Genomic DNA, 243,793 nt, shown 5'->3' on the forward strand with positions numbered 1-243,793 from the left:
GAAAACTACCTTACCCGGAACATCTGTTGATATAAACACTTGGTTACAAGTGCATTACACTACACATGGTCATTTTTGACACTTGTATCCATTTTAAGTGTAGTACAAAGTTATCCCTCATTTAGACCTATACTAAAGGAATAACGATATCTGTGCACACAGAGTTGGACTACCGAACAACGTGTGTCCACACTTAATGTTGTGTCTTTCCCTCTATGTTTACCCCCCTACCTACACACCCCGATTTTTCTTGTGCAAGTAAGTCTGGATGCTAGCCAAGAGCTAGCCAGCACACTACTGTGACTTTAAATTGGCGACTGTTTACGTTAGGATCGTCTATTTCCCTATTAAAGTATTATATTTTAACGCTTATCGCTACAGCACACCAAACTTTTTTGGTGAATAACCCTAACAACTTTTGGTTCCTAACAAATTAGGAAGATCTTTTCTGATACCAACACTCCTATATCAGGAATATCGTAAGGACAGCCCCTTCTCCCTTTGTACTTCTAGTTTGTGGTCGACGTGTGTCCTTAGTGTTTTTGACTCCGCTATGGCGAGATCGGTAGGGTTCACGGAGCTTCTGGATTTTTCCAGTTGGGATCCTCTTCTCTTACCGTCCTCTCGAATACTCCTCTTGGACTCTTTCGGGGGTGCCTGGTATGTCGAGGTGTCGTCACTATCGGCCAGGGACCTTCTCTGGGATCCCTGAGCTCCTGGGACGAGGAGATGTTTACCTCTCAGCATGGATTTCATAGTGTCGTTGGTGCTTAGGACGGGATGCTGAACCCTTTTTCCGGTCCGTGACCTACTTGCTGAGTGTCTTGTCCCTCCTCGATGTTTTGGGACGGTTGTGCCGTCTGGTTCTTGTGATTAGTCATTTATTTAGATGGCACGTGTTCTGTTTGGAGGTTTTTTCCCATCGGTCAGGACCCGCTGGTCTGCAGATTTCTACGTGGGATGAGGCTGGCACATCCTCCGGCGCCTAAATACCCTTCCTTCTGGGAGGTAAGTAGGGTTTTAGCGTTTTTCTTCGGGATTCGGCCGGAGTTCCTTGTTTTTCCCTTCGCCAGCTTTCTACTGTGTTTGCCCTCTTGTTGTGTCTGGTTTCGTTCAGACGTGTTTCTGATGTCCGATCCTTCGCCCCTGTCCAATCTTGATGGAGGACATGGTTATTGACACTGGCGGGGGTGAATGCGACTCTTGGAGTACATTCGGTTAGCGGCGCTACTGCTTCCGAGTTTTCCTTGATGGGCGTTTCTCCTCGGGACGTTTTTTTGTATGTGGCGGTCCGGTCCCGTGTGGAGTTTGCGCCAGTTTATTTTGGACCGTCGGACTATGTTTCTTTTGCTTTGCTGTCGGAGCGTCAAAACAGCAAATATGAAGCCTCCTGTCAAGCTATACAATTGTAGATTATACTAACTTTAGTGTAACTATAATCTTAATTTTATTAATGACAGGAGGCGAATATTTCCCACCCAGTTTGGTTTCTCCCCCCCCCCCCCTGTTTTGGATGGATTGCATTGATTGTATTTCTGTTGATTTGTCTGATTATCTGGGCTAGGTTTGGTAGTCTGGGGTGATGTTGTGGGAAGTGCATGTTATATTGTATTGACGGTCATTAGTGATGGATTTCATGTCTTTATTCTATCAGTACTGGATCGTGGGATTTATGTTTTATCAGTATATTTCGTTCACTAATCAGTGTTTTCGATTCTGTTTATTTCGTTTCAGTTTAACCCCTTAAGGACCAAACTTCTGGAATAAAAGGGAATCATGACATGTCACACATGTCATGTGTCCTTAAGGGGTTAATGGTTCGACTTCAGTTCATAGAATCGGCTATTTGGCAGGATGAAGATCAAGTTCATCCATTGTCCAAAGTTTTTCCAGATGGCATTCATTGTTATGTTGTAAATTTTTCTTTATTTAGTTTTTATCATTGTTGTGTACGTTACGTTGTCGCAGCGTGAAAGAGGAAATGGTGGCTTAGGAGGAGTCTTATATAGATACCTTATGTTTTTGTCTTTGGTGTTTATCTCTCTGTTAATGTGCTGCTGTGGAGTTCTAGTAAAGAGAGACTTAAGCAAATATTCGCCTCCTGTCATTAATAAAATTAAGATTATAGTTACACTAAAGCTAGTATAATCTACAATTATACAATACACAAGATCCAGTGCACTCACCTATCCACTAAACAGCAACTTCAATGTTGAAAGATTCTATTTGTTTTTTTAATTGGGAGTCTAGCCAGCTCCTTGGTTTTGTACCCCTCCCTGTCACAGGTGCCTCATCCCAGGGCCCTATTTAGCCTTGTACTGCAGAGAGCCCCATATGGAATTTTTTCCCCAAGTAAGTGGGTTAATCTCATAAGAGCAGACATTAGGCTGTTAGTGTAGGACCTGCCAAAGATGGGGTACATTGACGTTGTGGCAGGCTTATGCAATGTATGATCATAAAATGTAACTAAACCCCCATTATTTGTGCCTAGATTAGGTGTTTTTAAAAAAACAATTAAAAAAAAACAAATAAAATCTTTCTATATATATATGAAGAATGTGTTTCCTTGCACTCAGGCTCAACAAAATATATGTATGTAAAACTGGGTGCTAATCCCAGAGGACTATGTAGAAACATTCGAAAATAGATTGGGTCTGCACTCACGGTTTGCGTTAAAAAAAATGGCTTCTTTTTTTACATTAAGAACAAAAAGGTCAGAGGAGATCAACATTTTAGTCCCCTGGCGGGCCTTTCACCAGAATCAGGAGTGGCCACCGCAACCCGCTACTGGCCTAATTAGAAATCCGCCCATGCTGATGTATACTGCAGTCATTGCTGCTGCCCAGGCATAGTGGGAGTTTGAGTGCACGGCTTAGTTTTGTGTGTTTGTGTTGGTATCTAGCTGTGTCTAGTTAAAGTTTTCTTATGTCACCTGTCTGACATTTTTCACACCTATCCTGGACATATATAGGACTGGTAATAATAATAGCATTGTATCTGTTTATATTATAGTGTTTATAGTGATATAAGTAAGATACTCAAATTAACAAACAAATATGAGAATTGATAGATTACTACCTCAGCTGTCAGGAAACCTTATAGCCTACATGCTGCATAATATGGTTTGGTATATTATAATAAGGAGCAAAGCCAAGAAAAGTTCGGCAATTAGAAAATTAGGTCGGTTGTATATCCTACTACTAAATGAATAGGATCAACATCAATGGAAAGTACAGCGGTTGATCAGAAGGCAGCAAAGAGATGCATAAATTGTTAGGAGCCTCCGTAAGAAATCCGTGAGATAGTGTCTAATTCTCAATACCCCCTCCAAAAAAACATTCTGCATGTGGTGAATTCAGTAATGAGACCTAGAATTAAGGTAAGATTACCCCAATATATTCAGTACTAAAGCTATTAGCTCTTTATGCATGAACCTAAATGCCAAAAACTCTAAATCCCATATAGGTTGTAACCAAATTAAATAAACAAAGTAGAATATGGAGGATATTCTTTATACATATAGAATCAATAGCCAACATAATTACATGACACAGATAACTAACCAAGGAGACAGGAGAATGAACAGAAACTGGTATAAATAAACTACCAGCTACCAGCGCATAATGAAAAGTGATAGCGAGTTTCTTGACCATGGCTTGTTTTTTTTTTTGTTCTTGTATATGTCTGAAACCTGACAACGGCTAGTTTTAGATTATAATTTTTCTGTATATCGCTAACTACTTTTTCACTTTAATGGAGGAATTATGATAAGGTCATTTTAAGGTCCAGTCATTTTCTGGTTCTAACCTTTTAGAGTAACTACTATATATTATATAGAGTTTTTGTCATGCCACCCCAACATTAATGACATATGCATATAGCAGGTAGACTGGTGCACGGCATAAAAGTTAGTTTTGGGCAAATCACTTTTTTGGAAAACAAAGCTTTTTTCGAGATGGCAGAATTACGGCTATATGATAATATGGCTCGTCCAAATTCCAAAAATGTTTCGACAAAATTAATCAGACAAACCAAAAGGACAACAAATGGGCCAATCAGTGTACTGCTAAATATATACATAATATAATCAGTGTATTGCTATATACATGCATTTTCTCACCATTTGGTTCACAGATCAAGTGAGAAAAAGTAACCAATAGAGGGAATATGAGGAGTGAATCTGTATTTATATATTTATTATATATAATATACAGGCATATAAATATAAAAACAAATTTTATTGCTCCTTCTTTTTACCCTATATTGCTCACTTTTCACTTAATCTGTGCATAAAATCACCTTTTAGAGACTGTTCCCGCTTTACAATCACCTTTTTTTCACATTAATTATCTATTTTTTTTTTAAAGCCTCAGGTGCGACGCAACACATTTGCCATTCTAACTCCAAAACGAACATGTTTGGCATATTATCTGATTAGAGATCTGACTACATTTTGGGAATTTTGACTATTGTCCCCTTGGTCCAAATTCAGATGAATTGCAGCTCAGGACTAAATGAATATTCAGGGCTGATAGTGGGTTGAGACCCTCTGTTCTAGAGTTCATGCATTGAGTCTACAAAGTAACTTCCATGTTAGATGGCACATATTTCACTATCGCGATCATTAAACTTTCATGATAATTTTTACTCCAATGCCATATATCACTTTTGGGATTTAGTTAACTATTGTATTTTTTATTTGGGAGATAGAGGACTACACACCATTATTTAATTAGTCGGGCACAAAGTTCTAGGTTCTGTTGATCAGGTTGAATAACCTCCAATTTTCCTTTCTATTAACCTTAGATTATTAGCTAACATAAATCAGAAGGGTAAAAAATGTATAATTTTCCTGGTAATAATAATATTAATATTTTCCATTTGATATGCAGCTGATTACTCCCAGGGGTGATTTATTCTGAAACTCATTTGAATGTTCCTAACACCAGGTGTGTCTTTCTCGAGATTCTCGATCTCTTTTCTTAGAACTAAGTTTCAGTTCTCTTTTCTGAAAATGTTTTTACAGGTTCTAGATGCTTTTGATTGGCTTGTGAGAACTTTGGTGATAATTTTAGCATCTGGGAGTTTACCAGAATTGAAACATCTGTAGATTCAGTAAAAAAAAAAAAAAATTACTTTTAAAGCTGTAAAAGTATTATGCATTTTCCATTTTGTGATTACTTTTAATCATATACCGTAAAATTATTACAATTATTTTCATAACAGTCATAATAGAATTTACTATTTACTACTTTGTAAATGTGTCCATACAAAAAAAATGCACAATGAATTGATATAATTACAAAATAAATAATTGTGCATAAATATTATATATGTATGAATAGAAACACAAATACATCCAGGGATTTATTCACAAACGCTGAATTGCAATGAATTCACTACAATGTGATATTTAATAAATAAACCCCCATTCAGTATTCATGATACAATATATTCTTTCCAGAAATACAAAAATATATATATAACAAAGTTATTCACCAGAAAAGTGGAAAAAAAATAAAAGATAGATTTTACCTTTTTTAATTTTTTTTATTAACTATTAGGATTGTAAGATGATTCCTCTTATCATCTATATAAATATAAAAAAAATACAATCTAAAAAGGAAAACGTAATAGTATAATACTGTAAGACGCATATATATATATATATATATATATATATATATATATATATATATATATATACATAATGCTGGTGATAATATTGTACTCACAAAGTTAAAATTGATTGCAGGCACGTAAAGGTATCTTTAAAAGATGAAACCTTCTGTCCTTCTCCCCTCTATCCTCTTAGTACATGGAAAAGATAGGAAGAGACACATACATAGTGTACCACAGTAAGAAGTAAAAACACATTTTATTTATATTGCACTTACAAGATGAACCAAAAAGTCTTGCATATCAAAATATTGCTCCTTCAGGTTCAGAATAGCTGGTGATGTTGGAAAATTGCTTCCAGGACAGGAACAATATGAAGACAGCAGATGATCCAATGGTATAAAGTAAAATTAAAACCCTCAAAAGTAATAAGCACAATAAATCAAAATCAAAGTAAAATAAAGTGCAGTAATAAAGTCACTGTATGGGTCTTCAGGCCCTACGCGTTTTGTCCTTAAACAGGACTTCCTCAGGGGCATCCAATAGTGTCAGGATGAACACCTTTTATTTATATTGCACTTACAAGATGGACCAAAAAGTCTTGCATATCAAAATATTGCTCTTAAAGGTTCAGGATAGCTGGTGAAGTTGGAAAATTGCTTCCAGGATTTTTATGTAGTCATTTAAGATGATATATGTTGGTTTTCATATTTCTGTCATCCCAGGCATTCCGTTCAGACTTGTATATCAATCGGGGTTTAAATATAGACATTATATGTATAATTTTATTACATGACCAAATGTGCCTGTTTAGGTAATATCCCCCTTGTTTTTCCTTTCCAATCTTTACGCTCTGGCTTAGTGAAGTGATTGTTGCAACTGTGTCTCCACTACTGATTTACCAGCTATACACTCTCCAACCGGGGCGTATGTGAACTTTGGGATACACTGTTGCTATATTATATGGCTCCCTAGACAAGTTTTATCTATTATATCTAGTGGTCTTTCATGATCTGTATGCGATCGTGATAATCTTGTCACTATTTATATACTCTTTATACCTCCATATTTGGCATTATACTGTTTGAGCGACCTCTTTTAACTTTATTATTTTCTTTCCCCTTTCTTTGGTATATTTTGGTTTATTTAGTATTCAGTTATTCTTTTTAGCATATATTTAATAAATGTTATGTTTTACTGACATTACCTACATTCGCTTTAGGACAAGTTAATTCATGGTTCCGTGGCCCAAGTCTAACTCTTTGGCCCTAGACGACTACCTAAAGTCACCTTATGGTTAATCCTGGTTACTGCTAGTGTGCTGATTCATTGTAGACGGACAAAGTGATTGAAATACAAACAAACAAAATATAATAATAATATAATATTTTCTAAAAGTTTTTTTTCTGATGTGAGAAAATGGACTTGGTAAACTGCTCACATAGAGTGAGCTTTCCTAAGAAGTGTTTATGAAAGATGAACTGTTTGTCTGGTATTTTCCATTAGCTTGTTTATTTGTAAACATATTACAATGTTACAATGTTATGTACAGCATATTAGAGGGCATAGCAGCATAGCAAGCGGTATGGGTTTAGGTTAGTGAGATTGATTTGTGGACACACACACACACAAATCAGGATTTATCACTAAATTGAGCACCTCTTTTAACATAAATTGGATGGTATTGAAGTTTTGTTATGTCCATTGGCTATTCTGGCCATAAATGTTAAATTAATTTCAATTTCAAATTCTTTTGAATTCTCACTTCAGTGAATAACCACGTTTCAAGGTCGATTATGACATGGCACCAAAAGGTTATTAAGATTATAAAATCATAGGCCGGATAAACTCAATTGCACAATTTCACCAAGGATACAAGTCCAGGAAGCATATTATAAGCATCTTAATGAGAACCACAGATCTCATAGATCAATATTATTTGCTCTAGACTTGTGCAAAAATGCATTTCAGCTGCTGTGAATGAGTCATATTTCTTTTCATTTACATCGGAAGGAATCGATCCGTACGCAATTTACCTGTAGAGTTGTATTCAATCCCAGACAGATTGATACATTTGGGTGTAGATTAAAAAGAATTTGAGGCATTTGTACCAGCTAAAACAGATTTGTGCACAAGTCTAATTTACACCTAGGTGATAGAATAGGTGGGCAATTTAAAGCATGCCACATATTTTATAATTTTAAACTGCAAACTACATTTCAACTAATATTTTGTGTTTCTAAATTCCATATACCAGGTAGTTAAATTATTGCTTCATGGGGGGCGGGGCTTAACCGCGGGTCGGAGCGGACGCCATTACTCGCGGCTCCCGAGAAAAACGGCACAATCCACCTTAAATCAGGGGCCGACCCGACCATCCGACCAGCAGACCGGCACCAGCATGACCCAAGGAGCCGGTACATGCCGTTCTTCCTGCAACCCGGGCTGCAACGGCGGAAAAAGAGGCTTGCGGCCTACCACCTACCCCAGGGCTTCAACCTCGAGGAGTGGCAGCACCCGTTCCAGTTCCTGGACGCTCGGACAAAGACAGCCACAACCATCACGCCGGGGTACTTGCCTGAAATGGAAAGGAGATCACAAAGACCCCCACAGGGGACGCCAGGAGACTCCAGGGACATCGGCTCCCTGCTTCAGAAGCAGGCCCAAAGCAAGATGGCGACGCCAGAAGCAGGTACAGCCACCAACACTCCCCAAATTCCCACACAGGAGGAAACACAGCCTCCACTTGAACAACGGCGCTGTGAACAAGCAGCCCCACCTTACCCTGACCTCTCCAACTTAGCCACCAAGGAAGACATTAGGGCACTACTAGCGGACTTCAGACAGACCTGGACAGCAGATATAGCTGTGCTACAGACAGATCTGCAGATGGTGACAGACAGAGTCCGCGCCACAGAAGACGACATCATAGACGTAAAACAAACGGTGTCCACTATGGGCGAATTGCTCCAAGAAGTGCAGAAAGCCCAACAAACACTTTCCCTACAGCTTACTATGCTGGATGATCGCTCCAGACAAAACAACCTGAAGATCAGGGGGGTGCCCGAGACCATCTCATAGGAGGAATTGCCCCACTATCTGAGGCGCCTGGTGACTTCACTAGTATCACCAACACAAGCCAAAAAAGTAACAATCGACAATATATTCCGCCTACCCAAATCATCCAGGGCCCCATCGCAGGCTGTCAGCGACATCCTTATCCACCGCACATCCGCTCAAGACAAGCGGACACTCCTAGCGGCACTACGAGAACGCACGCCCTACCAGTTCGAGGGCTCAGACCTGTCATTTTATCAAGATCTGTCACGGCACACCCTACAGTGGAGGCGCACAATGACCCCAGTGACAAGCCGACTCAGAAGCGCCGGAATAGCGTACCAATGGGCGTCACCAAGAATACTCAGAGTGCTCCACAACGGGAACACACACACCTTATCTTCGACAGAAGAAGCCCCAGCTCTCTTCAGGACACTGGGACTAACCGCACCGCCTGACGACCCAGCAAACACCCACACTTGGGACCCGGCGACGGTAGTCCCCTTCACCCCGAGACGCAGACAGGAACCACGGAATGGGACTTGAAAGACTGCCAGACAAGGCCCACACAAACAACCAAAGGCCGCACCCGCACTACCTTAGCCCCAATACTTTTGTTAAGAGTTATTACTTCTGTTCGAACTGCCTACCTAGGCATGTTTTACCCCCCCCCTCCCCCGCTTCCCCCGCTTCCCCCATGGTTAGGGGAACAACACGAGCCTACCAACTCGCAGTCAGCCACATAGGCCCCCAACGAGCCATACACCTGATCTCCAGCCACCACAGTAATACAATGCCGGTACATTTTTGTTTCATATATTATACCAAGCCCATAGGCAGTGCAGTACTCTACTCTACCGTGTCATACTCTACGCTACTAAACTACCCTTAAGTATGGCTCACTACACACAAACCACACTCCTGTAACCTTAAGAGCTACCAGCTCTATCCTACGCATAGTTTGCTCAACAAGTTATGCCACACACATAACGCCCACACGACCGATAGCCCCTTACAGTATAACAAAAGGGGGGGCTGATAAGCTACGATCCGGTCACACTTATATAAAAAACGTGCATTGCTTCTCATGTCACTTAAATGCTATAACCCACTTGAAGATCAGCTTGTGTTTAACTACTGTCCTGTTAGTACGCTAAACTTGTTAATAAAATTGTAGACAGTTACAATAATATAAAAGGAGGCAGACACTCATAGGAGAGGTTGTGTTATGTTAGCATGCTCCCAAACTGTATGAAAAATGTACATCCCCTTCATTCTATTCTGTATCCCATTTAACATGTGCCTCAATAAAAGAAAGATTGACAAATTATTGCTTCATGTCTCTTGACAAGAAAAAGATTTGAAGTTGATGGGCAGAGCTATAGAGAATTTTTGGAAGTTCAATTTAATTGGATAAACCATCAAAAAGATGATTGATAGCTAGCAGTTTCAGCAGAATTGTTTTTGTATGTGATAACTTTTTTCTTTTTACCAGGCCTACATTCAAATGTTGTTAATAGTTATGGGTGCATTTTAATTTTAAAGAAAATTCAATTTAGTATTGAGAAATTAATAAGACGACCTCTGTATCTAAACCTATAGTTTTGTTCACTTTATAAAACAGTTCCAGCATGATGTTTGCAGCTTAGAATCTTATGTCACAAAATATCTTGTTAGACTTATTTTTAAAGTGGTAATTCTGCAAAAGGTTAGACTGTGGAAAATACCATTTATGATATAAAGAATGCCATTACAGTTTAGCAAATAATTTTGATGGTGACACTTGAGTAACAGTCTCACTAGGTAGATAAAATGATGTAAAACAAAACTCGTAATGCTAGATCAGTTGAAACAGTAAAGGTTAAATTCAATCAGCCATCATGGCAATTTGCAACGTCTGAATAATCCTAGCTACTCCATCTGCGTTTCAGTGCGAAGAATCGGGGGTAAAAAGGGCGTTCTCAGTAACGAAACAAACAGAATTTCCATTTATAGCTAAACTGAGAGATTCTGATGAAGCAACACAGCGAAGAGACCGCCATGTCACAGCAGTGAAACTCAGAGCTCGCAACTGCAGGATGATAGATCCATCGCACCTGCACATTTACATCAGTTTAGCATTACGCACAGTTTCTCTTGGGCACCCATCATTGCTCACACTAAATACTGTGCCACGTATGCTTTATAGAATAAACCCATTCACTGCTTTAAGATATTGTTGAATATTGCTAGAATTAAGAATGGTTAATATAAACTGACAGGTCCATGGATACGTGGACATGGATATATGTGAAAATTGTAGGGAATGTTTAAGTGAATTCAAAGCTTATTTCAAATTTAAAAAAACAACAAAACCCTTACTGGAAAAATTCCTAAAGTCGTTTATTCTGCTAGTTTGGCTATTTTGGCCCTACATTTAGGATTTCACTTTGAATTCACTATGAATTCTCAACAATTGAATAACTATAATAAAACACTTCTATTCTGTACTTTAAGTGTCTGAACTGCAATAGTTCATCTCTAAACCTTTTAATCTGTAGCAGCATAAATCATAGACATGAAGATTATTTTAGAACATTGACTTAAAGATAGAGTCCAAAGAGTTGACATTATTGGTAAGTGGTGTCCCTCATGGTTCTGTACTGGGGCAAATTCTATTCGACTTATTTATGATCTTATAATAGGCAATTAAAGTCATGTTTCATGTTATGCAGTATTAAGTTGATCTTAAATTTGAAATTCATTTCGAAATCACTTTGAATTCCCAACAATTCCCACATTAGTGAATAGCTCTGCAGATCTTACCACCTGAGATGGTACGTATGCCTGAGCTAGCTTTAAAGAGAAATAGACTTGTTAACAAGCTCAAACTCTATATGCATCCTGTACGAAAAATACATTTATTTCAAATTCAAACATCAAATCACATCAAAGCAGTGTATACATACATACATATATATATTTAGAAATACATGCCATCATCATCAAATATGTGTAAAAATGAAAAGTCAAGGGCAATATATAGGCATGTATGGTACATATATTAACACACATATGAACCATTTATTAAATGATATGAGAAACACTGTATTTATAAATAAGACATATGTACAAACTATCACTTGAACAATTATTTGGTCAGGTATATGAATACAAAGACTATGACTATCCTGTGATCAGCATACTCAGTCAATAGCGAGTGGAGTGCGCCTGCGTAGGTTAGTTGCTCATGTTTGAGTTAATCATAGGTGAATGCTAAGACATGAATGCTCTCTTTAGGAGGTGAGCATTATTAGCAATATACAGGAAAATATGGCCTGGAGGTTGGAAACTAGTGTGTATTGTTTGGCCACACATTTCAACCAGCTGTAAGCAAGAACAACAGCTTATGCTGTATCTTTAACAAATCATTTTTCCTAGGATACGCTGTAACTGTAAAATGGAACTAGTAATAATTGTAGGCGGGCATCAGAGGCATACCTAGGTTACATGGCACCATGGGCGCCCAGCTCTCTCTCTCTCTCTTTCTATCTATCTATATTTATTTATTTTTACACTGAAGTCCACACAGCCTCCCTTTTCTTACCTTTAAAAGTTCACTGGGGGTTTGCTGGGATCAGTGCCTTCACTGACTGCCCAACCCTTTGCAGATCAGTACTGTTGCTTTGATATTTTAAACTTAAGGCAACCCTATACGTACCCACTTTGTATGGACCTTCTTTTGTTGAGGCATTATATGCAATATTTGTCTGAGTTTAAAAACAGTTGCAGCCAGGGGCATTAGTAGAATAAAAATACAAATGTATGAATATAGCCAAGGTGGCACATTTTTACAAATTAGCTAATATTGCCTACATTTCAGAATTCGGTTTTCAGTTCAATATAAATGATTGGTTAGTGAATAATCATTGGTTTGTTTTGGAGAGATACCATATATTTTAATGGAGCAATCAACTCAATCTCCACAGATTCTAACGACTAAATTTGCCAGAAATTCACAAGTATAACATAACTTGTCACTGATGAGCTTTTTCTATATTTCCATTAATGTGGCCCTTGCTTCCACATTATGTTAATATGTAGTAGTTTCTAACAGCCTAACAGTTAATCTCTGCAAAATCATCCATGCTGTGCCCCAACAGCTGTTCAGATGTTCAGATCAGTAACCATGCATAACAGAACGTGTGGTTTACAAGTTATCGTTGTGTCGAGCCAGTGCTTTAAAGCATGGAGCAGAACATGACGCAAACATTAACTGTGTTCTGTAGATATTAAACATTGCCATATCCTGTGCACCTATGTGTTTTTAACTAGATTGTTTTACCACCATCTCTAAATGTTGAATTGAGTTCAACATGTAACTAATAATCACTATATTCTGTTTCTTGCGTTCATGTCCTCTGTTTTAACATTTGGCACTCCAGATGTTGTGGACAACAACTCTCCTGATGCTTTGCCAGCATTATGGCTGTAAGATCATTATAGGAGATGTAGTCCACAACATTTCGAGTGCAAAAGGTCATCTACACATGATATATACTGTATGTATTTTTATGGAGATCTGGTCATAAGGTGCAAGGGAAGAACTTTGCATCTTCCTAATGATACCATCTACATTCAGAAGGACAGAATACTAAATTGGCATAGTTTAGATGATAAATCCATAAGTGATAGTTTTTTTTCTGCTTACTATGGAATCATGGATTAAATAAATAAATATTGTTGATACCTGCACCATGTTCTTAGCCAGATGTGTTACATTCCGTGAGACGCATCTGAGATAAAACTCAAAGTGAAAGATGTGGGGATGAAGATGTCATCCTCCTTGGGAGAAAAAAAAGGAATATATATATCAAAAGCTTTTTTTATTGAGCCAGCCATGTTTCAGCTATCAAACAGGAGTCAGCAGATTTCACTTATTGCATGCTCTATCCTTTAAAACAGAGGCAAACAAAATACAGTGGTGAGAATCCCTAGAAGTGTACAATTATATAATATTAAAGAGGCAATGAATAAAAGACTTACCAAAATCAAAATAAATAGTATCCAATCTATTGTGATATCCATCTATAAGTGATTGTACACTGTTTTTTTAAGCAGCATTTTCAGCTATGATACAAAAAAGAGAAACCTATTTATTAAAGGTGTGGTTTTCGAGGAATACCATGGAGACAAAAAGACAAACGGACATGATTTTCAGAAAAGGTGGGAACCAACAGGAAGAGTAAATGTATCAGGTGACTCTTATTTCCATAAAAATCCAAGTTTTTATCAATAATAAGAATGTTCTAACAGATAAAAACAATTAAAACACAACACGTTAGAATCCACGAGCCCATGCAAAGAGAGGGACGATCATATTATGGAATAAACATATGACTTCCTAAACCAACTTTATTTTATTTATAAATAAAATATTTATAAAATTATCATTAACTTTCCCAACATAACTTCAAATTGGATTTCTTACCTTAGTTCGGATCAACAGCACAAACAGACGAGTGAATGATTGTATTACTGTAATAAAAAAAAACTATGTAAGACAGCTTGGGAGTAAAAATAATGCCTCAATGCAATTATTCATATACAGTAGTCATTAATAGCTGTGTAACTGATTAATGTGAAGAGTCCAAAACTCAGATTACAATGTATGTTCTGTATGTAGTGTTTATTGTGAATATAATGCAACAATGTGTGTTAGTTTTCAGTAGACATTTAAAAACACCACTGATGAAATCAGTAATTATGACATTACAGAATAAAAGGAAGATTCGTTGGAGAATAATTTACAATTTATATAGATCCGATGTAAATACTTTTCCAAATATTGTTTACCTGTTGTGATCAAATACATATCACATTTAACTGATAGAATTAGCATTGCAGGCTTGAGAATGCCTGGACACTTAGCTACAAATAGAAATGTTATATATTAAATTATTGTATATTGTATATAATAATATTATAGGGAAAACCTTTAATATATGAAACACAATGGAGATGGATATCAGAGGATCAAGTATTCGAATCTTAAAGGGATTCTAAGATAGATGAAGTCTTGTCTTCCTCTTCCATGATATTACCACAGTGATTTAGAGCTGTACAAAAATTACCAAATCATCTAACCTGAATTAATGATTGACACCAACATACTTTAACTAAAAAAAAAAAAAAAAGAAATTGGGAGGGGGGAAAGGTTTCTTATGGTAGTCTATATGACAATATTTCTCTTGGACAAGCAGTGATATATTGTATAATAAAATATTTTTTTTTATTCTTTAGTATTTGAACATATGTATTATACTATATTCACCAGAATTGGGATAGAACTAATGGAACATGACAGAAAATATTTATTTCACATCATAGCTTATCTCCCAATGACATTACCATATATAGTCGACATGACCCAGTAATACAGTGAACTTGCGATGGAAAAGATTAGCGCATAAATACAAATTGTGAATCAATTATATGAACACCATTTTCATTTAAAGTCTCAAGTTATTTAGATTACATTATTTCTATAGAATGTATTTCAATGAAGAATGGGATCTGTATATCTGTTCAATCTTTGGATTTCAGCTGTTTTTATTTACTTGTTCCCCCCGTCCCCCCTTTTTTTCAGCTAAATAATGCTAAAAAGTATAATTGCAAAAATGGTTTAACCTTAATTAAGAGTTTAGAAAGATAAACTCATTATAGCTCGTTTCTTTGTTAAAAAAGGATGGTTATCCTAATGGCCACCATGTAATATTGATAACCATGAGAATTATATGTATAGAATATTTAGGTGTTACCTTAATGTATTGGTCTAGTGCAGCCATCCTCTTATATGCCAAGAGTTGTCTTCTACATAACACATTGCTGGCTCTGAGGGCCATATTGCATCTTCAGACTCTTGGTTGCACTGAACCTCAAGCAAACTGCTACTAGTAATCGACACAGGTGTGAGTGTTAAGAACTGAATACCCGTAACCCTTTTGGTGACAAACAGCAGCCATGAATATACATGGAAACACTTGCAGACCCCAGTAACTGAGATAAAAAATTTAGAACACATCCCTGCACCTTCAGAATCCTATTAAATGGAATGTCAATTTTCAACATTATCGAGTTCATATCCATCATTAGATAGCAAACCTTTGAGAAAAATGTATGTGCACACATGTAAAGAGTTAATGTATATGATTTACCTTTCTTTTTAAATTAAATATAAACTTTCCAAGCAGTGGTGTACACACAATTCATGGGGCCCCGGTGCGAAACTGATCCATGGGCCCCCTCCCTCCCTTCCTCCACCCCACCCTTCGCTCCCCCCCTGACAAGCACACACACACATACATACAGACACACATACATACACACAGACACATACACACATAGAGACACACACACATAGTCACATACAGACAGACAGATACATACACCCAGACAGAAAGACACAAGACACACATACATACAAAGACACATACATACATACAGGCACACACACACACAGACCCAGACAGACAGACACACACATACACATAGACACACATACATACATACAAAGACACATACATACATACATACATACAGGTACACACACAAACCCAGACAGACACACACACACATACACATAGACACACATACATACAAAGACACATACATACCAACAGGCATGCACACATACAGACAGACACACACACACACACAGACGCATACACACATACATACAGACACATACACATACACACAGACAGACAAACAAACACACACAAATGCAAAATATTTTAGTCACCCTCCTGTTTCCTACCTTTTAGGTGCTGGAGGGCGACATTTCCTGGGGTCCAGTGGTGGCTCAGGCTGGTGGGACTCTGACTCCCTGTCCTTCCTTCTGCGCGGCTCCTGGTGGTTACTGGGAGGATTGACCGGGGCAGTCACTTTCACTCAGCAGTAATGTCATCACAGGGGGCCCAGTCGCGCTGTTAAAGCACCCAGCGCTGACCAGGCCCCCAGAAAATCCATCTCCATCAGGTGACCCTAACAGCATGGGCCACCCGATGGACCCCTTGAATAGCGACCCCGGCAGTTTGCCGCGCGGGCTGGGGACGCAAAACATGGCGGCTGGTACAGAGTGGCAGGTGTCCGCAGGGTGTCCGGGTCCCCTGGAGTGACGTGCCCGGTCGCAGCTGCGACCCCTGCGACCCCTATATGTATGCCAGTGCTTCCAAGAATGTGTACTCTCTATTTACTTAATGGTCCATCTAACATATAATTACATTGTGGGATTTATGTGGAATATGAAGCACCATTATTCTAGTATATGTCTAACTGGTACATAGAAATTGGGATTTTACAGTCTCTGCCCATCCTTAAATCTGTCTGTACTATATTATACAATAATATTATTTTAAAGGGAAACTCCAGTGCCAGAAAAACTATCCGTTTTTCTGGCACTGGAGGGTCCCTCTCCCTCCCACCCACCAATCCCCGGTTACTGAAGGGGTGAAAACCCCTTCAGTGACTTACCTGGGACAGCGGCGATGTCCCTCGCCGCTGTCTCCGCCTCCGCGACGCTCCTCCTAGTGATTACGTCGGCCGGTGGGCGAGACTGATCTCGCTCACCGGCCGAGGAAACCTAATGCGCATGCGCGGAAATTCCGCTCATGCGCATTACGTCTCCCCATAGGAAAGCATTGAAAAATCATTTCAATGCTTTCCTATGGGGTTTTGAGCGACGCTGGAGGTCCTCACACAGCGTGAGGACGTCCAGCGACGCTCTAGCACAGGAAACCTGTGCTAGAACCCAGGAAGTGACCTCTAGTGGCTGTCTAATAGACAGCCACTAGAGGTGGAGTTAACCCTGCAATGTAAATATTGCAGTTTATGAAAAACTGCAATAATTACACTTGCAGGGTTAAGGGTAGTGGGAGTTGGCACCCAGACCACTCCAATGAGCAGAAGTGGTCTGGGTGCCTACAGTGTCCCTTTAAGGTGCCTGACCTACCTTCTTACACTTGTGTGACACCATTCTGCCAAGGATACCTTGATGTTATATCATTTGTATTATTATTAATAAATTACCAGAAGACATACAGCATTTGGGTGCTTATGGTTGTGTATTGAATATATTTTATTTTAGTATAATGTACACTGTTTCGAATTAATCCTGTGGGAGAAGTTACAGTCACATTGACATTCTTTGTTTACTATTGTAGAACCAGTGAGTGGACGTAAAATGTTAAAATTTCTAGTAGTATTAACCACATTCCGAGTCTCCCTCATATTCTCATTTACCACACTTTATTCATAATGATGCCTTTTGTTGAGAAATTACTCTCCAAAGAACACTGCGAATACCAACCAACTAGGAATAATAATAAAAAAATTTTATTGAGTGATATGCAAAAAGTGGCATAAAGAAAACATATTTAGTTGTTTCAACCTAGAGACATCACAAATTAGGCCAACCTCCGTAGGTCAACCGCTGAAAAGCAGACACAGCATGGAAATAAAATTAAAGGTAAAAAAACAAAGAAAGGGATATGTAGATAAAATGGCCAATACATTTGATAAAGAAGATAATATACAATAAACTTAGACTGAATACTTTAATTCATGATCTATGTGTAGTGCAAGCATTAATTTCATCACCTCCACAGACAGCTACGACTACATGCCCGAGAATAGATTTCACAACTTTTTATGGGGAAATACAGATTATTTAGCCATATGAGCTATTGATTCTTCTAAACTCAATATTAATGCAAACATAATTTGACTTACAGTATTCCATGTGCCAGTCATATCATTTGTGAGATAAATTGAATGATATTCAGTTTTATGCAGTATTCTATTTCTTTTATTTGGAAAAATGTGATTTATATTAACCCTTTCCACTCGGATAAAATGTCAGTGTCGTTCACCAAATTGGCTAAATTTATTTATAGAAAGCACTTTGTGGGTGCGTTTTTTTTCAAGTTGCCTTTATCCGATAACGTTATGTCCCTCTGGGTGAGCCGTACGATCGTCAAATTTGTATGCTACTCATATGTCCCACCAGGTGGGACATACGATTGGAATGAGAAAATTAAAATGTCCCACCATGTGGGACAGTCGAGGGGAAAGGGTTAAATATTAGGTGATTTTATTTGCGGTTTATTGAAGAATATGTATAAGTTAAGCTCAGTGAGCTCCTATGTCTGTGTTATGGTAAACAGTTTGATACACCACTATTAATTCTAACTGTGCAGTTTTGTTTTCTATTATCATTTTTTAAATCTATAGTCTCTTTGACTAATAGGAAGACACATTCACTATAAGAATTATCACAAGGAACTGGCCTTCATTTGCATGGGGACCTTTTTAAGTATGAAATGGATTAAGGAAAAATGACTGAGATGTAATAATGATACAATGTGTTTATTGCATTTAATAAGATGATCTATACAGCCAAAGTAATATCAGGAGTAAGTTGGGTGCCTCCACCAAAAAGAAACCACAGTGATACAGAGCTGTACAAAAACTACTGGGTCTTCTGCCCTGGATATAACAACAATAAGACATCGTTGTCACCATATTATGTTGTAGTCATCATATTCTGGGTATCCTTATAACATCTGCCTTTTCTTATTGTATCTTATTGAATAATTATATTCGACCATGTATGTAGCTTATTGTGATGATTTCCGTTTTTTGATTGGCGTATCAATGTTTTTGATAGGACAACATTCAAAAAATCTTCACTTTACTTAATTGTCAGTCTGATGTATTCTGGAAAAAGCTTGTGTGTACCAAAAGCTTAGATACCTGGAAAGTACTTTCCTTGAAGTGGCGTTTGCACATTGTTGATGATGTACAATATAGTTACAGAAAGCTAAAAGTCCAGCACTGACCCAAAACCAGTATGGGAGAAAAGAGCGTCTGTTTTTGGATATTTCCTAAAAACATAATGGCCTCTCATCTCTCCATCACTTATAGGTGATGAAGTGCGGTTATTTCATTTTGATGTTCCTCATTCCTAAACTTTCTTTAAAGTTATCAGTCAACTTTTCTTCTGTGTCCTGTGCCATATTGTGTTGGATGCTAGGCTCGGGACTTGGGGATATAAAAAAAACAACAACCAGGATTCATCTCCAGACTTCTTCAACATCACTGAGTTACATGTTAAATGTCACTAGTACTTATCACAGTCATTGTGAGTGTGTAGGAATGGCATACAATGAACCTATTTTCACACAGATACTTTTTGTAAAGAGACCCAAAGATAATTCTAGGGTTCTTTAATACAACCTACGAAGAAGATTATTATTTTCAAATATATGTCATGTCCGCATGGTCTTTCTGCACATTGTCCAATACTTTGTTTTGTTAATTTTGGATCTAGCTATTAATCACTTGAGTAGAAGAGGACTTTGATGCTGGTTGTAATTCAGCATGGAGTATACCTGTCTGATTATCCATTTGCTAATGTGCATGGCCTACTGCCAACGATTAACTTACTGTATCCATGTTTACTCTAATGAGGAAAAAAATACCATGCAGGCTTGCCATTATTTCAGAATTACCCAACTCTTATTTTGGGAAAATACAGTGCCTTTAGGAATAGAAACCATTGCTTCTTCCAAACATAATGTTAATGTGCACATAGGTAAACTTACAGTATTTCTTGTTCATTCCTACATCATCATGTGTAAGGCAAGTTTAAGAATGTTCAGTGTTATACACTATTCTATTTCTTTTACATGTAGAAAGGTTATTTATATTATATATTAGGCGATTTTATTTGCTGTTTAATAAAGACTATGTAGAAGGTAAACTCAGCGAGCCCCTGTGTCTGTGTTATGGTAGATTGCAGTGGTTTGATACATCACTACCACTTCTAATTGACTAGATTTGCTTTCTATTATCAATTGTATCTATAGTCTGACTAATAGGAAGACACTTACTCACTCTTAGAATTGTTACGAAGAACTGGCCTTCATTTGAAGCGCACCTTTTAAAGTATCAAACAAACTTTGGAAAAAATGACTGAGATGTAATAATGATAACATTTGTTTATTGCATTTAATAGGATGATCTATACAGACAAAGTAATATCAGGAAAAAATCATTATGCAGCTCCTGCACAACTCAAAGAAAGGCAAATATAGAAGAGAAGTGTTAAATGGGGGAGAAAAAAAATAGAAAGAAGGAAACATTGTAATGAAATCTCAATAACACATTATGGAGGAGGTAAGAGAGAAGCCATGAAAAAAGGACAAGAAAGATAAGTATAGAAACATGAACACAGGAACTGGATGTAGAATAAGCACTAACCCCATAACATGACATTAATAAAGTGAATGTATTCTCGTTCCTGTAACAATGGGTAAAAAGGGGAATTAAAACCACTGAGAGGAATATTACATTCAGGAATTAATACACTCAGATCTCTTCAGGGTTTGGATGATGTCCTTTCCCTGATGTGTCACTTTACATGCAATATTTTGCAGTTTTTGCCAATCTGAAGACGGCATGCTGAAGTAACTGCTTCCCATATACGTGTTATCATTCTGCTTGCTGACCAATGAGGTGTCTCCGTCCTTCTCAATGCCATCTAGCAACCACTTCACAGACACTGTCCTAGGGGTGAAACCAGTCATGGTGCAGACAGTAGTGGCCTTGTTGGTGGCTATTTCCTCCTCAGAGGGAGGGAAGATTGATACCAAGGGTGGTTTCACCTCACCTCCTGATGGGATAAAAAAAAGGAGAAAAATAGAACAAGTATTCATTTTACATTGATTTAATGACTTTCTGTTTCATACACATACTATGAATTAGGATTGTATGTAATAAAATGATCTTAACACATAGCAAATGTAAAATATTTGGTGCTTGAGTTCTCCAGAGACATTTATTAAACTGCATGTAAAAATATATAAAGATATATATATAAACAGTTACAAAATATATAATTGTATAAAAAAAAATGTCTTCACTGTACAAAAGAAGACATTTAGGAATAATATTCATCAACACCAAAGATAAACTAAATGTATTATTTCTAACACAAATACACAGATACAGACATGCACATACAGTTTGCAGACAGGTAGTGAAACTACTGCAGACATACAATTATATTTTATTAAGATAGAGCACGAGAAACCTCAAACTTTTGTATTTTTATTTATTCATTTATTTTATAAGAATGAATATGGGTATTTTCATTATCTGGCTTTCCTGACAAAACAATCCTTATGTAGTATATACGTCAGATCGGATCTATTTTTAAAATAATTGATAATCCCCATAATAAACATGTATCACTATGACTTTGCATGGCAATTACTTACAGTGACAGTGACATGTTTAGATAAAGTAACACTTTTATGCACTTTGAATATTTTGCTGCTAAATCTATTGACTGCAGGAAGACTTAAATACTTATTATTCATAAAATGAGTGCCTACACTTGAATACTTTTTTTACCTTTAGATATTGGCAAAAATCTACATAGTGTGAGACTAAAATATTTTTTTTCCTTCAAGAACTGGGTGCTCCTGATTAGGTGATTCCTAGTTAGAGACACATGAAGGATGTCTAAGGATGTCTAAGTGGAAAAACATAAGTAGCTGCCTGCTTAGATAATGTCTTTTTGTGCATATTTATTTTGTATATATTCTGCAAATTTATGTGAATGATATTTCTGCAATTTATAAAAAGTGGAAAAGGTAATTCTTTATCAGTTGTGACTGTGACAATAAACTTTGTTCTATATTTATTTACCTTGGATGACAGTAAATTTGAAATAGCTCCCAATAAATGTAAACACTATAGAGTGGTGAGATTACCATAACTTTTTAAAACTGGACTTGCACAATCACAATTAAGCGCAAAGGGTTCATTAAAAAAGTATCATGAACTAGATTCTTACAAGGGCATAAGTAATCACTGATGTATTATGTGATAACATTAAAAATACTAGAATTATTATATTAGGCAGATCAGTGCAATACATCAGGGATACAAATCTGGTCTAGTGTAGAGTAGAGAGCAAATTATACTATTACAAATAATATGGTAAACACAAATTAATAATAACATTTATAGGATAAGGAGCATAATTCCAAATGAGAGGATATATTATCTACAACAAAACTGTATATGTCTTAAAAGAGGTTACTTACCGACGATGTTGAGTTTGGTGCCTCCACCGAATACCCACCACAGTGATACAGAGCTGTACAAAAACTACTGGGTCTTCTGGCCTGGAAACAACAACAATAACACATAGTTGTAGTTACCTTATTCTGTTGTAGTCACAATATTCTGAGGATCCTTATAACATTTGCCTTTTCTTATTGTCCTATTGAATAATTCTATTCGACCATCACGCTTAATGTGATGATTTCCCATTTCTTGATTGGAGTATCAATGTGTTTGATAGGACAGTATTCAAACAATCTTCACTTTACTAAATTGTCAATCATATGTATTGTTCTTGGAGAAGCTTGTGTGCACCAGAAGCTTAGATACCTGGAGAGTGCTTTCCTTGAAGTTGCATTTACACAATATTGTTACATAAAGCTGAAAGTCCAGAATTGAAACTAAACCAGTAAGTGAGAAAACATAGGTTGTTTTGGGATATTTTCTAAAAACGTAATGGCATCTCATCTCTCCATCACTTATAGGTGAAGAAGTGTGAAGTTATTTCATTTTTCTAATCCCCAATCCTAAACTTTCTTTAATGTTATCAGTCAGCTTTGCTTCTGTGTCCTGTACCATATTTTGTTGGATGCTGAGCTCAGGGATTGCTGATGCTAGAACCAACCAGGATTGATCTCTAGACTTCTTTAACATCACTGAGCTACAAGCTACATGTCACTTGCACTTATCACAGACATTGTGTGTGTGTGTGTGTGTGTGCGCGCGCGCGTGCGTGCATGTGTGTGTGTGTGTTTAGGAATGACATATAAAAAATGTATTTTCACACAAATACTTTTTGTAAAGAGACATAAAGGCACATCTGGGGTTCTTAAATACATCCTCTGAAGATGATGAGTTATTTAATATATATGTCATGTCCACATGGTCTTTCTGCACATTGTCCAATACTTTGTTTCATATATTGGGATCTAGCTAATAATTACTCATGTGGCAAAGGACTGTGAGGCTGGTTGTATGGCAAAGTGATGTATACCTGTCTGATTCTCCATTTGGTAATGTGCATGACCCAAAACTCACTGCCAATTAATTTACTGTATCACTGTTTAGGTTGACTTACAGTATACCATGATCCATTCCTACATCATCATTTGTAAGATAAGTTTAATAATGTTCAGTTTTATACATTATTTTATTTTGCAGAATGGTGATTTTTTTTCTTTTTTTAAATATTAGGTGATTTTATTTGCGGTTTGTTGAAGAAAATGCATAAGGTAAGCTCAGCAAGCCCCTGTGTCTGTATTATTGTAAATTGCAGCAGTTTGATACATCACTGCCACTTCGTATTGCCTAGATTTGCTTTCTATTATCATTTTTATCTGTAGTTTGTTTGATTAATACGAAGACACTCTCACTCTTAGACTTATCATGAGGAACTGGCCTTCATTTGAAGGGCACCTTTTTAAGTATCAATAGACTTTGGAAAAAATGACTGAGATGTAATAATGATACAATTTGTTTATTGCATTTAATAGGATGATCTATACAGACAAAGTAATATCAGGAAAAAATCATTATGCAGCTCCTGCACAACTCAAAGAAAGGCAAATATAGAAGAGAAGTGTTAAATGGGGGAGAAAAAAATAGAAAGAAGGAAACATTATTTTGAAGTGTCAATAACACATTATGGGGGAGGTAAGAGAGAAAAGCCATGAACAAAGGACAAGAAAGATGAGTATAGAAACATGAATACAGGAACCGGATGTAGAACAAGCACTAACTCCATAACATGACATTAATAAAGTGAATGTATTCTCGTCCCTGTAACAATGGGTAAAAATAAGAGGAATATTACATTCAGGAATTACTACACTCAGATCTCTTCAGGGTTTGGATGATGTCCTTTCCCTGATGTGTCACTTTACATGCAATATTTTGCAGTTTTTGCCAATCTGAAGACGGCATGCTGAAGTAACTGCTTCCCATATACGTGTTATCATTCTGCTTGCTGACCAATGAGGTGTCTCCGTCCTTCTCAATGCCATCTAGCAACCACTTCACAGACACTGTCCTAGGGGTGAAACCAGTCATGGTGCAGACAGTAGTGGCCTTGTTGGTGGCTATTTCCTCGTCAGAGGGAGGGAAGATTGATACCAAGGGTGCTTTCACCTCACCTCCTGATAGGATATAAAATGGAGAAAATCAAATAAATTTACATTTTCTTATTTTTACAATTGTATACAAAGACTTAACCTTTTAAACACAAATACTAATGCAATTTACAAAGTACACAATTAACTGTGTTATATCAAAAGTGCACACTATATGGTTCAGAAAAAGTAAATCAAGTATAGTAGTTTTCCTAAGAAATATCTGACTATTTGAGTATAAAAACCATTGAGGAGTGGTACCAAGATGATCTGACAGTTGGTAGTACCAATTAACTTTGTCCATGAGCACACACTATTGTTCTAAAATTTCTCATGTTTCCAACATTACTTTACGGTGTCATCGTGACTTTAATAACATATGTTAAAATCATTATTAAATTACTAGCACTTCCCTCCAATCTGAACTGTCACACAAATAATTAGCTCATTAACACCATATGAAAACCAGTACCTTATTGCTTTTTATGTGGCATGGACATCAATTTCCTCCATTTCATGAACTAATTAATTTATACCCAGTATAATGTATTTTTCATAAATGAGTTAATAAAGTTTCATTAAGATCAATTAAGAGGAAACATTAACTATTAGCCTTTGTTGTCATTTAACTAAACCTTGTTAATCTTTAAACTAATCAATTCAATTATATTTTTTAACTTTAGCAAACACCCCACTGTCTTCTGCATGTTTCATCTTTCCCTTTGTGCAGACAAACATTGATTTATATGCAAGATCTACTGTAATGTATACACTATATCATGCATGTATTAAGTATGGTCATAGAAAGTAGAATGGGGTAACTTCGATTACCCAATGACATCTAAAGTATACATTTTATTTATGCAGTAAAATTGTACAAAATACTAAATATATAGTAAATGTACAGTTTGTTTTCATATTTTATGCAGTTTTACCTTTACCTTTATATTTGCACTAATACGATGTGGATCAGATTACCAATTAATGTAATTAATGTAGTTATTGCTAAATGTATCACGAAACTAATGCTCATCATTGTATAATTATTTATCATTATCATTATTTGAAGTGATGTTGCATTTAAGTAATGACTGTTATTTTAAATGAAATATAATCTAACTAATAATGACTGGTTTTAGGAGCTCCACACAGATATACATTCTTTAACAGTACAGAGAATGAGAAACAAAAATCTCAAAGAATAAGGAGAGATATGAACAAATCACAAAGCGGCTAACATAAAATACCTGCGTTGTTCCACTCTAGGGGATATCATAATAGGGGAAGTTATACACAGATGCTACATGTAACACATTTTGGGCCAAATGTCTAGAAAAGCACTTGCAATGTAAAAAGAATGAGGTCATATTAAGTATTTAATAACTCATTGTGTTTCTAACACACGTTTAAAAGGTATGGTTAAATGAATTATATTTCTCATGAAGCCTTCACATTGCTAATATTCACACATATTCATTTCGCTTACATATGGTTTAGATGAGCTATTTAAAGAATATAATATTAGGTTTTCAAAGCAAGAAGAAATCTAGAATTATTTAAAAAATGAAAACATGCTAACATCAGGTAAGAGAAGACACAGCCAGATTTGCTTGCTATGAAGTAAACATGTTTGCAAGTGTAACAACAAAAGTATCTTACCTGGTTGAACACAGAAAGATAGATTTAAAAATATATGAACAAAAAGTTTTATTCCAAGGCACTTACCAGAGACAGTCAGCTGGGTTCCAGCACCGAAGATATACGCACAGTGACATAATGCAATGCAAAAACCATGTTAAATTCTTCATGTTATGATAAACAAGGGAACAGGTGTCTTGTCTATACGTAACTCTGAATCCTGCTGCATCAGCATCTTTGTAGCATAACATTGTTATTTACTGTGTCAGATTTAAGACATTTTAAGATGCTTCTACATGATATAGGTTCCTGTGTGGTGCATTGAATCATTTTTTTACAGATAAAGCTATACCAAATTACTTGATTTATAAAAGACCTTTTGGGTATCGGCTGATATTGTCCCAAGTGATATATTATATGGCCAAAATTATCCTGGCGGACAAACATTGGAAGTACAATCAAGAAAAGGGAAAGCGCTGCGCCACATAACATCACAATAACACCAGGGCTGTCTTTAATATTGATTGGACCCGGGGCAAGCATTTTGCTTGGGCCCCCTGGACCCCGCCATCTTAAAGGGGTTACTGTGCTAGGGTGGTGTGAATGAGACAAAGTTGGGCAGTGAGTGTGACAGGCTTGGGGGCATTAAATTGACGCGGTGGTGTGGTATGGTTGATGGGTGATTGTTACAGGGCTGGGGTGAATGTGGCATGATTAGAGGAGGAAGTGTGACACGATTAGGGATTGATTCATGTGACAGGGTGTGTACAGCATGATTGGGGGGATGAGTGTGACAGAGTTGGAGGGGTTAATGTGATTGGGTGAGTGTGGCAGGGTGAAAGGGGGTGAGTCTGACAGAGTGATGGAGGATGAGTGTGAAAGCATGGAAGGGTATTTGTGACAGTGCGAGAGAAGGTGAGTGTGACAGCATTGGGGGAGTTAAAGGATCACTATAGTGTCAGGAAAACAAAGCGGTTTTCCTGACACTATAGTGCCCGGAGGGTGCCCCCACACTCAGGGTCCCCTTCCCGTGGCGCTGAAGGGGTTAAAACCCCTTCAGTTACTTACCTTAATCCAGCGCTGGGCTCCCTCTGCGCTGGTGACCTCTCCTCCCCCGCCGACGTCAGCTCCCATGTCCGACATCAGCGGAGCCAAATGCGCATGCGCGGCAAGTGCCGCGCGCGCATTCAAAGTGTCCATAGGAAAGCATTTCTCAATTCTTTCCTAGGGACGCTCTGCGTAATGGAGGCATAATATGCCTCCAGTGTTGCAGATGCGCCGCTAGTGGCTGTCCGGAAGACACCACTAGAGGCTGGATTAACCCCAAATGTAAACATAGCAGTTTCTCTGAAACTGCTATGTTTGCATCAGAAGGGTTACAACCTGAGCTGAAGTGGACATTGAGCTGAAGTGGTCTGGGTGACTATAGTGTCCCTTTAATGTGAGTTTTGTTGAGTGAAAGGGGTGGCATTTTGTGGAGGGTGACATGAGTGTATGTGTGCAGTGTTGAACATGCAGGGGTGTATTTGTGTGCTGTATGCACTGCCACATGCACAGGTATGCACACACACTCAGAAACACACAAATACACAGGAGCAAAAAAACACTGACACATAAATACAGATGCAAAAGCAAATATACTGACACACAGGTACACATACATACAGGTATATAAACACACATGTACACATACATACACAGATACAAAGACATACATATACACACTGACACACAAGTACATACAAACATGGACACATAGGTACATACAAACACAGGTACACATATACTCTGACACACAGGTAAACATACACTATGACACACGTACACAGACACTCTGACACACAGATACACATACACCGACATAGAGATACACATACACTGACACACAGATACACATACACAGACACACAGATACACACACACAGATACACAAACACAGACACACAGATACACAGACACACAAACACAGACACACAGATACACAGATACACAGACACACGGGTACACAAACACAGACACACAGATACAGACACATGAGTACACAAACACAGACACACAGGTACACATGTACTCTGACACACAATTACATACAAATACACTCTGACACACAGGTACACATGCACTATGACACACAGATACACATACACTATGACACACAGATACACATACATTCTGACACACAAGTACACATATACTCTGACACACAAATACATACAAACACATAGGTACACATACACTGTGACACACAGACACACAAACACACATACACCATAACAGACAGATACACATACACTCTGACACACAAACACACATACACTCTGGCACATGGGTACACAAACACACAGGTACACATACACACACAGATATGCACAATCTCACATACACATGTACATATATAAATAGTAATTTATGTTTTCTTACTTTTGCTGCAGTGCACTGGGTTCCAGGGGGAGCTGGCTGACCTAAGGTGATGGGTGTCAGCCTTCTTTAGAATACCTCGTGTCTGCCACCTCCTCCTCTTCCTCCTCCTTCCCACCGGGCTCTCTATTAGCTGGCCGGGAGGAAGTGACCTGTACTCACTCCTCACAGCCGGCAATGCGATCCCAGCCATGATCCGCAAGGGAGAGGGGCCCGGCCGCGGGGAAACACATTGTTAGGGGCCCGGCCGCGGCCCTCATGATTAAAGGGCTCACGGGAAATATAATGATAGGAGTCTGGCCGCGGTTTGTCTGGGAAGGGGTCCGGTGAAAAATTAAAGGGCCCGCGGGGCTCAAGGGGCAGATGCTTTGGGCCCCCCAGGAATAAATGGGCCCGGGGCAGCTGCCCCTTTTGCCCCGCGTTAAAGACGGCCCTGAATAACACACGTCAATTCGGATAGCAGGTATAAAACAAAGTAAAAAATAGGGATGTGCATGGGCAAAAAATTCAGTTTGGTTCGGCATTCCGAAATTCGACACTTTGGCAATTAAGTTCATTTCGGCACTTCGGCAATTTGAACTTCGGCAATTCGGTTCGGTACCTCTGAAATTCGGGACTTCGGCAATTCGGGTAAGTGTAGGGTTAGGGTAGGGTTAGGGTTGGATTAGGAGTAGGGTTAGGGTTAGGTTAGGAGTAGGGTGTGGCGTTGGATTTCGAGTAGGGTTAGGCTAGGGTTAGGGGTAGAGGTACCTTAACCATACACCTAACTCTAACCCTAACCCTACTCCTTACCCAACCCTAACCCAAACCCTACCCCTAACCCTACTCCTAACCCTACCCTAACTCTAACCTTACTCCTAGCCTAACCCTAACCCTACTCCTAACCCTACCCCCCAACCATACCCCCTAACTCTACCCCTACCCCTATACCTACCCCAACCCCAATCCTACCCGTTTTGCCACTTTTCAGAAGTCCGAAGCACTTTGGCACTTCTGAAATTTGGCACATTGGCACTTAGGTTTGGCACTTCCAAAATTCAGCACTTCACCAATTCGCCCATTCGGAAGCATCCACATGTCCGAAATTCGTCCGAATTTCCATTCGGACAGAACTGAATTGCACATGCCTAGTAAAAAATTGACTTTTTGAGAGTAGAGTTGATAAAAGATCTTATAGCTTTAACTATTGAGGGGATTGAAGAGGATTTAATTGATCTAAAAGGGGGGATCAGTACTACAAAAAAACAGGATAGCCAGGAATCCTTAACTAAACATTTGGAGGAATTTGAGAGTATTTTGACAAAACATAAAACTGATATCCTCAATAGGAAACTTTCCAAATTTAAACGTGATACCATAGACTATCTGGACAACAAGGTATATAATTGGCAATTCAATCGACAGAGATACAACGCACCACAGGGAGATCATGCCATGGGTAGATATTCACCCACGAATAGTGATAGTGAGCAAACATCGACTGGATCAACTGGGACCGTCATTTTTTAGAACAACAACACCCCCGAGGAGGCGGCAACACAAGACCAGGAGGGGTAAGAGACTTCATTGGAAGCCATCCTCCCAGGAGGTACTCAGAGAGAGAGAGGAGAACACGGAGACGTTAGTTGTGAATATCTCCAAGAGGGTTCTCTCCGTAAGTGAGACTGGTGTGCTTAACAAGGGTTTGGGATTTATTCCATCTTTTGATGGAGACAAAATTGATTTGGACGTTGAACTTGAAATGATTTTTTTTTTTAGGACTTTACGTTTAAAGGTTTTCTTTTCAGGTGACAACATACAGGAAGATGCCCAGAATGATGATAATTCTGGGGTTTCGGGTCCTGTAGATCTATCAAAATGTAAAAATAAAAGTAAGTACACCCCTCCGCCTACTAATCCCACAGTGGAAACTTTTATCAAATTATGTCAATTGGATCTCTCAAAGATCAAATGGTCGCGCAAGGGACATTCAAACCTGACTAAAGAGGCTCATGGGCTTTGGAAGAGGGAATGGTCAACAAAAAGACCTTTGATATTTTGAATATTTCCAGACCTCAGGTTCCTTTTCTCTTCCTACTTCCTAAGATTCACAATAACCTTTTGAATACTCCTGAAAGACCGATAGTTTCAGGTTGTGGGTCCTTGGTACAACCATTAGCACAGTATGTTGATGCTTTTTTACAGATTCTGGTGGTACGGATGAAATCCTGCATACGGGACTCAGCTGATTCTTTAGGGAAACTGAATGGATTAGGAAGTTGAAGGAAGATTGTATCTACTCACACCCTATGTTCAAAAACATTGCTACATCGACAACGTGTTCTTCCTCTGGGATGGCACGGAAGACAATTTGCTTAAATTCAAATCTGATTTGGATCAGTGTATCCTGAGTATCTAATTCACCTTGGAATATGACAATTTGAGATATCACCTTCTAGATCTATAACTCCCTCCAAGGGTTCCTCTTGGTTGACACCGATTAATGGAATGGGCCGATGTGGCCACTGTACTAATTGTAATAACGTTAAAACTGGTTCTGAATTTACACATCCCAGAACAGGCAAAATGTTCTCTATCAAGGATTTCTTGAATTGGCAGTTAGATCGTGTCATTTATTTAATTAAATGCCCGTGTGGGCTTGGATACGTTGGTCAAACATCTAGATCATTAACCATACGTATTGGTGAACACAAAAAGCACCATACATACAAAAAAACGACACATACCTCTGGCTAAACATTTTACTGATTCTGGCCATCCAGCGTCTCAACTTAGATTTCAGGCGATCCAATGGATTAAAAACCATACCCTGGATGCTCTCTTTCAGACTCACTAAAACGGGTCGAATTTCGTTGGATCTACCGTTTGGACACGCTTTTCCCACATGGATTTAATGAGGAATGTGATTTTTATCCTTTCCAGTAAAAAGTTGGTTTCTCCTGTACACCTATGACTAACACTCCCCCCAGAATACAGATATGGACATATGCGGATACACTTTGGATTTTCCACTATTGGTAGTTAGACAATGGGAGACATGTTCTGGATCCCCTCAGGATTTTGATTATTCTACTTTACTTATGATGCATGAAGTTTGTGACGGTAGTCATCTGTATCACAGTCCAATATTCCCCTTTTCCCAATAGTAGCACATTCCCAATAATCCACATGAATAAATATCGCTGGTATCGCCAAATAATCCACAGATGAGCCAAAGCTTAATGCTGGAACAAGACTGATTTACTAGAAGCAACAGACATTCAATTTATACAATAGCAGACTCCTCCTCTGGACCAGGCTAGATAATTGAGTTTCAGCAGCATACTAAACTCAATTATCTGCTGGCCAGAAATATTAAAAATTTTTACATTTTTGGAAAAGTACTTTCTTCATCACATACAAATATAACATTACATCCCTGGGTAGCTGAGGATATTGGTGTCTCGCATATCCAAATCTCACGAAATTCCGTTCAGTAGTTTCCGTGTCGCATCGTGTGGAAGTTTGACCGGCTCGCCATGTGGTGGTATCCGATTTAGAGTTCCATGAAATCAGCAGCAAGAGCCGGTCTCCATTCGCACCTAATTACAGGAAAACTACCATACGAATGTTGCAGCTTGTTATCTGGAAATGCTCCACTTGTTCGGCAGATTCCACCTCCCGAATGCCGGTTTGATTCGTTGAAAGTAGTCAGCCGGGACTTCCATGATGACCGGACGTTCGCGTGGTTGCCATGGCAATTCATGCATAAGTCCCGCTGACCGCATTCGGGAGATTTAAGATGGCCGCCATCCTTTGTTCTCGCCACGTGTTCGTATGCCTAATGGTGGCCACCTAGGAGCAATTAAGTTGCAGTTTCTCAATGTTCCAATTCTGATTGCTACCCAGGGTGGTCTCCGTTCGGTAGAACGAATACATTTTTCAAATACATAGTAAAAACAAACCGATTACCAGCATTTAAACAGCAGGGAGAGGATATAACCGAAGGCACACAGATAAGTATATGAAAATCCTTTACAAAGTTATTGTTTGATTTATGTACTAGGTAGATTCCAATATGGCATACCCTTTTTAGGCACTTGATACTTGGCAAACCTTTTTGGTATTTTATTACGGTGACCATTGACCTAATTTGGCATGCTCACATGATTGAGAAGAATTATGGCCAGGACAAGTTGTAGTGATTTGATTCATTTTATATATGTTTTCACTCTGCATGACTAATATCTACTATTTTTACATTTATTATTTATTTTTTGGTATATGTTTTCCTGTTGTTGTTATGGTGTCTCTTCTTGGTGACCATTGACTTAATCTGCATGTTCCCATGATTTAGAAGAATCATGGCCAAGACAAGATATAGTGGCTAAATGGATTGGAGATATGTTTAGAGATACGACTCTTTAAGATTAATTTCTATCATAGAGACATTCTATTATCTATTTTATCTCTGATATTTTTTCCCTTTTTTTTTCTTCTTATATTTGCTTTTTCTTACTTTTGTATTCATATGTCCATGTGGCTAGAATGGAGAATATTGAGTATGTTATAAACATACTCCCTATTCTCATTCTACTTTATCTGTGTATTACTTACTAACATTTATTCTTTTCAGCCTAGGACTTTATAGTCCTTCTACCCCCTGTGGGCGCTCTTTATATATTTTTTTAGTGTGATCTATGTATGGAACGTATGATGCGTTCCAGTTGCCAAATGCACACATGGATAATTTAATTTGAGGCTTCCTTAGAGTTTTATTGTGTGGGAATGAATCTTTATTGCCCACACACTGCTTCATTCTTTTCCCCTTAGGGGTAGCCGACGTCCTTTGCGCAAACCTATTGGCGACTCGTATAAGCGCTGCTGTGCTTGGAATTCATCTTGCATTCCATGTGCTTATGTCACAATATCAGGATATCGCAGGCGCATGCGCATCTCGACACGGCATCATTCTCTGCATCCGCCAGATGGCGGTGGCATCCTGGGTCACGGGACTCTCTCCGGTTAGTGTAACGCACGTGCACTCCACTATATATATTTATAATTACCAGATTTTACTATTTACATGACATAAAATCATGATTTTTTTTAATGACACGGAGGCAAGTATTATGCTGCACTCTTTCTTTATTTCCCTCAGCAGCAAAGACAAATTTAACAATGAAATGAACACAGGAAACAGTCAGTAACACATATCTTCCATGGCAACCAACAGCGAATCCGGTTCTACTCTCCAGCATAATAAGCGGTATTCCCTGAAATATTTTCCTCTTTCTTGCGATCCCGAACTTGTACCGCCATCCAACTGAAAAAGGAATTCCAATAAGGGAACAATGCCATCAATTAATTAACTTCCAATTCAAGATGTAAGAGAGAGTAGAATATGGTAATATTCAAGTATAAAACTGGATTTCAGCTTAAATAACACATTATACGTGGCATGCAATATCTGATGTAAACTAGTATTTAGTCAACATGTATGAGGTGGATACAAACATGAAGGATTGAACCAAATCACCTTACCAGTGAGCAAATCTGAACCAAAGAAACTTATCATAAATAACTTACCCAGGTGAACCACCATCCAGGGAAGGGTGGGAGGGATAATACTCGCCTCCGTGTTGTTAATAAAAACGTCATGTAAATAGTAAAATCTGGTAATTTTATTAAGACATGGAGGCTCCTATTATGCTGGTTTAAAGCTGTGATATAACTGTTCCAGCAGTGCTCCAGTGAAGTGTTTGATCAGTTTAACCCCTTAAGGACACATGACATGTGTGACATGTCATGATTCCATTTTATTCCAGAAGTTTGGTCTTTAAGGGGTTAAAGTAAAAATCACGAAAAGTGGATTCCGAAGACCAATCGGCAGCTCGTAAAATATCGTCTAGTCGACATCCTACCGCAGAGGCTTTAGAGGCCATAGCTCCTCGAACAGAATGTGGAGAGAACACGGAAGTGTCAATGCATGACAATGTCATAATCCATTTGACCCATTTGGCCGAGGAAGGAGAGGATGTTGGAAGATGTGATTTGCGGACAGAGATAAATAACTGAGGTCTCATAGGGTTCCGGAGATATCGAAGAGAATGCCTTCCGGTGTAAAGGATCGAGCATCTGTGTCCAAAGCTTGTACGTCCGAGACTCTTTTACATGAAATGAGGCAGAAAAGCATGACCAGTTTTGTTGACAGTTGTTTAAGGGATAATGAAGTATTATCCGGCCATGACATTAGAAAACGGAGGACAAGAGAAACATCCCAGAGTGTAGAGTAACAAGGGAGCGAAGGACGAGAAAATCGTACTCCACGTAGTAAGCGACAGACAAAGGGATGTCGTCCGATGGGGGCACCATCGATGCCTTGAGGTCCAGCGGAAAGCGCAGAGTGGTAGAGGTTAACCGTGCGGTACGCTTTTCCTGCTTCAAAAAGGGAGGTCAAAAATTGTAAGATGGCTGTAAAAGGTGCTGATAAGGGATCCAGGTTTCTTCCCGAGCACCAGCCACTCCATGCATTCCAAGCAGATTTATAAGCTTGTCTCGTGCCGGGTGCCCATGCAGTCTCGAGAAGTCTGAGTTGATTGTGGAACACCTTCGATTGACCAAGGTCCCCTGAAATCAGCCACGCCATAAGACAGAGGAGGCCCTGGAGGCTTAAAGGGTGAGATTGTCCGTCCGGATCCTGAAGGAGAGAATCGTACGATGTGAGGAGGCAGGGAAAATCTATCGCCATTTTCAATAGATGAGGGAACCATGGTTGTGACGGCCATAGGGGATTCACAATTACCAACCTGCCCTTTTGCCAACCCAGATGTAGAAGGCAACGGGGAATCAGTGCAAAAAGAGGGAATGAGTAATTTGTCTCTGTGGCCCAATCTTGAAACATAGAAACATAGAATGTGACGGCAGATAAGAACCATTTGGCCCATCTAGTCTGCCCAATTTTTTTAAAATACTTTCATTAGTCCCTGGCCTTATATTATAGTTAGGATAGCCTTATGCATATCCCATGCATGTTTAAACTCCTTTACTGTGTTAACCTCTACCACTTCAGCTGGAAGGATATTCCATGCATCCACTACCCTCTCAGTAAAGTAATACTTCCGGATATTAAGGCCTTTTCTGAACTCTCTCTAAAGTATCAATATCCTTCTGGAGATACGGTCTCCAGTACTGCGTACAATACTCCAAGTGAGGTCTCACCAGTGTTCTGTACAATGGCATGAGCACTTCCCTCTTTCTACTGCTAATACCTCTCCCTATACAACCAAGCATTCTGCTAGCATTTCCTGCTGCTCTATTACATTGTCTGCCTACCTGTACGTCAATAAACTACAATCTTTGAGTTTGGATTCGAATATTGTTGAATGGGTAAGGCAGTGGCTGAGTGACAGGCAACAGAGGGTTGTAGTCAATGGAGTATATTCGAAGCTTGGGCTTGTCACCAGTGGGGTACCTCAGGGATCTGTACTTGGACCCATTCTCTTTAATATTTTTATTAGTGATATTGCAGAAGGTCTTGATGGTAAGGTGTGTCTTTTTGCGGATGATACTAAGATATGTAACAGGGTTGATGTTCCAGGAGGGATAAGCCAAATGGAAAATGATTTAGGTAAACTAGAAAAATGGTCAGAGTTGTGGCAACTGACATTTAATGTGGATAAGTGCAAGATAATGCATCTTGGACGTAAAAACCCAAGGGTAGAGTACAAAATATTTGATAGAGTCCTAACCTCAACATCTGAGGAAAGGGATTTAGGGGTGATTATTTCTGATGACTTAAAGGTAGGCAGACAATGTAATAGAGCAGCAGGAAATGCTAGCAGAATGCTTGGTTGTATAGGGAGAGGTATTAGCAGTAGAAAGAGGGAAGTGCTCATGCCATTGTACAGAACACTGGTGAGACCTCACTTGGAGTACTGTACACAGTACTGGAGACCCTATCTTCAGAAGGATATTGATACCTTAGAGAGAGTTCAAAGAAGGGCTACTAAACTGGTTCATGGATTGCAGGATAAAACTTACCAGGAAAGGTTGAAGGATCTTAACATGTATAGCTTGGAGGAAAGACGAGACAGGGGGGATATGATAGAAACATTTAAATACATAAAGGGAATCAACACAGTAAAGGAGGAGACTATATTTAAAAGAAAAAAAACTACCACAACAAGAGGACATAGTCTTAAATTAGAGGGACAAAGGTTTAAAAATAATACCAGGAAGTATTACTTTACTGAGAGGGTAGTGGATGCATGGAATAGCCTTCCAGCTGAAGTGGTAGAGGTTAACACAGTAAAGGAGTTTAAGCATGCGTGGGATAGGCATAAGGCTATCCTAACTATAAGATAAGGCCAGGGACTAATGAAAGTATTTAGAAAACTGGGCAGACTAGATGGGCCGAATGGTTCTTATCTGCCGTCACATTCTATGTTTCTATGTTTCTACCTTTAAGTCATCAGAAATAATCACCCCTAAATCCCTTTCCTCAGATGTTGCGGTTAGGACTCTATCAAATATTCTGTACTCTGCCCTTGGGTTTTTATGTTGAAGATGCATTATCTTGCACTTATCCACATTAAATGTCAGTTGCCACAACGCTGACCATTTTTCTAGTTTACCTAAATCATTTGCCATTTGGCTTATCCCTCCTGAAACATCAACCTTGTTACATATCTTAGTACCTTACCTTACATACCTTACCATCAAGGCCTTCTGCAATATCACTAATAAAATATTAAAGAGAATGGGTCCAAGTACAGATCCCTGAGGTACCCCACTGGTGACAAACCCATGCTTCGAATATACTCCATTGATTACAACCATCTGTTGCCTGTCACTCAGCCACTGCCTTATCCATTCAACAATATTGGAATCCAAACTTAAAGATTGCAGTTTATTGATAAGCCTTCTATGTGGAACATCTAGGTAAGCAATGTCTACTGCACCACCCTGATCTATTATTTTAGTTACCCAATCAACAAAAATCGATAAGATTAGTTTGGCATGATCTCCCTGAAGTAAACCCATGTTGTCTCTGATCTTGAAATCCATGTGTTTTTAGATGTTCAACAATCCTATCCTTTAACATGGTTTTCATTACTTTCCCCACTACTGAAGAAAGGCTTACTGGCCTATAGTTGCCCGACTCCTCCCTACTACCTTTCTTGTGAATGGGCACAACATTCACTAACTTCCAATTGTCTGGGACTACTCCTGTCAACAATGATTGGTTAAATAAATCTGTTAATGGTTTTGCTAGTACACCACTAAGCTCTTTTTAATAACTTTGGGTGTATTCCATCAGGTCCCATTGACTTATTTGTCTTTTGACTTTTGACAGTTAAAATAGAACCTCTTCCTCTGTAAACTCACATGTAACAATTTTTTCTAACTGAGGCCCCTTTCCTTCATTTTCATCTGTAAATACTGAACAAAAATATTAATTGGGGCAGTCAGCTAGACCTTTATCCTCTTCTACATACCTCCCCTTTTTTGTTTTGAATCTAACTAATCCTTGTTTTCCTTTCCGAGTTTATCATTCGGACGAACTCCTTAGTCTTTAGGCGTACTAAATTGATGCTGACCAATAATATTGGTTCCTTGGCTAAATAAGGCAGGTTTTTAGGAGCAGGTTTCCCTGTTGTGGTTCTTGTATACTCAAGTGTGCGCTTTATTATTGTTTGGATTTACAGTTACTGATTTTGGCTTGTTTAATCATCTCTCTGCTTTCTGTATTCCTGACTTTGGCTTGTCTTCCCGGTTAAGCTGTTCTCCACTACGTTTGACCTTGGCTTTCTCTTTGACTATTCTTAACATTAGATCCAGCCATTCTAAGGCCCAGTAATACATTATCACATTCCTTAAGCAGATTTGTGTTTTGGGTTCTTCTATTCAGCCGTGACACAGGTATTTCAAGTGTTCCAGCTCAAGCACGCCTGGTGCAACTAATGAAGCCCTTGATTAGTTGCATCAGTTGTGCTTGAGACAACACATATTTTGCATATTTGGGCTGTTGTGAGGGATTCTATCAAGGGGTTGAATATTTTTTAGACTGAATTGAATTTAGGGAAACCACTTGAGCATTTGTTGTGTTGAGCTATTTCAATTGCTTTTCTTTGAGTTGTTCACTGCAAACAGCTGAAAGCCTATACATTTTGACAATAAACCTGATTTTCTATGGGGGTTGAATAATTTTGATTATAATTTAATAATTTATTAATTTCATGCTTTTATTATAACTTTTCACAGTTTAAATTCCGTTTTGGAGGACTTCATAACAACCGAGGCAGTCCTCTGCAGGCAGTAGTGAAGCTTGCTATTGCGGCCATGTGATCATTGTAATCATATGGCCCTGGAGGGTCGGAGGAGCGGAGTTGCTGCAGAGGGACTGCCTGTGTTGTCAGCTGAACACTCCTGAGTTTGACACCGTGGTTGTTATTTTTATGTCCTGAGCCACATAGTAATTTTTGGAACACCGGTCCCAGAATATATACTTTTCTTCACCTTCCTTCTTCCCATCAACACTGCCTAATTTCAATAGAGGAACGTTCAGAGTCAGAGGTTGATTTCCTTTGTGGCGGGACCGCTGCCGGTCCATGAACTGCCTTTCTCATATTATGTGTTTCCCCATCGTGTCTTCTGCCTGCTCCCCATTCGGGAGTGCTTCCACGAAGAGAATTCATTTGCCTCCCAAACGGGGACCACCCCGATACCCCGATTTAGAATGTTGGCTTAGAGTCTTCACACCTCGCAACATAGTTTCAAACAACAAACTGCAAGAGAAACAATTAATAAGCACTCCTTCAGCTGGCCGCCACGCCGGCCAGGGGGAGCGTTTGTGGATTGTTTGTCGACTCGTTCGTTTAACCGAATGAGGACCTCTCCAGTGCCCCATTAGAACGTTCCCACCAATTAATCAGAATGTTTGCACTTGCAACATAAGTGTGAAGCTGCAAGGGAAGTGATTAGTGAATGCTCCTCTTTGTGGCCTCAATTTCGTACAGACTAATGCCAGGAGCATTCGCATCCCGAAAGGTGTCACTTCCCTTGCCGGGTTTCACACAGAGATCCCGCGAGCGGAGTCTGGTTACGAAAGGTACTGCTGTGAGGGTCGCTGAGATTGTGGGCACTTCTGGGGCCAGCTCTTTTCCCACGGGTGGGCTCTCTGTGCCTGAGAGACAAAGGGATGGTCCCTTTTTCCCCCTTTTCCCATGCTTGGTCTCCTAGGTACAGAGGGGATGAAGACCCCCCTGTCCCCAGATGTGGGAAACCCTGTGTTTGGGTGGCGTTTTTTTTGGAAACAAAGGGATAAAGCCCTTTCCCGCATTAGGTTCCCGGGGGGTGGGAGGGGAATGGGGTTATGCTTAAAAGCTGTGTGTGGCCAACAAAGTGTTGTTGTACCCCCAGAACTGTGTGTCGTCCAGTTACTGGGGGTGAAATGGGTCTCTTTATATGCTAACTGGTTCCTGTTCAGCTGAAGGAAGGGAATTAGTGGAGGTAACTGGTCGGGTTACCCGTGTCCCGCTACACCCTTTATGTATTTAAATGTTTCTGTCATATCCCCCCTGTCCTGTCTTTCCTCCAAACTATATGTGCTAAGATCCTTTAACCTTTCCTTGTAAGTTTTATCCTGTAATCCATGAACACGTTTTTTTAGCCCTTCTCTGAACTCTCTCCAAAGTATCAAAATCCTTCTGGAGATACGGTCTCCAGTACTGCGTACAATACTCCAAGTGAGGTCTCACCAGTGTTCAATACAATAGCATGAGCACTTCCCTCTTTCTACTGCTAATACCATGCAGGTTCATGTAGCAGAGGCTGTGAATCATATTCACATGTGAGTCATTGTTCGATTCTGCCATCTACCATAGTTACATAGGCTTAAAAGAGACGTGTTCATCATATTCAGCCTTCCTCACATCTGTTTCTTGCTGTTGATCCAAAAGAAGGCAGCAAATCCAGTTTGAAGCCCTTCCAATTTTGCAAAAGAAAAAATAGAATATATAGAAACTAAGATGTTGGTATTATCCCATAAATATTTTACCCTGAATCTCTAGAAATCTTACATCTTACTTTATTTCCACAATTTTTTCAAGGTGTATTTTTCATGGTTCATAATATGTATTAAATTAAAGACCACATTTTCATGTAAATTATCCTTGCAGAAATGCTAGCAAATGTATATATTTAGAAGAAAATGTTTACAAATGTGTAGTCTCTACCCATCCATCGTCCAGCTGTTTCTCTGGCAACAATTCTCCTGATTCCCATCACAGTGGTTTATATCATGTAGTTCCTGTAATTACCACACTAGATATATGTTAATTGCGGTTTCCCAAATTGGACCAATATTAATATCACATTTCCTAAAGTGGAAAAAAATCTCAATTTAGATGCTATTACCTGTTAAAGCGAACCTTTTTCATGACATCAAGAATATACAATATATAGTCTATGATTTATATACTTGATATTGTAAATATGTGTCATGTTAAGTGTGACAGACCGCCTGGTATGCTGGCTGGCTACGTCCTCCAAACACGCTTCCTACATTAAGCTGTGGTTGTCCGGGTGACTTTAGTGTCTCTTTAATCTTATACACCTTCTTTTGAATTTTACATACTACAGGGCAACCATTTTCTTGTGCTGTCCATGAATATGTATACAAAATATGAATCCCTGAACACATGTTGGATTTGGTAACTCTATCCTTAAGGCCTGAAATAAAATAATTATGAAAACTATTACATTAAAAAAATAAATACATTTCAAAAAGAGAATTAATGAAAAGCCCAAGCCATAAATGACAAATCAATAAGTGAATGTGGATAAAAAAAGGAAAATAAAAACAATTCTGAAATCAAACTACCGTATATACTCGAGTATAAGCCGACCCGAATATAAGCCGAGGCCCCTAATTTTACCCCAAAAAACTGGGAAAACTTATTGACTCGAGTATAAGACTAGGGTGGGAAATGCAGCAGCTGCTGGTAAATTTCTAAATAAAATTAGATCCTTAAAAAATTATATTAATTGAATATTTATTTAGTGTGTGTATATAATGAATGCAGTGTGTGTATGAGAATGCAGTGTGTATGTATGAGAATGCAGTGTGTATATGAATGCAGTGTGTGTATATGAATGCAGTGTGTGTATATGAATGCAGTGTGTGTGTATGAGAATGCTGTGTGTATGAGTGCAGTGTGTGTGTGTATGAGAATGGTGTGTATGAGTGCAGTGTGTGTATGAGTGCAGTGTGTGTATGAGTGCAGTGTGTGTGTATGAGTGCAGTGTGTGTGTATGAGAATGCTGTGTGTATTAATGAAGTGTGTGTGTATGAGTGCAGTGTGTGTATGAATGCAGTGTGTGTATGAATGCAGTGTGTGTGTATGAATGCTGTGTGTATGAGTGCAGTGTGTGTGTATGAGAATGCTGTGTGTATGAGTGTTGTGTGTGTGTATGAATGCAGTGTGTGTGTATGAATGCAGTGTGTGTGTATGAATGCAGTGTGTGTGCATGAATGCAGTGTGTGTGTGTATGAATGCAGTGTGTGTGTGTATGAATGCAGTGTGTGTGTGTGTGTGTGTGTGTGTGTGTAATGCAGAGTGTGATGCAGAGCCTTGGTGGGGGGTGGGCATTTTTATTTTTTAATTATTTTAATATTTTTTTTGCTTCATTACATTTTTTTATTATTATTATTATTTTATTTTATTATTATTTTTTATTTTATTATTATTTTTATTTTATAATTTTTTTATTTTTATTTTTTTTAGTATTATTAATATATATAAATTTTTTTCGTCCCCCCTCCCTGCTTGCTAGCTGGCCAGGGAGGGGGGCTCTCCTTCCCTGGTGGTCCAGTGGATGGGCACTGTGTAGGAGGGGGCTGTGGGGGCTGTGGGGGCTGCAGAGAGATGTTACTTACCTTTCCTGCAGCTCCTGTCAGCTCTCTCCTCCTCCGCCGGTCCGTTCAGCACCTCGGTCAGCTCCCAGTGTAAATCTCGCGAGAGCCGCAGCTCTCGCGAGATTTACACTGTGAGCTGACAGAAGAGCTGAACGGACCGGCGGAGGAGGAGAGAGCTGACAGGAGCTGCAGGAAAGGTAAGTAACATCTCGCTGCAGCCCCCACAGCCCCTGTCTGTATTATGGCAATGCAAATTGCCATAATACAGACAATTGACTCGAGTATAAGCCGAGTTGGGGTTTTTCAGCACAAAAAATGTGCTGAAAAACTCGGCTTATACTCGAGTATATACGGTAAATCATTTAAAAATAAAAAAGTGGAGATAAAATCTAGAAAACTGAAAAAAATATTATATGCAACGTAAATTAGTAGATATGATATAATCTGCCTAATTCTCAAACCTAAGTGCAGATCCTTACAATTTCACAAGTTAAAAATAAAAATACTGGGTGGATAAGAGCCTAAAGAGTTCTGCCTTCCTTGCAGTGGCTGGGAAAGGGGATGCACCTATGGCAAAGCTCAGTGGCTAGTTTAGGGACAGTCCATGACTTTAGGGACCCGGGATTCAGCAGGGGAACTCGGATATTTAGGAGTGCAGGGCCTAGCTGGCGTTTCTGGAAGAGACAGGCAGTCTTCATGTTCAGAAACTTAAGGCATGCTAGAAAGTAAAAAAACTAAATAATAATAATCAATGACCCATAAAACTGAATACCAATATGTAGAACTGGCTGGCTGGTAGGCGAACAATCAATCTACCCTGTGATAGGTGAGGCCCTGCTATTTGTCAAGCGGCAGAGAGAGGCTCTAGCTATGAGTTGACTTGAGGGAACGTAGCCACTGAAACGTTATGGCGGGGTGTTGACCTCTTGGTGATGTTAAAAGAAACAATATGTACGGCCGTGACAGGTGTACCCTGACTAGGACTCTAAAGAAGGGCATGCAAGACAATAACTATGACATGGGGCCCTGTGAGTATGGCCTCGCTGGTTAATGAGTTTGACATGCACTAAAAACGGACCTGACACCTATAAGCCAATTTTCTTTCCCTGGACGTGGGCTTGACTCTTGTAAGGAACAATGGGAAAGGAGAAGGCACGTACCTTGGTAAGTAAAAAGGCATAGTCTAAGACAGGAAAGAGTAAATACAGGAATTATACACCTGTAGCAGGAAATAAAGAAATTACTGTGGTGGCGGTAAGTAAAGGAATAGAAAGAGAAGAAAAATCCACATGAAGACAATCCACATACTAAAAGGGGGTCAGAAGAATGCTTCTAAGAAGAGACCTATGAGGTAAAGTAATATGTATACCTATAAGTATAATAATAACAAGGGGGATAATATTAAAGTACACTAAGGGAACTGAATGTACCTGAGGACAGATGAAATTCACTATGTCCTCTAATAACTGGAAAGTATAAAATTAGTCTAAACAGGAGCAATAGATAAGGAAAGATAAATTTTAACCCTACATTGAAATGCCATAAAAAGAAATGAATAGAATTGAAGCCGTAAATTATAAATGTCTGACTGTTAACGTATGCGTATCGTGGGCCATACTAGCGTCAAGCTTAAAAAGGGAAGCCCCACGCCTGTCAGGATCGGCACAGGGATCCAACACGCAGAGTACAAACAGGTAATAGGTACGTATACCGGACCTTAGAATGGCCGGACTAACGTAGGTGTAAGTAAAGAATGGTCTAGAGACAAGCCGAGGTCGATGGAACGAGAGAGCAGGTAAGCGAGAGACAAGCCGAGTCAAGGGTAATAGAGGTAAGCGAGGTATAAGAAACAAGCCGGGTCAAAACCAAAGAGACAGAAAATATAACAAGAGCACTGAGTGACTAGACAAGCTAGAACCACGACAGGGCAATGAACAAATGTAGAAAGCCCTACTTTATACCCTGGTTCCAGATAGGTAATCACGCCCCCGACGAGTCCTCATTCGTGCTCGGGACTTGATTGACAGGTCGGGGCGGGTTGTCGTCATGACGTCGGCTACTGAACGCCGCGTCATAAAAGGAAGTGGATCCCTCGCGGCCGGCGTGTAAACGACCGAGAGGACCGCGAGGAACGAGTGATTCAGCCCTTTTGGAAGGGAGAACGTCCAAGTGTCTCACCTCCTCAGAGGTAGAGACAACAGGTACCCTGACAGTACCCCCCCTCTCAGAAACGCCCACCGGGCGGAAGGAACCGGGACGGGATGGAAAACGGGAGTGAAAAGCCCTGCGGAGGCGAGGCGCATGCACATCCTCCTGAGGTACCCAAGACCTCTCCTCAGGTCCATATCCTTTCCAATCAACCAGATATTGTAACTTCCCCCTAGAGATTCGAGAATCGATGATGGAGTTGATTTCATATTCCTCCTGTCCCTCAACCTGAACAGGGCGAGGGGAGGATACAGTGGAGGAAAACTTGTTACATACTAGAGGTTTCAACAAGGAAACATGAAAGGAGTTAGGAATGCGTAAGGCAGATGGGAGAGCCAGACGATACGCAACTGGGTTAATTCGAGTCAGAACCTTGTAAGGACCAATGTAACGAGGAGCGAACTTCATAGAAGGAACCTTTAAGCGAATGTTTTTGGTACTCAACCATACTCTATCACCTGGAACAAAGACTGGAGCCGCCCTTCTATGCTTATCAGCGTGTTTCTTGAACAACATAGAGTTATGCAGAAGAATTTGTCGAGTCTGATCCCACAACTTCCTCAAATTGGCAACATGAACATCAACCGACGGTACCCCTTGGGAAGGAGAAACCGAGGGAAGAATGCAAGGATGAAAGCCATAATTCATGAAAAAGGGGCTAGAACGAGTAGAATCACAAACGAGATTGTTGTGTGCAAACTCTGCCCAAGGAATCAGACCAACCCAATCGTCCTGGTGTTCGGAAACAAAACAACGCAAATATTGTTCAATCTTTTGGTTGGTGCGTTCAGCAGCTCCGTTAGACTGAGGATGATAGGCAGAAGAGAAATTCAATTTGATACCCATTTGAGAACAGAATGATTTCCAAAAACGGGAAACAAATTGGGAACCTCTATCGGAAACAATTTCGGAAGGTATCCCATGTAAACGAAAAATCTCTCTTGCGAATATCTCAGCCAATTCAGGAGAAGATGGAAGTTTAGGTAAGGGCACGAAATGTGCCATCTTAGTAAACCTGTCAACCACCGTGAGAATCACAGTCTGTTTTTTAGAAGCAGGTAAATCGACAATGAAGTCCATGGCCAAACAGGTCCATGGTTTCTCGGGGATCTCCAAGGGATGCAAAAACCCACATGGAAGTGTCTGAGGTCGTTTAGTCTTCATACAGACCTCACATGCTTCAACAAAATCCCCAATATCTTTACGTAATGAAGGCCACCAGAAATCTTTAGATATTAGGGAACACGTCTTGCGAATGCCAGGATGCCCAGCCACCTTACTGTTGTGAAAGCATTCTAATAGTTCCCGTTGCAGCTCAGGAGGAACAAAATACCGTGCCCCGGGACCCTGTCTAGGAGCCAGATGTTGTAACTTCATGATCTCGGCAAGCAACGGAGAATGAATCCTGAGACTCGTGTTGGCGATAATATTACACTTGGGAACTATAGAAGACAAAACCGTCTCAGATATAGTAGAAGGCTCATGTTGGCGAGACAAAGCATCGGCCTTAGAGTTCTTAGAACCAGGTCTATAAGTGAGCACGTAATTGAAATGAGTGTGGAACAAGGACCAACGAGCTTGCCTGGCGGACAAGTGTTTAGCCTCCCCAATATAGGACAAGTTCTTGTGATCCGTCAAAATAGTAACAGGATGTAAAGTCCCTTCCAATAAATGTCTCCACTCCTTCAAAGCCATGATAACAGCTAGTAGTTCCCTGTCACCGATGTCATATCTGCTTTCAGGCCCAGACAATTTCTTGGAAAAAAAAACACATGGATGTAATGGTTTATCCACACCTAACCTTTGAGACAAGATAACACCTATACCTGTCTCTGAGGCGTCTACCTCGAGTAGAAAAGGCAAAGTCGTATCGGGGTGAACTAAAATTGGCGCAGAAGCAAAAAGTTCCTTGAGTGTTTTGAAAGCAACGAGAGCTTCAGTAGACCAATTCTTAGTGTCAACCCCCTGTTTGGTCATATTAGTAATAGGAGCAATAATAGAAGAGTATCCTTTAATGAAGCGCCTATAATAATTGGAGAATCCAATAAACCTCTGAATGGCCTTGAGACCCCTGGGTAATGGCCAATCTAAAATAGATTGGAGTTTATCCGGAACCATCTTAAAGCCTTCCACAGAAATCACGTAACCAAGAAAGTTTATCTGAGATTGGTCAAAACTACATTTCTCCAATTTGCAGTACAACCCATGTTGTAGGAGTTTGCGCAATACCCTTCTGACTTGTCTGTGGTGGGTCTCAATTTCTCTAGAGTGTATTAATATATCATCCAAATATACAATAACACAATCATGTTGAAATTCCCTAAGAACTTCATTGATCAGATCCTGAAATACTGCCGGTGCATTACAAAGCCCAAAGGGCATTACCGTGTACTCATAATGCCCATAACGGGTATTGAACGCTGTTTTCCACTCGTCTCCCTGCTGAATTCTCACCAAGTTATACGCCCCTCTGAGATCTAACTTGGTGAAAATCTTGGAACCCTTTAAACGATCAAAGAGCTCGGTAATCAAAGGAATCGGGTAAGCATTTCTAATAGTTATTTTATTCAAGCCTCGATAATCAATGCAAGGTCTTAACGTGCCATCCTTCTTATTCACAAAAAAAAAACCTGCCCCGGCAGGGGAGGAGGATCTCCTAATGAATCCTTTGTCTAGGTTCTCACGGATATACTCCTCTAAGACTAAGTTCTCTTTAGTGGATAAAGGATATACATTGCCCCTCGGAGGCATAGTACCAGGTAGAAGGTTAATCTTACAATCAAAGGACCTGTGTGGAGGTAAAGTATCAGCATTCTTCTTGTCAAAAACTGCCCTTAAATCCAGGTACAAGGGCGGTATTTGCATATCTGTAGACTGGGTAGAATTAACCGGTGTATAAACTACGCAAAGTGGTGAGACTTTCTGTAAACACCTGCTCTGGCAACCCTGACCCCATGAGGTTATCTCCCCTAGCTCCCAATCAATAATAGGGTTATGTTTCTTTAACCATGGATACCCCAGGACTATAGGAACAGAAGGAGACGAGATAAGCATAAGAGATATAACCTCCTCGTGTAAGATACCAACAGTCAAGTTAACAGGTATGGTCACACGAGAAATAACAGGTTCAGACAATGGTCTACCATCAATAGCCTCAACGGCCAAAGGAGTATCCCTTAGCTGGGATGGGATAGAGTGTTTAGTAACAAAAACTTGGTCGATAAAGCTCTCAGCAGCTCCGGAATCTATCAATGCCATAGTTTCTAGTACTCCCCTCTCCCAAGCTAAAGAAACAGGTAGCAAAAGTCTGTGCTCTTTATAATTGTGTATAGAGGACAAAATAGAAACACCCAAGGCCTGTCCCCTAGAGAAACTTAGGTGCGAGCGTTTCCCGGGCGATTAGGACAATTTAGGCGTAGATGCCCTCTTACTCCACAATACATACACAACCCCTCCCTTCTCCTGTACTGTCTCTCCTCTTCTGAGAGGCGAGTATTGCCTATCTGCATAGGTTCTGAAAAAAATGGAATTGTGGATTGAGAATTTTGAAATAAGGGAGCAAGTTTAAAGGAAGATCTACGAGTACTATCTCGAGTGTTCTGTCTCTCTCTTAAACGTTCATCAATACGAGAAATGAAAGAAATTAAATCCTCTAAATTTTCAGGGAGCTCTCTAGTAGCAACCTCGTCTAGAATTACGTCTGATAATCCGTTTAAAAATACGTCTATATAAGCCTGTTCATTCCACTTAACTTCTGCCGCCAATGACCTGAACTCTAGTGCATAATCCACAAGGGTTCGGTTATCTTGTCTAAGGCGCAACAGTAATCTAGCTGCATTGACCCTTCTACCTGGAGGGTCAAAAGTTCTTCTAAAAGCAGCGACAAAAGCATTATAATTATAGACTAACGGGTTATCATTCTCCCACAGAGGATTGGCCCATCTCAGAGCTTTATCAATGAGTAGAGTGATAATGAATCCAACCTTTGCCCTATCTGTAGGGTAGGAGCGAGGTTGTAATTCAAAATGAATACCAATTTGGTTTAAGAAACCACGACACTTTTCCGGAGAACCCCCATAACGTACAGGAGGGGTAATACGGGAAGAAGCACCTACAGTGGCTACTTCTAGACCTGAACTTACAGGAGAGATGGACGTAGCTCGCATCTCCTCTGGTGGATTACTAGAACGAGATAATAAGGCCTGCAGCGCTAGAGCCATCTGGTCCATTCTGTGATCCATGGTGTCAAACCTAGAGTCGGAAGAACCAACCTGAGTGTTTGTACCTGCAGGATCCATGGCCCTGTCGTAATGTCAGGATCGGCACAGGGATCCAACACGCAGAGTACAAACAGGTAATAGGTACGTATACCGGACCTTAGAATGGCCGGACTAACGTAAGTGTAAGTAAAGAATGGTCTAGAGACAAGCCAAGGTCGATGGAACGAGAGAGCAGGTAAGCGAGAGACAAGCCGAGTCAAGGGTAATAGAGGTAAGCGAGGTATAAGAAACAAGCCGGGTCAAAACCAAAGAGACAGAAAATATAACAAGAGCACTGAGTGACTAGACAAGCTAGAACCACGACAGGGCAATGAACAAATGTAGAAAGCCCTACTTTATACCCTGGTTCCAGATAGGTAATCACGCCCCCGACGAGTCCTCATTCGTGCTCGGGACTTGATTGACAGGTCGGGGCGGGTTGTCGTCATGACGTCGGCTACTGAACGCCGCGTCATAAAAGGAAGTGGATCCCTCGCGGCCGGCGTGTAAACGACCGAGAGGACCGCGAGGAACGAGTGATTCAGCCCTTTTGGAAGGGAGAACGTCCAAGTGTCTCACCTCCTCAGAGGTAGAGACAACAGGTACCCTGACAACGCCAAACCCAAAGGAATGATGGGCGTGAAAGTCGCTAAAATGCTATGATAAATTTGTAACCCAACATGTGAAATAAGGCAGAGTGATGTTTCCAGTATGGAAAAAGGTGTACATTGAATTAAACGCAATAATAAATACCTTAACACAAACAGTATGGAAATAGTGAATAGCTTGAGAAAATGTTGGGAAGGCCACGAAGAGCCTTGCCTATATAGCCTATAAGAGAGTACTGCAGATAAATACAACTATACATATACTTTACAATTCCCAACTACCAGGCCAGACATGCACGTATAAGTGGATAAAACAAGAATAAAAAAAACATATGCCCATCATGATTAACAAGTGGACAATAATAACACAGCGAATAGTTAGTAAGAAAGGAATAAATGAAAGGCATTTGAATGACCAGCTAGAGTTTACCCACAAGTGAATAACATACAGGGATTAATAATAATAATGAGCGTAACAAGCTGATTGAAGTACAATTTTAAACCAGCCAGAAAACCCATTTTAGTATACTGCATAGTAGCCTAAAAAAACTGGAAGTTCCTCCCGAACTGAGCAATGCTCGAACGTTCAGGAGGAACTTTAATAAAAGTAAAGTACCGAATGGCAAATGCTACACATAAAATTACCATTGACCAGAGCTCAACAAAACTCCAATGCCAAGGAGAAATAATGAAAGGCAAATAACCAAGCATGAAACATAACTAAGCATAATTCATGCAAATGCAGATGTGAGGGCTTAAGAATACGAATGCAAGGGGCAAAGTGCTGAACAATTAGAACCATAAGAAAGTATTGGAAAACAAAAAAAATTATAAGAAAACCTGAGACCAGCGAAATGCCAGTAAGGCACGAGCGGTCCTATATGAGCTGAACACCGTACGTAAGAATAGGAAATGGGGAAATCCCCAGAAGCGGGCGCCCAAGAGAACCATGAGACAGAATCCAGGAAGTGACTGGCAGCGAGGCTCCAAGGCAGATGGATGCAGCTGTCGGTAAGGAGAGCAGTCTGATCTCGTGGAGGAAGGTAAGTACAGGAAAAAAATTTGACCCGAAGAGCTGAACCGGAAGTCCAAGTGGTGATCAACGTAACGCATGACCTGAATGATAACGGCCCACATAAGAGGGTGATTGGGGGTTTTATAGGATAAAGATAGATTCAAACTCCTCCCACAAATACAGGCCTATGGCCTTAAAACATATGAAAACTGAAAAAAATGCTGTTTAGTGCTAAGTGAGTGTGCTGGATCTTGTGTATTATTATAAATATATATAAATATAATATAAAAATAAGTCTAAATGACATGAGAAATTAGTGATAGAGATATAACTTGTTACCAATGAAGGAAAATAAATGTAAGTAATATATAATCTATGCAAAACATAACATGTCATAAATAGAACTTACCAATATCTATTGTGTTTTAAAAGTTTACAAATGTGCTCACTATGTCCAATAGGTCTTTATGAAATGTTATTTGATTGGACACTGCCCAGCACGTACAAGGAAGTCAGTAAAGGAGAAAATAATGAGTGGCTCAGACTAGCAGCAGAACTTGCAGGACAGGTAGAATTTTAGGAACTTAATAAAATAATTTTGATAAATAAATATCTCTTGTTTTGCCTGTTTTATTCAAGTACATTACAAATGTGCATTTCTTAAACTAGACTTTACCTTTACTTTGTTTATGATATAAATACCTCTTTTTGTGCATTTTTGTGTCAGCCATCTTTAGTCAGCCTCTTCGGTCAGATATGGCCATGCACAATATGAAGGTTTGACACTGGAACAGGAATCGAAGAAAATCTGAGGGGATATCCTGTGATAACAAATATGCAATCCTTAGGGCGCATGTTATTATTTATTATTATTAGTATTTATAAAGCGCCAACAAATTTCGCAGTGCTGTACAATGGGTGCACTAACAGACATATACAGTCAGGTCCATAACTATTGAGACATCGACAAAATTCTAATATTTTTAGCTCTATACACCAACACAATGGGTTTGAAATGAAATGAACAATGTGTGCTTTAACTGCAGACTTTAAGCTTTAATTTGAGGGTATTTACATCCAAATCAGGTGAACGGTGTAGGAATTACAACAGTTTATATATGTGCCTCCCACTTTGGTCCCAAGGGACCAAAAGTAATGGGACAATTGGCTGCTCAGCTGTTTCATGGCCAGGTGTGTGTTATTATCATTATCCCATTTACAAGGAGCAGATAAAAGGTCCAGAGTTCATTTCAAGTGTGCTATTTGCATTTGGAATCTGTTGCTGTCAACTCTCAATATGAGATCCAAAGAGCTGTCACTATCAGTGAAGCAAGCCATCATTAGGCTGAAAAAACAAAACAAACCCATCAGAGAGATAGCAAAAACATTAGGTGTGGCCAAATCAACTGTTTGGAACATCCTTAAAAAGAAAGAACGCACCGGTGAGCTCAGCAACACCAAAAGACCCGGAAGACCACGGAAAACAACTGTGGTGGATGACCGCAGAATTCTTTCCCTGGTGAAGAAAAAACCCTTCACAACAGTTGGCTAGATCAAGAACACTCTCCAGGAGGTAGGTGTATGTGTGTCAAAGTCAACAATCAAGAGAAGACTTCACCAGAGTGAATACAGAGGGTTCACCACAAGATGTAAACCATTGGTGAGCCCCAAAAACAGGAAGGCCAGATTAGAGTTTGCCAAACAACATCTAAAAAAGCCTTCTCAGTTCTGGAACAACATCCTATGGACATATGAGACCAAGATCAACTTGTACCAGAGTGATAGGAAGAGAAGAGTATGGAGAAGGAAGGAACTGCTCATAATCCAAAGCATACCACCTCATCAGTGAAGCTGGTGGTGGTAGTGTCATGGCGTGGGCTTGTATGGCTGCCAATGGATCTGGTTCTCTTGTATTTATTGATGATGTGACTGCTGACACTAGCAGCAGGATGAATTCTGAAGTGTTTTGGGCAATATTATCTGCTCATATTCAGCCAAATGCTTCAGAACTCATTGGACGGCGCTTCACAGTGCAGATGGACAAGAAGTGGAATGTTATGCACCTTAAGAAGTGGAATGTTATGCAATGGCCAAGTCAATCACCTGACCTGAATCCGATTGAGCATGCATTTCACTTGATGAAGACAAAACTGAAGGGAAAATGCCCCAAGAACAAGCAGGAACTGAAGGCAGTTGCAGTAGAGGCCTGGCAGAGCATCACCAGGGATGAAACCCAGCGTCTGGTGATGTCTATGCGTTCCAGATTTCAGGCTGTAACTGACTGCAAAGGATTTGCAACCATGTATTAAAAAGTGAAAGTTTGATTTATGACTGTTAATCTGTCCCATTACTTTTGGTCCCTTAAAAAGTGTGAGGCACATATACAAACGCTTGTAATTCCTACACAGTTCACCTGATTTGGATGTAAATACCCTAAAATTAAAGCTGAAAGTCTGCAGTTAAAGCACATCTTGTTTGTTTAGAGCCAAAAAGATTAGAATTGTGTTGATGTCCCAATATTTATGGACCTGACTGACTGTAACCAGACAAATTGGACACACAGGAACAGAGGGGTTGAGGGCCCTGTGCAATGAGCTTACATGCTAGAGAGAGTGGGGTATAGTGACACAAAAGGTAAGGGTAGGGTAGAACAGCAGGATGCTAGGATAGTATTCACTTAGGGCTTAGTGTTTTGTTTTGATAACAGTTCCAGGTTAGGAATCAGGGTGCGTGGAGAGAAAGTGGTTCACAGTTTAATTGATATGCTTTCCTGAAGTTTTCAAATATTTTTTGAAGGAGTGGAGACTGTGTGAAAGTCTAACAGAGAGGGGAAGGGCGTTCCATGGGAATGGTGCAGCCCTAGAAAAGTCTTTAAGGCGAGCATCAGAGGTAGGAGTACAAAAAAGTTAGGCTTAGGTCCCCTGGCAGAGCGTATGGGCCTAGACGGGACATATGTGTGTATTAGGGAGGATTAGTAGGTCGGAGCAGCATTGTGTAGAAAATTGAAAGCAAGTATCAGGATCTCAAATTAAAGCTAATGGAGGGACTGACAGAGGGGGGATAAGATAGGAAGATGAACATTCCGCATTCATTATAGACTGTAACAGGGCAAGTTGGGAACATGTAATACCACTGAGAAGCGGATTACAGTAGTCAAAGCGAGAGAAGACAGTGGCATGGACAAGGACCTTAGCTGTATCAGGCGTTAAATAGGGGCGGATGCGCTCTATGTTTTTGAGATGGAAGCAGCAGGATTTGGCGTTTAACTGGACAACCTAACCTGCGAGGTAGAGCTTATGGTAGCACCATTGACTTGGTGGGAAACAGAGAAGGGAGTAGCAACACTTGAGGGAGTGAAGACCAGAAGTTCTGTTTTGCACAGGTTAGGTTTAAGGAAATGAGAAGCATGACAGTTGGAAATAGCAGAGGCAGTCAAAGACATGAGTCAAGGGGGTGGTGAGAAATCAGGGGAGGACAGATACATTTGCGTGTCATCCGCATAGAAATGATACTGGAAGCCGAAGAAGTTGAGTATTATCAAGGGAGGCAGTATAGATTGAGAACAATAGGGGACCAAGGACAGACTCTTGAGGAACATCAACAGAGAGGGATGAGGGAGAAGAGGCAGAGCCAGAGAAAGAAACACTGAAAGAGTGCTGGGAGAGGTAGGAAGAGTACCAGGAAAGAGCAGTATCTCGTTGACTGAGATTACATAGGATGAGAAGACGCTGTTGATTATTAACAGTGTCAAAAGCAGTAGAAAGGTCAAGGAGAATTAGGATAGAATAGTGACCATGGGATTTTGCAGTGATAAATTCATTGGATACTTTGCTCACAGCTGTTTCAACAGAGTGACGAGTGCGGAATCCAGATTGAAGCAGTTCAAGCAAAAAGTTGGATTCGAGGAAGTCTGTCAATCTCGCATACACAACTCTCTCAAAGAACTTGGAGGAAAACGGCAGTAGCATGATAGAGTGGTAGTTGGACAGAAAATGAGGCTCAAGGTTGGGCTTTTTCAGAATCAGGGTTATGGTTGCATGTTTGAAGGGTAGAGGAAATATGCCAGAGGAGAGGGAGTGATTACAAATTTTAGTGAGAGGCAGAGCAAGAGAAGGAGACGAAGAGTGGATGAGGTTGGAGGAAACGGGTGGTGGGGCTGGAGGACTGGAGCAGAGCAGAAACCTCTTCTGCTGTAGCGGGTGCAAATGAGCATAGGACAGCTGAGGGAGTGTGGTTGGGGGGTAAAATTCCTAGGGGATGGGGAGTGATGAGAGATCTCTTCTCTGATTGTATGCTAAGCCATACTGTTTTCTTTAGGAACATGATACACATCAGTGGGATGACTGGTACTAGCATTTAATATAATATAAACCTTCATTTTTTCAACACATTTGTATTCCCCCTCTTCCCTTCTAGCCATCTTTTCTATTGATTATTATCTTCTACTACTCTATACTGTCAGCTAACTATTAAGTCTATTCATATCTTTATACTTTGTAATATTCTGACTTTATTTTGAATTGTTAAGTGTAGACTTCCCACCAGGGGGCACCCGTACGAACAGTCTGATGCCACAGCCGGACTGTCATATTCATGAGGAGTCTGCGCATGCGCGGCGCTGTGTACGCGCATGCGCGACCTCTTCCTCTCCCCTGAGCGGTGGGTGGGGGCCCTAAATACTAATAAGGGGGGCCTAATGTCCTCCCCCTGGCCCCCACCCCTGAGCGGCGGGTGGGGGCCCTATATACCAATAGGGGGGACCTATTGTCCTCCCCCCGGCCCCCACCCCTCAACAGCGGGTGGGGGCCCTAACAATAATGTCCCCCCAGGTGACTAGGGGTCCCAAAACCCCTAGTCACCCCCTCCCCCCCCCAAAAAAAGTATCCCCCTACCTACCCCCCTCACCCTAAAAATAATGAAGGGGGGACCTTTAACTAAGAATCTGTAAAGAAAAAGAAAATGAAGATGTTTTCCTTCTTCTAAAATCTTCTTTTTTCAGCCCCAAAAAAGGCCAAATAAAAAACCATAATAACCGACGCAATAAAAAAAAAAAAAGGAGGGCAAAAAAAAAATAATCCATCTTCACCCATGGAGGGATCTGCGCAAACTGAGCTCTGCAGGGCGGGGGAAGGCTTATACAGCCTTGCCACGCCCTGCAATTAGGCTAAGAACACTCTGATTGGCTGGTTTAAGCCAATCAGAGTGCTCTTTGTCATTTTACACAGCGTGGGAAAAATTCCAAAGAACTTTCCCACGCTGTGTAAAATGACACAGAGCACTGTGATTGGATGGATTTCAAGCCCAACAATCAGAGTGCTCTTTGTCATTTTACACAGCGTGGGGAAATTCCAAAGAACTTTCCCACGCTGTGTAAAATGACACGGAGCACTGTGATTGGATTGATTTCAAGCCCACCAATCAGAGTGCTCTTTGTCATTTTACACAGCGTGGGAAAATTCCAAAGAACTTTCCCACTCTGTGTAAAATGACAAAGAGCGCTGTGATTGGATGGATTTCAAGCCATCCAATCACAGTGCTCTGTGTCATTTTACACAGCATGGGAAAGTTCTTTGGGATTTTCCCACGCTGTGTAAAATGACAAAGAGCACTCTGATTGGCTTAAACCAGCCAATCAGAGTGTTCTTAGCCTAATTGCAGGGCGTGGCAAGGCTTTTATAAGCCTTCCCCTGCCCTGCAGAGCTCAGTCTGCGCGGAGCCCTCCATGGGTGAAGATGGATGATTTTTTTTTGCGCTAGTTTTTTTTTTTTTTTTTTTATTGCGTCGGTTATTATGGTTTTTTATTTCGCCTTTTTTGGGGCTGAAAAAAGAAGATTTTAGAAGAAAGAAAACATCGAATGGTAAGTTGTTTTTTTCTATTTTTTTTTACAGGTTCTTAGTTAAAGGTCCCCCCTCATTATTTTTAGGGTGAGGGGGTAGGTAGGGGGATACTTTTTTTTGGGGGGGGAGGGGGTGACTAGGGTCCCCCCATTTGTATTTAGGGCCCCCACCCACCGCTCAGGGGTGGGGGTCAGGGGGGAGGACATTAGGTCCACCCCCTTATTAGTATTTAAGGCCCCCACCCACCGCTCAGGGGTGGGGGCCGTGGGGGACAGTAGGTCCCCACCTTATTGTTTTTTTATGGCCACCCACCCACCGCGCAGGGGTGGGGGCAGGGGGGAGGACAGTAGGTCCCCCCAATCATTATTTTTATGGCCCCCACCCAACGCTCACAGGTGGGGGCGGGGGGAAGGACAGTAGGTCCCCCCCCTTGTGATTTATGGCCCCCACCCACCGCGCAGGGGTGGGGGCCAGAGGGGAGGACAGTAGGTCCCCCCTTATTGTTTTTTATAGGGCTTCCACCCACCGCTCAGGGGTGGGGGCCGGGGGACGGACAGTAGGTCCCCCCCTCATTATTTTTATTCCCCTATATAACAATGTTTGGTATTTAGTGAATATTCCCCTATATAACAATGTTTTGCATTTAGTGAATATAGGGCAATATTCACTAAATGCCAAACATTGTTATATAGGGGAATATAACAATGTTTGGCATTTAGTGAATATTCCCCTATATAACAATGTTTGGTATTTAGTGAATATTCCCCTGTATAACAATGTTTGGCATTTAGTGAATATTCCCCTATATAACAATGTTTGGCATTTAGTGAATATTCCCCTATGTAACAATGTTTGGCATTTAGTGAATATTCCCCTATATACCAATGTTTTGCATTTAGAATAAAAAAAAATGATTGCGGCTTCCGAATGAATCTAAAATGGATGCTGTCCAGTAGGTGGGAGGGTCTGCTAGGGAGGGTCTGCTGCTGATTGGCTGTAATGTGTCTGCTGACTGTGAGGTACAGGGTCAAAGTTTACTCAATAATGACGAATAGGGGCGGACCGAACATCGCATGTGTTCGCCCGCGGCGGCGAACGTGAACATGCGATGTTCGCCGGGAACTATTCGCTAGCGAATAGTTCGGGACATCACTACCTATTTAACCTACCTGACCTCAACATCTACACCATCATGACTGGGCGGGGAGCTATCTTCCTTCTCTGATCCTCCCCATTGCATTTTCCTGGAGGGATTCGTCATCCCTTTCCTCTTGCTTCCTACACTGATGCTCCCTGCTCCAGACTGCAATATTTGTGTACCCTAGCTCTTAATTACCAGCATGGGTTTTGGTCTGATAAGAAGTACCTCTGTCAATCGAGGATTACTGATCTCACAGAGCAATGGTAAGCCTGGAGATACACTGAAAACATCCATTTATTTATATGCATAAGTGGTCAAGAAGGACCTAGCTTGTTGCAAAATTGTGCTTCAAACTGGGTTATTTGCCTTCTTTTGGATCAACAGCAAAAAAAACAAATGTGAGGAAGGCTGAACTTGATGGACGCAAGTCTCTTTTCAGCTATGTAACTATGTAACTATGTAACTACCGGTAATACATCGTCTATAATGTATATGTAAATCTTTTATTTTTAATAATAAAAAAATTGCCATTTTGTTTAATAGCAGGGGTAGACACATGGTTAGTAGGGGACATGGAGGGGGGGAGACACATGGATGGCAGGGGACATGGATGAGGGAGACACTTGGGTTGGCAGGGTACATGGAGGGGAAGACACATGGATGGTAGGGGACATGGAGGGGGTAGACACATGAATGGCAGGGCACATGGAGGGGGGAGACACATGGATGGCATGGGACATGGAGAGGGGAGACACATCGATGGAAGGGGTCATGGAAGGGGGAGACACATGGGTGGCAGGGGATATGGAGGGGGGGAGACACATGGATGGCATGGGACATGGAGAGGGGAGACACATCGATGGAAGGGGAGACACATGGGTGGCAGGGCACATGGAGGGGGGGACATGTGGATGGAAGGGGACATGGAAGGGGGAGACACATGGATGGCAGGGGACATGAAGGGGCGACACATGGATGGAAGGGGACATGGAAGGGGGAGACACATTGATGGCAGGGACATGGAGGGTGGAGACACATGGATGGAAGGGGACATGTAAGGGAAGACACATGGATAGCAGGGGACAAGGAAGGGGGAGACACATGGATGGCAGGGGTAAGGAACATGGAGGGGAGAGACACATAAATGGAAGGGATAGGGGGACATGAGGGGAGGGTAGAGCCATAGATGGAAGAGGGATGGGGACATAGATGGAAGAGATAGGGGGACATGGAAGGGAGGGGACCAGAGACACGGATGGCAGGGGGAGGGGGACATGGAAGGGAGAGCCATGGATGGAAGGGGATGTGGAGGGTGAGACACATGGCTGGCAGGGGTAGGGGAACATGGGGGGGAGGAGGAAGGGACATGGAAAGGAGGGGGGCATGAGGGGTGGGTGAGGGCAACAGAGACACAGATGGAAGGGGGGAGAGAGAGATGGATGGAAGAAAGGAGGGAGAGAAATGGATGGAAGGTGGATGTCCCCCTAGCACACATACACTGTCACCATCCCACTCAAACTGTCACCCTCACTAGAGGCAGAGAGAAGGCACAGAGAGGCTAAGAGCAGAGACATGGCACAGGGAGGCTGGTAGCAGAGAGATACCAATGGCAGGGTGTTTGAGGGCACATGGCACTAGCAGGTGTTTTGGAGGCATATGTGGCATGATATACAAATTTTATAACTTTACTGCCATAATATTTCAGAGTTGTGCATTTACTGCTCATTGGCATGATATATGCAGTTTATGTATGAATTGCTCATTGGCATGTTATACCAAGTTTATGTATTTACTGATTTATTGGCATGACGTACCATGTTTATGTATTTGTTGCTTTATTGACATGATGTCCCAAGTTTACACATTTAATGTTCATTGGCATGATATATAAATTTTACAAGTTTATGCATTTAAGGTTCATTGACATGATAAATCCTATATCTAAATATATATTGCTCCAAAGGGTATATATATAAGTGACTGCGTGTATGTGCGTGCATTACTGTGGCGGGGGATGAAAGTCTTGGATCCAGGCAGCACAATGTCTTTGGCTGGCCCTGTGGAGTTGGAAACATAAAAAGTCGAAACTGGTTACAAACATTTTTGAATCCCACTACTGCCTAAAATGATCACTTATTTTGAATGCATTACATAGGTAATTCATTAAAGAATAATGCAAGATGCTGAAACTGCACAGCTTAGAGATGCTGACTGCAGATTCAGATAGAATAGGCTTTATGGGTTAGTAGTTTTATTCCTGTAGAATTCCACGTGTTACATAGAATGATGTGGCAGATTATACACAGTCTGTTCACACATATCAGCTGCTCGATTGACAGAGTAACCTTCAAAACTAGTGTTGTCGCGAACCCGGAATTTTCGGTTCGTGAACGGCGAACGCGAACTTCCGCAAATGTTCGCGAACCGGCGAACCGCGCGAACCGCCATTGACTTCAATGGGCAGGCGAATTTTAAAAACAACAGGGACTCTTTCTGGCCACAATAGTGATGGAAAAGTTGTTTCAAGGGGACTAACACCTGGACTGTGGCATGCCAGAGGGGGGTCCATGGCAAAACTCCCATGGAAAATTGCACAGTTGATGCAGAGTCTGCTTTTAATCCATAAAGGGCAGAAATCACCTAACATTGACACCTGTCCTCAAAGCCCAGCCCTGATACACACTGACACAGAGCAGAATAGAGACTGTTCCCCCTACATAGGGTCACTTGGCAGATATGGATTGACACCTGTCTTCAAAACCCCTGATACACACTGACACAGAGCAGAATAGGGACTGTTCCCCCTACATAGGGTCACTTGGCAGATATGGATTGACACCTGTCCTCAAAACCCCTGATACACACTGACACAGAGCAGAATAGAGACTGTTCCCCCTACATAGGGTCACTTGGCAGATATGGATTGACACCTGTCCTCAAAACCCTGATACACACTGACACAGAGCAGAATAGAGACTGTTCCCTGTCCACAGAGACCATGATACACACTGACACAGAGCAGAATAGAGACTGTTCACCGTCCACAGAGACCATGATACACACTGACACAGAGCAGAATAGAGACTGTTCCCCCTACATAGGGTCACTTGGCAGATATGGATTGACACCTATCCTAATGATCCCTGATACACACTGACACAGAGCAGAATAGAGACTGTTCCCCCTACATAGGGTCACTTGGCAGATATGGATTGACACCTATCCTAATGATCCCTGATACACACTGACACAGAGCAGAATAGAGACTGTTCCCCCTACATAGGGTCACTTGGCAGATATGGATTGACACCTGTCCTCAAAACCCCTGATACACACTGACACAGAGCAGAATAGAGACTGTTCCCTGTCCACAGAGACCATGATACACACTGACACAGAGCAGAATAGAGACTGTTCACCGTCCACAGAGACCATGATACACACTGACACAGAGCAGAATAGAGACTGTTCCCCCTACATAGGGTCACTTGGCAGATATGGATTGACACCTATCCTAATGATCCCTGATACACACTGACACAGAGCAGAATAGAGACTGTTCCCCCTACATAGGGTCACTTGGCAGATATGGATTGACACCTGTCCTCAAAACCCCTGATACACACTGACACAGAGCAGAATAGGGACTGTTCCCCCTACATAGGGTCACTTGGCAGACATGGATTGACACCTATCCTAATGATCCCTGATACACAGTGACACAGAGCAGAATAGGGACTGTTCCTCCTACATAGGGTCACTTGGCAGATATGGATTGACACCTATCCTAATGATCCCTGATACACACTGACACAGAACAGAATAGAGACTGTTCCCCCTACATAGGGTCACTTGGCAGATATGGATTGACACCTATCCTAATGATCCCTGATACACACTGACACAGAGCAGAATAGAGACTGTTCCCCCTACATAGGGTCACTTGGCAGATATGGATTGACACCTATCCTAATGATCCCTGATACACACTGACACAGAGCAGAATAGAGACTGTTCCCCCTACATAGGGTCACTTGGCAGATATGGATTGACACCTGTCCTCAAAACCCCTGATACACACTGACACAGAGCAGAATAGATACTGTTCCCCCTACATAGGGTCACTTGGCAGATATGGATTGACACCTGTCCTCAAAACCCCTGATACACACTGACACAGAGCAGAATAGGGACTGTTCCCCCTACATAGGGTCACTTGGCAGACATGGATTGACACCTATCCTAATGATCCCTGATACACAGTGACACAGAGCAGAATAGGGACTGTTCCTCCTACATAGGGTCACTTGGCAGATATGGATTGACACCTATCCTAATGATCCCTGATACACACTGACACAGAGCAGAATAGAGACTGTTCCCCCTACATAGGGTCACTTGGCAGATATGGATTGACACCTATCCTAATGATCCCTGATACACACTGACACAGAGCAGAATAGAGACTGTTCCCCCAACATAGGGTCACTTGGCAGATAAGGATTGACAAATCCCTGACAAACAGCTACCACATGCAAGGAAGGCAGCAGGGGCGCAAATGACCCACTCCCGACGCGGGAAGGTAGTGACGACAAATAACAATACAGGACTCTTTAGATTTTCCAGACCCTGGGGTTGACATTAGTCCAGATTTACATCTTGTGACCCATGAGGATGTTCCAGGCACTACTTGTGAAATAAAGACAGATAATAAAGTGAATGATCCTTCTCCTTGGGACTTGCACCCTGTCGTTGAAGGTGGAGTAGGCAATGGCAAGAGCATGCTGTGGGTAGTCAGTGCAAACACTCTCTTCCCGGTGAATAATGAGGAGACTAACTATGATGACGTTATTTGCGTTGAAAGTAATGATGCCAGAGATCTTTTGAAACCATATGGAAGGAACAAATTGGTTAAAAGAAAGGCAAGAGACCACCTGCAGTGGCGTACACACAACCCATGGGGCCCCGGTGCGAAAACTGATCCGTGGGCCCCCCCGCGCGCTTACTCTGTGCGGGCTGGGGCCGCAACACATGGCGGCGGGCACCGGGTCGCAGGGCTGCGACCTGTGTGACCGCGGTATGTACGCCAGTGCATGCATAAACACATACACTTAAAGGACCACTACAGACACCCAGATCACATCAGCTCAATGAAGTGGTCTGGGTGCCAGGTCTCTAGTTTTAACCCTGCAGCTGAAAACATAGCCGTTTCAGAGAAACGGCTATGTTTCACTGAGGGTTAATCCAGCCTCTAGCGGCTGTCTCATTGACAGCCGCTAGAGGATTTTCTGCGATTCTCACTGTGAAAATCACAGTGAGAAGACGCTGAACGTCCATAGGAAAGCATTGAATAATGCTTTCCTATGGGCGGTTTGAATGCGCGCGTGGCTCTTGCCACGCATGCGTATTCGGAGCTGAGAGGCGGATCGGGGCGGAGAGATTCCCAGCGCCAAGGGAGTCCGGCGCTGGAGAAAGGTAAGTGCTTAAGACACACACACTCTCATGAACAGACGCACACATTTACTGACAGACACACACTCAGTGACAGACATACATACACACTCACTAACAGATGCACACAAACATACTCAGTAACAGACACACACACTAACACACACTCTAACACACACACACCCATTAACATACACTCACACACACACTCTAAGACTAACACACTAACACACACACTAACACACACAATCTAACACTAACACACACTCACAAACACACACTAACATACACTCACACACTAACACACTCACACTATAACACACTCTAACACACTCACACACACTAACATACACTCACACACACTAACACTCACAAACACACACTAACATACACTCACACACACTCACACTCACAAACATACACTCACACTCACAAACACACACTAACATACACTCACACACACTAACACACTCACTAACACACACTCACACACACACACACTAACATACACTCACACACACTAACATACACTCACACACACTAACATACACTCACACTCACAAACACACACTCACACTCACAAACACACACTAACACACACTCACACACACTAACACACTCACTAACACACACTCACACACACTAACATACACTCACACACACTAACATACACTCACACTCACAAACACACACTAACATACACACACACTCACTAACACTCACAAACACATTTTTTTTTTAAATCCCCCCAGCCTCCTTACCTGTGGGAGAGCTGAGGGGATTCCCTGGGGTCCAGTGGTGCTGCTGGGCTCCTGGGGGGCCGGTCACCCGGCGAGCAGTCAGGCTGGCCGGTCCTGCGGGCGCGCGAGGGAGCACTGTCTCCTGTGTGCTTCCTCTTCAGCTCCCTCGCGCGCCGCACTGATACCGGAGCCGGAAGATGACGTCATCTTCCGGCTCCGGTATCAGTGCGGTGCGCGAGGGAGCTGAAGAGGAAGCACCTAGGAGACAGTGCTCCATCGCGCGCCTGCGGGACCGGCCAGCCGGGTGACAGCAGGGCCAGCCTCGGGGGGCCCTGAGGTGGCCGGCTCTTGGGCCCCCCAGGAGAAGAGGCTGGCCCAGTGACATACATACCGGGGTCGCAGGGCGGCCGGGCCCCCTGGTGGGCCGGGCCCGGTCGCAGCCGCGACCCCTGCGACCCGGTATGTACGCCACTGACCACCTGCATATAGACAAGAATACGCATAAGAGAAAGAAGAGAACAGGTGAAAAAGAGAAGCTGCAGACTGCCTATCTGCAAATAGTTGAGTTATGTCCTGAAGATGTCCGTGTTACCACAGTGCAGACTCTGTTTGATACACTACTGAGGAGAGTCAGAGAAACCCCAGATCTTCACGTATTGGATGAGTCGGTGCGTGGAGTTGCAGAGAACGTAGAACAAGAAATATTTAAACTTTTCCTGTGTACTGTCAGCAGATATACATAGGGTCACTTGGCAGATATGGATTGACACCTGTCCTCAAAACCTCTGATACACACTGACACAGAGCAGAATAGAGACTGTTACCCCTACATAGGGTCACTTGGCAGATATGGATTGATAAATCCCTGACAAACAGCTACCACATGCAAGGAAGGCAGCAGGGGCGCAAATGACCCACTCCCGACGCGGGAAGGTAGTGACGACAAATAACAATACAGGACTCTTTAGAGGCCCTGTAAATGTAATCAGTCCACTTGAAATCCTTTAACTTTGATCAATTGGAGGGAAGTCTGGTGCAGAGCCACTGACCCATGCGCAGGGCCAGCCTTAGGCCTTTGGGCGCCCTGTGCAAGAAATCTTCCCGACGCGGGAAGGTAGTGACGACAAATAACAATACAGGACTCTTTAGAGGCCCTGTAATTGTAATCAGTCCACTTGAAATCCTTTAACTTTGATCAATTGGAGGGAAGTCTGGTGCAGAGCCACTGACCCATGCGCAGGGCCAGCCTTAGGCCTTTGGGCGCCCTGTGCAAGAAATCTTCCCGACGCGGGAAGGTAGTGACGACAAATAACAATACAGGACTCTTTAGAAGCCCTGTAATTGTAATCAGTCCACTTGAAATCCTTTAACTTTGATCAATTGGAGGGAAGTCTGGTGCAGAGCCACTGACCCATGCGCAGGGCCAGCCTTAGGCCTTTGGGCGCCCTGTGCAAGAAATCTTCCCGACGCGGGAAGGTAGTGACGACAAATAACAATACAGGACTCTTTAGAGGCCCTGTAATTGTAATCAGTCCACTTGAAATCCTTTAACTTTGATCAATTGGAGGGAAGTCTGGTGCAGAGCCACTGACCCATGCGCAGGGCCAGCCTTAGGCCTTTGGGCGCCCTGTGCAAGAAATCTTCCCGACGCGGGAAGGTAGTGACGACAAATAACAATACAGGACTCTTTAGAGGCCCTGTAATTGTAATCAGTCCACTTGAAATCCTTTAACTTTGATCAATTGGAGGGAAGTCTGGTGCAGAGCCACTGACCCATGCGCAGGGCCAGCCTTAGGCCTTTGGGCGCCCTGTGCAAGAAATCTTCCCGACGCGGGAAGGTAGTGACGACAAATAACAATACAGGACTCTTTAGAGGCCCTGTAATTGTAATCAGTCCACTTGAAATCCTTTAACTTTGATCAATTGGAGGGAAGTCTGGTGCAGAGCCACTGACCCATGCGCAGGGCCAGCCTTAGGCCTTTGGGCGCCCTGTGCAAGAAATCTTCCCGACGCGGGAAGGTAGTGACGACAAATAACAATACAGGACTCTTTAGAGGCCCTGTAATTGTAATCAGTCCACTTGAAATCCTTTAACTTTGATCAATTGGAGGGAAGTCTGGTGCAGAGCCACTGACCCATGCGCAGGGCCAGCCTTAGGCCTTTGGGCGCCCTGTGCAAGAAATCTTTCCGACGCGGGAAGGTAGTGACGACAAATAACAATACAGGACTCTTTAGAGGCCCTGTAATTGTAATCAGTCCACTTGCACCAGTGGGGCTAAAAATTAGGCATGTACACATGCCTGAAAAATTTGGTATTGTTGCAGCCGCTGCTGTAGCAGCGGCCAGAAAAATTGATGTTTGTTTCACAGGCAGAAAGTGCCCTAAAACATGGCGGCTTGAACCCTAGTTGGTGGCGGATAAGTCACGCAAGTCAAATGTCATTCAGAGCTAAAATACAGCAGTGGACCATTTTTAGCCCAAGGCAGCTCATCTCATCAGGCCTTTTTTAAGCGAATGTATCGCCCAGTGTCAGTCCCTTCGGGATCCATCCCTCATTCATCTTAATAAAGGTGAGGTAATCTAGACTTTTTTGACCTAGGCGACTTCTCTTCTCAGTGACAATACCTCCTGCTGCACTGAAGGTCCTTTCTGACAGGACACTTGAAGCGGGGCAGGCCAGAAGTTCTATCGCAAATTGGGATAGCTCAGGCCACAGGTCAAGCCTGCACACCCAGTAGTCAAGGGGTTCATCGCTCCTCAGAGTGTCGATATCTGCAGTTAAGGCGAGGTAGTCTGCTACCTGTCGGTCGAGTCGCTCTCTGAGGGTGGATCCCGAAGGGCTGTGGCGATGCATAGGACTTAAAAAGGTCCGCATGTCCTCCATCAACAACACGTCTTTAAAGCGTCCTGTCCTTGCCGGCGTGGTCGTGGGAGGAGGAGGAGGAGGATGACTTCCACCTCTCCCCCTGTTAGATTCCCGTTGTGCTGTGACATCACCCTTATACGCTGTGTAAAGCATACTTTTTAATTTATTTTGCAAATGCTGCATCCTTTCCGACTTGTTGTAATTCGGTAACATTTCAGCCACTTTCTGCTTATACCGGGGGTCTAGTAGCGTGGACACCCAGTACAGGTCGTTCTCCTTCAGCCTTTTTATACGAGGGTCCCTCAACAGGCAGGACAGCATGAAAGACCCCATTTGCACAAGGTTGGATGCCGAGCTACTCATTTCCCATTCCTCCTCCTCACTGATGTCATTGAAGGTATGTTCTTCCCCCCAGCCACGTACAACACCACGGGTACCAGATAGGTGACAACGAGCACCCTGGGATGCCTGTTGTGTTTGGTCTTGCTCCTCCTCCTCCTCCTCAAAGCTACAATCCTCCTCTGACTCCTCTTCCTCACAATCCTCTTCCAGCGTTGCCGCAGGTCCAGCAAGCGATGCTGATAAGGCTGTTTCTGGTGGTGATGGTGACCACAACTCTTCCTCTTCCTCTTCACGCTCATCTACAGCCTGATCCAGTACTCTTCGCAGGGCACGCTCCATGAAGAAAACAAATGGTATGATGTCGCTGATGGTGCCTTCGTTGCGACTGACTAGGTTTGTCACCTCCTCAAAAGGACGCATGAGCCTACAGGCATTGCGCATGAGCGTCCAGTAACGTGGCAAAAAAATTCCCAGCTCCCCAGAGGCTGTCCTAGCACCCCGGTCATACAAATATTCATTAACAGCTTTTTCTTGTTGGAGCAGGCGGTCGAACATTAGGAGTGTTGAATTCCAACGTGTAGGGCTGTCGCAAATCAAGCGCCTCACTGGCATGTTGTTTCGCCGCTGGATATCGGCAAAGTGAGCCATGGCCGTGTAGGAAGGCCTGAAATGGCCACACACCTTCCTGGCCTGCTTCAGGACGTCCTGTAAGCCTGTGTACTTATGCACAAAGCGTTGTACGATCAGATTACACACATGTGCCATGCACGGCACATGTGTCAACTTGCCCAACTTCAATGCCGCTATCAAATTTTTTCCGTTGTCACACACCACTTTGCCGATATCCAGTTGCTGCGGAGTCAGACACTTTTCGACCTGTGCGTTCAGGGCGGACAGGAGTGCTTGCCCGGTGTGACTCTCTGCTTTCAAGCAAGTCAAACCCAAGACGGCGTGACACTGCCGTATCCGGGATGTGGAATAGTACCTGGGGAGCTGGGGGGGTGCCGTTGATGTGGAGCAAGAAGCAGCGGCACAAGAGGACTCAGCCGAGGAGGTTATGGAAGAGGATGGAGTAGGAGGAGTAGAGGAGGTGGCAGCAGGACTGCCTGCAATTCGTGGCGGTGTCACCAACTCCTCTGCAATGCCACGCATTCCTTGCTTGTCAGCCGTCAGCAGGTTTACCCAATGCGCAGTGTAGGTGATATACCTGCCCTGACCATGCTTTGCAGACCAGGTATCAGTGGTCAGATGGACCTTCCACTGCGGTGTCCCAATAGCTACAAATTTTTTGAACGCCTCAGACTCAACCAGATTGTATGGTAAAAGCTGGCGGGCTAATAGTTTGGACAAGCCAGCTGTCAGATGCTGGGCAAGGGGGTGACTTGGTGACATTGGCTTCTTACGCTCAAACATGTCCTTGACAGACACATGACTGTGGGCAGATGAGCGGGAACTGCTCAAGGCGGGAGACGGAGTGGCGGATGGTTGAGAGGGGGCAAGAAGGACAGCAGTGGTTGACGTGGCTGAAGATGCTGGACCAGGAGGAGGATGGCGGCTTAGAGTAGGCGTGCTGCTTGTACTCATGTGTTGATCCCATAGGCGTTTGTGATGTGAGATCATGTGCCTACGCAAAGCAGTTGTACCTAGGTGGGTGTTGGACCTCCCACGACTCAGTTTCCTTTGGCACAGGTTGCAAATGGCATCGCTGTTGTCAGAGGCAGACACACAAAAAAAATGCCACACTGCTGAGCTCTGCAATGACGGCATTCTGGTGGTGGACACAGCATGCGTTGATTGGCGTGCTGTCGGGCTGACCCCGGGTGCCGCTGCATGCTGTCTGACTGTGCCACTAGCTCCTTGCGATGACCCCCCCCTGCTTCCAACTGGTCTCCTCCTCCTCCTCTCTGTCTCCCCATCTGAACTTTCGCCCTGTTCTTCTTCTCTTCTAGCGGGCACCCACGTGACATCCATGGACGCATCGTCATCATCAACCGCTTCGCTTGTATCTGACAACTCAGAAAAGGAAGCAGCAGTGGGTACAACATCATCATCATCACACCGTACCTCCATGTGTTTAATGCTGCCTGCCTGAGACATATCCCTGTTATCTACATCCTCTAGCAATAATGGTTGCGCATCACTCATTTCTTCAAACGGGTGTGTGAATAACTCCTCTGACATACCAAGTAAAGCGGCTGTGGTGCTAGTTTTGGTGGTGGCGGCAGGCGGGTGAGTGCTATCTTGAGAGGTGCCTGAAGCTAAGCTGGAGGAGGATGGTGCGTCAAGGTTCCGAGCGGAGGCTGTACAAGATTGGGTGTCCTGTGTTAGCCAGTCAACTAAGTCCTCAGAACTTTTCAAGTTCAGGGTACATGGCTTCTGAAAACTGGGCATTATTCTAGGGCAAAAGGGAATCACAGCACCACGACCACGACGGCCCCTGCGGGGTGGCCTGCCTCTGCCTGTCATTTTTTTGGGGATTTGTGGTACTATGCGTGCAAGCTACTGTGAGACCAGATATGATTGACAATGTGCACTGGAACAGTTCTGCAGAGCACACACTGTAGGCCTGAGACACCCGCTTGAAGACAAGTAACTGCTATTCAATCTATAACAGTGAAAAACAAATTTTGTTTTTAAAAGCACGCTATAGAGACACCAGATATGATTGGCAATGTGCACTGGAACAGTAGGCCTGAGACACCCACTTGAAGACAAGTAACTGCTATTCAATCTATAACAGTGAAAAACAAATTTTGGTTGTAAAAGCACGCTATAGAGACACAAGATATGAGTGGCAACTGTCAAAGCACGCTGGCACAGGTCTGCAGAGCACACGCTGAAGTAGGCCTGACACCAAGATGCTTGCAGACAACTAACTGATCTTCTATTACAGTGAAAAAAAATTATTTCTTTTAAATCTAAAGCTTAACCAATTGTTAAAACAGATATGAGTGGTGGCACTGGGCAAATAGGCACAGTATCCAATGTGAACCTCACACAGAAGCTGGCAGGCAGGCAACTGCTCTTCTATTACAGTGGAAACAAAATTTTGGTTGTAAAAGCACGCTATAGAGACACCAGATATGATTAGCAACTGTCAAAGCACGCTGGCACAGGTCTGCAGAGCACACGCTGAAGTAGGCCTGAAACACAGACGCTTGCAGACAACTAACTGCTCTTCTATTACAGTGAAAAAATATTATTTCTTTTAAATCTAAAGCTTAACCAATTGTTAAAACAGATATGAGTGGTGGCACTGGGCAAATAGGCACAATATCCAATGTGAACCTCACACAGAAGCTGGCAGGCAGGCAACTGCTCTTCTATTACAGTGGAAACAAAATTTTGGTTGTAAAAGCACGCTAAAGAGACACCAGATATGATTGGCAACTGTCAAAGCACGCTGGCACAGGTCTGCAGAGCACACGCTGAAGTAGGCCTGAAACACAGACGCTTGCAGACAACTAACTGCTCTTCTATTACAGTGAAAAAAAATTATTTCTTTTAAATCGAAAGCTTAACCAATTGTTAAAACAGATATGAGTGGTGGCACTGGGCAAATAGGCACAGTATCCAATGTGAACCTCACACAGAAGCTGGCAGGCAGGCAACTGCTCTTCTATTACAGTGGAAACAAAATTTTGGTTGTAAAAGCACACTAAAGAGACACCAGATATGATTGGCAACTGTCAAAGCACGCTGGCACAGGTCTGCAGAGCACACGCTGAAGTAGGCCTGAAACACAGACGCTTGCAGACAACTAACTGCTCTTCTATTACAGTGAAAAAAAATTATTTCTTTTAAATCGAAAGCTTAACCAATTGTTAAAACAGATATGAGTGGTGGCACTGGGCAAATAGGCACAGTATCCAATGTGAACCTCACACAGAAGCTGGCAGGCAGGCAACTGCTCTTCTATTACAGTGGAAAAAAATATTTATTTTAAATGTAAAGCTTAACCTATTGTTAAAACAGATATGAGTGGTGGCACTGGGCAAATAGGCACAGTATCCAATGTGAACCTCACACAGAAGCTGGCAGGCAGGCAACTGCTCTTCTATTACAGTGAAAAAAAAATATTTATTTTAAATGTAAAGCTTAACCTATTGTTAAAACAGATATGAGTGGTGGCACTGGGCAAATAGGCACAGTATCCAATGTGAACCTCACACAGAAGCTGGCAGGCAGGCAACTGCTCTTCTATTACAGTGAAAAAAATATATTTATTTTAAATGTAAAGCTTAACCTATTGTTAAAACAGATATGAGTGGTGGCACTGGGCAAATAGGCACAGTATCCAATGTGAACCTCACACAGAAGCTGGCAGGCAGGCAACTGCTCTTCTATTACAGTGAAAAAAAAAATATTTATTTTAAATGTAAAGCTTAACCTATTGTTAAAACAGATATGAGTGGTGGCACTGGGCAAATAGGCACAGTATCCAATGTGAACCTCACACAGAAGCTGGCAGGCAGGCACCTGCAATTACATTACACAGGAAAAAAAAAAAAAAAAGCAGCCTGATGTTATAGCCCTAAAAAGGGCTTTTTGGGGTGCTGTCCTTACAGCAGAGATCAGATGAGTCCTTCAGGATTGTAGTGGACACTGAATACCCTAGCCTAGCTATCAATTTCCCTATGTAATCAGCAGCAGCTAAACTTTCCCTCCTCTCACTAAGCATGCATCTTCCGAATGAATCGAAAATGGATGCTGGGAGGGAGGTTGGAGGGTGTGGAAGGGAGGGAGTGCTGCTGATTGGCTGTAATGTGTCTGCTGACCGAGAGGCACAGGGTCAAAGTTTGCCCAATGATGACGAATAGGGGGCGGATCGAACTGCGCATGTGTCCGCCCGCCGCGGCGAACGCGAACACGCTAATTTCGCCGGGAACTGTTCGCCGGCGGACAGTTCGGTACATCACTATTCAAAACCTTCACGCACCCTTTAACTGCAGTGTTGCAATATAAAGTAAAAGGAAATCTTCCGAGGCTCATGCTGTGCATTAGTAATCATGCGTTGTGTATTTTTTTTTTTTTATTATGTGAAATGCTTCTATCTTTTCTTTAGACCGTCAAATGCTAAAGCAGTTGTTTTTTCCCTTCTGTATTTCACCATACTATCTGCTATAGCTATAGATACAGGTGTTTAACCCCTTAAGGACACATGACATGTCATGATTCCCTTTTATTCCAGAAGTTTGGTCCTTAAGGGGTTAATACTATTCCCTGCATCTATTAATAGTTCACTACAATGTACAGTGCTACGGAATGTGATGACGCTTTATAAATAATAAAATAATAATAATAATACAAGAAGCCAGTTATTGTCTCAGTTCCTCTTCTGTCTGTGTCACTGTGCAGCACCGTTATCCCACACCTTGCAGTAATAATCAGCCTCGTCTTCTGCTTTGACTCCACTGATGGTTAATGTTGCTGTGTTACCAGAGTTAGTTCCCGAGAATCGATCTGGGACGTTGTCAGCTCTGATGCTATCGTTATAAATAATAAGTTTTGGTTTGTTACCCTGTGTTTGTTGATACCAGTGTGTGTACTTGTCGCCAATATTGTTCCCAGTACAGGTAAGTAATGCTGTGTCTCCTGGTCTTGTTGAAAGTGAACGTGGCTGAGTCACTACATACTGTCCAACACAACCTGAAACAGGAGCAGACACAAGGTTAAAGTGACAGAGACATGCAGATTGCACAGACGTGGTCTAAGTAATGATGATCCTTACATGTGTAGAGACAGGTGACAGCGAGGAGTAGAGGAACCCAGGACATGATGCTGGTCTGAACTGTGCTCTGAGAGACAAACAGCTCACTTATAAATACAATACCCACCCCAGCACTATTTAACATAGGCAAATCACCTCATTTGTGGGTTTCATAAACGGCTTCTTCCCATATGACAAGTGATTAGATAAATGCTAACATTTATCATTTTACAGCTACCACATGACTGAAAGTATTATTGTATATTTTCCACTTTAGTTACTTTAGATTTAAATTTGAAATTCACTTTGATATCCAGACAGTTCTCACTTGAATGCCCATGTGGCAAAGCAAATGTTGGAGAAACAATGACAGGTTCACTTTAAGAATATACTATATGTAGTCTATGATTTTTAAATTTTAATCATGTAATTATGTGTCATATTAAGTTTGATATTTCTAAACTAAAAAGATCCACAAAACTCCAAAACACCCATGATGACTCTTCTGGCTACATTGATATTTTTTAGAATAAAGAGAGAACAACGCTGGAAGGAAATGGAACAAGTCCATCCACCAGGGTTGTGATGGTTATAGGATACAGTGTGGCATATCCCCTAGGAATATAGAGAAAAGATAGGACTGGTGGGTGGCAGAATAGCGACAAACTACCTCCCAGAGAGACCTAGTATCCCTGTATATAAAAGGCTGTTCTGCAATTACCCTATAGGGGAAAAAAGTGCATGCAGATAGCCAAAACAAAAAAAAAACCTCTTTAATAGTCCCTCTTAGGGGAGAAGGAAAAACAAAAAATAAACGTACAAATATATATAAAAATAGGACCTAATGGGGTAGAATCTTGACTAATCCAGAACATAAACTTGAATCAAGTAACTATAGTTATAAATGTGGCTAAGAATGTGCCAGTAAATGCAACAAAGTTACTTGTACTAGAAAAGAACAGATACAATATATGTAGCCAAGTTTCAAGTTTTAAATTGAAAAGCAGATGGTTCCTATACACGCCATAAATTGTATCCAGTGCATGAAACACAAGTTTAGGCAGAACCAGAAAAACGTGCTTTAAATACAAAGTACAGAATGCTATACCTGCATTGGCCAGAATATGCCAGTAGCAATAACAAATTACTTGTACATGAAGAACAAGAGATACAATATACGTAACAAAAACTTCAGATCTTAGGTAGTAAGAAAAATGATTCCCATAGACGCCATCAATTATATCTAGTGCATAAAGCACACATCAGATTTGTGGCAAAGTAGGAAACAGTTCTTAGTTGCCAAATAATAGAGACACATATGTAACAAGATGCCTAAACAGCTAAATGAGATTTGGGGATAGGAGTCCCTAGCATCTTGTTCATAGTGAAAACTAGTATTGGTTATGCCCAGGATAATGAAGTATTGATTAGTCAACCCCCAGAGGTGGTCTCAAACAAATGTAAAAATCATCCGCTCTGAGTGAGTAGCTCGACGCGCGTTTCGGCGAAACAAGTCGCCTTTATCAAGAGCCGTTGCGGAGTGAAAGGCGCCTCTTTTTAAATGCCTGTGAGGTACTGCCCCCAAATGTGACATCATCATTACTAACCAATCTAATGGCTTTATGTGAATAGGGGGCGGGGAAATCGTCCGGTATCCAGGGGGGTTGTTAACCCTCGCAACACCCGCAAAGTGACAGGGGGTCCTAAAGCCTTGTAGAATGGACACATAATATGTGCAGTAGAGATGTGTCTACTGGATGAAGTAGATGAACTGTAGCCAAAGGCTCATTGTGAACCATAAGGAGCCATATATATAGCGATACTACCCACTTGTGATAGTAATCGCATCTGGAGACCATAGATTTACCGGTATCACATGTTAAGAGTCTCTAAAGTAAAACAGGAGGCTTATATTTATAAGTGGTTAACACCTAGGAACAAAAGCAAACAGAAAGAGTATAGTCGTACATAGTACTTTACTAAGGTTTAAATAGAGAGTTTCTGTCTATGTATAATCAGAGGTGATTTAACCCAAACGTTGCCTGTGAAGCACTTTATGTGAATAAAGAGGATGATGCTGCCCAAAAATGGCATTCAGACGTACCTCAGATTTAGGCATTCAAACAAAGAGACGAGTAGGATGATCAGTGAAAGAAAATAGATAAAAAATGTACATATAGATTTTGGAGTGACAGTAGAGAACGGGATAAACTCCAAATGTATATGGAGAAAAGTTCACAAAGAGTTTAATTAGATGAATATTTGTGTGTTGACGGAAAGCACTAAAGAGTAAAGGAGTACTCCATATGTGGTACAAACCATAGACTAAACAAATAGTGAGACAGAAGAAATCCAGGATATTTACAAAATATTTACAAAATATTTACAAGAGTATTGAAGTGTTTTAACTCAGTAAAATCTTAAATATCTTAAATAAAGGGGGCAAAGGAAAAGCCTTCATTGAGACCTTTTGGGTAAAGCGTCTTGAGTTGGAAAATCCAAAAACTTTCCCGTTGTCTCAAAAAGCGATCGTAATTGCCCCTACGTTTGTCCTTACGGACCAGTTCTAGTCCACAGAAGCGAAGCCCTTGTGGATTTCCTGCATGGACTTCTTTTAAATGGCGACCTATGGGAGTGTCAACGAGCAGTTTAGGAGATCTAACATGCTCCTTGATACGCTCCTTAAAAGGTCTAAAAGTTTTACCCACATACTGTAAGTGACAACTGCATGTAAGAAGGTAAACCAGACCGGCGGTATTGCAGTTGAAAAAGGATTTAATCTTATAAGCTCTTTTCCCAGCGCTGTCCAGAATGCTCTTGGAGTCTCGTTTGATATATTTGCATGCCACACAGTGGCCACATTGATATGATCCCACCGTAGTGGTATGTAGCCAGGTGCGTGTGGGCGAGCAGTGAAAACGACTTGGAACAAGGAGGTTCCTAAGGTTTTTACCTCTACGTGCGGTCATATCGACTCTTGGCCCCAAGACCCTTTTGAGGTGAACATCATCTAAAAGGCAAGGCTGGAATTTTGAAACTCGGTCCTAACAGCCTCCCAGCCTGAGTCAAATGTTGCTATCATCCGTGGGGGTTGAAGTTTGGTGGAAAATTCCACTCTTTTGGGGGATAGAAGGGAATCTCTATCTGCCTCCAAAGTGACACTGATTCGGGAACTGTCAAATTTGATAGGCGGACCAATGTCTGCTTGGTGTCTTGAATAAAAGAGGGTAGTAGTTCCACAAATGCTCTTTTAAATCCTCTTTTATTCAAGACACCAAGCAGACATTGGTCCGCCTATCAAATTTGACAGTTCCCGAATCAGTGTCACTCTGTAGCCTCGATGTTGAAGCCCTATACTCGTCTATACCACACAAGGGGGGCATTCAACACGTAAAACACTACCTGGACAAAAGGGGTCCTGACTTTAATGACCATTCTCATTTTGTTTTGGAACTGCTCGAATTTATTCTCCGCCACAACTACTTCCTCTTTAATGAGAAATTCTACCACCAGGTACAGGGCACTGCGATGGGGACGGCTTGTGCCCCATCGTATGCCAATCTTCACCTAGGTTGGTGGGAGGAAGTAGTTGTGGCTGATAGTGACGTTTTTTCATCATATAGACCCTTTATTCATCATTGGGCTCGCTACATTGATGATATTTTGATTCTCTGGACAGGTAGCAGGGAAATGTTTGAGAGTTTTGTATCTTTACTTAACATTAATGACTTGAATTTGTACTTTACATCGGAGTTTGGGGGTAACACACTGAATTTTCTGGACCTCACAATCACGGTTAGTGGTGACTCCATTAGTACCACACTATACAAAAAGCCTACATCTTCTAACAGCCTTCTTCGCTGGGAGAGTTTTTATCCCCAATCTCTCAAACGCGGGATTCCCACTGGGCAATATCTTAGAGCCCGTAGAAACTGCAGTAATATTGAAGACTTTAAGGTTCAAGCCAATTTACTGCGACAGCAGTTCAAAATAAAGGTTTACCCGAACAAATGCCTCAAAAAAGCATATAGAAGGGCTTTGGAGGCAGATAGAGATTCCCTTCTATCCCCCAAAAGAGTGGAATTTTCCACCAAACTTCAACCCCCACGGACGATAGCAACATTTGACTCAGGCTGGGAGGCTGTTAGGACCGAGTTTCAAAAATTCTGGCCTTGCCTTTTAGATGATGTTCACCTCAAAAGGGTCTTGGGGCCAAGAGTCGATATGACCGCACGTAGAGGTAAAAACCTTAGGAACCTCCTTGTTCCAAGTCATTTTCACTGCTCGCCCACACGCACCTGGCTACATACCACTACGGTGGGATCATATCAATGTGGCCACTGTGTGGCATGCAAATATATCAAACGAGACTCCAAGAGCATTCTGGACAGCGCTGGGAAAAGAGCTTATAAGATTAAATCCTTTTTCAACTGCAATACCACCGGTCTGGTTTACCTTCTTACATGCAGTTGTCACTTACAGTATGTGGGTAAACCTTTTAGACCTTTTAAGGAGCGTATCAAGGAGCATGTTAGATCTCCTAAACTGCTCGTTGACACTCCCATAGGTCGCCATTTAAAAGAAGTCCATGCAGGAAATCCACAAGGGCTTCGCTTCTGTGGACTAGACCTGGTCCGTAAGGACAAACGTAGGGGCAATTACGATCGCTTTTTGAGACAACGGGAAAGTTTTTGGATTTTCCAACTCAAGACGCTTTACCCAAAAGGTCTCAATGAAGGCTTTTCCTTTGCCCCCTTTATTTAAGATATTTAAGATTTTACTGAGTTAAAACACTTCAATACTCTTGTAAATATTTTGTAAATATTTTGTAAATATCCTGGATTTCTTCTGTCTCACTATTTGTTTAGTCTATGGTTTGTACCACATATGGAGTACTCCTTTACTCTTTAGTGCTTTCCGTCAACACACAAATATTCATCTAATTAAACTCTTTGTGAACTTTTCTCCATATACATTTGGAGTTTATCCCGTTCTCTACTGTTACTCCAAAATCTTTATGTACATTTTTTATCTATTTTCTTTCACTGATCATCCTACTCGTCTCTTTGTTTGAATGCCTAAATCTGAGGTACGTCTGAATGCCATTTTTTGGGCAGCATCATCCTGTTTATTCACATAAAGTGCTTCACAGGCAACGTTTGGGTTAAATCACCTCTGATTATACATAGACAGAAACTCTCTATTTAAACCTTAGTAAAGTACTATGTACGACTATACTCTTTCTGTTTGCTTTTGTTCCTAGGTGTTAACCACTTATAAATATAAGCCTCCTGTTTTACTTTAAAGACTCTTAACATGTGATACCGGTAAATCTATGGTCTCCAGATGCGATTACTATCACAAGTGGGTAGTATCGCTATATATATAGCTCCTTATGGTTCACAATGAGCCTTTGGCTACAGTTCATCTACTTCATCCAGTAGACACATCTCTACTGCGCATATTATGTGTCCATTCTACGAGGCTTTAGGACCCCCTGTCACTTTGCGGGTGTTGCGAGGGTTAACAACCCCCCTGGATACCGGACGATTTCCCCGCCCCCTATTCACATAAAGCCATTAGATTGGTTAGTAATGATGATGTCACATTTGGGGGCAGTACCTCACAGGCATTTAAAAAGAGGCGCCTTTCACTCTGCAACGGCTCTTGATAAAGGCGACTTGTTTCGCCGAAACGCGCGTCGAGCTACTCACTCAGAGCGGATGATTTTTAAATTTGTTTGAGACCACCTCTGGGGGTTGACTAATCAATACTTCATTATCCTGGGCATAACCAATACTAGTTTTCACTATGAACAAGATGCTAGGGACTCCTATCCCCAAATCTCATTTAGCTGTTTAGGCATCTTGTTACATATCTGTCTCTATTATTTGGCAACTAAGAACTGTTTCCTACTTTGCCACAAATCTGATGTGTGCTTTATGCACTAGATATAATTGATGGCGTCTATGGGAATCATTTTTCTTACTACCTAAGATCTGAAGTTTTTGTTACGTATATTGTATCTCTTGTTCTTCATGTACAAGTAATTTGTTATTGCTACTGGCATATTCTGGCCAATGCAGGTATAGCATTCCGTACTTTGTATTTAAAGCACGTTTTTCTGGTTCTGCCTAAACTTGTGTTTCATGCACTGGATACAATTTATGGCGTGTATAGGAACCATCTGCTTTTCAATTTAAAACTTGAAACTTGGCTACATATATTGTATCTGTTCTTTTCTAGTACAAGTAACTTTTTTGCATTTACTGGCACATTCTTAGCCACATATATAACTATAGTTACTTGATTCAAGTTTATGTTCTGGATTAGTCAAGATTCTACCCCATTAGGTCCTATTTTTATATATATTTGTACGTTTATTTTTTGTTTTTCCTTCTCCCCTAAGAGGGACTATTAAAGAGTTTTTTTTTTGTTTTGGCTATCTGCATGCACTTTTTTTCCCCTATAGGGTAATTGCAGAACAGCCTTTTATATACAGGGATACTAGGTCTCTCTGGGAGGTAGTTTGTCGCTATTCTGCCACCCACCAGTCCTATCTTTTCTCTATTTTTTAGAATAATATACAAATATGTTTCTGAGCTTCTACTCCTAATTTGTAGCCAGTCATCAAGCTAGCAAAGTTGCATTTAAAGGACACTATATTCTTCCAGACCACTTTATCTCAAGGAAAGAGCCTGGGTGCAGGGGTTCTATCCTAGTTTTTTTTTTTTTAGAAACTGCAATGCTTATATTGCAGGGTTAAGTCCACTTCAGTATGACAGCCACTAGAGGCCCTTCTGCTGCTCTGACAAAGTAAAACTTGGTAACCTGACATGAAAGCATTGATTCGCATTAGATCCCCAATGCTCTTCTATGAGGAATATTGAATTACACCATTACAGAGAAGACCATGCCTCCACTGTGGGGGAGGTGGAGAGGTCAACAACAGCACAGAGAGAATGCTGGAAAATGATGAGGAAAAGTAATTTTAAAAAAATTTATGCACACAGAAGTGGAAGTTCGGAATGATGGAGGGCACCTTTATACAATTAGAGACAGGGACAAGTTTAAGAGTTTTTATTTTTTTAATAGCAGAACATGAGGAATTTTAGGGCATCAGTTGATCATTTTCAATAAGGTGAGATGTATTTTCTTCCTTAAAATCCCAGTCTAAGCACCAGGGTCGGAATCAGAAGGTTGCAACTAGTACAGCTGTATGAGGCCTAAGCCCTCCACCCCAATGTGCATATACATAGCGAGCACTGTATCACTAAAGTGAAAATTAAAAATACATTTAGAATTGAATGCCAAAATAGCCTAACATAAAAAACATTTTCTAGTTAATCTATAGTTCCAGTTTAGCTACTTTGTTCTTAAAGGACCACTATGTAATCCTTAGCGTGCATTTAAAAACAAAAAACTTTTTTTACTGTTATAGATTGAATAGCAGTTAGTTGTCTGCAAGCGTCTGTGTGTCGGGCCAACAGCGTGTACTCTGCCAGTGCACAGTGCCACTCATATCTGGTGGCACAATAGCGTGCATTTAAAAACCCCAAAACTGGGGCGGAGCCAGCTAGGGAACTGGTCGGTCGCATAATCCTGAGCTCCGTATCTCATCCAGAGAATTTGCACTCTAAAAGGTGGAGAAGACTCTCAATCTTGAAAGACCCTCTTACCAGTGGTACACTGAAGCGCTATGGGCAAAAAAACAAAAAAAAACAGGACAGATAAAGTCCCCACGAGCCGAGATATCGCAGATCTGTTCCGCGGCACGGCCAAGGCCGCATGGGACAAAATGGCGTCGGCGGACGACCTATACTCCTACTCCTCGGATGATTTTACTGCCGACCTGGACATAGGAGCCATGGCCAACAAACCATCGGAGCCTGCCAAGGCCACCTCGAACCCGGGAGAACCGGTAACGGCGGACCTGCTCCAACATATGCTGAGCGAGCTAAGGAAACATATCGCGGCCGACATGGCCCACTACAAAACGGCCATAGACGCGGTAAGCTCTAAAGCCACCAAGCTGGAAGATATCACCGGAGCCCAAGATGCAAGGCTAACAGCGGTGGAACAACAAGTTGCCGACCTCCAGCGCAATCTAAAAGCCTCCACAGATAGACTGGACGCCATGGAGGACCGCCGCAGAGGGCACAACTTGAAAATCAGGGGCATCCCTGACTCAGTGGGGACCGTAGAGGCACAACATTTTCTCAGACGCCTTTTAAATACCATCCTGCCGCCCAAACAAGCGAAGGCCATACAGCTTGACGGTATGTTCCGGCTCCCAAAACCTCCTAGAGCCCCTGTTACCGCATCCATGGATCTTATAGTTAGATTCCAATCGCTCCAACACAAGGCACTGACCCTTATGGCGCTCCGAGGAAAAACACCTCTAATCTTTGAAGGATTGACACTATCCATTTTCCCGGATCTAACCAGGACCACCCTTGCATGGAGAAAGGAGTTGCAGCCGAGCCTACAGCACCTAAGGAATAAGAATATACCATATAAGTGGGGAACCCCAAGAGCGGTCATCTTCTCCCACGGTGGGACCACACACAGAGTAACCAGCGCCCAGGAGCTCGACTCACTACTTACCACCCTGAGCATCCTGACACAGCCACGCCAGGGAGGACGGAGCCTGTCGCAATTGAATCCAGCCGACGTCCCAGAGTTCGCACCCAGACATGGAGTTCGCACGGAAAGCGCAGGGGCCCGCCGTACCACCTTGAAGGACACACCCTGAGGGTGATAAACACTGCACCATTTACCCCCTCCTGGGGAAGGACTGCCCACCACCATAATTTACTGACATACCTGGAAGCAAGACACACCACACACAAACCCGACCTACACACTAGCACTCGCACTATACACACGACTCCCAAGCTGCGACTAGGCACGTTTCCTACCTCACCGGACACTATATACATACGGAACACGTAGGGCCTAACCTGAGAGAATGGGCCTGCAAGGGAGCAATGGGCTCAATTTTACAATCCCCCCTCACTCACCCCCACGACGGACCTGACATGCATCACTAGGATACCACAGCATTGGGGATGACCCCCTCTTAGTGGCACACATACATAAAACCACTAGACAGCCGACAACAAGGTTGCCACTGAGACCACTCGAGTTTTTCTTCTGTTTGTACCTCATCTTTTCAAAAAAAAAATTTTCACAATGCATGATATTTTCTCGATGTTTATACCACATATGTTTGCATCTTATACATGTTCAGTTCACATTTTATAAGTGTTAAATGAGCATTGTGAAACAAAAATAAAGAATATAAAAACACAAAAACTTTTTTTTCACTGTAATAGATTAATTAACAGTTAGTTGTCTGCAAGCGTCTGTGTGTCAGGCCAACAGCGTGTACTCTGCCAACCTCTGCCAGTGCACATTGACACTCATATCTGGTGGCACAATAGCGTGCATTTAAAAACAAAAAACTTTTTTCACTGTTATAGATTGAATAGCAGTTAGTTGTCTTCAAGCGTGTGTGTCAGGCCTACAGCGTGTACTCTGCCAACCTCTGCCAGTGCACATTGCCACTCATATCTGGTGTCACAAAAGCGTGCATTTAAAAACAAAAAACTTTTATCACTGTTATAGATTGAATAGCAGTTAGTTGTCTTCAAGCGTGTGTGTCAGGCCTACAGCGTGTACTCTGCCAACCTCTGCCACTGCACAATGCCACTCATATCTGGTCTCACAGTAGCTTGCACGCATAGTACCACTAATCCAAAAAAAAAATGACAGGCAGAGGCAGGCCACCCGCAGGGGCCATCGTGTTCGTGGTGCTGTGATTCCCTTTTGCCCTAGAATAATGCCCAGTTTTCAGAGGCCACATACCCTGAACTTGAAAAGTTCTGAGGACATAGTTGACTGGCTAACACAGTACACCCAATCTTCTACAGCTTCCGCTCGGAACCTTGACGCACCATCCTCCTCCAGCTTAGCTTCGGGCACCTCTCAAGATACCACTCACCCGCCTGCCGCCACCACCAACACTAGCACCACAGCCGCTTCACTTGGTATGTCAGAGGAGTTATTTACACATCCGTTTGAAGAAATGAGTGATGTGCAACCATTATTGCCAGAGGATGTAGATAACAGGGATATGTCTCAGGCAGGCAGCATTACACACATGGACGTACGGTGTGATGATGATGATGTTGTACCCGCTGCTGCTTCCTTTGCTGAGTTGTCAGATACAAGTGAAGCGGTTGATGATGACGATGCGTCCATGGATGTCACGTGGGTGCCCGCTCGGCAAGAAGAAGAACAGGGCGAAAGTTCAGATGGGGAGACAGAGAGGAGGAGGAGGAGACGAGTTGGAAGCAGGGGGAGGTCATCGCAAGGAGCTAGTGGCACAGTCAGACAGCATGCATCGGCACCCGGGGTCAGCCCGACAGCACGCCAATCAACGCATGCTGTGTCCACCACCAGAATGGCGTCATTGCAGAGCTCAGCAGTGTGGATTTTTTTTGTGTGTGTCTGCCTCTGACAACAGTGATGCCATTTGCAACCTGTGCCAAAAGAAACTGAGTCGTGGGAAGTCCAACACCCACCTAGATACAACTGCTTTGCGTAGGCACATGATCGCACATCACAAACGCCTATGGGATCAACACATGAGTACAAGCAGCACACAAACTCAAAGCCGCCATCCTCCTCCTGGTCCAGCATCTTCAGCCACGTCAACCACTGCTGTCCTCCTTGCCCCCTCTCAACCATCCGCCACTCCGTCTCTCGCCTTGAGCAGTTCCCGCTCATCTGCCCACAGTCAGGTGTCTGTCAAGGACATGTTTGAGCGTAAGAAGCCAATGTCAGAAAGTCACCCCCTTGCCCAGTGTCTGACAGCTGGCTTGTCTGAACTATTAGCCCGCCAGCTTTTACCATACAAGCAGGTGGAGTCTGAGGCGTTCAAAACATTTGTAGCTATTGGGACACCGCAGTGGGAGGTACCCGGCCGGAATTTCTTTTCACAAAAGGCAATCCTCAACCTGTACTCGATTGTGCAAAAGGAAGTAATGGCATGTCTGGCACACAGTGTTGGGGCAAGGGTCCATCTGACCACTGATACCTGGTCTGCAAAGCATGGTCAGAGCAGGTATATCACCTACACTGCGCATTGGGTAAACCTGCTGACGGCTGCCAAGCATGGAATGCGTGGCTCTGCAGAGGAGTTGGTGACACCGCCACGACTTGCAGGCAGGCCTGCCGCCACCTCCTCTACTCCTCCTACTCCATCCCCTTCCATAACCTCCTCGGCTGAGTCCTCTTCTGCTGCTGCGTCTTGCTCCACATCAACGGCACCCCCCCAGCTCCCCAGGTACTTTACCCTCGTATAAAAAGGCTGAAGGAGAACGACCTGTACAGGGTGTCCACGCTACTAGACCCCCGGTATAAGCAGAAAGTGGCTGAAATGTTACCAAATTACAAGTCAGAAAGGATGCAGCATTTGCAAAATAAATTAAAAAGTATGCTTTACACAGCGTATAAGGGTGATGTCACAGCACAACGGGAATCTAACAGGGGAAGAGGTGAAAGTAATCCTCCTCCTCCCACGACCACGCCGGCAAGGACAGGACGCTTTACAGACGTGTTGTTGATGGAGGACATGCGGAGCTTTTTAAGTCCTACGCATCGCCACAGCCCTTCGGGATCCACCCTCAGAGAACGACTCGACCGACAGGTAGCAGACTACCTCACCTTAACTTCAGATATTGACACTCTGAGGAGCGATGAACCCCTTGACTACTGGGTGTGCAGGCTTGACCTGTGGCCTGAGCTATCCCAATTTGCGATAGAACTTCTGGCCTGCCCCGCTTCAAGTGTCCTGTCAGAAAGGACCTTCAGTGCAGCAGGAGGTATTGTCACTGAGAAGAGAAGTCGCCTAGGTCAAAAAAGTCTAGATTACCTCACCTTTATTAAGATGAATGAGGGATGGATCCCAAAGGGACTGACAGTGGGTGATACATTCAACTAAAAAAGGCCTGATGAGATGAGCTGCCTTGGGCTAAAAATGGTCCACACGCTGCTGTATTTTAGCTCTGAATGCCGGTTGACTTGCGTGACTTATCCGCCACCAACTAGGGTTCAAGCCGCAATGTTTTTGGGCACTTTCTGCCTGGGAAACCAACATCAATTTTTCTGACCGCTGCTACAGCAGCGGCTGCAACAATACCTAATTTTTCGGGCCTCTGGTGCTGCACTGTGGCTTCAAAAACCAAACCAAAAAAAAGGCACATAACAAGGATTAAACTGATAGGAATAGTACTACTTAAAACACCACTCCTATCTGGTGGCACATTAGATTGCACGTGCAGTGCCCCAAATTTGAAGTAGGAGGACCGACCAAGCATCTTTTTCCATCTCCCGGTTCCTAAAATCTATGCCATATACATGTCCCCTGATAGGGCGCCAGCTCGTTATTCTCTTGGGCGCCAGCTCGTTATTCTCTTTTTCACTTCACTAGGGACACTTTACTGCACTATGGGCACTTAGACCCACTCTTTGTCTTGCACAGTGTTATTCCTAGCCAGCATCTGTGATGGGAAATCAGGCAGTCATCTAAACGTTTAGATTGAGCTTTAGCTTAGAACACCCTTGAAGGTGTTTAAGGAGATTAGGGGTAGTTTAGAGGATTCTTCTTAGACCTCTCTGAGTCTTTATAGCCCTTCTACCTATCCAGCATTTCTGGAAACTAGCTAAGAGAAAGGGTGGCTGTGTGTCTGTGATACATTTAACTATATATCACCTTATTGACACTTTTTATGATAGCATCACTCCGGTCTCCATACTCTCTGCCTATACCCATCTATTTAGAGGGAATTTCCTTGCCCCTGGCAATATTATATAATAGGTAATAGTATTACCATTATTACACAATTAGCCACTATATGGGAATGAGTATAGTATCCCTTTGTTATTTATAAATGATACAATAAAGACTTTTGTCCATTACTCAATTTACTTTAACAAAGGGTACTAACCACGGTATTAGGAAGCATTACTCTGCTTTCCCTTTCTCCCTCTATTATACACCTATGCTCACTAGGATTTGTAGGTATCACTTTATTATAGTTGTCTAACCTTTTCCTATGCCAGTTTTAGATCTCCTTCTTGGGAGATTTTTTATTTTTTCAGTTTATTAGCATACTTGGGTACAAGCCCTCGGTGGGGCTGGCACCACCACCTGACCACATTTCCTCGTTTCTTCCACTCATACCGCTTTTTCCATCTTTGAAGGTGTTTGGCGAAACAAGGAAATAGTCCTCTACTCGTAACAGGGATTAAACTGATAAGAATAGTACTACTTAACACACCTTATAATAACGCACAGAGAGGCAACGCAGAGAGTGGAGTCTGAAGAAGAGGAGTCAGAGGAGGAAGGTGGATTTGAGGAGGTGGAAGACCAAACACAGCAGGCGTCCCAGGGGGCTTGTTGTCACCTTTCAGGGACCCTTGGTGTTGTACGTGGCTGGGTGGAGGAAGAGACCTTCAATTACATCAGTGAGGACAAGGAACGAACATGGCTAGCTTGGTATCCAACCTTGTGCAAATGGGGAGTTTGCGGTTGTGCAAATGGACTGTTTGCGGTTGTTTGCGGTGCATTAAACGGGGAGTTTGGTCAGTAGGTCCCCCCCCTTATCCTTATTTACTGAATATTCCCCTGTATAACAATGTTTGGCATTTAGTGAATATTCCCTATTCTGCTCTGTGTCAGTGTGTATCAGGGTCTCTGAGGACAGGTGTCAATCCATATCTGCCAAGTGACCCTATGTAGGAGGCACAGTCCCTATTCTGCTCTGTGTCAGTGTGTACCAGGGTCCCTGAGGACAGGTGTCAAACCATATCTGCCAAGTTACCCTATGTAGGGGGAACAGTCCCTATTCTGCTCTGTGTCAGTGTGTATCAGGGTCTCTGAGGACAGGTGTCAATCCATATCTGCCAAGTGACCCTATGTAGGGGGAACAGTCCCTATTCTGCTCTGTGTCAGTGTGTATCAGGGATCATTAGGATAGGTGTCAATCCATATCTGCCAAGTGACCCTATGTAGGAGGAACAGTCCCTATTCTGCTCTGTGTCAGTGTGTATCAGGGTCCCTGGGGACAGGTGTCAATCCATATCTGCCAAGTGACCCTATGTATGAGGAACAGTCCCTATTCTGCTCTGTGTCAGTGTGTATCAGGGTCTCTGAGGATGGGTGTCAATCCATATCTGCCAAGTGACCCTATGTAGGAGGAACAGTCCCTATTCTGCTCTGTGTCAGTGTGTATCAGGGTCCCTGAGGACAAGTGTCAATCCATATCTGCCAAGTGACCCTATGTAGGGGGAACAGTCCCTATTCTGCTCTGTGTCAGTGTGTATCAGGGTCTCTGAGGACAGGTGTCAATCCATATGTCAAGGTGTCAATATGTCATATGTCATGTGTCAATCCATATCCATTGTGATTTAGGAATGTTAGGTGATTTATGCCCTTTATGGATTAAAACCAGACTCTGCATCAACTGTGTAATTTTCCATGGGAGTTTTGCCATGGATCCCCCTCCGGCATGCCACAGTCCAGGTGTTATTCCCCTTGAAACAACTTTTCCATCACTATTGTGGCCAGAAAGAGTCCCTGTGGGTTTTAAAATTCGCCTGCCCATTGAAGTCTATGGCGGTTTGCCCGGTTCGCCGGTTCGCGAACGTTTGCGGAAGTTCGCGTTCACCGTTCGCGAACCGAAAATTTTATGTTTGCGACATCACTAGTCCCGTCCAGTTACTGGGGAAATGGGTCTGACCTATCATTACCAAAGGGGATAACCAGCCATTGCTGAATCTCACAGTTGGGGAAGAGTGGGACCAAGTATATCAGTTATATCAACATTTTTCATATATTAGAAATGGCACACATAAGGAAATGTTCTAATATTTTTCTTTCAATGGCCCAAAAGGTGAAGACTACATCAGCATGTTTCAGTCTCCATGGGAGACTTTCATCAAGTCTAGATCACAAAGTTTGAAATCAAGAATTTAACTGCCAGGCAACCAAGCATTTGCAATGATCTCATGGAAAAGCTAGATCCGGATTTGAAAAACTGTAAGAATGAATTAGTATGATTCAAAACTTGACAGAAACTTGAGAGGGTGAACAACATTTATGCTGACCACCGAGTATATAGGTGGCTTGCCGGAAGCTTTACATGTCCTCCAATGCAGAGACCAAAATGAAGCATTAGGAAACCATTTGGTTCTACAGTGAAATCAACCTCAGATTCCACAGTCCTGACCCAAGACAACACACCAGCCAAAGCAGTAGCACATGGTTCTAATGCAAAATCAAACACAGTATCTTTAGAACCATGTTTGGAACTTATCAATAGAGTTGAGCGAACCTGAACTGTAAACGAATATTACGTTTTTTGGACCCCCGACCTGAACACGGACATATTACTGTATGTTCGGGTTGGAGTTCGGTGTTCTGCGATTTAATGGCGCGTTTTCAAAGGCTGCAGGGCAGCCAATCAACAAGCGTTTGACTTGTGTGCCCTTAGAAGCCATCACAGCCATGCCTACTAATGGCATGGCTGTGATTGGCCAGTGCAGCATGTGACCCAGCCTCTATATACAAGCTGGAGTCGCGTAGCGCCGCACGCACATGAGGTCTTATTAGTGTAGGGAGAGGATGCTGCCGCTGTGAGGGACAGCTTAGGAAAGAATTCTGCAAACTAGTACATTTTGGGGCCTGCTCTTCCTATCTGCGAGTCAAATAGAAGCGTCTAATAGTGTGCTTACAGCTCACTTGAAAACACATTTATTTTATGGGTGCTAATCTGCTAAATAGTACATTTTGGGGCCTGCTCTTCATATCTGAGAATCAAATAGAAGTGTCTAATAGTGCGCTTAGAGCGCAGTTGTAAACATTCTTATTGTTTTGGTGCTAAACTGCTTAACCCCTTAAGACCGCAGGGCGTTCTATGCCGTCCCCATTTTAGTGGCTCTAAAAGCCGCAGGGCGCCCTGCGATCTTTTCTACTTACCCGGTCGCCGGTGATCCCATGCCGGCGATCGCGGTATGGGGGACTTACCAGGGAGCCTTACCTCTTCGGCCCCCCTGGGCCATGTGATCGCGAGGTCCTTGCGAGGACCCCGCGATCACATGGATGGCATAGCCGTCCAAGGCAGTGCAAGCAGGGGGAGTGCCTGTAATGACAGGTACTTCCCCTGCTGTCTGAAAAAAAAATAAAAGATGTTAAAACAGTGTAAAAATAAGATTATAAATACTTAGATCATATATTTATTTATTATATATATGATCTAAGTATATATATATACACATATACACACATACACATAAATACACCTACACTGTCTACGTGTATTTTAATATTAATATATACATAATTATATATATATATATATATATATATATATATATATATATATATATATATATATATATATATATATATATATTGATATCAAACTACACGTACAATGAGAGTAAATAGGGAGAGAGAAAGTCTGTTCTCATTGCCTAATATAGGCAATGAGAACAGACTTTCTCTCTCCCTATTTACTCCCAATTTTCTGTGGGTTACCCACGCTTTTCACTCTGTTCTCATGAGACCAACAAACTTCGACCTTTCGGCCATCTCTCATTAAAATTCTACACGTACAATGATATTGATTAAATATAAATATAATTTTCATTATATATATTTATATAAAATAAAAAATAAATAAATATATAAATACGTTAAAAAATAAAACTAAAAAAATAATAAAAAATAAATAGATAAAAAATATATAAACATGCGTAATTTCGTTCCAACTGTATTTTAAAATTAATATATATATATATATATTGATATCAAAATACATGTAGAACGAAATATATATATATCTATATACATAAGTATATACGTATATATCACTATATATATACCTATATATAAAAATAATTAAAAAAATGATATACATATATATATATATACACACATATAATGCTGCTGTCCATCCCATGTGTTCCCTATTAAGGGTTAATAAGTATAGGGGTGTATAAAAAATACCCCTTTCTGTCTCATTAGAGATATCTTTGCCAGAAGCTCAAGGAAGCAAGGTGAAGGGTCAGTGTTAGGACCCGCTTAGGGGGGTCTGCCTTGACGTTGGCAGGTGGGCATTCCCTCCAATGGCCATTGGAGCAACTAAATGACCTCCATTTGTCTAAATATACATAGGGATTAAGGAGAAAGCGCAAGTAACATTTTCTTTTCTGTGGTTTTTACTATATATTGGGGCTGATGTGTATTGTAGTCGTTGCTGCTGGCCCAGCAGTAATGGGACTAAGCGCAGGACTTCTCTTTTTGTATTTACACATATATATAATAATTCTACGTATATATTTATGTAATAATTTTACATAATTAGGTCATTTTATTAATTAAAATTTGCAGGACCTGCCTGACAACCCAGGCCGAAAGTTCATGGAACTAAATTTTCTAGCGCTATATTTAACCCTGTAACTTTCCAAGACACCATAAAACCTGTACATGGGGGGTACTGTTTTACTCGGAAGACATCGCTGAACACAAATATTAGTGTTTCAAAACCGTAAAATAAATTACAACGACGATATCGTCAGTGACAGTGACATTTTTTGCATTTTTCACACACAAATGCCACTTACACTGATGATATAATTGTTGTGATACGTTTTACTGTTTTGAAACACTAATATTTGTGTTCAGCGAAGTCTCCTGAGTATAACAGTACCCCCCATGTATAGGTTTTATGGTGTTTTCAAAAGTTACAGAGTCAAATATAAGGTTTGCTTTTCAGTTTTTTCACATTAAAATTCGCCAGGTTGCCTTTGAGACCGGTAGCCCAGGAATGAAAATTATCCCCATGATGGCATACCATTTGCAATAGTAGACAACCCAGGGTATTGCAAATAGGGTATGTTCAGTTTTTTTAGTAGCCACTTAGTCACAAACACTGGCCAAAATTTGCGTTCAAATTATTTTTTTGCATTTTCAAATATTAACACTAACTTTGGCCAGTGTTTGTGACCAAGTGGCTACTAAAAAAGACTGGACATACTCCATTTGCAATACCTTGGGTTGTCTACTTTTGCAAATGGTATGCCATCATGGGGGTAATTCTTATTCCTGGGCTACCATACGGTCTCAAAGGCAACGTAACCAATCTGGCGAATTTCAATGTAAAAAAACTGAAATATGTAACACGCTATATTTGACCCTGCAACTTCCCAAAACACCATAAAACCTGTACATAGGGGGTACTGTTTTACACATGAGACATCGCTGAATACAAATATGTGTATGTTACTGCAGTAAAAGCAAACAGTATCTTGATATTCACAGTTAAAATGTCACGTGGAACTAAAAAATGTTTTTAAAATTCGTATTTTTTCCCATTTTTAAATATTGTTTTCATATTAAATTATGTTCCATACCTAAATATTTGATGTTAAGTGAAAGCCCTGTTTCCCCTGAATAAAATGATATATAATAAGTGGGGGTGCATTTAATATGAAAGAGGTGAATTACGGTTGGACAGACATATAGCGCAAATGCCAGGTTTGTTTACGTTTTTTTTGGATCACAACTTGTACATTTGGCTGCGGTCTTAAGGGGTTAATAGTACATTTTGGGGCATGCACTTCATATCTGAGAGTCAAATCAAAGCGTCTAATAGTGCGCTTATAGAGCAATTGTAAACATTCTAATTTGTTTTGCTGCTAAACAGTACATTTCGGGCGTGCTCTTCATATCTTAAAAAGAGTCAAATAGAAGCTTCTAATAGTGTGCTTACCGCGCAGTTGTAAAAATTCTAATTTTCTGGGTGCTAATCTGCTAAATAGTACATTTTGGGGCCTGCTCTTCATATCTGAGAGTCAAATAGAAGCATCTAACAGTGCGCTTACAGCGCAGTGGTAAAAATTCTAATTGTTTTGCTGCTAATCTGCTAAATAGTACATTTGCGGCCTGCGGTGCACTTCATATCTGAGAGTCAAATAGAAGTGTCAAATAGTGCGCTTACTGCTCAGTTGTAAACATTCTAATTGTTTTGCTGCTAATCTGCTGCTTACATTGCAGTTTTAAAAAGTCAATTTAAAAAAAAAAAATTTTTGGTGCTAAATAGTATATTTGGGGTATTCACTTCATATCTGAGAGTCAAATCGAAGCGTAACTTTGATTCAAATTTACTACATCGGTCACTTGTAATATTGTTTCACACCTACAACACTTGTTAAACAGATCTAAGTGATAGAAAACAGATTGATATTTTCTACACTAGAAACTACCAGATAACAAGCTGCTATATTTAAACCAGTTATCAATAGCTAAGAGGTACTTAAACAATATTGTAATTCTGGGGCAATACCGTCACAAGTCAAACTGAGAGGTCAGTTTGTAGGAAAACTGTTGCCTGGATACAATTCTAAAACAATTTCCATATGTCCTTTGCCAGGGGTCAAGTCCTGGGGAAAAAAGTGTGGGAACTCACCCAAGATTCCGCCTCCTCCCCCCCCCCCCCCCCGCCTTAAAAAAAATTGCACTCCTATGCATATAGTGCAGTGCAGGGTGTGTATAATGAATGTAGTGTGTTTGTAGTGAATGCAGAGTATGGATAATGAATGTAGTGTGTTTGTAGTGAGTGCAGTGTGTATAATGAATGTAGTGTGTTTGTAGTGAGTGCAGTGTGTATAATAAATTTAGTGTGTTTGTAGTGAGTGCAGAGTGTGTATAATGAATGTAGTGTGTTTGTTGTGAGTGCAGTGTGTGTATAATGAATGTAGTGTGTTTGTAGTAAGTGTAGAGTGTGTATAATGAATGTAGTGTATTTGTAGTAAGTGTAGAGTGTGTATAATGAATGCAGTGTGTTTGTAGTGAGTGCGGATTGTGTATAATAAATGTAGTGTGTTTGTGGTGAGAGCAGAGTATGTATAATGAAGTGTTTGTAGTGAGTGCAGTGTGTATAATAAATGTAGTGTGTTTGTAGTGAGTGCAGAATGTGTATAATGAATGTAGTGTGTGTGTAGTGAGTGCAGTGTGTATAATGAATATAGTGTGTAGTGAGTGCAAAGTGTGTATAGTGAATGTAGTGTGTTTGTAGTGAGTGCAGTGTGTATAATGAATGTAGTGTGTTTGTAGTGAGTGCAGAGTGTGTATAATGAATGTAGTGTGTTTGTAGTGAGTGCAGAGTGTGTATAATGAATGTAGTGTGTTTGTAGTGAGTGCAGATTGTGTATAATGAATGCAGTGTATGTAGTGTGTTTGTAGTGAATGCAGTGTATGTAGTGTGTTTGTAGTGAATGCAGAGTGTGTATAGTGAATGTAGTGTGTAGTGAGTGCAGAGTGTGTATAATGAATGCAGAGTCTATATAATGAATGCAGAGTGTGTATAGTGAATGTAGTGTGTTTGTAGTGAGTGCAGAGTGTGTATAATGAATGCAGTGTATGTAGTGTGTGTGTAGTGAATGCAGAGTGTGTATAATGAATGCAGAGTGTGTATAGTGAATGTAGTGTGTGTAGTGAGTGCAGTGTGTACAGTGAATTTAGTGTGTTTGTAATGAGTGCAGAGTGTGTATAATGAATGTAGTGTGTTTGTAGTAAGTGCAGATTGTGTATAATGAATGCAGTGTGTGTGCTGGATTATGTGTGTGTGTGTGTGTGTGTGGGTGCTGGATGATTGTGTGTGTGTGCTGGATGATGTGTGTGTGTGTGCTGGATGATTGTGTGTGTGTGCTGGATGATGTGTGTGTGTGCTGGATGATGTGTGTGTGTGCTGGATTATGTGTGTGTGTCCTGGATTATGTGTGTGTGCTGGATTATGTGTGTGTGTGCTGGATTATGTGTGTGTGTGCGCTGGATGATGTGTGTGTGTGTGTGCTGGATGATGTGTGTGTGTGTGCTGGATGATGTGCGTGTGTGCTGGATTATGTGTGTGTACTGGATTATGTGTGTGTGTGTACTGGATTATGTGTGTGTGTACTGGATTATGTGTGTGTGTGCTGGATGATGTGTGTGTGTGTGCTGGATGATGTGTGTGTGTGTACTGGATTATGTGTGTGTACTGGATTATGTGTGTGTGTGTACTGGATTATGTGTGTGTGTACTGGATTATGTGTGTGTGTGTGCTGGATTATGTGTGTGTGTGTGCTGGATTATGTGTGTGTGTGTGCTGGATTATGTGTGTGTGTGTACTGGATTATGTGTGTGTGTGCTGGATTATGTGTGTGTGTGCGCTGGATTATGTGTGTGTGTGTGCTGGATTATGTGTGTGTGTGTGCTGGATTATGTGTGTGTGTGCTGGATTATGTGTGTGTGTACTGGATTATGTGTGTGTGTACTGGATTATGTGTGTGTGTACTGGATTATGTGTGTGTGTGTGTGCTGGATGATGTGTGTGTGTGTGTACTGGATTATGTGTGTGTGTACTGGATTATGTGTGTGTGTGTGCTGGATTATGTGTGTGTATGTACTGGATTATGTGTGTGTGTGTACTGGATTATGTGTGTGTGTGTGCTGGATTATGTGTGTGTGTGCAGGATTATGTGTGTGTGTACTGGATTATGTGTGTGTGTGTGTGTGTACTGGATTATGTGTGTGTGTGTGTGTACTGGATTGTGTGTGTGTACTGGATTGTGTGTGTGTACTGGATTGTGTATGTGTGTGTGCTGGATTATGTGTGTGTGTGTGCTGGATTATGTGTGTGTGTGTGTGTGTGTGTGTACTGGATTATGTGTGTGTGTGTGTGTACTGGATTGTGTGTGTGTACTGGATTGTGTGTGTGTACTGGATTGTGTATGTGTGTGTGCTGGATTATGTGTGTGTGTGTGCTGGATTATGTGTGTGTGTGCTGGATGATGGGGGGGGAAGCATTTGCTTTTTAACTTTGTGTTTTTTTTTTTTTACTTTACTCCCCCCTCCCTGCTTCTTACCTTGTCAGGGAGGGGGGAGATCGCCTGGTGGTCCGGTGGAGGGTAGCAGCCGCTGCACACAGGGGCCATCACACGCGGCGTTCTTCTCCAGCTCTCTCAGCTTCAACTCTCGCGAGACTCGCCTGTGTGGAGCGTTGCCATGGTAACCCGTGGCAACGCTCTTACAGCTGCGGGTCTCGCGAGATTTGAAGCTGAGAGAGCTGGAGAAGAACGCCGCGTGTGATGGGTTCCTGTGTGCAGTTAGCAGGGCAGGTCCTGCAGGACTGGGAACGGCGTTCCTGCTTTGGAAAAAGTGCAGGAACGCCGTTCCCATGCGTTCCTGCAGGACTCGAGCCCTGTCCTTTGCAGAGTTTACATGCTGGAAAAACACATGCTGGAAAGCTGTGGCTTTCTGCAGTGTGCATACCGGCAAGGAGGGCAGGGTTGAGGAGTGGGTGGAAGATGTGGAGGATGATGAGGTCCTAGACCCCACATGGAATCAAGGTCATGCGAGTGGCGTGTACAGTTTGGAGGAAGAGGCGCTGATTGCACAGAGGCACCAGCACAGCATAAGAGGGAACAGGGTGCAAAAGCGGAGCGGCCGTCCCCTAGCGCTCGTCGACATGTATTAGCTCGAGAATTACCAGTTATCCAAGTAATACATGTAGCAAAGTTCGGGTTCGTACCAGATTTAACAATCCATTCGTAGTTTCACAGTCAGGTGGGCAGTCCGGTGACCAGGACCCAGACACTGTCTGGGTGAAGCGTTACTTACCTTATCCGGGGGCCGGCCACGGTCCTCTCTTCAAGCCGCGCGCGGTCCTGCGGCTGCACGAGCTGCGCGCGGCTCATCCGACTCTCCTAACAGGAAGACGGGCAGTGACCGCGAGATGCGGTCACGTGTCCCGCCTGCAGCTAAGAGCGCGCCGCGAGTCTCGGGCGCGCTCTTAAAGAGACAGTGGGAGCCTAAATTGCAAAAAGGCTCCCATTGGCTCCTGTCATGCCAATCACCCCATACACTTACCTGTTGGGGGTGTGGAAGTGACAGGAGCCAATCACATTAGTTTGAAGGCTACTTATACTTACCCTTTTCCCTTTGTTCCTTGCCCTATCGTGGTTTCTGCTACAGTTCCCTTTAGTGCTTGTTGTGTTCAGTTGTGTTTCTCCGTACTTGACCTTGGCTTTGTATTCTGACTTCGTTTTCGCTTTATCCTTGTCTGTTCTGTTTGCCGGCTTGCTGATTCCTGTGTACCAGACCCCGGCTAGTTCTCGTTTACGCTGTCTCTTTGTGCCCTTGACCTCGGATCGTTCCTGACTCTGTACTTCTCCTATTACGTTGAGTCCGGCCACTCTAAGGTCCGGTAGACGTATCTCTCCTCTGTGCTGTCTTCTGTTTGGCTGGATCCTGCGAGTAGGGGTATATTTTCGTTACACTGGGCGGTGGTCGGACGACCGGGACCCAGTATGCCTGATGTTGAAGTTAGGAGACACAGTGTGGAATGGATTAGCAGGGTCTGGTGCAGGGTAACCGCATGCCCACTGGTGTTGAGCACCAGCGTTTGTGCGGCCAAATACCAGGACCCTGATGCAGCTTCAGTAAAAAGAGTACTGGATACCAGAATCCATCACCAGACTGATCCGCAACTTGGAACAGGATGTGACATTAACTGTAGCGGCTGTGTGTGCTTTTGGCGTTCTCACCCTGCTGCTGCTCGTCTGTCTGCGCTGCAGCGTAACTTCGGCCCTTCCGCTCACCGCCTCATGAGACTGTGCGAGCAGCAGCAGGCGACAGTGGAGTTTCAGCTGCAGCACGCACGGGTCAGTGGCTCTGCACCAGACTTCCATCCAATTGATCAGAGTTAAAGGATTTCAACTGGACTCATTACAATTACAGGGCCTCTAAAGAGTCCTGTATTGTTATTTGTCGTCACTACCTTCCCGCGTCGGGAGTGGGTCATTTGCGCGCCTGCTGCCTTCCTTGCATGTGGTAGCCGTTTCTCAGGGTCCCTGTACGGAATGGAAACCTGATTCCCCGTGGTCACCATGGTAGGTGCATAAACTGGCATCGAAAGTTGATATGGATGACATCCGAATGCAAAGTCGCTGTCACGGGGATGTGCGATTGGCCCGAGGTTCTCTAGAGTCAAAGTGCCTGCGCAACTATAATGTCAACAGCTACTCTGCGGAACAGAGTTGTCTTTTATTTATTTTTTAATATGTCCCAATATTTTGGGGGCTACCCCAATTAAAAAAAAATAATAAATGTATATATAAAAAAACAAAAAACACAGTGTTGGCTACCTCATCCTCCTCCTCCACCGCTGCTTCCACCTACACTGCCACGGTCACCGCCTCCTGAACCTATGGGTCACTTAGTATAAACTATGTACACAATAGCAGAGACTTGTGAAGGCCTTTTCTCCATGCATCAGGAGTTGAGCTCAGTTTGTACAATTAAAGAATATCCTGCACTCCAACCCTCTCTCAAAAGGATAATTCTGGTGATCCTCCTGACAACCATGCTTTTGATTTATGTTCCTCCAAAGCTAAAATCAAATATTCCATCTAGTGCTATTTTATGGCTCAGCTGTATTTTAAATTTTTATGTTATTTTACGTGATTTCCCTATCCTCATTTGTTTGCAGGGCACTTGTCCTACTCTTACCCCCATTTTACTTCATTTTGCAGCTCTCTAGCCCTTTCCAGGAGTTTTTTAGAGGCATTTTTGTGCCCAAAAGTTCGGGTCCCCATTGACTTCAATGGGGTTCGGGGTCAAGTTCGAGCACGAACCTGGACTTTTTTTTCAAAGTTCGGCCGAACCCACCGGACCCGAACATCCAGGTGTCCACTCAACTCTACTTATCACAACCTTTTGTCTGGCACGTTGAACAGTACACATTTGCAAGACATCTGATATTTAATTAATTCTTTAAAAATGATATCCTAGGATTATAACCTCAAAAGCCTACAACTAATTCAATTCTGAAAACCTTTGCTCAAGTTGAGAATGTCAAGGTACTCTCTAACCACAAGATAACTCACTCTAACATTTTGAAAATGCAGAGACAATCTCTGAAAGACTTATACAGATGCTGGTAGTGTCTGTTATGTCCAGCTGAGAAAGGGGATGGAATTGTCAAAATACATTATTCATATTATCGGGAGAAGCTTCTGCACCAATTAACAAACCCTACCACATGTCGACATTTAGACTCTGACCCAAGTGAAATGTTCAGTGACATCATTAACCAGGTATTATGCAGGGGGCACAAATTAGGGTACATTTCTCTAACTGAGTTCAAGTTTCTACATCAAGAATACCCTAAGTGCCCCATCATTTATCCCATATATTCATAAACATGACACTGCCATTGGGACACCCGATCATCTCAGCCAAAGATGGCCTCTTTGAAACATTTGGCTAATGGAACGACTGTTTTTAAGAATCCAGTTTAGGCTCTAACGACATTCGTAAGCAATACTCCTGATGTTATTTCATGGGTAAAGGATTTCAACATACCCACTGGAGCCACGTTGGTGATCTTTGATGTTAGTAGCCTTTACACTGATATACTTTATGAGAAAGGCATAGAAACCATGCACCAGTTTTTGCAAGAAATGTCTGAAGAGGTAAAATACCCTACTGATTTAATTTTGGAATTATTACATCTCTGAAATTAAACTATTTTTGTTTTGAGTAGTCATTTTATGTACAACTTAAAGACACGTGCATGAGGACAACGATGGCCCTTATGTAGGCTAATGCTTTCATGTACTTCTATGGAATGGACAATATACTTTCTAATTATGGGGACATGATCAAGTGTTACATGAGCTTTAACAATGATCTCTTTGTTTGGCTGGTGTCTGAACAACAACTAACTGATATGATGAATCATCTCAATTCCTCAATTAAACTGACTTACAATAGGTAATCTTGACTCTATTAAGTTTTTGGACTTGAGCATTTCAGTGGTGAGCAATAAGCTAGAGTACAGTTTGTATTCCAAACCTACATATAGGAACATGTTGCTACACGCCACTTGTTTCCTTCCACTTAAACTGGTTACATGTTTATATAGCTGAAAAGAAGAGAAGGCAAAAAACCTAGTTTGAAGTGCTTTCAATTTTGCAACAAACATGACCCCAGAATGGCAGCAAATCTCTCCTTGGATTAAGAAGTTATTATCCCATTAAATAAAATTTATATCCCTGAATATCATGTTTTTGCAAGTATTCATACAATTGCTGGTAAAACCTCTCTATAGACTGATAAAACCGCATCTTCAGGAAGATAATTACAGATCCTTATTGTTCTTGCTGGAAAAAATAATTTTCTTTGCCTTAGACTGTCTCCTTTCTACCAGTCTAAATGCGTAACCTCATGTCCTATGTATAGTCCTGTTTATGAATTGATTTCCAGAAACTGGTTTGTATTGGATCGGAATATATTTGTATAATGCTGTTATATCCTCTGTACTTTTTCTAGTTATTAGTAACACACAACTGCATTCAAATGCCAACACATTATTAACACAAATAGACCTCTTCATTACACACGCACATACTCCATAAATAAACATGCTTACATTCAAATAGACAACAACTGCTCACAGGTAAAACCCTGCAAAGATGAGCAAATGGTAGATCCACAGCTGGCAATGCATTATGGGATATGTACAACAGATGGGAGTCTATATTTTGTCTCGTGGCCACCCTTGTGTTAAGGGGTCAAAAATCATTTCTTGCACTGGGGCCCTCTCTGCATTAGGTATGCCACTGCCCGATCTGCTGGAGCTCCTATACCCCCCGCCCCCTACTGCCCTCTCTACCTCTACTATAGCCCCTATCAACCCACTACAGCCCCTTAACCCACTAAGTACAGCCCCAAACACCCCACTACAGCCAGGGCCGGACTGGGAATTAAAAGCAGCCCTGGAAAAAAAATATTTACCAGCCCCATAATCTGTCGCGCCATCATAGTGTGCAGATACAGAGTTAGAAAAGATAACTTAAAATTAAAAATTATTACTCCAACATGGAAAAAAAGCACATATAGGCTTAAAAAAAAAAAACAAGAGTGCAGATTTATTTTAAGCAGACGTGCCTTTGCATGTAATCAATGTTTCAGTCCAACTACCATGACATATTAAGGGAAGCTTGGTAATGGGACTGAAATGGTGAATGTATGTAGGGCACAACTGTGAAAAATTGACGTTCTCTTGTTTATTTTGAAGTCCTGTGGGTGCGCTCTTCACTTTAAATATGTTATTGTGCTGGAGTATGCACCTAGCAACAAGACTCGGCCAATATCTGCTCATTACATATGGTACATATTAATGACATTTCTCTGTGTATTATGCATATATAAATGTACATTAATTTATGTGTAAATATTAAAGGCATAATTTTATAACATGACAGGAGGCTTCCTATTTTGCATTAACTCTCTTTACTAAACTCCACAGCAGTAAAGAAAAAACTTAAAGTAACAAGTAAATCACTGAGCAGCACAGTATATAAGGGTCATGCTGTCTGCATAACTTCCTCTTTCTTTACTGCTCCATCGCAGACAGGTCAGAATATCTGCTCCCCTGGAGCCTTTTTTCACTTATTGTCATTATCTTGTTCTATTATATGTTTGTTTTAATTTTACACTCTAACTTTGCTATTACATTAGCCCTTTTCATTTTTCTGTAGTGGGCTGTGGGACTAGGGGCTCTCTGTGGCTTTTCTGCCCTCCTCTCTGCCCCTTTACACCTTCTGGGACCCTTCCTGGTTTTCCCCCGGTTCCCCCAGGTCTCCCCACCGCCCCCCCCTACCTGGAGTACCCTCCTGGGCTCCCTCCTTGCGGCCGGTATCGTTCGCGACCGGTTCCGCGCCGGCCAGCTTCCATCCGCGGCCGGCCTTATTAATTTAGTCCCCGGCTTTGCGGCCTACCTCGCAGCCGCCATTTTGGATCGCGAATCTCGCGAGAATTTTGCGGCCATCTTAGTCTTGCCTCGTGCACCTCATTAGGGACTCAGTGTGCCTGTGTTCACCTGCTATTGCAGCCTGCACTGCGGTTTTCACACCCTTTGTGTCTGACAGAAGGATTACCTGCTCAAGCACCTCTATATGCTGTTTGTTTGCTGTCTCATCATCTTCTATCAAGATATACTGTGGCTGGGTCAGTCAGGTCAGTGCTGCTGCCTGTTTATTATTACTGTGACCTGCACTTAAGGGTCCCAACCCTGTGCAACCGGGGTGAGCCCCCATTATAAATACGCTGCTTACTGGGAGACTAGCTGTCGCAGTTCTCTCTAACTGGGTGAGCCCCAGTTTATAAGGTCACTATCATACCCTGCTGGGGTTATTCTGGGCTTGTTCCCACCATTATACCAAATCTGACCCTAAGCCTATTGCCAAGACCTGGGTGCCCGTTTTTTACTGTGCCCTCAGTGACGTACTTGCCTACCCTTGTCATGGAAGATTCCCAGAATCTCCCTGTGGACTTTCAGGCCATGATTAACGCAGCTGTCGCTGCCTCTGTGGAGAAGGCACTCTCTAAGACCCGAGCCACGGCTCCTGACGTGCCAAAACGCAGACGTTCCCGCCACGAATCGGAATCTGAATTATCCGACCACCAGTCAAGGGACGATCCCTGCCCTAAAAAGCGCCATGACAAAGGCGAAGGTTTCACACCAAAATCGACTAAGGGTAAGGCACCTGCCAAACGCAAGCCCTCTAAATTACACACCCCGGCCCCGCGTCAGGAATACTCTTCGGATGAAGAGCAGGACCCTGCCCAGTCCATGGCAGTCCTGGATGAGTGGCAGGCTGATGTTTCCGACTCGGACTACGATGCTTGGGGCTCGGATGAGAAGTCTGTCTCCGCTTTCATGCGAGAGACCCTCCTGGGTGCTGCCCAGTCTGGAGGTACCGTGGACACTGCGGACGCAGAACCTCGCGACTCAGACACTATTTTGGACCCCTCGGGTCAAGCGATGTTCGACCCCCGTAACATACGGCACCCAAGATCGGGTGATTGGTCGCCTCCAGAACACCTTGCCAGGTTCATGCACCTGTGGCTTCGCAAACCTCTTGAGAAAGAGGTCCGCAGCCGACTCAGGTCTGAATGCCCACGCCCTTCCCTGCCGGATAAAGTCGCTCAGACCCCGAAATTCGATAAGGTCATGTCGACCTTCATGATGCGTAGTGGTAGAGACCCCCGCCGTGGGGTAGAGAAAGGCCTATGGGGTGCCCAAGATAACCTGCTGGATTCCGTAGGCCCCCTGGCACGCATTATGTATCTGGCGGATGACGCCTACGCAAAAGCCGACTCCTTCTCCTCCGAGGACATCAGGGAATGGGCACATGATGTTCGTGAATGGGCACAACGGTGTTTTTGTTTCATCAGAAACACCAATGTTACGCTCTCTTCGGAGAGGCGAAAAGCAGCGTTGTACCGTATTAACGGCAAACTGGCAGACCTTGGCACAAAGGAGATTGGGCTCCAGGCACAAGGGAAACTCAAGGAACTCAATAAACACGTAAACGTGTTCACCTCCCTCAATAAGGCGCAGTCATCCATGCGCAAAGTTTTCCGAAGCAACCCCACCAGAGGGGTTTTTGGAAGGGCTGGCCGGCAACGGGGCCGTGCCGCCAGCCAATTTTGGCCTTCAGGCCCCCGCACCCAGCCAACACCATTTTACCCGACAAGGGACTACCGGCAACAACCCTTCTCAAGAGGCTCAGATAGAGGTCGCGGACCCCGCGGACGCGGACGTTCCCGCTTTGCCGCAGGTAAGAACCCATATTCCTCCACTGTTACCATGTACCCGCACTGCGGGCCGTATTTCCCTTTCTTTCCAGAATTGGGCCGCCCTTTGCTCAGACACATGGATTCTACAAACTGTACAGGGTTATATCATAGACCTAGCGGGGACTCCCTTTCAGGTTCAGCCCCCTCGCCCCATCCACATGTCAGCCTCCGACCACAACCTTGTCAACGCGGAGCTACGCGAGCTCCGAGACAAAGGGGCTATCCAGCCGGCCCACGACAGGGGTGGTTTCTTCAGCAACATTCGGAAGAAGTCAGGAGAATACCGCCCCGTCATCAATCTACGCGCCCTCAACGCATATGTGGTCTACCGCCACTTCAAGATGGAAGGCATCCACCTCCTACGAGACCTCCTTCGAAGTCACGACTGGTTCACCAGGCTCGATCTAAAAGACGCCTACCTGTCAGTCCCGGTACACCCGGACTGTCGAGCACTTCTATGTTTCCTCTGGCACGGACGCCCTTGGCAGTTCACTTGCCTCCCTTTCAGGCTCAGCTCAGCCCCTTGGTGCTTCACCAAACTCCTGAAGCCAGTGGTGGCCCACCTAAGATCCAGGGGCGTGAGATGCATCATCTACTTAGACGACCTTCTCCTCTTTTGCTCCGACGAACACAGGCTACGCCAACACACTCGCCTGTCAGTGTCCCTCCTGGAATCGTTGGGTTTCGTGGTAAACCAACAGAAGTCGGAGCTGATCCCTGCCCAAACTATACAATTCCTCGGCTTCGAGATCGACTCGACGACTTGCACTCTGAGACTACCAGCCTCAAAGATCACAGCCATTCGCAAGGAGATTCGCAGGGTTCTCCGACTCGACTCCATTCCACTACACAACCTGGCCAGGATTGTGGGACTCCTATCCGCCTCCATCCAGGCCATATTTCCGGGTCCCCTCCACTACAGGGCCATGCAACGTCTCAAGACCAAGTACCTACGCCACAGGCCTACTTACGACCAACCCGTCCCGGTGACGACGGAGGTTCGCGAGGAACTCTCATGGTGGCTGGACAGCATGCAAGCCTGGAATGGCAAGGCCATATTCGGAGACACCCCAGACTTCGTATTGGAATCAGATGCCAGTCTGTGGGGGTGGGGTGCCACCAACGGAACCGTCTCCACGGGAGGAACATGGACGGCGCAAGAGCTCTCCATGCACATCAACTGCCTCGAGCTCTTGGCAGGATCATTCGCGATCCGCAGCTTAGCCCGGGAAAGCACCAACTGTTGCATCCTCCTACGCATGGACAACGTGTCCGCAGTCCAGTACATCAACCGCCTGGGAGGCGCTCGCTCACGCCTGCTGTCGGATATCACGAGGGACATCTTCGACTACTGCCTTCCTCGCAACATCACTCTACAGGCGGAATACTTACCGGGAGAGATCAATCTCACAGCCGACTGGTTCTCTCGCCACTGGAGAGACGTCAGCGACTGGAAGCTGAACACAAGAGTTTTCAGGGCCCTGGCAGCCCGGAGGGGTCCATTTCACCTGGATCTGTTCGCTTCTCGCAACAATCACCAGACTCCGGAATTCTTCAGCTGGCTCCCGGACCCGGAGAGCAAGGCGACGGACGCCTTTCTCCAACAATGGCCGACGACAGGAGCCTACGCCTTTCCCCCTTTCTCCATGATTGCGAGAACACTACACCAGATGCGGACGCAACGGATCAAACTAGTTGTCATAACACCCTTGTGGCAGAGCCAACCATGGTTCCCGGACCTCCTGGCCTCCTCCTACAGGGACCCTCTCCTCCTACCATCCTTCCCGGACCTTCTCACGGATCCCAAAGGGTATCTCCACCCTCTCCTCCTGGAAGACCGGCTACCCCTGGTGGCTTGGTCTCTTTCGGGGTTCCTGGCGAGTCAGCGGACTATCGCAGGCAGCTAGGGACACCTCCTCACTCCGCCCCTCTACGTCGGGTCAACTCCTAGTCTCCTACGTACGCCCTCATGCACCGGTCTCGGTCACCACGCTGGCCCGATGGATCCGCTGGATCCTTTCCCTTGCAGGTATAGACCCCGTTTTCGGCGCCCACTCCGTCCGCGGAGCGGCGGCATCATCAGCCTTCCTGTCAGGGGCGTCCCTTTCGGATATTCTCCGAACAGCGGACTGGTCTCGGGAATCCACCTTCCGTACATTTTATTTTCGCACTCCCCCTTCTGCTGGGATGTCTCTTCTTCAGCGTTAAAATTGCAAAATAGGAAGCCTCCTGTCATGTTATAAAATTTAAGATTATGCTAGCTTTAGTGTACTAATAATCTTAATTTTAATAAGGACAGGAGGCGAGTATTTTCCCTCCCTTCTGTTCCCTACCCTGACTCTTCGGGGGAGTGGATCTGAAGGTGACGGATATTGGGTTTTATTTAGTGATTACTCTACCAACTAGACACATTCGGTATCTTTCCACCTCCATGCCCGTACGCAGGGGCGTATTAGCCGCGAGGCAAACAAGGCATTTGCCTTGGGCGGCATTTTCCAGGGGCGGCAAAAAAAGCCGCCCCCAAATGCCCAAGGCAAATGTCTTGTTAGCCTTGTGGCTAACAGACATGCCGGCGGTCGGGCGGCGCTGGCGGGCGGCCGGCGAGGGAGCACTTCCCCTGAGCTGTCTGCTCAGCTCCCTCGCCAGCCGCAGAGTGAGGCTGGGAGGCGGAGCCGGAATATTACGTCATATTCCGGCTCCCAGCCTCACTCTGAGGCGCGCGAGGGAGCTGAGCAGACAGCTCAGGGGAAGTGCTCCCTCGCCGGCCGCCCGCCCGCCCGCCCGCCCGGCAGTGCAGCCCGATCGCCCAGCAGCCACTGGACCACCAGGGAGGAAGAGACCCCCCCCCCCAGCATTCCCAAAGGTAAGGAGGCTGGGGGGAGGGGGGGCTGTGTTAAAAATACATTTTAAAAAAAACGTGTTAATAATAAATTGAAAAAAATGTGTTAAAAATAAATGTAAAAAAATGTGTTAATGTGGGTGGGTGAGTGTGTGTCTGTGTCTGTTTGTGTCTGTGTCTGTTAGTGTCTGTGTCTGTTAGTGTGTGTCTGTGTCTGTTAGTGTGTGTCTGTGTCTGTTAGTGTGTGTGTCTGTTAGTGTGTGTGTCTGTTAGTGTTTGTGTGTCTGTTAGTGTGTGTGTTTGCCTGTGAGTGTGTGTGTATGTTAGTGAGTGTGTGTCTGTTAGTGTGTGTCTGTTAGTGAGTGTGTTTGTCTGTTACTGAGTGTGAGTGTGTCTGTTAGTGTGTGTGTGTTTCTGTTAGCGAGTGTGTGTTTCTGTTAGCTAGTGTATGCATATCTGTCAGTGAATGTGTGTGTGTGTATATAGAATGCGGGGCGGGGGGAAAGGTTGGGTGGGGGTTGCGCGGGGGGGAAGGGGGGGCGCCTGAGTTTTGTCCTGCCTAGGGCAGCACAAAACCAGGATACACCACTGCCCGTACGGCCATCTAGACAGACACTCTAGTCGTACAACATACTTACATCTCACACCCCTTTTTTACTCTATAATCAGTCTACAATCAGTCTGTATTGAGTTAATTTACTCCATTCCGTTAAAGCACACAGGCGTGACCAGTTACGGTTCAGTACCTAACCGATTTTATACTCTCCTTTCAGTGTAACCCTCTTCAGGACCTCCACTGATCGCTGGTTGATTAACCTCACGACTCCGTAAGATGGGATGACGACTTCGTTTTGGTCTTATCTCCTACCTCGTTACCAGGAGTCTACTCAAGTTCCGCTCGCCAGAGACCACAGTTACAGTTTCGTTGAGTTTCTGGACGTCTCTTTCTCTCTCTCTTTCTGTGTCTCTTTCTCTCTCTTTCTGTGTCTCTTTCTGTCTCTTTCTCTCTCTCTGTGTCTCTTTCTGTGTCTATTTCTCTCTCTCTTTCTGTGTCTCTTTCTCTCTCTTTCTGTGTCTCTTTCTGTGTCTTTCTCTCTTTCTTTGTCTCTTTCTCTCTTTCTGTGTCTCTTTCTCTCTTTCTGTGTCTCTTTCTCTCTCTTTCTGTGTCTCTTTCTGTGTCTCTTTCTCTCTCTCTTTCTGTGTCCCTTTCTCTCTCTCTTTCTCTCTGTGTCTCTTTCTCTCTTTCTGTGTCTCTTTCTCTCTCTCTTTTGTGTGTGTGTCTCTCTCTCTCTGTGTGTGTCTCTTTCTCTCTCTCTTTCTGTGTCTCTTTCTCTCTCTCTCTCTCTTTCTGTGTCTCTTTCTCTCTCTCTTTCTCACCTTTCTCTTATCCCCCCCAAAAAATTTACCTGAGAGGAGTCAGGGGACCGGCAGTGTTCCTTGCTGGAGCTGCCAGGCTGCAGCCTCGCCGGTCCGCCAGCACTTCTAATGCTGAGGACTGAAGGAGGAGGGAGCATGTCTCGCTACCATGCTCCCTCGCAGTTCCCACAATTCACAGCAGCTGCTGTGAATTGTGGGAACCACGAGGGAGCATGGTAGCGAGACATGCTCCCTCCTCCTTCAGTCCTCAGCATTAGAAGTGCTGGCGAGGCTGCGGCCCGGCTGCTCCAGCGTGGAACACGGCCGGCCCCCTCTAAGTGTGCCACCGGACCGGCCACCCGCACATACCTGCGCAGCCCCCAGATGCCGCGGCCCACCGGGAAATTTCCCGGTATCCCGGTGGGCCAGTCCGGCCCTGACTACAGCTCCCTAACCTTCAATATTACAGTTCCCTGTCCCCTACACTACAGCCCCCCATGTCCCCCGTACCAGTGACCCTCAAAAGATTAGGTTCTAAACAGCCCCTAATTGAGACCTGCTTGATCCAGTGCTCAGAGGAGTGCTGGATAATCCTTGAGCATTCCAGCAGATAGATGTAACCAGCCCAAGAAGCAGAGCTATACTCTATATTCAAGCCAATGTTCTGCCCAAGAAGAATTTTCATCTAGACAAATTTCTTTAGTTGAACACTAACCAATGGTAGGAACTGTATCAAATTCCTTGGCATAATCCAAGTAGATCACGTCCACTGCAACACCCTCATCTATAATTCTACTTGCTTCTTCACAGAATGCACTTGACCTACATTTCATAAAACCATGCAGATTATTGCTGTTACGACACTCACCGCCAGGGGAGTGAAGCCGCCGCTTAGTAGATAATCCCCTTTCTCCAGAAATGCAGTTTAAGTCCAGCCGATCGTCAAACTCCCGAACGGAGCATACGAACACGGCAACTCCCGATCAGCAATCCATCCGAAATCCTTTCACAGCTAGAAATAAACGAAAACGCTGTCCCAATAGTAAATCCCTCCACAAACGAGACCAAGCTCCGTCTTGAAGGTCAAACAGGAATGTGTTTAATGGGGGCTACCTGCCCGGTATTTATGCGGGTCTCCACAAGGTGGACACTCCTCTAGGGGACCTTGTGGAAGACTGTACAATATATTAGACAGTAGCCAATCGCAGTGGCTTCAATATAAGCCCTTCCCATTTTACCCATAAATCCTTCTTCTCTATCCCGGAGATAATTAGGAAGAAACCTAATTATCTCTCAGGATAGAGACCAACGCCATTTTAAAACATAGTAAGAAAAATACAATAAAATACATAAATTCAGAAATACCGATTGCATATGGTTCGTGTAACGTATCCCCAGATAGCCTGGATCTGAGGGCATATTCCTACCGAATAGCGCTCAGATCCGATGTACATAGTTCAATCGCCATGGAGTCAAAGTCTTTCACAAGTCCTTCGGTATACGAATGACTCCATGGGACGGCTACCTGGGTAAAGTCCATACGAAGGATAGAAACTCCTGAACTGACCGGTGTTCGTACGCCTCGACCAAGTAGAAGGTGGGCGGCAGCGTCCAGCGGTGTTCGGCAGATAAAGTATCCGTTTTTAGTTCCATAGGTTTTGCACTGAACACCGCTGATTCACCTCGTGTCCCAAAATGGCTGCCGCCTCGTAGTCGGCATACGAACGACGACCACCCGTACGAATGGAATGGAGAGGTGTCTGCGGTTAACCGCAACTTTCTAATTGTGGTCAAGGTGTTAACAAGCAGCACACTACTCTCCTGGGTGGCCGTTTGTTCGGTAGTTTCAGTCGGTATTAGGGGAAACACACGAACAGGGGCATACGGACAGGAAATCCACGGGATCAAGGCAAACAGATGAACCAGCAATATAAGTCTATACAGATGGATTTGTCACATGGCTCCCCCCTTGTGGAACACTCCGGCAGACCCGGCTTGGCCCTTTAGCGGGTCAACTTGGGGATGACCGGATTTGGAGGTAGCAAGAACGTCGGTTTGCTGCGACAACCCATCTGCATTCCCGTTCTGCTTACCGGGTCGGTAGCTGATGGTGAAGTTATACGGTTGTAGTGCTAAACTCCACTGCAGCAGTCTACCATTGTCTCCAGAGACCCGGTTAAGCCAGACAAGGGGATTGTGGTCCGTCACAAGGGAAAATTCCTGTCCATACAAATAAAGGCTTAACTTTTTCAATGCCCAGACCAGGGCCAAGCATTCTTTCTCCACTGCCGCATAACTCACTTCTCGGGGGTAACAGCTTTCTACTGAGATATGCGACAGGGTGCTCTCCTCCATCTTCCCCAACCTGGCTCAGCACAGCCCCCAGTCCATACATGGAAGCATCTGTATGGACGAGAAAACGTTTGTTAGGAACTGGGGCAGCCAGGACAGGGGCATTCACGAGAGCCTGCTTAAGTGCTTGAAACGCAGCTTCACAAGCTGGAGACCACAGGACCTGCTTAGGGAGATTTTTCTTAGTCAGGTCAGTCAGGGGCTTAGCGATAGAGCTGTAGTCAGGGACAAAACGTCTGTAGTACCCTGCTGTCCCTAGGAAGGCTAATACTTGGGTCTTAGTGATAGGTGTGGGCCAGTTAGCTACTGCTTCGATCTTGGCTGGCTCTGGTCTCTGGCTCCCACACCCCACTCGGTGACCCAGGTATTGCACTTCAGCCATGCCTAGATGGCACTTCTCTGGCTTCAATGTCAGGCCAGAATTTTGTCCAGTACTACCCCTACATGCACCAGGTGTTCCTCCCAGGACCCACTGTAGATCGCGATATCATCCAGGTATGCACAAGCAAATTCCTGGAATCCATCGAGGAGCCTATCCACCATGCGCTGGAAGGTGGCTGGGGCATTCTTCATCCCAAATGGCATGACCTTAAATTGGTACAAGCCAAATGGGGTGACGAAGGCCGACTTGGGGATAGCGTCCTCGGCCAGGGGGATCTGCCAGTAGCCCTTACACAGGTTTATGGTGGTCAGATAGCGTCCCCTGGCAATGCGGTCTAGCAATTCGTCTACCCGGGGCATCGGGTAGGCGTCAGTGGTGGTCCGCTCGTTGAGCCTCCTGTAGTCCACACAGAACCGGGTGGTCCCATCTTTCTTAGGCACCAGAACTACAGGGGAGGCCCAAGGGCTATCGGAGTGTTCGATGACCCCAAGCTGGGTCATCTCCTGTATTTCCTTCCGCATTCCTTCTCTGACTGCTTCAGGGATACGGTAAGGGGGTTGTCATAGGGGATTCTGTCCAGGGGTCTCTACCTTATGTACAGCTAGGGTAGTGTAGCCGGGCTCTTGGGAGAACGTCGCCTGCTTCTCCCACAGAAGCTGTCTTGCCTGTCCCTTCTCTGTGGGGCTCAATCTGTCCCCTAGCTGTACAAGGCTAGTAAGGTCGGTCTGGGAGTCCCTTTCTAGTAAGTTGGGAAGGGGTGAACTTTCTGTGTCGTCTGCAGCCGGGGCACATACTGCTGCTACATTCTCTGGTCGCTCCTGATACTCCTTTAGGATGTTCACATGAAAGGATCGTTGGATCCTGTCATCTGAACAGCTGGCTATAAGGTAGGTAGTATCACACACCTGAGCTAACACCTTATACGGGCCCTGCCAAGATGCTTGCATCTTGTTCGCCTTCACAGGTTTGAGCACTAACACTTTCTGCCCAACCTGGAAGACCCGCTGCCGGGCACCCTGATCGTACCATTTCCTCTGTCTCCCCATGGCCACCTGGAGATTCTCTCTTACCATCAGAGACAGTTTCTCCATGCGGTCCCGGAGTTCCAGGACATACGGTACTATGGGCAGGGCCGGATTAACATAGGGGCTGATGGAGCTCTTAGGTTTGCAACCTGACTGGTATTTTACTGGCACAGCCGGTATTTGAGGCTGCCTGGCCGTGCCGGTATTGCAGTAATACCGGCAATACAAATGCAGGTATTTTTCTCAGAATAAGTGGAGATTACTCTGCAATACCATCAGGGGTCACTGTGTGTGGAGAGAGGCAGAGATACAGCATATCCCCATAGACATATAATACCTAGATGCTGTATTGACCTCGGGGAATGAAATGCGGGCGCCATTTTGGGCCGATCACCCGGTGTGTTATTATATGTCTATATATTAGGACTTCTATCCCTAATTTTTTTCATTTACTTTGACTTAGTGACAAATCTCACTTTAGTAAATAGTGATGTGATTGTTTGAGTTCTCCTATTCTCTTTATGCTATCTCCATGCGGACTAAGACAGAGCTCACAATAATAAAGAGTTGTAGATATCTACATTTTTCTTTGCACAGTTCCAAAATCCATATTAGTTAAAAATAGGTGAAAAGTAAATACATTACAAATCAGGCAAAGATCCAGTCCCACTTTAAAATATATATATTAAGATGATAGATTGTGGTGTTAGTTCACTAAACTTTTAATTTTAGCAAACCTAAATCCAAATGCAACGCATAGTTTCAATCTGGAAATTCAAATAATTTCAATGTATTGAGTAAACTTAGTCGATAACGTAAATACAGAAAAATATATAATGAGTGGAGCGCTGATTAAATGAATGTGCGAGGGGTTAACTAAATAGGGTACCTAACTACCTATAGAATACAATATAAATACATAAATATATAACCCCTTCTATAGTAATGGACCAGAAAATGACCTTACTAGCGCACTCAGAGTAAAGTAAAACACAATTTAATATAAAAAATTCAAACACAATATAAAAAAAACAAAAAAAAAAAATCAATCACTTGTGCTTAAAAATGTCCTTTCCGAACACAGAAAGCAACCACTTTCAGATACAGTATAAAATAAAGCAATCATTTATGCAGAAAAATGTCCTGTTCGAACTATTAAATAGAAGCCATAAAAAAGTCCAGACCTTATTCAGATGCTCGGCGTCCCGAGTCAGAATATATGATGTTGAAAAAAGTATTGAATAAAAGTCCTTTTGTAATCCGAATTATGGCTTGTAGTGATGGGAGTCAGACCTCTCCAGACGCGTTTCTCCGCTCCTGCGGCTTTTTCAATGGATGAGGTCTGTCTAAGTGCATTCTCTTATATAGCAGCTTGCCGATACCAATTTAGTCACAGTAAATTGCTCACAGATACAAGATTTAACTTACGTATAACTTGGTGATCAGAATGTATCATAATACAATAACTTTTGAATCTTATTGCTTGTTTTGACCAGCAAGTAGCGATTTTACAATCTGTTGATTAACGTTACTATAGTAACGCCCGCCCAGGCAGATTTGAATGTAACTGCCGTTTTGTGTTCTCGGGCAGAAAATAATAACAGGATATTCACAAACGCTCATATTTAGAATAAATATATATAAATGTATTAGGCATGGGTGCTATGTAACTAAATGGTTCAATAGCAGCAGAATTGCATAGAACGAGATTGTTACTGATGATTTCTAATTGAAGTTTTGCATTTCTGATATTTTGTTAGCTACTGATGTTATACTCAATATACTTAACTGTGACCTAAATATTCAATCTATTACATAAAAAACTGGAAATAAGTGAAAGTCACTCACATCTGAGCGGAATTAGACTTGCATCTAAAAATGCAAATGTTCATATACCCAGATTTAAAAGATGTATTTATTTTAGACAACAAGAATGTTCAAAAAAAATTTTTTATTCCCTTATATTTACTTCCGTTGCTATAGCAACGTCTGCCTCAGCAGATTTAAATATACTTATTATTGCATATTATTAGAAAGAAAATTTAGTTTCATTTACTTTACTTTCGTGGTTATAGTAACGTACTTTCGTTTCTATGGTAACGTCTACCTTAGCAGGTTTAACTTTCCCTAATAGAGAAGGGAAAATACATAGTGAATAATGTTACTGTATTATTATGAATAAAGCATTAATATAATCCAGAGTTACTATAATATAACTTGAATATACATAGGTGATATACAAACATTCTGGTAATTTGAACCTATTGATTTCCATATTTACATATACTTAGGGCCCTTTCTTTGGTTCATAAAAATAGACCACATATTATAATAACCATTGGATTTTAGAAGGAAAATTTATCCCAAAAAGTGGCATAGCTCAAACTCAGCATTTAAACCCTTAGGCTGCAGCGTGTCTAATTGGTATATCCATTTCATCTCGGCTATGCCAAGTTGTTTGGTGTGGTCTCCTCCTCTCCAGTTTTTATTCACTTTACAAATTCCCTTAAAGTTCAGAAGGCTCAAATCCGAATTATGTTTTTGTGTAAAGTGGGCAGAAACTGAGTGTTGCATATATCCTTTCTTTATATTCAGCATATGTTCTCTGATTCTGACATACAATTGCCTTTTTGTTCTTCCCACATATTGGAGTCCACATGGGCACTCCAATACATATATAACATTGGTGCTTTGGCAGGTGATATGATCTTTTATTTTGAAAGATTCCGTCTTAGTCTTACAGTTTCTTTTAATCACTTCAAATATTCCTTTTGCTTGTTTATACCTGCTTCCTTTGCATGCAATGCAGTCCAAGCAGTGGAAGAAACCATTATTCTTAGTTGTAATTGGGGCGTATTTGCCTTTTAGATGTTTGTTTGTTATTTTCCTTCTTAAATTCGGTGCATCCCTGAAAATAATCTGAGGTTTTTCCGGTAAACTGCTTGCCAGAATTTTATCTTTTCTCAGTAAGTGCCAATGTCTCGTCAATATCCTTTTCAATTTCAGATTTTCTTTATTATAGTTCAGTATGATTGCTGGAAATTCTCCGCCTGCTTTTGATGCTTGTAATTTCTTCTTATTTTCTAAGAGTTTAGTCCGATCTAGGTTGTCGACTCTGCATAATGCTTCCTCTATTTCATTGTATTTATAATTTTTTGCCAGGAATTTGTCCTTCACCATCTCCGCTTGTTCTCTGTAAACTTCAGAGTCTGTGCAATTACGCCTCAAGCGTCTAAATTCATTGTAAGGCACGTTCTTAAGCCACAATGGTAGGTGGCAGCTCTCTTTAAGAATAAAACTGTTCACATCTACTTCTTTAAAGTGCGTTTTTGTCTTCACTCTACCACAATCTACATAGATGGTAAGGTCAAGGAATTCTACTTGTGTCTTGCTGCAGATGGTATTCAGTTTGACTCCCCAGGTATTCATATTCACATACCCTAAAAACTTATGCAAATCTTCCATTTCTCCTTCCCATATGAAGAAAACATCATCGATGTATCTTTTGTAACTTAGTATGTTCTTATTCCCTGGATGTTCATTCCAGATGTAGTTATCCTCCCAATCTCCCATAAACAAGTTAGCGAAACTCGGGGCAAATTTAGTCCCCATCGCCGTTCCCTTCTTCTGGAAATAGAACTGATCTTCAAACAGAAAATAATTGTTTTTCAAAATGAAAGCAATCCCTTCTATTATGAATGAGATTTGTGTGTCCTCTAGTTCTCCATATCTCCTTAGTGCATTACTCACGGAGTCGCATCCTTGTTGGTGATCAATAATCGTGTATAATGAAGTCACATCTGTGGATACTAGGATATAGTCTTCTTGCCAAGAAATGGAATCGATTTCCTTGATCATCTGAGTCGTATCTTTGAGATGTGACTTTACCTTAGACACATAAGGTTGCAAAAATGTGTCTATGTATTGTGACAAATTTGACGTAATTGAGTTGATCCCTGATATTATTGGCCGGCCCGGTGGTGAAGTCAGATCCTTGTGGATCTTAGGTAAAAAATAAAAGGTAGGGGTTCTTGGAAAGGAAATAGAGAGAAATCTGTATTTGGACTCTTTCAGAATTCCAGTGTCTCTGGCATTATCCAGCATAGTTTTGAGTTTGCTCTTAATTTCATTTAGTGGATCAATCGATAATTTCCCGTATGTTTCGGGTTCTTCTAATAGTCTGGTTGCTTCTTTTAGGTAGTACTCACTAGACATGATAACTACCCCCCCCCCTTTATCTGCTGGTTTTATGCAGATCTCAGTATTCTCCGTTAGATCTTTTAGTGCTTCTCTCTCTTTACTTGTTAGATTATTCTTTGAATACTGGTTCTTTTTCATTTTCCTTATATCATCGGTTACTAACTCTTCATACATTTCCATTCCGGCAGAGACCTGATTGATAGGATAAAATGTCGAGGTTGGTCTTAATTGACTGTGTAGAAACCTATTATTCGGCTCTTCTCTTACTGGGAGATCTGGCATCTGATCAAAGTGTTTTTTGATGCTTAATTTTCTAATGAACCTCTTAACATCAATGGTTGCCTCAAATTTATTTACATGCGCTGTGGGTGCGAATTTTAATCCTTTATTGAGTGCTGTAATATGGTGGTGTGATAATGTTATTCCTGCAAGGTTAAATATCCCTACTGGTTGTGCTTCTTGTTCTTTTTCTTGCTTGTCCATTGCTCTTCTTCCTCCCCTATTTCTTCTAAAGTGGGCTCTTTTCTTTTTGTACTTCTTGGTGTCATTGGATGGAACCATGTGGTTATTTCTCTGGTGTTCCTCCCTAAAAAAAACGCCTCTCTTGTGTTGTTATGTACCTCTACTTGCACTTCTCTTGTATTATTATGTACCTCTGTTGGCACTGGTGCAGTCTTATCTCCTACAGGAGTCTCCCCTGTTACGAAGTGTCTTCTTTCAGAACTTATTTTACTTTCTCTGCCTTTATTTCCTCCTCCAGAAGTCTCCACATTCGCTATTTGTCTTCTTCTTTCAAACGTGTTTTCCCTTTCTTTACTTCTATTGCCATATTCCTTCCTCCTAACAGAGTTGGTGTTGGGTAGCATTCTGTGGTTTCGCTCATCCTGCCCTCCTAGCATTCTAGGGTTTGCACATTCTGTATTTTGTGTGTCCTTAATCTCCACTTTTCTTTTATCTTTCTGTGGATCTCGACTTCTTCCCATATAGTCCTCTTCTCTACTGCCCTCAGGTCTTCTCCATCCCTCGTTAGTCCGTCTTTTTTCATTTAATGGGATGTAATTAGGGTTTTCTCTTTCATAATGTCTCATTGGCTGTAGGTTTGGTCTTCCATTCCAATTATGGTTTCTTTTCCCATAGGCATGTTGATTTTGATTCTCATATGCAGTTCTTTTAGATTGTTGATATGTGTTCCTTTCTTGATAGTTGTTTTTCTCATAATGTAAGTCATATTTCTTCTGAAAATTTCTGACTCTGTCGTTTTTATAATCATCCGTGTCACGTAGAAATTTCTTCTTCTTAGTCTTCTTTATCTCCTCCTCCAGTCTATCCACACTTTCTGCTATTTTTGCGACCCTTTCCTTTGGGTTATCTCCTCCTTCCATGGATTCTAGAATCTTTTGTATCTCTTTAATTTCCTGATCTAATTCTTCCAACTTTTTTTCCCTACATTCAATTATGATATCCATGAAAACAAATGAGCAATCTTCCATTGCCTCATACCATCTGTCTTTGAGTTCTAAATACTCAATAGGGAATGCCGGGTCTTTAAATAGTCTTAATCCTCGGGGGGTTATATTATCAATGATGTACTGTTGGAGTGTGGCAACTTCCCATTTTAGTTTCAGTTCTTGTTTTAACAGTCTTCCCAACTTTAAGAATAGGAAATTTCTGTTATGTTTTGTGGAATATTCTTTAAGTATATCTATTCCAAAACATCGGGTAGCATTAGTATCTACCTTTAGTCTTAATGCGTTAATATCCATAATAAAAAATAAAAATAACCTGCTGCTCAACACTAGTTAGGTTTAAATAATAGAAATACAGAAAAATATATAATAAGTGGAGCGCTGATTAAATGAATGTGCGAGGGGTTAACTAAATAGGGTACCTAACTACCTATAGAATACAATATAAATACATAAATATATAACCCCTTCTATAGTAATGGACCAGAAAATGACCTTACTAGCGCACTCAGAGTAAAGTAAAACACAATTTAATATAAAAAATTCAAACACAATATAAAAAAATCAAAAAAAAAAAATCAATCACTTGTGCTTAAAAATGTCCTTTCCGAACACAGAAAGCAACCACTTTCAGATACAGTATAAAATAAAGCAATCATTTATGCAGAAAAATGTCCTGTTCGAACTATTAAATAGAAGCCATAAAAAAGTCCAGACCTTATTCAGATGCTCGGCGTCCCGAGTCAGAATATATGATGTTGAAAAAAGTATTGAATAAAAGTCCTTTTGTAATCCGAATTGTGGCTTGTAGTGATGGGAGTCAGACCTCTCCAGACGCGTTTCTCCGCTCCTGCGGCTTTTTCAATGGATGAGGTCTGTCTAAGTGCATTCTCTTATATAGCAGCTTGCCGATACCAATTTAGTCACAGTAAATTGCTCACAGATACAAGATTTAACTTACGTATAACTTGGTGATCAGAATGTATCATAATACAATAACTTTTGAATCTTATTGCTTGTTTTGACCAGCAAGTAGCGATTTTACAATCTGTTGATTAACGTTACTATAGTAACGCCCGCCCAGGCAGATTTGAATGTAACTGCCGTTTTGTGTTCTCGGGCAGAAAATAATAACAGGATATTCACAAACGCTCATATTTAGAATAAAATATATAAATGTATTAGGCATGGGTGCTATGTAACTAAATGGTTCAATAGCAGCAGAATTGCATAGAACGAGAATGTTACTGATGATTTCTAATTGAAGTTTTGCATTTCTGATATTTTGTTAGCTACTGATGTTATACTCAATATACTTAACTGTGACCTAAATATTCAATCTATTACATAAAAAACTGGAAATAAGTGAAAGTCACTCACATCTGAGCGGAATTAGACTTGCATCTAAAAATGCAAATGTTCATATACCCAGATTTAAAAGATGTATTTATTTTAGACAACAAGAATGTTCAAAAAAAAATTTTTATTCCCTTATATTTACTTCCGTTGCTATAGCAACGTCTGCCTCAGCAGATTTAAATATACTTATTATTGCATATTATTAGAAAGAAAATTTAGTTTCATTTACTTTACTTTCGTGGTTATAGTAACGTACTTTCGTTTCTATGGTAACGTCTACCTTAGCAGGTTTAACTTTCCCTAATAGAGAAGGGAAAATACATAGTGAATAATGTTACTGTATTATTATGAATAAAGCATTAATATAATCCAGAGTTACTATAATATAACTTGAATATACATAGGTGATATACAAACATTCTGGTAATTTGAACCTATTGATTTCCATATTTACATATACTTAGGGCCCTTTCTTTGGTTCATAAAAATAGACCACATATTATAATAACCATTGGATTTTAGAAGGAAAATTTATCCCAAAAAGTGGCATAGCTCAAACTCAGCATTTAAACCCTTAGGCTGCAGCGTGTCTAATTGGTATATCCATTTCATCTCGGCTATGCCAAGTTGTTTGGTGTGGTCTCCTCCTCTCCAGTTTTTATTCACTTTACAAATTCCCTTAAAGTTCAGAAGGCTCAAATCCGAATTATGTTTTTGTGTAAAGTGGGCAGAAACTGAGTGTTGCATATATCCTTTCTTTATATTCAGCATATGTTCTCTGATTCTGACATACAATTGCCTTTTTGTTCTTCCCACATATTGGAGTCCACATGGGCACTCCAATACATATATAACATTGGTGCTTTGGCAGGTGATATGATCTTTTATTTTGAAAGATTCCGTCTTAGTCTTACAGTTTCTTTTAATCACTTAAAATATTCCTTTTGCTTGTTTATACCTGCTTCCTTTGCATGCAATGCAGTCCAAGCAGTGGAAGAAACCATTATTCTTAGTTGTAATTGGGGCGTATTTGCCTTTTAGATGTTTGTTTGTTATTTTCCTTCTTAAATTCGGTGCATCCCTGAAAATAATCTGAGGTTTTTCCGGTAAACTGCTTGCCAGAATTTTATCTTTTCTCAGTAAGTGCCAATGTCTCGTCAATATCCTTTTCAATTTCAGATTTTCTTTATTATAGTTCAGTATGATTGCTGGAAATTCTCCGCCTGCTTTTGATGCTTGTAATTTCTTCTTATTTTCTAAGAGTTTAGTCCGATCTAGGTTGTCGACTCTGCATAATGCTTCCTCTATTTCATTGTATTTATAATTTTTTGCCAGGAATTTGTCCTTCACCATCTCCGCTTGTTCTCTGTAAACTTCAGAGTCTGTGCAATTACGCCTCAAGCGTCTAAATTCATTGTAAGGCACGTTCTTAAGCCACAATGGTAGGTGGCAGCTCTCTTTAAGAATAAAACTGTTCACATCTACTTCTTTAAAGTGCGTTTTTGTCTTCACTCTACCAGAATCTACATAGATGGTAAGGTCAAGGAATTCTACTTGTGTCTTGCTGCAGATGGTATTCAGTTTGACTCCCCAGGTATTCATATTCACATACCCTAAAAACTTATGCAAATCTTCCATTTCTCCTTCCCATATGAAGAAAACATCATCGATGTATCTTTTGTAACTTAGTATGTTCTTATTCCCTGGATGTTCATTCCAGATGTAGTTATCCTCCCAATCTCCCATAAACAAGTTAGCGAAACTCGGGGCAAATTTAGTCCCCATCGCCGTTCCCTTCTTCTGGAAATAGAACTGATCTTCAAACAGAAAATAATTGTTTTTCAAAATGAAAGCAATCCCTTCTATTATGAATGAGATTTGTGTGTCCTCTAGTTCTCCATATCTCCTTAGTGCATTACTCACGGAGTCGCATCCTTGTTGGTGATCAATAATCGTGTATAATGAAGTCACATCTGTGGATACTAGGATATAGTCTTCTTGCCAAGAAATGGAATCGATTTCCTTGATCATCTGAGTCGTATCTTTGAGATGTGACTTTACCTTAGACACATAAGGTTGCAAAAATGTGTCTATGTATTGTGACAAATTTGACGTAATTGAGTTGATCCCTGATATTATTGGCCGGCCCGGTGGTGAAGTCAGATCCTTGTGGATCTTAGGTAAAAAATAAAAGGTAGGGGTTCTTGGAAAGGAAATAGAGAGAAATCTGTATTTGGACTCTTTCAGAATTCCAGTGTCTCTGGCATTATCCAGCATAGTTTTGAGTTTGCTCTTAATTTCATTTAGTGGATCAATCGATAATTTCCCGTATGTTTCGGGTTCTTCTAATAGTCTGGTTGCTTCTTTTAGGTAGTACTCACTAGACATGATAACTACCCCCCCCCCCCCCCTTTATCTGCTGGTTTTATGCAGATCTCAGTATTCTCCGTTAGATCTTTTAGTGCTTCTCTCTCTTTACTTGTTAGATTATTCTTTGAATACTGGTTCTTTTTCATTTTCCTTATATCATCGGTTACTAACTCTTCATACATTTCCATTCCGGCAGAGACCTGATTGATAGGATAAAATGTCGAGGTTGGTCTTAATTGACTGTGTAGAAACCTATTATTCGGCTCTTCTCTTACTGGGAGATCTGGCATCTGATCAAAGTGTTTTTTGATGCTTAATTTTCTAATGAACCTCTTAACATCAATGGTTGCCTCAAATTTATTTACATGCGCTGTGGGTGCGAATTTTAATCCTTTATTGAGTGCTGTAATATGGTGGTGTGATAATGTTATTCCTGCAAGGTTAAATATCCCTACTGGTTGTGCTTCTTGTTCTTTTTCTTGCTTGTCCATTGCTCTTCTTCCTCCCCTATTTCTTCTAAAGTGGGCTCTTTTCTTTTTGTACTTCTTGGTGTCATTGGATGGAACCATGTGGTTATTTCTCTGGTGTTCCTCCCTAAAAAAAAACGCCTCTCTTGTGTTGTTATGTACCTCTACTTGCACTTCTCTTGTATTATTATGTACCTCTGTTGGCACTGGTGCAGTCTTATCTCCTACAGGAGTCTCCCCTGTTACGAAGTGTCTTCTTTCAGAACTTATTTTACTTTCTCTGCCTTTATTTCCTCCTCCAGAAGTCTCCACATTCGCTATTTGTCTTCTTCTTTCAAACGTGTTTTCCCTTTCTTTACTTCTATTGCCATATTCCTTCCTCCTAACAGAGTTGGTGTTGGGTAGCATTCTGTGGTTTCGCTCATCCTGCCCTCCTAGCATTCTAGGGTTTGCACATTCTGTATTTTGTGTGTCCTTAATCTCCACTTTTCTTTTATCTTTCTGTGGATCTCGACTTCTTCCCATATAGTCCTCTTCTCTACTGCCCTCAGGTCTTCTCCATCCCTCGTTAGTCCGTCTTTTTTCATTTAATGGGATGTAATTAGGGTTTTCTCTTTCATAATGTCTCATTGGCTGTAGGTTTGGTCTTCCATTCCAATTATGGTTTCTTTTCCCATAGGCATGTTGATTTTGATTCTCATATGCAGTTCTTTTAGATTGTTGATATGTGTTCCTTTCTTGATAGTTGTTTTTCTCATAATGTAAGTCATATTTCTTCTGAAAATTTCTGACTCTGTCGTTTTTATAATCATCCGTGTCACGTAGAAATTTCTTCTTCTTAGTCTTCTTTATCTCCTCCTCCAGTCTATCCACACTTTCTGCTATTTTTGCGACCCTTTCCTTTGGGTTATCTCCTCCTTCCATGGATTCTAGAATCTTTTGTATCTCTTTAATTTCCTGATCTAATTCTTCCAACTTTTTTTCCCTACATTCAATTATGATATCCATGAAAACAAATGAGCAATCTTCCATTGCCTCATACCATCTGTCTTTGAGTTCTAAATACTCAATAGGGAATGCCGGGTCTTTAAATAGTCTTAATCCTCGGGGGGTTATATTATCAATGATGTACTGTTGGAGTGTGGCAACTTCCCATTTTAGTTTCAGTTCTTGTTTTAACAGTCTTCCCAACTTTAAGAATAGGAAATTTCTGTTATGTTTTGTGGAATATTCTTTAAGTATATCTATTCCAAAACATCGGGTAGCATTAGTATCTACCTTTAGTCTTAATGCGTTAATATCCATAATAAAAAATAAAAATAACCTGCTGCTCAACACTAGTTAGGTTTAAATAATAGAAATACAGAAAAATATATAATAAGTGGAGCGCTGATTAAATGAATGTGCGAGGGGTTAACTAAATAGGGTACCTAACTACCTATAGAATACAATATAAATACATAAATATATAACCCCTTCTATAGTAATGGACCAGAAAATGACCTTACTAGCGCACTCAGAGTAAAGTAAAACACAATTTAATATAAAAAATTCAAACACAATATAAAAAAAACAAAAAAAAAAAATCAATCACTTGTGCTTAAAAATGTCCTTTCCGAACACAGAAAGCAACCACTTTCAGATACAGTATAAAATAAAGCAATCATTTATGCAGAAAAATGTCCTGTTCGAACTATTAAATAGAAGCCATAAAAAAGTCCAGACCTTATTCAGATGCTCGGCGTCCCGAGTCAGAATATATGATGTTGAAAAAAGTATTGAATAAAAGTCCTTTTGTAATCCGAATTGTGGCTTGTAGTGATGGGAGTCAGACCTCTCCAGACGCGTTTCTCCGCTCCTGCGGCTTTTTCAATGGATGAGGTCTGTCTAAGTGCATTCTCTTATATAGCAGCTTGCCGATACCAATTTAGTCACAGTAAATTGCTCACAGATACAAGATTTAACTTACGTATAACTTGGTGATCAGAATGTATCATAATACAATAACTTTTGAATCTTATTGCTTGTTTTGACCAGCAAGTAGCGATTTTACAATCTGTTGATTAACGTTACTATAGTAACGCCCGCCCAGGCAGATTTGAATGTAACTGCCGTTTTGTGTTCTCGGGCAGAAAATAATAACAGGATATTCACAAACGCTCATATTTAGAATAAAATATATAAATGTATTAGGCATGGGTGCTATGTAACTAAATGGTTCAATAGCAGCAGAATTGCATAGAACGAGAATGTTACTGATGATTTCTAATTGAAGTTTTGCATTTCTGATATTTTGTTAGCTACTGATGTTATACTCAATATACTTAACTGTGACTTAAATATTCAATCTATTACATAAAAAACTGGAAATAAGTGAAAGTCACTCACATCTGAGCGGAATTAGACTTGCATCTAAAAATGCAAATGTTCATATACCCAGATTTAAAAGATGTATTTATTTTAGACAACAAGAATGTTCAAAAAAAAAATTTTATTCCCTTATATTTACTTCCGTTGCTATAGCAACGTCTGCCTCAGCAGATTTAAATATACTTATTATTGCATATTATTAGAAAGAAAATTTAGTTTCATTTACTTTACTTTCGTGGTTATAGTAACGTACTTTCGTTTCTATGGTAACGTCTACCTTAGCAGGTTTAACTTTCCCTAATAGAGAAGGGAAAATACATAGTGAATAATGTTACTGTATTATTATGAATAAAGCATTAATATAATCCAGAGTTACTATAATATAACTTGAATATACATAGGTGATATACAAAAATTCTGGTAATTTGAACCTATTGATTTTCCATATTTACATATACTTAGGGCCCTTTCTTTGGTTCATAAAAATAGACCACATATTATAATAACCATTGGATTTTAGAAGGAAAATGTATCCCAAAAAGTGGCATAGCTCAAACTCAGCATTTAAACCCTTAGGCTGCAGCGTGTCTAATTGGTATATCCATTTCATCTCGGCTATGCCAAGTTGTTTGGTGTGGTCTCCTCCTCTCCAGTTTTTATTCACTTTACAAATTCCCTTAAAGTTCAGAAGGCTCATATCCGAATTATGTTTTTGTGTAAAGTGGGCAGAAACTGAGTGTTGCATATATCCTTTCTTTATATTCAGCATATGTTCTCTGATTCTGACATACAATTGCCTTTTTTGTTCTTCCCACATATTGGAGTCCACATGGGCACTCCAATACATATATAACATTGGTGCTTTGGCAGGTGATATGATCTTTTATTTTGAAAGATTCCGTCTTAGTCTTACAGTTTCTTTTAATCACTTCAAATATTCCTTTTGCTTGTTTATACCTGCTTCCTTTGCATGCAATGCAGTCCAAGCAGTGGAAGAAACCATTCTTCTTAGTTGTAATTGGGGCGTATTTGCCTTTTAGATGTTTGTTTGTTATTTTCCTTCTTAAATTCGGTGCACCCCTGAAAATAATCTTAGGTTTTTCCGGTAAACTGCTTGCCAGAATTTTATCTTTTCTCAGTAAGTGCCAATGTCTCGTCAATATCCTTTTCAATTTCAGATTTTCTTTATTATAGTTCAGTATGATTGCTGGAAATTCTCCGCCTGCTTTTGATGCTTGTAATTTCTTCTTATTTTCTAAGAGTTTAGTCCGATCTAGGTTGTCGACTCTGCATAATGCTTCCTCTATTTCATTGTATTTATAATTTTTCGCCAGGAATTTGTCCTTCACCATCTCCGCTTGTTCTCTGTAAACTTCAGAGTCTGTGCAATTACGCCTCAAGCGTCTAAATTCATTGTAAGGCACGTTCTTAAGCCACAATGGTAGGTGGCAGCTCTCTTTAAGAATAAAACTGTTCACATCTACTTCTTTAAAGTGCGTTTTTGTCTTCACTCTACCAGAATCTACATAGATGGTAAGGTCAAGAAAAGTGGAGATTAAGGACACACAAAATACAGAATGTGCAAACCCTAGAATGCTAGGAGGGCAGGATGAGCGAAACCACAGAATGCTACCCAACACCAACTCTGTTAGGAGGAAGGAATATGGCAATAGAAGTAAAGAAAGGGAAAACACGTTTGAAAGAAGAAGACAAATAGCGAATGTGGAGACTTCTGGAGGAGGAAATAAAGGCAGAGAAAGTAAAATAAGTTCTGAAAGTAGACACTTCGTAACAGGGGAGACTCCTGTAGGAGATAAGACTGCACCAGTGCCAACAGAGGTACATAATAATACAAGAGAAGTGCAAGTAGAGGTACATAACAACACAAGAGAGGCGTTTTTTTAGGGAGGAACACCAGAGAAATAACCACATGGTTCCATCCAATGACACCAAGAAGTACAAAAAGAAAAGAGCCCACTTTAGAAGAAATAGGGGAGGAAGAAGAGCAATGGACAAGCAAGAAAAAGAACAAGAAGCACAACCAGTAGGGATATTTAACCTTGCAGGAATAACATTATCACACCACCATATTACAGCACTCAATAAAGGATTAAAATTCGCACCCACAGCGCATGTAAATAAATTTGAGGCAACCATTGATGTTAAGAGGTTCATTAGAAAATTAAGCATCAAAAAACACTTTGATCAGATGCCAGATCTCCCAGTAAGAGAAGAGCCGAATAATAGGTTTCTACACAGTCAATTAAGACCAACCTCGACATTTTATCCTATCAATCAGGTCTCTGCCGGAATGGAAATGTATGAAGAGTTAGTAACCGATGATATAAGGAAAATGAAAAAGAACCAGTATTTAAAGAATAATCTAACAAGTAAAGAGAGAGAAGCACTAAAAGATCTAACGGAGAATACTGAGATCTGCATAAAACCAGCAGATAAAGGGGGGGGGGGGTAGTTATCATGTCTAGTGAGTACTACCTAAAAGAAGCAACCAGACTATTAGAAGAACCCGAAACATACGGGAAATTATCGATTGATCCACTAAATGAAATTAAGAGCAAACTCAAAACTATGCTGGATAATGCCAGAGACACTGGAATTCTGAAAGAGTCCGAATACAGATTTCTCTCTATTTCCTTTCCAAGAACCCCTACCTTTTATTTTTTACCTAAGATCCACAAGGATCTGACTTCACCACCGGGCCGGCCAATAATATCAGGGATCAACTCAATTACGTCAAATTTGTCACAATACATAGACACATTTTTGCAACCTTTTTTTGTAAATATCTTTTTATTAAACTTTTCGTTTTTGTTGGACTTGCAACATGGAAGAGAGAAACGTGGACTCGCAGGTCCCTCTGGTCATTCACAGAAGCTTATACATTGTAAGGCATGTCATGAGGTACGTGTCTGGGCGACTCGCAGGTCGCTTTCATGAGTAAATAGTATGTGTATTGTGGACTCGCAGGTCCGGTGTTACATGGTGTTTAGTACTCTTTTTTTTTTTTTTTTTTTAAATATCTTCTTATTGAACCTTTCGTTTTTGTTGGTTTTGCAACATGTAAAAGAGAAACGTGGACTCCCAGGTCCCTCTGGTCATTCACAAAAGCTTATACATCGGAAGGCATATGATGTCGTACGTGTCTGGGCGACTCGCAGGTCGCTTTCTTGAGTAAATAGCATGTGTATTATGGACTTGCAGGTCCGGTGTTACCCGGTGGTGTTTCGTACTCTGTTATATTCAATATGCACCATTTCTACGTTGGGTGGTTTTGCATGCCCCACTGTTGTGTTTTGTTTGTCTATTCCCCCTGCCCACCCTGTAGCCTCTAGGCAGTAGTGAGGCATGTGGCCATCTGTTGTATAGGGTCCCTTCAGGACGTGCAGCCCTCCAGTGACCCTGTGTCTATGGTCCTGGATGGCAGTGTTGTGGGGTGTTGGCCCCCTACCTTAGTATGGTTCGGTTCTGCCCAGCGGTGTAGGTTGTGCTGATGGGGATAACCTAAGGGGTATCCTACGACTCCTTCCAAACTCATTAGCTCTATAGCTCACAAAACTGGCGCACTTCCACCCCCCTCGCTAGCGGGGCTGCAGGCCGCCCCGGGCTCCGCATGTGGTCGCACCCCAGCAGGCGCCGTAGCCTTCCCCACACACCCCCGCGGGGTCGGCCCAGGCACCGCCCCCCGGGTCCCCCGGACAGCGCCCCACCCCCTTTTGACGTGGGGCGGGAGTGAGGCATCACGGTTTGGGCCAGGTGTGGATCGTCCCGCTAGTCTCCCAGCGTCCTCTCCTGGGGATTGTCTGTTCCTCCCCCCATGGTCAAGTGCATAGTCCGGAATGCCTCTGTACCCACCCGTGCCAACCATGGTGTCCATGTGTCTAAGTATGTCTGCGTTCGGTCTTGGGCTGAATACCAGATCTCCTCTGTGACTCGTAACTCCTCCATTCTGGTAAACCATAGGGAGAGTGTTGGGGTTGTGTCTTTTTTCCAGTACAAAGGTATTAGGTGTTTTGCGACATTAAGAATTCGGATGGTCAGGGAGCGTTTGTAACGTGATGTGGGGGTTGTCGTGTGGTGTAGGAGGTATGGGGCGGGCTGGAAGGGTGGGACCTTGTCCGTGAACATGGCCACCATGGCAGCTATTTTCTCCCAGAACGGTACTATGAGTGGGCATTCCCACCATATGTGAAGAAAGGATCCTTCCCCTCTCTTGCACCTCCAGCAGAGGCCGTCCGCGTCCAAATGCATTCTCTGTAAGCGTTCTGGGGTCAGGTACCATTGTGTGAGAACCTTATAGGCCGTTTCCTGGGTTTTGCTAGCGATTGCGCAATGGTGCACTAGGTCGCAGATCTTGTGCCACTGGGTCTCGGTAAGTGTTTCCCCTACGGCAGTCTCCCATTTGGACATGAAGGGAGGTGGGGGGTGTCCCTGTTGCCGTTGTAGCATGGAGTAGAGGTACGAAATACTATGGGGCATGGGCTCCGGGTCTTGGCATAGCTGTTCGAATGGCGTGAGGTCCCTATATATGTCGGGATGTTGTGGTATAGCGGTGATGTAGTTCCTAATTTGGGTGTATCTAAATGTTGTCATGAAAGGCTGGGTGGGTGTGCCCGTGAGCGTCTGTAGGGACACAATTTTCCCATTGGCGGTCATGTCTCGGAGTCTGGGTATGGTTTGAGGGAGGACGCAGCGGAGGCTCCCCGGTCTTACCCCCGGTTCGAACTCCGGATTGTACGCCAGAGGTAGTAGCGGGGATGGGAAGGAGGAGAGGCGTAGTTTCCTCGCTTGTGAGTGCCATACGGTTAGGGTGGCGGTGGTGAAGGGCTGTTGGCGAACTAGCCGCCTACCAATCGATGGGTCCAGCCACAGGAGGGCTGAAAGGGGCCTGCCTGCGTGGTGTGTTTCGATGGCCTTCCAGGGTTTGCTAATTCCCTCTTTTGCCCATTCCAGGGCCCGTTGCATGTGGCATGCTTGGTAATATAGTTTAAAATCAGGAACGGCCAGGCCTCCTGCTGTTTTGGGGAGTGTGAGTTGTGTATACTTGAGTCTGGGTTTGGTACCCTTCCAGATAAATTTAATGAGGAGGGTGCGGAGTGCGGAGAAGAAGGTGGTAGGGAGTTGGAGTGGCAGTGTCTGGAATAGGTAAAGTACCCGTGGGAGGATGTTCATTTTGGCAATGGCCACCCTGCCGAGCCAGGAGAAGTGAGGTGTGGCCCATTCTGTCAGGTTCTTCCGTAATGTTGCCATCAGTGGGGTGAAGTTCATATGGTAGAGTTTGGATAGGTCGTCCGTGAGCTTCACCCCCAGGTATTTAATAGCGGTGTCCTGCCATTGGAAGGGGAAATTTCGTCGGATTTGGTCTGCCCTCTTCTGGGGGAAGCCAATGTTAAGAATAGAGGATTTAGCGTAATTGATCTTGAGGTTGGCGATGTGGCCGTATGTCTTAAACTCTGCCATGAGGTTTGGGAGGGAGATTTCTGGGTTTGTTATAAAAAATAGCATATCATCCGCATATGCTGCGATTTTGTGGTGGTCTGCCTCCACCGCCACCGCCACCCCCGAGATATCTGGGTTGTCCCTTACCGCTTGTAGGAAGGGCTCCAAGGCCAGGATGAACAAAAGCGGCGACAGAGGGCAGCCCTGCCTGGTGCCATTCCTGACCGGGAATGCGTCTGTATAGACCCCATTTATGCACACCCTGGCCGTGGGGGACGAGTAGAGGGCCTCTATCCACTGGCGCATGTGGGTCCCCATGCCAACATGCTCCAGTACCGAGAACAGGTAGTCCCACGCCACCCTGTCGAAGGCCTTCTCCGCGTCCGTAGAGAGGAGGAGAAGGCTCTCCGAGGTGCGCTGTGCGTGGTGGATCAGGGAGAGGGCCCGGACCGTGTTGTCCCGGGCTTCCCTGTGGGGGACGAATCCCACTTGGTCAGGTGAGATTAAGTCTGGTATGTGTGGGTTCAACCTTGTAGCTAGTATTTTGGCGAATAGGCGTAGGTCGCAGTTAAGTAACGATATCGGTCGGTAGCCCGTGCACCGTTCGGTATCTCCCCCCTCCTTTGGCAGCAGGACAATATTGGCCGCTAGTGTTTGCTGGGGGATAGTATTTCCCTCTGTTATAGAGTTGAAGGCCGAGATAAATTGGGGGGACAATGTGGCCAGGAAGGTTTTATAGTATTTGAGGGGGAGGCCGTCAGGGCCTGGGCTTGTGCCGGTCTTTGAGGATTTAATGGCTAGGGCCAGTTCCCCTTCTGTCAGGGGCGCTTCCAGAGCCTCCGCTGCGTCTGTGGAGAGTTTAGATTTAGTGTATTTAGAGAGGTATGCGTTCATGCGGGTCGTTCCCACGTTAGGGTCCGCCCGAGGGGTGTGGGGGGGGATCGCGTAAAGTTCCGTGTAGAAGCGGGTTACGGCTGTGGCGATTTGATCTGGCATGTGGTGTAGTTGGCCTGCGGCGTCGCGCATGCGTGCAATATATGTCGTGGAGCGTTTTTTGTTAATCATTCTGGCCAACAACCTGCCGCACTTATCTCCCTCTGTGTAGAAGAACGATTTAGTGCGCTGGAGAGCCCTAGTGTACGATTGTCGCAGGGTCCGTGCTAGTTCTTCACGGGCTGCTGTAAGTTCCCCGAGAAGTGTGTCGTCTAGTGTTTGCTTGTGGGCCTGTGTTAGGGTCCCTATCCTGGCAGTTAGTTCTTGGATCGTGTGGTCCCGTGCCTTCTTCAGGGCAGAGGAGTGTGAGATGAGAATTCCTCTCATCACACACTTGTGGGCCTCCCAAGTCAAGAGGGGGTATGTGTCCTGTGGTAGGTTCTCGGCGAAGTAGTTTGTCAGGGCTTGTTGTACGTCTTGGGCCACCTGTGGGTTGGATAGGAGGTTTTCGTGGAGCCGCCATGTCGTGGTTTTGGGTTTGTGTAGTGGCGATGTGAGTTGGATCGTGAGTGGTGCGTGGTCGGACCACATTGTCCCCCCTATGGCAGCGTCCCGCAGTCTGGGTAGATAGTAGTATGGCAGAAAGAAGTAGTCGATGCGTGTGTAGCAGTCATTCGGGGTCGAATAGAAGGTGTAGTCCCTGGCTGTCGGGTGTGTCGCCCTCCAACAATCTGTAAGCCTGTACTGGTGGAGAAGTTTACGAATTTTAAGCAGTGTGGGGGGGGGTGTCGATGAGTGGCCCCTGGATGCGTCCATCGTCGGGTGTAGAGCGATGTTGAAGTCCCCACCCAGGACCAGACAGCCCGTCGTGAAATCGTGAAGGGCCCGGAGTACGTCCCGGAGGAATCTGTCCTGTCGCGTGTTTGGGGCGTAGATGTTGGCAAAGGTGTAGGTTTCGTCCAGGATTTTGCCCCTAACGAATACGTATCTGCCCCAGTTATCAGTCATGGTCGAGTCAGCTACGAAGGGTATGGATTTGTGTAGGAGTATTGCCGTCCCCCTAGATTTCCCCTCCGGGTTATTGCTGTAGAAGCCTTGGGTGTATATATGGTTGCAGAGTTTCGGGGCGGCGTTGGTTTTAAAGTGGGTTTCTTGGAGGTAGACCACATGGGCTCTGGTTTTCCGACAGAGGTGTAGAGCGTGTGACCTCTTTTCGGGGGAGTTTAAGCCCTTTGCGTTTAGGGATAAGAAGGTGAGTGGGGCCGGTGCGTATTTGGGTGCGGGTGTCGCCATAATGTCAAGTCCCACGGGTGTCTAAGTCGCCCCGGTCAGTGAGGGCGGGTGATGGTCTAGGTAGGTAGAGCCCGGTCCGGGGGACGCAGGGCTGAGCAGGGGAGCGGATATCTCCGCGCAGTGGAGCAGAGGCACCGGTGTCAGGGGGGTAGAGATCCCCCGGCCCGGAGACCGGAGTGGGGGATGGCCCCCCTATACAGTAGACACCGACCTCACGGGGAGTGGAAGGCGCCTTGTCAACTCGCCAACAGCGGCGGTTGTGTATCAAAACAAACACCAACGGGTGTAACTTAAACCTGTGAAAATTGCTGTCGCGCCCCCGGGGCGAGTTTCCCAGGGTATGGCCGGGTTCCGGCTGTAACTGTAACCTGTTGTGTGTCTGCAGGGACTCGCCCCCGGGTCCCGACGTTGTCCTATCTGAAGGGAAGATGCACTAGCCTACCTAGGGTGTGACCTCCTTTCTACAGTGCGGGTGGTTAGGATATTGGTGGATCCCCCCTCCCCCAACCCATTCCCCCTCTGAGCATCAGCGTAGTCCCGTGGTGCCATTCCTCCGTCCCTGGAAGTGGTATGGGAAGCCTGTGTGTCCCCGAAGGGTATCCCGGTTAACGGACCCCCTTGTGGGTTCCCCCTTCTGTGTGGTGGTGGGTTGCATCGCTCTGGTTGCAGCAGGTCTCTGGGTTGTGTACGCGGATGCTCATACTATATTGCATATAGAACTGTACCCTGGTGTAGCGAGGTCTGGCACCTATCCCAATGTTGCATGCGAACCCCTATACCCTGGGGACTTGCACGTGCGCCGAACCTGAGGTATAAGTAGTAGCCAGGTGTGGGACATGCAGGGGCATATCTTGTGTTGTACCCAGTCCCATGGTGCTAGTAGCGTGTACGGGTGTGTACGCAGTGTGGCATGTGCACCAAGGAGTACCGTTAGCCTGCCTGGCAGGTCTACACATATATATACACATTCACATAAATACACATTGGTTCATGTAGTGCAGTATACAAGTCTAACAGTAGCAGGCGCGAACACCATATTGTACAGATATAAAGCAATGCAGGGTACTAGGGGGGCATGTCAAAAAGGGAGCCCCACAAGTAGGGGGACCTGCGAACAGCTCCTAGGAAAAAACATCTCATGTGCTATACAATGAAATGGGCAATTTGAGCATGCGCGAGCGTGCATATGGGGCTATACACCAGCCGGCACATTTACAGCGGTCAATGTAATGCAGTAGACAATTGTGGCGGGTGTGGGCATTTATGCCGTGGTGCCTGCACTGCGGTGAGCCGTTTTAGTGATGGCGGGCGCAGAAACAGTGGTGTGCAGCGCGGGGGGGGGGGGGTAGTTGTGACCTGTGCGTGCGGGTGATATGCAGCGCCGTGGATAGTTATAGCATGCGCTGGCACATAAGCGGTGGGCAGTTGCAGCATGCGTGGGCGCGTGTGCCACAGAGACATAGGGCAGTAGGTGCACCCAGCGGGCCAGTGTCAACCTTGGCGGACATTGTCAGGTACCACGGTCCCCTGGGCCATATCCACCGCCACACCTAACGCCATCGGGGTAGACAGGGCCCTCGTGTCCATGGTGGCGCTTCTGTGCGGCCTGGCTGTAGGTGAAGTGTGGCTCAGCAACTGTCCGCCCGGCATAAGGATCAGTTCTGTGGGGCGGAGAGACAGGGTGCCAATGTGGGATGTCCAATTGGTAGGTTGGCTAAGTTCGTATCTGGGGACAGTGTCTATGTCCTGGAACGGGGCTATTAGCGCCCTGGAGGGGGTCAGGCTGGTGTTGGGCGCATTGTGGGGGGGGAAGGGGGGAAAGTCATGCCCTCTAACGGGCGGTACCTGTGGGCCTAGTGGCCTCCTGGCGTCCCCCTCTAGTGCGTTGCGGCAGTGCCGGTCTCGGGTAGGGGTTTCTTGCGGTGGTATAGATGTCCAATGGGTCAGGCCATCTCATGTTGATGGCAGGCAGTTGGAGCTCTGTGCCCAGTGCTATGTAGTCGCTGTGTGTGCGGACCAGGAACGGACCTCTCGGCGTGTGGACGAGCAGTCCCGTGGGCATCTGCCATCTGTACCGAATCTGTTGGGCCACCAGTACCCTCGTGAGTGGTTTCAGAGCGCGTCGGTAGGTCAGGGTAGCCGGTGATAAATCTGGAAAGAGTTGCAGGTCTTGGTTCCGGTAGGTGAGCGATTGCCGGCCTCGTGCTTGTTTAAGGATAGTCTCCTTTAAGGCAAAATTCGCCAGGCAGCATATGACATCCCTGGGTGGGCTATCTGGCGTGCCCTTAGGACGGAGGGCTCTATGAGCTCTTACAAATTCTATGGGTGTCAGGCGGTCGCGGCCCAGGATCCCATTTAATATTTCCAGGAGGATTTCTTGTAGCTGCTGGGGGGAGTCCTCAGTTTCAGGGAGGCCGCGCAGTCTTAAGTTATTGCGTCGCCCCCTGTTGTCCAGATCCTCAATATGTAGGGCCATGCCACGTACCTGTTCTGAGGTGGTGTCTGCAGCCTCTGCTAGTGTATTCTGTGTTTCCCTCAGGCTGTCACAGGCTGCCTCTATGTGGCTCACGCGGTCTGACAGGCCCTGCATGTCAGCTCTCAGTGCCTGGATGTCCTGCCGGATTGTAGCTCCCATTTCTGAGGTGGCCGAGCGGAGATCTTCTTTGGTGGGCAGTGCTCTCAGGAGGTCTAACCACGGGGGCTGTTCTGTGCCGCCCGTGAGCATGTCTGATGCCGGTGATGACGGCGCGGACTCCTCCGACGCCATTGATCCGTCGGCGCCATGCGGCTGTGTCGCGAGGTCTGCAGGGGTCACCAGGAACTGGCGCAGGGACGAGGTAAGCTGTCCCTTTTTGGGCTCTGGGGTCTTCCCGGTCTGTGGGGTCCTATTTGGTCTCCCCATGTCGGCAGTGTAGCGGGTAGGTTGCGGTTTTGGCGTCAGGACCCGGGCGGCGGGAAAGTTTAAGCGGCCATGTTCTTCGGCTGCCAAGCCACGCCCCCCATTTTTGCAACCTTATGTGTCTAAGGTAAAGTCACATCTCAAAGATATGACTCAGATGATCAAGGAAATCGATTCCATTTCTTGGCAAGAAGACTATATCCTAGTATCCACAGATGTGACTTCATTATACACGATTATTGATCACCAACAAGGATGCGACTCCGTGAGTAATGCACTAAGGAGATATGGAGAACTAGAGGACACACAAATCTCATTCATAATAGAAGGGATTGCTTTCATTTTGAAAAACAATTATTTTCTGTTTGAAGATCAGTTCTATCTCCAGAAGAAGGGAACGCGAATGGGGACTAAATTTGCCCCGAGTTTCGCTAACTTGTTTATGGGAGATTGGGAGGATAACTACATCTGGAATGAACATCCATGGAATAAGAACATACTAAGTTACAAAAGATACATCGATGATGTTTTCTTCATATGGGAAGGAGAAATGGAAGATTTGCATACGTTTTTAGGGTATGTGAACATGAATACCTGGGGAGTCAAACTGAATACCATCTGCAGCAAGACACATGTAGAATTCCTTGACCTTACCATCTATGTAGATTCTGGTAGAGTGAAGACAAAAACGCACTTTAAAGAAGTAGATGTGAACAGTTTTATTCTTAAAGAGAGCTGCCACCTACCATTGTGGCTTAAGAACGTGCCTTACAATGAATTTAGACGCTTGAGGCGTAATTGCACAGACTCTGAAGTTTACAGAGAACAAGCGGAGATGGTGAAGGACAAATTCCTGGCAAAAAATTATAAATACAATGAAATAGAGGAAGCATTATGTAGAGTCGACAACCTAGATCGGACTAAACTCTTAGAAAATAAGAAGAAATTACAAGCATCAAAAGCAGGCGGAGAATTTCCAGCAATCATACTGAACTATAATAAAGAAAATCTGAAATTGAAAAGGATATTGACGAGACATTGGCACTTACTGAGAAAAGATAAAATTCTGGCAAGCAGTTTACCGGAAAAACCTAAGATTATTTTCAGGGGTGCACCGAATTTAAGAAGGAAAATAACAAACAAACATCTAAAAGGCAAATACGCCCCAATTACAACTAAGAAGAATGGTTTCTTCCACTGCTTGGACTGCATTGCATGCAAAGGAAGCAGGTATAAACAAGCAAAAGGAATATTTGAAGTGATTAAAAGAAACTGTAAGACTAAGACGGAATCTTTCAAAATAAAAGATCATATCACCTGCCAAAGCACCAATGTTATATATGTATTGGAGTGCCCATGTGGACTCCAATATGTGGGAAGAACAAAAAGGCAATTGTATGTCAGAATCAGAGAACATATGCTGAATATAAAGAAAGGATATATGCAACACTCAGTTTCTGCCCACTTTACATTAAAACATAATTCGGATATGAGCCTTCTGAACTTTAAGGGAATTTGTAAAGTGAATAAAAACTGGAGAGGAGGAGACCACACCAAACAACTTGGCATAGCCGAGATGAAATGGATATACCAATTAGACACGCTGCAGCCTAAGGGTTTAAATGCTGAGTTTGAGCTATGCCACTTTTTGGGATAAATTTTCCTTCTAAAATCCAATGGTTATTATAATATGTGGTCTATTTTTATGAACCAAAGAAAGGGCCCTAAGTATATGTAAATATGGAAATCAATAGGTTCAAATTACCAGAATGTTTGTATATCACCTATGTATATTCAAGTTATATTATAGTAACTCTGGATTATATTAATGCTTTATTCATAATAATACAGTAACATTATTCACTATGTATTTTCCCTTCTCTATTAGGGAAAGTTAAACCTGCTAAGGTAGACGTTACCATAGAAACGAAAGTACGTTACTATAACCACGAAAGTAAAGTAAATGAAACTAAATTTTCTTTCTAATAATATGCAATAATAAGTATATTTAAATCTGCTGAGGCAGACGTTGCTATAGCAACGGAAGTAAATATAAGGGAATAAAAATTTTTTTTTGAACATTCTTGTTGTCTAAAATAAATACATCTTTTAAATCTGGGTATATGAACATTTGCATTTTTAGATGCAAGTCTAATTCCGCTCAGATGTGAGTGACTTTCACTTATTTCCAGTTTTTTATGTAATAGATTGAATATTTAAGTCACAGTTAAGTATATTGAGTATAACATCGGTAGCTAACAAAATATCAGAAATGCAAAACTTCAATTAGAAATCATCAGTAACATTCTCGTTCTATGCAATTCTGCTGCTATTGAACCATTTAGTTACATAGCACCCATGCCTAATACATTTATATATTTTATTCTAAATATGAGCGTTTGTGAATATCCTGTTATTATTTTCTGCCCGAGAACACAAAACGGCAGTTACATTCAAATCTGCCTGGGCGGGCGTTACTATAGTAACGTTAATCAACAGATTGTAAAATCGCTACTTGCTGGTCAAAACAAGCAATAAGATTCAAAAGTTATTGTATTATGATACATTCTGATCACCAAGTTATACGTAAGTTAAATCTTGTATCTGTGAGCAATTTACTGTGACTAAATTGGTATCGGCAAGCTGCTATATAAGAGAATGCACTTAGACAGACCTCATCCATTGAAAAAGCCGCAGGAGCGGAGAAACGCGTCTGGAGAGGTCTGACTCCCATCACTACAAGCCATAATTCGGATTACAAAAGGACTTTTATTCAATACTTTTTTCAACATCATATATTCTGACTCGGGACGCCGAGCATCTGAATAAGGTCTGGACTTTTTTATTTCTTCTATTTAATAGTTCGAACAGGACATTTTTCTGCATAAATTATTGCTTTATTTTATACTGTATCTGAAAGTGGTTGCTTTCTGTGTTCGGAAAGGACATTTTTAAGCACAAGTGATTGATTTTTTTTTTTTTTTTTTTTTTTTTTTATATTGTGTTTGAATTTTTTATATTAAATTGTGTTTTACTTTACTCTGAGTGCGCTAGTAAGGTCATTTTCTGGTCCATTACTATAGAAGGGGTTATATATTTATGTATCGATAACGTAAATAACCACAGAGGTCTTAAAGCAGCAAATGTCAGTAAATTTTATGCCAGGATTAAACATCATGCTACTGGATCTATACACCCTCCGGGTGGATTTTAAGACTAACCATATTTACTTTGAGGACCTTGCTCTGCAGATCATAGACATATATATTCTACATATGTCTATGCTGCAGATCACTCTGTGACCGATCCAAGATTGCGGCCCTGCGGCTCATCAGCGCCAATAGAAAGTAGCGGTCAATGCAGCGTCTAGGTATTATATGTCTATGCATATCCCTGCCTCTCTCTACTACTAACTGATCCGTGGGGAGCAGCAACACAGCACAGAGTCCAGACAGCAGCTCTACAGCTCAGGTAAGTGAGAGATGGGGGGAAAGGCAGCAGGGACACAGGGGGACACTGAGACACTAGGGGACACATGTGGACACTGAGACACTAGGGGACACTGAGACACTAGGGAGCATATGGGGACACTGAGACACTAGGGGACACATGGGGACACAGACAAAAGGGGACACTGAGACACTAGGACACATGGGGACACAGACACTGGGAGACCTGGGAACACTGAGACACTTGGGGACACTGAGACACCTGGGTATGCTGAGACACATGGGGATGCTGTTTCTCCCAGTGTCCCCATGTCCTCATCCAGTGTCGCTAGTGTCTCAGTGTCCCCAAGTCTCCCAGTGTCTGTGTCCCATGTCTCTCAGTGTGCCTAGTGTCCCCATGTGTCCCAGTGTCCCCATGTGTCCCAGTGTCCCTATATGTCCCAGTGTCCCCATGTCTATGTCCACAACTGTCCCCATGTCTCCCAGTGTCCCCAAGTGTCTGTCTCCCAGCCAGTGTCCCCTAGTCTCCCAGTGTCTGTGTTCCCATGTCTCTGTGTCCCTAGTGTCATAGTGTCCCCAAATGTTTCAGTGTCCCCATGTCTCCCAGTGTCTGTGTCCCTAGTGTCTGTGTCCCCATTTCTCCCAGTTTCCCTAAATGTCTGTGTCCCCATGTCTCCCAGTGTGCCCGGGTCTCTCAGTGTCCCCGGGTCTCAGTGTCCCCGGGTCTCAGTGTCCCCATGTCTCAGTGTCCCCATGTCTCTCAGTGTCCCCAGTATCCTAGTGACATGGGGACACACTGAGACACTGGGAGAAATGGGGACACTGAGACACTGGGAGACTAGGGGACTGTGCGACATGGGGACACTGACACTGTGATACATAGGGACACTGAGACACTGGGTGACTTGCGAGACTGGGAGCAATCCATCTATACAGCAGAATCAAACTGTGAGTAGTTTTTTGGTGATTTTACAGAATTTTCTCTGATGTCACTCCTTTTGATTATACAAATGATTAAGGCTGGTATTTTTTTCCAAGAAAGGTGGAAACCCTAACTACTCTTCACATACTCTTGCTTAAAGTAGCATTAAAGGGTCAGGAACACAATCATGTATTTCTGACCCTATTATGTTAAAACCACCACCCTGGCCCCTTTTTGCCTCCCTAAGTATAGTAAAATATGACTTGTATTCAAGTCTGCAACTGCTGGCTCTGCCTCTGAACTGACTGTCTGCTGGCATCATCAGAAGTGGTGGTCTGAGCAAATTACAGTACTTCCTCATAGGATTGGCTGAGACTGTCAACTAGGCAGATCAGGGGCAGAGCCAGCACAAGTCATAGCCCTGGCCAATCAGCATCTCCTCATAAAGATACATTGAATCAATGCATCTCTATGAGGAAAGTTCAATGTCTGCATGCCGAGGGTGGAGACACTGAATGGCAGTGCTGCACACTAGGCAGTACTGCCCCAGGAAGCACCTCTAGCAGCCATCTAAGGTGTGGCCAGTGGAGTTATTTTCTCTGAAAAGACAGTGTTTACTGCAAAAGGCCTGAATGGAATGATTCTACTTACCAGAACAAATACAATAAGCTGTAGTTGTTCTGGTGACTATAGCGTCCCTTTAAGTTTGGAAGCTTAAGAGGGATGTATGGGAACAAAACTTGTGTGGACTGGCTGACAATAAAATTAGTTTAGGTAATGCAGACATTGGTCTCTAACACTGTGGCATGTCCGCTTTCTTCTACACTCACTACATACACCCTTTCTCTGTCTCAGACTATATACCACAAACTTCTGCCTGCTAGTAAGAAGGTAAGGAGACAAGTGGACCAGCGAGTGCTAGGGGACAGTCCTTAGAAAGCATGGAGTGAGCGCATCATTAGACGCATTTATGTCAAGCTCAGGCTGCTGTCTACATAGTATGCCCTTAGTTGGTCAGCCTGCATGATTGGCAGGCAGCCTGACATGCATTCATGCCAGGCTGTCCTTCAAATTCTTTGAACAGACATGCCCCCATTTTGGGCATGGCTTCCCCTTTTGGCAGGTCTGGTCACGTGATTCGCCCCAGTGGCACACCTTTTTACCCTGCACATTGACTTCCTGCTTCACTGGACACTGCTGTTAGGAGGTATGGATTTACTTGAAAGATGAAAGCATAAATTAGAGAGATTAGCATAGAGTATGTGTTTTCATATAGCTGCATCCTTTGAGTTTCCCTCCAGCACCATCTCCATCAGATACATGACGCTTGGGAGGTATGACTGTTTTAGTGTTTTTGGTCGATAAGATTCTGTAATTAGGCCCCTCATAATTGTCAGCACCAGGCCCACTGGGCTCTTAATCCGGCCCTGACTATGGGGGTCCCTTCTTGCTCTGTCTCCCCCTCCCAGTGGCCCCTAATGAGATCTAGGGGTCCGCGGACCCTTCTCCCATAGAGCAACTCAAAGGGGGAGAACCCAGTAGATTCCTGGGGCACCTCTCTGTAGGAAAACAACAGATGAGGCAGGAATCGCTCCCAGTCTCTGCAAGTGTCAGAAAAGGTCCTCAACATCTGTTTGAGGGTGCCATTAAATCGCTCGCAGAGACCGTTGGTCTGTGGATGGTATGGGGAACTAAGTATCGGTTTAATGCCGCATACCCTCCACAGTTGCTGAGTGAGCACAGCGGTAAATTGGGTTCCCTGGCCGGAGAGAATCTCCTTAGGGAACCCAACCCTAGTAAAAATTCTAACCAGGGCATCAGCAACTGTCTCTGCCTCTATGTTAGACAGCGCTACTGCCTCTGGATAGCGAGTGGCATAGTCCACCACGGTGAGAATATATTTCTTACCGGATGGACTAGCCCTGGCCAGTGGACCCACAATGTCAACGGCTATGCGGGCAAAGGGCTCCCCAATGATAGGCATAGACATAAGCCTCGCTCTTGGGTGGTCCCCCCGCTCTCCTACCCGTTGACAGGTGTCACACGTACTACAATATATCCGCACAGCCTGGTTAAAACTTGGCCAAAAGAAATTCTGCATGATCCTATAGGCTGTGCGGCGGGACCCTAGATGTCCAGCTAGCGGAACATCATGCCCTATCCGCAGAATCTCCTGTCGGTATTTTGCGGGCACCACCAACTGTCAATTCGGCGGATGGGCAACACTCTTCTGGGACGGCTTAGGGATCCTATATAACCTGTCCCCCACCCACTCATACCGCTCCCCATCTACTCCTTCCTCTCCAGTATCTGCTTTATCCCTATACTTCTGGAGAGTTGGATCTGTCTGGGTTTCCCTCCCAAACTCCTCTGGGGAATCCCAGCTAACCAAAGTCGGCCCTGGGGTATTAGTCGGGGAATCGGTTCTTACCTGGGTCTCAGCAGCAGGTGGGCTGGTTCCAGTAGCACGGGTCTGAGCACGGGTAGTTACTGGGTTGGCCTCAGCAGGTCCCATTGGAGCATAGGCAGAAACCAAAGGGGCCAAATCATTTCCCTGCAAAACATCAGCAAGCAAAACATCAGCAGGCATAACCCCCACATTCACATGTCCAGAGCCCACTCCCCAGTCCAAATGAACCCGGGCAACAGGTAGACGGAACACGGCGCCTCCTGCTACCCTCACTGCTACAGTATTTCCCGTGTGTTGGTGTTCCGAGACAAGGTTCTTTTGGAGCAGGGTCATAGTGGCTCCGGTGTCTCTCAGACCAGTGACCACTTTAACATTCAGCTTAACGGTCTGTCTGTGCTGTTGGCGGTTGTCCTGCTGGGCTGCTTGTATGGGATCTGCCTCATGTAGGATACCCAAAAACTCCTCCTGCTCAAGACAGTGAGCAGAAGGCTGAGGTGGCTGCTGGGCTCCGCCGGCAGGTCTTCTCCAGGACTGTGCTTGGTTGGCATTGTTCAAGGGGCACTCTGGTCTCTTGTGCCCCAACTGCTTGCATCCATAGCACCGGATCTGCTGCGAGTAATCCCGGGTGTTGAACCGGGCTGGCTGCCCATAGTTGTTGGCTGGTGGCATTGTGGGGGTACGTTGCGCTGGGGGGTGATACACGGTAGTGGTTGGAGGTGCTGCCGGTTTGTAATCCACTCGAGTATGTACCTTGGCTGCTGTCTGGTCTAGCTTTCGTGCATCCGTGTATTCATCGGCCAGACGAGCAGCTTCAGGTAAGGTAGCGGGTTTGCGGTCCCTGACCCACTCTCTGACTCCTGCCGGTAACCGGTCAAAACAGTGTTCTAGCAGAAATACTTGCAGCACCTCTTCCCCAGTTACCGCTTGGCACCCTGCCATCCAGTGGGCTGCTGTGCGGTGTACCCTGCATGCCCACTCCACATAGGAGTCGCCAGCCTGCTTATTTGTGTCCCGGAATCGCCTCCGGTACGCCTCAGGGGTAACAGCGTATCGGGCCAAAAGGGCATCTTTTACTGCCCGGTAACTGGTAATTTCCTCCTCTGGGATGGTCCGAAAAGCCTCACTGGCCCGGCCGGATAACTTCCCAGAGAGGATAGTAACCCATTCTTCTGCGGCACCTGTAGGGCACACTGCCTTTCAAAATCTGCCAGGAACCTGTCTATCTCTCCTTCAGTCTCAACAAAATTTCTAAAAGCAGCAAATGGTACCTTTTTCCTTCCATTATTATTATGGGGTATATCTGCTGCTGCAGCTCCTCTTCCCTGGAGCGCCTGTTGTGCTGCTACTGCGGCTTGTACTTGCACCACAATATCCGCTGCAGGGTTGGGGCCAAAGTGTGCCAGCCTTATCTGGACTGCCCGGTTAAACTGTATCTCCTCGGGTGTTAAATCCAGCAGGCATCCATCTCCAACAATATAGCAATAATCTCCCTTTTCTTGAGATTACTTGCTGATCGTCCTCTGCGTTCCAAAATATCTTTAAGGGTAGCACGCCTTAATTCCTCATACTGCATTTCCAATATGGGGTGTGTAGCTGGCCTTCAGGGCGGTGGGATTCATCCCGTCGCTTGCCACCAATTGTTACGACACTCACCGCCAGGGGAGTGAAGCCGCCGCTTAGTAGATAATCCCCTTTCTCCAGAAATGCAGTTTTAGTCCAGCCGATCGTCAAACTCCCGAACGGAGCATACGAACACGGCAACTCCCGATCAGCAATCCATCCGAAATCCTTTCACAGCCAGAAATAAACGAAAACGCTGTCCCAATAGTAAATCCCTCCACAAACGAGACCAAGCTCCGTCTTGAAGGTCAAACAGGAATGTGTTTAATGGGGGCTACCTGCCCGGTATTTATGCGGGTCTCCACAAGGTGGACACTCCCCTAGGGGACCTTGTGGAAGACTGTACAATATATTAGACAGTAGCCAATCGCAGTGGCTTCAATATAAGCCCTTCCCATTTTACCCATAAATCCTTCTTCTCTATCCCGGAGATAATTAGGAAGAAACCTAATTATCTCCCAGGATAGAGACCAACGCCATTTTAAAACATAGTAAGAAAAATACAATAAAATACATAAATTCAGAAATACCGATTGCATATGGTTCGTGTAACGTATCCCCAGATAGCCTGGATCTGAGGGCATATTCCTACCGAATAGTGCTCAGATCCGATGTACATAGTTCAATTGCCATGGAGTCAAAGTCTTTCACAAGTCCTTCGGTATACGAATGACTCCATGGGACGGCTACCTGGGTAAAGTCCATACGAAGGATAGAAACTCCCGAACTGACCGGTGTTCGTACGCCTCGACGAAGTAGAAGGTGGGCGGCAGCGTCCAGCGGTGTTCGGCAGATAAAGTATCCGTTTTTAGTTCCATAGGTTTTGCACCGAACACCGCTGATTCACCTCGTGTCCCAAAATGGCCGCCGCCTCATGGTCGGCATACGAACGACGACCACCTGTACGAATGGAATGGAGAGGTGTCTGCAGTTAACCGCAACGTTCTAACTGTGGTCAAGGTGTTAACAAGCAGCACACTCCTCTCCTGGGTGGCCGTTTGTTCGGTAGTTTCAGTCGGTATTAGGGGAAACACACGAACAGGGGCATACGGACAGGAAATCCACGGGATCAAGGCAAACAGACGAACCAGCAATATAAGTCTATAAAGATGGATTTGTCACAATTGCCGATAACAATGTTCTTCACAATGAATTCCTGTCAGCAGCTCTGTACTTACCTTGGCGGTCCGCTGGTCAGCTGTTCTTCCAACCCAGTGGACAGTTGGTCCCATGCAGCCTGCTGCTTCTGTCAGCCTTCTGGACGTCGGCTGCTCTGCTTCCGCCTCTTTTTTTTTTTTTTTTTTTAAATGTGTGTTTTTATTAGAGTTTGGATACTCATAATACAACTTTGCCGTGGTATTAAAGTGATAACATGGATATAACAATTTCTCAGAGTACAACTTTGCCGTGGTATGAAAGTGCTAACATAACAATGGTAATCATCTGGTTATAACATTAGTAATCATCTGCTAGGGCTGCAATGTTGGCTATTGAGCAGTCAAATTAAAGTGGTGACTAAGAGCATATGGTATCAAGAGACAATATACATTAGCTTGATCTGTATTTAATAAACCGTAGCATGGACATTGTGGGGCTTGGAGAGTCAGCGCTTGTAACAGTTGCTCCTTGTTCAGTTCGTCTTGCGCTGCAGTTAGTCAGCTGTGCGTGGTCTAAAGGAAAGAGTACTACAGCTATATAACGGTGCTTAGGAGTGTCTCTTTGACATTGTCGGTATATATAGGCTTTCCTTCGGTCCTTGATTGCTTTTGGGAATACGCTGCGACGCATTGTCTTCTTCCCTAGATTCCCTCTTTTCGGCCTCTGGGAAGTGCAACTGGCGGAGGAACTCCTTTTGGTCGTCAGTGGAGGACAGGGTAAGCATCTGTTTTCCCCGTGGTACCGTCAGGGATCCATCTGCCATCCATCGGTATCTGACTCCTGCGTCCCGTAGTTGTTTGGCAATTGGTGCCAGCTGTCTCCGTTCCCCAAGCACTGCGAATGGGAGATCCCCATATAGGGCCACAGTGCTTCCCTCCATTTGCACAGTGCCCATGTCTCTGGAGCGGGACATGATAGCGGAGTGGGTCGTCATGTCCTTTGTGACCGCTATAGTGTCTCGGGGTGTGTCTCCTGGACCTGTTGCAGTTTTTTAGCTTTTCAGATTCTGAATGGTGAAAGTATTGTGTTGGGGTCAGTACCTCCTTTAAGGTAGACATTAGGCGGTGGATGTAGGGTAATAAGGCATCTCCTTCCACTCTTTCAGGTATTACTCGGAGGTGTATGTTCCTCCTTCTATGTCGAGCTTCCATAGTTGTAATAGTCTGAGTAAGTTTCTGGACTTGTGAGGAGAGATTCTGCATTGAGTCATGGGAATGCTGTATCTGATGCTCCCTCGTGTTTCCATTGCTGTAGGCCTCTGTTGGAGGTTCCCCACCTCCTTCTGTGTGCTTAGTAGGTCAGCTATCCACACCTCTCTCATTTCTGTTAAGAGGTCTCTTATGTCCTTTTTTGTTGCAGGGGATGACTGCCTCTGATTCTGAGTCAGGACACTGGGCTTCAGCGTCTGCTGGAGGCGAGGTAAGACTTTCCTGGTCATCCTGGGATTTTCCTGAGTCCTCCTCCTCACTGTTAACTGCGGGCACCATCTTGCGGCAGCCTGTGGAGTAGGCCTCGCAAACGAGAGCCGAATATCGGTCAGTTTGGGTGTGTCTGGGTGGCACCCCATTGGGGTCTCTGTGCGGGAGGCATATATGTGGCTGTGTATGGGAGCCGTTTGTCGGGTAATTTTCTTACTTTATTGTGCGCTGATACGGAGCTCCACACACACTGGTCTTGTTCACTAGGCAGTCGGCCACGCCCCCTGCTTCCGCCTCTTTTCATGATACGGCGCACGCGAGCAGGCGTCATGACGTCCATAGAGCTCTAAGGACCAGAGCTCAACATACTCTCACATTGTGGAGGTGTGGTTATGCTAACTATACCCCCAAACATATAAAATCACATTGCAAGGCACTGTGCACTGCTGTGGTTCCTAGAGTTTCTAGTGTCCCAATTGAGCATTCCTTTGTTTATTTATTGTGTATTGTTATTTACCCAGCTTTCTCTTGGCTACTCTGGTTTTTTGATTTCCTTGACTCGGCTCTGTTGCTCGTATTTGTGTATTTCTGGCTTCCTTTGACCTTGGCTTGTTCTGGCGTTCCTTTCTCTTTGTATTTATTCTATCTATCGGCCAATCTAAGGACCAGTTTAGGGACCTTTCTATCTATCTCTATTCTTCTGAAGATTTTTGATCCTGCATGTTAGGTAAAACCCTACAATTCCGGAATATTATCTCTTAATAACCCTTCATATACTTTCTAAGCCACAGTGTCACGATTCCGGGAACCAAACACGCTAACACACACACAGAAAAGGTGCAGTACCGGACCTTAGAGTGGCCGGGCTAAGCACACAAAGAATAGTCAGGAGACAAGCCGAGTAAGGGGGACCAGAAGACAGAATAACGAGAGACAAGCCGAGGTCAAAGGGTAGGAGAACGTCACAAAGTCAGATAAACAAGCCAGAGAGTACATAACCAGAAACACAAGTTCAGTAGCAATACTAGAAAGCAAAGACCACAACAGGGCAGAGAGGAACAGGAAAGGTAAGTATTTAAATCCATAGGTTAATTCTGATTGGATAATTTCCAATCAGAATTAACAATCACACGTGGGAGATATCTAGACCTCTCACTGTGATTGAGGCACTGTGCCTTTTACGCCGGGTCAGGTGGCTGACCCCGGCGTTTATTAAAATGGGCAGTCTCCCAGCGTGCAGCATCATGCATGCTGCTGCTGGGGGACATAGAGGAAGATGCGGGTGGCATCCGTGGCTGGGAGGATGCCGCCCGCCGAGCGCATGCCAGGAAGGGGACCGCGGACGGCTGGAGGGTGAGTGCCGCGAGCGGACTGCAGCCTCCCCTTGCAGCCGCCCGCGGGATCCTGACATTACCCCCTGTGGAAGACCGCCCGGAGGGCGGGAAGCAGAAGGCTTCAAAGGAAACCGGGCATGAAAGGAGCGGATCAAAGAGGGAGCGTGCAAATCAGAGCTCGAAACCCAAGACCGCTCCTCAGGGCCGTAACCCTTCCAATCCACCAGATATTGCAGCCGACCCCTAGAAACACGATAGTCGAGAAGGGCAGCCACTTTGTACACGTCACTAGAGACAGGGCGAGGGGAAACGGGCCGTCCGAGGGGACGAGAGAACCGGTTACACAGCAAGGGCTTCAAAAGCGAGACATGAAACGTGTTCGGAATACGCATGGAAGGAGGCAAGTCCAGGGAGCAGGAAACGGGGTTAATCCTACGTAACACCTTGTAGGGACCAATAAATCTGGGAGCAAACTTCATCGAGGGAACCTTGAGACGGAGGTTCCTGGAGGACAACCATACCCTATCACCCGGAGCATAAGAAGGGGCCGCACCCCTACGGCGATCAGCAAACTTCTTCTGAGCAGCTGCTGAATGAGACAGCGCAATATGGACCTGATCCCACATCTTCCGCAAAGAAGCGAGGTGCTGGTCCAAGGCAGGCATTCCCTTGTCGGAGAACGCACCGGGAAGGACAAAAGGCTGAAACCCATAAGCAACCTCAAAAGGACTTAAGCCAGTAGATGAATGAGACACCGTATTCCTGGCAAATTCAGCCCACGGAAGGAGGCGAGACCAGTCGTCCTGGTGCGCTTTAGTGAAGCAGCGCAAATACAATTCCACAGACTGATTAGAACGTTTCGTCTGCACCATTAGATTGCGGGTGATAGGGGGAGTGAACGACAAGGAGACCCCCATCTCAGCACAAAAGCCCCTCCAAAACCGAGAGACAAATTGAGGGCCCCTGTCAGATACGATATCCTGAGGTGCCCCATGCAAGCGGAACACTTCCTTGGCAAACACCTGAGCAAGCTGAATCGCAGAAGGCAGTTTCTTAAGCGGAATAAAGTGCGCCATTTTAGAGAACCTATCCGTCACAGTCAATATCACTGTCTGACCATCAGAAGGAGGAAGGTCTACAATAAAATCCATGGATAAGTGGGTCCATGGTTTCTTGGGTACAGATAGAGGCATCAGTAGACCCTGGGGTCTCACATTAGGAGACTTACACTGCGTACAGACCCAACAAGCCTGTACAAAATCCACTACATCTCGCTTAAGTGAAAGCCACCTGAACTGTTGAAGGAGGCCCTTATAAGTCTTGGTAACCCCCGGATGACCAGCAGTTTTGGCGGTGTGAAATAAAGTTAACAACTTTTTTCTGTCATTTACTTTAACGTATAGTTTACCAACAGGCGTCTCAGGGGGTGCTTGGTATGTCTTAATATTATCAAGGAAAGGAGACGAAAAAACCAAACGGGTAGCAGCTATTATCTGAGACGCAGGTACAATAGGTTCAGGAGTCGGGTTAACAAATTCTAAAGGTTCATACTGTCGAGAGATAGCGTCAGCTTTGGCATTACGGCAACCAGGTCTGTAGGTAAAAACGTATTAGAAGCGCGAAAGAAATAGAGACCATCTAGCCTGCCGGGTGGACAACCTTCTAGCATCAGCTATATAGGAGAGGTTCTTATGATCTGTTATAACCATAATTTTCTGTCTAGAACCCTCTAATAAGTACCTCCATTCCTTAAAAGCTAACACAATAGCTAATAGTTCCCTGTTCCCAACATCGTAATTCTTTTCTGGATCAGACAACCTTTTTGAAAAGTAACAACAGGGATGGAGAGGTTCGTCATACAATAACCTCTGTGACAGTACTGCTCCCACACCCGATTCACAAGCGTCTACTTCCTTAACAAAGGGAAGAGAAGGATTAGGGTGGTGCAGCACTGGAGCAGAGGCAAATGCCTTCTTGAGAGTTTTGAAGGCCTTAACGGCTTCAGGAGTCCAAACCCTAGGGTGTAGACCTTTTTTAGTCAGCTTCGTTATAGGGGAGATAAGTGGTGAAAAGTTTTTTTTATAAATTTCCTATAATAGTTAGCAAATCCTATAAAACGCTGGATAGCCTTAAGTCCTTGGGGAAGTGGCCAGGACAGTATGGCTTCCAATTTAGCAGGATCCATACTGAAACCCTGTTCAGAAATTATATATCCTAGGAATTGCACAGAGGTCTGATCGAACAAACATTTTTCTAACTTACAATAAAGTCCGTTCTGTAATAACTTTTTAAGCACCATCCTAACATGATTATGATGTGACTTCAAATCAGGTGAATAGGGGCGGCGCCTAACCGCCGGGCTGAAAAGACGCACCGAGCATCAGCTCCTAACAAACAGCGACCTAATCAGGGGTAAATACCTCGCAAACCGGAGCAATCACCAGCAGGACAGCATGAGGGAAGACAGGGAATCTCTGGGGAATCGACTGCTACCAAGAACGAGACATTTCCTCCCAGGGAAACCGCAACAGCGAATGGGGCCTACTCAGGACCAAGCCAGAGAGAGGCGGCCGCTCTCCGCGACGGCAAAGCCTCGAGTGAACCCCTCAGCACACTCATTGCCCATTGCATAAAACTACCAAGCCAGTCCACTCACACTCCCCCTGGTCCACCCGGGCAGCCGACTACAAGGCTGAAAGCCCGAAAGCACCGCCCACAAGCACGGAGACACAAGCACCACAAGCGAAGGCTGACCGCCAGATCCTCCGACCTTCCTAAACAGGGAGAACCCTCGGGCCCCAGAAAAGGCCAAGTATGCAGCCAAGAGACGCAGGCCTGCACACCACCCCGAAGCTGGAGTGACACTCTCACCCACATCAGCGCAACTGCGGACTCCCGACCAAGACCTGAGGATGAAGGAGGACTTGACAAAATCGGCCTGCCAACACGAAAACCCAGAGTCCGCTTGCCTCACGCATGTGGTATTGGCTGATATAGACTTGCAGACTGTACCTGTGTCATTCTCTTTTGTTGTTATTATGGCATTCAGTTTGAGTTTTTATTTAGTTTAAGATGCAGACAATTAAACGCACACCACTTCGAACAAGCATAGTCGTTTAAAGACTCAGGCATCATGACTATACACATAGGTTATACCAATCCAACTTGCAAAGTGTCGTGAACAGCTTGTTTCATTTACTATGTATGTGTGGTGAAAACACGGCAGGCGAATTCTGTCTCATTGTTATCTATCATAAGTTAAAAACTTGTTGATTTTACGTGATGCCTCAAGCTAGTATACTAATTTTGTTTTATTTTTATTCTAATGTTTAACCTCTGCATGACAACGATATCAGGATGCCGTAAGCAAGCTCGAGCACAAACAAATAGATATCGTTTAGACATGTCTGCATAGCATGTTACGTTTAAAAACCTAAAATTGTTTACGTAAAATGCAACTGCCAGACGCTTTTGTCAACGCAGTACAGGCCCTCTATGCAAACCCCAGGGCACAAACACTGGTGCCAGGGACTTTGCCATGCCCCTTTGCCCTCAAAAATGGAACGCGACAGGGATGCCCACTATCCCCCCTTCTATTCATCATAGCCCTAGAGCCACTATTAATTCGAATCAGAGCCCACCCAGGGATCAGGGGCCTCCGAATAGCGGCAGAGGACTTTAAAGTCTCGGCTTATGCCAACGACGTTTTGTTAACTCTCACTGACCCGAAGGACTCTGTGCCCAACCTCCTAGATCTCTTGGAAGAGTACAGACTGGTTTCGGGATATAGAATAAATGTTGAAAAGTCGATGGGCATGCCACTAGGCATACAGGATACAGACACCAAATGGCTAGCCAGTACCTACAAATTAAACATCACAAACCGACCGCTAAAATACCTAGGCGTCACCCTCCCGGCAGACATCAACGACCTATACATAGAAAACTACAAACGCTTATTGGCCAACCTAACGAAAGACCTTGCGACATGGCACGTCAAACCTATCTCATGGATAGGAAGACTACATAGTGTAAATATGAATTTGCTACCGCGCCTCCTGTTCCTCTTCCAGGCTCTACCGGTGAAGGTCACCAAGGGAGACCTCAAGCCACTCCAAACAGCCATAGACAAATTTATATGGGCCGGGAAGAGGCACAGGATAGCAAGAAATACCCTACACACACCCAAAAGCAAAGGAGGCCTGGGTCTCCCCAACTTACATGCCTATTACCTGGCGGCACAGCTAGCCCAAATTATAGAGTGGCATTCTCCACCCGACACCCACAGGTGGGTCGACCTCGAAACCCTGCTAATGAGCACAGACCTTCCACAGTTCTGGATCTGGGTACCAAGACCCGATAGACCAGACCTTACCACAACGTGCCCGGCAATCCTGAACTCCATCAAGATCTGGGACTCCGCAGCCCACAAACACGCGCTCACACACCCAGTCTCCCCTCTCACGTCCTATCTACGCAACAAGGCATTCCTGCCTGGGCTAGCCGCTAGGGACTTCAGAGGAATCGAGAATACGGGTATACAAAGATATCATCAGCTGTACCACACTAACACGATAAGAACATTCGAGGAACTCAATACCCTAGCCCCACTAACCACTAGAGACCATTTCAGGTACCTCCAACTACGGGACTTTGCAGGCACGACACAGGTCAAAACAGCCGCCAGGGCCAAGCTTATATTCTATGAAAAACTATGCGCGTCGGAGGGACCACGTACCGGCCTCATCACCCTTTTATACAACCAGCTCAGTGCACCATCAGATAAGGCATACACCCCCTCATATGTTACACAATGGGAGAATGACCTACAGCAAACTCTGGAGGGGGGGAATGGCAAGATATCTGGGAGGCAGGAGCAAAGGCATCTGTATGCGTGATACACCAAGAGCAGTGCTACAAAACACTTTTGAGGTTAAATTATGTCACATGGGTAAAACACCTACCGACACATGCTGGAGGGGTTGCGGGGAGAAGGGCACATATTTGCATATGTGGTGGACGTGCCCCAAGGTAGTGACCTACTGGGAGGAGGTAGCTCACCTCCTGACCGCAGTGTTAAGCAAACCAATCAGGCCGGACCCGTGGTCATTCCTGATAGCTAGACCTGTTGACACTCTGACCAATAAAGAGCAGAAGCTGTACAACAAACTCACATTGGCAGCACGACGAGCCCTGGCTCAGACGTGGTTACAAATAGACATGCCACAAAAGGAAAGAATCATAAGCAACATCCGAGAGGCCTACCTCATGGATAACTTAACGGCACAAGTCCGAGACACATACCCTCTGTTCCTTAAAACATGGGAGCCGTGGGAGGACTACACCAATCGCTGAGTGATACGCCTCGGTCGGGTCTGACCAAGCACGCTGATAGGAAGATAACGACCCAGGTACCGCTCACCCCACAATGGAAATGCCCAAAGCCAACCCTATCCCCCCACCTCCCCCCCCCTCTACTCTTCTCTTTCTTCTCGTATTCTTGGACCTGACTAACGGTCCTGTTCTAAAAATGTTCATGCTAAAAAGGAGTGTATGGGATGCAGATGATATAACATGCTAATTACATATCTGTACCCCGTGAGGGCAGAGGTGCACGGAGACAAGGGACATAAGCAACTACCGACATATAATACTGAATACAACCTATAGCCCTGAGCTATAGAGTTATCGGACACACCGCCAGAACGGAGGATACCATCTATCTGCAAGGCACGAACCGAAAACGATACGGACTTGCTACCTTCCCCCATTCACACTGTACGAATGCATAATTGCACTGTATGTTGACAAAATGTAAACCCGATGTCTATATGAGAACTGTGCTCCAGAGCACGCATGTCCTCTCGCTCTATTAATGTTGTACACTGCTAACGTGCATGAATTGAAAAATAAAGATTTATAAAAAAAAAAAACTAAAATTGTGCAAAATCTTCCAAGCCACTGTTTAATCTATCTATGTTTAAATATATCTGTACGCTGTTGTGGCGTATAAACGCGCTTTGTACCTCCATGCACAACAAAAATAAAGAATTAAAAAAAAAAAAAATCAGGAGAATATACAAGTATGTCGTCAAGGTACCACGGCACAGACATGCAATAGATCCTTAAGGACATAATTTATGAGGTCCTGAAACACAGCAGGAGCATTACACAGTCCAAAAGGCATGACCAGATATTCGTAATGCCCACTACGCGTATTGAACGCTGTCTTCCACTCGTCATTCTCCTTTATACAGACAAGGTTATAAGCCCCCCTGAGGTCTAATTTAGTGAAGTACTTAGAACCTTAACACGATCAAACAACTCAGTGATGAGGGGGATAGGGTAGGCATTTTTAATCGTTATATTGTTCAGACCCCTGTAGTCTATACATGGCCTTAGGTCACCCTCCTTTTTGGCAACGAAAAAGAAACCAGCCCTAGCAGGAGAGGAGGACCTTCTGATAAAACCTTTACTTAAGGCATCCTGTATGTACTCCTCCATGACCTGGTTCTCTTTTTCGGAAAGAGGATGTACCTTACCCCTAGGCGGCATAGTACCAGGTAAGTGGTTTATGGCACAATCATATTCACGGTGCGGGGGCAGTTTATCTGCCTCCCTTTTTTCAAAAACCTTTGCTAGGTCTGCATACACAGGAGGGACAGAATCAGAAAGTGGTTTGGCTGTGGGCACATTAAGCAAGCTAACAGGACAAACACGGGTCATACAATCTCTTTGACAAGATTTCCCCCAGAAGAGAATCTCCAAACAACCCCAATCAATCATTGGGTTGTGTTTAACCAACCAGGGGAAGCCCAAAACGATAGAGGCTGTAGGAGAGTCGATTATTTGAAAGGACAATCGTTCCTTGTGCAAGGCACCCACATACATAACCAGTTCTTGGGTCTCATGGGTCACCAGAGGTTTCTCCAGTGGTCTACCGTCTATGGCCTCCACGGCCAAGGGAGTAACCTTTTGGATCAGAGTCAAAGATGCGGTTTTAGCAAAACTCTCATCCATAAGATTGTCAGCAGCCCCTGAATCTATCAAGGCTTTGGTAATCACAGTAGTATTTCTAACAAAAAGGGTAACCGTAATAAACGGTCTAGCAATGGGGACGTGAGGGGAAAACGACATAACACCTGAGGCCGACCCCTCTATAGGCCTTAGGTGCTGAAGTTTCCCTGCAATTCAGGACAGGTTCTTAGAAGATGTCCCCTTTTCCCACAGTAAAGGCATAACTCTTCCCTTCTTCGATATGAGTTTTCAATCTCAGGTAACCCAGTAGCACCCAATTGCATGGGTTCAGGGGGAGGTTGGCTAGAAGGGGGTAATGCTAGTAGCGCAGTATTGGGTAAAGCAGGTAACATATGTGTATACATACGCCTCTGACTACATCTCTCTCTAATACGATTATCAATACGGATGATATAATCAATAAGATCATCAAGAAGGACAGGCAATTCCCTGGACGCTATTAAGCGGCCAAACGCTCCTGAAAGGCTGTTACGAGAGCGTCATTATTCCAAACCACTTCAGCTGCTAGAGTACGGAATTCAATAGTGTAATCCGCTACCGATCTGTTCCCTTGTCGAACCCTAAGCAGAGCTTTGCTAGCAGAAGCAACCCTACCGGGTAGATCGAAAGTATGCTTAAAGGCTGTCAAAAACTCTGCAAAGGATGTAGGGGACGTATTTTCCCATATGGGATTAGCCCATGCTAAAGCTTTCCCGGATAGATGGTTAATAAGGAAAGCAATCTTGGCTCTATCGGTGGGATAGGAACGAGGATTAATTACTAAATGGATATCAATTTGGTTGAGGAAACCACAACATAATGCCGGATCACCACTATAACGCTGTGGTGGCGTCATATGCACTACATGAGCAGGAGCGGGTACTGGCTCGGGAACAGGTTGTGGCGTCGTAGCAACTGCTTCTTGGACACCAGGCTGCAAGTGAGCGGTGCGAGCCAGGTTTGTAAAGCCTGAGCAAATTGATCCATACGGTGGTCTAAACCATCTATTCTAGCTTCCTGATTAACCAATAACTGTGGAATGTCAGCAGGTTCCATTATGGCCCTGTTGTAATGTCACGATTCCAGGAACCAAACACGCTAACACACACACAGAAAAGGTGCAGTACCGGACCTTAGAGTGGCCGGGCTAAGCACACAAAGAATAGTCAGGAGACAAGCCGAGTAAGGGGAACCAGAAGACAGAATAACGAGAGACAAGCCGAGGTCAAAGGGTAGGAGAAAGTCACAAAGTCAGATAAACAAGCCAGAGAGTACATAACCAGAAACACAAGTTCAGTAGCAATTCTAGAAAGCAAAGACCACAACATGGCAGAGAGGAACAGGAAAGGTAAGTATTTAAATCCATAGGTTAATTCTGATTGGATAATTTCCAATCAGAATTAACAATCACACGTGGGAGATATCTAGACCTCCCACTGTGATTGAGGCACTGTGCCTTTAACGCCGGGTCAGGTGGCTGACCCCGGCATTTATTAAAATGGGCGGTCTCCCAGCGGGCAGCGTCATGCATGCTGCCGCTGGGGGACGTAGAGGAAGACGCGGGCGGCATCCGTGGCTGGGAGGATGCCGCCCACCGAGCGCACGCCAGGAAGGGGACCGTGGACGGCTGGAGGGTGAGTGCCGCGAGCGGACTGCAGCCTCCCCTCGCAGCCGCCCGCGGGATCCTGACACACAGAAGTTAAACTCACAGGTGTATAATTGCCAGGCAAATTTTGATCCTATTTTGACCATAGGAACCACATCTGCCTCATTCCAATCCTCTGATAAAATTCCTAAGAAAAGAATCTTGAAAGAATAAAAATAGAAGTTCACTTATTTCCTCATTTAGCTCCTTAAGTACTCGTGGGTGAATACCATCTGGTCCCAGAGCTTTGTTTATATTAACTTTCTTTAGTTGCTGCAGCACCTTGTCTTGAGTCATCCAATCACAAATTATCTGCAAGTTTTCTGTTGCAATCATTTGCATGTCTCTTACTATAATATCCTCCTTAATGTATACTAAGGAAAAATAGTTATTTAAAATGGTTTTAATCTCTTGTTTTACTTTTCCACTAAGCCACCTTGGTTTCAATTTGTTTCTTCTATATTTATTACCCAATGTTACATACTGGAAATGTACCTTTCTAATATTTGTTTGAAGATATTCCATTTACCCTCAGTGTTCTTTTCACTGAAGAGTTTATGCTAGTCAATATTTTGTAAAGTTGCCTTTATCTTATTGAAATCTCTTCTCATCTCTCAGTTCTTGCAGGTAATGCATAATTGCTCTAGTATTGACACACACTTGAGTCTCAACTTAAGATCATAAAAATGACATTCTTAATACATGGATAGAGACTTGAGATCCTTGAATGGACCCTCTGCCAAAGCTACTAAGAAATGCCACTTCTAGCATTCACCGTCCTCTGGAATCATGCAAAACACGCAGATTAGTGTTTCCTCAGACTTTTAACACCGCATCCTATTGCTAAAATAAATTGGAACCCCATCTCAGTTCCATGTGAAATGCCTGTTGTGGCTGTGGCTTCAATATGAATATTAATCTTTTAATTAATATACAATAATTAAACAATAAGTTACAACATGGATATGTTTTATAGTTCTTGGTATTATGGTCAAATATGTGGATAGAAAATACACAAAACGTAATTTTTTTTTTTTAATTCTTTATTTTTGCACTCGATAGGGAAGGCAAGAGCAACACAAACTGGTAGGCTTGCGCAGAAGCCAAAATATACAGGAACATACAATTAAATACAAATATAACTTCTCTAGCAAATACCGTAATTCACGTTATGCAGTCTGTATCACTCGCCCCCCTTCGAGGGTTTTTCTTTTTTTGTAGTAACATTAATTAAGTTCCTTATTAGTATATAGGAGAGGCATATCTAAAAGTAGCGTGATGATAGATCCCGTGCAGTAGTAAACAATAATTAATAACCTCTTCCAGAGTTCAAATTATATATCATTCCTACACATTATCCACCTCCGGAATTCCAGGCTATCCGCCTCTCAACGTGTATTTTGTACTACTAGACATGTTCTATGTCCCGAGCAATAGCCCAGAGACAACCTGAAGTAGGAGGAGCCCCAGGGATCCCCGTCTCTCCATCAAAATGGATGCCTGTGTTAGGAAGGAACTATAGCTATACGGACTGAGACTAAACAAGTAATAAAAGAATATAAGAGAACACCCTCATTTACCGAGGGTTATGGGAAGATATAAAGATGAAAGAGGAAGAAAGAAGAAAGAAAAGAAAGAAGGTCTAAGGAATAAAGAGGAGGGGGGAGGGGGGGGAGGGCGAACGAGCGTGGGACCCCCCAGGCAGTGATCTTAATATTATCGCATCAAGTGTCTCCATCGCCCAGGGCACTATTGTCCCATGGTTCCCAAACTTTTTGGAAGGCTGCCATGGTTCCTCTCATCCTGGCCGTAAGATCTTCCATGATCCTACTGTCCTTTATCCTAGAGATCACCCCTCCAAACTCCGGCCCTCCCGGTGTTAACAATGCCGCTGCTATAGCTCTACGCGCACTCAAGGTGATCGTCCGCACTAATTTCTGTTCCCTTCTCGACCATCCCTCTATATTTCTATTTAAGAGATAGATCCATGGGTCTAAGGGGAGGGGTCTGCAGAAGGTCTGCCTCAGTAAGTTTTCAACAGCCGTCCAAAAGCCCTGGAGCGTCGGGCATTCCCACCACATATGAAGATACGTACCTCGGAGACCGCAGCTCCTCCAACAATCATCAGAATCCAATTTGTGCATCTTGTGCAAAATGGCCGGGGTAGTGTACCATCTGAGCATAGTTTTCCATGCCTGTTCTTGCTGTGTGACGCATATAGATGCGTTCTTAGTTGCGTCCCAGATTTCCTGCCATTCGATACCTTCTAGTTCCTCCCCTAAGTCTTGTTCCCATCTGTCAATGTACGCCAGTCTACCCCATTCTTTAGTTTCCGTACTAAGATGAGCGTATAGGAGGGTGATCATCCCCCTGGGGGCAGAGGCATCTCTGCAAAGTCTCTCGTAGAAGGTAAACTGTCCCTTGGCCGCCGCTATAATATCTGGTTTCCTAGCAAAGTCTCTTATCTGAAGGTATCTAAAATAATCTGCTGGGGTCAAATGGGTGTTTTGTTGGAGGTCTTGAAAGGGGATCACAGCCCCCTCTCGGTAAAGTTGGTAATACCGTTGAACCCCGTTTTTTTCTATATTGCGGAAGTTCCTTGGGGCCATACCTGGTGGAAACGCTCGATTCCTAAGTATCGGAGTCATAGGGGAAGTCTAAACTTGGTGAGGCGAGTCTAAACTTGGTGCAGTTCACATCCCATAATCGTAGAGAATTAAGGATGGCTGGGCAGGTTGCTCTAATCATGGGCCTATGTTCCCTCGGGACCCACATGGTGAATTGGGGAACATCGAGACCGACCATCAAAGATTCTATTTCCACCCATCTCCTTTCCCCCACAGGGGAGTGCCACATAATCACCTGGGACAACTGGGCCGCCAAATAGTAATAATACAAATTTGGAAGCCCCAATCCCCCTCTATCTTTGCGCCTATACAAGATTTGTCTGGCTATTCTATGCCGCTTATTGTGCCACACAAAGTTACATATCGCCCTTTGCAGCGGCTGTAATTGAGACTTCGTGATGCGGATGGGGAGCGCTTGAAACAGGAAAAGTATACGCGGGAGGATATTCATCTTGGCGGAGTGAATACGACCCAGTCAAGAGATAGACTTATCGGTCCATTTGTCCATGTCACTCATCAAAGTCCGTAGCATGGGTTCGTAATTACTAGAGTACAGTCGGTTCGGATCTGCCGTTAAGTAAACTCCCAGATACTTGAGGGAGTGTGGTTCCATTCTTAAGTGGTGAGTGTTCTGTATCAAAGCCACATCTTCTGCCGCCATACCGACCGGCATCGCGCTGGATTTCCGAATATTTGCTTTGTACCCGGATAGGTCCCCGTATTCTCCTATAACTCTCTGTAATGTTGTCATCGACTCAAGCGGGTTCGTAACTGTGAGGAGGACATCGTCTGCGTAGGCGGATATGGTGAATTCTTCCCCCCCGACTTCTACTCCATGAATGTTCGGGTGCCTGCGGATCGCCTGCAGAAGAGGCTCCAGGGCCAGGACGAAGAGGAGGGGAGAGAGAGGACACCCCTGCCTGGTTCCGTTGTGCAGACTAAACGGAACAAGCGGGGCCCCCGAGATCTGTATCTGAGCCCTTACGTTATGGTACATTGCCCTTGTAACTTGTAGGAACTCATCCGGAAATCTCAGTTGTGCCAACACCGCGAATAGGAAATTCCATTTGACCCTGTCGAAAGCCTTTTCGGCATTAATAGATATTATCAGGGAGGGTGTATTCGTCGCCACTTGTTTCCAGATCAAGTCGACCGTTCGTCTGGTGTTTTCAAACAATTGTCGGCCTTGTATGAACCCTACCTGATCGGCATGGATAAGAGTAGTCAAAAGTGGGTTCAGTCTGTCCGCCTGTATTTTGGCTAATATCTTTACATCGTGATTAATCAACGATATAGGCCTGTAGTTTTCTGGTAGATGTGCATCCTTATCTGGTTTAGGTAGTAATACAATCGTAGCCAACGACATGTCAGGGCCCAATCGTCCTCCCTGTCTTAAGGAGTTAAATAGCGTCCCAAGGTGAGGTGCTAGCTCCTCCCGAAAGGCCTTGTAATACGAGCCATCATATCCGTCAGGGCCAGGTGCCTTGTTGCCCTCAAGGCTCGATATGGCCTTGTCCACCTCCTCGATACTGATTTCCGCAGCTAGGTTCCCGGCAGCGTCCCTTGACAGTTTGGACAAGCCTAATCCGTCGAGATAGCGTGATATGTCCCCGTCTTCCTGGCCTCCCGTCAAATGTTCGTGTGGTGAGTGATTATATAATTGTTTGTAGTATTCTTCGAATACCTTTGCGATGTCTGTCGGTTTCGTTTTTGTCGTACCGTCCGGGTGTCTGATGGCCGTAATGTGAGTCCGTTGTTGCCTGGGTCGCAACGTCCTGGCCAATAACGTATCCATTTTATTGGCTTTATCGAAATATGTCCGTTTGGACCATGTCATGGCCCTAGCTGTGTCATCCAGCAGTAGTGTGCGTATGTCTCGTCTGACTGCTTCCAGTCTACCGAGTATCTCTGCGTCCGGGGTAGTTTGGTGCTGTTGCTCTAGGTTCCTCAGCCGCTTAAGCAGGGTTTCCAGGTGGAGGTGTTTCAGTCGTTTCTTTCTTGTGGCCAGTTTAATCAAATCCCCCCTTATGACCGCCTTGTGTGCAGCCCATATCGTGGTGATGCTTACATCCGGTGTGGTGTTGACCTGAAAGTATTCCGTAATAGCCTTCCGGATGCTGTCCAGAACCGACTCATCTCTCAATAGCGACGAGTTCAGTCTCCAGGACCATGGGCTCGCCATGCAAAGATTACCTAGGACTATAGATACGTCAGCATGGTCAGACCACGATATATTCCCAACCTCCGAGCTCGAGAGCCTGGAAAGGCTTGCTGCATTTATTAAAAACAGGTCTATTCTAGAATAAGTTCCATGGGGAGCAGAGTAAAACGTATAATCTCTGTACAAAACGTAATTTTAAATGTATATTTGCTACAATAATTATAGCAAGTAACAGGCTATAACAAATGACTGCAGTAACAATGAATTACAGTACAAAATTATATACAAAACATTGCAGACCTTGGCTGGGGCTAAGAAGTCAGACATCCTGGTCAGTCAAGAGAGAGAGCCTGAATCTCTATTACATCTGGGATTTTTTATTCACAGTGAGATACTTTCTGGGAGGTAACTTCCCTAGAGTAGTCTGGCCCTTGATGTCACTGCCAGAAGCACATGACACAAGGAAACCATGGAAATAACCCTACATACTGCCCCTGTGGTGCCTCTAAAGCATTTACCTTATTATGCTATATTTATATCATAAATCATTATTTAAAATCATTACAATGCCAAACTCGTGGACATTCTAGTCCATACTGACACTCAACCAACAGTTTTACACAACAAGAAAACACATGGGTGTTATTGCTGCTTAGGCTGTGTTACATGCAGCCATATATCTCCTGGGTAAACTTCTTACCATTCCCACACAGGTAAATAATACTGTATCAAACACAGGATCACTTGCACCACCAAGTTTGTTGTATAGAAAAGGCAGTGCCTATGTGGACTGTCCTATATTGGTAAACCTCCCTCCCTTCTTCCCCCCTATCTTTCCCCCTCAGGACAGAATCCAAGGTCACTGTTCAGGTATCATGACTGCCATCATTCTACACAACCTGTGGCTAGGCATTTGAACAAGCGGCATACAATACTGATGGTCAGGATAATGGACATTGATCATATCTATCCATCAGCACAGGGAGTTGGGGGGTGATAGACCTAGAATTCTTGAGACAGGATTTCTTTTGAATTTTTACTTTGGATATGACTCCGGAGTCACATACTGGTAGCAGCAATGTGAGTGGAGTCTGCTAAGTTCTCTAATATTGTTATTTTTTTTTCTTTTTTTTTTAACAGGGGCAGGGGTTTAGTAGAGATGGGTCCTGGGATTTCATAGAGGGGGACTGTGATTTAGTAGGGGGATAAGTAGGGGGGGGGCTTGGGTTTAGTAGAAGGGTGGAACTGGGATTTAATAGAGGGAGACTTGGATTTTATAGAGGGGGGGCTGTGATTTTATAGAGGGGGGAACTAGGGTTTAGTAGAGAGTGATGCTGGGATTTTTTTTATACTGTACTTTTCCAAATAAACATAAACTTAAACCTTGTTTATTTGGCCCGTGTTAGCCTTTGAGTTTGACATGCTTGCATTACAGCGTGTTCTTTACATGATATGTGATCTCTACTTATGCTATTTTGTTACGGTTTATGTATCCTTTGTTTAGTCTTCTACTTGTTCCATTCATAATTTATTGGCTGCTACATACACACATATATATCAGGAATTTTCATCCTTTTAGATATTTATTTTCTGCTTTGGTGTGAGGCACGTTTTTCTGTTTAACGTATCTTTTATTTACCTTCCATTACATATCCTTGTTTCTTGTTCTATAAATACTGACCTATATGTAGTCATTGTAGGGGTTTATGTTCTCCATTTTATATTTGCTTATTGTGTTATGCATAGTGTGGTTTCCACACATATCACATTGAGTTTCTTAGGCATTTATTTTGAATTGGATGCTGGATATATCATGATTTATTGATTCACGTTGGTGATGTCATTAAAAGGTCTCTTTCTCACAGTCAGCCTCACTCTTGTTCAGTGATTATCCATATATACTTGTCATCTTTCGGGTGTCTCGATAAAAGTCTCACACGGTGACTGCAACGTTGATGTAATCTTCACCTTTTGAAGCATTAAAATAATATTTGACAATTTACTTGTTTGTGTCCTTTCTTGTATGGTATGTTACAGCTGTCACGGCTTACCTTAGTGGGAGTCCGGTATGCAGAGATATGGTCTCACCCTTGCAATTAAACACAGGCCAAGGAGGTCAGGTAAGAACTTACCTGGTCTGTGCACGGGGGCTGTGCAGGATAATGTTCCAAATTGCATGACATTATTAGTTAATTCATTATAAGTTAGTAGATAAAGTTAAAACAAATCATTTTGTGAATAAGTAAATACATTTAATAATATTAAATCTTATCTGAATAGACAAATAAATTAAGTGGTTATTAAATAGCTGAATTGATGAACTTCAGCCATAATCCAGATGTTGTGATAAAAAAAAAGATGCTTTTTTTTTTATATATAGTAAAAATATAAAGTCTTCCAATTTAAAGTAAAGTTCTTTGTGAAGGACAACTTATAATGTAACAGAGGCTTAAATTAGCTAATAGTAAAATAGTATATGTGCTTTCAAATAGGGAGGATTGGAAGAGTGTGTAAAATATAGATCAAGTATATGGGGACAATTAATAGACAAAGACAACTGTACCTTACCCAAAAATCCTGGTCAATGGGGATTGAATTGAACTATACTTTGCAATATCATAGCCAAGAGGATATATTGATTAAACTTCTTGTAAGGAATGGCAATTTACTGCAGAAACACTTGGAGATTATGGTACAGCACAATCTGCAAGGTCCCCTTGTGAAATGAAGTGGGTGCATGCAATGGGTTTAGGTAGTTATTTTTCAAAGAAAACACTGACATGTTTATATTATTTGAGATATCTCCACCTTATGACATTTTTATGTATTCATATTTTACAGAAATGCAGCACTTTGCAATTACCAGCTTATTAGCAAATCCTTAGGCTCTCATGATTTAATGCATTAGTAATAAGGCCTAGTCTTTGTCTCTGTGTTTACTACTGTATGTACTAAAGCATTGTCCAGATAAAGTCTTTAACATTATTGAATCTGTTAATGTTCTACGTTTATTAGACTGTTATTGTCTCAGTTCCTCTTATGTCTGTGTCACTGTGCAGCACCGCTATCCCCCACCTGACAGTAATAATCAGCCTCGTCTTCTGCTCTGACTCTACTGATGGTTAACGTTGCTGTGTTACCCGAGTTAGTTCCTGAGAATCGATCTGGGACGTTGTCAGCTCTTTTGCTATCATCATAAATAATTAGTTTTGGTTTGTTACCCTGTGTTTGTTGATACCAGTGTGTGTACTTGTCGCCAATATTGTTCCCAGTACAGGTAAGTAATGCTGTGTCTCCTGGTCTTGTTGAGAGTGAACGTGGCTGAGTCACTACATACTGTCCAACACAACCTGAAACAGGAGCAGACACAAGGTTAAAGTGACAGAAAAAATGCAGATTGCACAGAAGTGGCAGAGACATGCAGATTGCACAGACATGGTCTGGGTTGGTCACTGATTGAAAGGATAGTCATCATCCTTACATGTGTAGAGACAGGTGACAGCGAGGAGGAGGGGAACCCAAGACATGATGCTGGTCTGCACAGTACTCTGTGAGACAAACAGCTCACTTATAAATAGAATACCCACTCCAGCACTATTTAACATAGGCAAATCACCTCATTTGTGGGTGTCATAAACTGCTTCTTCTCATAGAGCGAGTCATTCGATAAATGCTCGCATCTAATGCCTTATGGCTAAGCAGTATTGTACCTGTCCAACTGTACACATCGTTCAGACCTCACACAGGGTATGTCAAATGAACACAACACCACCCTCCAAGATAAATAAAATTGCCGTACCTAAATATTTTTTTAATTTTAAAAATACATAAACTGGAGATTAAGGGGAGATTTAAATACCGGGAAACCACTACTGCCATCTCATTTATAGGAAAACAAACAAAATGCTTAGGACAAGGATCATGGTCTCCTGTTGGGAAGATCAGCCCTTGATCTCCATCTTATGTATGTTTAAAATAAAGAAATACAGTTACTATAATTTTATTTATATTGGATTGTGATACTGTTTTTATGGCATTCTCCATATGGGGTCTGACTAATATGTACATTTAGATGTTTAATAGAGATGGAACCTCACGCCATCAGCTCCCCAAAGGCCTGCAATGCTTTTTATTTTATCACTAGTTTGAGCACAGTGTGATGGGGAGATTAGTTGTTTGTAGGCAGTTAAATTAACTGCTAGACAATTGGTGGATTTAGAGTCTCTGTATGACTGTGATATGGCTGATGGGGAGGCAGAAGCTAGACTAAAATCATTTGACTAAACAAGCTCATTTATTTGTCCTCACTACTCCATTTTTCTCTGCTAGTACATCTTGTATAACTATTCAAACTAGGTTAATGTTTACAGACTTAAAGGGACACTCCAGGCACCCAGACCACTTCTGCCCATTGGAGTGGTCTGGGTGCCAACTCCCACTACCCTTAACCCTGCAAGGTAATTATTGCAGTTTTTTATAAACTGCAATAATTACCTCGCAGGGTTAACTCTACCTCTACTGCTTGTCTACTAGACAGTCTTTAGAGGGCACATCCTGCTCTATAGCACAGAAAACCTGTGCTAGAGCATCGCTAAACGTCCTCATGCTGTGTGACGACCTCCAGCGTCACTCAATTCCCCATAGGAATGCATTGAAAAGCATTTTCAATGCTTTCCTATAGGGGGCTCTAATGTGCATGCGCGGCATGTGATGACTGGGAGGAGCGGTGGCGAGAAGAAACCACCGCCAAGGGACATCGGCGGGGTCTCAGGTAAGTGACCTGAAGGGGTTTTCGCCCCTTCAGCTACCGGGGATTGGGAGGAGGGAGGGAGAGGGGACCTGCAGTGCCAGGAAAACAGATTGTTTTCCTGGCACTGGAGTTTCCCTTTAAGTCAATTTTTCTTCTCTATCCCACTTAGTCTCCCTCCTTTCTTACTAACCTGTTTACCTAGCTGGAAATACACTTGGAAAGGGCAGTTATGAACAGGTGATACTCGAAAAATTAGAATATCGGGCAAAAGTTCATTTATTTCAGTAATGTAACATAAAAGTGGAAACTAATATATGAGATAGACGCATTACATGCAAAGCAAGATAGTTCAAGACGTGATTTGTCATAAGTGCGATGATTACGGCTTACAGCTCATGAAAACCCCAAATGCACAATCTCAGTAAATTAGAATATTGTGAAAAGGTGCAATATTCTAGGCTCACAGTGTCCCACTCTAATCAGCTAAGTAAGCCATAACACCTGCAAAGGGTTTCTGAGCCTTTCAATGGTCTCTCAGTCTGGATCAGTAGGAATCACAATCAACTTTCTGACCTGAAAGTTGTGCAGAAAACCATCATTGACACCCTCCATAAGGAGGGAAAGCCTCAAAAGGTAATTGCAAAGGAAGTTGGATGTTCCCAAAGTGCTGTATCAAAGCACATTAATAGAAAGTTATGTGGAAGGGAAAAGTGTGGAAGAAAAAGGTGCACAAGCAGCAGGGATGACCGCAGCCAGGAGAGGATTGTCAGGAAAAGGCGATTCAAAAGTGATGGGGACTTTCACAAGGAGTGGACTGAGGCTGGAGTCAGTGCATCAAGAGCCACCACACACAGACGGATCCTGAACATGGGCTTCAGATGTCGTATTCCTCTTGTCAAGCCGCTCCTGAACAACAAACAACGTCAGAAGCGTCTTACCTGGGCTAAAGAAAAACAGACCTTGTCTGTTGCTCAGTGGTCCAAAGTCCTCTTTTCTGATGAGAGCAACTTTTACATCTCATTTGGAAACCAAGGACCCAGAGTCTGGAGGAAGAATGGAGAGGCACACACTGCAAGATGCTTGAAGTCCAGTGTGAAGTTTCCACAATCTGTGTTGATTTGGGGAGCCATGTCATCTGCTGGTGTTGGTCCACTGTGCTTCATTAAGTCTAGGGTCAATGCAGCCGTCTACCAGGAGATTTGGGAGCACTTCATGCTTCCTTCCGCAGACCAGCTTTATGGGGATGCTGACTTCCTTTTCCTGCAGGACTTGGCACCTGCTCACACTGCCAAAAGCACCAAAGCCTGGTTCAATGACCATGGGATTACTGTGCTTGATTGGCCAGCAAACTCTCCTGACCCGAACCCCATAGAGAATCTATGGGGCATTGCCAAGAGAAAGATGTGAGACATGTGTCAGGGTACCTGTTGTCTCTACCTCTGTGGAGGTGAGACACTTGGACGTTCTTCCTCGCAAAAGGGTTGAATCACTCGGTCCTCGCGGTTCTCTCGGTCGTTTACACGCCGGCCGCGAGGGATCCACTTCCTTTTATGACGCGGCGTTCAGTAGCCGACGTCATGACGACAACCCGACCCGATCTGCCAATCAAGCCCCAAGCACGAATGAGGATTCGTCGGGGGCGTGATTACCTGTTTGGAACCAGGGTATAAATAGGGCTTTCTACATTTGTTCATTGCCCTGTCGTGGTTCTAGCTTGTCTAGTCACTCAGTGCTCTTGTATTTTGTCAGTCTCTTTGGTTTTGACCCGGCTTGTCTGTTCTACCTCGTTTACCTCTATTACCCTTTGACTCGGCTTGTCTCTCGCTTACCTGCTCTCTCGTTCCCTCGACCTCGGCTTGTCTCTAGACCATTCTTTGCTTACTCCTTACGTTAGTCCGGCCATTCTAAGGTCCGGTATACGTACCCTGTACCTGTTTGTACTCTGCGTGTTGGATCCCTGTCCCGATCCTGACATTACAACAGGGCCAATGGATCCTGCAGGTACAAACACTCAGGTTGGTTCTTCCGAATCTAGATTTGATGCCATGGATCACAGAATGGACCAGATGGCTCTAGCGCTGCAAGCTCTATTATCTCGTTCCAGTAATCCACCGGAAGAGATGCGAGCCACGTCCATCTCCCCTGTAAGTTCAGGTCTAGAAGTAGCCACTGTGGGTGCCTCTTCCCGTATTACACCTCCTGTACGTTATGGTGGTTCTCCGTGGTTTCTTAAACCAAATTGGTATACATTTTGAATTGCAACCTCGCTCTTACCCTACAGATAGGGCAAAAGTTGGATTCATTATCACACTCCTCATTGATAAGGCTCTGAGATGGGCTAATCCTCTGTGGGAGAATGATAACCCGTTAGTCTATAATTATAATGCCTTTGTCGCTGCCTTTAGAAGAACTTTTGACCCTCCAGGTAGAAAGGTCAATGCAGCTAGATTACTATTGCGCCTTAGACAAGATAACTGAACCCTTGTGGATTATGCACTAGAGTTCAGGTCTTTGGCGGCAGAAGTTAAGTGGAATGAACAGGCTTATATAGACGTATTTTTAAACGGATTATCTGATGTAATTCTAGACGAGGTGGCTACTAGAGAGCTTCCTGAAAATTTGGAGGATTTAATTTCTTTTTTTTCTCGTATTGATGAACGTTTAAGAGAGAGACAGAACACTCGAGATAATACTCGTAGACCTTCCTTTAAACTAGCTCCTTTATTTCAAAGTCCTCAAACCCCTATCCCAGTTTTTTCTGAACCTATGCAGATAGGCAATACTCGCCTCTCAGAAGAAGAGAGACAGTACAGGAGAAAGGAGGGCTTGTGTATGTATTGTGGAGTAAGAGGGCACCTTCGCCTAAATTGTCCTAATCGTCCGGGAAACGCTCGCACCTAAGTTTCTCTAGAGGACAGGCCTTGGGTGTTTCTATTTTGTCCTCTATACACAATTACAAAGATCACAGGCTTCTGTTACCTGTTTCTTTAGCATGGGAGAAGGGAGTAATAAAGACTATGGCATTGATAGACTCCGGAGCCGCTGAGAGCTTTATCGACCAAGTTTTTGTCTCTAAACACTCTATCCCATCTCAGCTAAGAGATACTCCCTTGGCCGTTGAGGCCATAGATGGTAGACCATTATCTGAACCTGTTATTTCTCATGAGACTATACCTGTTAATTTGACTGTCGGTATTTTACACGAGGAGGATATTTCCCTTATGCTTATCTCGTCTCCTTCTGTTCCTATAGTTCTGGGGTATCCATGGTTAAAGAAACATAACCCTACTATTGATTGGGAGCTAGGGGAGATAACCTCATGGGGTCAGGCTTGCCAGAACAGGTGTTTACAGAAAGTCTCACCACTTTGCGTAGGTAATACACCGGTTAACTCCACCCAGTCTACAGACTTACAAATACCATCTCTGTATCTAGATTTAAAGGCAGTCTTTGACAAGAAGAATGCCGATACTTTACCTCCACACAGGTCCTTTGATTGCAAGATTAATCTCCTACCTGGTACTATGCCTCCGAGGGGCAATGTATATCCTTTATCCACTAAGGAGAACTTAGTCTTAGAGGAGTATATCTGTGAGAATCTAGACAAGGGATTCATTAGGAGATCATCCTCGCCTGGCGGGGCCGTTTTTTTTTTTGTAAATAAGAAGGATGGTACGTTAAGGCCTTGCATTGATTACCGAGGTTTGAATAAAAGAACTATTAGAAATGCATACCCAATCCCTTTGATTACTGAGCTCTTTGATCGTTTAAAGGGTTCCAAGATTTTCACCAAGTTAGATCTCAGAGGGGCGTATAACTTGGTGAGAATTCAGCAGGGAGACGAGTGGAAAACAGCGTTCAATACTCGATATGGGCACTATGAGTACACGGTAATGCCTTTTGGGCTCTGTAATGCACCGGCAGTATTTCAGGATCTGATTAATGAAGTTCTTAGGGAATTTCAACATGATTGTGTTATTGTATACTTGGATGATATACTAATACACTCTAGAGAAATTGAGACTCACCATAGACAAGTCAGAAGGGTATTGCGCAAACTCCTACAACATGGGTTGTACTGCAAATTGGAGAAATGTAGTTTTGACCAATCTCAGATAAACTTTCTTGGTTACGTGATTTCTGGGGAAGGCTTTAAGATGGACCCGGATAAACTCCAGTCTATTTTAGATTGGCCATTACCTAGGGGTCTCAAGGCCATTCAGAGGTTTATTGGATTCTCCAATTATTATAGGCGCTTCATTAAAGGATACTCTTCCATTATTGCTCCTATAACCAATATGACCAGACAGGGGGCTGACACTAAGACTTGGTCTACTGAAGCTCTCGTTGCCTTTAAGACACTTAAGGAACTTTTTGCTTCTGCACCAATTTTAGTTCATCCCGATACAACTTTACCTTTCCTACTCGAGGTAGACGCCTCAGAGACAGGTATAGGTGCCATCTTGTCTCAAAGGTTAGGCGTAGATAAACCATTACATCCATGTGGTTTTTTTTCCAAGAAACTATCTGGGACTGAAAGCAGATATGATATTGGTGAGAGGGAACTACTAGCTGTTATCATGGCTTTAAAGGAGTGGAGACATTTATTGGAGGGGACCTTGCATCCTGTTACTATTCTGACGGATCACAAGAACTTGTCTTATATTGGGGTGGCCAAGCGCTTATCCGCCAGACAAGCTCGTTGGTCCTTGTTCCTCACCCACTTCAATTACGTGCTCACTTATAGACCTGGTTCTAAGAACTCTAAGGCCGATGCTTTGTCTCGCCAACATGAACCTTCTACTATATCTGAGACGGTTTTGTCTTCTATAGTTCCCAAGTGCAATATTATCGCCAACACTAGCCTCAGGATTCATTCTCCGTTGCTTGCCGAGATTATGAAGCTACAACATCTGGCTCCTAGACAGAGTCCTGAGTCACGGTATTTTGTTCCTGCTGAACTCCAACTAGAACTGCTACAATGCTTTCACAACAGTAAGGTGGCTGGGCATCCTGGCATTCGTAAGACATGTTCCTTAATAGCTAAAGATTTCTGGTGGTCCTCCTTACATAAAGATATTAGGGATTTCGTCGAAGCATGTGAGGTCTGTATGAAGACTAAACGACCTCAGACGCTTTCATGTGGGCTTTTGCATCCCTTGGAAATTCCCGAGAAACCATGGACCTGTTTGGCTATGGACTTCATTGTCGATTTACCTGTTTCTAAAAAGCAGACTGTGATTCTCACGGTGGTTGACAGGTTTACTAAGATGGCTCATTTCGTGCCCTTACCTAAACTTCCATCTTCTCCTTAATTGGCTGAGATATTCGCTAAAGAGATATTTCGTTTACATGGGATACCCTCCGAAATTGTTTCTGATAGAGGTTCCCAATTTGTTTCCCGTTTTTGGAAGTCATTCTGCTCTCAAATGGGTATCAAATTGAATTTCTCTTCTGCCTATCATCCCCAGTCTAACGGAGCTGCTGAACGCACTAATCAAAAGATTGAACAATATTTGCGTTGTTTCGTTTCCGAACACCAGGACGATTGGGTTGGTCTGATTCCTTGGGCAGAGTTCGCACACAACAATCTCGTTTGTGATTCTACTCGTTCTAGCCCCTTTTTCATGAATTATGGCTTTCATCCCTCCATTCTTCCCTCGGTTTCTCCTTCCCAAGGAGTACCGTCGGTTGATGTTCATGTTGCCAATTTGAGGAAGTTGTGGGATTAGACTCGACAAATTCTTCTGCATAATTCCATGTTGTTCAAGAAACACGCTGATAAACATAGAAGGGCGGCTCCAGTCTTTGTTCCAGGGGACAGGGTATGGTTGAGTACCAAGAACATTCGCTTGAAGGTTCCTTCTATGAAGTTCGCTCCTCGTTACATTGGTCCTTACAAGGTCCTGACTCGAATTAACCCAGTTGCGTATCGCCTGGCTCTTCCATCTGCCTTACGCATTCCTAACTCCTTTCATGTTTCCTTGTTGAAACCCTTAGTATGTAACAAGTTTTCCTCCACTGCATCCTCTCCTCGCTCTGTTCAGGTTGAGGGACAAGAGGAGTATGAAATCAATTCCATCATCGATTCTCGTATCTCCCGGGGGAAGTTACAATATCTGGTTGATTGGAAGGGATATGGTCCTGAGGAGAGGTCTTGGATACCTCAGGAGGATGTGCATGCGCCTCGCCTCCGCAGGGCTTTTCACTCCCGTTTTCCATCTCGTCCCGGTTCCTTCCGCCCGGTGGGCGTTTCTGAGGGGAGGGGGGTACTGTCAGGGTACCTGTTGTCTCTACCTCTGTGGAGGTGAGACACTTGGACGTTCTTCCTCGCAAAAGGGTTGAATCACTCGTTCCTCGCAGTTCTCTTGGTCGTTTACATGCCGGCCGCGAGGGATCCACTTCCTTTTATGACGCGGTGTTCAGTAGCCGACGTCATGACGACAACCCGACCCGATCTGCCAATCAAGCCCCAAGCACGAATGAGGATTCGTCGGGGGCGTGATTACCTGTTTGGAACCAGGGTATAAATAGGGCTTTCTACATTTGTTCATTGCCCTGTCGTGGTTCTAGCTTGTCTAGTCACTCAGTGCTCTTGTATTTTGTCAGTCTCTTTGGTTTTGACCCGGCTTGTCTGTTCTACCTCGTTTACCTCTATTACCCTTTGACTCGGCTTGTCTCTCGCTTACCTGCTCTCTCGTTCCCTCGACCTCGGCTTGTCTCTAGACCATTCTTTGCTTACTCCTTACGTTAGTCCGGCCATTCTAAGGTCCGGTATACGTACCCTGTACCTGTTTGTACTCTGCGTGTTGGATCCCTGTCCCGATCCTGACAACATGAGACCGAACAATGCAGAAGTTGAAGGCCGCTATTGAAGCATCCTGGTCTTCCATAACACCTCAGCAGTGCCACAGGCTGATAGCTTCCATGCCACGCCGCATTGAGGCAGTAATTGCTGCAAAAGGGGCCCAAACCAAGTACTGAGTCCATATGCATGCTTATACTTTTCAGAGGTCGAATATTGTTCTATGTACACTCCTTGTTTTATTGATTGCATGTAATATTCTAATTTACTGAGATTGTGGATTTTGGGTTTTCATGAGCTGTAAGCCATAATCATCGCACTTATGACAAATCACAGCCTGAACTATCTTCCTTTGCATGTAATGTGTCTATCTCATATATTAGTTTCCCCTTTTACGTTGCATTACTGAAATAAATGAACTTTTGCATGATATTCTAATTTTTCGAGTATCACCTGTATTTCTGGGCTATCCTCTCCCCTGTATCATTCACTCTAAAATTATTGTCCTGGGTGGATGGCTACTTTAACTTATAGTCTTAGAGACCAGAACACTGTTTTTAGAAGATCTTCATCAAGGGCTGTCCTGGTTAACTCATTAGAATTGAAGCAAATAGTTGTTACATTGTTAGAGACTGTAAACTTTGTTTCTTAGCAGATTGATACTAAGGATTGCCCTGACTAATTCATTAGAGCCTTTGTTTCCAGTATTATTCACTAAGAAGTGATGGTTATAGGGAGCACATTCTGTTTTATCCAGATGTAACTTCTAAAGGATATAATCACCTAATCTTTATAGCATTTTACCTTTGTACTTTTCTTACCTTACAACGGAATTTGCATTTTATGTTTCCCCTGTGTGGCTGTTGTATTTTAATTGTATTTCATTGTTGCATTTTTGGTTTATTATATGTTTATGTTTTCTGCACAGTTTTGACTTGTGCACAATAAGTAAATATAGCATTCTTAAAAGGTAGTCCCAGTTCAGAAAGTTAGTTCATTTTGGAACATTGTCTATTTGAGACAATCAAGTTATTCATGCCTCATTTTGTCTTATACCTAATAAATAACAGCATGTGATTATTATGTCTTTAAAACACGGATGCATTTAGTGTCTTGAATTACAACTCACACATACATGTTTTAGTCTTCAGTGCTCTATGCCAATCTCTTTAACTTTCTATGTATGGTGTTCCTCTTGTCACGTATTCCGCACAAAAAAATTTGATTAATGGCATTTACTGTTCGGACAGGAAAAGTTGTGCCGAGCAGCAATCAATTCACAGGAGGGTTTGTGCTGAGCAGCAATAATGCAAATTGGAACCTGGTAACTGCCTTTGGGGTCAAAGGCCGGTTACAACCAATCGGATCTACAGGCGGGGTATTTATGCCCAGTTCTCCTGTTGCTCTGTGCCCTGTCATGGTTTTCCTTGTGGTTGTCTGAGAGCGCATTATTGATTCTGTTTTTTCTGGTTATTTGACTTTGGCTTTGATTTTAAACCCATTTTCTGGCATCCCTGACCCCTGGCTTTTCCTTATCGTTGTGTCTCTTTCTGTGTCCCTTGACCTTGGCTATTCCTGACTATTTTTTGGTACGTTAGTCCGGCCATTCTAAGGTTCGGTATACGTTACCTATCAGTCCTCTGTGTTACACAATTCTACTTGCTGGATCATACTGTAATCCTGACATTACGACATGGCCATAGACCCTGTAGAATTGTGTAAGCACATAGTTGTTTGCGAAAGGAAATTGGAGGATAATGATCACCGCATGGATCAATTTGCCCATTCCTTTAGTACGCTTCTTACCCGAACAGCGCACCTGGAACCTGCGGCCTCACCTCCACCTTATGTACCTCAACCTATAGTACACAAGGCACCTACTATCTCCCTATCTCCTCCCCTGCATTTTGTTGGTAATATTCAAGAATGCCAGGGATTTCTTAACCAAATGGAGTATCATTTTGAGGCCTCACTCATCTTTTCCCACAGATAGAGCTAAAATTGGTTACCTAATGAATCAGTTAAAAGGTAAAGCTTTAGCTTGGGCCAATCCATTACGGGAGAGTAATAGGAGTGTGGCACACTTTTACCAGGAGTTCCTTATGGAATTCAAACTTACATTTGATCCTTTAGGCAGAGAGGATGACGCCTCTACTGCCCTGATGCATATCAGACAAGGGAACCGCTCTATCTCGGAATATGCCATAGAATTTCATACCCTAGCTTCCGAGGTAGACTGGACTAGTAGTGGGTTAATCTCTGCATTCAAAAAGGGACTAACTAAAAATATGCTAGATGAGATTGCCGCCAAAGACTTACCCAAAAAGCGCAATGAATTTATCACTTTTGTCATGCAGATTGAGAATAGATTGAGAACCAGAGAGGCTACTAGAAACAAGACCAGATGCATGAGTATGCATTTAGCACCCTGTTTCTCCAGACCTATTGTCCTTGAAATTTCTGTACAGTCCGAACCTGAACCCATGCAGTTGGGGGTCACTAGACTGTCGGAAGCAGAAAGACAATATAGGAGAAAAGGCCTATGTCTATACTGCGGTAGGAAGGGACATATGAGAAACAATTGTCCCATACGTCCGCGAAAACTACCGCACCTAAGCACCTTAAGGGGACAGATCTTAGGTGTAATGGAAACGTCCTCTGGAAAGAATAAAAATAGGTTTCTCCTTCATATTTCTATCGCCTTTGACAAAAATAACTTTTCATGCAAAGCCCTGATGGATTCAGGTGCTGCTTGACACTTCATCGACGTTCAATTTGTCAAGGGTAATACTATACCTATAAAGGAGAGACTATCACCCCTAGCTGTTGAAGCTATTGATGGGAGACCACTCTCACAATCATTGATAACACATGAAACCTTACCCATTAATATTTCCATTGGTGCCTTACATAAGGAAGAGATTACATTTCAGGTGATTGCATCTCCTTCTTGTCCTATCACATTAGCATTCCCATGGCTTAGCAAGCATAATCCTCATATTGACTGGGCTAATGGGGAAATATTAGAATGGGGTAAGGATTGTAATGAAAGGTGCATATTGCATGTCACCAAAAGAGTGGGCACTATTGAATTACCCACTAGTACACCTCAAAATCCCGAGATCCCTATACAATACCAAGACATTAAAGAAGTATTCAGCAAGACTCAGTCTAATACTCTACCTCCTCACAGACCATATGACTGTTCCATTAACTTACTACCAGGCGCCATGCCACCTAAGTGAGCAGTCTATGCTCTATCTCCTCAGGAGAGTAGTGTAATGGAGGAATAAATTAAAGATTCATTGAATAAAGGCCATATATGAAAATCATCCTCGCCTGCTGGTGCAGGATTCTTTTTTGTATCTAAAAAGGATGGTGAGTTGCACCCAGGGCCGGTGCAAGGATTTTTGCCGCCCTAGGCAGAAAAATTTTTGCCGCCCCCCCCCCATATGTCCAGCCCACCATGTGACATCACAATGCCCCGCCCATATGCTCTGCCATATGGGCCAACGCAAGTCTTCACAAAGTGTCTTATCTGAAAAGACAGTGTGTTTACATTAAAAAGCCTACAGGCACAGGCTATAGACACCAGAACCACTACATTATGCTGTAGTGCTTCTGGTGACTATAGTATCCATTTAATGTGAGGTAAATTAGAGATTAGTGCCACTAATAATATATTGGATTGCCTACTTACCACCAGATGAGGACAAGAGGCTGATGATGGGCTCAGTCTGGCTCCACAGGTCTGGTGTAGAAGAGGCTCTCTGGAGACTGTTTTTAACAGTGCTCACAACAATTAACGAACAGGAAGCAGCTCCGTTTTTTTAGGGCCCCTTACACAGCTCAAGGTCTGGGCCCCCAGGGGGCATACGCCTACAATGCCCACCCATAAATCCACCTACATGGCCCATCCATGAGTTAGGGATGTTTTATGTGTGCAATTTGTGTAAGGGATGTAGTGTGTTTATAGGGGATGTAGTGTGTGTTTGCGTGTAAGGAATGCATTGTATGTTTCTGGGTGTGTGTGTGTGTGTGTGTGTGTAAGGGGTGCAAGGTTTGTTTCTGTGTATGTAATTGAATGCAGTGTGTGTCTGTAAGGGGTGCATTGATTGTGTAAGAGAACGTAAGGGATGAATTGTGTGTTTCGGGTGTGTCTGTGTGTGAGCAGGAATGCATTGTATGTTTCTGTGTGTGTGGGGGGGGATGCATTGTGTATGTGTGTAGTGTAAAAGAGAGGGTTTGTGGGGTAGGATAGGGACTGAGATGGGAACAGCTTTCTTTTTTTAAAAAAAAAAATTCATAGTGCTCTCCCCTCAATTATTGATTTCCCCTTTCCTTCTGTCCCTCCGTGTTCTCCCCTTCTGTCACTTAGTGCTCTCCCTTGGCCCCCTGTCCCTCTGCAGTCCCCCTTGGTGGTCTTCTCACTCCCCCCTCCCCCTTTAGTGGTCCTCCCTCTCCCAAACCCCTTAGTGGTCCTCCCTCTCCCAAACCCCTTAGTAGACCATCCCCTACTCCCCCCACCCCTTTAGTGGTAATCACCCTCCTCCCCTCTCCTTAGTAGTCCTCCCTCCTTACCCCCCTTAGTGGTCCTTATCCCCCCCTCCCCTAGTGGTCCTTATCCCCCCCAACCTCCCATAGTGGTCCTTATCCCCCCCAACCTCCCATAGTGGTTCTTATCCCCCCCAACCTCCCATAGTGGTCCTTATCCCCCCTCCCTCCCCTAGTGGTCCTTATCCCCCCTCCCCTAGTGGTCCTTATCCCCCCTCCCCTAGTGGTCCTTATCCCCCCCTCCCCTAGTGGTCCTTATCCCCCCTCCCCTAGTGGTCCTTATCACCCCCTCCCCTAGTGGTCCTTATCCCCCCCCAACCTCCCATAGTGGTCCTTATCCCCCCCAACCTCCCATAGTGGTCCTTATACCCCCCCATCCCTCCCCTAGTGGTCCTTATACCCCCCATCCCTCCCCTAGTGGTCCTTATACCCCCCCCCCATCCCTCCTCTAGTGGTCCTTATACCCCACCCATCCCTCCCCTAGTGGTCCTTATACCCCCCTCCCCTAGTGGTCCTTATACCCCCCCATCCCTGGTGGTCCTTATACCCCCCTCCCCTAGTGGTCCTTATACCCCCCTCCCTTAGTGGTCCTTATACCCCCCCTCCCTTAGTGGTCCTTATACCCCTCCTCACTTTGTGGTCCTTATACCCCCTCTCCCTTAGTGGTCCTTATACCCCCCCCTCCCTTAGTGGTCCTGATACCCCCCCTCCCTTAGTGGTCCTTATACCCCCCCCTCCCTTAGTGGTCCTTATACCCCCCCTCCCTTAGTGGTCCTTATACCCCCCCCCTTAGTGGTCCTTATACCCCCCCTTAGTGGTCCTTATACCCCCCCCTCCCTTAGTGGTCCTTATACCCCCCCCCTCCCTTAGTGGTCCTTATACACCCTCCCTCCCTTAGTGGTCCTTATACCATCCCCCCCCCCTTTAGTGGTCCTTATTCCCCCCCCTTCCCTTAGTGGTCCCGATACCCCCCCTCCTCCCTTAGTGGTCCTTAATACCCCCCCTCTCCCTTAGTGGTCCTTAATCCCCCCTCCCTCCCTTAGTGGTCCTTAAACCCCCTCCTCCCCCCCTTAGTGGTCCTTAAACCCCCCCTCCCCCTTAGTGGTCCTTAAACCCCCCCCCTCCCCCTTAGTGGTCCTTACCCTCCCCTCCTGCCCATGTAGCGTGGCCGGGCGGCGCGGAACGCGGGACAGGAACCTTTGTTTCCTGTACCCGGCCGCCGGCGGAATGACAGGAAATGCTCACTGAGTGAGCATTTCCTGTCATTCCGCCGGCGGCGGGTACAGGAAACAAAGGTTCCTGTCCCGCGTTCCGCGCCGCCCGGCCACTCTACATGGAGAGACCGGCAGGAGGGAGCGCTCTGCGCTTCCCTCCTGCCGGTCATAAACCCGGCCGCCCTCCATGCAGCAGTGCTGCGCCGCCTGGGGCTTGCTAAAGCGCTCAGGCGGCGCAGCATGAGGAGGCGCAGCGGGGACAGGGATCCGGCGCCCCCTGGTAAGTTGCGCCTTAGGCGGCTGCCTAGGTCGCCTTACAGGTGGCGCCGGCCCTGGTTGCACCTATGTATCGATTACAGGGCATTGAACAAAATCACCATTAAGAACGCCTACCCCATACCTCTTATTGCTGAATTATTTGACAGACTCCAGGGCGCTAAAGTGTTTACTAAGCTTGACCTTAGAAGCGCTTACAATTTAGTGAGAATCAAGGAAAACCATGAGTGGAAGACTGCATTTAATACCAGAAGTGGACACTATGAATATCTAGTGATGCCATTCGGGTTGTGCAACGCTGCAGCGGTTTTCCAAAATTTCATTAACAATGTACTCAGGGATTACATTTACTCGTTTGTTTTGGTCTATCTGGATTATATCCTTATTTATTCTCCTGACCTCCAGTCTCACCATGATCACGTTAAACAAGTTCTGCAAACCTTGCTAAAAAAACAACTTTATTGTAAATTGGAAAAATGTATCTTTGACCAGTCTGAAATACAGTTTTTAGGATATAATATTTCTGCCTTGGGGTTTCAGATGGATCCTAAAAAACTAGAGTCTGTTCTACAGTGGCCTTTACCCACTGGGTTGAAAGCCATTCAAAGGTTCATTGGTTTCGCCAATTATTACAGAAGATTTATAAAGGGATTTTCTTCAGTAATAGCCCCCATCACCAATATGATACGCAAGGGGTCTAGTAGTACGATATGGTCTAAGGAGGCTATTGAAGCCTTTCAAACTCTCAAACAGCGGTTTGCCTCTGCGGACATATTGATACATCCTGACACCAGTAAGCCTTTCATACTGGAGGTTGATGCTTCAGAGACAGGGGTAGGGGCAGTTCTCTCCCAGAGGGAGAGCGAGGAAACTCTGTTACATCTTTGTGGTTACTTTCCTAGAAAGTTGTCTCCTGCTGAGTGCAATTACGATATTGGCAATAGAGAATTGTTGGGCATTATTCTAGCTCTCAAGGAGTGACACCATCTTTTAGAGGGTTCTAAGGACCCCCTTTTGATCATTACTGATCACAAAAACCTGGCTTACATAGGAGATTATCTTTTAGACAAGCTAGGTGATCTCTATTTCTTTCTCGCTTTAATTTTCTTTTCACTTATAGACCTGGTTCTAAAAATGTCAAGGCCGACGCCTTGTCCAGGCAGTTTGATACTGAGGCTATACTAGAGCAAGAAACGTCCCATATCATTCCCCCAGAATGCATCATTGCGTCCACTGTCCTTTCATTGTCCTCTCCACTGCTTGGCTCTATCATGGAGGCTCAGTCTCAGGCACCCTGCGGTAAACCTCAGGACAAACTGTTCGTTCCATTGGGGGAAAGGGTTAATATCATGAAGGAGTTTCACGACAATGTGTCTGCTGGTCACCCAGGTATTAATAAATCCGCTTCTGCTATCATGAGGTCATTCTGGTGGGATTCCCTCAGGAAGGATGTTAAGGTGTATGTGCAGGCTTGTTCTGTTTGTGCGGTTTCCATAGTGCCTCCCTTGTGGCTTGTTACAACCTCTTCCTATTCCTAAGGTCCCATGGTCCCACTTTTCCATGGACTTCATTGTTGAACTTCATAGTTCTAACGGTTATACCACTATTCTCATGGTTGTGGACTGTTTTTCTAAAATGGCTCATTTTATTCCTCTCAAGAAATTGCCTGAAATTGTCATCTCAAGACCTGGTACTAATCTTTATACGAGAAATTGTCCATCTGCATGGCATTACTCACAATATAGTATCTGATAGAGTTCTCAGTTTGTGTCCTGGTTTTGGAGGGCCTTCAAAAAACAATTAGGGATTGAATTGTCTTTTTCATTCTCTTACCACCGCCAGACCAATGGTACAGCTGAGAGGGCTAACCAGTCCTTGGAATTATATTTGCGTTGTTTCATTAATAGCATTCAAGACAATAGGTCCGAATTACTACCATGGGCCGAGTTTGCTAGGAACAATGCTGACCATGACTCCTCTGGGCATAGTCCACGTTTTGTTAATAATGACCGGCATCCTACTGTCCTACCGACTGTTTTTTCTGATACGGCTATTCCTGCTTTGGATGACCGCCTGGCTTCCATCTGTGATACCTGGGTTAAAGTTCAATCTGCTCTGGGTACTGCTGCTGACCGTTTCAAGCATTATGCTGATACACGTCGAGGTGCCAACCCTGTTTACCAAGTGGGTGAGAGGGTTTGTGTAGCGGATGACCCTGGGCTGTCCTACAAATTTCACGTGTATAACTGTATTTGTGTACATTGCCAGTTTCTATGTGTTGTAAAAGAAATGTATTCCTCTGGTTGTTCGGTAGAATCATTCGAATAAAGTAAGGGAATGAGACTACCGAACAACCAGACCTCCCTTGTGTGAAGTGTGCCTTCAATTACCGTTTGCAACATTGTTGCAAACGGGTAATTGGCCATCAGTGTAGTGTGGTCTTTGTCCTCTGGGTGGCCGCCATTCGGGAAACGAACACGTGGCGGCGGCCATCTTAGACTCCCGAACAGCGGTGTTTTGCCGTCGAGTGTCTGGAACTAAAATCGGACACTTGACTAGGCAAACACCGCTGAGACCTCCAGACTTCCAGTATTTCGTGGGGAAACTACCGAACGGCCCGCTGTTCGGTAGAAAGAACCCCACGAACTAGGGGATTCATTCAAATCCTCCCCAGGCTTCATAACCTAAGCAATTCATCTGTTTTCATTCCCTTGTCTGTGACCGACCGCAGGGCCAAAATGCATGGAACTGTTTTCGTATACTTTACCCATGCGGTCGGTCAAAACTTTGCCTGTTCATAACTCCCGAACCCCTGGTCCGATCTGGGTGATTTTTGAGTATGTTACTCACCCAGATCAGGGCTATCAGAGGATACCATGTTTAAAGGGGTATCCCTATGTTTAGGGGCTACATCCATAAACTCATGGAATTTGGGTCTGTAATAAGGGGATTATGATGTAAGCTGAGGGGAGGAGAGATGTGGGAGGTTACTATTCCCAGATTGGTTACTGTAATAATTGTTGTAAACTCCTCCCTTGCATGGGAGTGTAACGGACCGTTTCACTTACAAGAGGATAAAACCCAGTTTAGGCGATAATCCCCTTTCCAGATGCACAGGCAGCTACTGCAAACACCATTCTCCCGACTGGAACCACACGAACACTGGAACAGCTGAACAAGAAAAGCAGACATCGGCTTACACTCTTGGCAGTCAGCATACAATCCCATTCCCCCAAAGACCGAGACGACACATCGCTTTGAGGGTTAAGCAAGAACTCTGGACTGGGACACCCAGTCTGGCTTTTATTACAACCAAGTACATACAGGACACTCCCAGGGGGAGGATGAATTTAACCAATCACATGGATGTACCTCCCACACATTTCCTCCCCTTAGATTAGCACTTAACATAATTATACCGTACACCTTTTTCCCCAATTCCTGGATGTACCCCAAATACATATGCTACACCTCCAAAACAGGTATCCCCTGATAGCCCTTATTCAGGGGGACAACATATCCAAGAATCAGGTCATTCGGATGAATGGTTCGGGAGATATGAAGTTCCAAAGATTTGACCGACCGCATGGGTAAAGTATCCGAAAACAGTTCCATGCATTTTGGCCCTGCGGTCGGTCACAAACAAGGGAATGAAAACAGACGAATTGCTTAGGTTATGAAGCCTGGGGAGGATTTGAATGAATCCCCTAGTTCGTGGGGTTCTTTCTACCGAACAGCGGGTCATTCGGTAGTTTCCATACGAATTTCTGGAAGTATGGAGGTCTCAGCGGTGTTTGCCTAGTCAAGTGTCCGATTTTAGTTCCAGACACTCGACGGCAAAACACCGCTGTTCGGTAGTTTAAGATGGCCGCCGCCACGTGTTTGTTTCCCGAATGGCGGCCACCCAGAGGACAAAGAATACATTACATGGATTGCCAATTACCCGTTTGCAACATTGTTGCAAACTGTAATTGGAGGCACACTTATTCCTGGGTGGTCTGGTTGTTCGGTAGTTTCACTCAATATAATGAATGGAGTGATTCTACCGAACAATCAGGTGAATGCTGTACTTGTATATAACCCAGGTTAACTGCATACAAAAATACATACATGACATTAAAGTATTAAAGGCAGGATTACTGTACTACGCTCCACAGTCTTAAAGGTTCAGTAGTCCCAAAAGTTCCAATATGTCCATTTTTAAAGGGCCAGCAGCAGCAATACAAATTATTACATGCCCAAATATAGTTTCTAAAGTGCAACACGTCCAGGGGCCATAGTCAGCGGGCAGGAGGCCAGCAGCCAGGCCTCTCCAGTTCACAGTGGCGAAGCTGGTTTCGCCACATTTCTCCCCTTTGCCAATTAGACTAACAGGGTACCTGACTTTCTGCCGGTCAGTGCCCTGGTTAGTCCAGCAACCCACCCACAAAACAGAAATAACAGAGCAGCCCACCCACACTAACCGGTTACTACATCTGGGTGAGGAAGGATTTTGTCCAAGTTCTGGTGTTTCACCACTGCTGGGTGGGAGACGGGTAGGCTGCCTTGGTGGGTTGCTGAGGGGGCAGAGACCAGCGGTACTCTGTCCTGTTGCCAGCACTACCACGGGAGTAGTCTGGTGGGCGCCTGGTTGCTGGAGACTGACTGTCTCCCCTTTAGGTGCACAGCTCGACTGCCGGAGGGGGAGACCGACTGTCTCCCCTTTGGATCCATCACCCTGAGGCTGGGGAACAGGACCGACCGTCCCTATCCCTTGGGCTGTAAGTGCAGAGACTACGGTCCCATCTGCACAGTTGTGGGGCTTAACATCTCCCCTTGGTGGGTTAGGCTGCCGTGGGAGAGAGGGTATAACAAGCTCCTCTCTCTGGACGGTGAACTGCTGCTGGGGAGAGGGGTTAGCAGGCTCCTCTCCCTGCCACTCCTTCTGCTGGGGAAAAGGGAGACCAGCTGTTTCCCCTTTCATTCCCTTGTCCTGCGGTTGGGGTGCGAGACTGACTGTCTCTGCTCCCTGCAGGACACACTGCCGCTGGGGAGGAAGGACAGCACCTTCAGCTCCCTGGGGTACACACTGCCGCTGGGGAGGGAGGACGCTGCTCTCCTCTCCCTTCACTTCACACTGCCTTCCTGGCACCTCACTTTGTTGCTGGGGGGCCGGAACAACAACCTCTGCCCCCTGTAACTCAGCCTGCCGCTGGGGAGGATGGACGACACCATCAGCTCCCGGAGACACACACTGCCACTGGGGAGGAAGGACTGCACCTTCTGCTCCCTGGGGCACACACTGCCGCTGGGGAGGGAGGACGCTGCTCTCCTCTCCCTTCACTTCACACTGCCTTCTTGGCATATCACTTTGCTGCTGGGGGGCAGGAACAACAACCTCTGCCCCCTGTAACTCAGCCTGCCGCTGGGGAGGAAGGACGACACCTTCATCTCCCTGGGGTACACACTGCCGCTGGGGAGGAAGGACGACACCTTCCTCTCCCTGGGGTTGCTCACAGGACCAGTCTAGGAACTCTGCTACCTCGGGTACTGCTGGTTGCTGTTGGGCGGGAGGACCGGTTGTCTCTTCCCAGGCCTCATTGATGAGTCGCAGGTAATTCCCCTCCAGGTTCCATTCCTTGGTGACCAAATATCGTAGGTCTGCCTCGAGGTCCATAGCGCCAAAGAGACCCAGCATGTTCTCTCGGATGCCGTACAGGTCCCAAAAACGATAGTCGGTATCTTCCCCAAAGTCCTCGTCACCACTATTATCCCAAAATAGACCGGGGCCAGTGTATTCTCCGCCTTCTGGGAACTCATACTCTGCCATCCTGGGGACACACTGAGCCGCGTACCACTGTAGCGCCTGGTACGCGTTGTCGAGCGTCAGTTCTGCGTATACTAGAATCTCGAGTCTAGTCACCCACTTTTCTGTGGTCTGTTTTCTCAGGAGGGGCATCCGCTCTGCCATTCTAGCCAGAATTCGCTGCCTTCTGCTGCGGCGCCGATCCCCTCGTGAATACTGTACTTCTTCCAGGGCTTCGTCCCACAATCTGGCTCTGGCCATCTCTCTGTACCTCATCATGTCCTCCTCTGGGACTACTCCACCCCACAGGCCTACGTAACTGGACATTACATCCTGAAGCTTCTTCTCCATTTTCTGAGTTCCTTTGTAGATAGGGTCGCTGTACGGATACTAGCGTTGCCCTCAATTTGTAATCCAGAAATAGTGTTGTCTGTAGCTGTCCCTCTGGTTGTAGGAACGATCCCGCCGCTTGCCACCAATTGTAACGGACCGTTTCAGCATAAAAGGGGAAAAATGCGTTTAGGCGATAATCCCCTTTTCCATAGACCAGCAGCTACCATAAGCACCAACTTCCCGAACTCCCAAACTGCACGCATTCACCAACTCTCGAACAGCAGACACACGAACCCTGGAAGCAGCCGAACAGGAAAAGCAATATGGACAGCTTACACTCCTGGCAGTCGGCATACAGTCCCCTTCCCCCCAAGAAAGAGACACACTCCAGCTTCAGGGTTAAACAGCAACTCCTTTACTCAGGGCTACCTGCCCAGTATTTATGCAGGTCTCCCACCATGTGGACACTCCCCTAAGGGACCAGATGGAAGACTGTAACAAAGGACAGACATAAACCAATTACAGACACACAGCAGTAAACATTCCCACAATGCATCCTGGTTTCCTCCCTTCTGCCCTGGAGATAATTGTAGAGGTAATCCACTTATCTCACAGGACAAAGACAAGACTCCATTACACATGTGGGGATCTAAATACAGTATTATGCTTTAAAATATATAAAGTCACTTTTATTCCTCCCAACACAGACATGTTACATATCCCCAGATAGCTCAGGTCTCGGTGCACATTATTAGGTGAATGGCACCCAGACTACACGAATACAGTTTAATCGCCATGGAGCCAAAGTCTTTAATCACACAAATAGGCTCCATGGTATAGCTATCTGGGTTACTACAATTCCCATAGAAATACCGAATTCCAGTGTTCGGTTAACCTTGTACGATTAGGACCCAGGCGACAGACGGCTCAGCGGTGTTCGTGCAATTAAGTGTCCGTTTATAGTTCCATAGAATCCTCGCCGAACACCGCTGGTCTTTCGCACGATTAAAATGGCCGCTACCTCGTGGTCGGCAAACGAACAAAGGCCACCCAGCGTTCATCAATTAAGCTGCGGTTAACCGCAGCTTCTGGGCGGTTAATTGACGGCACACTCCATCTCCTAGGTGGTCCCTCATACGGTAGTTTGTTCGGTAGCTGGAATCTACCGAACACCCCGGCTGAAAGGCACGAATATGCCTTTCTGCAGGTAAAATAAAGCTTTTTAAAGTCTGGTCCATAGTCCAAAGGAAGCAGGCGAGCAACCAGGCTTCTCCAGCTCATAGTGGCGAGGTTGGTTTCGCCACAGGGAGCATGCTTTATAAGGCACTGTGGAATATAGCTTGTCAGTTCTGCTCCTGAAACTGTGTGTCGTCCAGTTATTGGGATTGCTGTTGGGATACTGCTGTATTACTTTACCTGCTAGAAACCTTGCCTGTGGATTTATAATTGCCTTGTTCCTGAGTCTCACTTGGATTTTAAGCGGAGATAACCTGGGGAATATTGTACCTCCGCTACAGTTTGGTTATCTTCTTGTAACATCAGGCTCAAAGTCCCTAGCATGAAATTTGCTCCTAGGTTCCTTGGACCTTTTCGTGTCCTTCGTAGGCTCAATCCTGTTGCGTACTCTCTGGCCCTTCCTCCCTCCTTGAAAATTCCAAATACCTTTCATGTGTCCTTACTCAAACTTCTAGTTTGCAAATAAATATACTGTCTCAAGAGTCCCTCCTCTTCCTTTAGTTGTTTCTGGACAGGAGGAGTATGAGGTCTCCTCCATAATTGATTCCAGGTTTTCTCGGGGCACTTTACAGTACTTGGTGGATTGGAAAGGTTTTGGACCAGTCGATTGGTCTTGGGTTCCGGCATCTGATACACATGCTGGCTGCAAGATTAGTTATTTTCATGCCAAGTTTCCTCTCAAAGGTCCTGCCCGCCCGGTGGGCGTTCTTCAGGTGGGGGGTAATGTCACATATTACGCACATAAAAATGGAATTAATGGCATTTACTGTTCGGACAGTAAAAGTTGTGCCGAGCAAAATTACTGTCCTGACAGGAAAGGTTGTGCCGAGCAGCAATCAATCCACAGGAGGGTTTGTGCTGAGCAGCAATCATGCAAATTGGAACCTGGTAACTGCCTTTGGGGTCAAAGGCCAGTTACAACCAATCGGATCCACAGGCGGCGTATTTAGGCCCAGTTCTCCTCTTGCTCTGTGCCCTGTCGTGGTTTCCCTTGTGGTTGTCTGAGAGCGCGTTATTGATTCTGTTTTTTCTGGTTATTTGACTTTGGCATTTATTTTGGCTTCCCTGTATTCTGGCATCCCTGACCCCTGGCTTTTCCTTATCGTTGTCTCTCTTTCTGTGTCCCTTGACCTCGGCTATTCCTGACTATTCTTTGGTACGTTAGTCCGGCCATTCTAAGGTCCGGTATACGTTACCTATCAGTCCTCTGTGTTACACAATTCTACGTGCTGGATCATACTGTAATCCTGACACCTCTATTATTAAGTGTGTTAAAGTTAAACTGTCAACATGTCTAGTTTAGTTAAGGTTTAGTTTTCGAACAGCAATTCACTGCTTGCTATATTTTTCCACAAGCTTCAAAAAAAGAACTGAAATCCTAGATATATGAGGCATTTTGACAATCAGGACTAATAGTTGAATCTGTTTTTAGTTATTTTTTTTGTTTAGTAGCACTAGTTGTGTAGAAGTTATGAGCAAAATGTCAAAAATATTTGTTTTGTGTGTAATTTGTTCATAATAAGTAGTGTGTTTGTTAAATATGCATATAGAGTATCAGAAAAGAGAAGTAGACAAACGTCAATGTAGCTAAAAATTAAAGTTGCGCTGCTCTATTGACTGATGGAATAAATAAAAAGGCATCTCGAGAAACAGGTAGGGAAAAATATATGCAGATTTTTGCACTCAGTATTTAATGAAGGCTCTCAACCATATTCTAAATACACACGTACCTGTTTAATGATTAAACCTTATTTACAAAAAATATTACTGAAGCAGCTCAAATGTAGTGCAAGAAAAGGCCAAAACAGTGGTGCCATGCTCTTTCACGGACATTTCTTAAAATGACATTACTATCCAAAACAGCTTTAAATTTATAACTTCTAAAGTTATAAATCTGAAGGTGGGGAGGTTTTGAATAGTAGTACTACTTTAATTATAATTTTCATTTGGTATAGAGCAGATAGATAATATGCATTGTGATTATATACCGTATATACTCGAGTATAAGTCGAGTTTTTCAGCACATTTTTTGTGCTGAAAAACCCCAACTCGACTTATACTTGAGTCAGAGTCTGTATTATGGCAACTTACATAATACAGACAAGGGGCTGTTTGGGGCTGGCAGGACGCGTTTACTTACCTTTCCTGCAGCTCCTGTCAGCTCCCTTCTCCTCCGCGCCGGTCCTGTCAGCTCCCCTGTCAGCTCCCAGTGTAAGTCTCGCGAGAGCAGCGGGGTCAGAGCGTTGCCACGGATTACCGTGGCAATGCTCCGCGCAGCCGCAAGACTTACAGTGGGACTTGACAGGGGAGCTGACTAGACCGGCGCGGAGGAGGAGGGAGCTGCCAGGAGCTGCAGAAAAGGTAAGTAAACGCTTCCTGACAGCCCTCTCCTACACAGCCCATCCACTGTACCAGCAGGGAGTGAGAGCCCCCCTCCCTGGCCAGCTAACAAGCAGGGAGGGGCGACGAATAAAAATAAATAAAAATTTAAATAATAAAATCAAATATGAATAATATTAAAAAAATAATAATAATAAAAAAAATTACTAATAAAACAAAAAAGTAATAATATTAAAATAATAATAATTAAAAAATAATAATAAAAATGCCCACCCCCCACCAAGGCTCTGCATCACACACACACACTGCACTCACACACACACTGCACTCATACACACACTGCACACATACACACACTGCATTCGTACACACACACTGCACTCATACACACACTGCATTCATACACACACTGCATTCATACACACACAATGCATTCATACACACACTGCACTCATACACACACTGCACTCATACACACACTGCATTCATACACACACAATGCATTCATACACACACACTGCACTCATACACACACTGCACTCATACACACACACTGCATTCATACACACACTGCATTCATACACACACAATGCATTCATACACACACAATGCATTCATACACACACAATGCACTCATACACACACTGTACTCATACACACACTGAATTCATACACACACAATGCATTCATACACACACACTGCACTCATACACACACTGCACTCATACACACACTGCATTCATACACACACACACTGCATTCATACACACACAATGCATTCATACACACACACTGCACTCATACACACACTGCACTCATACACACACACTGCACTCATACACACACTTCACTCATACACACACAAACACTGCACTCATACACATACACACACACACACTGCATTCATTGTATACACACACTGTAAATAAATATTTAATTAATATCATTTTTGGGGGATATAATTTTATTTAGAAATTTACCAGTAGCTGCTGCATTTCCCACCCTAGTCTTATACTCGAATCAATACGTTTTCCCATTTTTTTGGGGTAAAATTAGGGGTCTCGACTTATATTCGGGTCGACCTATACTCGAGTATATACGGTACATCAAAGCACTATGACTTTGTTTCATTTTGAAACTTCATATTCAATTGCATTATTTGTCACATTGATTTTGCATTATATATATTCATAGTGCTCTTAAAACAGATTATTTAAATACACTTTAGCATAGTAAGCACTAGCACTATTTGATTTGGCTCCCACGTTAAAGGACCCACTACTATTGGGATATTGTGAAGTAGTGGTGGACTTGACAGAATAAGGTCATCTGGTGGACCTGAATTCCCATGTTTGTTTACGGAGATAGGTGATTTTAAGTATCCTTAGAAAATGTAAAACTGTATTTGTATGCGTGCGCTGTTCCATAATCTCTATTATGTATACATTTTGGTCTCTACGGCAGCACCATTGCTGAAAAATGCATGTTCTGTGTGTGCTCCCAATTCCTTTTTTGTCTTAACTAAAACTCCACTAGAGGCAGTCACGAGAGGTGGAGTTACTCCTACAATGTAGTTATTACAGTTTCTCAGAGAATGCAATGATTTACATTGCAGGGTTAGATAGACAGGTGCACTGCACACAAACCACTTTAATGAGATGAAGTGGTCTGGGTACCTAAAGTGCCCCTTTAAGGAGAAATAAAATGTTGTGTTCTATTTAACAAAGGAAACCTACATTTTTTTTTTTTTAAGCTGTTGTACGTAAAATGTAATTTACCTTTTATCCTGATCTAGTTTGGACAAACATACGTGATGTTGAAATGTTTTTTTAAAAATTAAAAAATTTAATTCTCAGTTGCCCAACATTTCCATTGCTGCAATAGTAGTGACATTGATTATTTTACTTTTCAAGGTAATGAGAAATGTAAAGTCCCCATTAGAAGTGGTAATGTATGATAGAAATGCGGGTTTTAGGAAGCCTAACAGATCTTTGAGCATGAGATGACCCCCAAGGGCCTAACAAAGAATGGGACTAAAAATGTATAATTAGATATTAGAATCAGAAAGGAGGTATGGTATTCCTCCCTTTCTCTTTCTCTTTGTTGCTGTACCGTATATACTCGAGTATAAGCCAACCCGAATATAAGCCGAGGCCCCTAATTTTACCCCCAAAAAACTGGGAAAACTTATTGACTCGAGTATAAGACTAGGGTGAGAAATGCAGCAGCTACTGGTAAATCTCTAAATAAAATTAGATCCTAAAAAAAATATATTAATTGAATATTTATTTACAGTGTGTGTATGAGTGCAGTGTGTGTATGAGTGCAGTGTTTGTGTAAGAGTGCAGTGTGTATGAATGCAGTGTGTGTATGAGTGCAGTGTGTGTATGAGTGCAGTGTGTGTGTATGAGTGCAGTGTGTGTATGAGTGCAGTGTGTGTATGAGTGAAGTGTGTGTATGAGTGAAGTGTGCGTATGGGTGCAGTGTGTATGAATGCAGTGTGTGTGTATGAGTGCAGTGTGTATGAGTGCAGTGTGTGTGTATGAGTGCAGTGTGTGTATGAGTGCAGTGTGTGTGTATGAGTGCAGTGTGTGTGTGTGTGATGCAGTGTGTATGAGTGCAGTGTGTATGAATTCAGTGTTTGAGTGTGTGATGTAGAGCCTTGGTGGGGTGGACATTTTTATTATTTTTTTATTATTTTATTTTAATCGTTTTTTTGTTATATTAATTTGTTTTATTATTATTTTATTATTATTATTATTATTATTAATATTATTATTTTTTTCGTCCCCCCTCCCTGCTTGATACATGGCAGGGAGGGGGGCTCTCACTCCCTGGTGGTCCAGTGGCATTCGCAGTTCAGAGGGGGGGGGGGCTGGCAGGAAGCTGCAGGAGAGGTAAGCGCTCGCTGCCAGCCCCAAGTCTGTATTATGGCAATGTAAATTGCCATAATACAGACACTGACTCGAGTATAAGCCGAGTTGGCGTTTTTCAGCACAAAAAATGTGCTGAAAAACTCAGCTTATACTCGAGTATATACGGTAGTTTTAGAGTTGAAGATTTATTTATTGATACGCTTTCCTGTTTTGTTTTTTTGTTTCTCACTTTTTGTTTTCTATTTTTGATTATACACAGTTTTCAGTGTTTTATTTATTTATTTTTCTATTTATTCCTGGACTCATGCCTCCTGTGATAAACCCTTAACAATGATTTAATAAATATAGTAGTATACCTTATTATGGGCTACTATTAACATTATTAAGGTACCTTTAAGTGTAGAGAACATTCACCCTATTCTCCTACTGATAACAACAACTCAGCCTATATGTGAGTGAAGGTTATTTAGCATACTACTTTTTCACTGCTTGGTTAATAGTGTAAACCTGATATGCTAGTTTTCCAGGAGCTTCACGGTTTTAATTGTTTCTTCAATTCTGTCTGGGGAGTTACATGTGTGTTTGTAGTATGCATTTAACCTGTTTAAGATTGCAGGTTTCTGCGGAAGTGCCTTGTATGGCATGAAACACATTAGCATCTCTCTTCTTTGTGCCCCCTCTGCACATTGTGTTCCAATGTAATACTTTGTGATTAATAAAAGGGCATCTTTTAACCAATAAGATTGTGTTGGGTATGCTTGTCTTACATGGACCTGGTGCTGCCAAAGCATTAATATCAGAAGACTTATTTGTCCTTTACTCAAACACTACACAAGGAAATGTGTTAATTATGGTGGAATAAACATATAGCAGAAATAACAAAAAGCCCTCTGCCATGTAATGACAGCATTCGGAAAAAAAGTTTAGTCATTAAAGAGATACTGTAGTGCCAGGAATATATAGCTGTATGAATGAATATTTAAATTAGCCCCACCTGATGCCCATTGGTGGGGGCATGGGGGGTGGTTACATAGCCCCATTATTTCACATGCCTTCACCTGTGAAATACTCTACAAATAAAGCTACATTGCTTTTAGAATGCAACATGAAGTCTGATACAGAATGCCTGACTGTGCACATTTGCATGTCCAACAAGGTATTGTGAGAGATCTGAAATATTGTGCCCATGTCTGATTTAGATTATAAATATCTGTTGCTTTCTGTGACGGTGTACATATACATATACAAGTTTGATATGGTATACTGAGTGGATTTTTTTTTTTCTTTTACTTTGGCTCTAAGCCATTTGTCGAATGTGAAAACCCTGGGAAGCAGAACATATGCATGTGTGGATAGGGCTGCAACTGGTTTAGCTTACATATGTACTTGATTGGTCGCAAATCTGAATTTTATGACCCTCATAATATTTTCTGGTTTTCACAGACCGGTTGAAGTCACTTAATGTGTGGATTTAAAGAAATGTCACATTACACTGACCACAGCAGATTTTGTTTGCAAGCCCATTTCATAAATAATAAAAACAGTTTACAATGACAGTAAAATTACAGGGTGAAACAGTCGTTAGAACTGACCCCTTAATCTGATAAATGTACAGACTGATTTTAAGCATATTTAAAAAAAAAAATACCAAAGCTGGCTCTCACCAAATGGGCAGGGATGTGCTTCACATGGTGCACAGAGCCAGGATGGCAGAAAGAAGAAGTAGCACTCATGAATCCACAAAGCAGAGACTTTATTCAGAACCCTCCAGCTACATCCCATCAACCCTTCATAAAAGCCCATACTGAGGCTGAAACGTTGCTGGAGGGATATGAATAAAGTCACTGTTTTGGGAATTTGTGAGCTCGATATTCTTTTTGCTTTTGACTTTAAGCATATTGCAATCAGTTTTTAGTAGTGGAGAGACATTTTAGCTTTGATTTCTACAGTCACAGTCACTGTCAGAGTTGTTATTGTTTCAGTTCCTTTTATAACTATGTCACTGTGTGTGTGCTACTATCACTATTCCACACATTACAGTAATAATCAGCATCATCCTCTGCTCGGACTGCAGTGATTGTTAACGTTGCTGTGTTACCAACAGAATTGCCAGAGAATCGATCTGGAACATTGTCAGCTCTTTCACTATCTTTATAAATAAGAAGATGTGGCCTGTCACCCAGTGTTTGTTGATACCATCTCACATAGAACTCATCAAACTTGCTCCCTTGACATGTGAGTGATGCAGTCTCTCCAAGCTGTACTGATGCTGTGTGTGGCTGAGTCAGTACATATTGCCCAACACAACCTGAAACAAAAGGAGAAACAATGTTAAAGTGGTAACAACACAGAGAAAGTTGATGTGAGCTGGCGTGGGATTCTGATTTAAAGAGTAAATGTTCTCTTACAAGTGAAGACTGAGGTGATTAAAAGAAGGCAAATCCAGGACATGGTGCTGATCTTAACAACTGTGTTCTGTGAGACAAACTGTTCTGCATCAATATAATGCCCTTCTATTCAAATATCGCTCATATGCAAATAAACTCATTTTATACATTTTAGTCTTTAACAGCCTTAAAGGACTCCGTATTGAATTAATTTGTAAAACCGGATGAGATAACGGTCTTCCTGAGGACCTTGTATATATTACCATTATAATTATTTATTTTTTATGTGGGCATATAAGCAACAGAAATTGAATTGTTCTCATAAGAAAATTTAGAATCTACTTGTGGTTCTACTTCACAAAAAGGAGCCAAAAATATCTAATTGAAAAAGAGAGCAAAACATTTTTTTTTTTTTTAAACTAATAGGTACAGTGTTGTGGCAATCTTAATCGAGTGCTTCACTAGTGCTTCACCATCATAATCTATTGTTATTATTTTGGACTATTCAAATTCGAATTGATAGGATAATAGGACATTGATCCATATTTTATAAAGCATTCATAATATATATTATTTTCACACCAGTACACATTTTGGTTTATTACTACTGCTTTTGTTGCCTGAAACCCATTTAGCTAATACGCCAAGCTTTAGTTTATTTTTTTCTCTACTGACTGTCTGACATATATGTATTGAAAACTACACACATCATCCACTACATAAACACACAAACTGCATCCACTACACACACACATCATCCACTACACAACCACACACATCATCCACCACATAAACACACACATCATCCACTACATAAACACACAAACTGCATCCACTACACAACCATACACATCATCCACTACACAACCACACACATCATCCACCACATAAACACACCATAAACCACATAAAAACACAAACTGTATCCACTACACACAGCATCCTCTACACAAACAAACACTCTGCATTCACTATACACACACTACATCCACTACACATACACTCTGCAGTCACCATATACACACTACTTCCACTACACAAACATACACACTGCATTTACTATACACACAAACACTATATCCACTACACAAACACACAATCTGCATTAACTATACACAAACACACAATCTGCATTCACTATTCACATACTACATCCAGTACACAAACACACACACTGCATTCACTATAGACACAATACATCCACTATACACACACTCTGTCCACTACACAAACATAAAATCTGAATCCACTATAAACAGCGCATCCATTTTACTCACGCACTTTGTATCCACTACACACATTCTATAGCCACTATACACACACAAACAAATTCAGTACACACACACACTTCATCCTTGTGGGTGGACTTAAGATGGGCCCTGTGGGTGGATTTGGGGGCGGGTCAAATTTCTGGTGCCAGCCCTGGGTAACGTATTACCGGGCCTTAGAATGGCCGGACTCACGTACCAAAGAATAGTCAGGATACTAGCCAAGGTCAGGGGACACAAAAAGGGACACAACGATAAAGGAAAGCCAGAGGTCAGGGATACCAGAATACAGGGAAGTCAAATACAAAGCCAAAGTAAAAAAACTGAAATTGTTCAGGAACGCACTCTCGGACAACCACTAGGGAAACCACGACAGGGCCATGAGGAAAGGTAATTTTGAGTTTAAGTACATGCTTTACCTTTCTTATTGGCCCGAGATTTATCATTGATGTCGTCAGTAACATGAGCAGACGCGGGGGTAAAATTTGCCGTGGATTCGCAGCGGCCGGCATCCATTAACATGCCGCAGGTCTCATTCATGCAGACGCACGGCCGCTGGGTGCTGTCATGTAATGACTGCATTTGGGAAACGCTAAGTCACGAAGCGATAAAAGGAATCTAATAAGCCCACCTTAATGCTAGTTATGGGAGAGTGTCCCTGTCATGTCTACCAGTATGTTATATTGCTGCATTGATATATTAAAATATTGTTAATCTATGTTTAGTGGATACATTACATGATGTGTAGTGGATACATTACATGATTACCTAATAGGGTTGGCATCACTGTTCACAGCACTGGAAGCGTTAATCTGACTGCTAGAAGTATGTGCCATTTGTCAGATCATAGTTAAAAGTGTGTAAATCAGATTCCTTTCTTTTAAAGGGACACCATAGTCACCTGAACAACTACAGCTTAATGTAGTTGTTCAGGTATGATCTATAGCTCCATGCAGGCAATCTAATGTAAACACTGTATTTTCAGAGAAAATACAGTGTTTACATTGATTGATAGGAATACCTCCAGTGGCGGTCACTCAGACGGCCACCAGAGGGACTTCCTATCATGCAGGGCCCTAAAAAGGCCCTGTATACATCAGACGTATGTGCGCGCCTTCTCTCTCCAGCCTGTCAGCAGAGGAGGGGGCAGGCAAAGACCGCGAGCTGAGCTGTCAGTCAGCTCAGCTCGCGGCCGTGCACACCGCGCGCCAGCGCGGTAGTGCGCTCAGGACTTCAGAGGGCGGCATGCGCACAAGGGAGCAATGACGCTTCCAAATGGAAGCGTCTGATTGCTCCATGCTCGCGCCCGCCTATTTCGTCATTTTGACGAAATAGGGGGCACGGCTTCACGAGGCTCCCGGCGCTGGAACGAGGTGAGTAAAAGACTCTGCCTGGAGAGTCCCTTTAAGAACGGCTGTGTATGTATCTCTAGCCAGGTGTAAATCTTTGTAACCAAGGATGTTCATGTGTATTTTCCTCAGACCTGTTGGCTGCCCACCTTCTGGTTGTTCTGCTTAGCAGACATTGGGGCCTTTTTAAATAAAAAGAAACAATTAGTCAGGAGTCAGGTTGTATTCTAAAAGTTATAGGCAGAGGACACCCAGCATCAGTCAAATCCCCATAGGAAAGAATTACAGTACTGCTTTCTTATGAGGAGGGCCTAATGCACTCACAGTTTTCGTTACAAATGAACATTAGCGCTTTAGTTGAGTGACGTCGGTGGAAGCTGAGCACAGACCTACTGCAAAGAGACATTGGTGCTGGGTTCAGACAAGTACGGTAAGGGTGGGTCGCGAGGGAGTGGGTGCCCAGAGGGAAGTATACTGCTAGAAATACAGGCTTGTATTCCTAGCACTATAGTGCCCCTTTAGTAGGTATGAAAGTTGTTTGTTTCATGGTTTCTTTCCTATTTGTTGGAACAATTAAACTAAGCCTCTAAACCTCAAAGGAAGTCAAACTCAATAAAAAAGATCGAGACTTCACAGATAGGACATTAATTCAAAATCTGTACCAGTATACAAGTACAAAGAGGTGTAAAGAGTACTGTGGGTTCCTTAATAAGTGACTATATTTTTCTGTTAAACTAGAAATTAATTCTAATGAAATCAAAACTGCCTCAATTATCTCCATATTTTGGCTAGTGCTTCTTACTTGGTGGTGCATGCATTATTTTGGATTCTAGAATTCTATCTGAAAAAAATATCAGCTATATGTGAATCCCTATTGACAAACCAGTTATCAAGCTGGCTATATATATATAAATGGATAAGAACACAAATAATCTGCAAGCGTTGGCAAATGTACCCATGCTAGTCATTGTTTTGCCAGATATTTGGCCAAGGCTGAGCTCTACGGCAATTTATTAATGAAATATAATACCTTACTTTACAACTACCAGTGCAAAGACTCCGCACCCACCTGTAAAGTATGAAGGCAAATGATATATAAATGACAAATTGTAATCATATGAGAAAGTTTACATTAAGAAGCCCCATAAACAACAATTGTTTTTCTAGTCTCTCACTCACATCGTGGACCACATGACACAACAATGATAATGGTAGACATGTACGACAAATAGAAAAGTACTCACTTAAGTGCTTGCCGTAGCATCTGGAAATATACAATAAATAAATAAATAAAGCTAAAGAGAAAAATAGAAGCATTAACCACATATAACATTTAATTTCCTGTTTTTTACTTATTGAATTAAATTGGCTGTGCCTATGCCCATTGGCATTGGGATAAGGACATTAAAAAAATTATGGGTAGCAGACAAATCACAGGCTATGAATGGGGGCCTTCATTATAGTATAAAATGGGGAGGACACTAGGTGGCAGCGAGTGGGGACCCTAATTATAATATTGTAATTAATGTCTTCCGCTCTTCTGCCTCTTATTGGTGGCAGGTGGAGACCCTAATCTAGTGTCTTCCCACTGACCTCACAACAAACTGTAAAATACTGTCTGTAGCCCAGAAGAGCACAACAGGAAGTCCATAAGAAATCGGCATCAGAAACAAATACAAATACAAAAAGAGAAGTCCTGCGCTCACTCCCATCACTACTGGGCTGGCAGCAAGGACCACAGCACACATCAGCCCCAATATATAGTAAAAACCAAAGAAAATAAAAAGTTGCCAGCGCTCTCTCCTTAATCCCTATGTATATTTAGACAAATGGAGGTAATTTAGTTGCTCCAATGGCCATTGGAGGGAATGCCCGCCTGCCAACATCAAGGCAGACCCCCCTAAGCGGGTTCTAACACTGACCCTTCAGCCTGCTTCCTTGAGCTTCTGGCAAAGATATCTCTAATGAGACAGAGAGGGGTATTTTTTATATACACCCCTATATACTTATTAACCCTTAATAGGGAACACATGGGATGGGCGGCAGCATTGTAACCAGGCTGTGTGATACAAAGTAAATACAAATACAAAAAGAAAAGTCCTGCACTCACTCCCATCACTACCGGTGTTAGGACTCGCTTAGGGGGGTCTGCCTTGACGTTGGCAGGCGGGCATTCTCTCCAATGGCCATTGTAGCAACTAAATTACCTCCATTTGTCTAAATATACATAGGGATTGAGAGCGCAGGTAACTTTTTTTTTTCATCAGAAACAAATAGTCCAGCTACCCGGTGGAATATAGCATCTAAGCTCTCCTCAATCTCAAACCACAACAATATTACTTTGCCACTAGATGGTTTGTTTAAAGGACACATGTAAACATTCACTAATACAGGCTTTCAGGTGCACCATGAGTCCAGCATTATCCTTGCATCAGCAGCCTTTCTGACACCAGATGCTCCATATTATTTATTTATAAAATATTTTACCAGGATGGATACATTGAGATTTCTCTCATTTTCAAGTATGTCCTGGGTCCACATGATGATATGTTACATTATTGAAGTGAGTCACTTCTTGGCCTCAAGTGATGTACCTGGTCTCACTTTACACTATTGTAAGTTCATGGTTCTCACTTTTGTAGTGTGGTGTTTTTTTATGACTTTGGCTTGATTCCTTAAATTCTAGATATCCAGGAAAGGGCTGGCAAAGCGGTTAGCTGGGCTATTGGTAAAAAGTAGTGACAACATGAGCCCTGAATATTTATGAATACCGACGGCTAGCAGGGTTATTTACTAAAATGAGAATTCAGAGCCAAGGTGAATTTCAAGTTTGAGGCCAAATATGCGAAACTGAAAGCTCAGCTAATTTGTCTAATTTGACCTTGAATTTGAAATTCACTTTGGATTCTCACATTAGTGAATAACCCTGTAATAATTGGTGGTGGAATAGCTGCCTTCCTGAGTATCTCTAATTCTTTATGAATCAGAATTAGCTTGAAATTCTATTTCATGAGAACAAAAGTTGTTTCTGTGTGTCAATACACAGACTGTGTAATTGCTTCATAAGAAGCTATGCAAACTACATGTGGTTTTTCTATGCGTTAGCATCATAAACACAACTGTTCAATATCAATATGATAGAAACAATTCATATGCAACAATGTATTGCCACAAAAGTTACAAACACCCACTTGTATCTCTTGCACAGATAGAAAATACAAATTTAAACATTAAAAGAAAAATACAAACTGGCAACAAACCAGGTACCATTCTGATAACAAGTGTAATGTTTATGTATGAGTATGGATGCCTGTAGTAAATGTAGCACATAAACAATCCATCCAACCAACCACTATCCATCAATTACGGCTATCTATCAATGTCCTCCATACCTTAGTCTGGTGTCCTGGCTCTCAGGAAAGAAACACAGGCATTTATTGATGCAGAATTGACAATTCCTATTATGCTTTGCTAATGAACTTGAATATGTACTTGATAGCTTGCAAATTTTAATATTATGACCCTGATATTTTTCTCTGTTTTTCACCAGTTAAGTGAGATCACTTGATGTGTAGATTTTTTTAAAAAAGCACATTACACTGACCATGGCAGAGGTAAAAATTACACGATACAATTACAGGGTTAAATAGTTATTAGAATTGAGCCCTCAATCTGATAAATGTACAGTCTGATTTAAGCATACTAGCTGACTAAAAATATGTGTTTTAAAGCACTTAAAATTGTGTTCTGTGGTAAAAAAAACAAAAAAAAAATTTTTAGTGATAATAAATAGCTACTTTATTTTAAGCATATTTAAAAAAAAAATGAAAAAATACCAAGCGATTGCACTCACCAAATGGACATGGATATGCGTCACATGGTGTACAGGGCCAGGATGGGAAAAAGAAGATGCAACACACACACAAATGCCCAAAACTTGGACTTTATTCAGAACCCTCCAGCTACATCCCCATCAATCCTTCATAAAACCCCTTGCTGTAGAGTTGAGCAGACACCTGGATGTTTGGGTTCGCCGGGTTCGGCCGAACATCAGCAAAAAGTTCGAGTTCGGCCTTGACCCGAACTTGACCCCGAACCCGAACCCCATTAAAGTCAATGGGGACCCGAACTTTTGGGCACTAAAATGGCTCTAAAAAAGTAATGGAAAGGGCTAGAGTGCTGCAAAAGGAAGTAAAATGGGGGGTAAGAGTAGGACAAGTGCCCTGCAAACAATTGGGGGTAGCCCCCAAAATATTGGGACATATAAAAAAAGAAAACAAAGTGCACTTGAGTATAACAATGGCTGGGTGAGGCCGGTATAAATGTCTATTCTGCACAAGTCTGGTGGGATCCATGCCTGGTTCATTTTAATAAACGTGAGCTTATCCAAGTTGGCTGTGGACAGGCGGCTGCGCTTGTCTGTGATAACGTCCCCTGCCGTGCTAAACACACGTTCAGACAATGCACTGGCTCAATGCACTGGCTCAGCACCTCCAAGGCATAAAGGGCAAGCTCAGGCCATGTGCCCAATTTGGAGACCCAGAAGTTGAATGGGGCAGACCCATCAGTCAGTACGTGTAGGCGTGTATACATGAAATGTTCCACCATGTTGCTGAAATGCTGCCTCCTGCTAAGATGTCCCATATCAGCTGGTGGTGCTGGTTGTTGTGGTGTGCTGACAAAGCTTTTCCACATTTCGGCCATGCTAACCCTGCCTTCTGAAGTGCTGGCGGTGCCCCAGCTACGTTGGCGAACTCTTCCTCCTCCTCTGCCTTCGCCTTGTGCTTCCACTGAGCCCCTGGTGTCAGTTGGGAATGCCCTCAGCAGCTCGTCTACCTGTGTGCGCTTGTAGTCGCGCTTCTTCCGATCATGCTCCAGTGAGGGAATTGAGGACCGCACGTTGTCCTTGTAACGGGGATTCAGTAGGCTGGCCATCCAGTAATCAGCACAAGTTAGAATGTGGGCAACTCGGCAGTCATTGCGCAGGCACTTTGGTGACTCTAGATAACCTCGGGCCGATCGCACATCCCAGTGACGGCGACGATGCATTCGGATGTCTGCCCTATCAACTTTCGATGGTACTTTCTGCGCCTACCATGGTGACCACGGGTAACAGGGAATCAGGGTTCGATTCCGGAGAGGGAGCCTGAGAAACGGCTACCACATCCAAGGAAGGCAGCAGGCGCGCAAATTACCCACTCCCGACGCGGGGAAGTAGTGACGATAAATAACAATACAGGACTCTTTCAAGGCGCTGTAATTGGAATGAGTACACTTTAAATCCTTTAACGAGGATCTATTGGAGGGCAAGTCTGGTGCAGAGCGACTGACCCGTGCGTGCTGCAGCTGAAACTCCACTATCACCTGCTGCTGCTCGCACAGTCTCTCCAGCATGTGCAAGGTGGAGTTTCACCTTGTGGGCACGTCGCATATGAGGCGGTGAGCGGGAAGGCCGAAGTTACGCTGCAGTGCAGACAGGCGAGCAGCAGCAGGGTGAGAACGCCGAAAGCGCGCACAGACGGCCTGTACTTTCTGCAGTAGCTCTGATATATCTGGGTCGTTTTTCAGGAATTTCTGCACACCCAAATTCAGCACATGCGCCAGGCAAGGGATGTGCGTCAAACTGGCTAGGCCCAGAGATTTTGCCCATTAACTCGCACCACCAGGCCGGGCTTGAGGCTCAATGACAACAACCACTCATCGGTCTGTTGTTCCATGCCCGTCCACAGCTCCTGCGCGGTGTGGGGCTTTTCCTCTTAAAGGACCACTCTAGGCACCCAGACCACTTCAGCTTAATGAAGTGGTCTGGGTGCCAGGTCCAGCTAGCTTTTACCCTTTTTTTTTATAAACATAGCAGTTTCAGAGAAACTGCTATGTTTATACTGAGGGTTAAGCCAGCCTCCAGAGCCTCTAGTGGCTGTCTCATTGACAGCCGCTAGAGGCGCTTGCGTGCTTCTCACTGTGAAAATCACAGTGAGAGCACGCAAGCGTCCATAGGAAAGCATTATGAATGCTTTCCTATGCGACCGGCTGAATGCGAGCGCGGCTCCTGCCGCGCATGCGCATTCAGCCGATGACGTCGCGAGGAAGAAGAGGAGGAGGAGGAAAGCTCCCCGCCCGGCGCTGGAGAAAGAGGTAAGTTTAACCCCTTCCTCCCCCCAGAGCCCGGCGGGAGTGGGTCCCTGAGGGTGGGGGCACCCTCAGGGCACTCTAGTGCCAGGAAAACGAGTATGTTTTCCTGGCACTAGAGTGATCCTTTAATATATGAGTTTTAAAACAGCCTGCTGTCGTTTCCCCCTGGCTGTGCTGAAGTTGGTGGTGAAGGTGTTAGGAATTAATTTTTAAAAGTGCGATGTAACCACAGTATTTGACAGTTCTATTTGACTCTCAGATATGAAGTGCACCGCAGGCAGCAAATGTACTATTTAGCACCAAAAAAAGTAGAATTTTTAAAACTGTGATATAACCACAGTATTTGACGGTTCTATTTGACTATCAGATATGAAGTGCACACCCCAAATGTACTATTCAGCACCCAAAAAAATAGAATTTTTTTAAAGTGCGATGTAACCACAGTATTTGATGGTTCTATTTGACTCTCAGATATGAAGTGCATCCCAGGCAGCAAATGTATTATTTTTTTTTGTAAATATGATTTTTATTTGTAATTTTCAAAAAAAAATTTTAACAAGCCAGGAAATATATGTCAGGACTCGCAGGTCCTTGTCTTAACTGATGGATTCAATATTAACAGTAGCTTAGATTCATATAGTGACACGGGCACAGGCGCCCCTTCTGACAGAGGACTCGCAGGTCCGTTATTGAACACATTGTTGCAGTTACGAATTTCTAGATATCATGTTTATCTGTATATGCGTGCAGATAGTGTATGCTCATTATTAGTATTAGTTTGTATTTTCTGTACTCTTGGGTGTGCGGTCTGGAACCTGTCGTGTCCAGTGCTATCCGTGTCCCTCCCATCGTGTCGGTGTGAAGAGTAATGTGTGTCGTGTTGTTGCGTGTTAGTGTGGGGTATGGCAGGCCCCGAGGCAGCCGTGGCCCCCGCCAGCTCCGCTTCGTCTTTCCCGAGTTCTCGGTTGTCTTTTACCTTTGAGTATATTATATCCTGAATGTGGGGGTCGCATCGACCTCTCTGTCATCGTGGGGCCAGGGCGGGTCCTCCTTATGGGTGTGTTGCCTCCTCCCCCCATCATCCCACCTGAGGCCAGGTGCGGGCTTGTCTAAGTGGCTCCTTGGTGGCGTCCCTACCTTTTGTGGTGCCTATGGGGTTGGGGCTGACCCTCCGTCTTCTAACCTGGTGTATGCTGTAATTGATCATCCTATTGTACGTTCGCTAGAGTTTACATGTGGTGCCTCTGTATTAGGTGTTTAATGGTGTAGAGAGTATGTTGCTAAATTCTGGAGTATTAGATTTTAGTATCCAGTGTGTCCATGTGTTGAGGTATTTTTGGTAGGTGTCATTAGCTGAGTTATGGAGTTCTTCCAGGGACCGTAATTCCTCCATGTGTGTAAACCATAGTTTCAGTGGTGGGGCTACTGTCTGTTTCCAATAGAGAGGAATCAGTGCTTTCGCTATGTTCAAAATGCGTATAGTGAGTGACTTCTTATATGCGGACCTAGGGGTTTGGGTATGATGTAGCAGCATTGCCGCTGGTTGGAATGGTGGCGGGTCATCCGTGTATTGGCAGATTATGTTTTGTATTGCTTTCCAGTACAGGGTTATCTTACGACATTCCCACCAGATATGTATGAGAGTGCCGTATTCTTCCTCGCATCGCCAGCAGTGGGATGGGTGTGAAGTGATTCTGTCATGCAATGTCGCAGGAGTGTAGTACCAATGAGTCAATAATTTATAGGCCGTTTCTTGGGTTCTGCTATAACTAGAACAGTGATGTGTTAGATAACAGACCTTCTCCCATTCTCCTTTGTCTAATGAGTGGCCTAGAGCCGTTTCCCATTTCCCCATGAATCTCGGTTGTTCCGTTGGTGTGAGCGTGAGTAGTATGTTGTATATGATGGATACCCCGTGTGCCAATGGGCCGGATTCTAGGCATAAGTTTTCGAAAGCGGTGGTCGCCCTCGTTAGTATTGGGCCCTGTGGGAGGGATGCCGTGTAACTCCTTATCTGTCTATATTTGAGGTGCGTCATAAGGGTGTGTTCGGGTTGCCCCCGTAGATCGTTTAGCGTCCTGGGGCCCTCCGATGTGAGAACGTGCATAAGTCTGGGTAGTGGTTCCCTAATCAGGTCTTTGAATGCCCTCGGGTCTGTTCCCGGTGGGAAGTCAGAGTTGTATGTGAGTGGTAGTAGGGGGCTAGGGTATGTGGTTAGACCATGTTTCCCTTTTGAGCGGTTCCACTCCTGTAATGTCGCTTTCGTGTAAGGAGAGTGTGTGGGGCTCCCCGCTGTAGCCCCCGGTGGTAGCCACGGTAGCACCAAAACCGGGGCCCCCGCTACGTGTTCCTCTACCTGTTTCCATGGCTTGTGGAAGCCCGATTTTGTCCATTCGACTATTCTCAGGAGGTGACATGCCCTATAGTACAGGGTGAAGTCCGGCAACGCCAGACCCCCCCTGTCTTTCGGTAGTGTCAGCAAAGCGTGGCCGACCCTAGGTTTTTTCCCGTTCCATACATATTGGATCAGCGCTGTACGCAGCGCTGCGAAGAAGGAGCGTGGGATCTGTATCGGGATAGTTTGGAACAGGTAGAGAAGGCGCGGTAGAAAGTTCATCTTCGCTACCTGTATCCTGCCTAGCCACGAAATGTGGGGGTGTGCCCATTCTTGCATCTCCGTTCGTATTTTCGCTAGTATAGTGGCAAAGTTTTCTTTGAATAGGTCCCCCTCCCTCCTTGTCAACCAGATACCTAAATATCTTATTTTCTGTGTCGCCCATTGAAACGTATAATGTTGTTTTAGGGGTTCCGTCCTGTGCTCTGGGATGTTTATGTTTAGTATGTAAGATTTGGTTAGGTTAATCTTCAGATTGGATAGCCTCCCGTATTCCTGGAAGGTTTTCAGTATGTTAGGGAGGGATATTTCAGGGTTAGTCACATAAAACAGGAGGTCGTCGGCATATGCCGCGACCTTATGGTGGATCTCCCCCGTCTTTATCCCTGTGATATCTGGATTGCCTCTGACGGCCACTAGTAGTGGTTCCAGGGCCAGAACGAATAGAATCGGGGACAGGGGGCATCCCTGACGTGTGCCGTTTAGGATATCGAATGGCTCCGATAGGGCGCCATTGATTACGTGTGCCGAGGGTTGTGTGTACAGGGCCTCTATCCACCCCCTAATGCCCGAGCCCAGACCCATGTGGGTCAAGGTCTGGAACAGGTATTTCCAGCTCACCCTGTCGAAGGCCTTCTCCGCGTCCGTGGATAGCAGGAGAAGGCCCCCGGCAGCGCGGCCACCTCCGGCTGTCAAAGCGAGGGTTCGTGTCGTGTTCTCGCGGGCCTCTCTCCCCATCACAAAACCCACCTGGTCTGGGTGCACCAGGGTGGGAATGTGTGGTTGCAGCCTGTTTGCCAGTATTTTAGTCAGGAGTTTGAGATCGCTATTTATTAAAGATATAGGACGGTAGCTCCCGCAATGCTCCTTGTCTTTCCCGTCTTTAGGCAGAATCGTGATGTGTGCTGTCAGAGATTGTTTATGGAGTGTGTGACCTTCCTTGATGGCATTAAACGTTGCGATGAGTGGGACATAAAGGGTGTCCGCATAAGTTTTATAATAGCATAGTGGTAGACCGTCCGGGCCCGGGCTTCTGCCCGTCTTCGTCTGTTTCACTGCTTGTGTTAGTTCCTCAAGTGTTATTTCCCTGTCCAGGAGTTCAGATGTGTCCCTATCTAGCGTCGGTGTCGGATGGAGCGTGAGATAGTCTCTTATTGACTCTGTTAGTCTAGCGTCCGCTTGCTGGGTGTGTGGTCTGGGTAGTGCGTAGAGGCTCGCGTAATATGCCCTAATTGCCTCCTGTATCTTGCTAGGCTGTCTGTGTAGAGTGTCCCTATGGTCCCTAATACGGTCAATGTATGTCTGCTGTCTACGTTTGGCCAACATGCGTGCCAATAGCCTGCCGCTCTTGTTACCGTGTAGTGCAAAAAAGGCTTTATGTCGCAGCGCGTCTCGGTGGTATTTCGTCTGTAGTAGTTTAGTTAGTTCCCTCCGTAGTGAAAGTAGTCGGGTTTGGTGTTCTGGTGTCTGTCGGGTTTTGTTCATGTTATCAATCTCCCTTATTTTCGTCAGGGTATCTGTCATAGCCCTCTCCCTTTGTTTCTTCAGTATGGCGCTTTTCTGAATGAAATGACCCCTGATCACGCTCTTGTGCGCCTCCCAGAAGATTGTCGGGGTTGTTTGGGATGGTGTGTTCGTGGCAAAGTATTCTCGGAGGGTTGTGTCTATATCTGATTTTACCTCTGGTACGGATAGGAGGTATTCATTAAGCCTCCATTTAGCTACTCTGGGTCTATAAAGTGGGGATGCCATCGTGAGTGTGACTGGGGCATGATCCGACCATGTGGCCGTGCCATGTTCCACTTGTAGGACGAGTGGGAGATGGTAGTGTGTCAAGAAAAAATAGTCTATTCTGGTATATGAATTATGGGGGTGGGAGAAGAACGTATAATCCCTCTCGTCTGGGTGGTGGGCTCTCCAGCTGTCTACTAATTCGTGTTTGGACATGAGGTGTCTGAGCGTGGTTAGGTGTTGAGACGGTACCTGTGAAGTGCCCGTGGATGTGTCCCATTTTGGATCAAAGGCTAGATTGAAGTCCCCTCCTAATATTAGTGTGCCTTCCGTGAACCCTCGTATCCTCCGGAGTATGCCGGAGAGGAATTTGTGATGTCTCTGATTGGGGGCATAAATATTTGCGAAAGTGTATATCCGTCCTGCTATTGACCCCTTTAGGAGTGTATATCTGCCTTCCCTATCCGTCTGTAGGCCCTGTTCCTGGAATGGGATACCCTTGCGTATCAGGATTGCCGTCCCTCTGGCCTTTCCCCCGTGATAGTCGCTGTAATACCCAGTGGGATAGTGATGGTTGTGTAGCTTTGGTCTGGCCCCCTCTTTGAAGTGCGTTTCCTGAATGAATATAATGGATGCCCTTGCGGCCTGGAAGTCTCTCATGGCAGCTGCTCTCTTTTCGGGTTTGTTTAGGCCCCGTGCATTTATAGTAATCAGGGTGAGATTGGCCGGGGTCAGTGACATTTTGAGCGGAGTCTCTATGGCCCCTAGCCCCGGCTGCCTCGGGATCAAGTGGGAAAGTGGGTCTGTGTTGTGTCCGGTATGTGTGTGTGAGTGTGTAGTGTGATGTGTCCGCCGGTAATTCGGCGTTAGGGTTGTTGCGTCTCAGTGGTCGTGAGGGCCCTCTACCGCCCTTGGGTGTTCTGTGTCGGCCACTGGTTATTGGCGCCTACCCCTCGTGGGAGTGGTTGGAAGGCCGAAGCCTCTGTTCGCTTCAATAAGTGTTCGGTAGAAACCGAGTTGGTCGTGGAGTGATTCACTCCTATGTGTTACCTCGTGTCTCTACCAGAGTCCCGTGAAGTCCCCCTGGGCTCCATGTGATAGTGTGGATGTTGCTCATCCTCGCCAGTACGGATGTGTCTAACCTATTTGGTATCGATACCTCGTATAATGTCCTCAACCAAAAAACATAAACAGTGAGATCAAAACATTTGCATCAATAACAAAAATATTTGCAGGATGTTCGGTTATCTTAAATACAACTAGGCTTTGGGCTCAGGCGCCGTTTCTTGAGATCCTTTATCCATTATAGTACTATATACATATGTATAGCGCTGAGCCCTATAGTGCCCATTCCCACCAGCCCCGCACCCCCCAGCTCCGTCCCTCTCCTCCTTTAGCTTCGCCCACTCTCACGCTCCCTCAAGGCATTCTCGTATGTGCACCACCCGACCCTCCCGTCCACCCCCCGGTCCCTCGAGATTTTAGTGTGCCGGCCCCTGTGTCCCCTCCTAACCGGTATGCCTATCCATGCTTCTAAAACCTCCCCACCTAAAACATTCCAAATACCTTATGTTGTGGTTGGGTCTGGACCCTTATGTGATCGGGAGGTCGATGTGCGAGCGACGCGAGCCCTCGTCCCCCCGGCCTGCTCCTGAGTAGGTCATCACTAGGCCATCGAGGGAGGGGCGGTTGCCCGCGCCGGTCACCCATCCGTCCCATGTCTCTCCATATTGTCAACATTATACATTGAACCCTCATATTATACCCTCTCCATCCACCTCCCGCCTCACTTTACCCCCTTGAATTAGGATACCGTGGACAGATGACATCGTGGGCAATAGGTCCCACAGTAAAATCGGAAGTCTCTCGGGCCTGTCGGCCATTGATATGTAGTAGTAGAGTTCTCTAGGGCGGGTAGTGATTCCCCATAGATATTGTCCGCTTGGTCCGGTTCCGGTGTCCCCGATGTGTGCTTAACCGTCGTTTCTCTGTATATGAGTAAAATGTCCTTGAGTAGAGTGGAGCATGATAATCTTCATAGTCCTATCAAAAAGTCCCATGCGGTCTGTGGTCTGCTGGTGTCATCGATGGTTAGGGTGCGGTGCCGTCAGAGTATGGAGCCAGTAGGGAATGTCACATAGAGTCAGGTCCAGGCCGTGTCATCAGTTGCTTCCTCTCACAGGCCTCGTGGGCCCGTCGCCTGTTGGCGATTGATCCTCGGGGTCCGATTGTCATCCGCATGCGGTCGAGGACCCTGGGGGGGGGTGTATAGGGCCAGGGGGTCCGGCCATGTTAGCGGTGCCGGTGTGATCTGTAGTTCCCTCCCCAGGGCCTCCAGATCAGCCATGTCCTTAACCATGAAAGGTCCTCGTGGTGTGTGGGCCTGTAATCCAGTCGGAAAGCACCAGCGGTATTTGATCTTGTTGGCTTGTAGTTGCCTGGTGAATGGGCGTAGTGCCCTGCGGTATGCTAGCGTGGTGGGAGATAGGTCTGGGTAAATTTGGACTTCGGTGTTGCCCATTAGTACCCTGTCCGTCCCCCTGGCCTGTCGTAAGATTTCTTCTTTCAACTGGTAGTCCGCCAGGCAGCATATGGCATCTCTGGGCAGGCTCCCGGGGGGGCCTTTCGGTCTAAGCGCCCGATGTGCTCTCACCATGTCTATAGGGGTTTGCGGAGCGCGGCCCAGTATCTTGTTGAAGATCCCTTCCAAGGTAGTCTGGATAGGGGTAGTTTCGTCCAGATCCTCTGGGATCCCGCGGACCCTGATGTTCTGCCTCCTTCCCCTATTATCTAGGTCCTCCACGTGGTGTGCAATCTGCTGTAGCCGTTGTGTGGTTAGCCGGAGGGATCCTGTATTTGCAGACTGCGCCGCTTGCATGTGGTCGCAGTCCGCCTCGAGCTGGGAGACCCGTTGGTGTAGGCCGCTGAATTCCTCCCGCATGGCCTGCAATTCTTCCGTGATGGAGGCCCGGAGGCTATTGTTCGCCTCCGCCAGGTCCGCCTTGGTGGGCAGGTTGCGGAGGATGTTGATCCATTCTGGGCTCGGATCTGGGGTCGGGTATGGCATCGGCGTCCCCGTTAGCGTCTCCTCCCCATGCAGGGAGGGTGGCGAGAGGGCTCCCTTTGAGGCCGTCGAGTCATTTGAGGCCTGTGTTTCCTCCTCCGCCTGGGCCGTTAAGAATCGCCGCATAGACGAGGTTGATGCACCCCTTGGAGTGTCGGCGGGCTTGGATGAGTGAGGTATCTTGTTCGATTTGCCCATTTTTGGGGGCAATTAAGTGCTATTGGCGAGGTTTTACTGTGAGCCTTGTGGGGAGCTCCGGGTTTACGCCGCCATCTTCGGCTTCCAAGCCACGCCAATAAATCTATTTTGCTTTACTTTTTGTCTTCATCTGTGGCCACAACTGTATTGCATTGTCTCGTTAGCTTGTGAACTTTGGTGAAGGGGAGGGGGGGAACACAGCCATCCCTGGTGGTCCGGTGGTGTTATGCAGGACAGGACAGGTCCTGCAGCTCTCCTGTCCTCCCGCGCGATGCTGTGGCAAATGTATTATTTAGCACCAAAAAAAATTAGAATTTTTCAAACTGCGATGTAACCACAGTATTTGACGGTTCTATTTGACTCTCAGATATGAAGTGCACCCCAGGCAGCAAATGTATTATTTAGCACCCAAAAAATTTAGAATTTTTCAAACTGCGATGTAACCACAGTATTTGACGGTTCTATTTGACTCTCAGATATGAAGTGCACGCCCCAAATGTACTATTTAGCGCCAAAAGAATTAGAATTTTTAAAAGTGCGATGTAACCACAGTATTTGACGGTTCTATTTGTCTCTCAGATATGAAGTGCACCGCAGGCAGCAAATGTACTATTTAGCACCCACAAAAATTTGAATTGGTCAAACTGCGATGTAACCACAGTATTTTACAGTTCTATTTGACTCTTAGATATGAAGTGCACGCCCCAAATTTACTTTTTAGCACCAAAAAAATGTGAATTTGTCAAACTGCAATGTCACAGCTGTATTTAAAAATGCCTAGATGTTGCCCACTGAGCTAGCAGAACAGGATTAAAGTACCGTATATACTCGAGTATAAGCCGACCCGAATATAAGCCGAGGCCCCTAATTTTACCCCCAAAAACTGGGAAAACTTATTGACTCGGGTGGGAGTATAAGACTAGGGTGGGAAATGCAGCAGCTGCTGGTAAATTTCTAAATAAAATTAGATCCTAAAAAAATTATATTAATTGAATATTTATTTACAGTGTGTGTATATAATGAATGCAGTGTGTGTATGAGAATGCAGTGTGTGTATGAGAATGCAGTGTGTGTGTATGAGAATGCAGTGTGTGTGTATGAGTGCAGTGTGTGTATGTGTGTGTGTATGTGTGTGTGTGTGTGTGTGTGTGTGTGTAATGCAGAGCCTTGGTGGGAGGTGGGCATTTTTATTTTTTAATTATTATTTTAATATTTTTTTTTGTTTCATTACATTTTTTTTATTATTATTATTATTATTTATTTTATTATTATTTTTATTTTATTATTTTTTATTTTTATTTTTTTATTATTATTAATATATATAAATTTTTTCGTCCCCCCTCCCTGCTTGCTAGCTGGCCAGGGAGGGGGCTCTCCTTCCCTGGTGGTCCAGTGGATGGGAACTGTGTAGGAGGGGGCTGTGGGGGCTGCAGAGAGATGTTACTTACCTTTCCTGCAGCTCCTGTCAGCTCTCTCCTCCTCCGCCGGTCCGTTCAGCACCTCGGTCAGCTCCCAGTGTAAGTCTCGCGAGAGCCGCGGCTCTCGCGAGACTTACACTGGGAGCTGACAGAGGGTGTAAGTCTCGCGAGAGCCGCGGCTCTCGCGAGACTTACACTGGGAGCTGACAGAGGGAGCTGCACGGACGGCGCGGAGGAGGAGAGAGCTGACAGGAGCTGCAGGAAAAGTAAGTAACATCTCTCTGCAGCCCCCACAGCCCCAGTCTGTATTATGGCAATGCAAATTGCCATAATACAGACAATTGACTCGAGTATAAGCCGAGTTGGGGTTTTTCAGCACAAAAAATGTGCTGAAAAACTCGGCTTATACTCGAGTATATACGGTAATGTGCCTGGCACACATGCAGTTGCAAGTGCACTGCACTTGCAAAAATGTCCACCTAACAAACAGGCTGATTGCTTATTTCTCTGTGGCACTGGGCTCAGGGCAGGGTACAAAAATGTAGTAAAGATCCCACAAAAATAATCGCTGTAGTTTGCATATTCAACACCAGAATTCTTTCCTAATCTGTCCCTCACAGTTGCAGCATCCTCTCCCTACACTAATAATGTAGCTTATATAGAGGCTGGGTCACATGCTGCACTGGCCAATCACAGCCATGCCATTAGTAGGCATGGCTGAGATGGCTTCTAAGGGCACACGAGTCAAACGCTTGTTGATTGGCTGCCCTGAAGCTTTTCAAAATGCGTCATTAAATCGAACACCAAACTCCCACCCAAACTGTTAATGAAATGTCCGTGTTCGGGGTCCAAAAATCGCAATGTTCGGTACGATTCGGGTTCACTCATCTCTACCTTGTTCGGTACGATTCGGGTTCGCTCATCTCTACCTTGCTGAGGCTGGAACATTGCTGGAGGGATCTGAATAAAATCACTGTTATTGGAATTTGGACGCTGCATATTCTTTTTGCTTCTGACTTTAAGAATATGGCATTCAGCTTATAGTAGTGGAGAGACATTTTAAGCTTTGATTTTTACAGTCACTGTCAGAGTTCTGTTATTGTTTCAGTTCTTTTTATAACTATGTCACTGTGTGTGTGCTACTATCAATATCCCACACCTGGCAGTAAAAATCAGCATCATCCTCTGCTCGGACTGCAGTGATTGTTAACGTTGCTGTGTTACCAATAGAATTGCCAGAGAATCGATCTGGAACATTGTCAGCTCTTTCACTATCTTTATAAATAAGAAGACGTGGCCTGTGTTTTTTTTTTATTATGGCATTTGTGTTATGGGATACAGAAGAAGAAAAGAGGAGGCACTGTGGGGTACAATACAAGTCGATGAAAACAAGATGAAATGTAGTACACTCCTACTAAAGACTGCCATTTTTTTAAATTGTTTTTAGTCAAGTAAAACATAGCAATACAAATTGTTTAAGAAATGGGTGCACGGATTAGTTAGCGATTGCTCAAATGATATGTTTCATGTGCACGACATACAAGCTATGGATCATAGGATCCGGTTGGTAATTGTACATAGATTAAACACATAAGCTTAACTCTCTTTTATAACATTCCCTGGTACTAGCTGTTCACAGGCGTGTGCCCCCTTCGCAGTGCACTTAGGTTTTTATAGTGGATGGCCAGGAACAGGCATTACATACAAAAAACAGTCATGCAAGGCCAGGTTGGAGCTGGTTATGTAGTAGGCTATAGCATATGAAAACTAGACATAGTCAAAACAAACAGGTTTAACTATAAGGTGCATGGTATCAGTGACCAATGCCCACCATTTATGCAGTTAACAAAACATTTGTTTCTAGTAGTGCGTATACTTTACGCTTCTGAAGCATGCTTATCTAGGAGATTCGGGCTACTGCCACCCCACCTGTTATGTAGTTGCTGGGGTGTATATTTCAACGTTTAGGGTACCGGCTGAACCTCTTTTAATCTAGTGTTTGCCCTGAGTTTTATACATGTCTGGAGTGACAGCATTTAACTACACGGTTGACTAGCTATGGTGGTCTATAGGGCTATCATGTAGCATGACTAGGTACATTACGGGTAAGCTAGCATTTGAGGATTCAATATCGGCAGCTATTGCAGTGTTCGTGGGGTTTTGTGCCTTCGGGTATTTATGGTGGTTGAGTGTGGATTGCGGCCAGAGGGTCCGTCCGGTTGGAGGGCACTGCGGCTGTCCAGAGCTCTGTCAAGATATCATGTCCAATATGCTGGTACCCTGACTCTGTTGCGTTTGGTTGGGTTGCGCTTAGCCCACTCCTGTAGTCGGGAAGCTTAGACAGTCCGTGGGGTGGTCGGGGCATGTAGGAGGGTGGCCGGCTTGCACAATCCCCCTGTCCCAGGCCTTTGTGGAAGCCAACGCCTGTAGTCCACGGGCTTGGTACCTTTGTGAGGCCAAATCCATGCCCCCTTGGGGGCAGGCGGAAGGTCGAGGTGTTGTCTGCCACCTGCGGCGAACGATCTTCCCCCTGTGTGGTCGACGTCTGGAGGCTTTCGGCCTAGGTGGGCGGTTGGTTGCTTTGGGAGTCGGTTGGTGATGCGTTTCGTCCGGGGGATTCTCTCTTGTCATCTCTCCCAGGCCTGTCCCCGTCCCTTGTGTGGGTCGGTCGGTGGAGGAGCGTGCCAGCAGCCTGTCCCAGAAAGCCTGAAAGATTGCCTCTAGCCTGGTGTCGAGGCACGTTTCTTTTGTCAGGATGCAGGTTTGTGGGATCGGCATAGAAGCCTCCGCCATTTTGTGTGCACTTGGTGTTGCCACGTGTTCGCTGTGCTCTATGTGCTGTTGCGCTGGGGTGAGAGCTGGTCGCCCAGCGGGGACCGGGATAACCCCCTCCGGTTTAATAGGGGGGGTAGGAGACCTTCAGTGTCTTGTGCTGGATCTGGCGCCGGGGAGAGCGGCCGTCTCCCCCGCTCCATCTCCGGTAGGCTGCACGTACCGACACGGCCACCCGGCTCCGACGGGTGTCTATGAGGCATAGTTCGGTTCAGCGACGCACTCCCGGTGTGGGTAGTGCACCCCGGTAGAGCTGTGGGCTGTGTGTGCGCCGTTTTCATCCCAGATGTCTCCGGTTTGGCTGGAGCTCAGGAGACTCGCGTCCGTGCTGCTCCAAGGTCAGGCTCCGCCCCCTCACCCAGTGTTTGTTGATACCAGCTCACATACAACTTATCAAACTTGCTCCCTTGACATGTGAGTTATGCAGTCTCTCCAAGCTGTACTGATGCTGTGTGTGGCTGAGTCAGTACATATTGCCCAACACAACCTGAAACAGAAGGAGAAACAATGTTAAAGTGATAACGACACAGAGAAAGTTGATGTGAGCTGGCGTGGGATTCTGATTTAAAGAGTAAATGTTCTCTTACAAGTGAAGACTGAGGTGATTAAAAGAAGGCAAATCCAGGACATGGTGCTGATCTTAACAACTGTGTTCTGTGAGACAAACTGTTCTGAATCAATATAATGCCCTCCTATTCAAATATCGCTTATATGCATATTAACTCATTAAAAAAAATCTTTAACAGCTCTATGGGACTGAGTATTTCAATAAATTCTGAAGTTTAAAACCTGATGAGATAGCGGTCTTCCTGAGGACCTTGTATATAGTAGCATTATAATTATTTCTATTTTATGTCAGTATAAGCATCATGCAGAAATTGAAATGTCTCAGATATAAAAAAAATATCTACTAGAGTACTACTAAAGAGTACGGTGTGTTCCTAAATCAGTATTTTTCTCTTGAACTAGACATTCTAATGAAGTCAAAACTGCCTCAATTATCTCCTTACTTACTGGATAGTGCTCCTTACTTGTTGATAGTGTATGTATTATTTTGGACATTCCAGAATTCCATCTGGAAGAATTATCAGCTACGTGTGAAACCCTTTGGACAAACCAGTAATCAACAAACTGGCTATACATTCCAATGGATAATAACACGAATAATCTGCAAGCATTGGCAAATGCACCAATGTTAGTTATTTAGCTGACAGTTTTTTGGCCAAGGCTGAGTTTAATGGCAATTTATACAGCAGCGCTGACTACACAAATAACCAAGCCTATTAAAATTATTACACATTTACAATTTGCTCAGAAAAGGTTTACCTAATTCATTAATGGTTTTAGCCAGACCTGATAAAGTGCTAGGAAAATGCATTAAGCCGCCCTTCCTTTTAGGTTGACTAGCCATGCTACTTTAATCCTTGATTAAACAAAATCAAATCAACACCTAGAATTTGACTATATGTCTGTCCAACCATAATCTGCCGCATATTAAGTACACCCACACTTATTATACATCATTTTGTTCAGGGGAAATTGGGATTTCATTTCACATTAAATATTTATACATGGAACACTATTTAATATGAATAAAATCTTTTTTAAAAAGTGTGAGAAATTAAGAAATGGTGTAATTTTCTTAGTTCTGCATGGCATTTTAACTGTGAATGTCGTAATACTGTTAGCATTTCCTGCAATAAAATACACATATTTATGTTCAGCGATGTCTCACGAGTACAACAATACCACCTATGTACATGTTTTATAGGATTTGGAAACGTACAGTGTCAAATATAGGGCTTTTCCCTTTTCTATTGAAATTTGAAAATTGAAATTTGACAGATTTGTTATGTTGACTTTGAGACTGTGTCAGCCCATGAATGCAAATTAACCACATCATGGCATACCATTTGCAAAAATAGACAACCCAGGGTATTTAAAATGGGGTATGTTCAGTCTTTTTTAGAAGCCACTTATTGTATGTACGTAGTGGGGAATTGCGATGCAGCCTAGAACAAAATCTAACCCCATTAAACACCCCCAATAACGACAGACCACTTAGTATGGATGAAACAGGCCACAGCATTTATTATCACAACTAAATTACTGCATAACACATCCATAACTTTATTTATTAAATCTCTTCTTTTCTGTAACCAAAACATTAGACATAAATAAGCATAAATTAACATATATACATATATAACTCCACCCATAGTGTTATACAGTGACCCAACCGTCCTTGCCAATAAAAACATGGAGTGGTTCCTAATCACCACTCCCTCTCACCTCCCCCCTCGTCATAAAAATCCTTCCAATGCCTGCCATCAGCCGACCTTATCCACGCTCGATGGGCACGAGACCTCAGGCAACCTAAAGTTAAAACCTTTAGAGCAGGGGAGGTTTGAGACCTTAAAAAACTTGTTCATCTCATTCCATCTACTTAAACGTAACCTCAAACTCAATTGGCAAGGACATACCCCCGGCTAGCTGCGACAAATTATAGTAGAGGGTGGGCGGGAGGGAAACTGTTTGCTGGCCCGAATCCCAAGTGGCACTGAGGTAAGACCTCCCCCACACTGTCTTACACAAAACATAATCACACCCACAGATTCTTCACAACCAATCCCATGCATCTATCCCCACACTCCTACATGTGCCCTTGTCCGCTTAGCTGCGCTATCTCCCCAGGGCCTTGTATGTACGTAGTGGGGAATTGCGATGCAGCCTAGAACAAAATCTAACCCCATTAAACACCCCCAATAACGACAGACCACTTAGTATGGATGAAACAGGCCACAGCATTTATTATCACAACTAAATTACTGCATAACACATCCATAACTTTATTTATTAAATCTCTTCTTTTCTGTAACCAAAACATTAGACATAAATAAGCATAAATTAACATATATACATATATAACTCCACCCATAGTGTTATACAGTGACCCAACCGTCCTTGCCAATAAAAACATGGAGTGGTTCCTAATCACCACTCCCTCTCACCTCCCCCCTCGTCATAAAAATCCTTCCAATGCCTGCCATCAGCCGACCTTATCCACGCTCGATGGGCACGAGACCTCAGGCAACCTAAAGTTAAAACCTTTAGAGCAGGGGAGGTTTGAGACCTTAAAAAACTTGTTCATCTCATTCCATCTACTTAAACGTAACCTCAAACTCAATTGGCAAGGACATACCCCCGCCACAACCCCGCTGTTTTACGCCTAAATCAGCGGGGGACCCCATCACAACCAGCCATGGCCTGTTCCACCACTTCACGCAGCGCTAGAGTAACAGAGGTCAAGTCCGACCTCCAGCAAGCGCACCCCTCCCTTCGAGATACCCAGGCCACCTTTGGCCAAACCCAAAATGCGAACCGGAAGTGTTCATGTTTTAGTTATTCATTTTGTCCGTCATACGTTTAGTCATTTTTGTTATGGCCATGACAAACCTAGAAACCCATCTATTCTGATGACCGACGGCAGCTCACCAGGGCACTCACATTGCGGAGTGCACTGCCAACAGGAAAGGGCGATAGGCGCAGCCTAGCCCCTGGGAACCTCAGGGAAGAAACAGAATGCGTAACATGTCCCGACCGAAGAGCACCCAAGTCCTAAACCACCACCGACCCACGTCATTCCACCCCCGGGAGGACAAAACCCCTGGTACCCCATGAGGCGGGGCAGCTGACCCCGTATGAGGAGGAGCCACACTCCCTTCACGTAGCCGGAGCCAGACCACCGAACCTCCGCCATTCGAGCCCTCCGAACCATCGGCGCAGGCACGCCCAGCCTGGCGGCGTCTGTAGCCGCCCCCAACCAAAATAAATGCCCTTTGAATTCCCCACCATCCTTATCCAGGAAGTCGAGCCCCCAAGAGGAAGACCCCAACTAGATGGACGCGGGGTTGAAAAACCCACCTCCGAGAAACAAACCGGGGAGGAGGCCGAACAATCCCAGGGACGGAACAGTCCTCCCAACGAAAACAGGCAAATGACGGAACCCTGCACCGCCCCCGATCGGAACGGTATATTACAGACCATCCTGGAAACCCATTACAGCTTGCTAAGACAAAATACAAAACAGTATATCTACATATGATACCTCCAAATTAGTGACAATGGCATCTAGATACACCCACACTTATCTGGTGCAGTTACAACAGCCTCTCAAGGTCGTGGCCCAGTTCCCGACCTTTACAACATATACATAGACACAGAGGGGAATGAGATACGGCTGTACATAATCTAAAACAGGAACAGAAAAAAAATAAATAAATAAATAAATAAATAAATAAATAAATAAAAATTACCTAGTGTAATACCGCAAAAGAAAAGATAATGCGCTGATACAAGATTGCACTCACAAGATCAAAGTGAATAAATCCCCAGAACAAGTGCCTGCCCGGATAAGCTTGGGCGGCTGGACGTCTCCACTCTCCACTGGAACTCCAAGCGGACCAAAATGGAATGAGACTTCAATAGAGGTAGGTAGAGACTTCCACAGCTTGGTAGGAGCCCAACCATCACCCCGTGCATCCCACCTACCCCAGGAGGATGCAGAAAGTCAACCCTGCAACATCCAAGAATTGTACAGATTCTATCGATGAAACAGCCAACCTCAACCAACTTACCCTTCCCGACGACAACAGCCATCGAGCTGCGAAACCTGAAGGAAGTCCATTCCAACGCTTACTCAACGGAACCAAACATGTATATGAGCAGTCAAATCCCGGAACCCAAAAAGAAACGTACCCATCCGTCCCGAACCCTCCAACCTTACTAGAGCGGGCCCCACGCCGCCCCAGAGATTGCCTACGGACCACCGTGACACCTCCACCCGAGTACGCTCTATAATGAACAAGACAGAGCATCGGCCATCGTATCGGTAACCACCGGACAAACCCTGACCAGCCGCCCCTAGACTCAAACAGCACCGAGCCAGAGTACCATAGTACCTCCGGGGTATAGGGTACTGTAACATGCGAAGACAGCCAGCATCACCCCACGATGGTCCCCGAGGAAAACCCACCCCCTTGTTCGTGAGCTGGGTACCACATGCCTACCATGCCACCAGAAAGGGGGACCTCCAAGAACACCAGAGTCCGTCAGAGCCAGCGTATTGGGCAAGAGGCAGCACACCACCGAGACCCAAATCCCCAAAACCTACTGCGGCGGCAAAACAGTTGGAAGCCAGTGGAAAGGACTCAGGGGCCAGATTGCACAAGCCAGCGTTAAAAGAGGCCCCTGCAGGAACCCCATACAGTCCCAAGGGCAACCCCAACAGGCAAAGCCCAGCTTTCCCAGGAGAGACCATGAGTAGCGCGGCCGAAACCCGCAACGCCCCTCCAAACCACAGACGCCTCCTGCCCGATGCCCCATACCGCAGCCAGGGGCACCGACGTTCCCCTTACAGGAATTGATCCCACTATCCAGAGACAAGAGCACACATCCCGACCCACGGATAAGGCCCGGGCCACGGAACTCCGAAACTTAAATCCCAAGAAAACACTGTAGCAGTAGAGCGCGTACATGCACCACTGACGGTCCCACACAAGCGACATCGGGAGCAACTCACGTGGAGGCACATAGCCACCTAATCCTGACCGTCAGAAAAACACAGCCCGAAACCACAACTCGACGGGCATACCGGCAGCAGCCGGAAAACCGATTCCACAGCCGCCTTCGTCAGCCCTACCCACGCAGACCGCTGTGGTGAGCCACCAACTCAAAACCCAGCCCCGGAAAGAAACGACAACCGAGTAAATAATGAATCAGGCTACATCAACCCCGTTCCTCCATGGGCACCACATCCCCCAGGGGGGACCCGCAAAGTGGACCCCAGGGGCCCACTAAACGATCGGGAAGTCAGCTAACCGAGCGCTCTTGGTAAACTGGACCCACATCACCCGAAAGGAGCACTCTGAGGGTCCTGCCCCGAGAGCACCCATGTCCCCACCCCGACAGATTGCAGAGAGGACGAGAAACGCACCGTGCTGAGGCACCAGGCGAGTCCTAAGTATCACCAGAGGCCGCAGTCCATCCCGCCCCAGGCCAAGAAGGGGCGCACCGCCAACGAAAGTGCAAAACGTACCTCCACCAACCCAGCTCTGACAGCAGCGCATTCTCGGGGAGCCCTCACCCCGACCATGCTATCCAGAACACAGGGTGCATTCGAACATGCGCCATGGGGCGCTACCGTCCACGGCACGTACCCCATGACCCACCCGGAAACCTTAATGTTCCTTTTTAGTCAAGGCACCCCCGAGGCAGGAGGGAACGCCCCTGCAGTAAAAAGCCCCTCCCCCCATCTGCACCCTAGCATTGCGCGCAAGCCAAGCGAGCCATAGTAGCTCAGCAACACCCAGAGTCACGCGAACCCTGGACGCTGCAGGAAAGCGCACTTAAACATACGATACATATTGACAATTAAGGGGGAGGGGGAAGCGGCGTCCATGCACCCAAGTACTTGGATTATATTTCAGGTTCTCTTTTTTTTTTTTTTTTTTAACGTTTAACCTCCTTCCTGTATTTGTCATTGTATTTTTATCTCTCATCATTTTTTTTTTTTTATTTTTTTTTTTTTATTTTGTTATTTTTTGTGATTTATTCCATGTGGCAATTTACAGATTATTTCTGTCCTGTAATAATTTGTTTTTATCTTTTTTTTTTTTTTTTTTTTATTGTGTGCAAGAGGACCAGACTGAATAAAGGAAGGAACAACGTATGCACGCGAAGCGCGAAAAGGAGGGGGGAAGCGTACTCACCGGTCGCAGCCTGGCGATCCAAGCCCGGCACTGCGCTCACAGAAGGCTGAGGCGAAGAAACAGCAGTCCCAACATCCACAGAAGACATCAGCTCTGATCCAGGCGCCACCTGCTGGACGGTCCATGAACTGCAGCAGTATCCTGAGAAGAAGCAGCAGAGAAGATGAGAGCCCACGCCCCAGAGGAGATGGCCGAGGTAAGTGACCTACATGGGGGGGGGGGGGGGCAGGCTCAGTAAGGGGGGGGGGGGGGGCAGAGGGGAGAGACAGAGAGGGGGGGGATACAGCAGAAAAGGGGGAACAGGATGGGAGAGGGAGAGGGGGGGAAATTATAGCAGAAAAGGGGGGGGGGGGAAGGGGGCCACCGAAGAGGGGGGGGGGGGTGGAGAGGAAACCAGGCAAGCGGAGGGGGGGAGAACCAGCCAAGGGGGGCCCCCAGCGGAAAGGACAGCCCAACAGGGGAAGGAGGGAAAGAGGGGGACAGGTGAGACAGCCCTGGGAGCCTTCCTCATTGGCAGAGGAGGCTCCCGACGAGCAAGGGGACCCCCCCTGGACTCCCCACGGCGGTACCAAGGTACCCCGCGCGGCCCGCAAGGGCCTACTCACCACCACACCACCCCGCGGGCCGCGGGGGGACCCGGACCGTTGCCGGGCGGCCGCCTGCCGCCCGGATGGCTGTAACCGCCGCCCACCGCCCCCGGACCGCAATCCAGCACAGGCGGCCGGGGCGGATGGTGAAATGAGGAGAAAACATGTAGGCCGCGCGGCAGCCGCACCAGGAGGCCGCGCGGCGGTGGCAGGCCGCATCCCCGGCCTTGTAGCAATAGGCCGCGCGGCTGCGGAAGCAGAAAGCCGCGCGGCGGTACCAGGCCGCATCCCCGGCCTGGGAGTCCCAGGCTGTGCGCCAACGGAAGCGGCTGGCTGCGCGGCAGTGGCAGGCCTCGTGGCAAAAGGCCGTGCCACGCGCGCAGCCGCGGAAGGCCGCAAAGCACAGCAACTGGAGGTAGGCCGCGTGTCTGGAGCCCCCAGACACGCGGCCCGTTGATGCCTCGGGCCCGGGCTCCACCTCATCAACCGGGCCCGAGGAGTGGAATCAGGGGAGAGCCTGGCAGGTGGGTGGGAACGCCTGCCAGTGCTGTTGCGGCCCCCAGGGGCAGGGGCCGCAGGGGAGGCAGCAGGGGAGACCCCAGGGGGTGCTCCAGGGGAAGGCAGCAGGGGGAGGTAGGCCACGGGGGGGGCCCACACCGGTAGCCATACCTCATTAATGCTTGCCCATTGTACCCACAGGTGCCGGCCACAATCCACGCTGCAGCAGCCCTGAGGGAAGCCAGAAGCCTCAAACATCAAGCTGTGTCAATCTGCAGGCCCAGGCAAACAGGAGCAGGAGACAGGAAACTGTTTGCTGGCCCGAATCCCAAGTGGCACTGAGGTAAGACCTCCCCCACACTGTCTTACACAAAACATAATCACACCCACAGATTCTTCACAACCAATCCCATGCATCTATCCCCACACTCCTACATGTGCCCTTGTCCGCTTAGCTGCGCTATCTCCCCAGGGCCTGAACGCTAAGTTTGACCAGTGTTTGTGACAATTAGTTTTTTGCATTTTTCACAAAATAACTGCTCTTTCACGGATGATATAATCAGAAATATACATTCTACTGTTCTTAAACATATTTCTGTTCAGCAGTGTCTAACGAGTACAACGGTACCCCCTATGTTCAGGTTTTATGGTGTTTTCAACGTTACAGGGTCAAATATAAGGTTTGTTAATTTTACTTTTCACACATTGAAATTTGCCAGATTGCTTATGTTGCCTTGGGCGATGGCAGTGGGCAATTGCCTTGGGTGGCACTATTTAGGGAGCGGCTAAAAATAAAGCCCCCAAAAGCACACTGAAGCGTCCCCTGTAATTCCTCTGTCATGGGAGTGAGGGGGGGGGGGGGGCAAGAGCTGACCTGATGGCCAGCTAATAGAGACCCCTGGTGGGTGGCTTAGAATCCGAGTCGGCGAGGGAGCTGTGATCTCTTTTCTCAGAAACTGCAATAATTACCTTGAGGGGTAACTCCACCTCTAGTGACTGTGTCTACCAGACAGCCACTAGAGGTACTTCAGGGTGGTTAGGCGAACAAAGGTCGCCTAACTGATGCTGGACGTCCTCACGCTGTGCATGAGGACATCAGGCATCTGCTAAATCCCTATAGGAGAGAATTGATACAATGCTTTCCTATGAGGAAGCCTAATGCAAGGGTAAAGGAGGGGCTTGACCAAGCGCCGAGGGACAGCGGCGCTGGATTCAGGTAAGTGACCAAAGGGGTTTTAACCCCTTCAGTGCGAAGGGGGAACTATAGTGCCAGGAAAACAGCTTTCTCGCTACATCGAGAGAGAGAGACAGAGAGTGAGAGATCTTAAGTAGTCGTCTTTGTATCAGCAAGTCAGGAACACACCAGGAGAGGAGAGCGGATTGTAGGAGGAAGAGAACGTGGTCCATGGTCCTCTTCCTTTATAGGCAAAATTACATCATAACTTTTAATTTAGACTCTGGCCACAGAAGGAAACTCCCCATATAAGGACCCTACCCCCAATCTCCCTATACAGCACATTCCAGAGTCCTCATGGTACAGAATAGCAAACATCATCTGTTCTTTTTAACCCATTAGACAGCAACACCTTAATATGTATTTGAATATGCAATATTCTACAGTGACATTAATACAATTGTAAATAGCTCAGAGCTGATAGGAGAATGCTCCTCTTCATTCTCTGCACCGGGACTTCAAGGCAGATTGTGTAATTTATCTGTGTATTGTTATACACAGGGGGCAGCATTGCATTATCACCTATGTATCACAAAAGCATTATATCAGGTATGATGTGATTTAATTTAGGGTTTACAATAAACTGCGTGTTGTGAGCTGATTTGTAAAATGTGCTCATGTAGCTGAACTGACACAAAATTGTCAGTTTTAATTCACTGGAAATTAAAGGTAGTTGAGCTTTTAACCACCATCATTAAACAACTACCATCCACCAAAACAAAAACAAAAAATGGTTAGAATAATATTCCAGTTTTACTGCCAAGAGCTGAGGTTCAGCTAGTGGTAAATTATTATTATATATATATATATATAGTTAATATCCTCTCACTTCATTTCAGCTAAACTCTGTAAAAGGTGAAAAAGCTCATTATCCATTCAGCCCCAATTAAAATTGAATGTAAGTTTAGATTCTTCAAAACAAAGTCAGTTGATGCTCTATATCGGGTGGTCAGCGAGTGTGGACTCTAAATAAAATAAATGGGGAGGGATTTATTGTGGGTGCTCTAATACTATTAATATTTAGGAAGGACCTAATAACCCCCCACAGGCAATGGGTGGGGGCAATAATTGTAATAACCTAGCCCTATTGGCATTAAGTGGGGGCTATAATTATACATGGAGGGGTTATGATAATGCAGCAGCCCAAAAATTGTGTCCATGTCTCATCTGGTGGTTAGGGGTCAATAAGCCACTAGCCACTGGCCCCCTACAATAAAAAAAACACCCACCTAATCCCAAGAATAGGGAAGGGGATCAAAAAGTTCAATACCTAAATATATATATATCAGACCAGACTCTGGCACTCAACCCCAAAAAAGTATATGATATAAAAAATATATATTACCAGGGTGCCTCCAGGCCAGTAGATATAAAGGTAAGAAACAGGAGCACTCGCTTGGATTTTTCAAATGTGTATTAACCGTTTAATCACAAATCAGCATCAGATTTGTGATTAAACGGTTAATACACATTTGAAAAATCCAAGCGAGTGCTCCTGTTTCTTACCTTTATAAATATATATATACTTACATTAATTTTATTATTATTGGTATTTGGTGTCTTCTTTCTTCTTAAAGCATATTTTCTTCAGCCTCAAAAAACAGATGCAATTCTTTAGAATAAAAAGACCAGATTGCAAAAGTTAAAAAAAGGCTTAAAGAATATGCAACGTCTAAAAAATAAATTGAGGGCTCAACGCAGACAGATTGCATGGCGGGAAAAGCCCTTCCTTACTTAGAAAAGTGAGACTTGGCTCTCAATGGACTCTGATTGGTTGGCTTACCAACCAATTGGAGAGATCTGACTGAGATTGCATAGGGTAGGACAGCCCTTATAACGCTTTTTGCTACCATGCAAGCTTAGTCTGCATGGAGCCCTCGATTGACAGATCACTGCCCTCCCACCTGTTTTTTAACACACAGGGATGCACAGGGTGGAGGCCTGTGTCTCTCTTACAGCGAGCATCAACTGGCAGGTTCTGCAAGAAAATTAAATCAAGGCCATGTGCCACAAAACCTGATAGTTTAATACTGATATAATGATATTTCAGACTTTTATTGTCTGAAAAGGTGGTGTACTGAGATATTATGTCTTCACCATATACTCAATCTTGTAAATAAGAGTAACAAAAAAGTTACATGTAACAGCTGCTTAATGAGTGCATACAGACTTTCAGTGGGCAGAATTGTGTTTTAGTATCCCCTAGAGCAGCATTTCCCAATTGGTTTTCCGCAGAACCCTGGGGTTCCGTGAGAACAAAATTGGGGTTCCACTGCAATTGCCACAACCAAGATGATTGCTGCTACCTTCTGTTCCTGTAAAATTGGAAACAGCAGAGATTGTGCAAACGTAATCTACTTCAGAGATCGTGGGAGGGCGATCTTAAGCTAGGGGGCTATCTTGCGGGCTGGCTTGCCATCAGACAGCTCTGCTGTCAGCCAGCCCGCCCTGCTGTTAGCCAGCCCACTCTGTCATCAGCCATTTCCTATCACTCATGGTAAAGAGTGATAGACAGTGGACCTAAAAAGTTCAAGCTCTTTTAGGGGCATTGAAATTGTTTGTTAGGGACATTGAAAGGCTCTGTTTGGTAGGGACAGTGGCGGCTCTAGACTTTGTGAGACCTTAGGCGAAACTCAAACATGAGGCCCCCACTAACATCTAAAGTTAAAAATAGGGTTTGCATTGTGTGTATAAGGTGCTGTTGCAGAGGGTGGTAGGGTGGCTGTGGCAGAGGGTGGTAGGGTGGCTGTGGCAGAGGGTGGTAGCGTGGCTGGGGCAGAGGGTGGTAAGGTGGCTGGGGCAGAGGGTGGTAGGAGGACAGTGACAGGGTAGTGGGGTGGCTGGGGCAAATGGTGGTAGGGTTTCTGGGGCAGAGGGTGGTAGGGTGGCTGGGGCGGTAGGGTGGCTGGGGCAGAGGGTGGTAGGGTGGCTGGGGCAGAGGGTGGTAGGGTGGCTGGGGCAGAGGGTGGTAGGGTGGCTGGGGCAGAGGGTGGTAGGGTGGCTGGGGCAGAGGGTGGTAGCGTGACTGGGGCAGAGGGTGGTAGCGTGACTGGGGCAGAGGGTGGTAGCGTGGCTGGGGCAGAGGGTGGTAGCGTGGCTAGGGCAGAGGGTGGTAGCGTGGCTAGGGCAGAGGGTGGTAGCGTGGCTGGGGCAGAGAGTGGTAGCGTGGCTGGGGCAGAGGGTGGTAGGAGGACAGTGACAGGGTAGTGGGGTGGCTGGGGCAAATGGTGGTAGGGTGGCTGGGGCAGAGGGTGGTAGGGTGGCTGGGGCGGTAGGGTGGCTGGGGCAGAGGGTGGTAGGGTGGCTGGGGCAGAGGGTGGTAGCGTGACTGGGGCAGAGGGTGGTAGCGTGGCTGGGGCAGATGGTGGTAGCGTGGCTAGGGCAGAGGGTGGTAGCGTGGCTAGGGCAGAGGGTGGTAGCGTGACTGGGGCAGAGGGTGGTAGCGTGGCTAGGGTAGAGGGTGGTAGCGTGGCTAGGGCAGAGGGTGGTAGCGTGGCTGGGGCAGAGGGAGGTAGCGTGGCTGGGGCAGAGGGTGGTAGCGTGGCTGGGGCAGAGGGTGGTAGGAGGACAGTGACAGGGTAGTGGGGTGGTAGGAGGGCAGAGGGTGGTAGGGTTTCTGGGGCAGAGGGTGGTAGGGTGGCTGGGGCAGTAAGGTGGCTGGGGCAGGAGGGTGGTAGGGTGGCTGGGGCAGGAGGGTGATGGGGTGGATGGGGCAGAGGGTGGCTGGGGCAGAGGTGGGGTGGCTGTGGGTGGCTGGGGCAGAGGTGGGGTGGGTGGTGGGGTGGCTGGGGCAGAGGGTGGTGGGGTGGCTGTGGGTGGTGGGGTGGCTGGGGCAAAGGGTGGTGGGGTGGCTGTGGGGTGGGTGGTGGGATGGCTGGGGCAGAGGGTGGTGGGGTGGCTGTGGCTGGTGGGGTGGCTGGGGCAGAGGATGGTGGGGTGGCTTGGGCAGAGGGTGGTGGGGTGGCTGTGGCTGGTGGGGCGGCTTGGGCAGAGGGTGGTGGGGTGGCTGTGGCTGGTGGGGTGGCTGGGGCAGAGGGTGGTGGGGTGGCTGTGGGTGGTGGGGTGGCTGGGGCAGAGGGTGGTGGGGTGGCTGGGGCAGAGGGTGGTGGGGTGGCTGTGGGTGGTGGGGTGGCTGGTGGGGTTGCTGGGGCAGAGGGTGGTGGGGTTGCTGGGGCAGAGCGTGGTGGGGTGGCTGGGGCAGAGCGTGGTGGGGTGGCTGGGGTAGAGGGTGGTGGGGTGGCTGTGGGTGGTCGGATGGCTGGGGCAGATGGTGGTGGGATGGCTGGGGCAGAGGGTGGTGGGGTGGCTGTGGGCAGAGGGTGGTGGGGTGGCTGTGGGTGGTGGGGTGGCTGGGGCAGAGGGTGTTGGGGTGGCTGTGGCTGTGGCTGGGGCAGAGGGTGGTGCGGTGGCTGGGGCAGAGGGTGGTGGGGTGGCTGTGGCTGGTGGGGTGGCTGGGGCAGAGGGTGGTGGGGTGGCTGTGGGTGGTGGGGTGGCTGGGGCAGAGGGTGGCTGGGGTGGCTGTGGCTGGGGCAGAGGGTGGTGGGGTGGCTGTGGCAGAGGGTGGTGGGGTGGCTGGGGCAGAGGGTGGTGGGGTGGCTGTGGGTGGTGGGGTGGCATAAATACCTTATGTTTCCCTGGTGGTCCAGTGGGCGGCCAGGCTGTTTCCCTGGTGGTCCGGTGGGCTCTCTTTACGGTCTGCAGCTCTGCCGGGTGCAGAGCTGCAGACCACGTGGTGAGTTTAGTCTCGCGATCTCAGTCAGTCAGAGCGTTGCCGTGGTAACCCGCGGCAACGCTCTGATTGGGTGAGATCGCGAGACCCACTCAGTCTGCAGCTCTGCACCCGCCTAAATCGCCTAGAGAGCCGCCTCTGGGTAGGGATATTGAAAGGCTATGTTAGGTAGGTATATATATTATGCTTACTATCGTTATAAATCTGTTCTATACACACACAAAAAAACATTGCTTCTGCTACAAAAATCTGAGCTGTTAGCAAAACAGTGCAGTGAGGTAGTGAGATCTGTATTAAAGTTTTCTTTATACTCCAATACTGAGCCAAAATCCTACTTACATTAACATCTAATGTACTAGAACTGTGAACAAAACAGCATCCTATACAGTCAGATAGTGAGATCTGCATTAAAGTATTAGTTTTACTTTAAGACTGAGGCATTTACGTTAAAATCTTTCTAAGAGCTTTGTAAAACACAGCATCATAGAAACATAGAATGTGATGGCAGATAAGAACCATTCGGCCCATCTAGTCTGCCCAATTTTCTAAATACTTTCATTAGTCCTTGACCTTATCTTATAGTTAGAATAGCCTTATGCCTATCCCATGCATGCTTAAACTCCTACCACTTCAGCTGGAAGGCTATTCCATGCATCTACTACCCTCTCAGTAAAGTAATACTTCCTAATATTTTTTTAAACCTCTGCCCCTCTAATTTAAGATTATGCCTTCTTGTTGTGGTAGTTTTTCTTCTTTTAAATATAGTCTCCTCCTTTACTGTGTTGATTCCCTTTATGTATTTAAATATTTCATTGTATCCCCCCGTCTCGTCTTTCCTCCAAGCTATACATGTAAAGTTCCTTTAACCTTTCCTTGTAAGTTTTATCCTGTAATCCATGAACCAGTTTAGCATCCTTTGCAGTTAGATAGTGAGATCTGTTTCAAAGTGTTCAAATTTTTTTGCTCCAGGTCTGACTCCAAATCCTGCTTAAGTTAAGTTTTTTTAGGAGCTTCATAGAAATCAGCATCCTTTGCAGTCAGGTAGTGAGATCTGTATTAAAGTGTTTGTTTTACTTGTTTTACATTAAAATCTTTCTAAGAGCTTTGTAAAACACAGCATTCTTTGCAGTGAGTTACTGAGATCTGTTTCAAAGTGTTCAAATCTTTTTGCTCCAAGACTGACTCCAAATCCTGCTTAAAGGACCACTATAGTGCCAGGAAAACAAACTCGCTTTACTGGCACTATAGGGTCTTTAGGTACCCCCCATCCTCAGGGTGCCACTCCCGCTGGGCTGAACGGGGCTGAAGGGGTTAAAACACCTTTCTAAAGCGCCGGGCTCCCTCAGCGCTGGGGAACTCTCCTCCTCCTGCCGACCTCAGCACCGAATGCGCATGCGCGGCAAGAGCCATTCGCGCATTCAAACAGTCCATAGGAAAGCATTTCTCAATGCTTTGCTATGGACGTCCACCGTCTTCTCACTGTGATTCTACTTCCTGGGTTCTAGCACAGGTTTCCTGTGCTAGAGCGTCGCTGGACGTCCTCACGCTGTGTGAGGACCTCCAGCGTCGCTCAAAACCCCATAGGAAAGCATTGAAATGATTTTTCAATGCTTTCCTATGGGGAGACGTAATGCGCATGCGCGGAATTTCCGCGCATGCGCATTAGGTCTCCTCGGCCGGTGAGCGAGATTAGTCTCGCCCACCGGCCGATGTAATCACTAGGAGGAGCGTTGCGGAGGCGGAGACAGCGGCGAGGGACATCGCCGCTGTCCCAGGTAAGTCACTGAAGGGGTTTTCACCCCTTCAGTAACCGGGGATTGGTGGGTGGGAGGGAGAGAGACCCTCCAGTGCCAGAAAAACGGATCGTTTTTCTGGCACTGGAGTTTCCCTTTAATTAGTACTATTCTTATCAGTTTAATCCCTGTTACGTCCCCTGTCAGGGGACGTGTATATGGCATCGATTTTAGGAACTGGGAGATGGAAAAAGATGCTTGGTCGGTCCTCCTACTTCAAATTTGGGGCACTGCGCGTGCAATCTAATGTGCCACCAGATAGGAGTGGTGTGGTAAGTAGTACTATTCTTATCAGTTTAATCCCTGGTATGTCCCCCTCATCAGGCCTTTTTTAGTCGAATGTATCGCCCACTGTCAGTCCCTTCGGGATCCATCCCTCATTCATCTTAATAAAGGTGAGGTAATCTAGACTTTTTTGGCCTAGGTGACTTCACCTCTCAGCGACAATACCTCCTGCTGCACTGAAGGTCCTTTCTGACAGGACACTTTAAGCGGGGCAGGCCAGAAGTTCTATCGCAAATTGGGATAGCTCAGGCCACAGGTCAAGCCTGCACACCCAGTAGTCAAGGGGTTCATCGCTCCTCAGAGTGTCAATATCTGCAGTTAAGGCGAGGTAGTCTGCTACCTGTCGGTCGAGTCTTTCTCTGAGGGTGGACCCCGAAGGGCTGTGGCGATGCGTAGGACTTTAAAAGCTCTGCATGTCCTCCATCAACAACACGTCTTTAAAGCGTCCTGTCCTTGCCGGCATGGTCGTGGGAGGAGGAGGATTACTTTCACCTCTTCCCCTGTTAGATTCCCATTGTGCTGTGACATCACCCTTATACGCTGTGTAAAGCATACTTTTTAATTTATTTTGGAACTGCTGCATCCTTTCCGACTTGCGGTAATTCGGTAACATTTCAGGCACTTCTGCTTATAACGGGGGTCTAGTAGCATGGACACCCAGTACAGGTCGTTCTCCTTCAGCCTTTTTATACGAGGGTCCCTCAACAGGCACGACAGCATGAAAGACCCCATTTGCACAAGGTTGGATGCCGAGCTACTCATGTCCCGTTCCTCGTCCTCAGTGATCTCACTGAAGGTATGTTCTTTCCCCCAGCCACGTACAACACCACGGGTACCTGATAGGTGGCAACTAGCACCCTGGGATGCCTGTTGTGGTTGGTCTTCCTCCTCCTCCTCAAAGCCACATTCCTCCTCTTCCTCACAATCCTCGTCCAGCGTTGCCGCAGGTCCAGCAACCGATGCTGATAAGGCTGTTTCTGGTGGTGATGGTGACCACAACTCTTCCTCTTCCTCTTCACGCTCATCTACGGCCTGATCCAGCACTCTTCGCAGGGCAGGCTCCAGGAAGAAAACAAATGGTATGATGTCGCTGATGGTGCCTTCGGTACGACTGACTAGGTTTGTCACCTCCTCAAAAGGACGCATGAGCCTACAGGCATTGCGCATGAGCGTCCAGTAACGTGGCAAAAAAATTCCCAGCTCCGCAGAGGCTGTCCTAGCACCCCGGTCATACAAATAGTCATTAACAGGTTTTTCTTGTTGGAGCAGGCAGTCGAACATTAGGAGTGTTGAATTCCAACGTGTCGGGCTGTCGCAAATCAAATGCCTCACTGGCATGTTGTTTCGCCACTGGATATCTGAAAAGTGCACCATGGCCGTGTAGGAACGCCTGAAATGGCCACACACCTTCCTGGGCTGCTTCAGGATGTCCTGTAAGCCTGGGTACTAATGCACAAAGCGTTGTGCGATCAGATTACACACATGTGCCATGCACGGCACATGTGTCAACTTGATCAAATTTAATGCCGCCAACAAATTTCTTCCGTTGTCACAAACCACTTTGCCGAAATCCAATTGCTGTGTGTTCAGGGCGGACAGGAGTGCTGGTCCGGTGTGACTCTCTGCTTTCAGGCAAGTCAACCCCAAGACGGCGTGACACTGCCATATCCGGGATGTGGAATAGTACCTGGGGAGCTGGGGGGGTGCCGTTGATGTGGAGCAAGACGCAGCAGCAGAAGAGGACTCAGCCGAGGAGGTTATGGAAGAGGATGGAGTAGGAGGAGTACAAGAGGTGGCAGCAGGCCTGCCTGCAAGTCGTGGCGGTGTCACCAACTCCTCTGCAGAGCCACACATTCCATGCTTGGCAGCCGTCAGCAGGTTTACCCAATGCGCAGTGTAGGTGATATACCTGCCCTGACCATGCTTTGTAGACCAGGTATCAGTGGTCAGATGGACCCTTGCCCCAACACAGTGTGCCAGACATGCCATTACTTCCTTTTGCACAATCGAATACAGGTTGGGGATTGCCTTTTGTGCAAAGAAATTTCGCCCGGGTACCTTCCACTGCGGTGTCCCAATAGCTACAAATTTTTGGAACGCCTCAGACTCCACCAGCTTGTATGGTAAAAGCTGGCGGGCTAAGAGTTCAGACAAGCCAGCTGTCAGATTCCGGGCAAGGGGGTGACTTTGTGACATTGGCTTCTTACGCTCAAACATGTCCTTGACAGACACCTGACTGTGGGCAGATGAGCAGGAACTGCTCAAGGCGAGAGACGGAGTGGCGGATGGTTGAGAGGGGGCAAGGAGGACAGCAGTGGTTGACGTGGCTGAAGATGCTGGACTAGGAGGAGGATGGCGGCTTTGAGTTTGTGTGCTGCTTGTACTCATGTGTTGATCCCATAGGTGTTTGTGATGTGCGATCATGTGCCTTCGCAAAGCAGTTGTACCTAGGTGGGTGTTGGACTCAGACTCAGTTTCTTTTGGCACAGGTTGCAAATGGCATTGCTGTTGTCAGAGGCAGACACACACAAAAAATGCCACACTGCTGAGCTCTGTAATGACGGCATTCTGGTGGTGGCAACAGCATGCGTTGATTGGCGTGCTGTCTGGCTGACCCCGGGTGCCGATGCATGCTGTCTGACTGTGCCACTAGCTCCTTGCGACGACCTCCCCCTGCTTCCAACTCGTCTCCTCCTCCTCTCTGTCTCCCCATCTGAACTTTCCCCCTGTTCTTCTTCTCTTCTAGCGGGCACCCACGTGACATCCAAGGACGCATCGTCATCATCAACCGCTTCACTTGTATCTGACAACTCAGCAAAGGAAGCAGCAGCGGGTACAACATCATCATCACACCGTACGTTCATGTGTGTAATGCTGCCTGACTGAGACATATCCCTGTTATCTACATCCTCTGGCAATAATGGTAGCGCATCACTCATTTCTTCCAACTGATGTGTAAATAACTCCTCTGACAGATCAAGTGAAGCGGCTGTGGTGCTAGTGTTGGTGGTGGCGGCAGGCGGGCGAGTGGTAACTTGAGAGGTGCCCGAAGCTAAGCTGGAGGAGGATGGTGTGTCAAAGTTACGAGCGGAAGCTGTAGAAGATTGGGTGTCCTGTGTTAGCCAGTCAACTATGTCCTCAGAACTTTTCGAGTTCAGGGTACGTGGCCTCTGAACACTGGGCATTATTCTAGGGCCAAAGGGAATCACAGCACCACGACCACGACGGCCCCTGCAGGGTGGCCTGCCTCTGCCGGTCATTTTTTTTTTCGATTAGTGGTACTATGCGTGCAAGCTACTGTGACAACAGATATGAGTGGCAATGTGCACTGGCAGAAGTTGGCAGAGTAGACGCTGTAGGCCTGACACACACGCTTGCAGACAACTAACTGCTATTCAATCTATTACAGTCACAAATTGTTTTATTTTTTTTAAATGTACACTACTTTTACACCAGATATGTGTTGCACTGGTGTGACACTGTGCCCTGGCAGGCCCTGAAACGCACATGTGTGAAGGAAACTGACTGCTATTATTTCACAGTCAAATTTCTATTATTTTTTAATGTACACTACTGTTACACCAGATATGAGTTGCACTGGTGTGACACTGTGCCCTGGCGGGCCCTGAAATGCACACGTGTGAAGGAAACTGACTGCTGTTATATTACAGTCAAAAAAGTATATATTTTTTTTAAATGCAAGCTATTGTGACACCAGATATGAGTGGTGGCACTGGGCAAGTGGGCACAGTATACGCTGTGAGCCTGACACACACGCTGGCAGGCAGGCAACTGCAATTAGATTACACAGGAAAAAAAAAAAAGCAGACTGATGTTCTAGCCCTAAAAAGGGCTTCTTGGGGTGCTGTCCTTACAGCAAAGATCAGATGAGTCCTTCAGGACTGTAGTGGACACTGAATACACTAGCCTAGCTATCGATTTCCCTATTAAATCAGCAGCAGCTACACTGTCCCTCCTCTCACTAAGAATGCAGCTTCCGGGGGGCGCGGCCTAGCTCTCATGGAGGAAAGACGCACTTCGTGTGAGCTCCCTCAATATCTCACTTTAAGCAGCTATCAACAAGCGAATTTCAACCCAGAAGGGGATGACCCAGCAATGTTGCTCCTACCTGACCGACCCGACATGCTTAATAGCGGTCAGCAACTCGACAGAGTCTTACCTCCACGTGGCAAGTGTGGCCTGGTGCTCACTGGGCGGGAGAGGCGGCCGATCTCCCGATCCTGGGATGCCCAGGAGCAGCTACTTCCTGGAAGGAGCTCCGTTACCCCCCCTCGGACCGATGGGGGTTATCCCGGTCCACCCCTGAGAGGCTGTCTGGAGCTAATGGACACACAGAGCACAGCCGCCCAGGCTGACATACTCATCTGCGACTCTACCAATATGGCGGCAGCCGCGTGTCCTCCTGGTACCAGCAATGCATGGCAGGATATTGAGTCTAAGCTGGACAGACTCTTTAATCAATTTTGGAAGCAAATAACAAGCAGGAAGCCCCAACAAGCTCCACCACAGCTAAGCGAAGCAGTCCCCATTAAAATCCACCAACGCAAAAGGCGTCGAAGACGGGACCGGATGCACAAACAGAAATGCAGAGCCTGCCCCACGTCAAGCACTCGCCTCCACCTTAAGCCACCACAATCCCGCACCGGACGTGAAGCACCACCGGGACAGATTCGACCACCCGACAAAACAAGCTTTCACCACCTCAAGCCGCGAACCCGGCACTCAGCCAGAGACTTGCCTTTGTTAAATTAAATATGCCTCTATTGTCATGGCACCCTGCGTGACCACACAGCTTGCACACCCCAACGGCTGGCCCTGCCGACACACACTGATGTAACTACTTAGACAGCCCTCAATATTAATACAGACATCAGAGTAAACACCAATAAACTGTGGAAACAGAGCTGATCCCCCCAAATTTATAAAGATTTGCTTAGTGGATTTATTGTAAGATTAGGGGCAGAGGGCACTTGCACTGCGGTAAAGACGGGTCTGGGCAGGAGGAGAGTGCAGTGCAATCAGTGCACTCCCCTCCTGTGGGTCTCCAGTAGACTGGTGCACCTGCCCAGGATCAGAGCCGGTGCAAGGATTTTTGCCGCCCTAGACAAAATAAAAATTTGACGCCCCCCCATGTGACATCACAATGCCCCACCCATATGATCTGCCATATGAAACACAGTGTGTGTTTACATTAAAAAGCCTGCAGGGACAAGCTATAGACACCAGAACCACTTCATTAAGCTATAGTGTCCATTTAATGTGAGGTAAATTATAGATTAGTGTCACTAATAATATACTAGATTGCCTACTTACAACCAGATGAGGATGATGATGGGCTGCAGTTTGGCTCCACTGGTCTGGTGTAGAACAGGATCTCTGGAGGCAGTTTGCAACTATGGTCACAAAATTCAATGTTCTGGGAGAATTGGAAGCAGCTCCATTTTTTGGGGCCCCTTACACAGCTCAAGGTCTGGGCCCCAGGGCCTGACGGTGAGTATGCCCATAAGGCCCACTCATAAGTCCACTTATATGTTCCGCCCACCCATGAGTTCGCTCACAGGGAGTGGAGTGTGTAGGGGATGTGTTATGTGTTATTGTAGAGGATCTACTATGTCTGCTTATGGTATGTAGTTTATAGGGATACCAGTTTGTGCAGGTGATGCAGTGTGTTTGTGTGTAGTGGAAGCAGTGTGTATTTGTGTATAAGGGATGTATTATGTGTTTCTGGTTGTGTGTAAGGGATGCATTGTGTGAATCTGTGTTTGTATGCATAAGGGATGCAAGGTGTGTGTCTGTATGTATGTGCATTGAGTGTAAGATATGCATTGTGTTTCTGTGTGTATGTAAGAAAAGCAGTGTGTGTGTGTTTGCATTGTCTGTTTCTGTGTATGTGTGCAAAGGGTGCATTGTCTTTGTGTGTAAGGGTTGCATTGTGTGTGTGTGTAATGGATGCATTGTGTGTTTCTCTGTGTGTAAGGGAAGCATGTTGTGTTTCTGTGTATGTATAGGGATGCATTGTGTGTTTCTGTGTATGTATAGGGATGCATTGCGTGTGTGTGTGTGTGTGTGCGCGCGCATAGTGTGAAAGAGCTCCCTGTCTTGCCCCCTGTCCTATAGAGCTGTCCCTTAGAGTTCTCCCCCACCCTCCCTTAGCGGTCTCTTCTCACACTCACCCACCCTCCCTGTGCTCTTCTCATCCCCCCTCCACCCTCCCTGTGTTCTCCTCACCCCCCTGTGTTCTTCTTACCCCCCTCCTCCCTGTGTTCTTCTTACCCCCCTCCTCCCTGTGTTCTTCTTACTCCCCCCTTCTTCTTCTTAACCCTCCTACTTCTTCTTACTCCCCCTTCTTCTTCTTACCCCCTCTTCTCCTTCTTCTTACACCCCCCTTCTTGTTACCCCCCTTCTTGTTACCCCCCTTCTTCTTACCCCCTTCTTCTTCTTACCCCCTTCTTCTTCTTACGCCCCCTTCTTCTTCTTACTCCCCCCTTCTTCTTCTTACTTCCCCCTCTCCTTCTTACTCCCCCTTCTTCTTCTTACTCCCCACTCTTTTTCTTCTTACTCCCCACTCTTTTTCTTACTCCCCCTCCTTCTTACTCCCCCCTTCTTCTTCTTACTCTCCCCTATTTTTCTTACTCCCCCTTCTTCTTCTCACCCCCTTCTTTTTCTCATCTCCCCTCCTTCTTATTCCCCCTCTCCCTCTTCTTACTCCCCCTCCCCTTCCCCCCTCTTTTTCTTATCTCCCCTCCTTCTTACTCCCCCTCTCTTCTTACTCACCCCCTTCTTTTTCTTATCTCCCCTCCTTCTTACTCCCCTCCCCGTCTTCTTCCCCCCTTTTCTTATCTCCCCTCCTTCTTACTCCCCCCTCTTCTTACTCCCCCTCTCCCTCTTCTTACTCCCCCTCCCTCTCTTCTTCTTACTCCCCCTCCCCTCTTACTCCCCCCTCCCCTCTTACTCCCTCCTCCCCTCTTCTTACTCCCCCCTCCCCTCTTACTCCCCCTCCCCTCTTACTCCCCCCTCCCCTCTTACTCCCCCCTCCCCTCTTCTTACTCCCCCTCCCTTCTTCTTACTCCCCCCTCCCCTCTTCTTACTCCCCCCTTCTTCTTACTTCCCCTCCCTTCTTCTTACTCCCCCTTCTTCTTACTCCCCACCTCCTCTTACTCCCCCTCCCCTCTTCTTACTTCTTCCCTCACTCTCCCCCTCCCCTCTAACTCCCCCCTCCCCTCTTACTCTCCCCCTCCCCTCTTCTTACTCCCCTCCCATCTTCTTAATCCCCACCCCATCTTACTCCCCCCTCCCCTCTTCTTACTCCCCCCTTCTTCTTACTCCCCCTTCTTCTTACTCCCCCTCCCCTCTTACTCCCCCCTCACTCTCCCCCTCTTCTTACTCTCCCCCCTCCCCTCTTCTTACTCCCCTTCCCCTCTTCTTACTGCCCCTCCCCACTTCTTACTCCCCCCTCCCCTCTTCTTACTCCCCCCTCCCCTCTTCTTACTCCCCCACCTCCCCTCTTACTCCCCCCTCCCCTCTTCTTACTTCCCCACCTCCCCTCTTACTCCCCCCTCCCCTCTTACTCTCCCCCTCCTCTTACTCTCCCCCTCTCCTCTTCTTACTCCCCTCCCCTCTTCTTACTCCTCACCCCATCTTACTCCCACCTCCCCTCTTCTTACTCCCTCCCTTCTTCTTACTCCCCCTCCTCTCTTACTCCCCCTCCCCCTTCTTACTCCCCCCTCCCCTCTTCTTACTCCCCCACCTCCCCTCTTACTCCCCCCTCCCCTCTTCTTATTCCCCTTCCCTCGTCTTACTCCCCACCCCATCTTACTCCCCCCTCCCCTCTTCTTACTCCCCCCTCCCTTCTTCTTACCCCCCCTCTTCTTATCCCCCCCTCCCCTCTTCTTACTCCCCCCCTCCCTCTCTTCTTACTCCCCCCCCATCTCTTCTTACTCCCCCCTCCCCTCTTCTTACCCCCTCCCCTGTAGCGTGGCCGAGCTGGTCTCCGGTCCGCGGTGCCCGGCCGGAGTGATAGGAAGGTGCACGCACAGCGTGCACTTCCTGTCAGTCCGGCCGGTTACAGGAAACAGAAACTCGGCGCGGAACAGGAGTTTCTGTTTCCTGTAACCGGCCGGACTGACAGGAAGTGCACACTCAGTGTGCACCTTCCTATCACTCCGGCCGGGCACCGCGGACCGGAGACCAGCTCGGCCACGCTACAGGGGAGGGGAGGGAGGGAAAAGCAGCTGCAGCCGTCTGAGCTCAGGCGGCTGCAGCATTTAAAGGGCCGGTCCGCCGCGGCCGGTTCTAAAAGAATTTCGGGCGGCCTGGGGGGCAATTGCCCTATTGCCCCCCCCCGGATCTGCCAGTGGAAGCGAGGGGGGACATATATTTATTTTTGTTTAAAAAAAAAAAAAATATATATATATATATATATAGCCCCCCCTTCCCTCCTCAACCCCACATACACTGCCCCCCATACACACATACACAGCATACAAAGTCACACATTGCCCCCCATACACACACTGCCTACCCATACACACATTGCCACACACACACTGCCCCCACACACCCTACACATCCACACACTGCAACCCTCACACACACCACTTACACACACCACAGCTCCTATGCCCTACTACAGCCCCATATCCCAGCAGACCCCAGGTAAGTTGTCAAACTTTTCTTAAATGGTTTTATTACTTACTCTGGGAGGGAATCCTGTCACCATAACCACTACACAGAGTGTAGTGGTTATTGTGCATGGATTATTTCTTTAATCTAAAAGTGCCCCTCCGAAAAATCAGGCTCTGGATCCGCCACTGTCAACCGTACAGGACAACAGATCAGTGATACAGTTCATATTATCAGGTCAGCACTCTGCTGTAAACTGGATGTGTCATAGAGAAGGAAAACAGGCTGTCCGTCTAGGTGACCAAGTAGGGCTTCCCATTTGCAGAACACTGCCAAAGCTCTTGTGTATCTGTGTATAAATGGAAATACATTACTATCTCCCAGTACAGCTGCAACTCACACTGCACTGTGACTCCTCTAATGCAGCACAAACACCTAAGTTTGTGGTGCACATATATCACAGGCATAACAATATATAAAATGTGTATAATTATAGATCGTCTTCTTGAGTCCTATTGGTTATAGGAAACTAAGTATAAGAATGACATCTCTAATCCTAAAATTAGTTTATAATGTGTTCTATTCCACAGTATATGTTGAAACTGTAGCCATGCAGTCTGGTAAGGCTATCTTAGAAACTTAGAACATAGAGTCCATTAATGTGGTGGGTTAGTTTAATACAGAACGTGTTCACTTAGATAACCATAGGAAAATAAAATATTATAAGGTTAACTGCTGCCCCCTGCTGTTCAGTCAGAGGGTTACATGCTAGATTTATGTCTCAGTTCTCTGTGTATTTGTATCACTGTGAGATATACCACTACCAGCATAGAGAGCACAGTGATAGTCTCCATCATCATCAGCCTGCAATCTGTTAATGGACAGGACAGCCAAACCCCCTGATATCGATCCAGTGAACCGATCTGAAGTCCATGAGGGTCTATAGTTTTGGTTGTTGCTGCTAGAACTACCAACTACAAGTTTAGGGACACCCCCGGGTGTCTGATAGTACCATGATGGGTAGTTACCCCCAGTCACTGAGCCTCCACTGCGACCACAGGTCAGACGGCCATCATTACCAATAGACCCAGATATTGCAGCTTCCTGAGTCACCACAAACTGAGCCGCAGAACCTGAAAAAGATAATGATATATTACCAATCATTAGAAAATTACAGGGCACCTATTGTGAGCTGTCTATGCAGGTTCTCATTATCTTACATGAGTAATGCAATGTAAGAATGAAGAGAACAGCCCAGGACATGGTGCATATAGTAACTGATCTGTGACCTGTGACTGGAATCCTCCAGGTTGAACTTAAAACCAGTTGAAACCTCTTACATTTGCATACATGCAAATCATCTGAGCCGTTTGATGATCTTGCAGTGGCATATTTCTCCATATTTAAATTATAGACTAATATCACAGCCTCTGTTTTTGTGTTACATCTATAAAAGAGCATTGTTATCACATTCTAACTACTGAAGATTTTAGATCTGAAACCAATTGCTCTCAGAGACCCTAAAAGATTTTGTAATAATTAGTCAAGATTACACATTCGCACAATGAGTCAGTGTTTAAAATTGTAGACACAACAAGCTATATTTAAGGCACACGTAATAAATAAACAAGATCCATGGCTCTTTGTGCCATATTAAAGAGACATTGTTGTCATCTTTGAGATTTTCATGTAGAAAGAATCATTATGAAACACATTATGTGTTTCGATGTGTTTGTATATACACACGTAAACATACAGATATACACACATATATAGTTTTAAAAATCCACAATCACCTGTACTCCAGTGTAGTAGAATGTCCTATACCTGGTGCTGCTCCGCAAATGAATTTAGTACAGTTCAAATGATGGCACTCCAAGGACTTTTATTACAATAAAAGAAACCAACATCAGGATGAACGTTTTTATATGAGCTAAAAGCTGAGAAATACATAAAAAAGGGGATGAATATAAAATTGTATGCATGCATAAATAAATACAAATAAAAACATAAACACATAGTTCAAAATATTTGCATAATAGAATACAAAAAGCATATTTCATATTCTTTACTTGTAACTTTAAATTTAGTTTGTTAATAATGTTAGATTTGTCTTGGGCTGTATAGTTTTCTCTTGGGATGAAGCTCTGGCTTTTTTGCCACCTAGCATGTACCTGGCTCACAACCAAGAGAGGGCGCAGGGTAAGTATAGGGCTTGCCTATTTCAGTTTGCCAGATTGGTTTGCTCAGTCTATGTTGCCTTTTGAGACCATATGGTAGCCCAGGAATGTGAATTAACCCCATTATGAAAAAACATTTGCAAAAGTAGACAACCCAGGGTATTCAAAATGCAATATGTCCAGTCTTTTGTAGTAGCCACTTAGTCACGAACGCTGGCCAAAGTTAGCGTTTTTATTTGTTCTTTGCATTTTTTAAACAAAAACTGCACTTTCACTGGTGATATCATCATTGTGATAAGTTTTACTGTTTTGAAACACTCATATTTGTGTTCAGCGAAGCCTCGGGAGTATACAGTACCCACATGTACTGGTTTTATTGTGTTTTTGAAAGTTACAGGGTCAAATATAAGGCTTGTCCATCTCATTTTTTTCATTTAAATTTGCCAAATTTGTTATGTTGCCTTTGAGACCGTATGGTAGCCCAGGAATAAGAATTACCACCATGGCATACCATTTGCAAAAGTAGACATCCCAAGGTATTGCAAATAGAGTATGTCCAGTATTTTATAGTAGCCACTCAGTCACAAATACTGGTCAAAGTTAGCGTTCATATTCTTTTTTTGCATTTTTCACACACAAACAAATATAAATGCTAACTTTGGCCAGTGTTTGTGACTAAGTGGCTACTACAAAAGACTGGACATACCCATTTTGAATACCCTGGGTTGTCTACTTTTTCAGATGGTATGTCATGGTAGGGTTAATTTTCATTTCTGGGTTGCCATACCATCTCAAAGGCAACATAGCCAATTTGGCAAATAGCAATTTACAAAAATAGAAATTGGCAAATCTTATGTTTGACCCTGTAACTTTTCAAATCACCATAAAACCTATACTTGAGGGGTACTGTTGTATTCGTGAGACATTACGCTACATGTAGAATGTACTCCACAAGTCCTGAGAGTGCTATCTGGATTATTATTCTTTATATTTTCGCTTGACAAGCACTGGGCAAGTATATTTGTATTATATGGAGTGCAGGATTTTTTTTCTTTCTTCTTTCTTTTTTCTTTTTTTAGAATGTAGAATGTGTGTGTATATATATAATACGTGTGTGTGTGTGTGTGTATATGTATGGATAATCACTAGGGGCAAAGGGTAAGTGCTACCTGTATAAAATGTATTAATTAGTATAGTTTGTTATTTAAACACTGGTTATTGTATTGCACCTTTATCGTGACGAAAGTTCTGATACATAACTGAAACGTTAAACAACAGTAACCTTCTAGGGAGAAAGTGTCAGGTTACTCTAATGGAGGGAGGGGGGTTAACCCCCAGATAATGTTTTCAATGAAAAAAAGAACAAAACATAATAGGAACCATTTAGGCAATAATCCCCATGTGTAAAGAGTAACCCAAAAATAAATAAAGTTATAAAACGTCACTTTTAATTTGATTATTTAAAATATTATCAGAACTTGTCATAAGTGAAAATAGTGTCTGTGATAGGAAAACAAAAAAAAATGTATGAAAAGTAAATATTCAAATTACTCTAGGTCAAAAAGAAAATAAAGAAAAATAATATAGTAGATGAATATATTGAAAACGTAATCAAAATAAAGGTTTAACGAAAAGAAAAAGTAAGTGGGGTTTCGATAGTTTGGTAATAACACCATATAGCTGCAATATAAAACGGAATGTAACAGGATTCTGAGATTTGCAACTGTTACGTGTTGATCAGGAAAGGAAAGATATAATGTAACAGAAATAGAGCGGGAAGCCCTGCGCTGGTGTGATATATTACTAGTTCCCTACTCTGTTGTGCCTTTGAGGGCACCCCTTAAATTCTGGTCCCCCCTCCACCTTCTGTTTGATTGCCTGGTATTGCCGAAGTGCAACAGCACCGCTAAGGAGATATCTAGTAATGCTGTGCGGCTTGGTGTAAGCCAAACTAAAAGATAAGAAAGAGAAAGAAACTAAATGTGTAAATTTACAGATAACGGTAAATAGAAGTATGGCTGGAGCTGTCTTCAAAGGTTTAAACGAATGTTGTCCCATGTCTCGTGGACCAGAATCATACTTCATAGAAGACCCGACACGTTGAGGGCCATTGGAGGGGGCAGAGCATCAACCCATTGACATAGGCACTGGGATCAGGTAAGTAAATAAAGGTTTTTTTTAACCCTTTATTTACGCGGCGGGAGGGGGGGGAGAGAGTGGGATCTATAGTGCCAGGAATACAGCTTTGTATTCCTGGCACTACAGTATCCTTTTAACTGCACAGATAAATGTATATTATGTTTCTATTTGCTCTTTATTTGCAGTATGGCCATATAAAACTAGCAGATAGCATTGTAGATTATGCTAGCTTTAGTGTACCTATAATCTTAATTTTATTAATGACAGGAGGCGAGTATTTGCTTAAGACTTTCTTTACTTAAGCTTCACAGCAGCACTTTTTTAACATAGTAACAGGGTAACCAATCAGAAAAAAGATAACAAGGTATAAAAATCCCTCCCCGTGATGTCACTTCCTCTTTCTGGCTGCGAACAAACAGGAACAGTGAGCGGTAAATGATCCAGATGAGCGTTTCAGAATGCCAGACGAGAATGTTGATGCTTGAGAGGAAACAGGAGTTAAGCATGTCCACTTGAGAAAGATGATGCTTGAGCTGGAACAGCAACTAGACTTGTCCTCTTGAAGGAGCTTTACGCTGAAACGAGAGAGCAGAGTCGAAACCAAAGATTAATCCGAGAATTGGACTTCTAAAATCATGTTATCCAGTAGTCAAAAAGCCCATATATTATAGCCAGACTGTAACAAAGCCTTAATCCCCCCCCCCCCCCCCCCCAGACTGTACAGAGGCGTTCTTAGGTGGGGGGGGGGAAGCGAAAGTGAGGGTGGGAAATACTCGCCTACTGTCATTAATAAAATTAAGATTATAGGTACACTAAAGCTAGCATAATCTACAATTTTATAACATGACAGGAGGCTTCGTATTTGCTGTTTTAACGCTCCCCTAGAAGGGCTAGGGAAGCTTGCACAGTTGGACGAAAATAGAAATTGCGGAACGTCTGTTCCCGGGACCAGTCTGCTGAATAAAGAATGTCTCGAAGTGAGGCTCCAGCGTTGAACGCTCCCGATGCCGCCGCTCCTCTGATGGAGTGGGCTCCGAAGGAGGCTTCAATCCCGGCCATGGAGAGCAACCATTTGACCCAACGGGCAAGGGTCATGGTTGACACCGGGTTATGTGGTCGGACATATGAGACCAATTGTTGGCTGGAGGAGGTTGAACGGAGAGTGGAGGTGAGTAATAAATAACGAGAGAGGAGTGAAACCACACACAATTTTGGATGGTTAGTGAAATAAGGGTAGAAAACCGAAGAGGAGTTCGATTTTAGTCCGTCTGGACACAGAAAAGGTGACACCTTCTGGGGAAAAGTTGATAGCGTCATGGTCAAAAGCTCGAACATCCGACACTCGTCGGAAAGATGCTAAGCAGAGTAACAGGGTTAATTTTGCTGAGAGCTGGCGAAGGGAGAGATCTTCGTTGCTTGGCCAATCTTCCAGGAAACCAGTCATGACATGAACGTCCCATGGATGGGGATATTTCGGTGTTGGAGGGCGAGCCAGTTTGATGCCCCACAATAGTCTACAAACCAGCAGGTCCTGGCCAACTGGAGCTCCGTCTAGGGGAACATGGGCTGCCGAAATGGCCTACCGGGCAACGTTGATGGATCGGTAGGATCGGCCTAAGTCAAATAGATGAGAGAGGAAATTCAATATGAATTGTCTAGGGGCTGTAAGGGGATTCCGTTCCAGGCACCAATTGCACCAAGTACCCCAGGAGGAAAGGTAGCATCTTCTGGTTCCTTAGGATTACAAGCCTCTGAAGAAGTGACACCATTCAGTCACGAAACGCGTAAGGCAATTTACGGCAGGAGCCGCAATTTCACCGAGACCCAGTGGAACGCAGATCGAGACTAAGTGAGACGCACGCAAAGATTTCAACAACTATCTTCCCGGCTTTTCTTTTTACTGCTACCTCCTGACCGGCTAGAGGTCTAGTGAGTAACCGCTTAGCCCGGATTTTGCTTATTCCCAAGGACTTTATAAATATATCTATTTGACTTTTGATTTTTCATTTTACTTATGACTTCTTTTATTTTTTACTATTCATGATGCTGTGCAAATAAATTTGATATATATTTTTTATTCATACGATGGGTGTTTGCTGTACTTACTAAGTACCAGAGGACATTTACTTTATCACTCTAGATCTATGACAGTGACCTAGTGTGTGATCAGAAGCCCTTGTTGCATGACATATGATTGCATTTCTGTGTATGTTTATTATCATACAGATATATTATTACAGATAGCGATACAGTGTAGCTGGGACGTATTTATATTTCGTTACTGGCAGTCTGTATCCACTGTTACATTTATTTATACAGATTTTACCTCACCTTTCTAAGGATTTCGAATATTTTGATATTATAGAGACCACATCTGTCTATTTGGATAC

At 44.4% G+C, this 243,793-nt stretch overlaps 1 protein-coding gene and 1 gene segment (V, D, J or C); both read right to left on the bottom strand.

Moving 5' to 3' along the window:
• Window positions 1-24,312: 24,312 nt before the first annotated feature.
• On the bottom strand, window positions 24,313-238,371 carry IGLL1 (immunoglobulin lambda like polypeptide 1). Of its 2 annotated transcripts, XM_063454487.1 has the most exons (5): window positions 73,115-73,167; window positions 72,745-73,032; window positions 26,820-26,832; window positions 26,685-26,719; window positions 24,313-24,986 (listed from the first exon to the last, which is right to left on the bottom strand). In XM_063454487.1, the coding sequence occupies exons 1-5, from the start codon at window positions 73,158-73,160 to the stop codon at window positions 24,667-24,669; spliced, it is 702 nt and encodes a 233-aa protein (XP_063310557.1). In that variant the 5' UTR covers window positions 73,161-73,167; the 3' UTR covers window positions 24,313-24,666. The 2 variants fall into 2 exon arrangements, with proteins under 2 accessions (XP_063310557.1, XP_063310556.1); XM_063454486.1 differs by lacking the exons at window positions 26,820-26,832; window positions 72,745-73,032; window positions 73,115-73,167 and adding exons at window positions 237,899-238,217; window positions 238,305-238,371 and having other exon boundaries at window positions 26,685-26,722.
• Window positions 191,547-193,747, bottom strand: LOC134610487 (immunoglobulin lambda variable 3-9-like). The segment is given in 3 exon segments: window positions 191,547-191,860; window positions 191,961-192,044; window positions 193,627-193,747. Coding segments are annotated over 3 exon segments (519 nt in total).
• Window positions 238,372-243,793: the final 5,422 nt, after the last annotated feature.

Source organism: Pelobates fuscus, chromosome 5 (genome assembly GCF_036172605.1).
Source record: "Pelobates fuscus isolate aPelFus1 chromosome 5, aPelFus1.pri, whole genome shotgun sequence".
Lineage (NCBI taxonomy): Eukaryota > Metazoa > Chordata > Amphibia > Anura > Pelobatidae > Pelobates > Pelobates fuscus.

Excerpts from the sequence above, each read along its gene's own strand:
- IGLL1 (XM_063454486.1), bottom strand. The coding sequence starts at position 238,347 with ATGTCCTGGGCTGTTCTCTTCATTCTTACATTGCATTACTCAT. Across the intron at positions 238,218-238,304 it reads TCTTACATTGCATTACTCAT|GTTCTGCGGCTCAGTTTGTG; the intron begins GTAAGATAATGA and ends TATCTTTTTCAG. Across the intron at positions 24,987-26,684 it reads AACCCAGCTGACTGTCTCTG|GAGGTGAGGTGAAAGCACCC; the intron begins GTAAGTGCCTTG and ends ATATCCTATCAG.